The following is a 288358-nucleotide window of genomic DNA, read 5'->3' as shown; positions in this document are numbered from 1 at the left end:
AGTTTGATATAACAAGTAACTCCGGCTTCAGAGGCTCATGTAGTAGTTTCTGCGTGATAGATGGATGAGGTAGCTGAAATTCTGTCCAAGTTCAAGTGCATTTCAAGAATGCAGTTGGTGTCAGAAAATTTGTTGGAGAAAATACTTTCTATTTTTAATTCCGTCCTAATCATTTTGCCAAATCACAGGCCTTGTGTGAAGAAGTTCTAGGGATACAAGCAGTGTTTCATAATAATGGAAAAAATCATTTTTACTTTTTCGCATGATTGCTTGTGGTCAATAATATGGAACATATAGACTCCTATAACTTCACAAACAAGCCTTATCAAAACGGTGAGAAACCATGAGATTATAGATGTCAATTCATATGTACGGGCGAGCTACATTGAGGAGGAGCAGCTAGCTTTACGCACTCATGCCAAAGGAGAAGTTGGAACTCTGAATCACAATTTGATGGGTTTGCGTGAACAAAAGAGAGACCCATTAGACAAGAAATAAGGATTATAAAAGGAAACGCTTAGAAGACAAAAGGAATTCATTCTAATTTTGCTTAAACAATGTAAAAACATAATCTATAACAGAAAGTAACTCTGATTTGATTGCTGATAATATAATTTGTGACACCACTCATACTGTAATGCAGTCCAATTTACTCTAACGCTGTATATATTCTAAAAATGTCTAGTTTATTCATAATTTTTTTATTTTCTAAAGCTGCATATTTGTATGTCCACTTCTTATAATGCAATTCAATTTTGATATAATTGATGTTGATATTACAATTTTATTATAGATAGTTTTTCATACAAATATTTGATTCTAGTTTTTACAACATCAAATGCAAGTATGTTGTAATATTGATTTTTAAGTCAATTGAATTTCTTATCTGAATGCTTTTGTTAACAATTACAACAACTGAGTCAAGCAGTTTATTAGTCGGACATAAAAATGGATCCATACAAAGAAATATGACTCCTTAAAACACTCAATACGCATAGAGTGGCATCACAGTCACTGCCTCAACTCCAAAGAAAATTCTCAAATTTAAAAAGGACAAAAAAAAAAACACAATTAAATTTGCAAAAGGATAAAAAAAAAACATTTCGGTTTTGGTTCGGTTCGGTTCGGTTAATAGGCAAGCAAATGATTAACCGAACCATTGGTTCAATTCAATTAGTTCCAAAACTTAAACAGTTCAATTCGGTTATTCTGAACCATTTCAACACTTTAATTCGGTTCGGTTCGATTAATATGGTTAACCGAACCATCCCCACCCCTAATTATATCACAATTCAAACACTTGTGAATATTTGTTGCAAAATGCATAAAAAATAGTAGCCATGTATACTATATGTAACCTAAATGACCAAATTTAAAACCAAAAAAAATAAAAACTTAAATGACCAATCCAATACAACTAAGTCATTGTTTTGGTTTAACGTTTAAATTAGCATTCTGGAGTCTCAATGCCTTTTTGACCACCATTTTGTGAAGCTAAGAATACAAGCTTTTGCTCAAACGCACGGCAGCATCAGGTTAAACACTAAAATAAACGCTCACACTAAATAACTTTAAGAATTGCGGTATTTACTTTCACCGGTCAATAAAAGTGCAGTATGTTATGTATTCGAGATTCATGTGCTTTATCCTATAGATAGATGAGATTAAAACCTTCCAGTCAAGTTGTGTCTTTTCATAGCAAAATGTATAATTAACTTTAAATCAGAAAACTACTGCCTACAGCTAATGTACTCATTAGAAGATCCAAACTCGTTGTAAGAAATATGGGAAAGCTCCAAACTTCTTATCCAGAAACTCGTTGATTTGTTATTTTTTTTTAGGCATTGATATGGATGGAACACTTATCTAATAGATTCATAGACTCTCTAAGTATGTCTCATACTACACTGCAAATTCTACTTTCTTTTAGTCCTTAGAAAGAGTCTTACATTATGATATTGTAAAAAAGTGTTCAACCAAACCAGTCCATTCAAAATTAATAAATAAAGAAGAGAGAGGATGATTCCAAAATTAATAAATTGTTAGGTTAAATAATTGCAAACCTAATAAAGTAAATGAGCGGAGAAAAATTAGGTTAAATTGCTTGAGACGTAACAAAATTAATAAATAAGGAAGAGAGAGGATAATTAGGTTGGAAAGAATTTTGATTTTTTTTTTCATAAAATAGGATAATTAGTTTAGTTTAGGTTGGAGGGAAACGTATCACAATAATAGGAAACAATTTTGATATTTAATTTACATATGATTTTGTTTTGTTTTTTAATAAAAGGAAATAATAGGAGCGTTGTTTTTTGTTATCGATAAAAATAGGAGGATCTGTTTATTTTGTGATCTGTTTAGTAAAATTAAGCAGAAAAATTAGGAGTGATTTGTTTATTTTGATGGAGAGATTTGTTTATTTTGATTTCCTTAACCATTAATATTTTATTTAAATTAAATAGAGTTAGGTACCGTTTGGCCCGACTTTTTTTTCAGCTTTTCTACGTTTTTAAGGAGAAGTTAGGCCAAACACAATATCAATAAAGTACCTTCGAAAAAAAGTACTTTTTTTAGAATGCATAAAATTGAATGGAATGAGCTTTAACCAAAAGTTGTTGAATGCTACTTCAAAAAACTATTTCTCCCCAATTTATTTCACAAGCACCTCTCTTCAACTCACGCCGGCAACCTTTTGTTTTATTTTTTCAATATGCTTTTTTCTTCCATTTTTTTTTTTTTTTTAACCGGTCCATTTAATTTTTTAATGAGGTTCCATTTAAGTTTATTATCTATTTTTTTAAGGAATTTTATTATCTTTTTATCACTTATATATTAATTTCAATATCTTTTGATCATCACAACCACGCAAATATTTGTATTCACGCTGTCAATGAATGACACCGAATATTTTTATTCCCTTTCTTCAACCACGGAAATACACACACACATTAGTGTTTAGAGTAATACTTTATGTTCCTCTTTCTGTTTTTTTTTTTGTTATGCTAATGCGTATAATTTTTGTTAGTGTTGTGTAATGCGTATAATTATTTTTATAAAATTTTGATTTTAATTAAAAGTATAAGTGTAGTTGCCTAAAAAAATTATACTTATATATAATTTACACATTTGTATTGTAACAAACTATGCATATCTTTTTCTTATTAAAAAAACTAAACATATCTTTTTAAATGATACCAGCAATGTAACAAATATAATATTATATATATAAATTCTTATCTTTTTGACCAACACTAAAAATATGGTATTCTTATAACAAAATTTGTTATAACAAAATTTGTTATAGAGTATAATTGGAAAAGAAAAAACCAATTATTCTCATTATATACACACACATATACATATTATAGATATGATTGAGCGTGACGAAGAAAATAATATAAATGAAGAAATCAGTTCATATAATCCAGGAAGAGTGCAAGATGGAGGCTACATGAATAAAGTTAGAAATCAAATAGGAGTTGCGTTGATGGAGAGTAGAAATGTTTGAGTTTGTGATGATTTATGTCTTTAAAAAAAAAATGATTATTGTTTATAATTTTCCAAACTACTTTGATATTATTTATGTTATTATTTGAGCCTCCTTAAATTATTTCTCCTATTCAAATATTTAACAAGTCGTTTATATGATGATACAAATTTATATTTATGTTACACAAAATAAACGTCATTGAGTAAATATAGTATTGGTAAAAATATATCTTTTATATTTAAACATTTTTTCCCTTCAAAAAATATTTTAGACATTTTTTTATTTATTATGTTAATTCATAATGAATTCAAAGTTTTTTTATTTATAGACAATGCAAAAATATATGCAAGGTCCCGGGTTCGAACCCCAGACACCACCAAAAAATAATAAATTCAAAGTTTTGTACAATATTTTGCCAAACAGCTTTTAACTCAAAAATAACTTTAGAACTAAAAAAAAATAAAGAAACCAAACAGCTTTAACCTTTTTCTTAAAGAGCTTTATTTTAACTTTGTTTTAAAGTAGTTTTTAGACCGAAAAAAAGCCTGGCCAAACGGTACCTTAATAGAGTAAAATTAAGCAGATAAGAATATGAGGGTTTGTTTATTTGTTTAGTAAAATTAAGGAGAAAAATTAAGAACGATTTGTTTATTTTGATTTCCCTAACAATTAACATTAACATTTTCATTAAATTAAGTAGGGTTAATATAGTAAAATTAAGCAAAGAAGTTAGAGATGATTTGCATTTATTTTATGATTTTGTGATCTAACTAAATCCGATGTGAATTTCCATATTAAAATTGCGTATGAAAATAAATTAGAAAATAAAGTTGCATACTTGAGTTAACTCAAGCGAAGGGGCAAAACGGTCTTTTCAGTTGAGAATGAAAAAAACGGTTGGGTAAAGAGCAGAGTTATTGGGGTTCATGCACAGCCCATATATAACCTAATTCGTAGGAGTGAATTATCTATCACTTTTCTCTTTTCTCTCCGACGACAACACGACACCACCACGTCCACAATCACCATGGGTCTCGATAAAACACGGTGCGAACCCGATACCTTCATCGACTCAATAAAAAAAAAAACCAGAAACAATGGGTTTACGAAAACGACAAAATAATTCACCGCAAAATCTCGTACGTCCCTGGTCTCTACAACATCTTCGACATAATCCTTATTCACGCTGCTGATAGAAAACGGCGAGATCCATACATGGACCGGTTGGAAGTAAACATTATTCCTGAGGTTAATGAGATTTATGTTTACATGAAAGGTGTTCCACTTTTAGGCGATGAAACATTTGATAATGTAATCAAAAAGTTTCATCCCACGAATCTTTACTCGTCTTATTGTTATGTTGAGATTGCTGATGGACAGAGGTTTTGGAGTCAGGTGGTTATTCCTTTCTTGCTTTTAGATTTTTATTTTTTTAGGTTTTGGCATTCACGGATCTAAAAATTTTAATAAGTGGGGTCAAGTTATATCATAAAAATTTATATAAAACTTTCTAAATGCGTGCGAAAATTATACAAATTATATTTATAATTGCCCTAAATGTTGATTTTTTAATAAATATTTGTCTAGCGTCAATCACAACTTTTTTCAACAAATATAAGAATAGTTTATGTATTGTAATTATATATAGTAACTATAGTTTTATGGTCTCGCCAACGATAATTGGTTAAAGATTTCATTAAAAAAAAATCATCTGTTATTTGTATCAATATGATAATTATAACAACTTTTTATAAAATAAACTATTTCTTTTGATTTTTTAACTAGTTCTTAGAACACCCATTAGGATTCTTCTTAATTTTATAATTTTTGTAGTCTAATAAATAGACTATGTGAAGACAATGATACTATATAAAGAGGAGTTTAACTATAGATATATCTAATTTTGGGTTGAAAATACAATACACATGTGGAGGCAAGTGGGGTCGCTTGACCCCATTGCCCCCACCCTAGATCCGTGGGTAAAATTGAATTTCAAGATTCAGCTAGTGTATTTATTTTTTAATGTTTGGTGAAATGAACTGGGAGTTGTTATGGGATCATGCCTGTTTGATTATTGAAAAGTTGTTGTTGATTTGATGATATTTTGCCTTTCATGTTACAGTTTTACATTTCAAAATGGACCTGTATTTTATATTTCTGCTATCATTAACAAACCAGTATTTGTTTGAATTTTGGTCTTTGATTTTGGTGCTTTCATTGTGCTCAAAATTTTTGGTCTTTGATTTTCCATTTGTCAGGAGTTCCATAATGCTACGCCTGTGGCAACCAAATGTTTCAACCTTTGTGACAATGGCAAATGGACCAATGTGATGTTTAAGCCTGACTTGGATAAGTTTGATATGAAGAATCTTGAAAAGGACGTTATAGCTTTGATGAAAAAGCGTGTGTTGGACATGGCAGTGTGCCTTGGTGAGACTGTTACGGTTGTACTCAACGGCACTGTGATTCCAGTCAAGTCTTTTAAAGATTATGCTAATTTCTTCTTGGATCGTGCTAAACCCTTTCCCCTGCCAAGGTTTGTTGCTATACCGATATGTAGTTGAGAACTCAATCTGCGTGTGGGTTGGTGTATTTTCCTTTGTTTTTATCTTAACATGATTTGGTTGCTGTTATTAGGACTCATGCCAAATTAGGTGATAGGTTGGAGATTTGCCTGAGTCTAAGTGACGGGAAGTTTCAACAGGTGACTGTCTAAAGTATAGTGTAACTTGCAGGTTAATTGATGTTAATTTCTTGTCTTACACAACCTTTTTTTTTTTACCAGGTCAGCTTTGTTAACTCCATTGCTACAATTAAGGGTGGGACTCATGTTGATTACATCACCAAGCAGATTACTACCTATATAAAGAAGGAAGTATTGAAGAAGAAGCATGTCAATGTGAATGCTGACACTGTGAAGAATCAGTTGTGGGTTTTTGTCAATGCTCTGATTGACAACCCTGCCTTTAATTCTCAAACCAAAGAGATGTTAACCACTAAACCAGCTAGATTGGGTTTGAAGTTTTTTCCAGGTTCAATGCTAAATGATGGTTAGTAATTCCTCATTTGTTGGTTGTTTTGCAATGTTATCAAATTAGCAGGAAATGGTGTTTTACTCAAATATTTTATATTTTTGCAGTTCAAAAATCTCAAATTCTGGACAACCTCCTACCACGGATACCTTTCAAACACCGAACGCATGTGGATGCCAAGTTGGCTGGCAGACCCGACTCTGGCAAATGTACCTTGATTTTGACACAGGGACAATATGTGAAGGACTTAGCTGTAAGTTGTTGTCTATATACAAAAACTAATTTTAAAAAGTATATTTCAAATTTTGGTATGAATATTTTTCATTTAAGTACAAGCGGTTGAAGCTTATGGTCATTTATTTAAATTTAATTAAAGAATGAAAAAAAAGAAAAACTTGAACTTAATGACTACTTTTTGGTTTGAAGATGTCCGGGCTCTCTGCTGTGGTGGATCCAGACCTCTATGGTGTGTTTCCATTGAGCAGCAAATTGCTCAATGCGACGAGGGACAGTAGAAAGCTATTTAAAAAGAAAGAAATTCAGAATCTGATGGCCATTCTTGGACTTGTGCGAAACAAGAAATACAGTAATGCAAAATGTTTGAGATATGGCCAGTTGATGGTTATGGCCAATCAGGTGAGTAACTTAAAGATCATAGTTTATTAATGCCTTGACTTTTATGTTCTATGTATGAGGCATGATTATGTTCTACGCTTGATTTTCTCATAATAGTTCAAATTTATGTGTGATTTAGGATGAAGATGGCGCTCACTTTAAAGGACTACTGATAAACTTCTTTTATTCATTCTGGCCATCACTACTTAAAGTTTCAAAATTCATGTCTGTGTTTACCTTTCCCATTATAAAGGTTAGCATGTATAATTGATAATGAAAACACTCTGTACACATTCTTGAGTAAATAATCTCTTTTTTTATTTTACGAGATACATTTATCTTTCTCTGCAGGCTTCTGATTCAAAGAAGGGGAAGGAGTTATCATTTGATTCTATGCAGCAATATGAAGACTGGAAAAAAGAATTGGGTAACACTGCAAATGATTGGGAGATAAAGTACTGTCAGGTTTGTTGTTGGAAAACCTCCATATTTTTATATTTATGACTGTAAGTATAAACCACTATATACGAGGGGGCTGATTGGAAACTAGTTCTAGTCTGTTTAACTTGCATCTGTGGGCACATTTTAGTGTGTCTCGAAGAGGTTGGTATCATTTTGTGTTTAAGATTGATTCCAGCCTCTTTTAGAGCCCCTTCTTCATCAGAAGGGATACTATCTAATTCCATTTTGGTGTGGCATTGGTGTATTTTTTCTGCATATCACTCATGGTCTGCTCAGCATCTCCCTTTTGCCTACCCTATTAGTAGATTTGTTGGTATTTTAAAGTTTGAGGGGAATAAATTTGCTCTTAAAAAAAAAAAAAGAAACTTAATTGAATATTTATTCATAAATTGTTTTGAAATGCTCCCTCCATCCTAAATTATAAGCAAAAATAAAAATAAAAATCACACTTATTAAGAAAACTAAAACATAAAAATTTGGAGTATAGTTTTTTGTGTTTTCTTTGGAAAAAGTTTTATATGAGATGTAAAAACAATTTTCATTGGCTATTGGTTATGGAAAAAATGAAAGAGAGAAAATTGAATGTAATTTGCATTTAATTTTATGAGAATAAACAAAAGTTTTTCTTGGAAAAGAGATTTTTTTTAAAAACAAGATTAAATAGGATAAAAGCTTGTCTTTTTTGCTTATATTCTAGGACAAAGAAAATGAGTTTTTTTTACTTATATAATGGGATGGAGGGAGTAAGTTGATAAGATTTTATGGATATTTGTTATTTTTAAATATTATAAGTGCCTATTATAAAAAAAGTTAAAATGCCTTATTGAAATGATTAATAATAATTGAAAGGCTTATTTGATCCAATGGTCTCCTAATTAATTTCAAGTATTCATTTTGGTCCCATAATTAATAAAATAACATCCAAAGAGAAAAGAGAACATCATAAGTACTAAAAAAAAAATAACACCTTTGTCTAATGTTGACTACTTAATAGTTAACACTATTTTAGATTGAAAAAATCAATTTTTTCCCAATTAGAAAGAAGAACAGAAGAAACATAGCATTAGAGAGAGAAACAGAGTAGAATTCAATCAGTGGTAATGGTTAGAAGAGGGAATAGCTATCGCTATGTGGTGACGAGAAACCCAATTTTTTGGGTTAGAAGAGATAATATGTTTTTGATAGCGGTGCCGGACTTCTAGTTTTATTTCTTATTATTTTATTTTTCTTTTTTTTTTAAAGGAAATATGTAATATAGGAGTATCGGTGTCAGAGTATAAGTTAGTCGTGTTGGAGTACAAGTTAGCCGTATCTGACACGTATCGGTCATTATTTTCAAAAAAATAAATATTAATTGCCTGATACTTCTCCGATACGCGTATCAATACGTATCGGTATGGATACGCGTCGGACACAATTCTTCACCAATTTTTAAGTATCGGGGCTTCAGAGTTGAAGGGAAATGTCGGTTTTCATCCTTTTGGATTTGGCTTGGGTTGGGCCATGGCTGCACAACCTGCCACCCGTGAGCTGTAGTCAACACAATAAACGATTTTATGCGGTGAACCAAAATACTTTTTGTGTTCCTAATTCTTTCATTCAGTCTTTGCTTATTTCAAATTTTTGGTGTTTGTGCAGGGCTTGAGTTCTGCGCAGGAAGTGCGAGAGTACTTTCAAGATCTTGGTAAGCACAGGGCATATTTTGTTTGGGATGATAAAGATGAAACTTCAATTAAGCTGGCATTCAGTAAAAAAGCTGAGGAATGGGAGGCTTGGATTGGTAACTCTCAGGTTTGATGTTTACCAAATACAGCAATTTTCTAACACAAGCTTACTCTTCTAGGGTGTATAGTTAACATATTGTTTTCCATTATCTGATGATGCAGCCTGGCACTTGTAATTATGAAAGAAAAGTTATAAACTACAGGAATTTTGTTAATAAAGAACTTCTATTCTCCTCAATGAAAAATCTCCAAAGGTCCATTCCGTCTGTGGTAGATGGCCTTACACTTGGTCAAAGGAAGACTCTTTTCTGCTCCTTTGAGATGAATTTGACCAAACAAACAGAAGTTTGCCGATTAACTGCTTATGTGACTGAACATTCTTATTGTCACTATGGTCAACAAAGTATTGCTAGCACAATTATTGGAATGGCACAGGATTTTGTGGGCAGCAACAACATCAATCTTCTTATACCTTATGGTCAATTTGGCACTCGTGACCTGGTGAGAAGAACCGGCGTATTTTTTTTATTGCACTATTCCTCATTTTCTTTCTTGAACTCATATTCAGTGGATAATTTGCTCGTTCCAGGGTGGTAAAGACCATGCAAGTTCCAGAAAGTTATACATTAAGCTAAATTGCGTTACTCGTCTCCTCTTCCCTGTGGATGATGATAAGCTTCTTGAATACTTGAATGAGGATGGGAGGTCCATTCAACCAAACTGGTATTTTGTTTCTCCTTTCTTTGTAATGGCTATTTTGGTTGTGATTATTAATAAGTAACAACTAAGGAACCCCATCAAAGTTGAACTGATTCAAATTCTGCTCGTCACCACACAGGTACATACCAATTATTCCTCTCGTGCTTGTCAATGGTTGCCATGCCATGGGGACATGTTTTAGTTCTGATATTCCCAAATATCATCCATATGAAATTATTAAGAATGTAAGACGTTTCTTGAATAATGAGGAAATGGTGTCAATGAAACCATGGTACAAAGGGTTCGGAGGAACCATTGAGAAAAGTGCCAAGGGAATAGGCTATTATACAGTCGATGGTTTAGTGGAGAGAATAAATGAACAAACTTTCAGAATCAAAGAGCTTCCTATTCGAATGTGGACTGAAGATTATAAGAAGTTCCTTGAAAAAATAACTGCTCGGGGGCTCATTGAGGTGACGTGACCTATACTTTTACTTACCATATACACCATAGGTAAATCTGTACCTTTTTCATATGTAAATTTTCTTTGTTGCAGAGTTTTAGGCAAAAAGGTGATTATGAAATAGTAAACTTTAAAGTCAATGTGAAGCAAGAAGAAATAGCTACAATAGAGAAAGACGAAGAATTACGCAAGAAGTTTAACCTGACGTGCACTATTAGCACAAGCAACATGTATCTTTTTGATGCAGAGGGAAAAATTAAGAAATATAACACCCCAGAACAAAGTATACCCTTCTTTATGTATAAGTACTTTGAATCGCATTATCATGTAATGTTTTTCATACTACTCACTTTTCTGTGTCATTTCTTATGCAGTTCTTGAAGAGTTCTGTACACTTCGGCTGAAGTATTATGTGAGGAGAAAGGTGAATTATTGTTGCTAACAATTACATAGATCTTTCTCTATATCATGTACCTATTTATTAATATGTAAACTGAAATGCAAGTTGTGCTTGCCCGCAGCAATATCTAGTGAAGAACTTTACACAACTTTTGCGGAGTTTGAGAATCAAACAAAAGTTTATATCCAATATTGTGAATGAGAAGTTCAACCCGATCAACCGAAGAGCTGAATTGTTGATTGAGATTCTGAAGAAAGGTAAATCTGCAGAACCACATGTTGCAGGTGCAATTGATTACAGTTCAAAAGAGCAGGAAGCTGGTGAGCAGGAAAGTGTATCTCAATCTGTAAGTATTGAAGGAGCGACATTGGGTGACTATGAGTATCTTTCATCCTTGCCTTTTGAAAATTTCACCCTTGAAAGCCTTAAGAAGCTGGAAGCTGAACTTGATGAAAAGGAAAATGAGCTTAAGACTTTGGAGCACACCTCACCAGATTTAATGTGGTTGAACGATCTCGAGTTGTTTGAAAAGGAATTTGATGTAATGTAGATGCCATATCAACCAAATGTTTCCCATTGCTTATGCCGTTGTAGAAGCAGAAACAAAAGATTCATGGGAGTGGTTTCTGAATCTATTACTTGAAGATCTACAAACTATACAACACAAGCAATATGCATTCATCTCAGATGAACAGAAGGTATAACTTACATGTGTCATTGTTAATATTTTAATATGCATAATGTTCTCTATTTTTTTGTAATATTTGTTTACCATTGGTAATTATCTTAGGGTTTGGTTCCGGCAATTCAAAACCTTGGTAGTCATGTTGAGCATAGGCTATGTGTGAAGCACCTTTATGCTAATTTTAAGAAAAGATATCCTGGATTGGATTTAAGGGAAGTGTTTTGGATGGCAGCAAGGGCTACAACTGTTCCAGCATGGGAGAGAGCAATGAATCGAATGAAATTAATTAACGACAAAGCTTGGGAATACATGAATAAGAATTGGGCACCTCCAATGTGGACTAGATCTCATTTCAAGATTTTTTAGAATTTTTTCTGCATTTTAAGGTATTTTTTCGATTTTTTTAAAAAGTTATTTATTTTTTGTAATTAAAAATTATTTAATTTAAATAATTAATTAGGTGGATAATAAGATAATATTTTAAAAGCCACATCAGCCAAAATGCACGCAAATGTGGTGGGGGGCAAGTTAGTTTTTGTATATATTGAGGATTACTTATTTCTTATAATATTACATAGCACTAATTATGCATCATCATTTACAATTTTCTGAAATTATGTGCAACCGTGTTGGAAGTTTTCTATTTCTTTGCTGCTACATAATTTCTGAAATTACATGCATGTATATCACAAATCGTGTCGGAAGTTTTCTATTTCTTTGTTTCTATATACAATCATGTCTACTGTAGCATCCCAATATTTTATATAGGTCCTTTGTACTCTTTTGAGGTTGCTCCATATGTTCCACAGTACAAGTATCAACTTTTAGTGTATGTTGTCTTCCTATTTTCATTGAAGTTCCCATGCCCCATAACCCACTTCTATTCATTTACTCTTTGCAAGTTATACCCCACACCCTTATACTTATATACCTTCACCCCCAACATTTGATATAAACTATCAAATTTACCCTTTGTATAAAACACAACACAACATCCTTTCACTTTTGGAAGAAAAAAAAAAACACTTTGCGTGTTCACCCCTTTTCCGGAAAAACCCTTCTTCTGATTCTACAACGATTATGAGTAAGCCTTCTTTCCTTGTTTTCTTAATCGTTTCTGTGTTCGTTCTCACTATATTTTCGCGTGTTTGTTCTGTTAATGGGGCACCAGAATCAATGATTAAGTTTTGCCGTTTTTTGGGTTAGTGGTTACCGGAATCGTCAATCGAAAACGACGACGTGATGAACTGACGATTTTGGAAATATGATGTGAGATGTGATGAAATGGCTTTATGAATCCTTAATCGGAATCGTAATCACCAAGCTTTCCGATTTTTTTTCTTCCGGAAAACGCGTATGAAGCATTCCAGTACTTCCCGGAACAGTTTGGTGAAGTATTCCGGCTCAGACATCTTTATGTCTGCATCTTCCGAATCTGTTTATATATGCTAGTAAACAAACTATAGGTAAACTTGACTAGTGGTAAACAACTTCCGATTATGCAACTTCTGAAATTGCTTTCTGAATCCTTAATCTATTTTCTTTTTTTTAAGAATTAATATGTTTTTCACAGCACATAAACAATTATATTATGCTAGTAAATTTGACTAAGTGATATAATTGTAATTTGTGACCATAATTGGGGAATCATAAAAAGGAAGTAGCCAAATCTCCATTTAACATATACTTGTAGCAATTACTGTTGCATGTATCTTTGCTGCTGCAATTTTCAATATTGTGATCCAATCCATGGACTTCAATTTTCCTTGGATAAATCACTAACTTTGCAATTTTCGTTAGATACATATACTTGTAAATTTTTATAATTCAATTCCTTAGATACATCACTGACTTTCTGCAAGGAAGTAGCCAAATCTCAATTTAACATATACTTGTAGCAATGACTATTAGATGTATCTTTGCTGCTGCTGCTTATCTCCATCTAAGGTTCAGATCATACATGTTTAATTTAATTAAGAATTGATTATATATGTATAATTAAATAACTATAATACTTGTAGCAATGACTGTTATTGTTTTTAAGTTTAATTCTTTTTTTTTCTTTTATTAATTGTTTTTCTTTATTCAGTGGTTCGGTGCAGAGGACGAGGTGGCAAGATTATACGCATAAATCGAAACGAACGACGACATGAGGGGGTTCGGTGCAGAGGACGAGGTGGAAAGATTATACGCATAGGACGAAATGAACGACGACATGAGGTGGTTCGGGATGTGAAGCAGCATGGACTTGTGGCAGTGGAGCAGCATATGGATCAAGATGTGAAGGAACGCGCACAGAGGTATATGGGTGGACCTTATGACTTGTTTGTGGCGGTATGAGGTCCATGTTGCCCGTAGGCTGTGGTATATATGGTCAGGTAAGTAATTAAAACACTCTTTGCTTATAATGTATTTTGTATTTGTTTCCTTCAAGCCACACTTTGTAATTTGAAGGGGTGTTTTTATTCTATTAGTGATACACTAAGGTTTATTAGGTTCAATTGTTTTACTTATAATTTTTTTTTTTTTTACATAATAATATTTTATCATCTTCATTATTTGAATTTTATTAAATTACTAGTTACAAACCCGTGCTTCGCACGGATTGAATAACGTATTTTTTAAAAATTTAGTTCCGAATGAGAAATCTTATAAATTATGGAAAATTGTTGTCCTTTATCAATGTGAAAATCAAAATTGCGTAAACTAAAATTTTACAACACAGAGCCTAAAATACTACATAAAAAATAATATAACAACTATTGTAATCTCTTATTCCTTAAAGTTAACCCGAACGCAAAATTTTGCCCTAGATTTAACCTAACTTCTTTGCTTAATTTTACAGTATTAACCCTATTTAATTTAATCAAAATGTTAACGTTAATTGTTAGGGAAATCAAAATAAACAAATAGCTCCTAATTTATCTCCTTAATTTTATTAAAAAAAAATTATATTAACCCTAGATTTAATTTATGCAAAATATTATCTCTTATTTTTAAATGTTAACCTGTGACGCAATATTTAACCCTAGATTTAACCTAATTTTTTCATGTGACTTTACTATATTAACCCTAGATTAGGGATGGCAATGGGTACCCAATGGATAGGGTACTATAGTATCCATCCCCATACCCTCATTTGTAAAAAATGTTCGTACCCGAGCCCGTACCCTCGTGGGCAACAACTTTAATGCCCTTCCCCATACCCTATGGGCACTTAAGTGCTCATACCCCCACCCATTACCCGCACTTTCTCTATGAAAAGACAATAAAAAATATCACAATATAAATAAAACTATGATCCAAAATTATTTAAATCAACTAATAAAATAATACGAATTGTAGTATTTAGCCAAATAAAAAAACATCCAAAATATCCCTCAAAAATTAAAATAAAAACATTCAAATAATCGTAGTATTTAGGTTTAAACTTAAATAGCTTAGATTTTAGGTTTAGGTTTAGACTTAAATAGCTAAATAAATTAAATAATTGTACACCAAAAATAAATAAAGTATTTATTATATTATATAAATATGTACATGCGGGTTGCGGGGCTGGGTAGTATAGTACCCTTACCCGTGTCCATACCCATTAAAATTTGCGGGTAATTACCCTACCCGTGCCCATATCCATGAAAGCGGGGTTTTATCCTACCCATTGTGGGTATTTTTTGCGGGTATCCATCGAGTCTGGGTCCAATTGCCATCCCTACCCTAGATTTAATTTATGCAAAATGTCATCTCTTATTTCTAAATGTTAATCCTTGATGCAATATTAACCTTAGATTTAACATATTTTTTCGCGTGACTTTACTATATTAACCTTAGATTTAATTTATGCAAAATGTCATCTCTAATTTTAACCTAATTTTTCCCTCCACACTTTTGCATTTAATGTTTATCTAAAGTAAAATAAAATGATGTTCCCAATTATATGTTGTTTTTTTGGAAAGGAATAACCGTTAACCCGTCTCGCTATACTTAACCTAATCTCTTACTTATAAATGTTAATCCCTCTTGCTATACTTAACCTATTTTATTTCTTAAAGTTAACCCGAACTCAAAATTTTGTCCTAGATTTAACCTAACTTCTTTGCTTAATTTTACTGTATTAACCCTATTTAGTTAATCCTGTTTAATTTAAATAAAATGTTAACGTTAATTGTTAGGGAAATTAAAATAAACAAATCGCTCCTAATTTTTCTCTTTAAATTTACTAAACAAATTATATTAACCTTAGATTTAATTTATGCAAAATGACATCTCTTATTTCTAAATGTTAACCCGAGACGCAATATTAACCCTAGATTTAACCTAATTTTTTCGTGTGACTTTACTACATTAACCCTAGATTTAATTTATGCAAAATGTCATCTCTTATTTCTAATTGTTAACCCGTGACGCAATATTAACCCTAGATTTAACGTATTTTTTCGCGTGACTTTACTATATTAACCCTAGATTTAATTTATGCAAAATGTCAGCTCTAATTTTAACCTAATTTTTCCCTCCAGACTTTTACATTTAATGTTTATCTAAGGTAAAATAATAACCTTAGATAATCACGGCATAAAAAAAATTCTTCGAAAGAAAAGATGTTAAAACAACGGAACATTGTGATTCATCATAAAATATTTATGAGCTGATTTAGAGATCATATAATCAGTTTATGAGATTAGGAATTGACATAATTTTTAGGATGAAAACAATTGAAACTAATGAGAGTGATTGTTTTGCGCTTTCCTTTTAGAATTGTTCTTGACACCTCATTTGGGAAATGCTAAACAGGGAAATAACAACAATATTAGTCTAATGCATATTAACATGGATAATGCGAATATAGTTACATATAATTTATAAAATAAAGGTAGCATAACTGATTTTAAGCTAAAGAAAATGTATCATGACTTCTAATTTATCTTCCTAAAAAGGCTAGATAAATGCATTCATGTGCATTATATGAACCCCGTTGACCAATTAACATTGTTGAAACAAATGGAAATTAAGCATCGCTCCCGCATGTGCATCTATAGCTAGCACCATTTGACAATGATGTCTTCGAACATTTGGTGAAACTCTCGTAATATTATCCAAATTGGTTAAGATTGAATTTAGTTGCTTTCCAAATGGTGATGCAATATGTATCCTAACACAAATATGCACATGAAATAAAGAATAATGCAATATGTATTTTTAATTTGTGCGTAAAAAATTCAAAGAATGTTTGTACATAAAAAAAAAAAAAAGCAGACCTTGACTAAGTTTATAAATTCAACAATTGGCCTTACTTGAGACAGATTGAAAAAATCGTTGTATGAAGTACATTGAGAAGAAGTCGAACTCTGACTTAAGTTCTGACTGATGCTTTTGACTCTAAGCTTGAGAAGTGTTAAGGTCACGACAACAATTCAAGAAACATGGTAAAAAAAAATCAAATTAGATTGTGAAATAATAATTTACTCTAACACTGTATTGTGAAATCATAATGCAAACTTACTAAGTCTTAAACTTCTCAACAACCGGATAATGTAGGTTGATGAGCAGCCTCGAACCTGACCAATTGTTACATATATTTGGGTTGCCATTGACTACAAAATGGAAGCAAAGAACTCGAGGTAAATAGATGGTAAATGATAAAGCTACGAAATATTTTTTCCATAGTGTTACATCAACTATATTCTCACTGCATAAGGAAATACATCTTTCAGGTCATTATCAAACTTATACAAAATCCTATCATCTTATGCTGACAAATAAGAAAATAATACCTTTTATCTTTCAACACAATATTCGTACACAATTTCTTTTTAGTCCCAATTGGAATTATCTTGACAATCTCATGAAGAAGCCCGATGATTTCTTAAAAAAATTACTATTATAAATGCTGGAATTTATACTATATGATATTATATTTGTTGGTGTCATGGAAACATATATGTTTAGTTTTTTTGAATAAAAAAAAGATATTGAAATATAATATTAAAAAATAAAGAAAAAGTTCCAAGCGTGAGTTGAAAAGAGGTGTTTGTGAAATAAATTGTGGAGAAGTAGTTTTTTAAAGTAACATTCAACAACTTCTAGTCAAAGCTCATTCCATTCAATTTTATGCGTTCAAAAAATGTTCTTTTTTTAGTAAGTACTTAATTAATATTGGGTTTGCCCTAACTTCTCCTTAAAAATGTAGAGAAGTTTGAAAAAAGTCGGGTCAAACGATACCTTAATCTTCCACAACGGCAATGTACAAGCAACTGAATTTGGGAGAAAAAATTGAAAAATAGTTAAAAATATAAAAATTGGAAAATAATTAAAAGTTATTAAAAATATAAAAATTAGAAAATAATTAAAAAAATTGGTTAGGGGCAAAAATGGAAATTCATAGGCAATCTTAAAAAAAAAAAAAACTCAGCCAATAATTAATTTACCAAATTGCCCTTAATAGGGGCAAAATGGTAAATTCAAAGGACATTTCTTTTAATATAAGTATATAGATACAATACTGGTTCATTTTAAATTTACGTAGGAACGCGGTACAAAAAAAATATTTAAAGGTACCAACACATGGGAAAAAGTTGGAAGATTGGGTTCCTCCACAACTTCCCCCTCTGGGCTATGCGCACTTCAGAGGAGTAGCATAAAATGTATCAATTATTGTAAATGTATCAATTATTATATGTATTATTTATGTTTCTTTCTTCATTTATTTATATTTATATTTGCATTTATTTTATGATTGTGTCATCTAACTAAAGAATATAATATCTTCGAACCCTAATTAAACCCGACGTGAATTTGCATATTTAAATTGCGTATGAAAATAAATTAGAAAATAAAGTTGCATCTATACCTATTATTAAAGATAATACTTTTTTTGGTGTAGCCTTTTTTGAAAAATCCTAAATTGCCCTTGCAAGTTTAACAACTATCTCACGTACTATTCAAAAACAAGACTGCTACCTTTCTCATAAGATACAACCGCTGCCATACAAATATGACTACTAAATAAAATACACCACAACACCGAAACCCGAATAAAAAATGCAACGGAAGAATGTGGAGAAGATAAAGTTCCTCACATGCTGTAATTTTTCTAAAAGTGTCCATTTGTAACAATAGTAAAGAGGAACAAATCAAAAGGTTAGTTCCATATATCATTTCATCGTAATTTGCATTTAAATTGTAGTATTTGATATTATATTTTTTCTTTAGCGATATGAATTTTTCTCGACAACCCTTAAGTAAGAAGTCATAGTAAATGGTTGCTCAAAAGTAAGCACTGCGTGAAGATTGTGGAGGGTCATTTATTTTGGTGAAATTTTTGGCAATTGATTATGAAGATTAATCAATTTATATGGACAAACAGAACAGAAATCGCCAAAGTACTGTATGAGAGATTCTGAGAGTGTGATTACTATATTTTTTATATTTATTGTTTTTGTGGTGTTTTTTTCGTCTTCTGTTAACCAAAGGGCGACATTGTTGGCAGCCGGAGGCAAGCACGATAGGCTAGCGGGAACCAAATATTGTGGTGACGGTGCTATGGATACTTTCTACAGTTTATTTCTTCCTTTTTTCTTCTTTTGTGTTATTTGTTGTCCTAATTAGGTATAAAAATGTTTTAAATAATCAAATATACTTTCTTCTTCTTTAGTGATGATGTTGTTTGTAATTGTTGTGATGTTACTCAGGTTGAGCGAGCAAAGACGGTTCACTAATGTTCCCGACTTCCCGTTGCTCTCAATTTCTCAATAAATTCAAAGACATGACTCAAACTCAAAAAATAAAAACAAGAGTGCATGTATGATGTACGTGTTTCTTTTTTTTTTTTTTTTTTTGTACAATATGTATGTGTTTCTAATTCCACTCTTTACGATCATCATTTGTTTCATTTTTATTTTTATTTTTGAGGTAATCGTCATGTCTTTCATGTTTCTCACAATATTCCTTGATTTTTTTTCTCTTATTAACCGTAAGAGAAATGATATTTGAACATCCATTTTGTGACAACTTTCTCTCTCATACTCACATTATTTTTTTACTTTATCTCTCAATTGATTTGATTTTCGTGCAAATACCCACTTTTTCTTTGTAAATTATGGTTGTCACATAAGTTGTCAACCAAATGGTTGTTCAAATAACACTCCTGTAACTGTAATTTGTTGTTGTTGTTCTCTTTTGTATTTATTTTTTGTGACACTTTATTGTTTTTCTCGAAAGCAATGATTGCTGATAAAAATTGAGAATGAAACATCTTTGATTTGAGCGGTTACACCTATGGGTTTCAAAAGTCACTACCTCTCCCCTCAAAAAAAAAAAAGTAACTACCTCTCTCACAATGTAAACCTCTTTTTCATTCACCTTTTATTCTTCTTCTCTGCCTGCATCTTTTTTTTTTTTTTTGTTACTTTTTTTTCGGTGGATTCTAGGGTGAGGGATCAGATAAGTCCCTCACCGGTGGAGCAGAAAAAAAAATACCATTAGATTTGTTCAATGGTCAAAGATTCCTTAAAAATAAAAAGAGAACACCTACACGGTTTCTCATACAATCATTTCCATATCTCTTTTGGTTTTTTTTTTTTTGAACGGAACGAATCTTTTTGGTCTGCATAATAAAATAGTTCAATTCATCACGGTTCATTTAGGAATAAAGCCCAACAAATATTGATATTTTTTGTTTTGTTTTGAGGGGAACATTGATCAATTAATAAATTTTAATAATAACTGACCATATATATTGGACTTAAATATGCAAAAGATCTTTGCAATAACGGGTCACCTTATTTTATTTCCAATAAAAAGTTAGTTTTTTCAATTTGACTATGTAATTAGAAAAAACCTATTAATTTGGTCCCTCGATTAATTTTTTGTATGAAAATATTGGATGTGGATATTTTTTTTGTGATATGGCAAGCCACATAATTTTCAAAGTCAACATTTTAAAAAAAAAATTATGGCTAAATGTTCTTTTAGTCGCCCTAGTAAAAAAAAAGAAAAGAAATCTTAAGTTCCACTATTTAAAAAACCGGGTTTTTTGTCGGCCAATTTTCCATATTTCTTCAAAATTTCAGCTTTCATCTTATTCTTGGCTCATTTTTACAAATATTATTTATTAGACATTTTCTCGGCACATGAATATTAATGGGACCATGTAAACTCTATCATGATAGATAACATCAGCAAAAATGACCCTAAAATGGGATGACGGTGGAAAATTTAAGAAAATGTAAAATTGGAGAACCAAAAACTCATTTTTTTAAAATTGGGAACCAAAACTCCATTTTAAAAAAAATAGAGAGACTAAAAACAAAAACAGATGAAATGAATCAAATTATATATTATTGGACAATATTAGTACAATGTCATATATATTTCCTTGGCAAAGAAAATGAAAAACAAATTATTTATATATGCATTTACAATGCAGAACATGTATGTTTAAATAACACATAGTAGAATACAATTGGAAAGAAACTATAGCTCCTTATTGAAACATTAAATTTATAACTTGGAGCATGTATACAAGTTAAATTCCATGATGAGTATAGAGACACTTTCTATCCAATTGTTGGAACCTGGTAGACAATTTCATCTTTATTAATCCAAACCCAAACCCTGTCACAGCGGAAGTCAAAGGGGACAGAAGATCCTTCTGGCACAATGATGGCATCCACCAATGGATTCTCTCTTTGAATTGTAGCTTCTGCTACCTTTCCTTCCACTCCAACCAACTCTGGCCATGAACTCTTACCTGAACACACACAATATATTGATTCATTCAACCATCAAATTATATTTAAAATTTCACAAACCATATTATATTATAACACCTTACCTTGGCATTCATCAGACATTTTGTTTGCCTTTTTGATCCTTCAATATGTATGACTATTTGTGTGCTTTTTCTTTCTTTCTGCAATTCTTATGGGTTTGTGATATATAATGCATTGCAATGAATAGTGTATTTATAGTAGTTTTTGGTAGCAACCTTATGGGTTTTTTTATTACAGAAATCTCATAAGTTGTTGAACGGTCCATGATTTGACTTGTGTATTATATTGGCCAAATTTGCACGGTTAAGATTTTGTCAAATTTTACAATATCACGTAATCAATGTTCTTGTAAATTTTTTTATAATTGGCACTTGACAATTTGTTCTCACAATGTGTTCGTGCAGCCTTTTTGGATTTAATATGTGTTCACAAACACGTCGATAAAGATAAGAATTGGATTGAACAAAAGTAAACATGTAGAAAAAAACAATATTTTGCATGACTGTTCAAAGAACTCTGTTATTATGTACACGTAACTTGGTTTCCATTTTCAAAGCGGTGAGAGTTGAGACACATGACATATACAAACCATTTTCAGTAATTTGATAAATAAATACAATTCATAAAGTTTATAATATTTTTTGGACAGACGATTTGATAATAATATAGGATTGTTAATACATTTAAATATTTATTTTTAAAAGGTGTCCACATATATTATAGATTATAGATGCACCTACCGACATTGTTTTTAGATTTGCAATGTACAATTCTTTGTATTACCATGCTTGATTATAGGGGTTGTAATACTATCACTTCTTTTGTAAGAGTTCAAAAGTGAAACCATAGTTCTGGTTCTAGTAACAATACGAAATATTTACACCGTTCTATATGGATTATGAGACAGATATCACAAATGTGAAATCCATGGTGAAAACAAAACACTTGCTGAGTGCAGAAAATTTGTCATGTGAGTCTAGTTCTTCTAATTTGTCATGCGAGTCTAGTTCTCCTTGGACGAGAACGCTTAGTTGCTCCAGCGTCCTTCGAAGAACTAGTAATACATTTTTGAGGATCTTCATCACTTTTTCCATCATCACTTTCTTCATCAAAACTCTCAGTTTTTTCTGGGTCTTCTTCTTCTTGAGGAGATTTATCGCCGTTACCTTGTTTTGACAGCTGATCTCGAAGCTCTCTCAGTTTTGCTTTCTTTGAATTTAAGACACCCAGAAACTAAAACAGAACAACATATGTAGATTCAGTTGGATACATGAAAACAGAGAGCAAATTTGAAAGTTTTGTTATACTAGCATGGTACAAGTAATTAAAAGCATCATTAAACAAGAATGTAATCTTTGTACCAAGAAAAAAAAAAAAAAAAAAAAAAAAAAAAAAAAGGTAATCTTAAGACAATCATACTTTTCTTCGGTAAAGTTAGGCTCAAAATTGCAAATGTTGATGAAAGAGATGTCATCCTATGTTACAACTACAAGCAAAGCTGAGTCAGCCTCATAGATCAAACGAGACCAAAATTGTCCTCGACTAAAATCAACCAAAATTATTGACATTTCAAATAGAACATGTATGAACATAAACTTAAGAATTATGAATTCAACATACAGTTAAAAATGGGCTCAATGTTGGAAAAATTACAACTAGTTCGATCAATTACTTGCTTCAGTAATCTATCGAGAGTAGGATAATTCGCTTTCTTATGTGACACAGGGTGTAACCATGCTATGCCGTTAAATCAAACAGATCAAAATTTTCAATGGACAAATAGAAAACAACTACAATGTGAAAGTAAAAAAGTTACCTTAGTATAGATTTGAGATTCAAATTCCACCCTCTCATTGGCTATTCTCTCACTCTGAGCCAAGCACTTCTCAGCTTCTACTTTCGTCTTCTCAAACAACTCCGTTTTTATGACAACTTCTTCCTGTAAAGGTGTTGGGAGTTAGAATAATGGACAATTGTAGTTAAAGTAGTTCAGAGTAGTTATAGAAGTTAGTTAGTTAATCGGAGATTGTTATTATAGGGCTATTTGTATAATTAAATAGAATAATGTACAATATTAGAGTCAAACATTTTTTAATATTGTAAACATTGTGAATATAGTAGTGACTCAATTATGAAGGGTAAACCCTCGGAGGAGAGATTTCTCTCCTATTTATGTATAAAAGGGTTCTTTCTTTGGAATCCAATTCTTGGATTTCTAACAAAATGCATATAAACAAACATTGCCGACTACGATGTTCAAAACTAAATAAAAGGGAGGAAGGATATAACTATACAAGTACTGACTATTCCAAATCAAGCAGGATTTGAAAAAAAATGAGAAAGATTCTTGCCCTGATCTTGTTCATACGAAAAGAGTGTGCAATTGATCTTTAAATCTAGTATGATTTTTACAAAAGATGATAAGGTATTATAATTTTTAATCAAAATATCCAAAAAAAAATTGTTGGATTAGAGACATAAGCCCCGTTCTGTTAGTCACAAGGACCATGTGAATGACTGTATGAATCGGCCAATTTTCTTTGGCGGCACTGGCAAAGGCTCCACACTTGTCTCAGCCCTCACACCCGAAAGTGTGAAACCAGCCCCGGCTCAAAGATTTACCTGTTTCCAGGCCTGCATTTCTGCAGATTGGGCCCGGGGACTTTCCTGAGCCCAGCACTTAGCATGGGCCCATCCACATCATCTCAATCCATGTGTTGCACTGTGAGCACTCTTGCTTAATATAAACACCATTACAGTAGTTGATAATAACGATGTGGGACTAAATATCTAAACTAAAAAAAATAAGAAACAGGCAACAAATATGACACACCAAACACCTCCATTGACATACTTTAAGTTTCAATATCCATAAAATAGGCATATTAATTCCACCTGAGAACCATCATATGGCAATAAGGAACATATGGCAATTAGAAACCCCATATTTACTCAAGTTTAAGACTTATGTTTCTGGTGAGATGAAATTCAAAAAAGGCATTTTATATTATTAAAAAGATGCATTTTGTGGCTTTCTGTGAGGAAAGAAGTTGTATTTTTCATATTTGGTAATTTACTGAACATTAAAAGTATGATACATTGGACCAACTGTTATGATCTGTTGATATCATTTGACTCCATAAATAATAGCCAACTTATTTGTGTCTCATTTCAGATGTATGAATATGACCAGACAGGCATGTGATATACAAAAGGGAGAATAAATGAACCTACCCGCTCACAAGCCACTTAGTAGATCCTTGATAGTATTTCATGAAAATGTCAAATTTCGGGAAGAACAATAATTCCAATTTCAAATTTAAAGCTAATTAATAATGTAAGTATTGATTGCACACTAGTACACAACATTATTCTTTCGGCCAGCTTAGCATTAGGTTATGTTTAGTCCAACTGTAATTTAAAATTTTCACCTAAATGGTAGAATATGAACACGATATGATTAAATAAGAATTAATATTTTCCCAATTTAGTTTTAGCTACTTTTGCACTTTCTCTCAAGATTGGCATTGAGGATATGAGTAACAACTAACAAGAATGCTTATCGTTCTTTCTCTAAACAATGATTTCTCACAAAGAGCATAATACAATAATTGCATGAATTGAATACAACAACAAACTGGCAATGAAACAATGATATACAGGATTTTAACATTTCACCTATCAAACCATTTCACATAAAATAAGTATTAACAGAATTGATAATTCGTCCATTTAAACTCCCATTTCACATCATTAAACATTACATTCTTATTTACTATTCTCATCCCATAATGACATCTCCAAGACAATAACCTTAGTGAATAAACCAAGAAACACGAAACATAGAGGTTGATTGAAATTACCTGTATGGAAAATGCACTAAAAAAAAAGTTAAGCAGAGTATTATCTTACACTAAGCCTTATGTTTGCATCCATGAGAAAGTCCAATATTTCTGCAGTAGTTTTCTTACAATCAGGAGACTTCATGCATTTCCATCTCCAATGCAGTGTCATTCCTCCTTTCTCAAACGTCCACGACAACTGCAATATTCACACAAACATTAATAGTCAGTAGTGAAAGGACCAACTCCGTGACTGGATATTCAATGTTGAGTGGAACTCCGTGACTGGATATTCAATGGTGAGTGGAACAGAATGATATTTAAAATGGAATATTATAAAATTATTGTACAATTGATTTGATATTTTCCAATGCAATATCTATCGGAGTAAAAACAAAAGTATTGGTAAGGTTTTAAGTAAAGGTCCACGACTGCAACATCAGTTTTTTCACTGTCTCTGTGACTGCGATTGAGGCCACATCAACCATATTTGATCCCCAACGTAACCGCAACCATTAACGCAACCACTACTTAAACCTTGGGTATTGGATTCAATTGAACTAAACATATTTCTTCATGTGACATTTTTTTATCCTATCTCAAAAAATTAACACTAGTATAGTATCCTTCCATTTCACACCATTCAATTATTTCCTTCAATCAATTAAAACATAACAAATATTTTTTTGTTTTGTTGGGTTGATCCCGTTACCAATATCTATTTAAGGGGTTGACTTCTCCAAACAGACGACCTTTCAAGCACACCGGTTTGATAAGCCCTTTACTAAATGCTTACTGCACTCAATTATCTATCAATCATACCACATTCTATAACACCAACACTGACACTGACACATGTAATTACACCGAAGTATTTTATTTTCTCAAATTATTATTCAGGTCAACGTGTCTGTGTCAGTGTCGGTGTCTATGAAAAATAACAAACAGTTGGTAGGTACCCTCTTATGAGCATCACCAGCATCAGCAAAAGCATAAACAGACTCAGGTTGTTGAAACCCCAAATACCGTTCAGACAATTCAACATACTCCTCCACCGGCTGGTCCCACTGAGCAGCACGTTGCTTCACTTCATCTTCCGATGCTAACAAAATTCAGAAACAACCCCACAAAACAAAATCAAAACTTGAAAACGAAAATGGATAGTGGAATACGAAAGAAGAGTAAAAAAGGTACCGTTGCAGTGCCAAGAAGTGGAACCGTCGGTGATGGAGAGGTTGAAGTGAGTATTAAACCATGTACCCTTGACGAATATGGATTCTTCTTCGGTAAGTTGTAGTTTTAAGCATGTATGTCTTTTCTTCTCTTCCATCGATCAAAAATCTGGGTGGAGAACAAATTACTGTAACAATTTGAAGGCGCTCAAAACTAAAAAGTTTTATGAATGTTTATTAGAAGAAATTATATAAATAACAACTATCGAAACAATATCACAAGGCGCTCATGGCCTAATGGATAAGGCGCTTGACTTCTAATCAAGCGATTGTGGGTTCGAGTCCCACTGGGCGTGCTGCTTTTTATGTTTAAACTATCCTAATCCTAATAATAAAAAGGTTTAAATTACTTCTTTTATAAAAATACAATTCTTTTTAATTCCCCATCTCACTTTAGTGAATAAAATATATTTTAAAATAAATGTCATTCTTTGATCTAGGTTCATACATGTTCTAGTGGTTTAGTAGAAGACGTGGCCTATTCTGTGGTGGTTTGGATTCGTAAACCTGTAAGGGTCAGGTTCTATTAACTCTTTTATAAAAATACAATTCTTTTTAATTCCCCATCTCACTTTAGTGAATAAAATATATTTTAAAATAAATGTCATTCTTTGATCTAAGTTCATACATGTTCTAGTGGTTTAGTAGAAGACGTGGCCTATTCTGTGGTGGTTTGGTTTCGTAAACCCGTAAGTGTTAGGTTCTATTAACTCGAAAGGGTTGTTTGGTTATTTACATGTTGGACTCATCCCTCAATTTAAGTTCAAACACGTTATGGTGAAACTGATTGTGTTCACATTCTTGTGTGCTTGACTCTCTGATGTTTCAGGTTTATTGAGATCAGGTTTCAATGTATCAGGTTGGCCTACACTCCGGTAGCGTTTTCATATCCGTCTCAGTTCCTGTGACTGACGGATGTTCGCTCGAAAGAGCTATTATACCCGCTGCTTTGTTTAGGAGGTTGCTGGTATACGGGTCTTGATATTGTGTTGGAGGTCGATCCATTCGTCAACCTATAACTCTTTTTGACTTGCACGATGCTCATTCTTCATCATTTTTTTTAATCCGATTTTGCATCTGTACGCGAGTTCGCTGGGTTGCACTTGTGAAGAGTGTTTGTTTTGTTATAATCGACTAAGGCAGGTCCACCTGGATTGTATTATCACGATATACTCTCGATTGAGTTTTAATTGGGTCAAGTCTGACCAGTCTTTGTATCTCTTTATTTTTAATATATTTCTTTGTTTTGCTTAAAAAAAAAAAAGTAAAAAAAATAAATAAATGTCATTCTAAAAATGTGGAGTTTGTGTCCTCTATTATTTGTTTGAAAAAGATAAACTAATCCACCAAAATTGAACATTGAAGAAGAGCATACTCCAAGGTTCCAATTCAATACCATTAAACCAACCTAAGCGAGCTTCATCTAAATATTACTACACTACTTCTAAAATATTATATTTCAATTTTCATTTATAATGGTATGAAACACACAAATTTAATAAGAGTAGTTTAGTAAAAATGTATGTCTTTTAACAATTTGTTGCATTCGGTCTCTGTACAAATTTTTTAAATAACACAACTTAAAACGGAGGGAGATATACCATTTTTCACTAGTTGTTTTTTTGTATTCTTAATCAACATAATTAATAGATAAAATAATTAAAAAAGTACTAATAAACAAAATCATCCTTTAATAAATGAATCCTTTTCTACAATTTAATAGAAAAATAATGATTCCTCAAAAAAAAAAAATATAATGATATTTTAACTTTATAATACTACGTTGGTATCCCCTTAATTGATAGTGCACTAAGATCTCAAAGCATCACAATAATTTCAATGCATGAAAAAGGAAGATAACTTTCCAAAGTCTTGAAATTTCTTTCTTTGCACATTGAGCTTACACTTTCAACTTAGAAAATATGAAGAAGAGAGTTAACAAGGATTCTTGATAAATTGTTGAAAGTTTAAAAAGTACGTGAATTAAGCCCAACAATTAGCTAACAAATTCCCCTAAAAAAAATTAGCAAACACAAATTAGTGATTTTGTATTGCACGTGAGTGGTTCCAACTTAGAACACAATCACGTGCAAAGGTATCTCTTAAATCTTTGTCACTATTGATGAGTAGCGAGTGGCTAGTGAATTTAAGCAACAAAGAATAACAAAAAAACCTCAAAAAATGGTTCATCACTATCACTATGTCATCGTTCTACTTTTGTTGTTCTTCACCTCAATTTCATCTCATCAACATCATGATCATGATCACGACCCTTCAATCATCTCAACCATGGAACAATTTTCTGGTTACTCAATTCTTGAACCCACTTCCTTCTCTTCACTATCCTATGATGCTCAAGCTCTGCAAAACCAGGTACAGTACACTCAATCATTCACAAAAAAAAATCTTTTTTTTTTGTGGGTTTTTGACATTTTGAACTGTACTTTGTTCTGTTCTTAGATTGATGAACTTTCTGGATTTTCTGATGCACCTGCTCCATCAGTAACCAGGGTTTTGTATACTGATAAGGATGTTTTAGCTCGCAGGTGCTTATTTACTTATGTAATAATGTATGCATATGTCTATATAAAGTTTCAGTTTTTGGATATTTTTTATGTTGACTTGAATGAGGAGCAAAGTGTGTACTTATGAAGTACGAACACAACACCGACATGTTTGCACCGGTAATAGTTTGAGAAAATGTATTAATTTAATGTAATCAGTATCACATATGTCGGTGTTGGCACTGACACGTGTCAGACACCAGACACACTTTCTATTAGAAGTGACAGCGAGTACAACAAGTGTGGCATATGAAATTGTACAATGGATGTCTATAAATCAGTTGGTAAATACTAAATGAAGGGAAAATACTGTCTAGATAGTTCTTGAATAGACTAAAAGAGATAATTAGTGTGTATGATTATAAAATTAGGTATGATTCCGCGCAAAAGAACATAGTTGATATAGTGCTGCGGTGATTCGAAGGTGAATTTAATGGTGCAAAAAGGATGTGCGGGTTTTTGTTTCGCTAATTTTTGTATGAATGAATGACATTAACTCTAAAAAACTTAGTCAATGTGCTTGAGGATATTTCTCCTTAGAATGTGAGATGTTTACCTTTATAGACTTTACTCTTGTTTTGCATCTGTAGGTATGTTAAAAACCTCATGGGAATTGCTGGTCTATCTGTAAGAGAGGATGCTGTTGGTAACATATTTGGTCGTTGGTGAGTGTTTGTTCCTCAAAAGCTCTCTCTGGAATCTAGATTCCAATCAACTTATCGTTGACTCTGTCTTCAAGTTCATATTAACACCTAAATCTTCCCTCTTTTAGCTACGGTTTACCTGTAATTAATTAACTAATATATAGCTTTGCCTTTGCTTGGTTTATGTAGGGATGGAAGTGAACCCGGGCTTGCTGCAGTTGCAACAGGTTCCCACATTGATGCTATACCTTACTCAGGAAAATATGATGGAGTTGTTGGTGTTTTAGGCGCTGTTGAAGCCATCAGTGTCTTGAAAAGGTTTTTGTCTTTGTTATTAGGCTTATATAGGTCTTTCGTCCCTGCAAATATAGGTCATTTGAATTTTCGTCCTTGAAGTTACTAATCCTTCCAATCTGCCCTTGCAAATATTAATCATTTGACTTTTGGTCCTAATTACATCTGACTAGTAACTTCAGGGACGAAAATTCAAATGACCTATATTTGCAGGGATGAAAGACCTATTTAAGCAAACCACCTCGCCCAATCATCACTTGCCACATGGGCACCACATCGCTAATGACAGCCCACCTCAACAAAAAAACCTAATTAGGACCAAAAGTCAAATGATTAATATTTGTAGGGGCAGATTGGAAGAATTAGTAACTTCAGGGACGAAAGTTCAAATGACTTATATTTGCAGGGACGAAAGACATATTTAAGCCTTGTTGTTATTGCTGATATAGGACTTAATTGAGTGTTTAGAGTACGATAATTGTTAATTTGTTTCTTCTGATAATTAGCGAGCAAGCCTGGAAGTTTCGGCATCTTGAATCTTACTACGGCCTTTCACTGTTTTGTAATAGTCTCGCTGCAAATTACTTCAAAGGAAGAATTAGGCACCCACACACACACAGATATATATATAGTAGTGTAGCCTAGTGAAAATGAAGAAACCTGTATGTATCTCTCATTATAGTATTTGATGTTTGATTAGAACAAAATCAATGAATTTGTTTGAGTTAATGTTTAACCAACACATAATAGTTTAAACCATTTTATGAACAATGCAATAATGTATGTGTTTAATACTTTTGTTCAACAATGTGGAAATAAGAAATTCCACAAGTAACTATTTCCTTATAATTACTCATATATAAAAAGATCCAAATTCCAAAGACGTGATTTACATGGATCAATCATTATCCATTTAGGTGAGTCGCAACGTTTTACATACTGACCAAGCCTTCACAGGTCTGGTTTCAAACCTAAAAGATCATTGGAAGTCATATTATTTACATCGGAAGAACCCACACGCTTTGGAATAAGTTGCTTAGGAAGGTCAGAAGCATACCATTGTTACTTTGATTGACTAAGTTAGACACCATATTCTACTTTAAGTTTCAACATTTGTTGCTTTGTGCAGCCGCTTATTGGCTGGGAGTGAGAATCTTGCAAATTCTCTCAAGACTATAACTGATAGCCAAAACGTATCCTTCTTAGATGCTGCAAGGTCAGCAGGATATGCAAGAGATGAAGACGATTTATCGAGTGTATTTTTAAAGAAAGGAACATATTCTGCTTTTATAGAGTTGCACATAGAACAAGGGCCTATTCTGGAGGACGAAGGTACACATCTCTGTACTAACATAATCTTTGCACTAGCCAAAACTTCAATGATCATAATATGTCATTTGTTTCTTGACTCAGGCATATCTATAGGCATAGTCACTGCCATTGCAGCTCCTGCAAGTCTAAGGGTTGAATTTGAAGGCAATGGTGGCCATGCAGGTGCTGTCCTTATGCCTAACAGGTGGCTGCTATCTTAAAATATATATTTTTCTTTTTGGTGTTATTCAATTTCTTCATATTTTTAAGCAAAAGGATCGTAGCGTCAAGTACGGCACTATCCCTTGATCATGTTATATACGCTAGTTCACTACTTCACTTCATTGATCCCTTTTGAAGTTGAAATTTCTCAATTATTGAAATCTAATGTTTAAAGTATTATTTTTAAATCACATGGAGCAGAAATGATGCTGGTCTGGCAGCCTCTGAATTAGCCCTGGCTGTTGAGAAACACGTCTTGGAATCTGGGTCTGTTGATACCGTTGGCACTGTTGGTAAGTTATTATTCTAGTACCTCGATTTGATCAATGAAGAGCCTTCATTCAAAACAACAACTTATTTTACAAGGTATCCTGCAACTGCATCCTGGAGCAATCAATAGCATCCCTAGCAAATCACACATAGAAATTGGTACGTATCTTCACGACAATTTGAGTCATACCTGGAATTCTTACAATGATTAAATACAAGTAGTTTGGCCATCCAATAGTTTATTTTTTTCAATTCTGAGAATTGTGTAGATTATTTCCCTCTCTACTGACTAATATTTCCAGTTGCAAGTATACTATACTTGGTCATACACTCATATAGATATTTAATATGTAATTGTTTTGTGTTGCTGCAGATACTAGGGACATAGATGAGGAAAGAAGAAACCAAGTTATTGAAAAAATTCACGAAACAGCAATTAGAATAACTAAAACCCGAGGTGTCAAGCTCACTGAGTTTCATATCATCAATCAGGATCCACCGGCCCTATCTGATGAAGCAGTCGTCAACGCAATGGAAACTGCAACAAAAGAGTTAAACTTGACGAGCAAGTTGATGATTAGTAGAGCCTATCATGACTCTTTGTTTATGGCCAGGTATTTGCATGAAGATAGGTTAAAATGTTTCAACTTACAGAAAATATTATACAGTGGATTGTGCTTATATAAATTATCTGCTTCTCATGTACTTCATGTAATTGCAGGGTGTCTCCAATGGGCATGATTTTCATTCCATGTTACAAAGGTATTTACTGTTCAGTTTTTTTTTTTTTTTTTTTTTTTGCTATATACATCAATCTGATACCAGCTATCCAATTGTTTTTGCAATCAACAAGCAAGTTGAATCTTGTAGTACCGAAAGTCCGAAACAGACAAAAACCGCAAATGTTATTACATTCAACAATTGCTTCTGTTTTCTCAAATTATTACCATTGCCACATGTCTGGTATTCGTGTCTGTGTCACAGTTTCATAGAGTTGAATAGGTGTAACTCAATCAATTACTTTTACTAACTGATTTATAAAGAAAATAATTTGTCAATATTCTTGTTGTCATCGCTTTCGCAGGATACAGCCATAAGCCTGAAGAGTTTGCCAGTATAAAAGATATGTCAAATGGTGTAAAAGTACTGGCTTTCACCTTAGCCAAATTGTCCCTTCAGTAGTATCTTATGTAATTACTTGTGTTGACTATCATTGTAGAACAAGGACATGTGATTTATTTCTGTTACAACTTAGTAATTAAATAAATTTCAAATTTTAGATAAACCCTTTTGTCTAAGGTGCATGATTTGATAAACCATCTAATGTGAAAAATGTGCCTAAAAAGAACATTTTTAGAGGAGTACAAATGTAACCTAAGTATATAACCATAAGGGTGTTAATACATCCTTGTAGTTGGACCACTGTGTATGGAGGGAAAAGACACCTTACCTTTGTCAATTATCCATACGTTGCATTCAAAATCTTAGGTATGATTCAAATAGCTATAATAGCTGAATTCAATCAAAAAATTAGTTATAAATTAAGAAGAAAAATGCATATATTTTAGTTTGGCAGATGAAATTTCCCTTTTAAAGGAGAATGAAATTGAGGATGGTAGAGGCTTGTCATAGAAAAAAGAAGCAAGTTAGGCATAAGATTAAAGTTGACATGTTTAAGGTTTTCAGTTTTGATCTTGCTTGTCTATTGAGTACCAGAATGCTGATTTGGATTGCAGAGATGAGCTTGACTTGGTCACATGAATTTCCTCTTACTCAGCAAACTCTAGTGTTGATTTCTAGTAACATTTTGAGAGTTTCAACCATTCGTTTAGTTTTGTATTTTGGAAGAATATTGTATATTTTAACATAAGAGTGAAAAGAACTGTAATTCAAATTTATCAGCGGGGACGAACATATGCCCATACCGTCTACATGTGCTTTCTAGGAATGCTTTGCTTCTTTTAGTGCATGACTGAGGCTTAGAGTTTTTGTTTGGTAAAAGCAAAAAAGAAAAAGTCTATATACCATCCATGAAATTCAAATTTTTGTTCTGTTATCTACGTTAGACATTAGACAAGTTGCAAATGATTATTAATGACTGGAGAGAAATTAATTCAAGAACTCAAATATTACAACCAATACCTTATTATAAATGGTAAATATGGACGTGTAATATTATGATTATGTAATGAACTTTGAATGAATTATTATTATTATTATACATTTATGATTAGAAAAATTATTAGAGGGTGTTGGGCATTTATCAAGGGGTTATGAAAGAGCAGTCAAGTATTATTGGGTCTAAGCAATGCTTTAGATGGGATGTCTTTTCTTTAAATCGCTTTTATGCAAAGATATGGACATCATGATTTGTGGTCATCACTTACTTGAAGCCAAGAACTAGAAGTCTTTAGCAAATAGGTTTGAGCTTTTATTTAATTTAACTTAATTAGTATAATTTATGAGGTAATTATATGTGTGCTTAGCTGGATTGAGTGAGACAATTTTTTATCACTGTATAATACAACTTAGTTGATAAGTATGTTTGGATGTATATATAATGACAACCGACACTACTAATTAGTGCTTTGCGTCCTAAATGAGATTATAACTACTTCCATTTATTTATTTTTGTTTTGATTTTGATTTAATTTTTTTGAAAAGAAACCATGATATTTAGAAGTAGAAATAAGTTTTTTTGTTGATGTATATTATAACCTAAATTTCTTCACCTTTGCAAAAAAACAAAAACAAAAAAAAACTTTAAACTGTTTTCAACAAGACCTTGTTAACTTTCTCACTTTTTTATTTGAATATTGTTTGATTGATTTTTTATTCTCCTAACTAATACTGCCAATAAGCTAACTCACTTAATTGCATTAGAAAAATATTGATTCCCGCTGTTATATGACTGATTGAGGGGTGGCTCTACAAAAGAAGCATTTTGATAAAGTATTTTAGTTTCAAATAGATGTAGAGGGAAAGAAAAGCAAACACCCATACATGCAATTAAATATGAGAGATGTTATTTTGACATACAAAATCCCACACATATAAAATACATTATTTGCTGGTGTGTTTTTACTCCAAAGTGAGAGAAAATAACAATAAAAAATTCAATTTGAATGTTTATTCGGTGTCTGATAAAAGTAGAATTGATTTGCAGAAAGCTAAAGGAATAGTCATACTTCAGAATCAATGATCATTTTAAAAGGGGAACCAAACATGTATTTAAAAGTTACTTAAAACTCTTTGCCATTGTTTTGTTCCACGTTTAAACTAACATTCTTACATCCCAATGCCATTTTTGCCGTGCTTTTGTGAAGATAAAAACACAACGCGTGACATTGTCAGTTCACTACCATAACAAACACACTATTATAATAATTGACGACGATTCTCAAAAGTAGAAGCTCAGAAGGGCTCTCCTTCTACTTACTTGTGACACCTCATACTCCTTGTCAGCATAAAACTTTTGTCACATCATCACTTAACATAATTATTTAACGTCAGAGACTAAAGTGATAACGTATGTGCACATTCATGAACTATTTTGTCTTTAATTCTGAATCAGAGACTTTTATGACATCGAGTTGCAGAGTTAGAGACTAAAATGACATTTACTCAACTAAATAAGATCGATGTCATCTCTATTGGGAAAACCCAAGTCCCACATCAGATAGATGAGACTCTTGAGAAGAGTATATAAAGAGGAGGTAAACCTCACCTTACAAGCCGGTTTTGTAAGGATGAGTTAGACCCTAAATTTCAATGGTCTCTACTAATTGCTCTAAGGGTCAGGCCATAGTAATTAGCGAGCTGTAAAAGTTTACACTTTCATTCAAATCAAAAGTGGTGCATAGCAATATAGCATAGTAGAATTTTTCAAAATTCAAATTCAAAAACTAGAAAGATGGAACACTTATCTAACACCATTAAAAGTCACGGCGCGTGACCGACGACTAGTGATATATAAAAACCACAGCATGAAAACAAAACAAAAGTACAGAACAAAACAAAACACAAACTCCTAGTAATTTACAAACTCATCATAATAATAACTCAAACTCAACAACACAGTCACTTCCATTATTATTATTACTTCATTTCCAGATCCAAAACTCTAAATGTGAGTCTTTCTCAACCACCCTTTACATTTTCATGCATCAAAATCCACTTTTTTCTTTCCTTCTAAGATCTAACATGTTCATTTGTTACTATTGTTGATGTTTGTTAAACAGGTTCTGTTTGGTACTTTTTTTGTTTTTTTAACAAATGGTTCTTGCATGGTTGGATCCAGTGTTAGAAAAAAAATATTGTAATAATGTGTACATTATGAAAAGATAATTTCTTTAAACCAACCACTTAGTATATGTTTCTTCTTCTCCTTGCTTATGCTTAATTATTAATTTACTAATCTATTTGTTTTTGTCTAGTGTATGATACCTTGTCGGATAATCATATTGTTGAGTTGTTAATTTTGAATTATTAGAGTTTTAATCATTGATTGAAGATGCTTGCCAACCAATTTGATTACTTTCCTTTTCTGTGTTTTAGTTTTTCTTAACTTAGTTAGGTAGACAATTTGGTTTTAAATTTTATATGTTAAATAATTCACATATGCTAACAACTTCAATACTTTTGGAATTTGTCCTGCTCATTACTTAGGTTTTTTAATCAATCTTTGGCCCCATGGTTCCACTTTTTAGTTGAAAGCAACTATTATGATTTCTAAAGAATATTCTCTTATCTTCTAGGGTTTATTAAATAATTGAATTTATATACACGTTTGGGCATGCTTGGTGCAAGAGTGTTTATATATCTATGATAGTGTTGTATATGTAATGTTCCATTTCTGAAAGATTATTTCAACAATAGAACTTATACAGTCCATTTCATAAAATCACTTGAGTAAAACCCTTTGGAAGCTTTCTTTGATTTCTATTTCAACCTTGAATCTGTACCTATGTAAGATAATTGATTTTGTTTTTCTATAGAAAGATTTTGTGAAACAATTTAACTATATAGCTTTTATGTGAAAGATTGTACATTCAGTTAACAATTCAATTTCTTTTGTTCTGACATTTCTTTGTTATATAGTGCAATGGGAATAGAAGATTCAGATATTTGTATCATCAAGGAGCCAGATCGTGTCGTAGTCTATTCCGATGGCATTTCACAAGATTCAGGTCACGAAACCGGAACTGATAATCACAATATGACAGAGTCTTATGAGCATATCAATGAGACTACTGAACATCATAGTTCAGAAGAGAGCACAAAGGAATACGAGGTGAAGGAATGTACAACAGAAGTTTCTGTTAAGGCCCCCGACGTATCTAACATCAGAAAAAGTGAGGAGAAGTTAACACCAGATTTTGAGGGTGTTCTCAATGCGAAAAGTTCGAAACCGCACAAAACAAGGGGTAATCACAAGCCACGAGATACTGTGAAGCCTACAGTTCCGCGACCATTTTCCCTAGCAACTGAAAGGCGTGCTACAATTCTAACTCGTCCTACTTTTGAAGAAGATAACAAGGGCGGTCACGGAAGAAAATCTGTAAATAAAAAGAATGTTCTGTCTTCCAATACGCTTAAACAGAATCAGGTATATGTCGATTTTGAATTTGCTTCCCTCTTCATTGTCTAATCTATTGCTGAATTGTTTATGGTTAATTTATTATTATGTACTCAGAGTCAGTTTCGAAACTTTTGTTTTGACTGTTTGTGCCTTGCAGTTGAAGACTCCTTTAGTTCCAAGGAAACCGTTGAAACCTGATAACAAGAAACATTCTGATGAGGATGATTCATGTTCAGTTGCTTCTGGGTATACTCTTATAAACCTTATAGTCGAAGGGTGTCAAAATCTCTTCTCATTCTAGCAATATTTTTTTTTTTTTACTTTATCTTATAATTTGAAATTGATTTTGCTCCTTGACCATGTAAAGAACCGCAACTTCTGTGAAGTCGTTCAAGTCCAGGGCAACTGTTGCTTCTGCTCCAAGCTTTCGGTCGACTGAACGCGCACAAAGAAGAAAGGAGGTAAATTTTGTTGATTAAGTAGCTTTGTTTCAATAGGGTTTTCTTCCCAAATTGATCAGTGCATCCCCTTTTATTTGTGTTATAGTTTTATTCAAAATTAGAGGAAAAGCAACAAGCAATGGAAGCTGAGAAGAATCAAAATGAAGCAAGGAGCAAGGTACAAAGAGATTTCTTCATTATCTCAGGAACCATGAATTACATTGTCGTTTTGTTACTTCTTTTCTTCTAGTTTTCTCACTCTAATTTGTTCAACGATCAAGGAAGAGAAAGAGGAAGCCATCAAACAGTTGAGGAGGAGTTTAAAGTTTAAAGCAAGCCCTATGCCAAGCTTTTACCATGAGGGGCCTCCACCTAAGGTTGACTTGAAGAAGGTATGTAATGGTCTTGTACTTAAACTTATGCACTGTTGAGATAAACAACTTAATTAAGTGGTTATCATATAGGTGTTTATGTATAAGCTATTTCTATACCAAAAGATAAAATGAAGTTAAACTATTTTTCAATCAGCGTTAAGCTGTTTTCATAAACAGTCTCACAAGTGCTTTTGTCAATAGATAAATTCAAATCATTCAATTCAAATAGACCTTTATAACAGTATCATGTACGAAGTTCAGTCTATACAGTGAAGTTTCGTCTACAGTAACTTAAAAACAACACTTTATGATTAAGTTATGTTCTTCAACTTGTGTTAATGACAAAGTTAACATGTATGGCCAGCTACCACCCACACGTGCAAAATCTCCAAAGCTGGGCCGGCGAAAGAGCAACAGCGGTGCAGTTTATTCATCTGAAGGGGTCAAAGAAAAAGGAGCGGCTGCTCAGAGAAAGCATCGCACATCAAACACCAACAACTGTAACTTGAGTGATGTGACTAACGGCAGTGGCTTGGATGGTCTCATGAGTAAGACCGAAAACGAGACCGAGCACACCAAATTAATTGAAGAAATTAATATGATCAAAGCGAATGGACAAGCGGGCATAGAGATCAGCAGCCAGTAACATCTTCAATGAGATTAGTTTTTCACTTCTAATTTATGAGTTTCTGGGGAATAGAAGTATTGTTCCTTCCAACTTTCCAAAGGGTGTTCAATTTATTTCCTTTAACTTATAAGCACTTTCTTCTGTGTGCAGTGTTTGATATGTGAAAATGTTTATTTGTAATTTATCTCAACTTATTTGTAAAAAGGAAATTCTATTGCTCATAGGAGCTATTTTAAGCATTTGTCTGTCTGCCTCAACTTCAAGGTCACATTGTTTGAAGTTATTGGAAAATAATTTTGTTCAGTGAACAGAATAATTATGCTTCATTCTTGCAATATTTTGCTATTAAGGGGAAGGCTACTAAAATTCTCTATTCTGGATAAAACAGCATATGTTTGGTAAGTTTTTTTCAGGTGAAAATCCATGGTAGACCAAAAGCTACCTTATGCAGCATCAAGTGACCACGCGGCCAGTTGCAAGTCATCGGGTTTCCAAACATACTATAAGATCATTAATTCCTTAGGTCATTCTAATTCAACCAAGCATAAGTGTGAAAGTTCATATGAACACACAATCATGATGTCCTATCCCTAGGGCCTAGGATCATCACGAGCACTGCAATCAACTTCGTATTCCAATTGTGAACACACAATCACGAAGTCCTATCCCTAGGATCATCACGAGCATGGCAATCAACTTCGTATTCCAATTGTGAGATTGAATCTACATTAAATTTAAAGATAGTCAATCAATGAAAAGCATTAAACATAGAAGTAATTACTCAATAAGCATGAATAAAACTAGTATTGAAGCAATGTGAGTCATACTTACACAAGAATCTAACAAAGGTTCATCATCCCTAACCAAATATAAACACCTACATAATGGGATAAGAAACAGGTAAAGATAAGAAGAAAAACTAGGGTTTCTTACATTCAAATTTCAGTAGTCCCCTACCGTTGCACTATCGTTCAAGGTGTTTTTGGTCTCTCTCTCCCTCCCTCTCTCTCTTTCTCTCTCTTCCCTGTATGTAAATAATTTATAATTATTTTAAATGTATGAAAATAACCATATATTCTGCTATAATTTAATTAGTTTGTTACAAATTTTGAAAAATTCAAACAAGTACATAAAAGCTAATGACCATTTTATGGCTTGGTTGACTAATATAAGATTCAAGAATGTGATCATGGCCACTTGACTCAACCAAGTTATGCCAAATCATGGTATGCTCAACTCTATCAGAGTCATCAATCACATTCAATGATCAGACCATGATTTCAATCACCATAGCCATCAATTGCAATCTTACTTTTTTTCAGTATTACTTCTATTGTAGCTAACAACGTAGGCTTTCAAGTGTTTTTTTAGTTTTCACCCATAATATCTCAAGAGAAATTAGTCTCTAGAGTAATTTGGGTTAATTGGAACTCCGGATTTAAATAAGCAAGAAAAAAAAGAGTAAACAAATATTGATTAGGTTTATCCGAAACATGGTTAGGGAATCTACAAATAGAAAATGTTACTTTTGATCGAGTAATAATTACACTACTTATCTATAAAAATTTATTTATTTTAGATGCTTAACCAATACTCATATGACATTCTTTGACATCACCTTAAATACAAGTTAAAATATAAGAGTTTCTTTTTCAAACTTTTTATGTGCCTTACGTTATTTCGGATTATATAATCTATAAAATGTAAAAACATTATAAAAAAAACCTCCATAAGCCCTTCATCTCTTGGATTTTAAAATCCTACGCAAGAAGCTTGGATAGTGGGAAAAGAAACTCTCTAATACTTTATCATATTCATATAGATCAAACATCAGCCAAGTTCATGTCTTCAAATAGAGCCATTTACTAGTACCACTTAAACCTAATATGATGCTATTGTCTTTTGAGTTTTGATTTCAAATACTACCTCCGTCCTTAATTATAGGATCCTTTAAAAAAAAATAACGAGAATTAAGAAAATTGATAGTGATAATAAATTTGTTGGTAATTACTATTGGTTTTACAATTTTATCCTTAAGAGAGAGTTAATTTATGTTTTCAATATAATATTTGATGTTGATTGAAAAAAAATATACAAAATAAATAGGGGTATGATGGTGAAAAATTAATTAATGCACTTGGAAATAACAAAGAGGTCTTATAATAAGAGACAAAAAAAATTCTCAAAAGAATCTTATATTTAGAGACGGAGGTAGTAATTGATTGGACTCGGATTGGAACACTCGTTACAAACTTTCTTTCCAACGACAAACATATACATCCTCAGGGAGCATAATCATGAATTGTGTACAATACCAATAATTTATTCCCTTAAAAAAAATACCAATAAATTGTTATTAGCTTGAAGTGATTGGAGATTTCTTGTATACCAGATTCCTTAGGCTTCTTGTATAATTTTACTATTTTACCATTTTTTTCTCTTAAAATTAATATATTGTGTTATACTTTGTAATTTATCTTCAAATTTATTCAAAAGAGCTTATCTCATGAAAAACAAATTATTTATAGAATAAAAAAAACTTATTACAATCACTTATTATGGTCTCTTTTTAAAAACTAGCTTATCTGATGAAAAACAAATTATTACGATCTTTTTTTTTTAAAAAACAACTTATTCAAAACAGCTTATTTATGCAAAACAACTTATTACGATCTATTTTTTCAAAAACAGCTTATTTATGCAAAACAACTTATTAAGACATCTTTTTCAAAAACCGCTTATTCAAAACAACTTATTTATACAAAACAGCTTATTACAACATCATTTTCAAAAACAACTTATTCAAAACAGCTTATTTCTGCAAAATAGCTTATTACGACCTCATTTTCAAAAACAGCTTATTCAAAACAGCTTATTACAACCTCTTTTAAAAAAAACAACTTATTCAAAAGAGCTTATTTATGCAAAACAGCTTATTACGACATCATTTTCAAAAATAGCTTATTCAAAACAGCTTATTTATGCAAAATAGCTTATTACGACATCTTTTTCAAAAATAGCTTATTCAAAACAGCTTATTTATACAAAACAGCTAATTACGACCTCTTTTCAAAAAACAACTTATTCAAAACAACTTATTTATGCAAAACAGCTTATTACGACATCTTTTTCAAAAACAGTTTATTCAAAACAGCTTATTACGACCTCGTTTCCAAAAACAACTTATTCAAAATAGTTTATTTATGCAAAACAACTTATTACGACCTCTTTTCAAAAAACAGCTTATTTATGCAAAACAGCTTATTACGATATCTTTTTCAAAAACAGCTTATTAATGCAAAACTGCTTGATATGATCTCTTTTTCAAAAACAACTTATTCAAAACAGCTTATTTATCCAAAACAGCTTATTACGATCTCTTTTCAAAAAAAACTTATTTATACAAAACAACTTATTAAGATCTCTTTTTCAAAAACAGCTTATTTAAAACAGCTTAATACGATTTCTTTTTCAAAAACAACTAATTTATCCAAAACATCTTATTCAAAACAACTTATTTATGCAAAACAACTTATTACGATATGTTTTGAATAAGTTGTTTTCGAAAAGAGGTCGTAATAAGCTGTTTTGCATAAATAAGTTGTTTTAAATAATTTGTTTTCGAAAAAGAGGTCGTAATAAGCTGTTTGGCATCAATAAGTTGTTTTGAATAAGTTGTTTTTTGAAAAGAGGTTGTAATAAGCTTTTTTGCATAAATAAGTTGTTTTTGAAAATGAGGATGTAATAAGCTGTTTTGCATCAATAAGCTGTTTTGAATAAGTTGGTTTTTGAAAAGAGGTTGCAGTAAGATGTGTTGCATCAATAAGCTGTTTCGAATAAGTTATTTTTTGAAAAGAGGTCGTATGAAGCCGTTTTGCATAAATAAGCTATTTTGAATAAGCAGTTTTTGAAAATGAGGTCGTAATAAGCTGTTTTGCATCAATAAGTTGTTTTGAATAAGTCTTTTTTTTTAAAAGAGGTTGTAATAAGCTGTTTTGCATCAATAAGCTGTTTTAAATAAATAAGTTGTTTTGAATAAGCTGTTTTTAAAAAAGAGGTCGTAATAAGCTGTTTTGTATAAATAAGTTGTTTTTGAAAAAGAGGTCGTAATAAGCTGTTTTGTATAAATAAGTTGTTTCGAATAAGCGGTTTTTGAAAATGAGGTCGTAATGAGTTGTTTTGTATAAATAAATTGTTTTTGAAAAAGATTGTAATAATTCAGTAATGTCTAAAATTGGAATTTTGAATTATTATGAAGGCAAAATTGTCAATTTGGGGAAACTTTAAAATTGGACAAATGAAGCCTTTCAAAACCCCCAAAACCTTTCCCTTGTTTTTTTTTATAACTCGCAAACAAGAGTTTACTACTCCATAAGTCTTTCCTTCCCCTCCAAAACCCAACTCGCAAACAAAGCCTTAAGGAATAAGTATACACATTTAAGACGAGAGATCTTCATATTTTATTTTTGGGATAGGATTTATTTAGTACTACTTTTGTATATATTTATGCTAACTTGTATTCCGAAAACAGGAAGTAACCAATTTCGTCGTGTTTCCTTGACGACCCATCATCCTTTCCTTCACATTTCATTATTATATTTTGTATGAACATGCTCTCAATTTCCTTTTAAAAAATGCTAACAAATGTCTTAGAATATTTGTTAAAGAGTTTAAATGAAACTTTTTAGTAATTATATATTTAACACATTGAAACTTTAAAGATGATTTTTTTTTTTCACATAAAATTTATCAACTACTATTTTCTTTTTTGAATCCTTAACAAACGTTAACCGTACAATTTCCTTTTTTATCTCGACCAGGACCATAGTTGTTCAACTTGTTTTGTTGTACCTGTTTTATCCTATGTTATTTTTCACTAATAATTACCTGTTTTACTAGTAGTACCTACAGTCCCACCACACTTTGAACAATGCCATTAATGTAGCCTTTGACCAATATTACTATGAATGCACATCGTGCAAGCAAAAAATTTAGTGATTCTTATTTTCTTTTTGACTAAGCTAATGATTGGTTTGTAGTATGATTACATTCCCTAAGTTTATAACTTACCTCCCTTTAGAGTGGAAGTGCAAGTGTGACATGATTCTGTTGAAGCTAGTTTGCATACTATTTGTCAAAGTGTTGGTTATGAGGAGAGCTGGGATCATCACATTAGGGATCACTCTTCCTTAATTACTAGAATTAACCCCCTTGAGTTTAATGAAGTTGCATTCGAGTCCCCATTTTCCTAAAGTTTTTCGGCTGTGTAGTGTATATATGTGTTTGGACATTCTCATTTTATGAACTAATTTTTGAAAGTGAAATCCCAACACATTTAACATGGTTTAAGAGTCGGATTTTGCCAGCAAAAGTGGAAATTGGAACTAGGCTCATGATGCACACCCTTGTGTATTAAGCTAACTTTTAGGAGTGAAATCGAAACACTTTTAATAGAGATAAGTGTTCTCTACTCTGATTATTTTTGGCCTTCTATGACATCTCAACGCTATTAACTTTGAGTGTTTTATATGATGTTTTTACTTTTAAGGTTTAATTGCTATTTTAGTCCCTTAACTAATTTTTTGGTATCAGTTTGGTCCCATAATTAAAAAAATGTCCGTTTTGGTATTTTAATTTTTGCTCCGTTACATCTTTTGGTCATTTCCGTTAATTTTATTAAAAAAAACGTTAAGGTTTATTTTCTTCATCTTTTCCATCTCAATCCTTCATCTCCTTCAACCATTTCTGAAAAAATAATAGGAAGAACAACAACAATAGCATCAACTAAATTAAGCATCAACAACAACAATTTTGGCATCATCATCATCATCATGAAGTAACCCATAAATCTTCTCATACAACAACAACAAAATCAAATAATAGTAGCAACAACATCAAGCAACAACAATTTCAGCATCATGATCATCCTCTCATACAAAAAGACCTCATAAAACATCTTCATCCTCATGAAATAACCCATAAAACCCATAAAAGAAAATCCAAAGCTTTTGCAACAACAACAAACAATTTTTGCAACAACAGCAATTTCAGATCCATTTCACAATAATCCCAAACTTTCAAACTTTCTTTCATATTATTCAAAACCAAGAACAAAATTAATAAATGGTAGCTAAAAAACACAAATCTCAGACCCATTCATCAATTTCCCCAAAAAAAATTCTTCGAAAATTTAAAAGGAGAGACAGTTCAGCAGATCCATAACTATAGGTGTGATTTTCTCGTTGTTGTTGTCCTTTAGGCTGATTTGATTCAGCAGATCCAGAATTGGGAAGAGTGAGGTGAACATGTTGAAGTATTGTCCCTTGTGAACAAACATCTGAAACAAAAATCCAGATACAGTAAAAATTGCCACAACAAGGAAATTGTTTATGTTGTTTTCTAGGATTGTGTTTGACACGAAGATGATGATAATTTTGTGTTTGGCAGAGAGTGAAATAGAGGAATATGAGTATTAGATTGGAGCAAAAAAAAAAAAAAAAGAGAAAAAGGGGAAGAGAGGGTTTGAATTTGAGTTAACCCTTTCACAACAATTAAATGAATTTAGGATTAAAATAAAGTTAGGGTTTGAATAACATTCATGTGAGTCAATTCTGGATTTTTCTCATGAGTTTTTTTTTATGAAGATAGCATGAAGATGATGAAGAAGGGGGAATGAAGATGAAGATGATGTAAACCCTAACGTTTTTTTGAATAAAATTAACGGAAATGACCAAAACAAGTAACGGAGCAAAAGTTAAAATATCAAAACGGACATTTTTTTAGTTATGGGACCAAACCGATACCAAACAACTAGTTAAGAGACTAAAATAGCAATTAAGCCTACTTTTAATTACAAAACTGTCTCATTGTTTTTATTTAGTTTCTTGTACAACTTTGTGTTTGGTAATCTATGTAAAAAACTTTGATAATAAGAAATAGATTGAAAATAAAGTTATGGTTCTTCAATTAAAACTAAAAAACATAACATAAAATAAAAGTACTCTAAAAGTAAAATAGTCCCTACTTTGCCTAGTTGCACCCTCTTTCCTTTTTTCCCATCAGGACCAACAAATTGCTTTCTACAGTTTTATTACATGAGTTGATTAGACAATAGACATTGAAATCATCTCAAACTATTTAATGCCTCCATAAAATATGGCAGGCTATTTGTTCACAGCAAATTTTTCACACTTAGTAGTAATTTCAAATTTTTCAAAAAAAAATTCTATTTTGGTATCCACTATCCACTTTCCAATACATTTGCTTGAGCTAAAAAAGGGCATGTTAAAAGCTTGAATTGATACCATTTAGAGGTATCATTCAACAACAAGAATTTTTCTATTCATCTTTTCATTAATTTTTCCTTTTTCCAAAGTAGAAAGCAAAAGAAAATTCCTTTAAACACCAACTCATCAATACTTATGAGATACAATTTTTTCTTTTTATCTTTTTTTACTCATCACTGCTTAAGTCACTATGACATCATCAACTCTATAAACAAAAAACTACATCCAAGTTTTCTAGATACAAAAATACTGCATAAATAAAAGTAATACTATGTATGATGTATCCACTACATTCCCTCAAAAAAAAATAAAAAATGATGTATCCACTACATGTCACAAGTTTGCAATAGTGTACATGTTCCATCTAAGTTTGACATAGAAAAATTGAGATAATCTGAATTTAGGAGGACATACTATAGTTACATCAAATGTAACAGAAATTGAGAAATGTAAATAGTATTAAGTTAAGCAAGAAGTGTCTCTGAGGGGTATTGTTTGGTAGAAGATTGGTAAGGTAGGTAGGACTTAAAGGGAACTTTGGCAGGCCTTTAAGAGATGCTAAAAGAGGTCTTGTTTACTTTTGCATCACTAATCCACTAATTTCTTTTTTATTGATTTGAAACCATTTACAATGAATTAGAAAAATGGGCCTTATTAACTGTTTCCTTTTAAATTTCTAAGACATAATGTTTGTTTCAGTTATATAAATTTGGTACTTATATAAATGTCTAAGGACTAATAATAATGGAAGTGAACACTTAAAGTGATACCCAGTGGCGGAGCCAAAAATTTTATAGAGCCTGGGTAGAGCAAAAGAGGAAATTGATAAATTGTGATTCTGGCTTTTGTTGTGCGCGCGTGTGAAAAATATTAGGGTTTGTCCAATTTTTTTTATTTTTTTTTAAGTGGATTGATATATTATTGGGTTGGGTCTAGTATAAAGAAAGTATCGATTGAGCTCGGGCGAGTACCCGGGGTCGTCGGGTGGTGTCTCCGCTACTGGTGCTAACCCTCCACTTATTTCCACACTGGTTTGGATTCCTTGATGTCGAAATATCTTGTTAACATATTGAAAGTCATTGGATCAAATAGTCCAAATTTTTGGTATTTTGGATATTATAAATAATCAAAATCTACGTGATTTCTCAACCGTTCGATCTTGATTCAACAATTACCAATGTGTTGAATGCGTAAATGCAAGATATCTGAATTGAAAGGAATCCATTTTTATTTCCACACCCTCATAAAAAAAAAGAAGAAAAGATCTTATCATGGTTCACTTGAAATAAAAAGAATAGGGTAAAGTATTCTATTCTATGGAACATATATGCATAAAATGTGTGTGAAAAGTTTGATAAGATGGAAGGAGCCATACGAAGTAGGACACCATGTTTTCCTGGCCCACACATTTTCCCATCTTGACGTATATAACGGACCATGAAAAACAATGCATGGCCAAATCAAAATCAATCAGTCTCTCTACTTCTCTCATCAAATCAATCCTTTCTCACCTTTCTCCATACAGACATACGAAGGAGTTCAGGGGAATGGTGTCTGATTCGAGACCATTCGTCACAAGTAAACAGTAGCCTTGAGAATGATCTCGGACCAGGCTTCATTCCCCCTAGCTCATAGTATCATGCAATCAGTCTTGTTCCTGGCAATTCAATTCATATTTTCACCTCCAAGAGAATTCAATGACCAAATAACATGTAAGTTGGTTCAAAGATCTTTTCTCTTAATCTTTTCATTAAAATTTGTGTTTCTTTCTTTCAATTTACATGAATACCAATGAAAAATGTAGATTTTTTTTAATGATTATTAGCATAATCTTCTGAAAATAATTGTTGTTGTAGACATGCATAAGAGTTTTCTGTCTCAAAAAGCCATCACAGTTCTTTTGTTTATGTTTCCTGTGTGTATATAGTTAATAAATATACCCCCTCCGTCCCAATCATGGACAATTGTAAAAAAAGTTATCTCAAAATGACAAAATCATTTCAATTTTTAATACAACATTAATATTTTTTCTTTTCAAATGCATCCTCTAATTAATACTACTTGCATTAATACCAATTCAATATCTACTAAAATTTGTATTTATGGTAAAAGTAAATACGCCAATACATGATAAAGATAGTTTAGTAAAAATACTATTCTCTCTTTTATTAATACAATTATATCTTAATATGTTTGAATTGGTCAATTATTTTGGGATGTAGCTAGGGAGTATTACAGTAGAAATAATTTGTGTTGCCTTTGTTTGATCAAAGCAAAACATAATGTAGTTAAATTGCACAAAACCCTGGCAATTTCTTTGAAATTGTTTGTGAAATAATTGATTGTGATGTATAGAAAAAGTGGTGACTTATCTTTTTATAGTTGACTTTTTGTCCATTGGCTTTGCTTGTGAAGAGTTGCAAAGAATAGTTTTTAGACCTTTAATTCTGCTTTATTTGTTGCAACAGTAGGGTATAACTTCTTTTGAGTACCAAATCCATCAAAGTGAAGCTTTAAAATTAAAAATAACATCATAGAAATACCTTACTCTTAGCCCACACCACACCTCACTTTTAATGCAATGTGGGTCAGAGATTGTGCATGAAAACTCCATAACACCATATATGGGTTAGACGGCTATGCATGGTTTATGAAAACCCCATAATGCAGTATGGTTCTGTTCTAGGGTGGATCTTATTCTCAATCTCAACCTTAGTTTCCTATATCTATATTACATTCTTCAACCCATTGGTATTATTCATTTTTTTTACTGCAAAATATTAGTAATTAATAAGAGTGAAAATCCACTTTGATCATTCAATTTTTGGATGGACCAATTTCGTCTTGGACAAAAATAAAATACTGAGTAATTCCTAACATTTTTATACCGGGGATAAATTAGTCTCTAATTCAGTATAACATAAAAACTAGTTTATCTATGATATGAAAAAGTCAGGACTGTTTTGAATTTTATTTTTGTCAGAGACTAAATTGATCCATAAAAAATTTGGAGTCTTCACTAAATTAATAATTATATCTTTGATGTTGCAGAAATCCGCTAAAAAATGATAGCATTAAATTTGCTGGAGTATAATTAATCTACACAGGATTAAATTTGCAGAAATCATCAATTATAACATCTTCTACAAATAATTTTTTGTTGTTTTTTTTTTAGGTTACCGTAGAAGAATTGTGGGGTAATATATTCATCAACCGATCAAAGTTAGCCACATGAAATTTCTACAAATAAAGTGGAAGTAAGTTTGTGAGTATCATGCATATTTACATATGTGGCTAATTTTGATTGTTTGATGGGTAAAGTATCCATAATCTTTCAAATTTAATACTTAATACCCATAATTTTAGTTAGAGCTTCTTATAATAAGAAAATGAGAATATTTATTTATATACTAGTAACTAGTAGCTGTACACTTTTATCCTTGAAAAATTAACTAGATATTACAAACTATAATTTCTCTTAATTATCCCAATTTAGTCAATAAAGTTTTATATTTAGGAATTGTTATAAAATTAACCTGACTCGTAAAAGATATAAAAACAACACAGAACGCACAGTATATTACGGTTCTAAAGTTAAAGATTCTAGAATACGACTTAAATACCACGGTTCAATTTACGAAATTAAGCTCCTCCTACACCCTACTCACGTCCATAAAATGTTTGGTCCAAGTCCACTTATGGATAAACTATGGAGTCAACAAGAACAAAGCAAGCTGGTTTGAAACTTCTATGGTTTGGAAGAGTGAAGATTAGTAAGAAAACTCAATAATGATACATATTCATTGTTTTTTTTAAGGAATATCCATTTTTTTTTTTTTATGTATGAATAGAGAATCTTATTGGTCAGTTTCACGTAAAATATGATAAACTATCACATTCACATTTCGCTTCAATATATTGTGCATTTCTGCACAATCCAATAACCTTTCAATTTGAAACTATAAAACAACTACAATACCCTACAAAGTTTATCTTTGATACTATGTTAATTGAGTCTGCATCTCAAACTCGAAATCAGCATAACCCAATAACCTTTCAATTTGAGACTACGAAACAACTTCATTAATAGACCATGAAATTCATCTCTAATACATGTTAATTGAGTTTACATCTCAAACTCGAAAACTAGTTCAAAGGTTGAAGGAGTCTAAACACATACATGTCATACATCTTAGAAATTATGACGATGTAAGACTCCAATACACTTCAACAAGACCTAGCTCATGCAATGCAATCTACATGAGGAGACTTCCAACCAACTTCCTTCACGGTTTGTTCATAGCAAATACTAGGAATACAATTATATATGAAGGAATTTAGCCTGAGAAAATCTATGCAAGCATTTTATGTCTTAATCAAAACATTTGATTTTGATAATGATTGAAGACGTGTTCTTCAGATATGAATTTTCCTAGAGAATGAGTCTCTTGTTGCAGGGGAGGAGAAGTAGGTTGGAAGCAAATATACTTACTAGTCACACCCGTTAAGTACCACAACTTTTTTTTTTAGTAAACTCAAGGCCCACAGCATACAAGCATGTACCGGGTTGATTTTTTTTTTGTCTTCCCCACAATCCAAATTAAATATATCTATATTTATACTATATATAAAGAAAATAACATGTTTTGACTTTTTTTTTTCTAAAATAAAATAAAATCATGTTTTGACTTTTTTGGGTTGTCTTTTTTCTCTTTTTAAAATTACCTTCAACTTTCAATACAAATAACACGTATAACAAATACGAATAGAGAAGAGTGAATTATATTGAAATAAAAGTGTAACAAACACGATTCCAGATTTTTTTCTTTACTCTTTAAAATGTGTAACAAACTAGATGAGTATATCTATACTAACTTTTTCATTATCCCAATTATACTCTTAAACAACTTTTTCTATAATAAATATTGTTGTTGGTGTCATTAAAAAAATAAGAATTGAGATTTTTTTTTCGTTATATTATTGGTGTCATTGAAATAGATAATCATGATTAGTTTTATTTGTTATAATTTGAAAGCAACAAATATTTATTTATTTTTTCATCAAAATCAAAATTTCACAAAAAAAACATCGTTCAAAATTTTTGAACTAAAAATTTCACAAAAAAACATCGTTCATAATTTTTGAACGTTAGCGCAATAAAAAAAAGCAGAAAGACAGACACTTGAGTGCCCATCTTTTCGCTAGTATAATATAATGAGGATACATTTTTTAAAATTAAAAATAAAAATATAAAGAGGATACATGATTTAGGAGTGACTTTCATCTTCCAATCATACCCTTAGTTTAAATTTATCTAGTTACAATTTTAAATTTTGAATGATATTATTTAAATCTTTAATTATAAAAATCACTTAAATCACATTATAATAGAAATAATTTCACTACAATATAAAAAAGATATAAGCTTAGTATTTTTTTTTTTTAAGAAAGTTAAATCTTTATTTGATTGTGATTGAGTGATTATTAAATATTGTTATTAAAAAATTATAAATGAGTGATGTGCACACGTGTGACTCATTTAAGTATTTAAATTGAGGGTTTTTATTGTGGATGTTCTAACAATTTCATAATTTTTTTTGAAGAATTTCATAAAAAAAAAGTGATTCATTTTAAATTAAAATAAAATAATTAATTGGGATTCGTCCCTCTTTGTATAAGATAATAATAAAAAATTAATGATACATTGAAAAATTAAAACAACACAATTTTTTTTATTTTTTTACCAAAAAGACAACACTAGTTTAAGATAGGTCGAATGCATCTAAAGGTCCTTTAAGTTTTTCGTTTTTTCCAAAGTGGTCCTTTAAGTTTCAAAAGTCTCAAACAAGTCCTTTTAGTTTTTGAATCGTTTCAAACAAGTCCTATTGTAGATAACATAGTTGGTAATTGCTTCCTTAAACTCATCTTTGGTATCAAATCTGGCTTCTAAGACCCACTTAAAATTAGTCATCTTTTTAGGCATGACAAATGGTGGATAATGCTCTTTGTTGCACTCATCTAAATCATCACCATCATCCTCTAAAATGATTTGTTTGAAACGATTCAAAAACTAAAAGGACTTGTTTGAGACTTTTGAAACTTAAAGGACCACTTTGGAAGAATTTTTTTTTAAAGGACCTATAGATGCATTTGACCTTTAAAATACTATTATAGTTTTTTTTTTTTTTTTTTAAGGAAAGATACATTATAGTTTTTTTTTTGACAAAAGATACTATTATAGTTATTTACTGCTCTCTCCGGTCCTATTTACAAGAAAAAGTTGACTTTTTAGATACATTGAATAATGTATGTATCTAGTCAAAAATCTAAACCAGATACATAAATTATTTAATGTATCTAAAAAATAAATTGTCTCTTGTAAATATGATCGGAGGGAGTATAAATTAGTAGTAGAAGGTTTTTTTGTGCACAAAAGTAGTGTCGATTATACTAAAAAAAATAGCATAGGTTTTTTTTTTGAAGAAAATAGTATAGGTAAAATTACGCTTAAGAAATTAACAGAAAACCTTTATTTGAATTTAATTGTTGTTTTTTTATACAGATAAAGTTGATGATATTATTTTTTTATCTTAGGTGAAAGTTGATGATAGGATTGTCTGCAACAAAAAAAGTCAATTATTGTCTGTAGTTGATTTTGACTCAAATAATGTCGGTAGCTAGAAACTTTTTAATATTTTTTAGAAGCATTTTAATATTTTAGATGTCCTGGTCCAATTGTAAATTTGATGTTCTATTATATATATATATATATATATATATATATATATATATATATATATATATAACTTCATGGTTATATTTGTGCTATTGAGATGGCTGCTCACATGGTTGTTTGCGAGTTTAGATGGAGAAGGGAAGACTTTGAGGGGTGGGAAATATGAGGGAAAATGGAGAATTTTTTTAAATGTTTTAAAAGAGGAGTTTTTTTAAATAATGATAAATTAATGCATATGATTACTATAATTTTAATTTTAAAAATAATATAACAACATTGATTAAATTTGAAGAATTCATATAAACCCTCTAAAACCCTCCTCTAATACAATTTTTAGTTCCCTCAAATGAGGAGGGTTTAGTATTATGAAGAAAAGTTAACCCCCCAAAGCCCTCTCTTCCCATTTTCCTCTATTTCTTCTACTTGCTCATTCCTTTTTTCCAAGTCTTCCCCTCCATACTCGCAAACAAAGCCTTAGAAGGATGAGGTAGCCAGGACTACCCCAAAGAAAATAGATTCTTGAATGGGTTGGTATGTTATATTTAGCCATCCCGAAATAAAAAAATATTTAGCTACCTTTTTTTTAAGCAAAACAGAAAAGAAAACGAGAACGATACAAGACTGGGGGGACATAGACCAGACCCAGGAATAACTTAAACAGGGATAAATCTCGATAAAACAGTCCAAATGGATCAACTCTAATCTACCTTAACAAAAATTCACTGATCACATATGCAACCCAGCGAACCCGCGTACGAACGCGAAACCAGATTACAAAAAAAGAGTGAAAAGTGAACATATGTACTCCCTCCGTCTCAAAATATAAGCAAATTTTACTTTTTAGGTTTATTCAATTAATAATGTATGTGGTTCATAATTGAATGAACCTAAAAAGTGAAATTTGTTTATATTTTGAAACGGAGGGAGTAAAGAACAATTAGAGTTTAATTATGGCGAATGGATCGACCGCCAACACAGTAACGAAATCCAAGTGCCAACAGCTCCCTGATGAACAACAAGCATAAAATGCTCTTTTGAGCAAAACAACGCGTAAGAACTCAGATCGAGGGATGAGTCCAATACGTCATTAACCATACCCTTTCGGGTCAAACGAAACCAGACCATTTCGGGTTTTAGAGACACATCAGACCCTTTCGGGTTTACTAAATAATCCACTGCAAAAAGGGCCAAATCCGATCCCACCAATCTAAGAACAAAACAAAACACAACACCAACAACAGAAATAAAACACAACACAGAACAAAAGTAGCCTCCAAGAACCCCGACACGGTGGCAGCGAAACAACAACCAAAAAATCTGCAGATATCAACATATCTGAAAGTAACCAGAAATCAGAGGTCGTTCAAAGTGATGATTCAGCGACAACCCACCACCGAGAAATCCGTAAACCACCACAAGGTAACTCTGTCAGCAAAACAGACGCCCAAACCTCTGGCGAGGTCAAGCCACACCTCACGAACTCTCAAACCTTAGAAACACCCACAAATCAGCAGATCTCGTGAGTGCCAAGAACACCAACCGCCAACCACCAAAGCACGGAAGAGCTGTTGATGAACGACGAGATCTGAGGAACAAAGATGAAGCCTGAAGGAAGCACCAGAAGAGAGAGGACGAGATGGTGGTACAGAGAAGAGATCTCGTTGCACCACCACCATCCCACCATCTACATGGTTACGTTGAAAAATTTGGCAAGGGGGAGCAGCGGTTGAAGTTACTGTGTTCGGCTTTAGAGAGAAGGAGGAGGAAAAGTTATAGAGAGAGAAGGGGGAAGTCCCACTTTTAATATTTAGCTACCTTAAATAAGTTTATTTGACGAAAACAAGCATAAATAAGAAACTAAAAAAATTATTATATGATGATTGACAAATTTATTTGTATTAGTTTTACATTTTCAGTCTCAACAATAAATATAGAGAAAACTTTTTAAGAATAAAAATTGTCAAAACAATAGTTTGAAATAAATTAAATGGATAATGAGTTTTTTTGCAATCCAGAACTTATTTGTTTATATTGTAAAAGAAATTACTAGTCTATTTAGTATACAATCAATTATGAATAAAATTGACTTTTTGAAACGAGTTGTGCCAAACTTTTATAAATAGCTATTGTCAATTTTTATTTTATTTGTTATTGCTTTAATTTATATTTCATGCAAGTAAAAATTATTGTGATATTATTTGAGATCTGATATTTGAACAACCATTTGGTTGTCCCGAAAAATGGTTGTTCAAATGGTTCTTTGAAAGTGACTGTACAAGCGCTTTGCTGACTTTCGAGAAATTTTCTCTTGTTCCAGCTAAGATCCGAAACATATAACATAATTGCTTTCTTTTAGGTGATCTCGTCCCATATTTAAAGGAAAGGTAATGGGCGTGCGTGGACAAATTGACAAATCATGGGCATGCTATAGATGAGATTGTTTGGTGGGATGATTTGCCATCTTTTATTAGAGGATTTTTTTAGACAGTTACGGGTTGCCTATCTTTTGGTTTTCATAATTCTTTTTCTTTCCTTCTGTTTTTCTTAAGGTATTGGTTTTCCCCAACCCCCATATATTTTTCATCTTTTTGGGGTGTCTGGAGGTGCTAACCTCGTTGAGATATCAGTACTTCCCTTGATACTTTCCCTTTTTCCTAGTCTATATATAATGCTTATATCGTTTGACATAAAATATGTGAATTATAAAAAAAAAAGAGCTAAAAGTTATTGATTAATCTTTTTTTCCAATTTATTAAATGTTTTGATACATGTTTAAGTGAAATAAAACAATCCTAAAACATAAAAAATATTGATACGTCAATAAAATCATGAGTTTATATAATGTAAGATAAGAGAGCTACAACAAAACATCACGTAAATTTTTTTTAAATGTCAAATATTAAAATTGATTTTTAAAAAAAAAAGCTATGAGTAAATCACCAATTTGACCCATGTCTTTGTACCAAATTTACGTGATAATTCTTGAATGGGCTGGTATGTTATATTTAGCCACCCGAAATAAAAAATATTTAGCTACCTTTTTATTAAATATCTTATTAAAAAAAGTCAATATCCTAAAATTTAATTTTGATTTAATTATTAAACCTCTCCAATCACTTTTAATTATTCAAATAGAATTAAGCATCACGATCTTAAGAATTGTCATGTTTCAAATAAGTTTCAAGATTTATCCAACATAATTGTTTAATTATCGGTGAAAGTATTTTTAGAAATTTGGGGGTGTTTGTAAACAATCCTAGATGCTTAAAGAGTAATTTTCCTAAAAGTCTCCTTAGTAGAACCATGGTTTATTTCTGCATATTTAAATGAATTTTTGTCTATGTTGTGAGGCCCTTTCCTGAACCCTCTGCCCTATGTATGTAGGAGCTTTACTGTATTGAATTATCATTTGCGTATATACGAATATCAACACAAAAATACGATATTTTTTTAAAATTAAAATATTGATACGTCAATAAAATCATGAGTTACCTTATATAATGTAAGATAAGAGAGCTACAACAAAACATCACGTAAATTTTTTTAAAATGTCAAATATTAAAATTGATTTTAAAAAAAAAAACTATGAGTAAATCATCAATTTGACCTCTGTTTTTGTACCAAATTTTTAAATTGGTTTCTGACTCTATTAATAACTCAAAATAGTCCACGTCTTTGTCAAACTTTTTTCAAATTGGTCATTGTCTCTATTATTTGTTTTGTATTTTGAGTGATAATGACTCATTGTCTTTTGGATATTATTTAATCGTTAATGACATGATGCCTTTTGAATTTTATTTGGTACGTTAATGACTTAAAATACAAAACAACTAATAGAGTCGGGGATCAATATAAGAAATGTTTGACAAAGACAGAGATCATTTTAAATTATTAATAGAGTCAATGACCAATTTGAGAATTCCAAATTGATGTTTTACTCAAAAAAAACTATGCACATATAACACTATCAAACAGCTAGCAAGAATCAAGGAATGTCCATGTCAATGAATGTTAGTGGAATGGCATGTATCTACGTGTCATATCCTTACCCTCGACAACTACAAGTGGACTCTCTGTTCTCTCTCTCTCTCTCTCTAATGCACAGATCGTTCACATTTTTCTGTATTTCCTAACCAAACAAAGAGGTGTGTACTTTGTGTATTTTCTCTTTCAATTTTCTATTTTTGGTTAATGATAAATTATGCCTTAGTCAATTTATGTATACTTTTGTATCTTACTTACATTCATGTACAACATGTTTTCATATATCATTATTTGAGTAAAACTATGTACTAATATTCTTTCATACAATGAACCTGTATGCTTCTGTTTCTGGAAATTCTACCACGGTACCGTATCTTTTCTATTCTATATTTATATTTATGTTTGTTTCACGTGATCATGGGGTGTGCATCACGTTCATATTATTATAATTAGCTTCAAACTATAAGGATAATATTAATTTAATAAAAAAAAGAATAATATTAATTTTGTCTTAATATACCTTACTAAATTCACAATATTTTCTTGTCTTATTTTAGTCTATATATATGAAGAATTTTGAATCAGCTTGAATTCTTGAGAATATCAAATTATGTTTTGCCTGGTCATGTCAATTTCCTTATACGGGAATCTTTTATGTCTAGGGGTCTGTAACATAGATACTTCTAATTGAAGGTGCGTCCAATCCTATATGCGTCGGTCTCATAGTACATATGTGATGTGATTACATTCAGTTACTTTATTTTCTCAGATTATTATTGTTGTTGACGTGTCGTGCTTCATAGGTTAGAGTGCAAACATAATGAGTTGATTATCATAACTGGGACTAGCCTATATTAGCAGAAGGTGCAAAATAACATTTATTCATGTTTCCAACATGCCTTGAAATAAGATGTATCTCACAATCTTACTCATGAGTAACCTATAATTCAATCAAGTAATTTGATGGTAAAAATATTTCATTTCAGGACCTTCTGCTGCTGAGTACTGAAGTTGAGTTCAAAAAAGCAAGAAAATGAAACCAAAGACTGGTTTTGAACTCATTCTGAATTATTCTAGTCAATGCCATAAGGAAAAATTGCAAACTGAGTCAAGTGCAGGTGCAAATGCAGCTTCTAGAGCAAACACAATCTTTTCTGCCAATGATCCTCTATCTGAAATAGTTTGGACTCCAGATAAAGGTTTCAGTCTTAAATGTGTTGATTCAAGTTTTACTAACAAAAATACCTCGCTTTTGCGCGATGTTGAACCTAGTAGTATGGTTCTTGCTCTGCTACAAAGTGTTACTTGTGCCACAGATAAACCTGTAGAAGATGTTTTGGTGCAACCTCTTGCTGTTATATGCGCAAAGAGTGATGTTTCTTCAACAGATACTCCTGCTAGGAATTCAAGAAGCGATTCAGTTGCCATCTTTCCAGAATATACGCCATATCAAGAACATGATACAGGTAAATATAACATCCCTATATGGATCCCACAGATGTAGGGAAATGTGAGTTTGCAGGAAGAACTTTGAAGTCAAGTATACATTATTGAAGTATTTACTTTGTCACGAGGTGTCAGCTCAATGGTAAGAGCTTGGTCGTGTAACCTGAAGGGACAAAATTCAAATCCCTCGGGGAAGGTTGAAAAATGACCACTAGTGCCACTTTAATTAATAACAATTTTTTCTTTCTCCAATTTATTAAAACCTTTTTTGCACAATCATGATGTTGATCTGCCAGGATCTGGTGATAATTTGGAGAAAATTAACTCTGTTGGAGGAACATCTGATTTGGCAAATGGTCAAAAGGAGAATTTAATGAACCATTGGGAGAAGAATATTTGTGCTCAAGCCTGCGTTGAAATTGAAGCAGCTAAAATATCTGAGATAATGGAAGAGGAAAACAAATCTTCTACTATTTCAGGTATTTTCTGTCATAATTGATTTTTTGGGTAGATTTTTGCCATTTTATGATACTGTCATGATTTGGAACACATTCTACAATTATTGATATTTGTACACAATTTTATACAAATTTTCCTCAATCATGGAAAATAAATCCAACACTGAATATCAAATGCATGTACGGTGACACATGTCTGTATCCGACCCTGACACATGTGGTTACATTTAATCACTCTCATTTTCTTAAGTTATTACTGTGTCTACATATCAGTGTCATGTCCGGTTATGCAACAGTGCATTCTAGTAACTTGCTGAAGTTATTAATTTTTAAAGAAAATTGCGAGTCCATTCTATTTTGTATATCTAAAATATCATCTGAATCATGACTTTCTTCAGGTCAGATCAACCAAAGTCCAGTTGGTAATTCACAAGTTCATCAAGATGGGTCTAAACTTAGCATGGAACAAAATCCTTCTCCAAGGAAACATTACAAAGAATGCTTCGACACTAGTGTTGACAACATGGTGGTTGAAATAGAAGATGGCTCATATAATAGAGTTGAACACATGATTGAAGATAAAGGTTCTAATCCTCTAGGAACATATTTGATATCATCCGGCATTAATCATTCGGAAAAAATGGATCTAACTTCACAGAAAGACTTACAAACTTTCAGCTGTAAAGCAGCTATTTCTGCAGCAACAAGCAGAATTCTTGTTTCAAAATCCAACGATAACAAAAACGAATCCAAGGTGAATGAGACGATGCTACCATACAATAAGAATGAGAGTCATCTAAGTTTTGAAAACTATCAAAATACTGGATTGTTTTTGGCAAGTAGGAAGCGATCCAAACAAGAAGTGATAATCGGGAGTAAAAGAGTCAAAATGCAAATTCAAGAAACTTCATCATATTCTAAATCCTATGTTAATCATCATAGCTCATTCATGAACTTGGTTTCTAACATGACTAAAGGATACTCACAATCTAGTCAAGATGAGGAGAAGTCTTTGGCTCTTGCTCACGAAAATCCTGATCGCCACCTTCGATGGCCTTACAAGGGTCAATCTCCGGAGCTTAAAAATTCATTCAAATCCAATTTTCAGTCCACTTATTGTCAGTGTTTTGAGAATGTTGGAACAAGAATGTCTCATCAAGTAGGAGAGTCTTCAAGCAATAGCCTCTGCAGATGGTGTTCTTCTTTACATCCTCAGGTTAGGCCTATTAAATTTTTCTCAATAGCCACGAACACTGAAAAATGACACATTGAAGAATGAATTTTTTTACAACATAGAGATTAGTAAGGAGAAAGAAGGAATGACATTATACTCACCAATTTCTCATTTGAATGAATGCAAGGTTGAAGAGACTAAAGAACAATATGCTGATAACCAATTGGTCATTGAGACTAAAAAGTTACAGAATTGTTTTATCAACAAAGAGGCTTCTTCTTCCATTGGTCTTAAAGATGAGAAGGGAAACAATGAGGACATATCTAAGCATAAGTTTAACAATGTTACGCCTTTTTCGAGATTGAGAGATTCAGAGGCAATGGTTTCCATGTTTGCAAAGAGGTTAGGTGCCATCAAACAATGCCAACAAACAGAATAGTCTACCACACAGGTAAACATGGCTTGACTTTCAATTTCATAATACCATGAATCAAATCAATAATGTAATGATTGTTCGCTGAAAAATAGGATCTGAAGCATATGATAGTGTTAAAATCTATAATTAGTAACTCAAAGCTCAATCTATTTTAATATTATCATACTTTCTTATGCAAAAAGAAAGAAATTGTTTCTCTGTTGATTCTATGACAAAAGGAAGGAAAGTAAGAAACTGTAAGAGATGACAAAGACATTACAGTATCACTAGAATCTCTTAAGTTCTGATCGACGGACTCCAATTCTCTATGGTCGGTAAACCCTGCAATTGTTGTCAATGATCGTGATCGTTGGAAAATGATCAGACGACTCTGACTTCATCAAGTAGAGTTTAAAATACAGCTTGAAATACAGCTCGTCAGATCTTCATTCATTGGTTGAGATCTGCAAGCGCAGGTCTCTAGTAAGTAAGTAAATGATTATACAAAATTCGTAATATCTTGTATATTTAGAACAAAAGAGTCAAGTAAAAGATGTATAGCAATTATCAAATGCATCAAAGCAAGTCAATAATTACTTTAATAAGTCTGTGTTGTGGATATGAATTCATCACAACAATAAAGATAGCTTTTTCTCAGTAATGCTTGTCAATCATTATGTCATATGACTTTATCCTTCAAGTGGAGTAGTCCTTTAATTGTGAACCATTTGTTATTGAATTATATCTTCAATGATATAAAAAATATCAAAGTGTTGTGTTGTATCACATAGGTTATAAATAAGATTGATCAATAAAAGAAACAACACATAGATATCCATTTCTTTGTGATGTCATATTCATTGTTTTTTGGTTTGGACATGTGAAAGTATATATTAGGATGCGTTTGATCTGCTAAAAAATGAAGGACGATACATAGCAACTCTAGTTCTACAGTATTTGATCTGTAAATCTGTTTCAGGGACAAAACAAACTGGACGCAAGAGACAAAACAAAAATCTAAATCACAACACAACTTTTTCTTACACGTACAAGTTGTCTAAATTACAAAAATAGCATTTTTCCACAAAAAGTCGTATAAGGCCAAGAATTATTCAATACCGTAAAATGTTGTCTTGTGTTGTTATGCCATATACCGTGTTGTTCTATTAATTATTTACTGTTTTGCAGATCAAACGCATCGTCTGACTAGTTGAAAAAAGTTTTTTAGCTAAAGAAGACTTGCACTATATGTTTCCTAGTGGTCCCTTTATTCGATTATAGAAATTCGTTAAGCATATCGCAATTTACATGAACATGGATATCAACTTTTTTGTTTTGGAACTTCCCTAAGTTTGTTCCATCTCTCTCTTGTTTGTACTGCAGGAAGACATCATGGAACAGGCATTACCTCAACTCATTTAACGTTGGTGTTGTTATTCCAACTAGAGATTTCACAGAAAAAATCAAAATAAGAAAAGGACAGGTTTCTGGACAAAATAAATATCATTAAACACATGAGTTTATTCAATCTGTGATAAGACAATTTTGTATTATTTTATACATTCTTGAATTGTATATGAAAGTCAGCTTACATTGAAGATATATATGTTGTACCTACCCAATATACAATTCCATTTTTTAATTGTTTCTATTTTTGAAATAGCATAACCCCTTGTTGGAAAAAGTCTTGATGCATGAAAAATACTTCTGATTAAATAAACACCTATTCAGGTATTCCTTTCTGTCGGAAATTGTTGGTGAAAAAAAAAGTTAAACAAAAAAGTTTTGCTTGCATTGTTTTTAAGGAAGTTTCATAAAAAGTATGGTTGTTATACTAACTTACGGTAATAATAAACAAAAAAGTGTTGCGGTTTAATGCTACAACTTTAATTTAAGAAGCACATGCAGTTTGAAAAATATCTTTCCAGGGCAACCTGAGATTAAATCAAATGAACAAAAATTAAGAACCAATAAGAAAAATATGACTTAAAATTAATCAATTGATTTTGAATTTGCTTTCAAGGAAAAAAGTTTACTCAATAATGGAACATTATTTCCACTTTTTTTTCTCTCTCTCTCCGGTCAAATTTACCTCCACCTCTAGTAGCACATAGGCTATATTTCATTTGCCGATGACATCTACACAGGCGAAATCGAATGCCAATACGTAACCAAGCTGATTTCTTATTGGCATACCTTTTTCTTTAAAGAAATTCATTGTACTTTATTAGTTAAAATGTGTCAAATACATGAAGGAGCATCATCTATAATATGGGAGCTAGGACCTGAGCTAACTCGTGAACGACCCCATTTACTTACCTCCTATTAAACTCGACATGAAAGTTTGAAATCTATTTTGTAACAATGCAATCGTCTACAAGTAGAAATTATACAGCCGAACTCACTATTATCGTCTTCATTAGAACAAACATGGTCAACAACTCTTTTAGAATCGAAGTCCACGTTGTCGAATTGAAGGTCATTGCAGAGCTGTGTAAACCAACGACTTCCCCGACATCAACATTACAGAAGGGAGCAAACCAATCTATTTTGGCCCGCACAAATTCACCAGCATCATTCCTAATCCACATTCCCAATCCTACCCTGATAAACGACGAAGAAAATGATCCATCAATGTTACATTTATACCTGCCCGTTGCCGGCTTTTTCCATGTCTCCCCTTCATGACTTATAGGTGCTTGCCTCGTTGTAGTTGTTCTTTATTCACTTCAGGACCTAATAACTTGGGTTGCTCTCCAGTCATCCAATAAATGAGTTGCACGCTGAACAATTTGGGATCTTTGTTCATTCTGTTGTTGCCAAAGTTTCAAATTGCAGTTTTTTCAAAGACTTCACATTGTCAGCTTAAACAATTCGCTTTGACTTGGAGAAAATTGTTGAAAGAGAGTGAAAATTAGTGCATGAATATTATAATATTGACGCAACACCTTGATTATGGTGTCCCACATATTCACATTACGCCACACCTGAACAACTTTAGGACATTCTACAAGAACATGAATACTATCCTCATAATTACTATCACACGTCACACAGTCTATTGGGTAAGCCACTCCTCCACTGCTAAGTCGGGCACGTGTTGGAAAACATCCTCGACGCACCCGCCAAACAAAATTCTTGACTTTAGGAGGCACTTTCAACTTCCAACTTAAATTCCCATCGACAGACACATGAAGATGGGTGTTGTCTGCAATTTTAGTCACACAAATACGATAAGCACTACGAACCGAATAATTACCATTCTTCTCCGTATTCCAAATCAACTTATCATTCGATACAAAAAAAATATATACTTTAAGCAACTTGTATATTTGAGTTCTTTTTTCTTATACTATTTCTATATAATGTCGTACCATGTTCCTAATACAAAAGAGGATAACTGCGAGCGACAAAGTAGGAGTTAGTAAGTGGAAGCACTCAAGAAATGGCAAAGTAAAAAGGAGGTCAATTACTTCAACTTTAAAGAAACTCATCATCATTAGACGTGGAAACAATGTAACATTTCAACAAAAGCAAGTGCATTATTTCTAATGCTTTTATTTTTCCAAGAAGTGACGAACAACGTGTGACAAAGCTGAATGACACGCCTTCGTTATTTTTTATGCTTATCATTCATTATATATATATAATCTAATCCATTCAAAATTCTAATTCCAATTTCAGTTTCTATTCATGACGGTAACATCTATTTGTGATTCTCAATCTTCAAACAACATAGGTACTACCAGTAGTGTGGGTAATGTGATGAGCAACCTCACACATGTTGTGGCAGCCTCCATCGTCGGATCAATGGTGGTAGACTCCAAGATCATTCCTCACTTACATCAAACACCGTCCGGCCGTGTTGCCCAAATTGAGATATTCTCTCACTATGTTGGTAACTAACTTATTCTTCAACCTTATTTCTCCTCTTACTTACTTTACACAAACATCAACACGACACTAACACATTGACACATAAAATTTGAGAAAATAACATAATTCATTGTAATCAGAAGTGTAGTGTCGGTGCAACAGTTAAACACGTATACCAACTTGATAAATGCATGTTTTTATTGTTGGTGACTGTAGTTCATGGAAGCTTCAAAGCGTAGCTTTCGTTAAAATCAAGGTGGCACACACATTGAACATTTTATGTGGTTACCTGGAATCTTCCTTTTGTCTAATCTTCATTTTATGTGGCCAAAAGAATTTCTATTACATGTAAACAATTAATCAGCCCCGTTATAAATCATCACTCCAATCCCTTGTTTCATGTTTTTGACCTTGTCATCTATCCAATTTCTCCCTTAGAAAGCAAAATTTATCCAATTTCAAATAACGTTGGATATGACTCATAGTTTACTCCTAAGTGAACAGGTCGCTCGAGTGGGGCGAGAGCCGAGAGCGACTGCCCTTTGGACTTGGCTCAAATGTTTGTTTGGCTGCGATTGCAGGGTGTGGTTGGGTGATAATAGACAAGTTATACTTCGCAAACCCTAAGCTTTCAGCGATAATAGAAATATATCACATCTGCTATGTAGTTAGAGGCGTAGGCACAATTGGTCGAACTCTATGATCAAATATTACGTGATCTTTGTTTGCACTTTTTTCTTATTTATTTTGAAATCTGGTTGTTCTTACAAAACAATGTCTCCCAAACCCTTATTTCATTGAAAAGCCTTATGATTGGTGTTAAAAAGTGGAATGAAATGAAAAAGACTAGTTAGATTTTATCTTCTTCCATTCAATTTCACTCAATACCATCAATCCAAACATATCCAAGACTTTAAACCACATGTCTTTTATTGGCAATCTGAAATTGATCTATCATAGAATGAAACATTGCAGTAGGAATGTTAAAAGAATGAATCTTGAAAAGAAAGTAAAAAAAAGGGTTGTAGCAATATAAGAATTCGATGATAATCTCAAAGTACAAGTCCTATTCTTGAATTGAATCCATGGCTACTGTCCACTTGTTTTTGCAGCTAGGCAAATAGGATTTGTTGATGCCAGCGAGGTTCCAGAGTTATGCAGATTGGCACAGGACTACTTGAGAAATTCTGAAGGGTGTAAGGAAAGTATCTTTCAATATCTAGCCAATGGAGAGGACCCTAATCCACTATATGCAAAATTGATTGATGAGTTTGAAAGATGTATCCTCAGTTATTTTGCTTTTCATTGGAGCCAAGCTTCATATATTATTAGTCAGGTACATAATTCATTATACTAAAACTACCAATTCATTTACTTTTCTCATTGCTTTCTTTTTTCATGTAATTAATGACTTTAAACCAATAAAAACTAACCACCGAAACCAACGCCAAACCCCCATACAACTGCAGAAACTAAAGTTGATACAAAACCCCAAACTGCATCGCGGATGACCACAGAAACAAGTTCCAAACACCTATCACATGCAACTTGCACCAAAACCCTCTAAAAAACCAACAAAACCGCCCAAAACCCCTATAACAGCACCTCACTTTCTCTTTCTATAGCTGAGCCCAAATAAACACCCGAAAAACACTTATTCCAACATTCATTCGGATTCCATTATTAATCGACCCCCGGTCCGTCGGAGAAGATACCATAGCAAGCCTTGATAAAGTTGATAAATGAATATTACTATCTATTCTGAATTTATTTATGTATATATTTTATATTTTTCTTTCTTCTAGTCATGAGGTTTTTTTATTTGGCTTAGATAAATGTATGTTGATGTTTTTTATGTTTTGATTCTCTCAATCATAGGTATTGAGTACTGAGTCCCAACCGAAAATACATCTCAAAAATATTCTTTTGGCAGCCACGAGGTAAATTTATATCTAATTTTCGCCGAGTTTAATTTTGATGTAATGTCACCGTAAAGATTTTACGTTGCAAATCAATTACAATCAATCACACGTGTGACTTCTTAAATAATTATAAATTTATATTCGAAGCCAAATATTTTAAACCGTCCACCGATTATTGTCGACTAATTGTGCAATATTATTTTCTACAGATATTGCATACCAGTTAAATCCATTTACATTTTTCTATTAAAACCACCTTTCAAAAATATTGAGTCATTTCAACTTATCTTGTCCTTAAGTTTCTAATATGTTCAAGGAAATGCCACATCATTATTCACTAATATGGTGCTATGTTTACAGGGAACACAGATTTAAGAGAGTAGCAAAGAATCTAAAGGTGACAAGAGTTTTCTCTACATTAGTGGAAGAGATTAAAGCAATAAAGGGCGACTCTCAAAGTTGTGTCGTCAAGGACTCCGTTGTCCACACCGAGAGGAGTCCAGTGCTGCTGCTTATGGGTGGTGGAATGGGATCTGGAAAAAGCTATGTTCTTAAAGACATTCTAAAAGAGTAACTATCATCTTAACTCTACTATTTCAATATAATACCTTAAGTATTTTGTAATGTAATGCGTTAAGAATACTTGTTAGCATAATATCTTATACAATACACTAAGGCACAAGTTGCCCCCCGCCCCCAACGAAAAAAACTATGAACATCTTACTTATCATGTGTTAAATTTTGGCGTCATTCACTTTTCTTTTCTTCTTGTTTCATCCTTTATTATTAAATGGTTTTGGCAGATCATTTTGGTCTGAAGCTTCAAATGTTGTGGTCGTTGAAGCTGATGCTTTTAAGGAGAGTGATGTGATATATAAAGCTCTTAACTCTAGGGGTCACCATGACGACATGCTCGAAACTGCTGAATTGGTATGCTTCTATTTTGTGTGAAACTTTAAAATTACCATTTTCACTATATTCCCTAATTAGTTTGTCATCAAAATCTAAACAGGTGCATCAGTCTTCCACTGATGCTGCATCATCTCTGCTAGTGACAGCTCTAAATAAGGGACGAGATGTGGTCATGGATGGTACCTTATCATGGGAACCTTTTGTAGAGCAAACTATAGCTATGGCAAGAAATATTCACAAATATAGGTATCGAATGGGGCCAGGATATAGAGAAGCTAAAGATGGGACAATAACCGAAAATTATTGGGAGCAAGTGAATGAAGCAGAAGAACACCAATCAGAGGAAAATTATAAAAGGGAACTACTCACCCGAAAGCCTTACAGAATTGTGCTAGTTGGTGTGGTTTGTGATGGCTATCTTGCTGTTGTTAGAGGCATTAGGTACTAATTGCATGTGAATTCAACTAATGTGCTTCATTGTAGAGATTTTGTCGATATGATAGTTGACATTCTTCTTTGAAATTTGGACAGGAGAGCTATCATGACAAAAAGGGCAGTAAGGGTGAAATCACAACTGGAATCTCACAAAAGATTTGCTAATGCATTTCCAAAATATTGCGAACTTGTTGACAGTGCTAGGCTATATTACACAAGTGATGTTCGTGGTCCACCAAAGGTAGCAAACAGTTTTGCATACTATTTTGGTGAAATGTTCAATTTTACACTTTATTAGCATTAATATGCAAAAGGGTAATTTAGTTGTACTATATACTGCAGTTAATACAATGGAAGAATGATTCTCACAATCTACAAGTGAAACGTGAAGTTCTCAAATGCTTGAAAATGATACGCAGTTTAAATACCGAGGCAGATTCCATCTACGAACTTTACAATGAAACCGACGCTACTATGGGACCTGGCTCTGTTTGGAATGACATTGTTCTTTCTCCTTCTAGGTCAAATGATGTGGAAAAGTTAAGGGAATCCATTCAGAAAATAGAAAAAATCATCAGAAAACAATAACTAATATATCATCGCATGATGTGTTATTAAACTTTTTGTACATGTATTATTTCTATGGTTCAACATCAGCATGGGAAACAAGGTAACTGAAAGAAGTCATTTTCTTGGCATCAATATGCAAACCAACTCTGATGATTTGTTATTGAGTTTAGCTATGTACATGTCTGTGTATATATATTTAGTGAATACCATTGGAGCTTTATTTCCCGCTCTAATTTGGTGTGAATGTTAGTGTTGACCTGTGACATGTACGGGGAATTTTTTTCTTTATAAAAAGTATATCGGTGATTCCCGGTCATAACAGTATTTTAGCATCGTTTTGGAGTCATTTGGCAGTCAATTGAGTCATTTGCAGAATTTTTTTAGTTGAGTTCAGCGACAAGTTGAAGGAATTGTCGTAGTACTGAGAAGACATTCTGAGCCAGATCAAATTCATCATAACCAGACAACTATGTGGTCATGCTATGCATGTTACGAGATGTATCGAGTGATCTCTTGGAGTATAGTTACTATGGAGGTTACGATGTAGAGAAATGAGACTGAATAAAGAAAACAGATGATACAAGCTGATTGAGGTTACATCTTGCGTATAGTGTAGGAAGATGAAGAAAGAAGAGGGCAAGGTTTTGTTGCCTGTGCATCGCCCAAGTCGTTCTACAAATAAGGGACCTCATTTTTTTCTATATAAACCAATGAACACCTCAGACCTAGGGGTCGACTTTTTGCACTGAGAAGCTAAGGAACACGATTTCTAAGAGGTCCAAACTGAAGATTCGCCTTAGAAACAAGATTGAAGCTTCTTGTTCATCATCTATTCATGTATAATTTCTTAATCTTGTTGCCATGCGCATTTTGGTTATGAATAGCTAGATTTCTTTTGATTAGGTGAGTAGATGAACTTCTCTGAATCTACTTGAACCATGTAATCGTTGATGTTGAGTACTTTGCAATTGAATTTCTTAATATTATTCAGTTATACTTGTGCATAATGCTTTTTATACGTTGACAAATATATGAATTGATTACTAACTCTGACTTTTGAAACTTGATATAATATAAATGTTCAATCGATAATAGTTTTAGAAATATTGGATTTTAGAATTTTGATGCATAGTTTTAACGTTCAATCAAACTTTCAATGGGAACAAACTCACCTAAGACATTAAGGTGTTCTGGTCAAATAAGAGAGTTTTGACCGAGGAAATTTAGCTACAGATACCCATGTTATCTAGTACAAAGAAGTGAGAATGAGCTGAAATAACATGAAATCTTGATGTCCAAGCTTCCAAGCCTCCCCAACCTTGTTTGCTCACCATTCTCTACTATGTGCCTTTATCTATGTTTCCTTCCAGAAGTGTAAGAATGCCCAAATTTGGTTTCTGAGTTGCTTTATATGCTTTGCATAAAAGGGAAGATTTGCTAAGCGAACAGGTGCTCGCTGAGGTTTCTTCAATGTGAAGTAATTTCCAACTAATACAACATGTCACTAATGTTGCCTTAAAGTGAATCGATGCTTGCTTAGTGAATCAACTCTTGCAATCCACCTTTTAACTCGCTGATTTGGCTCGCTTTGGGCTCACCTAGCGAATTGGCTTTTACTAATTTCCTCAAATTTCTAACTTGGATCGCTATTGGCCTGATTCTCGGGAGTAATTCTTGGTCTTTGATACTCCAACCCTTTGTCAATTAACCTACATGGGAATGGAAAAGGTTCAGACTAGCTATGTTGGCACTCAAAATCTAACTATATACTATTTGCAATGAATTGGCAGATTTGTATAAGATTATTTGCAAAACAAGTTGATAAATGCCTAAATAATATAGTGACAATTAGGTAAATTTGATAACTATAAATTATTTCCAAATAAGAGAAAATCAACAATTACTATAAGATTTAGAAGATTTCACCATAAGCAACTTTTGGAGTTCCTTGAAATGTTTACGTTGAAAATGAAATAGCTAATTAAGATAAACTAGAACGACGGCGTGCTTGATAGACATGGTTGATAATATAATATATTAACATTGTTTCTTCAATTCTCGAACATGAACATAAAATAATTTCATCGAACAAAATATTAGGTTGAGTCGCGAACTAAATCTACATCTTTAAAATATTTCATGGCTCGTCAACGATCCAGTTTCGTTGTCACCAAATTCTTCAACCTGGCAATCAAAATTAAAAATTATATATATATATATATATATATATATATATATATATATATATGTTTTTGTTTTTATTTTTCTCATTTTATTAAAATATACATCTTTCTTTCCTCTCATTTTCCTTCCGTCTTTAATTTTATTTGAATACTGTTTTCAATAAAATCACTTAACATGTCTTGAGGTCATCATTCCCTAAAAAAAAATAAAAAAAACTGTCTTAAAGTTATCATTATGTGTTGACCTAGACTAGCACATATGTATGAATCAATTGACTTCTTGAAAAATAATTTCCTTTCACATTTTTATGAAAGTAATCTGCATAAACTATATCCTATACACACTGTGTCCCCGTCATACGTACATCATATATGTATGAAGCAATGACATTATCAACTAACGTAAGGCTATGAATCTGTTAGACGTGCCAAAGAAAACATTTTTTTAATATGTAAAAAGCTGGCTATAAGGTCAACTTAATTAATCTGGTCGAAGCACTTATAATTATATCAAGTTGATTGATGAGTTGTTTCATTATATGCCACTTTGATTTGAGTGAGAGAAGTAACATTAATCAAGGCATAGTTCTTACTTTGGCTCTAGTCAATTTGTGTTTGTGTTTGTGATTGTGAATCTCCAACAAGATGGAGCAAGGTAAATTTTTTTTTCCTATTCATTATAAATAAGCATAAGTTCAATTTGGTTAATAAATCAAGTATATGTAACTATCTTTGTAACATGACTAAACTACAACATTCTTTGTTATTTAGATGGTTCTATTGGTAAAGCCATCCGCTTCACGCTGGCTGCCTCCTTAGCCGGTTTGACTGCCGTGGCCACCGCCTCGCATTACCGGCGACAAACATCCAAGGTGGGAGTAGACCAGAAGATCATTCCCCAAGTAGATAAAAAACAATCTGGTCGTTTAGAAAAGATTGAAAAATTCTCTGACTATGTTGGTATGTTTTACCTTTTTGTGAATTCTCTTGCAAACACTGTTGTTGGTTGTTATGCTTCATAAAAATGTTGAATTTAGATTTAGATAGAGAATTTTTCACTCACTAGATTTAACGATTCCCACGGTTGCCACACCATGGAGTTGTTGCACCATGCAGCTGACTGCTGTAGGGGATTCATAAAAAGATAGGATTGAATCTCCATTGAATAGAAAAGAGAGAAACACTGCTATGAACTATGGAACAATGAATTGAAGGAAAGGAAGTGTATTCACAAAATCCGAATTTTACAATGTAGAGTCACACTTATTTATACTATTCTAAGTACCCAACACGCTTAACTATAGTTAGTTATTTAACTATAACCAATTATTATAACATCCATAACTGTCAAGACAGTTAGTTAGTTAGTTACTGAACTACGCACTTACTTGTCTAACAAGTAATTGCCTAAACTAATATTTAATTACACTTTACCACCCTCTCTCAAGGTGGAATATATATCCAATGTTCCAAGCTTGTTTTCCAATGAGGTAAATGGTCATGGATGAAGAGGTTTGGTGAGAATATCTGCCACTTGTTCATTTGAGGAGATAGGCAGTAGGTGAAGAATTCCTGATTGAAATTTATCTCTCACCACATGGCAGTCTATTTCTATGTGATTTGTACTCTCATGAAAACTGGATTAGCTGCTATGTGCATAGCTGATTTATTGTCACAGTAGATGATGATTGGTGAAGAATGAGATATTTGAAAATCCTGCAATAAGTATGGCAGCAATTGCCCTTCACAGGTTGCTTGAGGAAGGGCTTTGATCATCTGGACACCACTGATTTTTTCTTGCTTTTCTATCTAATTAATAAATCTCCAAGAAAAAAACAAAAACCAGTTGTTGATTTGAATAGGTTTTACTCTTTTTTTCTAGAATAACATACATGATCAGTGGCTCCTGTATCAAGAATAAAAGTTTCAGGTTTAAGGATATTGGGAATAGTGCATATTATACATGTGCCTAATGGTGAATTGCTGGTAATATGATTTACACTATGAGAAGGCAATGTGTTTGAATTTTGAAGAAGAGCTAGCGATGCTTTGTGCTGCTCTTAAGTGAAAGATAAATTTCATGTGTCTGCATCATGAGCATCTTCATCGTATGCAATAGAACGTGAATCATCTTCTTGTCCATTAGTATTAGAACAATTATTGATCATATCATTTTGCTGAAAATGTGGAGGCACACCATGCTTCTTGAAACATGTATCTATGGTGTGACCACTTCTGCCACAAAAGAACAAATTCTGATGCCTTTGCCTCTGCCACCAGATGATTTTCCTCCCCTATTACCTATTCCATGTGATGAAGTGTCTCTACCCAGTAGATGGAGGAGCTGAAAAATTATTTCCTGAGACAGCTAGAATTTTTTATTCATCCAAATGGAGGTTAATTTGTCTTTCTTGTTGAACAAGTAAAGAATAAACCTTTGCAATAGAGAGAAAGGGGTCCATTAGCATGATCTGGTCTCGTACAGAAGTGTATTGTTCATTGATCTCTTTGAGGAATCTAATAACTTGATCACATTCTTTGTACTCACACATCTTGGTCACAACAGTACAATTTTCAACACAGTCACTATCAGGAATGGGCCTGAAATTATCTAATTTCTGCCAAAGTTTCTTCATCTTGGTGTAATAGGAAGAAATAGAAGAATCACCTTGCTTCAGAGTGTAGATTTCTTCTTGGATATTAGAGATCCTAAAAATATCACCTTGATAGAATCTATCCTTGAGTTCTTTCCAAATTTTAGAAGCAGTGTCCATCCATAGGATACTCTGATATTTCAGGATCAACAGATTTGTTGAGCCATGAAATGATCATGGTATTACACCTATCCCAAGCTATAGAATCATGATCATAATTTGGAGGTCTTGGTAAGGAACCATTGATGAAATGCTGTTTGTGCTTTGGTTTCAAAGCCACTGCCACAGAACGAGACCAAGATTGATAATTAAGGCCAGATGAAAGAAGAGTAACAAGAACAACACCTGGATTCTCATTTGGATGCATGAAATAGGGACTGAGGGTATCATTCTGATAACCCTTAGTCTTAGTGTTGGTGTATCCGCCATTGACACTTTCTGCAGAACTCTCAGACATGATGAAGAAAGAAACAGAAGATTCTTGATCAAAAAAGGAGGTGATGAAAAAACTGAGGGAAAATGCAATTGCAACTCAGAGAAAAGGAAAGAGATAAATGAGAAAATGTGAATCATAAAAGGATAACAAGGATTCACAGATCAAGAATCAGAGACAAAATTTGCAATTGCTGAGAATTGCGATTAAACAAAGAAACGGTATGAGATTTGAGAGTGAAATGCAGAGAAAGGTGAAATATCTAATTACACTTTAACAGGATTCAAGTCCATATTTTACTATTGAGACATGATAAAGTGACATGATGATTATCTTATCAATGATTACTGACATGTCAAACATGTATTAAGACAAAATATGGTAGCTTATTATATCCAAGCCGTCAAACGGACTTTACCATTATATTTAGATGGACAAAGCTGTCAAAAAATACATATACATTGATGAATATATGTCAAGCTTCAATGAGATGTTAACGTTGTCTATTCTACAAAATCAGAAAGATGAATTGCAGTTGAATCAAATTCAAAATTTTAATTACTTTGGCTTGTATTTGTGTTGGCAGCTAGGCAAATAGGATTTGAAGATGCAAGTGAGGTCCCAAAGTTATGCAAACTTGCCCAAGAATATCTACAAAAATCCAAAGCGTGTGACCAAAGCATCTATGCATATCTTGCCAATGAAAATGACTCTGAATCTCTCTATGTTAAATTGGTTGATGAGTTCGAGAGATGCATCCTCAGTTATTTTGCATTTCATTGGAAACAAGCTCCATATGTTGTTAGTCAGGTTCATTCTCCATGCATTTATACATTTTCTTTTCTTGTTCTAACTAAAAACAAATCTTTGTTATTACAACTCTTTCATTGGCTACATTATAGGCATTGAGTATTGATTCTCCACCCAAAACAAGGCTGAAAGAAATTGTTTTGGCAGCTACAAGGTAACTTGCTCATTTTAATATTTTTCATCATTGATTCAAATAATTTAAGTTCACATCATTATGAGTTAAACACTTCAAAGGAACTAACAAGTTTTTAATATAGGGGGAAATGACACTAAGTAAGTGATGTATATGTCTATAGGAAACAAAGGTTTGAGAGAGTAACCAAGAATCTGAAGGTGACAAGAGTGTTCTCTACTTTGGTAGAAGAGTTGAAAACAATCAATGTCGGTAAGGAAGTCATGGTCCCGATGGCCCTCAGTGAAAGGAGTCCAGTGCTACTGTTCATGGGTGGTGGCATGGGAGCTGGAAAGAGCAGTGTTCTTAAAGACATTCTTAAAGAGTAAGTATCGTCCATCGTAATTCTACTCTTGCATTGTGCAATTCTAATAGTCATAACAAATCTGTCTTGGTTCAAATAATACATGTAATCAACTATGTTGTCTCTCTAGTCACACCTCGACTCGATGCAGGTGTGGCTGGAGAGACAATCAACAATTCAAGTCCGTGCCATAAATAGGAATTTTCAAGCTATATATATACATGTATATTTATTAAGTATTAAAGGAACTATACAAGCCTAGTTTGTAATTTGCCGATGTAAGAACATTTTGTTTATGTATGAAATGGCTTTGGCAGATCATTTTGGTCAGGAGCAGATTCAAAACCTGTGGTTGTTGAGGCAGATGCTTTTAAGGAGAGTGATGTTATATATAAAGCCCTTCACAATAGGGGTCATTATGATGACATGCTTCTAACAGCTGAATATGTATGCTTCAGTGTGAACACCTTCATGTGATATTACTATTGTAAAGTATGCTCTAAACTTGTCAAAATCTGAACAGGTGCATAAGTCTTCCACTGATGCGGCATCATCTGTACTTGTGACGGCTCTAAACAAAGGGCGAGATGTGATCATGGACGGTACCTTATCATGGGAACCTTTTTTCGAGCAGACTATTGCTATGGCAAGAAATGTTCACAAATATAAATACAGAATGGGAGTAGGGTATAGACCAGATGAGGATGGTACAATTACTGAAAATTACTGGGAGCAAGTGAATGAGGCAGAAGAACATCATACTCAAAAGCCTTATAGAATTGAGCTAGTTGGTGTCGTTTGTGATGGTTATCATGCAGTTATTAGAGGCATTAGGTATGATTCAACTATAATAGTATACTTTGGTAGTGTGTTTTTTGGTTTGATTAAATATGCATTTTACTATTTGGAATTATAAGGCTTGATCATTTAATCCCTCATATTTGCAAAATAACATTTTAGTCCCTTAAATTGAAAAACAATCAATCTACTCCCTCCATCAAAATATTTATATAGTAAAGAACAATAGAAGACGTAAGTATTGACTTAAGTAGTATTTTCCTGCATCAAAACAAGCATAGAATCTTTAAAATTCTGATACAAAATTATAGAAAATGACTAAATCGGTTGATATTTTTAAATTCAAGGACTAAAATGTTATTTTAAAAATTTGAGCGACTAAATTGACCGACCTTTACATTTTCAAAGACTAAAATACCTATTTCCTCTCTTGTGTATGATATAGTTAACATTTCCTATTGGAATTTTAACAGGAGAGCTATTATGACAAGGAGGGCAGTGAGGGTGAATTCACAATTGAAATCACACAAAAGATTTGCTAATGCATTTCCAAGATATTGCAAACTTGTTGATAATGCCAGACTCTATTGCACAAATGATGTTGGGGTCCCACCAAAGGTACATGAACATTTTTTTCTATCTTGTGATTGATTTTACACTTTACTAGTAGTAAAATGTGAAGAGGGTAATTTTCTTTTTCATACAAAACAGCTTATTGGGTGGAAGGATGGTGATAACAATCTATTAGTGGATCCTGAAGACATAAAAAGCTTGAACAATGTAACAAGTTTGAATACTGAAGCTGATTCCATCTATGAACTTCACAAGGAACCTAGCCCAGTAATGGAACCTGGTTCTGTTTGGAATGACTTTGTTTTGTCACCTTCAAGGTCAAGTGTTCAGAAAGAGTTAAGGGAATCCATTCTTAAAATAGAAAGGTCTATCAAAAAATCAAAAAGTGTTACTCTCTTATGAGTTATGAGGTGTGATGTTATCAAAAAAATTGTTTATTTCAATTCTATGATTTACTAAAGATAAGAAAGAAATGCTTTTTAATGGACTACTGTAAATTCGTAAAATATGAGAACGAAAAGTGTTGTTTTTGGATTTCCAATCTGTTGTATTTGGATTTCCAAATTCTATTATCTATCAAAGTTGTTACTAGCTTGAATCACGACCAGGTCGTTCTCTTTAAGACGTTTCGTGGCACTGCCCAAAATTGTGCAAGACAGACTATCAACCACGCCGCCTCCAGGATAAAACAAGTCCAGCTACAACTGTGCGGTTAACTACTGCACTGTAGAAAACTGTTCGAGAATTACACCTTCAAATATGGTACTAAGACCACTCGTTAATACTTAAACCACTTTAATATGATATTGTTACCACTCTGTTATGGTGTTGAGACCACTCAAATATGGTGTTACCACCATTTCTCCTCAAATAGAAATATATTGAAATAATTTTTATATAACCTTAAGATTATTTTTAATTTCGACGGGACATTGTTATTTCAAATAGGGACTATGATCTTAAAAGTACTCTTTATTCCGAAGGGACATATATTATCGAAGGGACTATGTTTTTAAGACCGTTCTTAGTTCCGAAGGGACATTAAACCAAAAAAGGAACTATGGTCCTAAGAACACTTTTAATTCCGAAGGAACAGAAAAAAGGAGATGAAGAAAAGAAAGACTTGTCAACACAAGTCAAGAAAGGGAGAAGAGAGAAAGAGTTCCCGACAATTCAATGAAACTCTTTGGTGTGTTTTTTGAACTGAGTGGAGTCCTCTATTTATATAGAGATTTTGTAACTGTTTTAGCAAAAATTGCAACAGCAGTTACTCTAATGGATAAGATTAAAATGGAGTTTATCCATTAATCAGTTCAACAACAGTTGTGAGTAGGATCAAAAGAAACAAATTATTAGATTTGAATGAAGTAAATATAAAAAATTCAATTAAATTCTTATTCTTATCACAAACACGATAAGCTAAATTTATGAGAATTGATATTCACGAATAAAAATAATAATTACTATTATTTTTATCATTATCAAGTATTTATGGAAGGGTGAACGTTTTATTAATTAAAGTATTTTTTTAAAAGAAGTTGATTAAAACGACATTAATAACTAGTTTGCAATTCCCTAAAAAAAAATAAAAAAAATACTAGTTTGCAATCCTTTTTAAGAGAATTCAAACCTAGCATTTGAGATTACAAAACTAGCTCTTCACATGAGCTAGCCCCTCAAATATAGTAATATTTTTTGAAAGGAAGTATACATAAAAAAAATATATGAAGTGAGACCTTTTTCTCCTGATGTTCAAACAAAAAAAAAAAAAAGTAAAATATACTCCTCTCCTCTCAAAATATCAATATTACACTCCCCTCCTCTTTTGTTACAAAACACACACTCCCATCCCGTAATAAATTAAATGCACTACAACTTGATCCATGTGTACATTTTCCGTTAATTTTAATTAACATCCGTTAAATATTATTTTTTATCACCGAAATACCCCTATCAATTCTTTATGGAGCATTTCCTTTGATTGCAATAATGGGCCCGTTTGTTTCAGATTTTTTCCAAAAAAAAATCTATTTTTTCCCTAAAAAAATATCACTTTTTTTATTTGTAAGTGTTTGTTTAGGACTTTTAGAAAAATCATTTTGTCAAAAAAAAATCTATTTTGACCCTAAAATGAAAAGCTATTAGGATTAGTTTTTCTCAAAATCTACTTTTTTCAACAACAAGGAGATAACATATGTGCATGTTAGAACTTTTTTTTTTTTTTTAAAAAAAAATGGATTTTTATGGATAGTAGGCAAACACAAATAACTTCAGATTTTTTTAAAAATCTCAAAAAAAAAATCTCTAGATTTTTTGAACACAAAATCTATTTTTTTTAAAGCTGAAACAAACGCACTCAATATTCATGAACAACAATTGATTTCTGAAACAAGCAATTACCAAGTTAATTTGCAGACAATTAAAACAAAAACTTCATCGCTAAGAATTTCTTCAAACAATATGTAATATTTGGATATTTTCCTAATTTTTCTAATAGCAATTCTAGAATTTAAAAAAATAGAAGTAACAACGACAAAGCCAAAATTACCCACACAACCCCTCTCAACCAATTTTGACCAATCGCAAGTCAGACGTCCATGTTTTGAAATAGATCCAATAATTAAGATAAAGCGCACAAACTGAACCTAGTCAGACACCCCACAAGACATAGGCGACAGTGGTAATAATCCTTGATTGCAATGAAAGAGGTGAAGCGACATGTTTGGAGAAGCTAAGGATTATTTTGGTAAAAGAAAATATTGTGTAATATAAATGACTAAAAGGTTAACAAATCGTTTAAAAATGGGTGGAAATGTGAATATTTTAACTATTAAGGGAGGGGAGTGTGTGTTTTACAACAAGAGGGGAGGGGAGTGTAATACTCATATCTTTGAGGGGGGTGGAGTGTATTATACTCTAAAAAAATATATAATTATGTCAAAGTTATAATTTATAAATCTAATATTTATAAATCAATATTACAGAAGTGATGAATTAACTTAGGAATTGTTGTTTAGAAGTTGTTTAAAGTACAATGTGCTAGTTTAGGGTTTACAAATTGTTAGATTACCTAGTTGTTTGAAAATTGCACACTATGTGTTTGGTAAAAAGTCTCTATGGTAATTATTTTGTTTTTTTGGATTGTGAATTATCAAATTAGTTAGCATATGGTTTGTTAATTTTGATTATAATATGTTTGACTGCAATGTGGTAGTTTACGGATTGAAATGACATTGTTGGAATTTTAGTGTTGTTGTTGAATTGTTGGAAATGACACAATGTGCGTGTGAAAATGTATCATTGAATTTGTGTTATGTTAAATGTTGTGCATATATGCCTCAGAGGAATACGTCTCAGAGACCGCCTGAGCCGCCTCATGATAGAAGTGACAGACTTAGGGCAGGGAGGCCTGCCCCTACTGGTAGTGCACGGAGGGAGAAACAAGCATTACGCCCTCCTATGGTTGGTCGAGGGAGAGGTGGGGGAACGAGACTTGCTAGAGTTGATGCTGCAGGGGGTCAAGGTCAAAGACGGGTCCATCCCAGACGGTGAACCCGACACAACATCAGCAGAATTATCAGGTGTATGAGCAGGCGCAAGATCAGGCCTATCATTTTCAGGAGCCTCAGCCTCAGTTGTATCAGTTTGAAGCGTATCAGCAGCATCATTATGAGGATCATCATGAGCAGCCTAGTATTGAGCAGGAGCAACCTGATATTGAGGAGCCTCAGCAGCATGATGGTGGGGCTCATTTTCAAGGGGTGCAGAGGGTGGTGTATGAGGCCGGACCAAACGGATATGCAGGGGGCCTTATGAGCTGACGCTTTTACCTCACTTTGGTGGACATGTGGCATGCAGGGTCTGGGTCGATGCCGATGTAAGTATAATTTAATTATTATTTTACTTATTTAATGTTAGAATTAAAATTTATGTTAGCATATATTTAATGTTTGATTTCCTTATTATTTATTTAACAGTGTTGTTTGTTGTTTTTTTGTTTTTGTATTTCAGTTTCGAAAAAAACATAGGGTGAAAGGTATCTCGCACGGGAAGAAGCTGAGCTTTAAAAACTTGACATTGCCTATGAAAGGTATCTGCAAGATATGGACAAGTTGGACAGCTGGTCATGGGGTGGGATGAGACTTGCTTTCCTATATGAGCATCTATCTCTTACCTCCGACTCATATATGGCCTCCTGTGGTGGTTACATGATATTGTTTGTGGTAATATTTGTTTTTCCTTCTTTTTTACTTATTGGATCGCAAATGTTTAGTCGTTTGTATAATTCTTACGGTGATATAAATATTTGTTTCTTTGTGTTTGCAGGGATGGACTTTGGCGCAATTCTCGAACATCATTCTGAGGATTGATCATGATGCCTACGACCTTGTTGTTTCCCCGCTTGTGAGTCAATGGAAACCTCCAAGGGGCTTTTCTAATCTTGGACACTACAGAGCTGCCATCGATTCGTTGGACCATTCACATGTCACCTGGAGGCCGTACGAGAGACGACGACACATCACGCCATTTCAGGACATATGCTGGTACTCCGGATGGATCATGGCCGACAGCGACAGGATGGTCCGTCACTTGCCAGAGCGGGTTCTTAGGCAGTACGGGTATGACCAGACTATTCCCAGGGCTCCTACAGACATTGAGCTTATTGCGGCGAATGACGTGGCCCAGACCTTCACAAAGTTTGCTCTACATGTCCTCAGCCATTGCTGACTATGCAGCTGCTGCCCCTCCTTGTGAGGAGGTTATTGTTGAGCAGCAGTGGGCCAAACATCCTCTAGACCCATACCAGATCATCAGCAACATCAGAGCTAGAGTGGACGGTGCAATGAGACATCCTACTGTGTTTCATAATCCAAAGGAGGTTATGAGCTTGATGTAGGGCATACAGTCTGAGCGGAGCATGCTGGAGCAGGTGCCGGCTCCGCGGAGGAGGAGTAAGAGTCCACGGGATGGACCAATATGACTTGTGTAGTTTTTTTTGTTTGACATTTTGTTGGATTTGGTTGTAATCCTATAACACTTACGATTTTTAGCGTTTTTATGACATTATTCGTTATTTTATTCCGTTGTTTTATTCCGTTATTTTTCGTAATATACTTATGACTTAATGTTTGATTGAATGAATGCTTGAATGAATGATGAAAAATGTTTGCTTGAATGATTGTATGAAAGAAGGATTGAAAAATAGGGAAAATAGAGGTTTCTGCCTCTTCTGGTTGTATGCACAGATTGTGCGTGAGTTAACTCACGCATGTGTTAATGTCTGCGTGAGTTAACTAACGCAGTTTTTAACACTTGCGCAAGTTAATTGACGCAACGTTAGTTAACTAGCGCATACATTTACACTTGCGTGAGTTAACTAACGCAAGGGTAAATTTGGAACAGATGTAGGGCGCGAGCAAAATGTGCTGGATGAAGAGCAGAATTCAAGGAATAATGAGGAAAGATACAAAATGAGGACACTAATCGATTGAAAAAACAATTCTCAAATGTCATTCACATTAGTTAAGAAATTTGGACATTGAATCAAAATATATTTTTTGTCAAGGAAAGACTAAGCGATGTGTCTTTATTCTCAAGCTTCTGGTTAGTAAATTTGGCCATTGAATCAGGCGCTCCAACGACGGCCCTATGAGTGTTGAATTATGTGACATGCTCCATGGGATCACTTTTCCCGTCAAAGGAAGAGAGGTGCGTCAGCTTAAAATTTTCTAGAACGGGAGCTCCCCGTATCTCTTCCGAAAGGGGTTGAGGTTCTAGGTCATCCATCTCGCCATGGTGGGACTCGTCTTTCTCTTCTTGCTGCTTCTATTGAATGGTTTCCATTGAAGCTTGTAGGGCTTCATTCTGCTCCATGGGTTGAGCGACTTGGGTTCGTAACGTCTCGAGTTCTTCAGCGGTTTCCATGAGGATGGCGTGATCGGGTTTATAGATCAAGGCGATCTAGGGTTGGAAGTGAAAGGGTTTCTGGGTCGCAGTTGTAGCGGCTACGATTCAGAGTTTTATGGTTTTAGGGTTTCCAAATTGCGATTTGCGATTCAGAAAGGTGATCTAGGTTAGTTTTACCTTTTCCCACAGACGGCGCCAACTGTACTTGCAAAAAGCACAATAGAGGATACTAGGGTTCAGTATCGTATTCTAGGGTTTAGACTGATTATTGGATCTCTTGAGAAAGCTCGCAAGGTTGTATTACTATGGGCCTGATTTGTGGTTACTTAGGCAGAAAGTAATGGGGATATTTTAGGTATTCGAGCGCTTTCTAGAGGCTTCTAGAAGCGGATAAAGGTGGCTTATGGGGAGATACGCGCCTTTGGGCACATCATCCTATCTGGACGTTGAGGTCTCTGGGAGGGCATAAAAGCCTTTTCTGTAGGTCTTTAGGAATATAATGATGGTTTAGATAAAATATCAAAATTATAGGACTTAATAATATTATTGGTTTTTTGTATGATATTTTTTCCCTTCTGCTTATATGTATGACGAGATACAGTAGTAATCCATATAATGCATATCATCATTGCCTATACGTCATTTTCCATACGTCATTGTTATAAGCAAGTCTAACGGGTCTAAATATTATATGGTCTCTCCGATAAACCGGATCTTTGCTGGTGGATATTGTACAACCTTATCATAAAATATTAACGTAAACAGGAATAATATTATGAGAATGCTAACAAGTAATGCGATGATAGTATATGCATGTGATGCATGTGATTCGATGATATCGGATCTTTGATGCGATGATATTAATGTAAGTAAAAAACATGTTAGGTTTGGTCAACCCAATAAGTTTTTATTTCATTTTTTTGACAATGATCCCAAATAAGTGTAATCGGTAAACGTTAATTAATTTTGACGTGAAGTACATTCTATCTTTGAAGTTGTATCATTACATACTTCTTTTGATTTGTGAATAAAAGTTTGGCGAAGTCGACTAATTCGTAAAATCATGGGTTCATTTTCTGTATATTATGATATGTAAATATCTCAGTTGATGCTTGTTGAAACTTGACGATTATCATGATCATGGCGAGCTTCAACATCCCAACCTACATAAACTTTCATTCACAAAAAAAATATACTTCTTTCATTTTATATTACTTTTTTTTAATAATTTTCATGCAGTTAACACTTATAATGAAAACATTTTTTACACATACATACAATCAAATCACATCATAATGCTACTCTTTAAACCTATTTTTTATGATAGTTTTATGTTATTAATGCGAGACCTGTGTCATACAGAGAAAGAGAAAAATATTTTTTAATACAAGCATATGGATAAGATAATTTATATGATGTAAACTATAAACGGTTATTTAAATTTAAAAAATATGTATTGAGTATTACATTTTTTTGTTTTGACAAAATGTATAGAGTATTACATGTTAAGTTGTGTAATTTTACTTTTATGAAAAAAGAAAATTACAAAAAGAAACTAATATAGAGTGACATATTAATATAGTGCTAGCAGAACCATGAAGAAAAGATTACCATCAAGGGCTTCATCTTTATTCTTTTTTTTTTTTTTTTTGTAGGTTTTTGTTTTTTTCAAGGTTTTTAGGCTAATTGTTTTTTTCGAGGTTTTTAGGATAAAATTGAAACCGTGTGTTGATCCATTTTTCATCTCTGGGGTGTCGCTTTTTTTAAGGAATTTGGGGTATGACTTGAAATGGGTGTTAATTGATTTTTCCATTGTACGATGTAATCTGAATTGGTTTTTTTTATTTGTTGGGGTGTGTGACCATCAATGATATTTTTAATTGGAGGTGATAGCATGCATGTGATGCGATTATTTTTTTCTTGAAAGAATTGATGCGATTATACGTACTTAGGCATGACAATGAGGCGGGGTGGGGACGGGTTTCACCTTCCTCCCATGCTCTATTCTAATATGCTTACCTGTTACCCTAACCAAACTCAACGGGGATGAGAAATTGAATCTCATCCTCGTCCTGATGGGTTCGGGTATCCCCGCAATGGATAAATTTTTTTTAATAAAAGAAGAAGTACTTCTCAGCCCTAGGTGTGATGTTGTAATGCATTATTCAATAAAAAGATGATGGTGATCGATGGCTATGGTGTTGGAGAAGAGAGAGACCAAAACTGTGAGATATGGAAGAAGAGAGAGAACTCTTAGATTTTGACTGAAATTCTAACTCTATGAATAAAATGATTTAGGGTTTGAGTTTCTATTGATATAAAATGGGTACTAAATTGATTTTCTACATTCGGAACGAGTTTGGGTATGGGTTCCTATATCCCCATTACCCGTCCCATACCCGTGTTTTGAAATCGGGAAAAACCCAAACTCATACCCAAACCCAATCAAAACGGAAAAAATTCGTCAAAATGGATTTAGTTCGAATGGGTACCCACGGATACGGATTTTGTTGCTATGCCTATTCGTACTCCTTACATAATTTTTTTCCCGTAAAAAACATATGTAAGTAAAGAACATGTTAGGGTTGGTGAACCCAATAAGTTTTTTTTTTTTTTTTTACAATGATCCCAAATTGTAAGTAATATTTAAGGGAATTCGAAATAAGTAGTTGGTCAATATTAATTAATTTTGAGAAAAAATATATTCTATCTTTGAAGTTTTATCATTATACACTTCTTTTATTTTGTCAATGAAAGGATGACGAAGTTGACTTGTCCGTAAAGTCGTGGATTTATCGATTTATCATTCGTTGTTATTGGAAGGATCTTTTTAGTGGATGATATGTAGGTACTATTGTTAACACTTAATGAACCTTGACGTCTGTCATGATGCTAGTGAGTCTTTGAGGTCCAACTCACCTAAACTTTCATTCACCAAATTAAAAACATGCTTCCTTCATTTTACATTACTATTTTTCTTAATAATTTTTATGCTCAAATCACATCATGATGCCACTGTTTTAAGTCCATTTTTATGATAATTACTCCCTCCATTTTTATTTGACTGTCGTTTTGACCTTTTAAGATAAAATTCGTCAATTATACCCGTTCTTAATTACTCATACTCTTTTTCAATGATTCAAAAAAAATAAAAATCAAACAAGCTTTTGTTACCAATAATAATGGATCCGTCCTATGTATTTTGAAAATTTAAGTTTGTTTTAAACAAGCTTTTGTTACCTATAGAAATGGATCCATGAAGAATAGAAATTCTATAAATAAAATTGTAACATTGTTAAAAAAATAAAATGCAATTGTAACATTGTTACCTATAACAATGTCACACAATATGAATCCAGTATTGGTTGAAGCTATAGTTGAAACCTAAATTTTTATCAAAAGAGTTGTAGGAAAGTTGAAGAACATAGTTATACTTTGACTAATGTGAAGTTGAATTGTTTTAGTTTGCTTTACAATTATTTAAAAAAAAATTATTTGTTATTTGAGTGATAGAGTGTGAAAAGAAAAAAAAAAGATTCTTGGAAAGAGGGTATACCAATCGTTTGTTATGGAAAAAAAGATATGGAATCAAATTTATTAGTAAATTAAAATGATGAAAGTATAATAGGGAAAAAAACACCGAAAATCTACTTCTTTGATATCTTATTACTATTATAATATGACAATTAAATAAGAACGGAGTAGTAAGTATGTTACTAATGTGAGACATGTGTCATGTAGAGAAAGAGAAAATTATTTGTGATAGTATCTGCCCTTCCTTTTCGGTTGATATGGAAAAGATTGAGCAATTAGCTATGGTGTAAGGAAGTTATGCCCTATCAAAAGTGTTTTTGGAGAGGAATTCAAAGCCTCCTTTCTTTATGTGTAGTTTATATTATCATTAGATTGTATGTTAAGGTGATTCTGGTGGAAGTTTTTTTGTAGTTGGTAAGAAATTATTTCGGTGGGTTGAGTACTTGTACTTTATTTCGGTATGTCATTTTATTACCACTTAATTAGTAATAATAAAACAAATATTAAAAATTATATATGTGGTTGAGTTCAGGTTGGCTTTAATAAACAATCCAAAATTCAACCAAATCATTGTGATTTCATAAAAGAAAGTTTATATACATGTTCAATAAAAATCTATTTTCATATCATTAAGAGTAAACCTTATAACTTTCATCAAGTCTTCTTTTACAGGTCTTGTGTTGGAAGGCTTTTCCGTTTATGTAATATGATTCATATTGACTTATTAAAAAAATTATTTTACTCTTCAACAAGTCGGCCCTAGTTTTCTTTCTCTAGATTTTTTCTTATAGTTTTTTCATTGAGGGGTGGTTTTGGGTCAATTCTTGACCTGAAATCACCCCTCTTCATTTTTTTTCTTTCTATTTCAATATAAATAAGTGATTTTCACATAAATCTATGTTTTTTTCTTTGTGATTTCATCATCTAAGTGTGGTGGTTTGTTGTTCGTCGTCTTGTGCGGTGTTGTTTGATTTTCCGTCGTCGTGCGGTGTTCATTTGATTCATATTGAAAGATAAGTAATTCAATCAAAGATTTGGGCGTCAACGTTGCAGATTCGGAGGCGATGGATATTCCGGTCACTTTAATTTTATCATATATTTTTGTAGGCATTATGTTGTTATATGCTGTTAACTTGGATGCTGTGAGTTTGTTAGCAGATTCATCATTTACGTTTTTATTGGTGTTGAATGATGTAATCTCTCGATTTAAATGAATGAATATCATTTTATTTTTGTCAAAAAAAAAATTATTTTACTACCCAAAAAAAACGATTTTATACAATTTTCAATATCTTTGGAATTGGTTAATACTAGTTTTTATTTGGATAATTTCGATGTCAAGTATTTGAAGCAAACCGATCGACACAAAATTTTACTGTATTAACCAATATAAAACCGATTAAAGAAAATACATTTGTTTTAATCGATTCAAATAAAAGTTGCAACCAACTAAAAAAAATTGAGAAGTTCTTCAAAAAAAATATTGAGAAGTATTTGTAGAATATCAAAGTTCTACAGACCATGCACAGCGTATTTGAAGCAAACTGACACAAATTTTAACTCCAAGATTTGGAAAAAGAGAGACGTTAACCATATCAATTATCTCAGTACATATAAGTTATTAGTCTCACTGCACAGTAACACTTTAATTAATTTAAAAAAAAAGACCACTCGGAGAAGTGAAGAAATTGTACACAAGGCTTATCCTAATAGAAAATTTGAAAATAAAAACCAATTGCTTGGAGATATTCCAGCTCTCAAGGCTATAAATAGGGCACTGAAGCTACCACTCAAATCACAAAAAATCTTAGCTTCTAAACTATAATCCACTTTTTTTTTTCTTCCTGAATCAATAGTATGGCCGACCTAATGAAATCATTTCTCCACATTACCAGTGGCAATATTATTCACAATAACCCTTTGATCATGTCTGATATACAAATTATGGGGGAGATTTATTCAACCCATGTCCATAGTGACACCAAGTTTGATGTTGAATCTCTTTTCAACATTGCTGCAAACATTCTTAGGCGTTCAACCTATATTGTTGAAAACGTTGTGCAAGTATGCACCTAATTAATCATTCATTAATTTTTATTTTATTTATGCATTTTTTATTTTTGTGATTTTAACAACTTCTAAATTACTAGTGTGTGTCTATATATATATTAGAAGAAAAATTACTAGTATATATATCGGTTCTTTTTACATAGCACTGCGCTTCTAATTAAATAATGGTAACCTGTTTAACTATTACAGGGAAATCAAGGAGGTCTGGAGCCATTGGATAACACACATCCCCCTGCTAGCTTCACTCCACCGTTGTGTATTTTGAAGAAAATTAATTCTGAGGTCTTTATTTTAATATTTTATTTTCTGATGCTAAACTACGTACTTTTATATATATATATATATATATATATATATATATATATATATATATATATATATATCAACCCGAGTTTCTGATGCTAAGAACCAATTCATATCGCATCGTGAAAACCCTAGATTAGAAGTAAACTCATATAGATTGTATGTCGGTCGCAGATGTCATGCAAGGCTCCGGGTGAGAAAATTGCTTACGAAACAACACTAACAATCCTGAAAAAGCTCTCAAACAATTTATGGGTTGAAAAAGGAGTGCTAACTCTTTCTGCTTTTGCTATTGAATATGGTGAGTTCTGGAATCTATCACAACATCTACCAACAGAACCACTTGCCAAATCATTAGCCATAATGAAAAGAGTGCCTCAACTCACCAAAACTGAAGCACTGAAAAAACATCGCAATGAAATTTTGGAGCTCAACAATTTGATCAAGGCAACATGGAAAGTGATTGAAATCATCATTGAGTTGGAAAGACTCAACTCACTTCATGACATCAAGAAAGTGCCAGCTCTTGCACTAGCATTGGAAGAATTCCCGGTTGATGTGTTTTGGGTTATCATCACCATTGTTACAATTGTTACTCAGATTGAATGTCTCACTACTGATTCGTAAGTTTTTAAGCCTAGATTGTATGTGTTTTTGTTCTTTTTAATCTTAATTGTTTTGTTTTATGTTGGTATATAGAGGAGAAAATATAAAGAACTTACTCATATTTTTTATTGTCAGGAATTCAAGGCAGAAGTTGTCTCAATTTGGTCATAAGATTAGCATCATAATCAACAAATTGACGAACCATGTGGCACAATGCACTATATATATTGGTAATTATTTTACCACATACTCTCTCGAGTCCTATATAGAAGAAGATTTAAAAAAAAAATAAAAAAATAAATTAATCATATGATTTTGTTTACCATATACACCTTTCACTCACTGTTATAAACAAAGATCTACATTTTAGATTTATTTAATTAATGATGCATATGAACTTTATTATAGGCCACATAAATCATTTAATGAATGAATCTAAATTGTTGATTTTTTTTTTTTTTTTTATAATTATGACCGGAGGGTGTATCAATTAAATATTTATATCTTTTTCTTTTTTTATTCTAGTTCTAGAGTTTAATGACGAAACTCACACATATTAAGTATTAATAAGCGGAAAATTTCATCTCCAACTTACGCTTTTGTATATCAAATGTCTTTGCTACTACTTTTTTTTTTTTTAGGGGAAATATTTTCTTCTTATATAGAAAGAAATTATACACATATATATAAATTTGATAGTATAAGGAAATTATTTGAATTACCAGATGAAGCAGAGTATATCAAGTTACTCAAAAAGCTCTTTCAAACCCCGACTGAAGTCATGGAAGTGTTTAAAGTGCTGATTTTTCGGAAAGACGCTCCAAAAGAATCCATCTATGATGGTTCCACCAAAACACTGGTTAGTATTTTCATATCTTAATTAAAATAATAATTGGGGAAGGAGAAATATTTTTTAATCAGTTATATATTGAGCTAGTTTGTCAATATTTCATTTTTTTTAAAATATATTTTCATGTCTTAATTGCTTAATATATTATGACAATATACAGATTTTTTTTTATGAATAAAAATTTTTCTTTTTCTTTCAAAAGAAATAAATATTTTCTTTTAGTGAGAAGCTGAGCACCTTGTGTCTCCGTATTTTAATTTAGTTTTGGAGGATGTTTTTTAAAGTAAATATTTGTTTCACTTTGTAATTTATATATATTTTTTTTAATAAAATTAACAGGTTGATATTGAAGTGTTGAAAAAGAAAGAAGTGTTCTTGTTCATTTCAACCCTAAACATTAGCCAAGAAGACATCTCCATTTTGATTCCAATTTATGACCATTTAAAGGAAACAGGAAGCCAGTACAAGATTGTGTGGATTCCCGTTGTGGATGAATGGACTGATAAGTTGAGGAAAAAATTTGATTCTTTGAAGTCAAAGATGCCTTGGTATGTTTTGCATCACTTTGCACCAATTAAAGGCATCAAGTACATAAAGGAGGAGTTGCATTTCAATCAGAAGCCTTTGGTTGTTGTGTTGAGCCCACAAGGAAAGATTCTGCATCATAATGCATTCCATATGATTCAAGTTTGGGGGGTAAAGGGTTTTCCTTACACCGAAGACAAAGAAAAATCAATAACCCAGGAATTAAAGTGGGTTGTTTCCTTGTTGGTTGACATTGATATACAGATTAAATGGGTAAGTATTTTGCTGGTCACAAATCTTTTTTTTAAAACTTTTAATATTATTGTAATATGATCCAAATTGTCATTATGATATTTTCTTAAGATTTCAATCACTATTTATAGAGACATTTAATTATTAAGAGTAACAACAATATTTGTTCACCCAAAAAATAAAAATGGATCTTCTCTTGTGAAAAACTAAATTGAATCTTTATTCTAATTATTAAACTTACTTTGTGGGTCAATTATTTAGGCTATTTAAATTGAGAAAAATGAACATGACTAAGAAAACTTTTGTTCCTTTGAAAAATGAAGGAGGAGGAGAAGTTTGTTATCATTTATGGAGGTAAAGATAAGGCATGGATCCAAGAATTCACCAAGTTTGCTACTGCCCTAGCAAATGATACAAATATTAAGCAGGCAAAGACTTCAATTGAGTTGTTAAGCTTGGAGTCTCAAAAGCCAAATGTGGTTAACAAATTTTGGACAAAGGTGGAGAGTTTGTTTCTCACCAAGATGAATAATAATGATACAACAGACAGTGTAAAACAACAGGTTGAGAAATTGCTTTCGTACAAGAATGAGACAGGGTGGGCAATTGTAACCAAAGGTTCTATTGTGATTGCTGTTGGCCATGGTACTACAGTGTCGAAAACAGTGTCCGAGTTTGACAAATGGAAAGAAGTGGCAATTAAAAAGGGCTTTGAACATGCATTTAATGAACATCATAAGAAGGTTGCTCCTTCCTTTCATCTTTGCTCTCACCTTGAGATTCATAAAGTTGCTGGAAAAATCCCAGATTTTGTTGAGTGTCCAGATTGTCGTCGCAGAATGGAAGTGTTTATTACCTACAAGTGTTGCCATGATGAGGATAAGACTTATTAATGGTGAGCATTAGCATTGGAGTGTTGCTATGTGTTATGTTCAATTGTTGCATTTTCTTCTGAGTTTCAGTTTATGTACCCCTTATGGGATGTAGCCATGAGTCCTGCATTATTGTTGATCACAGTAAGATCATGAATGCAACTAGAATAAGGCTATTTGTTAAATTTGCTTATTTTGCTGTATGAATAATAAAATGTTATTTTAACCTAAAGATTTCACTTTTGAGATTTTTAGCTCTGCTTCAAAAAAATAATTACCTTTCAAATTTTCTAATGGCTATTTTAGAAAAAGAATTTAATAAAGATGTATTGACTATGTAACATTATTTATCTCTCTCCAAATAAAATCAAGTCTTACCTCGTCAAATGATATCAGTTACATGAATCAAATTACGTCATTATTTTTTTATCATGTATCATATTTTTGGTCCAACTCATTAATCTTTAATTCTTTTATAATTATTTTCCATAAAGTTTTTTTTAGGTCTTTATATACCTTTAGGATATGACTATTATTTGTCTAATCCACTTCTTACTACATAATTTATATGTATTTTCTCTACATGCTCAAAATATCTAAGATTATTTTCCACCATCTTTTATACTTAATTGCTACACCAACTTTCTCTCTAATATTTTTATGAAAATTGCTTTTTTGACAATGAATACTTCCTATTGAACAAATAAATGACGATCAAAATCTACATCATGTCGTAACAATTCTACAATAATTCATCAAAACCTGAACTAATCCTAAAAATTATACCGTAACTAATCGTAACAATTCTATCACAAATTCATAACAACAAAATTTCATAACAATCCTAAACTAATCGCAACGATTATACAACAATTCATCTAATCCTAAAAATTCTACCATAATTTAATAACAATTTTACAATTCTAACAATCTAAACAATTCTAACATAAACCTAACAATTCAACCTCTATAATCAATAAACAATCGCAATTTAACAAAAAAAAAAACTAACAAATCAATCAAAAAATAGCAATGCAATAGGATTCAAAAAACTTACTTGATTTTGTGCTTGAAATTGGCTTGGAATGGCTTATGCATTGTGAAATTCGCACCTATGGAAGCAAAAAACGTAACAATGGAGTTTTGGAAACTCCTATGCTGTTCTGTTCAAATAACAGAAAGCAACGGCAGTTAACTGCCGTTGGGAGCATTTTAGTATTTTACTTGTGTCTTTGTGAAGTTTCCTTATGTTAGAAAAGCAATTTTCTATTTTCATTTCTAATTCTATCTCATCTAGTCTTACAATCTAGTCTTACAAGACATCCACAATACATCTTCATCTCTACTACGCTCATTTTATTCTCGTGTTGATTTTTCATCACCTAGTACTCTGGTCTTGCAGCTATTCGATAAAATTTTCCCTTAAACTTCAATGATACTTTTGTATCAAATAAAACACATGTAACTCTTCTCCATTTAAAATAAATATATATTGAAAAGATAAGAAAAATGTTAATCTGTGCCTTAAAATATAAGTTAAGATGTTAAAAGATAAAATATACTATTGAAAATTATATTGTGAATTTAATGTTGTAACTATTTAAATATTAATATTTTTATTACAATTTTTTTTTTCTTTTCCTTTTTTAGTCCACTTGTAACCCAAAACACAAGTTAACATTACCATTAAAATAATACTAAATAAATGTGAATGTATGTTTTTTGTCAGAATTCTTCATTGTCCCATTGTAAAGTCTAAACCAAATTTTTATTTAATGTATCACTAGTAGATGAAATGGAAGAGTATTAAATTAAGGCAGTCAAATACAGCTTCTTCTCTAGCTCCAGTCAATTTGCGTTCGTGTTTGTGATCGTGATCGTGATCGTGATTCGTGAGTGAATCTCCAACAAGATGGAGCAAGGTATTTTATTTGTTTCTCTTCATTCTTCTTCTTTCATTCACAACACACTAATACTAAGCAATCCGCCTCACACATGTTCTAGCTGCCTCCTTTGACGGTTTGATTGCCGCGGCTGCTGCCTCGCGTTACCGGAAGCAAGAGTCCACAGTGGTGACAGATGAGAAGATCATTCCTCATGTTGATAGAACAGAATCTGGTCGTTTGGAAAAGAGAGAAAAGTTCACCCATTATGTTGGTATGTTTCATTTCACTTTCTTTTTTTGGATTCTTGCAATCTAGTATACTGTCCTTTCTTTTTCAATCTCACTGTGACAAAGACTATCACAAATGTTTACAACACAAACAACGTTGTTATGCTAAATGCTAGTAGATAAGATGTGCTTCTTCAAAATGATAGTCTCAAAAATCAACTGGTGTATTAGTCAAAAGGAAGAAAAAGTAGTGTAGGAAAGTCGTAAGGAAAAAGTAACATATAAATGTAGGTGGCATTTCACATGGGAGAGTATAAAACCTTCCCACCATTATATATATACCATGGAACAATTCACTTTAACCATTATATATACACACTTTTTTTTTTGTCAAAATATATAAACACATATACACATCAAAAGAATCAAATTGTATAGATATAATTCAACTCATTTTTCTAACAAGATTAATTTTCTGCCCGAATTTATTTAATTCGTGAAATCAAGTCCAACATGAATTTAGTCTCGAACTAGTTTAAAATTGGCTCGTTTATCATCTAATGTTCTACCATCTTCATATTTTGATCCAATTGATATTTGCGAATGCAATGAGGTCATGTTAGGAGTCCCATATTGAATAGATAAAATGTTCAGTGTGGTACTTAAGCCATGGAGTTCTTCCACTTGATGGATTAGTCTTTTTAATTTAATAAATATGCTCAAGTCCTAACAATTTGTGCTATCATTGAGAGTTGTGTAAGGAAAATGGCTACCGATATGTTGATTAAGATGCTCCATTGAATACATATAGGTGAGGGAAGTCACCATAAAAAAACGGCTATCACCAGGTTAGTGCAGATAACTGAAAATCTTTAATCGACTCTTCAAGGACGTGATAATGTTAGGAGTCTCACATGATACTCCAAGTCATGAGACTCTTCTGCCTTATTGACTAGTTTTTTTGGTTGGACTCTTCTCATGTGTTTAAATCATAGCAATTAAAAGTTAGGAGTCCCACATCGAATAGGTAAAAGTGCTCAATGTGAGGCTATTCTTTTGGGATGAGCTCTTTACATATGCTTAACTCCTAACAATTGTTGTTCTCATTGAAAATTGGATGGAGAAAAATGCTATCTACAGATTAGATCAATGTGCTCCACTGAATACTGATAGGTGAGTGAAACCGCTACAAAAGAAAAAGGCTAACATCTGATTAATGTTGATAGAGTAATAATGTATATCATGAAAGGTTTCGTCAGATTACTTGACATTCTTGTCACTTGGGTAGCAATGATGTGTTGCTAGATACCGCTCATTGTTTATAGTATTAAATATTAGATTTAATATCATTGCCAACGTGACTAGAACCTAAAGGGTCACACACAAAGAGCAGTCAAAAGAGATATGTATAAGTAAGACTTATATAAAGGGTGCGCTTAGTAAATAATGCTAATGATTTAGCAAAATTTGCTAAACTCGTATTGGGCTTAGTGAAGTCAAAAACGAGTTTGACTTGCAAAGCACATAAGGAGTTCTATAAATAGAACCCTAGTGCAATAGTTTGCGGTTACGTTTTCCTTGCAGAAACCCTAGTTCTCTGACTTCCGTCTTCTTGGTTAGCACCGAGGTTTTGGAGGAGCACTGTTCGTGTGGACTCAATAGAGGCTCTGTTGTTTGCTTGGCTGTGATCGAGATTCCAGTTCGCAGATTCCATCGATCGTTTTCAGACTAATCGTTCTAAGGTAACAATCGAATCACTGGTTCAAGTTTCAATTCGTAATGATCCAAGGAAAGTAAATCGAAATGTTATTCCGCTGCTTATTCTGTTAATGTCGATTTACCTTCAGTTAGGATTTAGGGACTCATATATTAAGACTCAGTTAACGTTAATTAATCTACTTACAAATAATCTATTTATGAAGTTCTAGACAACGAGAATTGACCCTATATTCCTGGAGGATATGTGTACCAACCAAACTAACATTCATCGACAATTATAAAAATACATTAATCTACAATATTTAACATTAATATATATTTTTTCCTTCAAAAAGACTTTAATACATTTATAATGATTTTTTTATCATTTTCAATAAGTGTAATTAAATTTATAATTGAATGAAGATCCATTGTCGATGTAAAATAACTTTAAATAGATATCTGATGAGAACGCATAATATTATTTTACTTAAATAAACTTTGGAGGCATGTTAATTAGGACGTCAATTTGACCTACGAGTATATGTTTACTTGGAACAAAATTACAATTTTGTACGATTTGGTTGAAAATTCAATATAATTGAGGTGTAATCAAAATGATATGACACATTTCAGGATTGAAATATTATGAAACTTTTCAGGTCCTCTCTATGTATTTTATAGAGGTATCTGTGTAAAAACAACTCAAAATTCAATTTCTAGATTGTGATTTCCATTATTTTATTTTATTTTAGTTTTTGGAGTTTTAAAAATTCATAATTAATTCGTTCCTTGTTGAAAAATTCTATTTTTGCAGGGAAAGTCATATTTTAACGTCCTAAATATACATACAAAAAATCATGAAAAAATTTAACGTTCAGATCACTTTTCTGAACTGCATCTCTAAAATAAAATAGGGTCAAATAAGTTTTTCGTTCCTATAAATATAGCTAATTTTGATTTTAGTCCCTAAAAAATTAAACTGAATGTTTTCATCCTAAAAAAAAAAAAATTGTTTTTGGTCCTTAATGACCACTTTATGTTCATGTGAATGTAAAAATTATAACTTTTTTATGTTCAAATTGTATCCATATTATGTATGTTTATTATGTTCAACCTTTATATATTCATATTATGTTCAAAAAATGTCACAAACATGTCAAAATTATATCCATTAAGGACCAAAAATAAAAGAATTTTTTTTTTAGGATGAAAACATCTCATTTTATTTTTTAGGGACTAAAATCAAAATTTGATATTTTATAAGGACGAAAAACTTATTTAACCCAAAAAAAAAAATTATGTAAAAAATAGGAAGAATCTCAAATTACATACATACGTAGAATCCGTATTTTTTTATTACAAAATTATTTTTCAGACTTCACATATATTAGAGATGAACAATTAACCTATTAAAGAAAACTAGTTTACATCGACAAAGTCATTTCCCATTCACTCCTTAATCTATGTTTTAATCGATTAATTTCTTAAATTATAATTACCTGTCACATTTTTTAATGGCTATTTTACAAAAATAATTTAATAAAGACGTATTGTCGTTGTCGATGTAACATTATAACTAGGTGATATTTAATGTCAGAACATTTTTATTTTATTTTTAAGAAATCAAAATGACATATTGAAACAGAGAGCCAACTTCCAGGTACAAGGTGTACCACAGAAAGCGCTCACAAAATACAGTCAGAGTACAACAACAATGAAAAAATTAGCCACATTCCTGCACATAACAAAGGATTTTGGCACCAGTTGTAAAAACTATAATGAAAAGATACAACACTAGCCTTAAACCACCAGAAGGAAAGATGTTTGACATTCTCTAGAAGTTGTATATGGGAACTCTGAGTGCCTGTGAAAATTCTAGCATTCATTTCCTTCCAAATTACCCAGTTGTAGCAAACCAAATCAAATGCATAAAAGAGCATTTAGATTTACCGTAACCTGTAGAAGAACCGAACTGAATGAAATGATCCAAAATATGGGATGGATCCGCTGAGTGAACACAAAACTAATTTCTAACCAGCTGCTAGAGATGACCGAAAAAAGCACAAGATAGAAATAAATGACATTCAGATTCCTGAAAACCGTAACCACTAACACAGTTCCGCGCCTCAGGAAGAATGATACTTCTACGGAATAAATTTAATTTTGAAGGCAATCGGTTGCGAAACAAACGCCAAGCAAACAATGAAACCTTCAAAGGCACATCCTTCCTCCATAACAGCTTAGCCGGAATCTGATTATTGATATGCGTCGTATCTGTGAGCAAGCGGTAAGCACCACTAGCCGTGCAACCGTTGGCTATGTCAGGGGTCCACCTCCAAGCATCAACAGAATCAACCTGCAACGTAACTGTTAATAAAAAAAGCATACACTCCTCTAACAACTCCTCCTCCCAAACCTAAAGCCTCCTTCGCCACTTCCATGCTTCCCCACCCACATCCCACCCCCAATGAAACATTTGCGCCATAGTAGCTAATTTATTATCAGATAAATTATATAAGCGTCGAAATTTCTCACAAACGGGGACATCACTCACCCACCTATCCAGCCAAAACAAGGTGTTAACACCATTACCGACTCTAAGACGTAAGTTGTCTGAAAACCAACTCCCCAACACCGAACTACTGCCATCACGGATACAGACAATATCCTTCCACCACACTGACCCATAACTACCACAAGACTGAAGTCGCCCCCCAACCCCACCATATCTAGCAGTCAGAACTATGAACCAAAACCCCTTTTTATCCACTACCATCCTCCAACACCACTTCCCTAACAACGCCAAATTAAACTCCCTAAGTCTCCTAACCTCAAACCTCCTTAGCAAAACATATGGACTCCCAATCAGTCTAGGAAATTTTCCTATTATCCTCACACCCACCCAAAAAAAAAAAATTAAAAGAGATTCAATAGAGAAGATGATACCTGAGGGAGCTTTGAAGAAGGAAAGAGCATAGACAGGGAGAGAGATCAAGACAGACTTAAGAAGAACAAGACGACCACCAAAAGAAAGATGTTTGCTTTTCCAACGGGACAGATGAGATTTTGTGCAATTAACCACAGGATTCCAAAAATGCAGTCTACGAGAATCACCTCCAACAGGGAGGCCCAGATACAATATAGGCAAACTACAAATTTTAAAGTTCAATACATATGCAGCCTCCTGTCAGAACATTTGTTGTGGGTTGCTCCAAAAACCAAGAATAAAAGAAAACGAAAACAAAGACGATTAGAGGTGTTAGACCATCCACAATGGTGAGGTCTTCACCATTTAAGACCCGATACCAAATAGGTACCCCCATTGTGGGAAAAAATTTTGGGGTCTCTTAAGACCCGGGGTCTCACTTATGATCCCCATTCTTAAGTGGACCCCACACCACTTTTTAATAAAATAACATTGTTGAGTTACTTTTGTTGAAATGTAAATGATAAAAAATTATTGGTGGGTCTCATTTAAACCTTTTGTTACAGGGTTTCTATTGGAGTGATTGAGTACCTATTATGTACTATTATTAAAAAATGGCTTAAATATGTAAATTGTCCCTGTAATTTGGCGTGTTTTTGGTTTTCGTCCCTGTATCTTTTTTTGTTTTAAAACAACCCCTATAAGTTAATAACTTTTTAATTTTCGTCCCTCCCGTCAACTTCCGTTACAAAAATGCACATGTGGCAAACGGACGATGACGTGGTAGTGCCTGACGTGGAAAACTTATTGATGAGTCACACAGTGAGAGGGACCAAAATCAAAAAACGAAATTTGTAGAAGGACCAAAGCCAAAAAAAACAAAATTCGTAAAGGGACCAAAACCAAAACCAAAAAACGAAATTTGTAGATGAACTTGACTATTTCCAAGACCAAAACCAAAAAACGAGAAGACGAAAAATTCAAATTTAATTATATTTCTTCATCTTTTTCCCACATCTTCTTCTTCATTACTATCATTGTCTTCATAAACTTCATCATCATCATCAACCAAACACAGAAATTCATCACTTCAAAATCCAAAAATCCATCAACTCAAAACAACAACAAACTCAATCCAACACATTCAATTATAACTTCTCTTTTATTTCTTCTCACAAACAACAAAATCAAATTAAACCAATATACCCACTGTTCAACGTGCAATCCAATTTCACACACTTTAAAATAAAACTTATCTCAATTCAACATTCCAACATATTTATTATCCCTCTAGAACTTCAAATGAAAAGAATATTCATATCAAACTTAAACCTTTCTCTTATAATCCAATTTAACACAACAATCTTCCAAATCAACCGGAAATAAAGAACACGACCCAAATGTTCGAAACAAAAATGATGATATTAAAGTTCAAAGAATTGACGAAGAAAGCATTTGGAGTGACCAAGAAACAGCAGAGATGCGAGATCAATGATGAGACGAGAGTTGGTAATGAAAAAAAATCATTCTTTAGGTTTTTCAATTTGAGAGTTTTGTGAATTTTTTCAATATTGGGAATTCGAGCATTCACAATGAGGATTTTGTTGTTATAATTTGATTTCGATATTATCAATAAAAGTTTAGTTGGGACTATGAACATTGTGGATTTTAGTGTTGAGATGTCAATCTGACCATTGTCAATGGGGATTTTGTTTGGGTTTGTGAGAAGTTGTCTATTGAGAGTGAGATGATGATTTTGAGTTTTTTTTATCTCTTTTCTGAGTATTTTTTCCTGGGTTTTTTGATGAATTTATGAAGACAATGATGAAGATGTAAAAGAGGTGGAAGGAAGAAGATGAAGAAAGCTATTTTTTCTCGCTTTTTGGTTTTGGTCCCTTTACGAATTTTGTTTTTTGGCTTTGGTCCCTCTACAAATTTCGTTTTTTGGTTTTGGTCCCTCTCACTGTGTGACTCATCAATAAGTTTGCCACGTCATCCTCCGTTTGCCACATTTGCGTTTTTGTAACGGAAGTTGACGGGAGGGACGAAAATCAAAAAGTTATTAACTTACAGGGTTGTTTTAGAACAAAAAAAGATACAAGGACAAAAACCAAAAACACGCCAAATTACAGGGACGATTTACATATTTAAGCCTTAAAAAATTATAAAAAAAAGTGATGTGTCAATGTGGAACCCGTTTAAGACCTCAAAATTGAGGGTCTCCATTTAGTTGTGCATGAAGAAAACTCCAAAGTGGGTATCACACTAAATTTTAGGTTCGATTCGCCTCCACGAATCTATATGTATTGGATGTAAATGAGTTGATCGACGAATCTTCTTCAAGATACTTTGAAAACCATGATTTGATTTGCATAAAAACAAGTCTTATCACAATACGTAGGATCAATAATATGAATCAAATTACGTTATAATGTTTTATCTTAAACCATATTTTGATTTAACTCATTAATCATCATGTCTTTCTTACTAATTATTCATATGTTTTTCAGGTCTTCTTCTATTTCTAGAGATATGGATATCCTCCATCTGATCTACTCTCATTACTGCACAAAATTTATAGATCTTTTCTTCACATGCCCAAATTACCTAACTCTATTTTCCAACCATTTTTTTTCACTATAAGTGCTACACCATCTCTCTCTCTCTCTCTCTCTCTCTCTCTCTCTCTCTCTCTCTCTCTCTCTCTCTCTCATTTTTCATTTCTAATTCTATCATCTTGTCTCACCACATATCCAACGCTACATTTTCATCTCCGCGCTATGAAGTGAGAAAAACACAAGAAGGGGAGTTGAATTGTGTTAGCTTTTTCTTCGCTTTCTCCTAAGCTGAAAACACCGATCAGAAGCAAATATAGTTATGCTTTTGAAGTGATTTCCAGAACTAAGTAGCAGCAGATAAAACAGAGAGAGAGAGAGAGAGAGAGAGAGAGAGAGAAGAAAGACACAAAGCAATTATACAAGTTCCTTCCACAAACCGGAAGTCAGTCCTGTCCCTCTTGTACTTCCAAGGAGAGTTCACTAAAATGTAATATCTGATTACAACTGCTCACTGCTAAAACTAGCAAGAGACTTCAAATGCTCAAGCACAACTGCAAGAGACTTCCTATGCTTCTGAACACAATCAAGAGACTTCTAATGCTCAAGTCCAGCTGCAAGAGACTTCTAAATTCAAACAGAATTACAAAGAAAAATGTTTGAGGTTGAACACTTGATATACAATCAGTGGTGTTCACAATACAAATCAGATACAGGCTCTTATGACTCTAGAATTTCTAAGATATGAACTTTGATAAGAAATTATAAGTGAACTTTTGATGCAGAACAATTTCGACAGAGTTTAGGCGCTTTCAAATTGTTGCTGAGTCTTTCCATTCTCTAAGTCTTCACTCCTTTATATAGAGGTGTGAAAGAGACGTTGTGAATTGTCAGCACATCAAAATAGAGTCGTTTGAAGCTTTGATCAATCACCAATGATCTTTTGCCTGATATGATTATTTTCCTATGAAGGATCAATTTCAAATCCAATTCCAGTATGTAGGAACATTGTTGCAGGCAGAGCTGTTATTCTTGTCTTGTAGCAGAGACACAAACTGAGTAGTGGAGATAGTGGTTGTACACTTCGTACAATTGTACTTTGTCAACGCCCTTCAAAGAACAAGCATCCAATGCCTTCAAATCCTTTTAAAATAGTCGTTGCTTCACTCTTCCAGTCTTCTGCAATGCTTAGACGAGATTAAATCCATTGAACAACCTTTGAAGCTTTAAGTCTTGCATCTCCTGGTGAACTTTAGCTTCTGGTGATCTTGCTTCTGATGAGATGCTTCTGATGAACTTGCTTCTGATAATGTCATCACTTCAGGAGCACTTTTGTCTTCAAGAGCACTTCTCTTCAAACGCCTTAAGCTTCATTTTTGTTGATTCCTTTGCTCTCTTCTGTTCTTCTATAACCTAATAATGATTTCAAATTTTTGTCTATGGTCATGCACACTTGAACAAATATTAGCATATCCAATTGACAATTTTTAATACCTTGTTATCATCAAAATCCTTAAAGGGTAATGTTAAACACATTTTGTTCCAACACACTACACTAATTTATTCTCGTGTTGGTTGTTCACCGCATAATACTTTGTTTCTACAACATTGCAGATCTTACAATTGTCCGATAAAATTTTCCTTTCAATTTGAATCGTAGTTAGTCACAAAAAACATCTAAGATTTTTCTTCACTTACCTAGCTTAAATTTGATGATTTAAATCTACTTGTATTTCGCTGACGTTGTGTACAAAGAACCCAAAATATTAATCGTGTAACGTGTGGTATGTTATAATCTCTGCAACTTTCATTTTAAAGTAGAAATATTTTGCCATTTGCTCTTTGATATCTAATAACAATTTAATATGCTGACACATTTGTTAAAAATAAAACATGTAAACCAATTTTATAGTTACATTTTAAAAATAACTATAAAATACATGATTCACATTAGTTATTATACATTGATAAATAATTGTACTCGTAAACTTAGCTCAGTTGGTAAAGATAATAATAGATACAAAATTTGAGATTTAAAATTCCGACCACCACCAAAATATTGACAAATGATTCATATTAGTTGTGATATGTAAGTGCATGCCACGGCCATTTTGTCTTCAATAAAAAAATACTATTTGTTTTCAGATGAATAATATGCATTTATTCTTTCGACAATGTTAACCAAGTATCTCTGGGGCATTGATTAAGCAGTTAAAAGAGATAAAATTTTATCAAAAAATGATGTAATAATTAGTTAATAAAAAATAATAGTTTATATTTTTAAGACAATTTTTATAATTATAAATTTCTTTAAGGATACTAGTTAACAAAAACCTTACCATTTACCTACCAACACTGTGTCCCCGTCATATGATATCAACTATCACCTAAGGTACGCTATGATTCAGACACAAACGTGCCGATGAAAATACTTTTAAACGTTGAAAACAGGTTGGATAAGGTATACTTAATAAAAAAAATCTTAAATATCTCCGGGAGAAGATAATCCTATTTAAAATAATATTAAATGTGAATGTGTCATTCTAAGTTGGAGTTCAATCAAATCTTCTGTTGGCACGGTCCACGTAATTAATCCAGTCGATGTACTAGTTTTTTTTTTTTTTTTGTCGAGTAGCCTAATGGCTAGAGCTCACACAATTTAATTGTGGAGAAGTGGAGTGTCCGGGGTTCCAACCCCGACTCCTGCATATAATATGCAATATCCCTACCAACTGAGCTAAGCTCACGGGGATCGATGTACTAGTTTTATTTGATGGGTATTGATTAAAGAATGTGTCATGTTAAACAATCTAAGAAGGGCAATTTTATAATGATAGTTTTACTTTTTAGAAGTTTAATGTACGATTTTTTATATATGTATTTCTATAACGAGTTTCTTAACATGTGTCATTTAGGATACAAATTAACATTTGTCTTAAAAAATTCATTAAAAAAATTGTCTCAAAGATTTTAATTACTCCACTTTTTTTTAACAAATCAAAATAAGATATATTAAAACCGACAATATATTCCTCCAGCACAAGGTGTGTTAAAGAGGATAGTCAATAATTAAGTCTCAAATAGAAATAATAACAATTAACCAGCATCTAAACATAAAAATGGATTATGACACCAATCATAAAATTTGGAATGATAAACAACAAAATGTGATTTATACCACGAAAAGTAAATAAGCTTTATGTTTTTCAATAGCCGATAAGGTGTACTCTCTTTAACACTCCATTTATTTAAAGGTTTATTAAGTTTTTAGTCTCTATAAATATTCACAGTTTTGTTTTTACTCCCTACAAAATAAAATCACACATTTTAGTCCTTATAAAAATTTTCATCAACATATTTAGTCCTTATAAAAATGTTCCATCAGCATTTTTAGTCCCTATAAAAATTTTCCATCAGCATTTTTGGTCCTTAAAATTATTAAGGAAAATGTCACGGAGACTAAAAAGTGTGATTTTATTTTGTAAGGACTAAAAACAAAACTGTGAATATTTATAGAGACTAAAAACTTAATTAACCCTTTATTTAATATATCAAGTAGATGAAATATGGATGAGTATTTAATAAAGAAATGCTGAGTTGTTTCATGATTTCATACCACTTGATTTGTGTGCTAGAAGTAGCAATCAAGGCAACAGCTTCTTCTTTGGCTCTAGTCATTTAGTAGTCGTGTTTGTGAGTTGTGACTGTGAATTTCCAACAAGATGGAGCAAGGTATTTAATTTTTCTCTCTTTATTCTTCTTTCATTCACAAAAATAAAATACTAAGCATATGTTCAATTCAATTTGGTTCATAATGTTTTTCAGATGGTATTGGTAAAGCCATCCGGCTCACACATGTTCTAGCTGCCTCCTTTGCCGGTTTGATTGCCGCGGCTGCTGCCTCGCGTTACCGGAAGCAAGAGTCCACGGTGGTGACAGATGATAAGATCATTCCTCACGTTGATAGAACAGAATCTGGTCGTTTGGAAAAGATAGAAAAGTTCTCCCACTATGTTGGTATGTAATGTTTCACTTTTTTGGGGATTCTTGCAAGCTAGTATACTGTGACTGTCCTTTCTTTTTCAATCTCACTGTGACAAAGACTATCACAAATATTTTACAACACAAACAATGTTGTTATGCTAAATGCTAGTAGTAGATAAGATAAGATGTGCTTCACCAAAATGATTGTCTCAAAACTCAAGTGGTGTATTAGTCAAAAGAGGAGAAGAAGAAAAAAAATAGTGTAAGGAAAAAATTGAATAAGAAAACAGAACCATAAAAAGTTTCGCAAAAATAAAATAAAATCTTCAAAAGGAAATTCTCATATTATGGGGCGTGAGTTCAACTCGCATTAACACCGAATTTTATTAGTGGATAATCTATAAATATTTATGTTAACGTTTTTTAGGCTTTAAAATCTACCCTTGTTCATATGAGTTTCAAAACTCCACCCACATAAAATGTTATATTTAAAAAAAAAAATACAAGAATGAAAGAAAGAAAGAAAACATTTAATTTAACTATATTTTTTTAAAAAATAACTATTGAAAGAAAGATAATTCACATCATTTAAATTAACTAAATGCAAATTGGATTAGGTAGGTTTAGGTAGATTTGTTAAAAAAATTAATTAACTTTTTTCCTCAAAAAAAAAAAAAAAACTTTAAATCGAACAAATCCCAATCAAATTTACGTCAGATAAGCGACTCGACCTAATAATAAATTGTTTTGAATTCCTAAAAAAAAGTTGTTTTAAAGAATTTTTTATTAAATATATTTTTAGTTCCTATCAAATATTCAAAGCTTGACTGTGTCCTATATAATATAAGTTTTATTCAACTTTAGTCTATAAAAATTAGGTGAGACTAAATAAATATTTAAAATGTAAGGTCTCTATTCACCAAGATAGTCTTAATTAAGTTACATATTTTTTTTGCAGTATGTAATACTTTGATAAAAATATTGACTAATTCTCGATTCTTTAGAGTAAATTTGTAAACAATATCAATTGTCATCGAATTTAATATGACAAGCAACTATTTTTAATTCTTTGTGATTCAATCAGCATGATCTTATATTTCGTGACGAATGTAATAACAAATAATTCTTTGTGCATATCTATTGCCATCTTTAGTAAAGATTAAAGAATGACCTTGTCAGTGTTTTTGTTCTTAGGATTTTTGCCATATTCTAGTAGGTAGGCTTCTGGCCCTCCCTACAATGAGATATTAAAATTGCATATTCTAGAAAATCAGAAAGATGAAATGCAGCTGAATATTTATTTGATCAAATTCAGAATTTTAATTTTTTTTGTGTGTTTGTGTGTTGGTAGCTAGGCAAATAGGATTTGAAGATGCAAGTGAGGTGCCAGAATTATGCAAACTTGCCCAAGAATATCTACAAAAATCCAAAGGATGTGATCAAAGCATCTTTGAATATCTTGGCAATGAAAAGGACTATGAATCTCTCTATGTCAAGTTGGTTAATGAGTTTGAGAAATGCATCCTCAGTTATTTTGCATTTCATTGGAAACAAGCTCCATTTGTTATTAGTCAGGTTCATTCTCCATTTATTCTTTTTTATTTGTTATGTTATGTTCTGATACATATTTTTCTCTTCAATTAAGTATTGAGTATGTCTTTTGCCAAAAAATATTATTGAGTATCTCTTTCGTTGACCAATAGATACTGAAAACTGAGTCTCAGCACAAAACGAAGCTGAAAGAAATTCTATTGGCAGCTACAAGGTAACTTGCTCATTTAATATTTTCATCATTGATTCAAATAATTTAAGTTCAAATCATTATAGAGTTAAAACACTTCAAAGGAACTAACATGTTTTTAATATAGGGGGAAATGACACTAAGTAAGTGATGTTTATGTTTATAGGAAACAAAGGTTTGAGAGAGTAACCAAGAATCTGAAGGTGACAAGAGTGTTCTCTACTTTGGTCGAAGAGATGAAAGTAATAAATGGTGGTGTTTCTCAAACCAAAGAAGTCATGGTCCCCATGCCCCTCAGTGAGAGGAATCCAGTTCTACTGTTCATGGGTGGTGGCATGGGAGCTGGAAAGAGCACTGTTCTTAAAGACATTCTTAAAGAGTAATTATCCATCCTAATTCTACTCTCCCACGTTTAATAATTCTACAAAATCTATCTTTTCACTTTTAATAGTCAATTGTTGTTTCTCTAGACGCACCTCAATTTGATTGTTGGATTTAATGTCTGACTTTGGATCAATCCAACTACTGAGGTGCGGCTGGAGAGACAGTAAACAATCCAAGCCTGTGTCATAAATAGGATCCATCCTATATGCACGAGTCTCGCAAATAGGATTATTCAAACTATACATGCATATTTAAGTATTAAAAGAACCATACATGCCTACTTTGTACTTTGCAGATGTAAGAACTTTGTTTTTATGCCTAAAAATAAATATTATGGCTTTGGCAGATCATTTTGGTTGGGAGCAGCTTCAAAGGCAGTGGTTGTTGAGGCAGATGCTTTTAAGGAGAATGATGTTATATATAAAGCCCTTAACTCAAGGGGTCACCATGATGACATGCTTCAAACTGCTGAATTGGTAAGCTGCTATCTGAACAAGATCACCTTCATGCAATGTTACTATGATCAATGTATGATCTAAACATTTCAAAATCTGAGCAGGTGCATCAATCTTCAACTGATGCTGCATCATCTCTACTAGTGGCGGCTCTAAACAAAGGGCGAGATGTGATTATGGACGGTACCTTATCATGGGAACCTTTTGTGGAGCAGACTATTGCTATGGCAAGAAATGTTCACAAACATAAGTACAGAATGGGGGTAGGATATAAAGTAGCTGCGGATGGTACAATTAATGAAAATTACTGGGAGCAAGTGAATGAGGGAGAAGAACATCAACAAGAGGAAAATTCTACAGGGGAACTACACTCTCAAAAGCCTTACAGAATTGAGCTAGTTGGTGTGGTTTGTGATGGATATCTTGCAGTTATTAGAGGCATTAGGTGTATATCTATCCTTTTGGAATTCAACTATATTAGTAGTACTTTGGTGGTGTTATTTTTGGTTATGACAGTTAACATTTTCCTTTTGGAATTTTAACAGGAGAGCTATTATGACAGGGAGGGCAGTGAGGGTGAATTCACAGTTGCAATCTCACAAAAGATTTGCTAATGCATTTCCAAAATACTGCAAACTTGTTGACAGTGCTAGGCTCTATTGCACAGATGCTGTTGGTGGTCCACCAAAGGTAAAAACAGGAGCAACTTTCCTCGATTGTGATTGATTTACACTTTATTACTAGCAGTATTAAAATTAAAATGTCAAGAAGATAATTTTCTTTTCACACAAAACAGCTTATTGGATGGAAGGATGGTGATCACAATCTACTAGAGGATCCTGTAGGTATCAAAAGCTTGAAAAATGTAGCAGGTTTCAATAATGAAGCTGATTCCATCTGTGAACTTTACAAGGAACCTAGCCCAGCAATGGAACCTGGTTCTGTTTGGAAGGACTTTGTTCTGTCACCTTCAAGGCCAAGTGTTCAGAAAGAGTTGAGGGAATCCATTCAAATAATAGAGAAGTCCATCAGAAAAGTGTGACCAATATGGCTGCTGCCAGAACCAAGTGTTACTTTCTTATGAAGTGTGATATTATAAAAAAAATATTGTTTATTTCAACCGTGTGATTTACTAAGATAAGAAAGAAAAGTTTTTTTTTTTTTAATGGGGTTTGGTGTAAAACCATCACAACATCCTGAAACTTGTAAATTGGTACAAATGAAAAGGTACTGATCAAAATGAAGTTATACACAGAAAAACAATTTCTATTGAATATTTTGAAGTTATACACAGAAAAAACAATTTCTATTGAATATTTTAATTCATAAAATAAAATTCATCAAAATCAGCAGATAGTTTTTCTATAAGCTAATAAATATGAAGGTCCTATTCCTCAACCATATGTAAACAGACCCCTTGACGTATTCAATCCTAGTTAACTTAACCAACAAATGTATATACATACATCTTATACTAACCTTAATACTGTATAAGCAATTACATTCAGGACAGTGTCCAATTGCATACTCTATGATCTCACTGAATTGAGCATGAATTTATCAGTGGTTTCGTCCGAACAAGCTATTACATTCTTCATCAATCAGCTTTGTTCCAATGAATCGAGTGTCACTGCCATTGATGATCCACATAGGCATCAGGAATCCAAAAAGTCACGACCCCTGACCTTCAACTTTGTGAGGCAAATTCCTCAGGTTGGAAATAAATAGCATCACTTTCAACTTCACTATCATTTTCATCATTGTCACTCTGAAGATATGCCTCAACTTCTTCCTCCTCATCCTCCGCCTACATATATAACATATTTTCACACAAATATAAAAGGAAATGCAGTGTCATAAATTCTTAGTGTGTGCGTGAATGTATGTGTGTGTGTGTGTGTGTGTGTGAGAGAGAGAGAGAGAGAGAGAGAGAGAGACCTCAGAGTTATCATCATCTGTAGAATAAGCCGAATCTAATCTGTTATACAATGCTTCATCTCCTTCCTCCTTTACTTTCTCTATTTGTTCCTGTGAAAATTGGTCCAGACAAACAAAAATCAGGAATCTAGGTTTCCATATAATAAACAGCTTAGATGGTAATGAGATGCTAAAAATGTAACTATCAATAGTACGTACAATTTCGGATCTTAACTTCTCCACTTTACTTTGCAGAGTTGAAATATGACTTGAAAGTGCCTGTTTGTCAATAGAATGAGGCAAGGAGTATTTATTATGAACATGAAAAGAACAACAACAAAAAAAACATGTGTATACATATGCACATTTACAAGATGGAGAAATAAATAAGAAGAATTAAAGTAAAACCTTCTATCTGAAATATCCTTTATCAATTTACCCACTATATGTCCTTGTTGGAAATTCTGCTTCATTGCAGTCCGCCCCTAGCTGCCTAATTGCGGCATTCGGGTTGCATTAATTGCAATCTCCAACACCTTCATTGTGTTGGGTGTTAACGGGTGGATTTAGTCTCACATTGCCTAGACATGTCATATGGTCTGTGTAGTGTTTATAGAGATTTGGCAACCCTCACCTTACAAGCTGGTTTTCTAATGTCGATTAGGCTCAACCCAAATTCTAAGAGTTAAAACTTGACATTTCTAAATTTTTTTCATCTAAACTATTTATGTATAACTTTGTTAACAAAAGCTTTTCTATAACATTAAGGATAAACAATGCATACTGAACACAACAAACTAAGCCAAACAAAATGTTGTTTTGCCAGAAGAAAAAAAAAATGAAAGATTGGGAAGTATTAGGGACCAAATTGATAAACTTTATGTTAGATATCTAATTGAGAGTGGAATGTGTTTGACCTCTGAGAAAGGAATAATACAGGAGGAGGGGTTGAAACAGTCAAAAGTGACTTTGGTCAGTTATTGCAGGGTCGAAACAGTTACTACAGTTAATTGTGTATTATGTAATTATATTTGTTAATTAATTATGTTATTAGTTATGTGTGTATTGTATTCAGAATAAATAGGAAAGGGAAGGCAGAGTGGGTTATCAAGTGGTTGCCAAGTTCTCAAAGACTTGGTAGAACCGTGATCTTGCAATTCCTAGTTCCTGCACAATGTTCCTTTCTGTAGATATTACTCAATAAAAGTCAGTTGTTAAGCAGTTTTTATATTAATTGGTACCAGTTTCTATCAGAATGCAACAAATTGGAGTGGAAAATATTACAATTAGCATTTGATAGGAAGAAATAAGTCTGTGTGCATACCTCATGTCGTTGAAGCTCGATTGAACGTGCCAAAGCCTTTCTCTTTGTCAAGAGATTCTTCGGTCTCAACATTGAAGGGCGCTGGTAATCCTTTCCCCGGTAAACAAGTATAGAATATCCTTTTGAAACTTTGTCAACTGAAACCAGAACACCACCACTCTCAGCTTCAAGTGCTAGTGCAATTTTTTTTACATGTTCAAAGTTGTTAGCCTTAACAATTATCTTGACCAGTTCCCGGTACTTCCAGTGCAAGTGCATGTTCTCGATAGTACCGTCAAAAACTCCACGTCTACCTGCAATCATGAATTACATTCATTTTAATACCACAACTAAAGCACCCTCACATATCATTATCATGAATCAGATTTATTTGTAACGTAAACTTTTTCTATCTGATTTCTTTCATCCCACCCTTAGCAAGTGGTGAAGTGAATCAAAGTGGTTCTGACATAGAGTAAAGAAAATATCATATAGATAGAGCTCTACCAAGAAGTAAGAAAGCTTTCATCCGCAATCCTAATTTGCGAAACATAAATCTCTCTTCATCGGTTATACTTTCAGGGTCTGCTCTGGTTTCTGATGGCTTCAAAGAGACCTCCACCTTCATTAGGGCTCTTTCGGCTCTCCTTATCTTTCTTTCAGCCTGGTAAGCAAAAAATCCAGGGATCATAATCATGTAAATTATAAATTGGAAAATAATCCTAGAGTGAAATTAGGAACCAAAAGATGACGATAATGAATAGCAAAACCTCAAGTACCACTAACATTGTGCATATACAATATTTTAAATGATGAATGACTAGGGTCTATACAAGACTCTTATTAAACACATTAAAAAATCAAACAAGCCCAACAGCTATAACAAAAAATTTAGGCTTGTTGATGATGTGGGAATCAATTTCAGTCTCAGATATAGACTTAAAGGACTTACAAGTGAAAGCTTCTCTTCTAACTTTCTAACAATGTTGGCATGCCGTAGTTGTTCTACTTCTCTCATAACTTTTTGCTCGTGACACTCATCCAATGTCTTTCCCCACTTTGCATCTGCATCCAAAGTTTCGCCAAGAGTCCCAGCCTCCGCTGACAACTCTGATGTATTAATAGCTGGTAAGATCAATGATGACGCTCTCAATCTTGCTTGCTCCTCCTCATCCTGCATTGATTTGGCCATTTTTTCCCTCTCTAGCAAGGCTTGAGTGACATCTGGTGATAAAAAATTCTTCCCTCGATAAAAGACCAAGAAGTCTTTATTTCTGGACAGTATTATGCCACCTGTCAATTTCTGCATCCGGTAATAAAAAAAATATTCATCTACAAATCATCACATAGTGGTGTAGTACAAATGCATATAAAAAACTACCTGATCTTATTTTGTTTGTGTTAAAAAAAGCCTATAACGTGATACTTATATCTGATTTTAGCAGCGAATTCCATCGTACACAAAGCTAATTGCAAAGGCTATCTTACTGACTTTTGTGTACTAATCTACACTATTTAGTTTATCACAGTGTCATATTAAGTCAAATATGAAATGCTGATCGTAACAGATGTTGAGATGCATTAATTTCTCAGTACAAGTGTCCTAGCCCTTACGAATTACAAACTTGCATAGCGTACTGGTTTCATCCTCTTCATACTTAATGTCCACTTAATGGCTGCCTACAGACTAACGATGCAAAAAATTGTGTACATTTTCAAACAGAAGGAAAATCTATGCTTTCGTGAATGGCATACCAAGGATACATGAACAGTGAAGAGATTGCTTAAGAAAATGAAACTGCAAAAACAATTCAACAAAATTTATTAGTTGAACCGGGAGAACATGATAAATCACCTTGATCTCTTCTGCCATTCTCTCGCTGGTAGTTAGCTGCACACCACGTTTGAGTGCAACTTTTGCTATAGAACTTTTTTCCCACAATTTGATCATGGCTGCAGCTAAACCTTGTAGCTGCCTGTTTCTACCTACATTTCACGATTAATTTATGATCACAATGAAATTCTAAACTTCACATGCATAACTGCATAACAGAAACGATGACAAACCTAATGCAAAATGTGGAGGGAGTCCCCTAGCAATCCTTCGTAGAGAAGTTGCCTCCTTGAAACCAAGTGTCGGTCTCACTCCGAAAGGAAGAACTCTGAAGGGAGGTTGGTAACCAGGAACAGTTGGAGGAAGCATATCCGCATCAACAGGCAGTGGCTCACATCCAGGCCAATCTGTATATCTAGGACCTAGACCATCCAATAACTTGTCTACTTCATCTTCATAACTGATTTTTGGCAGATTAACTTTTTCTTTCTGATCATTTGTAGATTCCAATTTTTCCAACGATGTTTTTGTCTCAGAATCAGTAGTAAATTCAGAAGGCTCCACTTCAAAATCATCCGAAGGTGCTGATAGAAACTTCAAAGATTTCTCGTTTTTCCTATATAACTGTTTATTCTGTTGTATTGAAGGATCCTTGTAGCTCACACCTCTGTACAAGGAAACAGAGTTGCCAGACCTCCAAATCACCAGACCACCAGTTTTTTTCTGAATGTAGTATCAAGAATTAACAAGAATATAGCCACAGTTATTGATAGTCAAGGATGCAGGTATGAAAGAACAATTGAAAAAGACTCCAGTGAAATGTCTACAAAATATATGAAATCCGACATAGAAGATTGCACAATTATGCATCACTACATTGGATTTGAGAACTTTTCAAATAAATATATTATACTACCTCCGTCTCTAAGTATAAGACCCTCTTGAGAAATGTCTGTCTCTTTCTATACAACCTAATTTGAATTTTCAACTGCATTAATAATTTCCTTACAAACATACCCCTGAACCAACAATAAATACTACGATGGAAACATAAACGTACTCTACCTTGAAGGATGAACTTGTTGAAATAATATCAATTACTAACAAATTTAATAGTACTACCAACTTTCTTAATTTCTGTGATTTAGTCAACAAGGTCCTATATTTAAACACTGAGGTGTAAATGCATACAATTCGGGTTGGTCTATCTAGTTTTCATGAATCCCCTAAGTTGCACAGGTTTTTCAATAAAAACAAGACTATTAAATGTTGAATATACAAGAAGCAAAAGGTAAAAAACCAAACCTCCAATATCTCATGCATCCTCTTCATGTTAAGTGCAGCATCACCTTCAAACTTAAGCCTAACAATCTCAGAGGTCTTCCACCTCTCATGAATCTTATCAACAGCAGCTTGAGTAACACCACCACCCCCGATTCTCGTCTTATGCTTCTTCATAAAAGTTAACTTCAACAACCTCCTCAATTCAGACTCGGGAAGAGTCAATTCCGCCATAGAAGTCTTACTCTTCTTCCTCGAACTCGTCCTCTCTTCAACTTCTTCATCCACCACTGGTTTCTCCCAAGGAAACCTCACTTCACCACCATCACCACTTCCATAACTTCCAATCCCAAATGGTGATTCCGGCGAAAACCCGCCTCTTGTATTAGGCAACATTCCTTCTTCTACATAAAATATATCCTCCATTGACCCTTTTTCTATCACTCCTTCTTCTTTTATATTCTCATTTTCATCACTTTCATACCCAAATTTCTTCAATTTCTCAACAATTCTATCCATTCTACTACCACCAAAATCTTCATCATCAGAGCTATCAAAATCAGATTTTGATGAATGCCCATTTCCAGAACCTTGATAATTCAAAACCCCGCGAGGCGGTTTCGGGCGATTTTGTTCATTCCAGCGTTTTAACCATGTATCAGTGCAGAAACTCTTAAGGTGAAAAATGGGATTTTTTGAAGAAAGATAAGTGAAATTTTTTGTGGGTGTTTTGAAAATGAAGCTTTTTTGAATTGAAGAAGAAGAAATTGTGGTGAAGAAACGGATAGAATGATGGAAGTTAGGAGAAGTGTGAAATGGGTGAAGTTGGCGAGTGGGAAGAAGAGCCATTGATGAATGATGATATATTCACATGAATGAATGAATGAATGAAGAGTGGAAATTAAAGGACGATTATGGTGTTGGGTTAAAATTGAAATTGAAATTGAAATTGAAGATGAAGATTCTGGTTTTTTTTCTTACTCTGTTCTGGTTTTTTTGGTAGCGCCAAAGATTGATACTAGTGGATAGAAAACTGGAAAGCTCATTTCCTTCTCCCATTGCCACTATATTTTTTATTTTTTATTTTTCTCCAAAATTATTGGGAAAAGTTGTACCCAAAAAAATTACACATAAAGATTATTTACGAGAAATATAAATATCACTTATGTCATAAATTTAGGGGATGTATTCAATTGAAATTTCAAAAGATTTTAAAAGACTTTTTTGTTTTAAAAAAGTTTTTAGGTATTCAATCAAGACTTTTAAGGAATCTAAAATATTCTTGTGGTATTCAATTAGGATTTTCAAGATTTTTTAATGAGTACAATAAAATCCAGTGGTATTCAATTGAGATTTTGTACAACTTAAAAATTGTCTATTGGTATTCAAAATTGTAAGGATTTTAATGGATTGTTGTGAGTAATGGATTTTGTGAAACTTTTTAATGTAAATTGTACCTACTAACAATCTCACACCTAAGAGACTTTTTTGTCTCCCACACATAGCCTTGAGATTTCTTGAGACTTTTTACTCCTTCTCCCACTTCAGTTTTTTGTTTCTCTCGGTATCATTATTTCATGTTTGTTTTCTTTTTCTAGGTTTTAATTTTTTTTATTCTCGTCATTTTTATTTTCTTCACGAATTGGTTGTTGTTGATCGCATTATTTACTTCATGTTTTCTTTTTCGTGCTCTTACATGTTTACTTTATTATTATCAATATGTTTTTTTTTTTCAAGGAGTAAGTTTGATTTTATTAAGTAATTATTATTATAATATATTATTATTAGTAGTCAATCCCATCAAAATTGTATCGATTTTATTTTTTATCATGCAAACCTTTGATTTTTTTTTTTTTGGTCTAGCAAACCTTTGATTTTTTATTTAGTCAACTCTTGTAATTTTGAATTATTGCTAAAATTTGATAGTCATTTCAAATCTTATGAATTCTCATAAAATGCTTTCAAATCTTTAAAAGTCTATAAGCTAAAATCCCTTAAAATCTTAAAAGTCTTTTAAAATCCTTTGAAAGTTAATACATTCATCCACAATCTTTAAAATCTTCAAGACTTTTTTTTGTCAAAATAGTCTTTTAAAATCTCAATGCAATACACCCCCCTAAATATTGTAACATTTTTTTACAATAAAAGATATTTCATTCGTTTAAAAACTAAAAGTAAGACTATAATCTTAAAGATTGTGAGTTGAAACATAATTTCCATTTTGAGACAAGGGCTAGTGTTAACGCTATATATATAAATATTATGAGTTAATACAACGTAACCAAACCGAAATTCAAAAATCCTTACAAACAAACTAATTTCTTCCTCAGATAATTGAAGATCAATAATATTGAGATATTCATGGTTTTCAATGTTGTCTGACTTCGAAAAAAAATTGTGCAAGTGTTAGCTCAAATCTACTTCGACTATAGGTGGTCTCTGAGATGACCAAGTGAATCAATTGATAGCAAGTCGTTGATAAGGTTGAGAGAATTATGAATTCATTGATAATCGTCATAAGTCCCTCACTCCAAAAATAGTATCAATAAAGTGAATCGTTCTTAGACATTTCAACGAAGCATAACAAAGAAAACCTTAAAAACACAAAAATCTACACTAATTTTTGTTTGTCGGCTCAAGAGCATCCTTAGCTTGTTCTACGACTAAATCTAATGGTTTTCATGGGGCCAGAAAAAGACTAAATTCAGCGGAGGAAAAAGCAACATGGAGTATGAGTAAACACGAAAACATTATACTTGTGTGGTTTTCATCTTCCAACACAATCTTAAGTCTATCATGCGAGCATGGTCTGGGTGGTGGTTGCACGACGGCAGTGCAAAATGAGAGAACTTTCAGGATGAGGACGGAGAATAGTCCTCCAAACACCAGGAAGAGTTGTGAACCTCCGTCAGAGGAAAATCAAACCGCCTTAAATGGAGAAAAGATTAAGGTTTTGTCAACGCATGCAGAGGCGGTTCCTTTCATATAGGAGGGGTAGCTTTGGCTACCCAAAAAAAGAAATATTCTTCAATCGGTCGGTATGTAAAAATATTAAATGATTTTTTAAAAATTAGGATAAATATAAGAATGTAAAAATATTACTACATAACTAATAGATTTATTTATATTGATTTGATACTTTTAGTCTCAACAACAATTATAGAGAAAACTTTTCAACAATAAAAATTATCAAGACAATAGTCATATCATAAACATATTAAGAGCTCGTTTGTTATAGCTTTTTTAAGAAAATAATCACTTTTTTTAACAAAATAATAACTTTTGAGAATGTTTTATCCGTTTGTTCCAGCTTTTTAAAAAAATCAGAATCTAAAAAAAATCAAAAAACAACTTCAAATTAGAAGCTGTTAAGAGCAGCTTCTCAAAAACTAGATTTTTTTTAGAGGAGGGAGAAAATATAATTTAAAATATTGAACTAAATTTGTAACAAAGAATCCCTTTTATATGGTTGAATCTAAACAAACTAAATTATTTGTTTAAAAAAATGATTTTTATTACGATAAACAAACACAAAATAGATTCTGATTTTTCATAAAATCTCTAAAATATAATCTCTAAATTATTTTATGTCAAAATCACTTTTATTTTAATCCATAACAAACGGACCCTAAATGGACATTGAATTTATTGAAAATGACCTATTAGTTTACATTGGAAAATACATTATTAATCTATTTATTAAACACTCAATTATGGATAAAATTGGTTTTTTAAAATGCATTTTGTCTAAATTTTCTAATAGCCATTGTCAATTTCTATCCTTTGTTCTTGCTTTAATTTACATTTCATATAAGTAAAAATTATTGTAATTTTTGTTCATGTATTAATTAATTTACGTATTGAATTTTTTTTAATCTCTACAATACTTGCGATTTTTAAGTTAAGTTTATAAGATTTTGTTTAATTTTAGTCCTTAATTTTTTGTTATAGAAATTAAATGCAAGACTAAAAATATATTTTTTTTTGTGAAATTTTAAAAAATCGAGACAAAAAGTTGCATAAAAGTTTGTAAGAACTAAACCTTAAAAATTACATAATTTATGAGACTAAAAACATACTTATATTTCAATTTAATATGTTGGTTTTTTTTTTTTTATAGTTGACTCCTCCATAAACTTTTTGCTAGTTTCGCCACTGAACGCATGAATGGATCAAAGAAGAATTAGATGATGCACATGAAGAGGCAAGGAGGAAACATAAAGGGGATCTGAAACACCGTAAAGGGGATGTGAAATCACAGTGCCCCATCAATCCTACTAGAAGAAAACCCTAACAGAGCAACACAAGGATCTCGATTTCAAGTTGATATAATAAAAGAGAAGTGTTATAAACACTCTCTTTCTATCCCTCTTTATAACACCTACTCTTTTGTCGAGTGAAATCTATATGAATATCACATATTGAAAATAGATCCCATGATGAAACTCGCATATACTTCATCCAATAGAAGAGCAAGTGTTAGACAAAATGCTAGAAAGATAGTGCCCTGGCATTTATGAAAATGTTTTGTCTTACGGAATAAGGGATTACATATATGATTACACGCTCGCAAGTGTGGCTAGTTAATTGATTATCTATCTAACCGTTTATTCCGTCAAGCATCTAATTTTCATAGTTTTCTCAATTTTACAAAGTGTGTTGTAGGTTGTAGTACAAAGTTAACGTTTTAAAAAGTAGTTAAATTTGAAAATTGATATCTATTCAACGATTCCTCAAACAATAATTGTTAGAATCAGAGATTGAATTTATATTTCTTTAGGTCTAGTTGGAAAGTAGGCTCTAGATCTTGGTTCAATTTTATTTCTTTAGGTCTTGTATCACCCTTTATGTCATGTCTTATGTTTTTATAAATGAAATTTATATTTACCGCAAAAATAAGTACTTAGTTACTCATTGTTTCATTAATACATAGGCAATAAGCAATAACATGTTAAAATAACTAAATGAGAATGGACTTTTTCAAAAAAAAAAAAAAAAAAAAACTAAATGAGAATGGAACAAAAGGGAATTGCAATTGCATGCAGATTTATGTGCATGCAAAGTATTTATTCAATTTTATGTAATTAAAATGCAGATGAAATGAAGCCATAATTTATTTACCACCCTTGCATCAAAGAGTAAACAAGGTGGTTACATGGCACTAGACTTTCATCTTCATTCATACACACATGCATAAATATAGAAAAATGTAGACAATTACAGAAATTCAAAAACTTCAAACTCCCAAATTAAGCATATAGCAAACTTATAGTAGTAACCTCTTCCTTCTCTCAGATTCATATCTTGCCATTCTGTGGAGCAGCAGCATCGTCACGGTGGCAACACTTGTAGTTAACAGAACTCACCTCCATCACACGTCCACAAGTAGGATTTGGACATGATATAGTAGCTATAACATTTCCATTGATATTGTTATCAACGTTGATAATTTCACATGGTTGCTTAACATATGTATCTTTAACCTTAGTGTCATAGTATTCTTTGAATGCAATGTCAAATCCTTCTTTTTGTAGCACTCTATCTTTCCATATATCAAAATCAGCCAAAGTTTGATACATAGGCTCACCATGCCCTAAAAGCTTAACATTGTAGCCTTTGGTGAGAATAACCCAACCTTGTGGATCTTGTTTGAGACAAAGCAAACTCTTCACAATATCTTGAATCTCACAGTCTATACCATCTTGGTGTTTCTTGAGTCTTTTGCTTTCTATTTCGATCCAAAAACGAGGAACAATCTTAGGGTCATCTTTTCCCAAGTGATAGTGTTCTATTATAGCATCTGCTCTTAAGATAGTTTCATGCCTTTTTGTTTTCTCCAATGCTAATGTGAAGTCTTGGATCCATTTTTTGTCACTGCCTCCATAGATGAATATGTATCTGTCTCCTTTCACCTAGTAACTCACATAGGAAACATATATATAAGAATCACTATAAGTTTTTCATATGAGTTTGTCATAGATCTTATAATAAACTTATATTTATGTGTATGTGTACAACAAAATGTTGTATTAAATTACCTGTATTCCAAGATTCACTCTCTTTGTAACATCCCAAAACCACTTCCATTTTTGAGTAAGATCATAGCCATCCTGTTTCCTAAAAGGGAGTGCATCTATCCCCCATTGAAAAATCAAATCCATTGCATCATCATTCATTTTTTCACCTAAAGGGCTCAACACTGGGACGATAGGCTTATCCGAATAATTCAAATGCTCTCTTATGAGTCTAATGCCAGGTAACTCAGAGAAGTAGTCCACTGCATAAAATCTGATCTTATTCTTCAACGAATCGAACTTGATCTTCTGATCATCGACATCCCAGATCGGGATCCACAAAATCTTGAAATCCTCTTTCTTGTAACCTTTTATCACTTGTGGATTGTCCTGCAATCTGTCATGGATAGAATTTAACAGCAGGATCTCATCGTCAACTTTGTTGAGGCTTGAAATGAACAACAACACATATTTGTCTTTGAAGACTTCTATATCCTGTTTGATACATGAAAACAAAAGGAAACATAATCATTATATCATAAAATAAAACAATAAACAAAAGTCGAGGCTTTAGTAAATTAGTACTAACCGTTTTGTTTTTGGTGGTGCCATCATATATTAGGAGATTATCTCCGTTGCGTTGGATCAGAAGCTTCAAGAAATCTATAATATCTTTAGGATTGGAAATTGCTTTCTTGCGCTTCAAGTATTCTTCAACAGAATCTGCAACATATATGAACATAGCATTTAACTCTATTCAAAAAAATGACTTTGCCTCCTAACATGTATTCAAAAAAATAACCACCAGGTGTGTCACCTATTTGCCATTTGCTTAGTTTCAGATGTTCCTTCAACTTAGAATCAACAAAATTAAGTTTTTCTTTAAAATCTGATAGTGTATAGTCCCTGAAACAAGAACAGAAAAAAGAATTGCTATAGAATTAATACAAATGTATGTTAAAGATTACATGTAAAACAATTTAATTTCTTCGTTCATCTATGACGAACTCATAAAAAAACTGACAGAAATGACTAAAGCGTCTAACATCTATAACTTTGTGATTAAGAAACTAAAATAGAACGAAAAATAAACTTAACGGACCTAGGTGTCTTACATTTATAACTTAAGGAACCAAAATGGAACGAAAAGAAGATATATAACTTACGATACACCAATGATATTGCCAGTAGCAGCAACAGTGGAAGCAATTATCCAATAAACAGCAACAGGAATATCTTGCAATGCATCAGACAAAGAAGGAACATCAAGAGTGTTATAACCAACACCAGACCGAGTGGCCCACTCATGAATATGCAGAAGCACATCCATTATCAACTCCACCAAATCTGTGGCAGGGACAGTGACCTTTCTGTTTTGAATTTGATTCAGTATTTTCAGAGAGTTAACAAGTTGATCTGATGAGGTTGAAGTCTCAGTAAGGTACAAAAGATTTCCATATTCCAAAGTGAAAGCAGCTAGAGCTATAAGTGCTTTTGCATCCCATGAATAGGTTTTCAGCTGTTGAAGTATCCACATTGTTGTTTGATGCACATAACGTTCGCCACGAGGCGTGGTTATCATCTGTTGATAATGTTACAACGGACAATTTAGTAATAGTCATACACAAAACGCGCACTACATACACAATGTCGTAAAACAAACTCTCCCATTTTTTAAACATTATAAAAGCATGATACATATCATATAATTTAATAAAATTATAGAAATAAAGTAGTGTGATTAATTATGATTATGTCATCAAATAATTAACCTGACAAGAAATCAGCTTCAGTGTGCGAAATTCTGGCTCGAATTCAGCTCTGCTTTCTGCTAGCCTTGTCTGTGATTCATTTGGTAAACCAATAAAAATGTTAGTGCTCCAAAATCTATTTATATGACCATGTCGGTGTCCATGTTGTATTCGGTGTCTATGTCTGTGTCCGTGCTTCGTAGGAAATCATTAATTATCAACAATGTGTTCAAATGAAAAAATAAATAAAAAATGAACATGAGAAGGTGAGTTTACCCTAAGTATAACATTGGACAGAATGTGGAAAAGGACATCTTTATCACACTTGTCATCATCATGGAGGTGGGTCAGATAAACTTTATCCAGGATTTGAGACTCATCAAGATCAAATGGGTTTGGCAGTTTAGTTCCATTGGACAATGACATATTGATAAATTCAACTTTAGGCTATTATCAAATATATATTTTTAACTTATAGTGAATAAGGATACTTTGTGTTGTAGTATTGGTGCTCCCACCACATATTTATAGCCTCTAAAGTCATAAGAGTTTACACTTGGCATAACTACTTTAGTATATAAGATTTGTGTTTTACTTGAATATAAAGAAAAAATATACTTGGTAGCTTCTAATGGGGCCTTGTTCAGGTGTGAAACATGCCACTCTGATATGATTTTCAGAAAATGCCCCTTATAGGCTTCATTAGTCACGTAAAATGCTTACGATATGAATGTCTTTTTGCTTGGGATTTCACAAAACTTTATAAAAGATAGTTTCATTCCACTGTTGTAATAGGAAAAAGTAAAATAAAATAACTGGAGAAAAATGTTATGTCTCCAAGGAAAGAACAAAAATATATTCCTTAATGGTACAGAATACTGATCAATAAAGATGCTTTATTCATGACGAAATCTTACAACAAATCTTAGTATAACTTTAAACATGTTAGAGTTGATTAAAAAATAAATAAAATCTTCGAACAAGTCTCATATCATCGAGAATGAGAAAGGAAGAGGGAGTTCAATGCTATATATATTGACGAAAACATGGTAGAGTGTAATATATTTGCTATGGGGAGGTCGTGGGGTCGTGGGATATTTGAGAAAAAATCAACGTATTGTATAAATTTTCACTTGTTCCGTAATGGATTTTACCCCGATTTAAAAAAAAAAAAGAAGCAGCTCACATTACATTCTTTTGTTATGATTGTGTTTCTCAAACGATAACATTAGATTCATGTAAATTTTAATCATGAAAAGAAATTGATCAATTTATACACTCAAAGATGGAGTCAAAAATTAAGTTTAGGTTGACCAAGTTAAAGAGTATAACTTGGTAAAGAAAAAATAAATTTTCAAATGCACTGACATATTAAGAAAATGTAAGAAATTATAAGATATATTAAAGTTAATATGTATCCAAAATTATAAGAAATTACATATATGTAAGAAACATGAGTATTTTAAGAACTCTTATAACATTTACTTTGGCATCTTTCTTTTCTGCATGTACGAATGGACATCCTTACTCAAGAACTATGTTTTCATCATACATGGAAAAGCAAAGAACCATTATTACTTATTAGTGGCTGCCATAATATTCTACGGATAGATGACTAAAATAAAAAAATAAAAAAAAAAAAAAAAAAAAAAAAAGGGTTCAAGTATTGCAGAGCTATCTTGATATTATGGTTTATGGATGGATTCTATGTTTATGGTGTGATTTTCTACTAAAAATGGGGGGTTCTTTTGTAATCATGTATTTTTCCTTTTACTATTTTGTATTGTTGTACTGTATATGGATCGAGTACTTTCAATACTCATATAAATTGTATGAGTATTTATTTGTAAAAGAGTACTACCGACAACATTCTATTTTCAACACTCATTTTTTAATGGCTAAAATATGATTTTGGTCCCTGCAAATATGCCTCGTTTTGATTTTAGTCCCTGTAAAATTTTTGTGTTGTTTTTGATCCCTGCAAAATATTTTGTTTTTGAAAATAGTCCCTCCAGGGACTATTTTCAGAAGTAAAATATTATGCAGGGACGTTTTTACAAATCAAAAGATTTTGCAGGGACTATTTTTCTAATAAATGGGTTCACTCATCATGTGCCACATGTGCAAATCATCACAAAAGTGGAGCCAGGGACCAAAATCAAAACGAGACATATTTGCAGGGATCAAAAACAAACAAAAAAATATTACAGGGACTAAAACCAAAATGAGGCATATTTGCAGGGACCAAAACCATATTTTAGCCTTTTTTAATTGGCTTAAATTATGGTGGATCTCACACTTTAGAAATGGGTTTCACTTAAAGTGGTGAGTCATACATTTGTTTTATGGCAAATTCTGTAGTACACCCAATAAATTTGGGTGTATCGGTACACCAATTTATTAAATTAATAATAAATTAGTTGTTTTTTTGAAGAAAAATAATTATTTTCTATCATTGACAACTATAATAATTAAATTTTATTTACCAAAAGCTTCGACGAAATAAAATTTAATTTTTACAAATTTTTACTACTCATAACAATGAATATTGATTATTTTTTATGATAAAATGTAAACTTTTTAATATGATCCTTATAAACAATGAAATGATATTTTTTCTTATGATATGACGTTTTCTAAAATATAAATATTGACAAATAACTTTTTATTTCATAAAAATGATCGTTAATTTATAAGTTTTGTGAAACAAAAGTACTGGTACACTAAAATTTCTGAATGTACCGTAGAAGTTCCCTTGTTTTATCCAATAAACGAATGAGTGTTTAAGAGAGTGTTGAAAAGAGAGTGTCTATAGCATTCCTCATTTCTAAAATGGAAAAATTACTTTGTTGTTTTTAAGTTTGAACTTTTTTTAGGATTGGTCCTAAATTTCAAAATGAGTTGAGTCGATCTCATATCAGCTCCACTCGAATCAAATAAAAATTGATTTAGCTTAAACTCGACTCGTTTCAGTTTTACAAACAATTTGGTTCATCTCGTTTGATTCAACTTTTTTGTTCGATTCACATAATTTAAAAATCTTTTTTTTCCAAAAAGCCAAAGACCTTAATTTTCAAACGAGTCAGCTCAATAATCAAATAGTCGAAACATATATAGCTCAAGTTAAACTCGTTTAGTTAACGACCTTAATTTTCAGCTCAAGTTCAACTTATTTGATTCATGAATCAATTTCGAATTAATTGTCGAGTCAAATTTTGAACTATGTTCGAGTTGGCTCAATTTATTGTCATCCCCAATTGCTCCTTTAAATTATTTTTTCACGAATTTATCATTTATGTTACTTAATGTTAGCCTTTTTAACAAGTTATCTTAAGAAAAGAGCAAGCGTGATATTTTAATATTGAGATAATTCACTAGCTCAACTATTTTGAGGTAAGTGTTAAAAGAGTTGACGGTCTTGTTCAAACATGGACGAAAGAAAAAAAAATACTAATCTAACTAACAAATAATTACTAACATTTATCGTTTAAAAAAATTGAGATAACTCTTTCTCCTTTTTCATTTAACTTCTTTAAATTTAGGCTTAAAACACTTTTGATCCTCTTATTTTACTAAAAACAATTAACTTTTTTGGCATACATTTTTATTTTATTTTACTAATTAACTTCTTTAAATATTCTCTCTACATGTATACCTTTCTTTGGCAACATTTTTTTTTTTAATAATAATACATAAAAAGATACTGAGTTCAAAGTTCAAACTCTAAAAACTAAGCAACTTACTAACATTTGCTTGTAAAAATAAAATAAAAAATATTAAAACAAGTGCATGTAAGCATAACTAATTTTATTCATTAATCAATACAAATTCAGCAACAAACAAGACGAATTAAAGCCATTATTTAGTTTCAACCCATTCAACAAGGGGAACAAACTGGCTATAGCACACAACATAAATTCGTCTAGACCAAAACACACATACATATTCATATAAAAATTAAACAAACTAAACTTGAATTTAAACTTCAAACTTATGATAATCATAAACCAAATCAAACTTTAGAAGATATATAGCTAGCTCCTTAATCAAATGCAGCAACTATCTGGATCATCACGATGGCAACACTTGTAATTAACAGAAGTCACCTCCATCACACGTCCACAAAAAGGATTTGGACAAGTTATAGTAGCAAGAACATCTGAAGAATTAACAGCACATGAAGCACTGGAAGAAATCTCTGAAAGCTTAGTATCATAATATTCCTTAAAAGCTTCATCAAAGCTTTCTTTCTCAACCACATTATTTTTCCACTTATCAAAATCAGCAACAGTTTGATACATAGGTTCACCATGACCAAAAACTGTAACATGACGCCCTCTACTTAGAAGAACCCATCCTAATGGGTCTTGTTTGAGACATAGCAACTTTTTTACAGCTGTTTGTATCTCACAGTCTACGCTGTCTTTGCATGTTTTGTTTTGTTGTTTTCTTCCATCTATACCCATCCAAAAGTATGGAATCTCTGTTGGGTTGTTTTTTCCTAGTTGGTGGTAATCAATGTTAACGTCCACATTTTGTATGGTTTGATGTTTTTTAATGCTTCCAATTGCTCTTGTGAAGTCTTGGATCCACTTTGGGTCATTGCCTCCATAGATGAATATGTATCTATCCCAGCTCATTTTCTGAATCATATGGTAACATCATATATATTCATAAGTTCGTGTAAAAACAACATTATATAATCTTCCTAATCTTCCTAAATACTCGCTCCTCCCTTATATGTAAATACCCATTTGATTTTACTTTTGTCCCTAAATATAAATTCATTTTCAAATTACTAGATGCATTTATTATTTTTTTCCTAAACATACCCCTAATTAATACCACTATCTTGTCTTGAAATATGAAAAGTCAGATTTAATACACATACAAACAAAGGACAATTTCGTAATATTAACACACAAAACAGACACATTAATTACACTGACAACTTTTTTTAAGAAATGTGAAAAAGGCAATGGATGGCTACATTAAGGGACGGAGGGAGTACATCTTAGATGGTAAAACTAACGTTGTAGGGATATTTGATATGATAGGACACAAATTTGAATCCACAATCTATATTTTTTAGTGTATTTGAGTTTCGTTCCTAAATTCTTTAAATAAATAAATGTACTTGCGGTGAGTACAATATTGATAACTAGGGTTTAGTATATGTTAAATCCTAGCTTAAAAATGACCACAATGTGTGTATTTATAACCCTTTTTGGGCTTTGTATTCCTATAACTTAGGCCTAAGTAACTTAAGCCCTAAGCCACATTTCTTATGTTGGACGCGCTCTCTAGATGCTTCTAGAAGCCCTCAAAGGCGGTGGCGAGCCATCGGGCCAGTAAGCCCTTATAAAAGGGTGCAAAGCTCTTAATATTATATTGACGATCAACAGTCCCCAAATACGAGTCTTGGGACAAAACAAAGTGATTTATGTTTAGATTGACGGTCCAATAAAGAAGCATCTATAAATTCTAAATTTAGATTAACAAAAGATTTATGGATGTTTCACTATTTTTCTAGTAAACGATTAAGATTTTTTTTTTTTTTTTTTTGGTATTGTTCAATTTTTTAGTAGTGAATAGTAGAAAAGAAAGTAGAAAGTTTAAAAATGTGTTTGTAGTTTGTACTCACCTCAATATTGACATCTACTTTCTTCATTAACTTCCAAAACCATTCCCATTTCTTGAAGATATCTTCAGCATCACTTATCCTAAAAGGAAAAGCATCGATTCCCCATTGGAAGATAATTTCCATTGCATCCTTATTTATTATATCACCTTGAGGGTTGATCACTGCCAAAATAGGCGGGTAACCAATATCATAATTCAGTTTTTTCTTTATTATCCCACGCCCTGGTAGCTCAGAGAAGTGTTCCAACACATACCTTAAATTAAAAACAAAAAAAATAATAATATTGTCAGTACCAAAATGCATGGAAATTATTTAAGCATATCTAAAGCTATGAAGCATAAACACTCCTTGGATTAGACGTGTTGCGGTGACACTAACATAACACCGACACATATATTTACATTAAATTATGTAAATTTTTCAAATTATTAACGATGTCGATGTGTCAACGTCTGTATCATATTTGATATCCATGTTTATATCCATACTTCATAGATCTAAAGTTATGTTTTCTATTTAATCTCAAACATATACCATTTCATGCTTTCTTTCAAATTTTTAAACTCTTTCTTTCGGTCTTCATCCCATTTATTCACAATGGGAATCCACAAAATCTTGAAATCCTCTTTCTTGAAACTTCCTTTTAACACTTCTTGTGGTTTGTCCTGCAATCTTTTATAGATTGAATTTAACAGCAAAATCTCATCTCGAAGGGTGTCTAATCCCGAAACGAACAGCAACACATGCTTCTTCTTGAAAACTTCAATACCCTGTGTTCCAGGAAAAAAAAAATTAAAAGTAAAAGATAACATAGTAAGCATTTAGTAATGTATGTATTCATGTGTTCTAGAAGGTGGTAGATTATTAATTCATATAAAAATTATTTTTATTTTATTTGAAAATCATTCAAATGGAAAACAAAAATCTAGACATTTATATATGAAGTAAATTTCTTTCAATATATATATGACACAATAATAGTTAAGACACTCAGGCCAGCACTAACCGTTTTAACTTGGTCGTTGCCTATAAATATTGGTGGTATTTGATCAGTTCCATTGCCTTTGATCAGAAGCCTCAAGAAAGCAACAACATCTTTAATATTATCAGAATCTTTCAAAAGATTTTCATTTTCATGTATCTTCCCTGCAAAAATTGGAAATAATATATTATTAATTAGCATTTAATATCAAACTTAGTTTAGTAAAAAATACATTAAACTTAGAAGGATTGAAGTAACAAGAAGCACCACAGAACACATGTAGTTATTTATATACCAATTTCCAGTTCACAACTTTTCAAATGACGCCTCAACTCCTTAACCACATCAGAGAGACTTTTTACATAATCTGATAATTTATGCTCCCTACAAGAAAAAAGAACCAGTTACACTTACATATATATGATATAGATAGTCTCTGTGAGCTTAACTCAGTTGGTAGGAACAATGCATAATATATGCAGAGGCCATATTCAAACTCCGAACACCCCACTTCTCCACATTTAAAATGTGTGTTCGAACGACCAGGCTACTTGACCAAAATTTAGTGACGATTTAGTTTAGTAGAATAGAACTTACGAGATACCGACGAGGTTACCAGTACAAGCAACAATGGTAGCAACTGTCCAATACACAACAAGAGGAATCCATTGCATAGCATCAGGCAAAGAATTAACATCGTCCAAGTCATAACCGAAAGCAGACCATGCTGCCCAAGTTTTAATGTCTTGTAACACTTGCAATAAGAATGTGACAAGTTCAGTTATATCGGCAGGAACCTTTCTGAATTGAACTTGGCTAAGTTGCTTCAATGAGTTTCCAAGTGTGTCTGATGATTGAATCCTATGAAGATGCATAATTGCACCATACTCCAAAGAGAATGCAGCTAGAGTTATCAATGCTTTTGCTTCCCAAGAGAAGCCTCTGAGGTGATGGAGAACCCACATTGTTGTCTGGTGTGCACATTCTGCTGTGCCACGCGTCGTTATCATCTGTCATATTTAGCAACAGTATATCATACTCTCTCTGTCGCACAATAATTGTCGCATTTTGACCATTTCATACAGATTAATAAAAGATGATAGACCAAAGAGACAAGATGGTGATTTTACTAAATTATCCTTATTAACCGGTAGAATTTTTTTTTTATTATCATAAATGCAAAGTATAAAATAACAACTTAAATGACATTGACAACTAACCTGACAAGAAATCCTCTTCAGGACAGAGAAGTCTGGTTTGAAAGAAATCTGAGTCTGAAAACAATTAAATTGCACAATAAAATATGTGTGTGTGTGTGACATTATATAAATAATATAAAGTAAGTTGCAAAACTTATTAAAATGTATAAGTGAAAGGTTAATTAATTACGTTAAGTCCAGAATTAGTTCCAGAAGTCTGAGTTGATGCAGAGATGATGTTGGAGACAAGGTTGAAAAGGGTATCCCTATCATATTTCATATTATCATTGACATGGGTGAGATAAACTTTGTTAAGGATTTCAATATCCTCAAGCTTAAAGGGATTAGGGAGCTGAGATTTCTGTTGTTGGGAGGTATCATTCTTTTGGGTCGTAGTGCCACTGATTGGTACATTATAGGACAATGCAGTGGACATGGTGATGATTTGTTTATAAATTAATAAGATTTGATATAAGTAATTAGGAAATTAATTATCTCACCTTGCTTAATTTCTGATAGGTGCTTCCTCTATTTATACTTGACATGTTTAACAGACAAATATTTCTAAAAGTAAAAGTAAAAAATAAAGATAAACAAGGTAGCTTCTTCATTAGTGGTCTATAAACGTGAAACATGATTTTATGATGTGGTTTTCATAATATACCCTCACATGACTATGTTTGTTGGTATGTGAAATTGGATTTATATTAGGGATTTCATTGTCATTTAACTGAAATTATTTCACAAACATATTCTTTTTGTTTTTGTGTTCAATACGACAAAGTACAAACTTATGTACACATTCTTTTTGTTTTTTGTTTTCAATACGACAAAGAACAAACTTCAGGAAGGTTTGTTAATTTGAGTATTCCATGGAACTTTTGCTTTTGAAGTATAGTAACATGCCAATTGGTAAAGAAAAAGAAAAATGAATAAATATGCTCTGTTTACTTTATTTTTATTGGATTACTTATGTTTTTTTGGTCCATATGACAATTGAGAAGTTTTAATTGTAGTCCCTTTAATTTATTTATTTTTAGATTGTGTCCCGATAATTTAATATTCTCAATCTCATTGTGTTTGTCCACAAGTCTTAGCTCAACTAATAAAATGTCGAAATTGTTTGTTCGGACGTCATGTCCAGGGTTCGAACTCAGACGCCTCCACTTATGTATGAAAGTTTATAATAACTTTCTCATTTCGACTATCTAAAAAACATCTCATTGTGTTTAGGGGGTGATTGAATTGATATTTTTAAAGACTTTTTTACATGAACCATGGTTGTTGAATGGGGATCGCATAGATGGAAATATTATGTGGGCAAATTTTGCAAATATGAGAATATAATATGAATGAGTGATTTGAAAGAAAAATTAAGTATGCGTGAAATCATTGCATGCCTAGAGAAGATCACACGGGATAATTTAACCATTATGATCAAAATTGGTGTGTTTGAGTTTCAGCAAGTAATTTTGTTCATTTGCATTGTTTGATTTGGCACCTTATGTTTTAGCACTGCTTGTGCTAGACATAATGCTTTTTTCATAGTAATATATTCCAGTTTATCTTGTTAAAAAAAACTATTAAAGAAAAAGAGACAAAAAAATAGATCATTAGTTAAAGTATTATTAGAGATTTCTATCCTATTTTTTATTTGGATAAAATTTAAGTATTTTTCATACGTTTCTTAACTTCATTTGTTTTTATTTTAAAGAGTTCAGTGACGAAACTCACACACAAGAAGTGTAGAGAAGTTAGAAATTGCGAGTTCGACCCTGAGTCCCAACTATATCAAACGTCTCTGCAACATTTTAATGTTTGATCACTTTTTTTTTTGAGCAAAATGTTTGATCACTTATACTTACAAATTAAATTAAATTTATATACACTTGTTATATAAAATTCTACACATATATTTAATAAGATCCTATAACCGTTTAGATTTTTAATGTGTATATCCTAGTCCCTGTTTGGTTTCCCGGTGAACTGCCCGAAATGCACGTTTCGTCTTATATGCCGCATGTTTTGCTTGTTTGGGTCGCTATTGGTGGAAGTGCTTTTGTCTTTGAAAGCGCGTTTCAAGCGAAGCTGGTATTTGTAGCTTTTCAATTTGGACAAAATCGATTCCCCTCTCCATAACATGGGTATTGGCTGTTTTGCCCTTCTAATTGTCATTATTGATTCTCATTTTCACAACATCAATTATTTCTGAATATAGGCATGTTTTCTTGATTGTGGGTGATAAACTTCAATTTGCTGGGAGAACACTGTAGTGTAATGTTAATTTCAATTTCTTCTGAAGGTGTTTAAACTTCATTCAGAAATAGTGGCAAGATTGATATATACGATGGAAAGAAAGAAAGATGAATAATTGAAAATCGGTGCTCGTGTTCAACTATAATTTATCTGGACTTTCTTTTTTCGATTCAGCTTTGAATTAAAGTTGGATAATTTGCTATTAAAATTGGTTGCAATTCAATTGTGTTATGCATAGATGAAACAGAGTTGTAATTGTATTTGGTGTGCATAAAGCAGCAAGAGATATGGAGGTGTGTGTGTGATTAACGTTACGGTGGCTGCATATGAGTTGGGCACGAGTACTGAAGTAGAGTGATTGTGGGCATCATAAAATAGAGACTCTTAAATACCAATTTGTTGTATGTTAAGCAAATGTATAAATAAATGTGAAAAACCATTTTAATAATTTGTCCATTCAAAAGCAATTTTGATTCAAACTATCTAGACAACATATTTTATATAAATTACTTTTGTTGTGAAATTATCCAAACATAAATCAATTTTTGCTCAAATCATTTTAGCTAAACTCAATTCTAAAAAATCAATTTTAGCCACCACATAATTAAACAGACGCTTGCAAAAATAAATAATTTAAGTGATAAATCTAAGGGAACGTTTTCCTTCGCACAAAAAAAAATATAAAATCCAAGGGAACGTTTGTGTAAAAATATTCATTTTGTGTGAAAATATTTATAGAACGTTAGCCTACTATGATTTATTCAACAAAATAAATAAAAATATTGTAATTTTCTTTTAAAGGAACCATATTGTAAGCTTGACGGCAACTTTTATTAGCATATAAAACAATCTTCTTCTTCTTCTTTTGTCAGAAGCTAAAAAGAATCCTAAACACACAACAACAAGAATATGAGAGAATATAAATCATATCAAGTAGTATCTGATGCAATTGGTCTCTAAACGTGACACACGCTGCGGTGATGTCGTGTTCATTACATCGAAAGAACTGGGATTTTATTGGAACTTCATCTAATTTAGAATGGTCTTTACGCTTGAATATGTTCATGGATGGACCCATGAATAGCAACCATTAATTTAGAACTTCTTAACATACTAACTTTTATACTAGAACTCTCTCATAAGTCCTAGTTTAATTGGTAAAAATGTCGAAATTGTTAGGTCGGACATCATGATCGGAGTTCAAATAAAAAGACAGTGACAGAATGCTACGTGAAAAATTTTGATACCTAATAAGTTTCCTTTTTTAAAATTAAACATTTTGAACTGTATGATTAATTGATGTGAGCGGTTGGGATTTGATGTCAAGAGATCATTGAGTCACTGACATTAATTACTAGATCTTATCCACACGAGATCTCACTACCAATCCTTCATAAACCTAAATCAAGACTCTAATGCCACTTACTTAGGAGTCAGGGGAGCGCTATGAGCAACAAGGGCTCTAGGGATATGGGATTGGTCAATCACATTTTCTGATACCACTTGTTGGAGAGCTCTGGTGAGTATATGAAGTAACGACTGACCAATGCTTATGGACCACAAAAGAGGAAGACGTCATATCTCCATCTAAAATCTTAAGTCATGAGATATATGAGTTATCTCTCTTATGTATCTAACATTAATCTCATTCATCTCTTAGAAAATATTAAACTCATTCATAGACAAGGTGAGACTAACTACCGACACAAGCTTATGGTAGAATAATGAAAAAGCAAGAGCAATGCAATATGACAATAGAAAAAAATATAAATTTGATACTAAAATATAAATCAATATCTAATTATCCTATAAGTAAAAATACTTTACTATAATATAGAAATTTATTAAAATAACTTACCATTTCACAATTGACAACCCCTTTTTGCATTACTATTACAACCCCCACCCAGCATGCGAGACATTAATCTTTCTTGTAATTTTCTCACTTATTTTGCATAATTTTTTAATATGTTTAGTCATTATTATACTCTTTCAATGTAAAATGTCGGTGTATATATTTTGCTCACTTTCTAAAAAAATCTGCAATGTATATCTATACCTTCATTTGCCCATTTCTATTTAGATGAACAAAAACCGTCCAATCAATACATAGAATAGAAGGCACACCAGAAAGAAGATTAAAAAGTATGTGTTCTTTACTTTTGTTAGGATATAATAGTGATTAGTGACACCTTAAACTATATTTATAGGCTTTCCATCTTTATCCTATTGCACTCTGTGTCCATTTGATACTAGAAGTATAATCAAACTCAATCCTTGAAATATTATGTTACGAGGTCAGTCTTTCTTCTAAAAAAAAAGGTTAATCTTCAATAACGTGAAATACAACAAAACAAAGTAAGTTTATAATATAGAATAACCTCAATTTTCCTCTTGTGTCAATTTTGGTTGACTAGTCCATGCAGAATTTTTGACTCTGACTTTAAATGAGACCCTCGTAAATGGACGGTAAAATTATACTTTTTAGATTAATCGATCCTTAAATCAGATATCAAGTTTTAAAAAAATATATATATATATAATAACCTCAGTGCGCTTCCACTGGACTTTAGGCTTCCCTTCTTAACATAATTGTAGAAAATTTCACAAATTGGTATATTAATCATTCCGCTTACACTAAAAGTAATTTGAGTTCTAATATGAAATTCTACAGAATACATATATAATTAATTTTATTCATATTCATAAACTTCAATATCATACAGAATACATATTGAAGCCACACTTATTCTCACCCATTTAAAGGGCTGTTACATAAACATCACACACTACATAGTACATATTATTTGGACAGACACATGCTGTCAACAAACAAAAACATAACAGAAATTGAAAAAACACAACAAAAGCAAGTTAACTAGGAACAATATATCACTTCTCACATGAATCAAACACCAAGATTGTTTGGTTCATCACGATGGCAGCACTTGTAATGAATAGAACTAACCTCCATCACACGTCCACACATAGGATTAGGGCATGATATAGTACCTATAACATTTGAACTATAGGTATCAACATTAAGAACTTCACATGGTTCACGACCAGATATCTCTTTAGCCTTCATCTGATAATACTCTTTAAATGCAATATCAAACCCTTCTTTCTCCAACACTTTGTCTTTCCAATTCTGAAACTCAACCAAAGTTTGATAAGCCGGCTCGCCGTGACCAAGAAGTTTAATGCTATGTCCTTTGCTTAGAATAATCCATCCTTGTGGATCACGTCTGAGGCAAAACAAGTCTTTCACTATTTCTTGAATCTTGCAATCCACAGTCTCTTGATGCTTCTTGTTTTGTTTCTTTCTTTCTATACCCATCCAGAAACTTGGAACACGGTTAGGATCATCTTTGCCCACTTGATAATTCTCTATTATAACGTCTGCACGCTTGATAGTCTCGTGCCTCTTGATCTTTTCCAACTCAAGTGTGAAATCTTGGATCCATTTTTTGTTGGTACCTCCATAGATAAAGATGTATCTGTCCACTTTCACCTGAATCACATGATAAAATGATATAAGATATTTTTCATATATGCACAGATAGTATAGCTAATTAAAGGACAATCTGGTGCACTAGAGCTTCTACATAGGCAGAGTCCGGGAAGGGGTCCGGGGTCCCACCATTTTGGTGTATTGTACGCAACCTTTCCCTGTTTTTACACAAGAGGCTGTTTCCATGACTTAAATCCGTGACCTTTCAGTCACATGACAACAACTTTACCGGTTGCGCCAAGATAATATAACCAATTGATCAGAAAATAATCATTTTGCTTCTTTTTAATTCGTTCGGCATTGTTTATAATCTTTATAGTCATTCATGATTCAACCATATATCAAATTAAAATTATTCAAATTGTGAGGTTATTACCAGTAGTCCAGGAGTTGCTTTTTTGATGACATCCCAAAGCCAGTTCCACTTCAACTTGAGGTCATTACCATCACTTTTCCTAAATGGGAATGCATCAATGCCCCATTGGAAAATCAAGTCCATAGCATCTTCATTGGTTATGATTCCTTTAGGGTTGAACACTGGGATAATAGGATTATCAATGTAGCCTATTAATTCTGGATCTTTTATTATCTTGAGGCCTGGTAACTCAGAAAAGTACTCCACTACATACCATTTGATACCACTCTTCAATGCTTTGAAATTTTCTATCTGGATATCATCCCACTTCTTCACAATGGGGATCCACAAAATCTTGAAGTCTTCTTTCATGAAACCTTTTGATTCTTTTGGATTTTCTTGCAATCTTTCATAGATTGAATTCAAAAGTGTGATCTCATCTTGAATTCTATCAAGGCTTGAAATGAATAGCAACACATGTTTCTGCTTAAAAATATCAAGACCCTGCATATATATGTAATCAGTTAATGCATGTTGCACCACCGAGGTCTAGCGCAAATGATTGGTACGAAGTGTGTGCGAGTGTTGTAAACTCTAAGGTACTGAGTTCGATTCCTACTACATGTTTCAAAACTAACCGATTTAACTTGGACATTGCCTTGATAGATTTGTGGAATATCAGTTCCATTGCGGTGGATCAAAGCTTTCAAACAATCAACAATATCTTTGGGCTTACGATAGTTATTCGTGCGGCTAGTTAAATCATCTACATTTCCTGCAACAAACAGATATAAGCTCTTGTTATAGCACTATTTGAGATCAAAATCTCAGAGGGGTAAAGAAACATGAAACAGCTTAAAGTTTACTAACTTATTTGCCGTTCGCATGTTGCCAGATGTTTAACCAACTCCTCAACAACGCGAGAAAGCCTCTCTTTATAAGCTGATAATTTATAGTCCCTAAAAAATGAAGATAAGTAATAATGTTATATTATAATATTACATATGAAATGATAACAGTTAAGTTGAATAGAGCAATAGTTCAACTCTAACCGTTACATATAGTTAGAAATTTGTTATACTTAGTTGAATATCGTTTAAAGTAGTTACAAATTAGTTATGATTAGTCGATAGTTAGTTATATTTGTTACTTTAGATCGTTATATCTAACAATAATATTTTTTTTGGTCTCCACAAGACCACAACAGCATCACAACCGCAATTGTGGCCACATTAGTAATTGTTGCCCACATTTTTCCGTAATATAAAGGCTTGCATAGTAACTGCGACCATAAAAACTTACGAAACACCGACAAGGTTGCCAGTAGAAGCAACAATGGAAGCAATTGTCCAATAAACAAAGACAGGAATTTCTTGCAAGGCGTCTGTCAAAGCAGGAACATCAACTGGATCATAGCCGTCAGCAGACCATGTTGCCCACACATTCAGGTGAATCAACATGTCCACTATATATTTGACCAATTCAGTTACATCATTTGAAATCTTTCTGGTTTGAACTTGATTCAATACTCTCAACGAGTTTCCAAGCGTGTCTGTCGTTGTAACGCGATTAAGTTGCAAATAGTTTCCATATTCCAAAGTGAAAGCAGCTAGAGTTATAAGTGCTTTTGCATCCCATGAGTAAGATCTCAGGTTTTGAAGAATCCATAGTGTTGTTTGGTGTACACAATGTGGATCATTACGTGTGGTTATCATCTGTTATTGTAGTAATTATATTAGCAATGCATAATTTTCTTTTTAAACCTTAATCTACTAAGATAACACATAAAGTAGAAAATAATTACCTGACAAGAAATCAGCTTCAGTGTAGGAAATTCTGGTTTGAAACTGGTTACAGAAATCTTTGGAATAGTCTGTAAAACAATTTAGAAAGTTAGTTGTGCTTTTTAAAGAACTAATATATACATCAAAGGGTATCAAATCAATCTTATGATAGTGACCAATGTTATTATTTTATCAAGGTCCACAAGTTCATTGACATAAATTTAATATTTAAATAAAAGAAAGAAAACCAATGTATATATTTTAAAAACTTCAATTGATATGCATTGACAATATAAAATAAATAATTTTACACATACATTAAATCATATATTTTACTACATTTTTTTTTATGAAATATATCTTACTACATAGATAATTATAGACGACCCTCTCAAAAAGAAATAGACATAGTTTAGGAACTAATCTAATAAAGTAGCATAATAGTAAATAGATTTTATTTTTCCTTCAAAAGAAAAAGTAATATTCATGGACAGGTCCAAAAAATTTGATTAATGGAGGCATGATCATATCATATACTATAAATATTTTATATAAATTGATAAAGGTTAGACAATATGGTCAAAATAATATTAAAGTGTCCTTAAAAAAAAAGTGAATGCGTATAACCTGAAGTACAACACTGGACACAAGTTCGAAAATGATATTTGTATCACAAAATTCATCATCAGTGACATGGGTGAGATAGACTCTGTCCAAGATCTGTGGGTCATGAAGATCAAATGGGTTTGGCAAGAAATTAGCTTTGTTTTGTAGTGAATTTGTGGCATTCTTTTGGTTCAAACTACTATTAGTGGCAGTGGCACTTCCTAAGTTGGAAAGGGACATGATGACTTAATATTAGAGGAGTAGTAACCTCTTAAGATTTGTATATTTAAGAGCAAATGAATGATGGCTTGGTTTGATCGATTGGTTCAACTTATTTATAGGCTGGAATGCGTGAGAGTTTAAGAGACGTTTACATCTCTTTCTAAAAGTTTGATGCCTTGTCTGAAGGAAAAGAATAGTGTAATGAAATAAAGTTGTTATTTTACTATTATGATTTTATAGTTATTAATGTGCTAAGGATATTTTTAATTAGAAGAACATTTGATTACCAATTAAACTGGATCTAACGGAATAAATTAAACCCTCATAATGTGACGAATCAATGTTTGAATTCCGACTAAGAGAGATATCTAACCCTCAATGATATTATCGAAAATGGAAGAAACCAATGAAAAAAAAAACATCTAATCGTTTTTTTATCAAATTATATTGCCATATATATCAATATTTTGTTTTCTTATTTTCATTAGACCTTTGTGTTATTTAACACTAGCTAGTTGTTGAACAGATGGCACTTGGGTAACATAGAGTTGGATGACATTGGTGACATTGATCAATCACAATGTCATAATGCTTGTGAAAGAGAGAAAAACACAAGCATTGTAACATTGTGATTGATCAATGTCATCCAATTCTACGTCACTCAAGTACTATCTCTTAAACATAGTTACATAAGTGATAAATAAATTTTAACTAAAGAATACTAAAGTTGAAACATTCATGTAAGTTCGATGCCTAACTAAAAACAACCACAAGCCATACTTTATTTACTCTAGATTAGCTAGGGTCGCTTTTCCATATTGATGATTTAGAATATTAGGACAAAAATAGTGTTAAGTTGTACTATTTGTTTTCTTATTGAAGAAAAAAAATCACAATACTATATGAGATTCAATATTGGAAAAACTAAGATTCAATAAGAAAACCAATTTATTTACTTGCAAGTATGAGAATATAATATGAATGAGTGATTTGAAAGAAAATTTAAGTATGCCTGAAATTATTGCATGCCTAGAGAAGATCTATAATGCATGGGATGGTTTAACGATTATTATCATAATTGATGGCTTAATCCTATTGTATGTGAGTTTTGGCATGTAATTTTTTCATTTGTATTGTTTGATTTGGCACCGTAACCATTGATTAAACTATGTGTTCTGTTTTGGTACTCATTGTGTTAGACAAAATATTTTTTTCGTAGTAGTATATTCAGTTTAGCTTGTTAAAAAAAATGATTAGAGAAAATGAGACAAGAAAATATAGATTAGTTAGAGATTTCTATCATATTATCCCCGTGAACTTAGCTTATATGTAGGGGGTGGGGTTCGAACCCCGGACACTTCACTTCTCCACAATTTAATTGTGTAAGCTCTAGTCACTAGACTACTTGACAAAAAAAAAAATTCTATCATATTTTTTATATGGACAAAAATTAAGCATTTTTCAAATGCTTCTTAATTAATTATTTCAAAGAGTTTAGAGATGACTCACACACACAAAGCGTAGAGAGGTGAGAAATTGTGAGTTCGATTCCCTAGTATATCAAACGTCTCTGCAACATTTTATTGTTTGATTACTTATACCTAGAAAATGTGTATCATTCTGTGTCCGTCTGTCCGCTCTTCTTATCTTATTATGTTAATGCGTATAAATTACAAACGATAATTTTTAAGAAATTTGTGCTTTCATAATGTAACAAATTATACTTATCTTTTTCAATGATACCAACAATACAACAAATATAATATCTTTAAAAAAAATCTAATAAACATAATATAAATTCTTATCTTTTTGAATGACACCAATAAAATAGCATTCTTATGTTAAATTTGTTTAAGGGTATAATTGAAAAGAGAAAAAACCAATTCAAACGGTTTACATTCTTTATACACTCTAGTATAGAATATATAGTTATACTCATATATTTAATAAGATCTTATAACTGTTTAGAATTTTATGTGTATATCATAAAAAAATAATACTACAATATATTTAAAAGATGAAATCTAATAGAACTTTTGTGTAAAAATATTTGTAGAATCCATGTTTAAATCTTAAACTCTTTAATCAATCTTTAGTAAAAAAAAACTCTTGAATAAATCTATATAAACCTACTTTGATTTAATTTCATATAGTTTCACAATATTTATATTTTTTTTAACCAGGCCAACCATATTGTAAACCTACTATGATTATTCAACAAAATAAATAAAAATATTGTAATTTTCTTTTAAAGGAACCATATTGTAAGCTTGACGGCAACTTTTATTAGCATATAAAACAATCTTCTTCTTCTTCTTTTGTCAGAAGCTAAAAAGAATCCTAAACACACAACAACAAGAATATGAGAGAATATAAATCATATCAAGTAGTATCTGATGCAATTGGTCTCTAAACGTGACACACGCTGCGGTGATGTCGTGTTTATTACATGACCCAAATTGTTGTACCCTTTGTCTTCTAAATCTAAAAAAATTGTTGAACTCTTATAAGTTTCATTGATGTGAGTATAGGGTACTCAAACCTGTTACGAAAAGAAATTATATTTGCTTTATTTTTGTATCAATATATCATTTTTTTTTTTTTAAATTTTGGTCGTAAAATTTTGATTATCTCAAAAGTTATCATATAAAAGATGTTTAAATATAATACAACTCTTGATAGAAATGCTAATGAATCCTCTTTTGTACCAAAAAAAAAAAAAAAGAAATGCTAATGAATGCTCTGAATGTACTTTTTAAAAACTTTAAATAATAAATTTTTATAGAAATTTGTGATCTTTGCTAAAAAAAAATTAAATTTGTGTATAAAAAAACAAAAATTGAAGTATTAGAAACTTGTAATAAATGGTTTTTTAATTGATAATCCTTAAAGAGTCTTGGATCAATCTAAACAACCCGACCATAATTTAATTTCATATAGTTTCACAATATTTATACTCTTTATAATCATTAACCAAGCCAGACAAATCGTAAACGTGACAGCAGCAACTTTTATTAGCGAAAGAACAATCTTGTGTTTTTGACAGATCAAGCAAAATAGAATCCTAAACAGAGTCAAGGTTAAAAGAGAATTTAATAACAGCAAGTAGGATATGATGCGTTTGGTCTGTAAACAACCTGAATAACGCCAACCTATAGTAGCTTTTGGAAAGAGTAAAGAGATTGAGTTCTAATGCATTTTAACATTGAAAATTGCTTTTCTGACATTGAAAACTTCACAATGATACAAATAAAATACTTATAACTACCACTAAGTTACTTTCTTCAATTTATTGCCGTATGTTCTTCCAGAAGCTTGCTCAAAATCAACCAAATTGAACAATAAAAACATTTTAAGTCTGATTGCATTAAATTCCACCATTTTATCATACACAAAAGAACAACCAGATTCCATTACTTCATTACATCTTCAAGATCTAAAAGAAACTGATAAATTTTATTTTTTTTTAGGGATGGAAACTGATAATTAAAATTACCAATGGTTCCTAAAATTAGATCCTATCAAATTTAAGAACCAGTAAACTTGGTCACAGCCTTGGTACCCTCAGAAACAGCATGTTTGGCCAATTCACCAAGAAGAACAAGTCTGACAGCAGTTTGAATTTTCCTTGAAGTGATTGTTGGCTTCTTGTGATTCTTGAGCAAGCTTCACGAAGATATCATTGATGGCAAAAGGGAGGATGGGGCTGTAAGATAGCAAAAGGGAAATGATATGGAAAGACAGTGAAAAAAAGAAAGAGAAATAGATGGAGAAAATGTACACCAATAAATTGAAGAAAGGAATTCAGCTGTAGTTAACTACCGCTGAGCTGTAGTTAACTACCGCTGAGAGCATTTAAGTATTTTACTTGTGTCATTGTGAAGTTTTCAATGTCAAAAAAACAATTTTCAATGTTAAAATGCATTAGAATTTTTTTTTTTTTTTTGAATAAAAGGCTATATTATTAAGAGAATAAGTCAGAATGATACAAAGATTGGGCTTGGGCTGGAACATCTTCCACCCAGACCTGATTCAAAGTAGCGGCTGCCAAATGAGCTAAACAGTGGGCCACCGAATTTCCTTCTCTTTTAACATGGGAGAAGCCACATATGCTAAATCTAGAAGATAAAGAGACAATGCTCTGAGTAAGAGTCCCTAAATAAGTTCTATGATCTTCATCCTTTCTAGTTAAGATAGATATCAACTTTTCATTGTCATTTTCAAATAAAACTTGCTGAAAACCACTTTCCAGAGCGAAGAGAACAGCTTGATAAACACCCCAAGCTTCAGCAGTGAGAGGGCACATGAATCCAGGCCGGTGCCAAGTACCACAAGCTTCCACTTCATCGGCATCGTTCCGGGCTATAACTCCAATACCCCAAACATCCGGTACGGAGAGATTAGCATCAGTGTTGAGTTTAATCACTCCTTGCTGGGGTTTAACCCATTTTGTATGCTCAGGAGCTCGAGTTGATCGGAGAGCTGGATGAATCTGGTTATATCTATGGTGATGATCTGGAGGTCCAGATCTAGCTTTCCGAAAGCTACTGATGCTATTACATGCGCGATGAATAACAACATCTTCAGGTATAGTTTTGTCTTCAAAGACTTTTTGATTTCGCGCATGCCATATGCTGTATAAAAGCGCAGCTAAATTTATGATAGGAGGTTTATCATTAGTGTAAATGAAAGAGATGAGCCAATTAACGAAGTCTGCAGTGGTGTTAGACTGAAAGTTTATCCCTAAATTGGAACCGAAAAGCTCTCTCCGTGAGCAGTCACAATTGAGGAATAGATGATCAATGGTCTCAATTCCTTCTTCACACCTAGGACAAAGAAGAGAGCAGTTGATCCCTCTTTTATGTAATTCTTCTCTTACAGGAAGTGCTTTGTTGATTATTCTCCAAAGCAGAACCCTATGTCGAGGTATAGTGTCAAGACTCCATATCTTTTTCCAGGTTGTATCCATAACATTATTATTGGATGTACCTTGGTCTTGTTGGGTCTTCCAAACCTGCTGAGCAAAGTAGCCCGTTTTAACAGAGTATTCTCCAGATTCATTATGCATCCACATGATAGAGTCCTGGCTTTTGTTGAAGGTAAGAGGGATTTGTTGAATAATGGTTCCTTCAAAAAAAAAAGAAAAATGTGTTCAATGAGGTCTTTGTTCCATCTTTGGGGGTTATCAATTATAAGATCCTGAACCCTTTCAACATTATCAACCCCAGGGTTATGAGTTAACACCTTGAAACCAATTTGATTATGAAGCCATTGATCCTTCCAAATGTCAATAGAGGCCCCATTGCCCACCTTCATGCAGCATCCTTTGTTTAGGATCCAAATAGCTTGGTGGAAACTTCTCCAAGCGTAACTAGGGGCATAACCTACTGTAGCCTGTAAAACGTCAGTTGTTGGGTAGTATTTGGCTTTAAAAACTTTAGAAATTAGAGCCTGTTGGTTGGTGTGGAGCCTCCATATTTGTTTTGCCAACATAACCATATTGAAGTCTCTAAGATTCCTAAAACCAAGGCCACCATCAATAGTTGATCTAAGAACCTTATCCTTTTTGACCCAATGAATTTTCTTGTTGTCTCCATTGCTTCCCCACCAAAACTTGCACACTGCCCTTTCAATATTGTCACAAGTTTCTTGAGGGAGAAGAAAGCAACTCATCACAAAAACATGGATAGCCTGAACTACAGCCTTGATCAAAACACTCCTACCTGCAAAGGACAGGTTTCTCTCCTTCCATCCCTTCATCTTTTTAATAACTTTATCCATGATATAGTTGAAGTCCTGTACTTTTGACCTACCAAATTGAGTAGGCAGACCCAAATACTTGGTTATCTTGTTGGATATGTTAATAGGTAGTTGGACTTGGAAATCCTTCTTGATGTCTTCTCTAAGACTAGGATTAAAAACCATCTTTGATTTGTCCAAATTGACTTTCTGGCCTGACATATCTTGATATAGTTGAAGAGTGTCCATAAGAAAATTTGCTTCTTTTGGTTCAGACCTACAGAAGAATAGACTATCATCAGCAAAAAATAAATGAGATATAGGGGGCGCAGTAGGAGCTATCTGAATACCATGGAACTTGCCATCAGCCAGTCCTTTTGTCAAAAGTCCAGAGAGGACTTCTGCACAGAGGATGAACAGATAGGGAGACAGAGGATCTCCTTGTCTAAGACCACGTTGGGGGTAAAATTTATTACTAGGCTTCCCAATGATGAGAACAGAGAAAGAGACAGTAGTCACACAATTCATGATAGTTTTAACAAGATTGGGGGGAAAACCCATGGTTAAAAGAGTTTTGTTGAGGAAACTCCATTCAATTCTATCATAGGCTTTAGTCATATCTAACTTAATACCCACTAGTCCTTTTTTAGTATTATTAGTCTTGTAAATCTTATTGAAAACCTCAAAAGCTACTAAGATGTTGTCAGTTATAAGCCTGTTAGGCAAGAAAGCACTTTGGTGATCAGAAATAACTTGAGGTAAAACATTCTTGATCCTATTGGCTATAGTTTTAGTGACAATTTTAAGAATGACATTGCATAAGCTAATAGGCCTATAATCAGAGGGTTGAGTGGGATTATTAATTTTAGGAATGAGAACAATATAAGTATAATTTTTAAGTGTAGGATCACTCCCTTTGTTGAGAATTTGAAGAGCCAATTGAGTGACATCTGAACCTATGGTTTGCCAGTAGGTTTGGTAGAAAAGAGCTGGATTCCATCTAGTCCTGGGGCTGATGTTGCCTTCATGGATTTCATGGTAGCCTCCACTTCTTCAATGGTGAAATCTGCACTAAGTTCAGCCTGCCTGTCAGTGGGTACTCTGTTACTAATCACATCTAAATTATTGTGCACCTCTGTAGGATGGGAAGTAGAGAAAATATCAGCAAAATAGTTAGTAAAAATATCATGAATGTGGATATCATCATTCCACTCTCTGCCATTTTTATCAGTGATAGAGTAGATGTAATTTTTCTTCTTTCTTTGACTGGCTTTGAAGTGAAAAAATTTGGTATTATTGTCACCATACTTGAGCCATTGGGTTTTAGCCCTTTGAGCCCACCAAACTTCCTCTTGCAACAAAACATCATTGAGATTAGTCTCAATCTCCTTGATCTGGCTTTTCACCTTTGCATCAGGGATTTTATTTTTGAGCTGCATAAGCTGGTCCTGAAGTTGTCTGATTTTTTTAGGAATACTACCAAACTTTCCTTTTCCCCAATTAGATAATTGATGGAGAACAGCCTGAATTTTGTGAGTGTTGTCCCCAATAGTGTTTGTCCAAGTTCTTTGAACCACTTTGTGACTGTCTTTATCATGGCTCCAGATTTCTTCAAATCTAGTGATTGTTTGGTGATTTTTCCTACTAGGTCTACTTTGATGTTTGTCCTATGATGCACGGACACGGACACGAACGTGGGACACGGCTAATCTAAAAAAACGTAGGACACGGACACGGCAATATATATTTTATATATTAATAAAATAAAGTATTTTGTGAGAATAATTTATAAAAAATCTAAAACGAGAGGCATAATTCATGTTTATTTTGTGGTGCTAAGATAAACTTAATTTTCAGCCAACACATACACAATTAGTCTATTACTGTGCCCACAATAGTCTTTCATGACCAACTCATATGTAATATGTATATATAAATCATATAGGACAAAACGTGTTGACCAGGTCTTATGACTTGTGTAAAGGGAACATATTATAATATAAAATAGTATATACCATCACCATGTGATAAAAGTTCATACTTGTGTTATTATTATTATATACTTCATACAGAAAAACTTGTGGTCATAAAGTTCAGACACAGTTTTCTATCAAAACGTGTGGTGGTCAAAATTTTAGCAAAACATGAAGCTCCAAACAGATAAAGAAAACGTTAGCACAGTACAGCAAACAAAGAGAAAAGTGAAAAGTGAAAACCCATGAAATTATAAAGAAGAAAGCAAATTGATAGAAACCTGGAGTAAACGACTACGACATGGAGAGACGACGAGAAGGAAGCAGACGGCGGCGCCGGAAAAGGTGCGGTGGGTGTACAGTGAGCAGCGAACAGGATTAGAGATGTGTGAGTTGGGTTTTATAGTTTCTAAATTGATACCCCAGCCTTGAAACCTAGTTCTCTTCCTTTATTTTCTTCATTTTTTTTTAATTTATGTTATGGGCCGTGTCGTACTCAACTGAGCGGTGTCGCGTCCGCTGTAAGTTTTTTTTTTTTGTTGGATACGGCTAGATCCACGTCTGACGCGAATCGTACGCGTGTCGTACGCGCGTCCGTGTCGGAACCGCGTTGGAGACGGCAACACGGCAGATCTCAGCCGCGTCTGTGCATCAGAGTGTTTGTCCCAAAACTCAAGAAGAATCGGAGAGTGGTCAGAGGTAAATCTTAATAAATGATAATTAGTATATCTAGGAAAATAGTTTATCCAAAGATCATTGGCACAATATCTATCAATTCTTTCTTTGATATGGTAAGTGCTCTCTTGGTTATTGGCCCATGTGTACTTGTTTCCATGGTATCCAAGGTCAAAAAGATTACAGTTTTGAAGAGTATTTTGGAAGAGGTTACAGAGGTTACAGAGGTTATAGTTCACATTTTTGCCTCCCAATTTCTCTGAACTATTAATGTATAGGTTGAAGTCACCAAAAACAAGCCACTTGACATTATATTTACTATTATAGAGATTGGTAATAGCTTCACAAGTCAAGTGTTTTTTAGATTGATAGGGATAACCATAGAGCCCAGTACCACACCACTTTTCATTGTTTAAAACATCCAAGACATAAAAATCAATAAGCATTTTATTATGATCAGTAATATTGAGCTTAACATCATTGTGCCAAATCAAAGCTAATCCTCCAGACCTACCTCCACCTTCAGAATTACAGTTAATTATGAAATGATTTTGAAGGTGGCCAAGACACAACTTACTAGACACTTTAGGATCAGAAACTTTGAGCTTAGTTTCCATTAGGAATACAATATCTGGACAGTTAGATCTAAGGAGCTTTTTATAGGCTCTAACTGCATCAGGGTTGCCCAACCCTCTGCAGTTCCAGGTTAAGATTTTCATATTCCTAGGCTGGTCTTATCCTCAAGACCTGCCTTTGTCATTGTCATATTATTATCCATTGAATTATCAACAGACATAGTGATACCATTTGTTGCTGTAGCTTTCCTTTTCATGTGAACTTTTTGATTGCCAGGAATTGTTTCTAATTGGTGCTGCTGTTGCTGGTTTATATCATTGTTCTGCTGAGTTGTAGAGGAGTCCTTCTGTGGTTCAGATTCCATGTTTAGACCTGACATCATTTCTGAGAGCCCTCTAGGTATGGAACTAAACAACCCCCCACTAAGAGATTTCCTAGGATTACTGCTGAAAGTTTTATCTTTTTTCTCCATCACCCTCCTTCCATAGTTATTTGAGCGTAGCCAAGCTCCTCTAGGATTAGTAGTATCCTCTCCAACAGACTCTTCTTCCTCCTGAGGGTTAGAGCAGTTTCCTTCAATATGACCAACTAAACCACACTTGAAACAGAACATTAGAAGATTTTCAAACCTGAAATCTATCCAGTTAACACCATCAACCTTGTTTCCTATGAACAAACCTGCCCTAATGGGATCATTGATGTTAAACAGAATCTTTATCTTTACAAATTTAGCCTTATCAACAAGTTCATAGACAGCAGAATCCAGTACTTCCCCTAGCTTTTCACCAATGTCCTTGCCCATACTAGCAGATATGCAGTGTAGGGGAAGTCCCCATAGTTGTATCCATAGTGGTACAAGAGAAAAATTTAGGTTTCTGAAGCTCACCTTTCTATCCCATGAGTGAACAATTAGCCATACATTCCTGACAATCCATGGGCTACCTTTAAGGATTCTCTTGATATCTTCTTCTTTATCCATAGAAAATTGAAGGTGTTTGTCTTCTAATTCTGTAACTTTGAATCTTGTGGGGTTCCCCCATATGCCAATTAAAGCATTGTGAATCTGTTGAGAAGGAATGACTTTGTTTGATAGAAATTTTCCAATTACGCTTTTCTAGCATATCTTAACAGAATCTTGAACATGGCTTTCTTGATAATAGAAAAAAGGTTCTTCTTTTTTGGATTGTGGAGATTGCTTCTGTTGTCCAAAAGAGTTGGGAGATTGTTGATCTTGGTGTTTTATTTGTGGTGCAGGATTGGAGAAAGCTGCAGATGGGCTTTACTGGTACCAATGCCATCAGGGTTGAGGGGTTCAACATAGAGCAGGTTGGTATTCATGGAGTGTGTTTGGATTTTCTGAATCTTGAAAGGGCGTTGAATATTGTTGTTATGACTGAAATCAAGAGAAGCTTAATTTTCTTGTATGATTTCTTTGCCAGCGATAGAATTCATGAGTGGAGGGATATCAGAAAGACACAAAAATTCTGGAAAAAGCAATAAGACAAGAAGACGAAGGGGCAAAGGATAAAAATAGAGTAAAATAAGGAAGAAAAGGCAGAGGAGATCAACGAAAACTTAACCTAGATACACCAAAAGATCATCCAAGGATGCAAACTAAAGCCAACTACCCTAAATCACCAAAGATAAGGGAGGATAACAACAAGAAAACAAGGTAGGAAAAAAGGTTAAAAAAGATTAGAATTGAATTGAGGTGATGATGTTATAAATAGTTTAAACGTTTTAACTGGGACAATTTTTATACAGGACAACTTGTCGTGTAAATAAAGGTTAGCTTAGTCAATGATAATTTATCCCGTGTATTTTATTTTTTCTGAAAGTTTAGTCAATGTTCGTTTCTCCTATGCATTTTAGTTTATGAGGGTTCAATATCATTATATAATTGAAGTGAGGTGACATCATAAACAACAGGAACATTTTAGCAAAACCAATTTTTTCTAAATATTGTTTATCAAAGTTAGTTTAGTTAGCGACAACTTCTCTCGTGCATTTATGTTACTTTAGAAATTTTAGTCAATGACCACTTATCCGATGCATTTCAGTTTTCTACGAAATTTTATTCAATCTTTGTTTATCCTGTGCATTTTAGTTGATAAGTGTTCAATATCGTTTTAGAATTGAATTGAGGTGATGATGTTATAAATAGTTTAAATGTTTTAGCATGAACAGTTTTTATAAAGGACAACTTATTCTGTAAATCAAGGTTAGTTTAGTGAATGATAATTTATCCCGTGTATTTTATTTTATATTTTCTGAAAGTTTAGTCAATGTTCATTTATCCCGTGCATATTAGTTTATGAGGGTTCAATATCATTATAGATTTGAAGTGAGGTGATATTATAAATAGCATGAACGTTTTAGCAAGACCATTCTTTTATAAATAACAATTGGTTATGTGTATAAAAGTTAGTTAGTCAACGACAACTTATTTTGTACATTTATTAATTAATTGTAAATTTCTTTTTATGATAGTTTTTAAAATTTCCGCCACACCACACGCACTACTACGAGTCTGTTTGGTTAACCCCAAAAAAGAGCTTTTAGCTTTTAACTTATAGCTTATAAGCTCGTTTGACAAAAAAAGCTCTGTTTGGTAACACTTTTTCACCATGAGCTTATAGCTTATTTCACGAGCTTATAAGCTATTTTTCAGAAGCTATTCCAAGTAGCGTTTGAGCTTATAGCTTATAGCTTCTCACTTTTTCTTCCAATTTTACCCTTATTATTTCATTTAAATTGTATTTTTATCCATTATAATTTCTATAATAAGCTAAGTAATAAAGACTACTACCCCTTTATTCCAATTTTTGTATATATATCAGCAGGTTTTTTTTTTTTTTTTTTTTTTTTTGAAAATATATATACCTTCGTTTTTTTTTTACGAAACAAAATACTATTATTCTATTAGTGTTACTTTTTTTTTTTTTTTGAGGTAAGTGTTATTTTCTTTATTCTCTGTTATTAGTATTACTCTATTAGTGCTACCTTTTTTTTGTTTTTGAGGTAAATGTTATTTTTTTTTATAAAGTGGAAACACTTAAATGATAATAAATATAAGATAAAATTTTAGTGAATAAAATTTAATTTAATTTATAATACATAGGATATATTAAATTAATAAATTTAAAGTATTTTTTTAAAGAAAAGTTAGTTTATAAAATTACAAATACTTAAATTAATGATATAATTTTTATTATGAATTAAGAATACCCTTTATGTCATTTTACATTTATCAGCTAGTTGAACCGCTATTTTTACAAAACACTTCAGTTAGCTTATCAACTAAAAGCTATAAGCTATCAGCTAGTTTATCAGCTATCCGCTATTTTTACCAAACAGAGTCTACCACACTTCAACTCTATACACATTATCACTCTCTTTCTATTATTCACTTTCCGAAATCCTCACACGTCTCACATATCAATGACATTTTGACTATATATATTACGGCTTGTACTGTGCATAATAATTATTTTTAATTTTTACCATGGACAATTCTACCTATGTATAATATTTATTTAAAAATTTGTATCCCTGACGACTTGTCCTATATAGAATAGTTAGTTTAAAATTTGTATAATTGTTGACTTGTATTGTACGTTATAATTATTTTAATTTTATGTTATTGACAACATCTCATGTGTATAATAATAAATTTTTAAATTTTCAACAGTGACATTGTCTATAATCCTTAAAAAAAAACTTATATCGTCTATAACAATTATGCTAAAAAATTTATCAGTGTCGATTTGACCTGTGTCAAATAATTATTAAATTTGAACATTGAACACTTATCAAGTGTGAAATAAAGATTTTTAAAATTTATATCAACGTCGATTTGTCTTTTGTGTTATAACTATTTTATTTTATTTTATCAAAAACAACCTGGCTCATGTATAATAATTATTTTATAATATGTAGCTTAGTATTTATTTTGCACATCTAATCAATACAATCTCGTGTATGTGTTTAACGGTGATGATAATTATTTCTATATTTTTATTTGTGTCGACTTGTCCATTATATAATAATTATTTTAAATTTTTAACAATGACAACTTCTTCTATGTATAATATTTGTTTTAAAAATTTGTGAGACTGACGACTTGTCCAATGTATAATAATCATTTTAAAATTATATTATTGGTGAATAGTCACATGTATGACCATAGTTTTAAATTTTTTATCAATAACTAACATGAGCAAAAATATTGGTGAATAGTCACATGTATAACCATAGTTTTAGTATTATTATTTTTTTTTTGAGAAAAATAATTTTGAAATTTAAATAGTTAAATATATTATTTTTTATAATTTTAATATTTTTAAATAGTTAAATATATAATAAAAATTAATTGAGTGGTATTAATTTTGAAAGAGAAGATAACAGTTTCTCTCTCTCCCGTATACCATATATTTGAAAGGGAATTTTTATTTATTTTTTTGTCAAAATTTTAAAAGGAACTTTCAAAAAAAATATTGAGATAAAAAAGTTTTGTTTTTAAATGAGTTAAAAGAAAATAGGACGAGCTTCTTTAAATTTCGACCCATTAATAGCCAATAGCCCAAATTATAACACTAGAATAAAGAAAATCATAAACCAAATATTCATTTCAGCTTCTCATTCTCTCTCTCACATTCAAGTGTTCTCCACCCGCATTAGAAACCCTAGCAGCTGCCACTCTATTTCTGGCGACTAACCACTCCGACCAGCCTTCTTTTTCCAAACGAAATGCATACTATTGAAGCTCTCTTTCTCTTTTCTTTTTTTTTGGTCAAGTAGCCTAGTGGCTATAGCTCACACAACTTATTTGTGGAGAAGTGGGGTGTCCGGGGTTCGAACCCCGGCCCCTGCATATAATATGCAATATCCCTACCAACTGAGCTAAGCTCACGGGGATTATCTTTTTATATATATATATATATATCAGTGATGACATGTCACATGGTTAATAAATATCTTAAAATTCATATCGGCTAAAACTTGTCTCTTTGTGTTATAATTATTTTGAATTTGTATTCAATGATAACAAATGATGTGTATAATTCTATTATTTTTTTAAGTTAGTTTTTCACTTACGTTATGGTTTGAATAAAAAGGAGAATAATATTTTTTTGAAGGAATGAGAATAATGTTTAATAATATATATTAGTGTATCCCTTGTCTCGTGTATAATAATTATTTTATAATATATATCAGTGATGACAAATCATATGTTCAATACTTATGTCCTCGTGAGCTTAGCTCAATTGGTTTGGATAATGCATAATATATCCAAGGTCTGGGGTTCAAACTCCGACCACTACCAAAATATGTTCAATACTTATTTTAAAATTTATATCAGCATGTCTTGTTTATAATAATTTTTAAAAATTTTGCGAAGTGACAACTTGTCTCGTTTACAACAATTATTTTAAAATTCTGAAGTGATGAGTTGACCCTTGTATAATATATTTTATCAATCTTTTTTAAAACTTGTCTTTTAAACTATTTATACATCGTCTCTTACTGCCTCACTTCAAATCTATACACATCACTCCTCTTCTACTACTCTCTTTGGTATGTTGTACGTATCAAACGATCAATGTTTTACCGTTATTTTTATGTAACAATGAAATATATTTACCTTATGTTTTTATGAATATAAAAAAAATTAAATTTTAATATTCATTAATTAATGTAACAACACGTCTTTAGATCTTGTAAAAAAACACGTCGTTGGATATATATATATATATATATGTGTGTGTGTGTGTGTGTGTGTAAAATAACATTTATTAAATTATATTTTTAGAGGTTAAATAAACTACTACTATTTTTTTATTATTTGATAAAGAAATTAATATTATTATTATTATTTTTTATATATTTTTTAAAGAATTTATTTATTTATATTTTTATTATGTTACACTAATTTTGCAATAAAAAAAGTCTATACCCCTTTACCTCTTTCTATCTCGAGAATTGCTGTTCCCACATTACATAAGACTGTGCCACACGAGTAAATGACATTTTTACCCCTGCGGCAGTTAATTACCGAAGTTTGGAACCGGCTGCAGTTAACTACCGAAGTTCCTTCGGCAGTTAACTGCCGACGAAAAAAGTTAAAAAAAAATAATAATAAAAAACCTCGGCATTTTAGTGGCACTTTACTGCCGAGGAATTCATCAATTTTTTTTTTTTTTTTTTAAAACAAGGATCTACAATCTGTAGATTACAAAAGCAATATCAGCACAATAAAAATTTGATATTTTTTCTTTTTTAAAATTACAAAGCTATTTAGTACATGGAAATGTATCCAAAGAATCATCCCACCTTTCCACGGCCTTCAATCAACTTGACATTAAAATTTTTCAAAATATTCTTGTAGATGCCACTAAGCCTCAGCATTTTTATTTGCAAAGTGATGGATCTGTCAGAATTTTCATACATCAAAGTTAAATATAAGTCCGAAAGCTATCCCATGCCCATACCAATTAAACAAAATGAAAAAGGAAAAAAAAATAATTATGAGTTCCTCGGCAGTAAAGTGCCGAGGTTTTTTTTTTTCGTCGGCAGTTAACTGCCGTAGTTCGGCAGTTAACTACAGCCGGTTCCAAACTTCGGTAGGTAACTGCCGCAGAGGCATTTTCGTCTTTTACATGTGTTTTTCAGCCCTATCATATGTGTAAACAGCAACTCTCTTCTATCTCGTACAAACCTAGTGTATTTTTTTATAATTTTCTTTTTATTTTATTTTTTGTCATTTAACTTTATTCCACACACACCATATTTATTTCAAAGTTAATTTTCTCTCTCTTGACCAAAGAAATCTGGAAAACTCTCTCATTCTCAAACAAACCCTAGCCGCCGACTCCTCCCTCCTTCAGTGTGTCTCCGGCGGTCGTTACATTGCTCCACCATCTTCATCCTCTCCTTTTCATCTGTAATTATACTCTATCAAATTTATTTCAAGTCAAAATATTGATTGTGGTGGCATTAGTTTCCTACCAACAAAATTGCTCTGTTCATTCGTTGGTTTAATTATTAGCATCTAATGTATACTTTGTATTTAAGAAGTTTATGTGCCTTCGTAATTATGTATATATACTGAGACTCCAGTTTTCTGATTCCTCTCAACAGTAGTTGATAATTTTCTGTTTTGCGTATCACATTGTTTCACTTTTTCTCTGTTTTGCATGCTTAACGATACTTCACTTTTAGGGTTCTATCACTATACCCGAATTTCACTTGCTTTGTTTCTCTTATCAATATATTAATGTGCATGGCTTTCTCTTGTTTTCTTTAAATTTTCTGTTAACTATGTGTTTGTATAAAAATCTTAAAATTTAACCTTTGTCTAACTTCTTCCCCATTGAGTATGGGGTTTGTGTGTAAAATCAGTTTCTGGAGAAAAAAACACTGTAATCCATAGGTTTTTCTTAACTTTTTGCATGAGTTTTCAGCTGCCTCATGCATTTTATCGTGTATTGGTGATACTACAATTTATGTTCATGATGTGGCTACAACCACTGAATATGGTCATTGTTTTAAGTCCTTGTTTGGATAAACAGCTTATTTACCGTCTATAGTAAGAGCATCATGATAAGTGCTTATTGATATGACTAAAGATAAAATAAAGTTAATTTATTTTCGTATAAGCTGTAAGCTGTTTTCATAAGCTATCTGAGACAACTTATGGAAGTAAGCTGAAAACACAAAACAGCTTATGAACAATGTCATAAGTTCTCCCAAACAGTCTCACAAAACTTATGTCAGTAGATAAGCTCAAATAAGTCGATCTAAACAGACGGTTTTCTTTTTTAACCTAGCTACCACTACTACTGCACTGCTAGTTACTACATGTTAAATGATCTGGGAATTTATATTTTCTGAATTTTGTCGAATCTGGTTTCGCATTTCAGGCATAAAATTTGTATGATTACTTTATAATTCAAAGGGTCTGAATACGTTCTTGGTTTATGTAGTTAGTAGGACAATGTGTATCTTTATTTGAAAAGCTTACGGATCCCCATGTTTGAATATCTTTGCAGCCACGATCTCCCTCCTCGAGTTTCTTGCTGCACTTCTTCACTCGGTTAGTTTTTTTTATCCCTCTCAGCAATATTTGGTATCTTTTTTTTTTCTTCCGTCATCACATTGTTTCAAACACTTAACGATACTACCCCCTTAAGGGTTCTATCACTTGCAAACAAATACGAATTTGACTTATTTTGTTTCTCTTACCAATATATCAATGTGCATGGCTTTATTGTTTAGTTTTTTTGTTTTCTTTCAATTTTCCGTTAAGTATGTGTTTGTAAAGAAATCTTAATATAACCTTTGTCTAAATTCTTCTCATTGAATATGGGGTTTGTTTGTAAAATCAGTTGCTGGAGAAAGAAAAAAAATTGCAATCCTTGGATTTTGTATTTTCTATAGCCAAATCATGCACGAAAATTGCAGTGTCGCCATCTAAGATAAAATGCTTATGGAAGTTGAAAACTTCGGCTCGTTTGCTTTGTAAAAACATTTTCTATTCCCATTTCGATATGTATTTTATCTTTAGAAAGGTGACACTACAATTTATGTGCATGATTTGGTTATAGCCACTGAATATGGTCGAAGTATTTGTTAGCTAGCTATCACTTCTACTGCTCTAGTGCACCGGGTTGCCCTTTTTTTTATCACTTCTACTGCTCTCTTAGTTACATGTTAACTACTGATATGAGAATTTATATTTTCTGAATTCTGACGAATTTGGGTTTGCATTTTTAAGCATAAAATTCGTATGAATATATTACAATTCAAAGGGTCTTAATTAGGAAAGACTTTTTATATGTTCTAGGTTTATGTAGTAAGTAGGGACATTTGTTTTTTATTTCAAAAGACGTGAACTTGAAAAGCTTATGTATAATGTGTTTAGATGATTTCTACAATCATAACTCCATCTCCTGGTAAAATATTGATTGTGGTGACATTAGTTTCCTTTCCTACCAGCAAAGTCACTTTTGCTATTCATTATTGGTGATTCCAAGTAAACTACAATTTGCATATGATTTGTCAGCTGCCTTATGCATTTTATCTTGGATTGGTGATACATGAAGCACATATACTCCTCGGATTAGGCGTGTCACGGTGTCGGATATGTATCGTGTCTGACACCAAAACATATGATTACATTGATTTATGTCATTTTTTAAAATTATTATCGGTGTCAACATCACCGTGTCATGTCCGTGTTTGAGTCTGTACTTCATATACTACAATTTATGTTCATGATTTGACTGTGGCCTCTGAATATGGTCATCATTGAAATCTTTTTTAACTAGCTATCGCTTCTACTGCAGCTGCACTGTTAGTTACTACATGTTAACTGATCTGAAAATTTATATTTTCTGAATTTTGTCGGATTTGGTTTTATACTTTTAAGCATAAAATTTGTATGGTATTTTTATAATTCAAGGAGTCTGAAATAGGATTTTTTTTTTTTTATATGTTCTTGGTTTATGTAGTAAGTATGAAAATGTGTATCTTTATTTGAAAAGCAGTGAACTTGAAAAGCTTATGTATATCTGTGTTTTGAATAGTTTCGACATTCATAACACTATGATCTCCCAGCATAATATTGGTTGTGGTGACATTAGTTTCCTAGCAACAATTCAATTTTGCCATTCATCGGTTTAGCCATTACCATCTATCTACTGTATACTTTATATTTAGAGAATTTCTGTAACTTTGTTATTATGTATATATACTGATGCTCTAGTATAATTTGGCTACAACCACTGAATATGGCCATTATTTAAGTCTTTTAACTAGCTGTCATCTCTACCATGTTAATTGTTAACAGATCTGAGAATTTATATATTTCCTTAACTTTGTCGAATTTGGGTTTGCATTTTTAAGCATAAAATTTGTATGATCACTTTAAATTTCAAAGGTTCTGAATTAGGAAAGATTTTTGCATGTTCTAGGTTTATATAGTTGGTAGGAACATTTGTATCTTTATTTGAAAAGCTTATATAGAATCTGTGTTTGAATAATTTCTACATTCATAACTTCATCATCTCCTAGTAAAATCTTTATTGTGGTGACATTAGTTTCCTGCCAACAAAATCACTTGTGCTATTCATTTGTGTAATTATTAGCATCTACTGTATACCTTATAATTAAAGAACTTCTGTGCATTTGTAATTATATATACACCTACTGACACTAGTATAATTTGATATGCCATGGAATATAGCACAATGTTTCTCAAAGTGCAGCTTCCTTGGAATGTCATCATTGCTGCAGAGAACCTGAAGCCAGGCAGTCTCATGCTTCAACGGGCAATCCTCATCCGGCTTTTAAGCGATTTCGCTGCAAAAAAGGCGACAAAAGACATGGGATACTTTCTTGCGGTGACTACACTGGATAAAATAGGAGAGGGGAAAGTCAGGCAACATACTGGAGATGTTCTGTTCCCTGTTGTTTTCAATGCCGTGACCTTCAAGATTTTCAAGGGTGAGGTATTGGAGGGTGTCGTCCACAAGGTGCTGAAGCATGGGGTTTTCATGCGAATTGGTCCAATAGAGAATGCCTATCTCTCAAGTAGCAAGATGCCTGGGTATGTGTATGTTCTCGGTGAAAACCCATATTTCATGAATCAGAAAATGCCCAAGATTGCCAAAGATGTCAAGGTTCGAGTTGTGGTGATCGGTACAAAGTGGATGGAGGCAGAGAGGGAATTTCAGGCATTGGTTGGCTTGGAAGGGGATTATCTAGGACCAATTTCATCCCCTGATATGTAGCTGCTATGATTCTGTAATTATCAGTCTTTATCATTCGTAGGTACTATGGTTCTGTAATTATCAGTCTTTATCGACCGACTATGCACTGGTTACTTGATTTTCTTGCTTTGAGTACCATTATCTGCTACTAGACTGATTTATAATTTGGTTGTTGAATAGCAGAAGTCTATGATTTGTAATTATCAGTCTTTATCATTCGTAGGTACTATGGTTCTGTAATTATCAGTCTTTATCAATCGACTATGCACTGTTTACTTGATTTTCTTGCTTTGAGTACCATTATCTGCTACTAGACTGATTTATAATTTGGTTGTTGAATAGTAGCATAAGTGTAAGCTTTCGTAGTAGCAGAAAACCTTTGGTGATCCAACCAAGGAATTTGCTCAATGAATTTTAGAATCTTTGTCACGTCTTCCACATTGCTTGATGCTTGGATGTCAGACAAGATTCAATGCATCAAGCAGAAGTGCACAACCAATAACCAATCAGGAATCACATTCTTTCAAAAAAAAAAAAAAAAACCAATAATCACATACTAAAGAAATTTATCTCAAGATATAGCGAAGTATCTGAAAAGTTACAGCTTTGAGCTCATGAAATTTATCTCAAGATTTTTTTTTTATTTTTACCAAAGCTTGATTAAACTACACTTCTTTGCATATACATTAATAACCTCCAGTGAAATACTACAATGAGTTCTGCAAGTTCTCACAAGAATAATCTTATCTTTTCAGTCTTTAAAAATGAAGAAATAAACTGATAGAAAAGAAATTAAAATTGGCCTCAGACTAGATAGACTTGATAGAAAGGCCATTTTTATGTCACTTTATTTAAACCTTTCAAAATTTAATTTGACATTTAGTTTCAGAAGATCGATTTAACCATCTTGACCTGTAGAAGTATCATTTGTCTTTAGACGAATGCATCCAAGACCTATCTCATCGCTTGGTATAAAGTTGTTCATTTTATCATAGTCAGGAGATGATTCATTTTCTTCTTTCTCAGATTCATATAGATTGAGAAGCTTTTGTGGAAACTCATCCATTGGTGTCAATGTCTCCATTGGTGTCGGCGTCTCTATTGGTGTTGGTATCTCCATTGATGTCGGCGTCTCTATTGGTGTTGGTATCTCCATTGATGTCGGCGTCTCTATTGGTGTCGACGTCTCAGACGATGGATGCCCCTCTACAAATGAATGTTTTTTTTGTGGGATTTTGATGTTCCATAAATTTGTATTTTTCTCACCTGAGAAAATAAGGTGCTAATGATTAAAAAAATATTTATACATCATACATGCTACATATTAATGAATAATTTTTTTTTTTGTCAGGTAGCATAGTGGCTGAAGCTCACACATATTTAATGTGGAGAAGTGGAGTGTCCGGGATTTGAACCCCGACCCCTACATATATTATGCATTTGTCCCTACCAACTGAGCTAAGCTCACGGGGACATTAAATTTGTATTACCATGAGAATACTAGCTAATAATGTGTAAATATATTGATGAGATTGATTGATCAATCTTAGACCAACTCTTTTTAGTTGTCATTGTATTAGCATAAATTCTCTATATATGTATGTAGGCATATGGAGTTGTGTGTACGCTTTATGATGCACAACAGTATAATTAATTCAAAATCCATTATTGTGTATACTTAAATGAATGCTCTTTCATTGGAATGACCTCAATTCAATGGTTTGATAGGTGGCAAGAAGCTATGTCTTGCTGCAGACCATCAAATTTTCAACTACAAAACACGGAAATATAAACTATTTTTGCATTTACTATCACTCATGTATATCATAGCATGAATGAAGTCTTCGGTAATTTGAAATCCTCCAAACAAGCGTGGAACACCATAAAAAAGGTGTTCCTTAATACTATTTAGTTTCGCCTCACATGGCGTCTTCATTAAACTTTATTGAACCAATAAATCTTAAGAGAAAATTGTAACAGAAGATAAAAGAAATGATAAAACACAAACAATGAACCATAGTGTTTGGTTACGAAGTTTGGCAAAAAGTATGTCTACGTCTTTGACTAAAGATTAATTGTAGTTCCTTCTTATTGATAGTGAAGGAAATTAGGGTTTACAATGTTACAATTCATATATAAATATTACGATTCAAATTATGTCAATGCCCCTGAATTATATCCCTTAAGAATATTCTTACAATGTCTTTCTTGCTCACTTGTCTTGCCCATTTTACACTACTTATGAGTCATATCCAACATTTTCATTTTCAATCGATAAATTTATTTAGATATTTCAATAACTTAAGCAACAAATTACTTTCTCAACCGCTACAATAAAACCCATGCACAAGAAAAGGAAAAATAGATGATATAAAATGAAGGGAAAATGAATAACTTGTGCTTTACATTTGGTGAAATATGGGGTGAACAGTCAATTAACTTATTGCAATTTTTATTATCTGAAGTTTGGTTTGAAAGATTTGCATTACTTTCAGATGCTTTTTCAATGTCAATGTCCGATGACTGATTGTGTTGGGCTCTCTTTGGGAGATAGTTAGCGAGGGTTCCTTTCGCCTTGAAATGTAAAACACAAGCGTTACACAATATTGGCGTCTCATATGGTCCTTTGCGCCAAACTTGAGTTTCTGTTGAAACCATGTTATAAGATAAATAATAATAATGTAAGATGAGATTCACATTAAAAACTAGAGTAAAAAGAAAACGTTAAAAACTTTGAAATTGGCGTTAATTTCTATTTTTTAGGGATTGACCTATAATATTTCGTAACCATGTGATGTATGCGAAGTATACACCAACTTTGTATATGACTAATGTAGTTGGAGTCTCCCCTCCAACCACGGGTTTTCATCTACAAGACTTGAATTCAAGACTTGCTTAAGCAATCCAAGTACACTTTCACCCATTTAAAAAATAGTATTAAATATAACTACGTTAAAAGCCCTATAAAAAGAACGGTGCATGCATATTTTCATTAGAGTACAATATCTTAATTTTAATTTTAATACCATGCAAACATTTTTTAAGTATGTTTTAAGGCAATTTTTATGGTACACTCAATTACACCCATATGTTAAATGAATAGTTTAATGAGTTATTTTTTTATAGAAAAAATATATTTTCTATTGGTTACAATTATAACATTATAATAGGTGTCACTCAACAAACAACATATTGCCTTGTCACAATAAACTACAATAAAAATTGACCAACAACAAACAAGTAACCCCACTTCAGCAATATGCATTTATGATAATTTTTAACTATGGTATACAAAAGATTTAGTGCCCAATATATGTTTCCCTTGATAATTTTCGTCTCATATTCTAGTTATTTGTACAAGTTGCTGGCCAAAATATAATGGAGTATATATAAGGAATGTAGATAATATAAATTATCATCAATATGCTTTATTTAACGTCGCCAATTGGTGGGAAGGGGTTGTGCTAATGGATTTGGCTAAGAAACTGTTGTATGTTTTCTCAAGATTGAGTGATCTGTTTGGCCCTATTTCTATAACTATTGGTGGCATTGGAGCTTAGTGGATTTACTAGGAATGCAGAGTTGGTTGGATTAATTAAGGGTTTAACTAATCCCTCAAATTTTGTCGTCTGCTATCTAAAAGTTGAAGATTGTTTTTACAATCACTATAAAACATACTTAAAAAATCAAACCAGCCCAACCCAGGAATACACTATTTCAAATTTTGGATCGGATGGTTTTTCCTCCCAAAACTAAACCAGTCCAACCCGCGAACTCCCCTCTTAAAAGTAATATCATAAAGATACGGCAAAATAACAGGTTTGATGCGAAATATAACATATAATATACAAAAAATTAACAATTAGGAAGGAAAAAAATCAATTATGTTTGCACCACATGAAATAGTAAAAAAAATTGAATTAAATTTAACTAATTAGTATTATTAAAAAAACTAATTGATAATAGATTAATTCAATATTTTATGTATATAAAAAAGTATTAATATTTGTGTATACGGTTCGGTTTGATTTTAAAAAAGGAATTCAATATCATATCCAATTCGGTGATTTTTACAATAGTTTATCAAAATACATCCAATAATTCTGTTTTGTGCGGGTCTTTTTTGTTGGATAGGTTTACTTATTATTTTAGATCAGTTTGAAAGTGAACACCCCTACGTTGAATATGAATTCCTCTGGTAGAGAGAGCTTATGAAAAACCAACAAAAAATAACTCAAGATAAGAGATGACTTACCATTAACTCCACAATGCACACATGGATCCGCCATGAATATCGTAATTTGAGATAAGGTGAATGAGCAGAAGCAATTTAACTAGTTAGACTTGAATTTAGTAGAAGAGGTGTAATATTTATTGTTCGACCATGTCATAAACAAGAGTACCGGCGCGAGCCTATAGAAAATCAAAAAGAAAGTTATGTGATAATATTAAAAAGTTTCATAAAACGAGTCAAATGAATAAATGAAATACCAAAAGTTTTACACCTCCTTTTTTTGGTTGAATACCTTTGTGTTAATCTTGATAGGTTTTTGTACACACCAATATACAACCTGACACAGGGAGTATTTTTTAAGGAAGCAACTTTTGATATTTGGTCAAACTCTCGCTAAAATCTTTATTTGCTCTCTATCCCCGACTCCCTATAACTTCCCATCTCTAAATGTTGATTTTTATTGTCTTTTTTATTTAGTATCTAGTTTGCTACACTGTCATTTATATTTTATAAATTAAATAGTTAGGAATACTCGAGTTTGATTATTGACGGAAAAAATATTTATTCACTTTACTTATTCATATGGTTAAGATATAATTTAGGCAATTTCTATGGTACGCTCAATAAAATTGAGTGTACCGGTACATCCATATGTTAAATAAATAGTTTAATGAATTATTTTTTTTAGAAAAAATTTATTTTCTATTGGTTACAATTATAATAATTATATTTTATTTCTCAAAAGTGTCGGCAAATCAAAATTCAAATTTTTTTAATTTTTAATACCCATAATAGTGAATATTAATTATTTTTTTTTTGGATAAAATGTTAAAAAATTAGTATGATTCTTATAAAGGATGAAATGACGTTTTTTCTTATAAAATAATTTTTTCTAAAACATAAAAAATGATAAATATCTCTTTATTACATAAAAATGATCGATAACTTATTGATTTATGAAATAGGTGTACTGGTACACTTTAATTTAAAGGTGTACCATAGAAACTCCCTATAATTTATATTTACCAAAATGGAAAACATTACCAAGAAAAAGGATGGGCACGTTGCCCAAACCAATAGACAAACGCCACTTGTAATATTAAGGCTATTTGCTGAGTATTTAGCCTAAGCATAAGGACTAGCCGCATAATCGAATCAATATTATATTACATTTTTGGTGTCGTAAATTAACTTTTTATTTAACTTTGATCAATTAGGTTTTTTTTTTTTTTACCCCTTAAATCAGACCGCTCAACAGGGGCCTACGGACTGCCTATTTAATGCCTAACTCGACTCAATTCGTTTAAATAAAAAGGTCAGGTTCAAAAAATTTATAAAGCATATTTAATTAAACAGACCAGACTAAAGCTTACCAAAAAGCCTATTAAGCATTTTATATAGAATTTATCTTCCATTATTGATATTGTTGAAGTTATTTTCATAAATTCGAGTCTTCATATGATTTGGTTATTTGATAGTATATATATTGGTGTGATTAGAGTTCATCGGATTTTGTTATTTAGTAGCAAACCTATTTGTGTGCTTCAAGCCTTCATAAATTTTGGTCTATTTAGTAGTAGGTTTATAGGTGTTGCTAGACCTTAATGTAAAATATGCATTGAAATAAGCTTTCGAACTTCATCAGACCTTTGAAAAGGTCAGATCGTGCCTTAAAAATTAGTCTATGATGAATAATAGGCCAAACTCAGACCTATTTTTTTTTAAGTAGACCGAATTTAGGCCTTACAAAGTCCGCCCCGACTAGACTATTTCCACCCGTAGTTACAAATGTTAACTTCAAAAGTATTGAAAATCAAGCAAATTGAATAAGATATTAATTTTAGAAGCTACTTTTTTAGTAGCTTCTAAAAAGTTGTTATGGTCCTAAAAAAAAAGTTGTAATGGTGGTACTATTTTTTATTTATTTTTAACTATATTAAAGTTGTAACTTTTTGTCCTCAAGCCCTCACTCAACTGAAAAAAAAAAAAAATCAAAATTGTTAAGTTGGACATCAAGATTGAGGTTTGACTCTCAGCTCCTCCACTTACGTGTAAGTTTTCAATGACCATTTTCATTATGTCTATCTACTTATATAAAAGTTGTAACAAAGGGTTTGTTTGTTTCGAGCTTTTTGGTGGGGAGAGGAGGGGAGGGCAGATAATATTTTTAATTTGACATTTTTTATTATTTTTTAGAAGGGGAGGCGAGGGGAGAAAATCCCCTCAGAGTCATTTATTGCTTCTCCCAAATTGGAGTTTTTTTGAGAGGGAGGAAAGGTGTGCAATTAATTTAACATTAAAACTTAAATTTATTCTAACTTAAATTTTAGATCAAATGCATCTAAAAGTCCTTTAAGTTTTTCGTTTTTTTTAAAGTGGTCCTTTAAGTTTCAAAAGTCCCAAACAAATCATTTGACTTTTTGAATCGTTTCGAACAAGTCCTTTTAGAGGATGATGGTGATGATTCAGATGATAGCAACAAAGAGCATTAACCACCATTCGCCATGCCTAAAAAGATGACTGATTTTAAGTGGGTGTTAGGAGCCAGATTTGGTACCAAAGATGAGTTCAAGGAAGCAACTACCAACTATGCTATCTACAATGCGAGACTAAAATGACTTGTTTGAGACTTTTGAAGCTTAAAGGACCACTTTGGGAAAAACGAAAAACTTAAAGGATCTTCAGATGCATTTGACCTAAATTTTAAGGACAAAAAAGTAGATTAATTTAAAAAATTCCTGCCCTTCCCTTGTGAACCAAACATGTTTTTAATCAAAATTCCTCTCTTCCCCTCCCCTTCCTCTTTTGAACTAAACATATATTTAATTAAAATTAAGATATCTTCCTTTCCCTCCCCTTCCTTCCCCTCCACACCATTAAAATCTTTCATCTTCCCTCACATCCGTTGAACCAAACAGATCCTAAATGATTGGTTGAAGCATTAATAAACTTCACAAATTAATCGGGAGGCATATTGAATTTTAGTGGGAATATTAAAAGGATTGTTAATTAAGATTGAAATATATATTTTTGTAATAAAAACATAACAAAAGATTATTAAACTTGCATATGTACCTTTGAGTAATTTCATTGTTTAATTATAGGAACACTAGCGAAAATACAGGCACTCACGTGTCCTTCTTTCCGCTCTTTTTATTGCGTTAACGTTTAAAAATTATGAATGGTGTTTTTTTTATGAAATTTTGATTTTGATTAAAACTAAAAAAATAAATGTTTGTTGCTTTCAATTTATAACAAACCAAATAATATAATAAAAAAATATAAATTCTTTTTTTAATGACACCAACAACAATCTTTATTATAAAAAAGTTGTTTAAGGGGATAATTGAGATAATGAAAAAGTAAGTATTAATATACTCATCTAGTTTGTTACACTTTTTAAATGATAAGGGGAAAATATATATATATATATATATATATATATATATATATATATATATATTCATATCGTGTTTGTTACAATTGTTTAATATTTAATATTATTCTTATCTATAAAAAAAAATATTATTCTTATCTATTTGTTACATGTGTTGTTTGTATTTAAAATTGAGGGCACTTTTGAAAAGAAAAATTCAACCCAAAATAATTGAAAATGATAGTTTTGTTTATATATAGTATAGATAACAAAAAATAATAGATCTCCAAAAAATTTAGCAATGCCATTAAGTAATTTCACTATTTAAATTTTAAAAAATTATAAGAAAAAAAATCTAAAAGTCAAATGGTTTTCAACTAAATATGAGACTAAATACATTTGAACTTTTGGATTCAATATCAGACTAAATACATTTGAACTAAATAATAGAAAATTTAAGCCATATACACAATACTTTTAATTCTTTTAACGCAATATACTTAATGACATTTAATATTCATAAAACAGAAGCATTTACTTTATTAATTTTTTAAATTTTTGTTTTTCTTACAAATTTATTTATTTTTTGTTGATGCAGAGTAGCCACTGATTCTTAGGTGTGCTTTAGAAAAGCTTTGTTTCGAGACATATAATCTAAATGAGAGTAATATTACTACCACTCTCTTTGAACACTTTCTCTAATACTCATTCTCTTATTGGTTTAAATCATTGTGGGTCTACACTTTGAAAATTGAACCCTCACAAAATGGTGGCACATACATTGATTTCATCCAATAAATAAGTGAGTATTATAGAGAATGTTAAAAAGTGGATGTTGTTAGTATTCCTCATCTAAATGAATATGCAAATATAATTTGAGTTGTAAATTTATAGATCAATAATGATTACTTTAACATGTACACCAAATCGTTCAAGTAAGAAAACAATAATTTATCATCTTTATAAGGATTTTTGTTTTCGACTCCGTGATTAACTAAACCTATAAATTAAAACAAAATATTATGGGAGTTTGCAAGATTGGGTGTTTGCGACTAAATTCAAAAGGGTTTTGATAGAGTTTTGACGACGACTAGGAGTCTTTAAATCCTCTTTATGTCTTAGTTGAATTAGCACATATTCCTAGACCAAATACTTTCTAAAGTATATACTCTCGACGTCTAATAAAGTAAGACATATTCGCGCTGCAATTGCACAGACGCCTTCGTGAAATATTGCTTCTCTAATTCCTGTAGGGATTGATATCCTCACAAGTGTTTGAGAAAGTTAAATCTAGTCATACAAGAGGAATTCACGATTCCTTGGCTAACATATCTAGTAAATTGTATATAAAGATTCCGATCAGAAAGGCGAACTTAATCAAGATCGCGGGAACCGAAAAGCATTAAATAAGCATAATTCAAATAGTATTGATAAAAGAAATTATAATTGATGACAAGTCATCTTACGCTATTCTTAGCATGTTTTTCAGTCAATTTCAGTAGGTTTTACCAGCAAAGCAGAAAAGTATTAGATTAATTGTCTACGATTTCGAGATGTTTGTAATGTTTTCTATATTTGAGTCTGTAATTCTATTCTTCCCTAAACATAGCAATTTTAGGGTGTTTTTGAAGTAATTCACAAAGAAATCAAGCAAATCAGGCAAAGCAAGAAATCCAAAGATTTATGTGAACCTCGGGAAGGTGAAGAATGAGGGTTCAAGTCGCCTCAAAAGACTTTACAAAGGGAGGAATTCTGTTCCCAAGTTCTAAGACATCTTACATTGTAGAAAACACCTCAACATGTGAAGAAAACAGGTAAAACAACACTGAAAATGCACTGAAGCGCCCAGGCGCACCACAGGGGGCTAGGCTCCCCTTTGCAAATACACTAAAGCGCCTGGCAGACACATGCGCCAGGCACCCCTTTTCTTGCGAAAAAAAGACACTTTTCTTGACTTTTTCGCCACTGGAAGTCCATGTTTTTAGCCCAAGTTAGGTGAAAACTTTCTTCATTCATAATTTCTCGTTCAGAACTGGAGCAGTTCAAGAGGAAGGCGATTCTAGGCGACAAGGAGGAGTTCTATCTTCTCCTATCTTTTATAGGGTATGTTTTTATCTTTTTGTATTTTGTCTTAATTATCACGTGTAACTAGATATTTATAGGCTACGGTTCTAAGATGAATCTGGATTTTATTTGTTGGATAATTATTTAATTTAATATCGTTTATTTTAGTATATTTTCTGTTTGCTATTAAGTTTTATTAGGATTAATTTATTTTGGAGAAGTGCAACCCTATATTATGTACTTAGGTTGTGACATGACCTAACTTTGCTATTACTATCTGGATGCTTATATCATGACATTTATATCTTTATATTAATAACTACCTGTCTAGAAAGTAAATGATTAATAACTAGACGAAAGATACCGAAAGCGAGTTCACCCTAGTAGTAAATACTTAGGAGGTGACATTACTAATACTGAGTAAAATATGTTGAACCTAGGATGTAACTAGTTATTAATTAGGGAAACAAGCACCAAGGGGAGTGAGCCTAATAGGACCATTATCCTCGACCTCTTGGTAAGGTAGACGCTGATAGGGCTACCCGTTTATAGAACTACTAAGGGGAGAAGGATAATGAGCAATGAGTGTCCTAAGATTCATAGATGGGAAGTCCTTAAAAAGCATTGGCCTTCATTGCCTTTGGAAACCTAGGAACGCCAATTTAAGTTTATGTTTTAATTACTTTTGAATTAGCAAGACCCTGCACGTAAGGATCACCATGCGATCAACAGGTGTTGTTAGCCATCAGAGGGATAAACCTAGATCAACCGAGATAGTATAGACCCTGCACGTAAGGATCACTGTGCGATTAGCAGGTGCAGCTTGACAATCGACTAGGTTAAAACGTCCTAACGAACTCATCACTTGTATAACCTACTTAAGATAACTAAATGCGACATGAATGTTATTGAAATTAAACAAAATAAATAGAGGGATCCAAAGAATCCTAACCGCTGCTTACTTTTCTGCAATCAAACCAGGTAACTTGCACTGTTGCAAACAAATAAAAATTACAATCTCTAAACCTTAACTATTTTATTTTATATCGTCAACTTAAAATAAGTAACACGAGTTGTTTAGATGAAACGACAATTGTTGTGGATATTATACTCTACTTATCATTTTATTACTTGATAAACGATTTGGTACACCTGTCTAATCCGACCATCAATAATGCACTTGTAGAAAAAGAAAACAAACACTAGAGGTTCATCTGTAAACTCAAATCTAAAGTGTTTAGTTAGTCATGGTAACCGAATACATTATCAAAGATATGGAAGTCAAGTTAAAAAACAAGAAGATACATGGAGAATAGTAGAACAAGAGAAAGTGCTCTTGAGTGCTAAATCCTGTCTATTCTTATCTCTTGCACTGAGTATGCAATAAAGTGAAAGACTAGAGGATTGTCTCATTTCTAAGAAAGTAGGGGATACACTAAAAACGCATCATGAAGGAACATATAATGTCAAATAAGCAAGAATTGCCATGGGTGTAAGAAAGTGTGGTATATTCTCAATGGAAGAAGGTATAACCATTGATGATATATTTTTCAGATCATAACCATTGTGAATGGCTTGAGAACACTTGAGACGATCTATTCAACACATGACATAATCAGAAAGATTCCTCATATTTCTTCCTAGTACTATGAGACCTATGGTAACTTCAATAACTCTACCCAATAATCTTAAGACAATGGGAATGGATAAACTAATTGGAGCTATAAGATCTATGATGATCGACAAATATGTCGTTATTACCTTGCATTTATCTTCCATTACATTTGATCCTCGAGTCTATGCAAATCATATTTAACCCATGTTTAATCTAATTAGTTTTTAATAGTTTTAAGAATCTTTATTCAATTTTTATGTTTATTTGAATTTTAGAAACCTTTCATTCTTTCTAGTGTTGGTTTGAATGACAGGTCGTGTGAAGATGTTCATAGGTATAACGTTGGGGAGCATGCTGACGATGTAAGAAGTTGTAGCGTTGGAAATGAGTCTAGAGCTATAATGTTGAAGATCTCTCAGTACGGGTCATACAAATGTACGACCTTGGGTCCATTATTTGCAAGTCTTAAGGACTAAGTTTACATGAGTTGGCTCTAGGGAGTATGGTACAAGAAAGAAGGAATATGATGATTCTAAGAGATAAGGCTGACAACTTAGAGGAAAAAGTATTGAAGGATACTTCCCGACAATGTAGCAAGCTACATCTTTGCGAAGAATTAGACTTGGTTTATTAGATATACACTAAAGTGGGATCAGAACATCTTGTGCATGGAGAGGAATATAAGGGAGCCTCAAATAATACACCAAAGAGATAACGTATATTCCTATTCTTAATGGTGAAGGCAATGACTAGAGCTGTCAAAACGGGCGGCCCAGCCCGTTTAGGCCCGGCCCGGCCGGGCCAAGGGCTTTTAAGGGCCGGGCTAAAAAGCCAGGTTTAAATATGGGCTGCAAAAAATGAGCCCGAGCCCGGCCCTATACGGGCTCCCGGGCTAACGGGCTGGCCCTGGCCCGTATTTTTTTTCCCTTTTCCATTCTTTTAAGTACGGAACATACATAAATATGCCGGGCTAACGGGCCAGCCCGGGCCCGTATCAGTCTCTCACACACACAGACCACAAAAAAAAAAAAAAAACAGTTGTATTTTTTGCGGGCTTCCGGGAAGCCCGGATGGGCTAGCCCTAACGGGCCAAGGGCTTTTACGGGCCGGGCTAAAAAGCCCTCTTCAATTTCGGGCTCCAATTATTCGGCCCAAGCCCTACATTTTATTCGGGCTTTCGGGCCGGCCCTTACGGCCCGGCCCATTTTGACAGCTCTAGCAATGACCATGACACAAAAAAAGACCCAAAAGACACCAAAGGATAAAAAACGACTTCATTTGTAAGGTGTGCTAGTGGTGGGTTGTGCTTAATAGAATAGAGATTGGAGGCTGCAACCTCTAATCAACTCTAGACACCAACTTTGAGATTCAAATCATTCTTCTTCATCTCATACCTTCATACATTTCATCTTGAAAGCATAGTAGTTAGAATCTTCATTATAATTTCTCTTTTGTAAACTATAATCTTATGCATTTATGTTTTTATCTCTTATCTTTTTCCAAAAATACAGAGAATGCTAAAAAGAAGAAGTATATGCTAGCCATATAGGATGATCCTGAAGTTCCAGAACATGGTCAAGATGAAGAAGCCAACTTGTGCATCAATATTGATTTTGATGATAATAAGACTCTTGAGGTAAACATTCTTAATGTTGTCATTTTCATGAGCAACTTGAAAATGATTTTGAAAACCTTAGAAACGATATATTTTTTACAAACAAAATGTCTCTCCTTTCAAAAAGAGATTGATGACTTAAAGCAAGAAAAAGAAAAACTTCAAACCTTAAATGATATTTCAAAGAAAATTGTTCAAAGTTTACAAGACTCTTTTTTTCAACTTGAACTGAGAATCAAAAAAGGTTTTCTAAGATTCAATCAAAAAGGCAACCTTCAAAAACCTTTCATTTGTAAAGAGAAAATGTTATTTTGAAAAATGAAGTTAAAGTCTTAAACTTGACATAATTTATTTTTTTCCGAAGTAAACTATTACATTTAAAAATATTGTTGTATCTCAATCAGGAATGATTAATAAAACTGATATTTATTTTGATTATTGTTAGGGTTAAATATTGTTAGGGTTAAATCATCTTTGGAACATAAGGACAAGACACAAATCAAAGGCAAATGTTCAACTGATTTTTCTAGTAATGATCAATCAACTCCCCTCCTTTTCCAAATTATAACTTCGGACAATCACCTCTTGAAATTTGTGAAACATAAGAACAACCTGATTTTGTCAAACGTCGTTCAGTTTACCCCCTCCATCAGTTTTCTTCGCGAGTTAAGATGATATGTTGCATTGCCACATATGTAGAAAGGACATGCTATGTCATACGTTTTTTTTCTTTCAAAAAAATAAAATAAAATCTGGATATTTTAACACACACCTTCGCACATTGTAATATTCACTTTTTTTTTTTTACAAAATAAAATAGTTGGAAACTTAACCACTACAACAACTTCCAATCTTTTAATAATATTCACTCTTTGATTAAACTTATAAAAAATATAATAAAATTGAATGTACCTTTTCTTTTTTGAAAGTTGCTTGTTTCTCTTTTAAAATTGCTCATTTCTTTGACCCAATGAGAATTAACTCACTCTTGATAATTTCAATCACTTTTTAAATCGAATCAATCAATTTATAAAATGTTAGCGGGAGTTAACCCACACTCAAAATGAACCTTTTTAAGAGAAATATAATTTTCTTATGGTGACAACTAGGGTACCCATGGAAGAATGGTGGGTAATTTACCCCAACCAATACATATTTTTAAGTGGTATCTATAAACTATCTTGATCCAACCAATAAATTGCTCATTTTCATTGGTTGGTGTGTAAATTATCCACCATTCTTTAAAGATAATCTAGAAAAAACCTTTTCTTATTTTTTTCACTTTTTTTTATTTTTTGAGGGAAGTTATTTTTTTCACTTTTTTTATTTTTTGAGGGAAGTTATTTTTTTCACTTTGAAATGCACCTTCATACACATTTTAGCCACAAGAGGAATTGACCGTATGCATATGCATGAATGAGAGATGAGTTTGATTCCTAATCCTAATTCTAAATCATCTTCATCTTCATTTTGCATAAAATGGCCATGGGATTCTTTAAACCCTAACCCTAAAATTTCCCAAACCCCTAACCCCTGCAATTTCGAACCTCCATGGTTATTCAAGTCTCTCCAAAACCTTGGATCATTCGCTTTCAATTTCGCTAACTCTATTTCAAATTCTTCAATTTCTCAAACTCCTAATTCATCTAAACCAGATCAGAAATTGAATTTGACATGGAACAAGAAGGAAGAAAAAGCTTCCGGTGGTGCCAAGCAGGCGGAGGCGGAGCAGCGAGCGTTTGCTGCTGCTCTGGAAAGTGGGAAGGAAGCTACATTGCTCGAATTTTACTCGCCGAAATGTAGGCTCTGTAATTCTTTGCTTGGTTTTGTTTTGGAGATGGAGACGCGGAACGCGCAATGGCTTAATGTTGTTATGGCTGATGCTGAGAATCAGAAGTGGTTACCAGAGGTATCTTATTTTCATATACTTTAGGGACTAAATTGACGAATTTTGTATAGTTTAGGGATTCTTTAGTATATTTTTACAGTTCAGGACTAAATTGGTGACATGTTGATAGTTTAGGGACTAAATTAATGGTTTATTCTTGTATGTCTGTCATGTTTAACAATAGGGCCACTGTTAATAAGGGCTTCAGCCTCGGCATTCGGATTTGTCCTCCAATTTTTATTGAATGTAGATGGGCCTGTTTGGATTGGCTTATTTGAGTTTATCCGTTGGCATAAGTTTTGTGAGACTGTCTAGGAGAACTTATGAAAACTGGTTATGACAATTTTTCAAAAGCTTTTTTCAGCTTATTTATATAAGTTCTCTAATATAGATTATAGCTTATAAAAAAACTTTTTTTTTTTAAAGAAAGCTTATAAAAACAACTTATAGCATATACAAGAAAAATTTAACTTTCTTTTATCCTTTGCTATAGAAAGAGCTTATGCATAAGCGGTTATCATAATAAGCACCTGTGCTATAAGCTGCTTATCGAAACTGACATATACAAAATTTTCACTGGTATTAGGTCTTGTTTGAATACAACTGAATTGAATGCTTATAAATGTTCATGTATAAGCTATTTCTATTACAGAAGATAAAATAAGGTCGAATTGTTTTTATACAAGTTATAAGTTGTTTTTATAAGCTATCCTAGAGATATATGTAAATAAGTTGAAAACAGGTTATGGAAATGTCATAATTTGTTTTCATAAACTCTCTCAAACAGTTTTTCAAAAGCTTATGACGGTAGGTAAAATCAAATAAGTCAATCCAAATAGGCCCCGAGAATATTCCTATAGTGAAATCCCACTTGTACGACCTGATACATGGATCCAAATCTCCATCGATTTGTGATCGATTATCTTTGAGACTCTTTGCAGGTTTCTCATCTCTTACATAAGTTGCAGTTTCTTGGTCTTGAGTAAAGCCTAGGGAGTCTTCAAAACTACAAACTGTTGTGGATTATATGTCATTTAGCAACCATAGTAGTCAATAGCGCGCTATAGAGGCATAGCGGCAAGAAACCGCTACGGTGGCTGTCGTATCGTAGCGGCACGGTTCAAGATAGAGGCCGCTATAGCTTCTATAGCAGGTAGTGGCACGGTTCAAGATAGCGGCTGCTATAGCTGCTATTGGATTTTAACAGGAAAATCCCATATTGACCCTAATTTTATAACCATTTTAAGGGGCATTTTGTGGATTTCGTATAAACCCTAGCATTTTCCTAACTCTTTCTTCTCTGCTGCAAAACACACAAAACATGATCTGCAAACTAATTGGTAAACCCTCACAAGAATTGCAAACCAATTGCCATCGCTGATTGCACCGCTGCCATCATCTCCCACTGTTCATGTTCCGTCTATCTTCCTCTATTCTTTGTTCTCCTTATAGTTCCTCTGTTCTTTGGTCTTTTGGATTTAATGTTTTGATTAAGACTTGTGAAATTTTGTTGGAGACTTGAAAGCTTTCATAAGTTTATTTATTTCCTTGACATTTTTGGTATTTGGATTTGAATGTAATGTTTTGTGGATTTGAGTGTTTTGACTTATGAATGTTTCATGAGATTTGAATGTTATATTTAATTTTATATTAAATATATGTTTGTTTATACTTTATAGTATTATTCAATTGCGGTCTTTCTGTTACACGCTATCCCGCTGTTGGGGTCGGCCATTATCCAGAGTTGACTGCTGTGTTAGCAACACACAAGAGATGCATAGAGAAAAGGAGATCTGAAACACAGTCAATAGAGTGTTGTTCTTCTTCTTCTGGCAAGAAACTAGAAAAGTAGAATATAATTAACTTACAAAAGTTAAGAAAAACTTAACTCTTCCTAGTTGCAACAATCAAACCTCTTTCTAATAACTGACATCCCAATTAGAAAAAAACTCATATCAACTGGAATAGGTCTAATACTAGCTGTTAGGATACATGAGAAATATCTTAATAATATTAAGACTGTATCTTTCAGAATATGTTACAGTATTGTAGGTGATCTCTTATAGTGTGTTTGTTTTGAGGTATGCAAATATATATTACTAGGAAAGTAAGATTGAGGTTTAAAAAAGTATTAGGGGTATAATGGATTGCAAGAATATTTTTTTCTTGGTGTTTTCTCTTTTTCAATGGAAGATAAAGTACATATTTAGAATAACATGTAGTAGTGGCATGGAAAATATCTATGCAGCCTTCCTACGGTAGCATGAATAATGGTACTTGCATGTCAATCCAAAATCAACATCCAAGGCCAAAAAGTATTGTAATTGATTCCGACTTGCATGGTTGGTGGCATGGTTTCCACAATCACCCTAAATCATTAAGCCTAGTCTTTTGGGGTTTCTTCTTGAAAAAGCTCAAGCTAGTACTCCTTGATATTCTTCCAGCACCTTATATGAAATTGTGAATTCTGTTATCTTTCAATTCCCTGTTTACGAATACTTTTAGATATATGTTATTTAGTCTCCTTTGGAGAGTTCATTCTACTAATCTGCTCATTGTGAATTCTTGCTGAACTATAATTAATTTTTGTTACTGCAGCTCCTTAATTATGATGTTAGTTATGTCCCCTGCTTTGTGCTTATTGACAACAAAGGAAGGGCCCTGGCTAAGTCGGGTGTCCCACATAGTCGTCTACATGTTATAGCTGGACTCTCGCATCTTCTCAAAATGAAGCGTCCTCAACAAAGTTAATGGATGGTGGGCATGAAAACCAACATTTGTTTGCGGTACTGTTCTATGATCTTAAGTTGCACTTCTTTATATATATGGTGTTGAGTCTGTTTTAATTGAGATGGGACTTCTTCTGCTTGTTGGAATTTGTCCCATATGTAAGGTTTGCTTCGAGTAAGAAACATATTGTATGACTGTCCTTGCAATCGTCCCTTCTTTAGATTCAACGTGTGGTTGAATCATATGTTCATATTTTTTATATAAACTGTTGATCATTCCTTTTCCTCCTTGCCTTCTTTCTCATTTCTTTTAATTGTAATCCCTGTTTATTTCTATTGTTACTTTCTGTTCTAGAATGTTGGCATCATCACCTTCAATGTTTTAGTTACTCACTATTGTACTGCACAGTCATAGCATGCTTTAGGTGCAAAGATGTTAGTTAACTTATTCGTCAATTCGATTGTTGGCCCAAGAATATAGATGTTGTCCATCTAAATCCTAAGTAGTCAATTCGTTCTAGTTATGCGAATTAATCCTATATCGATAATAGCTACTGTCCAATATAACATACGAAGAAATATAGCAAAACCTTTGATGAGATGAATAAGGAATAATAGTAAAAAAGAAATCAAAGGAATTCATAATCAAGTAATATAGAGACTGAGTCACGATATGGGTCTGAAATGGATTATTTAACAATTACTAAATTAATAAAGTTCTTATGTTGTTTAAAAAATTGAAAGGGGCACTGGAACAATATCAAGTAAGCAGCAAGAGAATTAAAGGCAATAAAGAGCTTAGAACCCAGGAAGAACAGTAAACATACAAGTAGTCAATTATGGTTAAACCTAAAGTTTCTAGTTTCACTTATATTTATTATAGATTGCTTAGTTAGAGATAACTTTTGCCTTCAAAGTCACTTCCTCCTACTAATCTTATAATTAAACAGTGGTGATGAATCTCGTGATGTGCAAAAGGCATGTCACCGACACGATTTACATGCAAAAGGCATGTCACCGACACAATTTACATTATTCAGTTGGAGAATAAATCATGACAGTGCTTTAAGCTTGAAGCAGAGTTAAAAATATCAAACGGCACATGACTTAAACAACACTTAATTCATATAACATAATAAAACAAAGATAACAAACAGCCTTCTTTTAGTTGCATTCGTGATCTTACTATGATCAACAATAATGCACGACTCTTGGCTACATCACACGAGGGGTACATAAAACTGATAGTGATCTCACACTCAAACAACTGACCACAGAAAACTTAGAAGAAAAATGCAATAATCAAACATAGTACATAACTTGCCAATGCTAAAACCCATGAAGCTACCTAATGCTAACCATTATGGCAGCACTTGTAGCTGATATACACTTCCATTGTGCGGTGACAATCTGGACACTTAATAAAGTCTGGGATTTTTCCATCAACATTAGGAATCTCAAGGTGAGAGCAAATATGAACAGAACTAGCAATCGTGTTATGATACTCTCTAAATGAGTGTTCAAAGCCCTTGGTGCTCACATCACCTTTCCATGTGCCAAACTCTGCAAATGTCTTCAAAACTGTAGTCCCATGACCAACAGCAATCACAATAGAACCTTTGGTTACAATTGCCCACCCTGACTCATTTTTGTAAGAAAGCAATTTCTCAACCTGTTGTGTAACAGAGTTTGTTTTCTCATGCATCTTGGTCACAAACAAACTCTCTACCTTTTTCCAAAAGGTGTTAACCACATTTTGTTGTTGAGACTCCAAGCAAATCAACTCAATGGAAGTGTTTGTCTGCTTAATAGTGGCATCATTTACCAGGGCACCAAAATACTTTGTGAATTGTTGAATCCATTCCTTATCTTTACCTCCACAAATGATGACAATGTCATCCTCCCTCTTCATTTTTCAAAGGAAATTTATTAGTCACGTTTTTTTTTTTCTTTCTCAATTTAAACTTGTCAACAATAAAGAGAATGGACAGTATATTAAACTTCTAGAAATAATATGCACTGGATATGTAAAAAAGCTTTGTCACAAACATAATTATGTTTCACAATATAGGTAAATATTACTCTGGATTTAGGTAAATATTACATGATGTTATATTATCAGATATAGTTAAATGTCTCTATATAAGATTTTTTATACTATTGTCTCTATATAAGATTTTTTTATACTATTATTAGTACATGGTAATTAAATTCATAAAAATTATCATGATATGTAAGAGTTTTCATTGTAATAAGAGATTTTATAAAATTTACGACCAACCAAACACTTACCCACTTAATCTTTATATCAATGCCAACCAGCACGGAATCAACCCACATTAGTTCTTGGGTCATTGATTCTTCTTTGGTTTTGGTGAAAGGGAATCCCTTTACTCCCCAAACATGAATCATATGAAATGCATTCTGATGCAGAATCTTTCCTTGTGTACTCAACACAACAACCAAAGGATTCAGCTTGAAATGCAACTCCTCCTTTATGAACCTGATGCCTTTTATGGTTGCAAAGTGATGTAACACATACCATGGCATCTTAGACTTCAAGGAATCAAACTTCTTCCTCCCCCTATCATTCCATTCCTCCACAATAGGAATCCACACAATCTGGTGTTGGCTTCCTGTTTTCTGGATATGATCATAAATTCGAATCATAGTTGAGATGTCTTCTTGGCAGATGTCCAAGGTTGAAATGAACAAGAAAACGTCCTTCTTTTTCAACACATCAATATTAACCTGTTTAAATATAAAACATTCAAACCAAGCTAGATTAAAAAGTGAAGACAAAATGTACTCACTTTAATAACAAATGTATTTATTGTCATAATGTATAAAGTAATTAAGATATGATAAACACTAACCAGGGTTTTAGTGGAACCACAATAGATGGGTGTTTGTGGAGTATCTTTCCAGAAAATCAGCACCTTAAACACTTCCATAATTTCAGTTGGGGTTTGAAAGAGCTTTTTGAGTAACTTGTTATACTCTGCTTCATCTGAGAATTTAAAATAATTTCCTTCAGTATGGGAAGAAAATATAAATAAATAAAGTTTGATATAATGTTACAAGCTATAATTACCAATCTGTATAGTGATTTGTGACACATGCTTCCTCAATTTGCTGATTATGATGTTAATTTTTTGACCAAATTGAGATAAGTCCTGCCTCTCTTCCCTGTTAAAAAAAAGGTTAGTAACTATTATTGTATTAACTAATGTAGCTAACTTAGATTATGTAAAAGGTTTCAACAACAACAACAACATTAACAAGTATAACAATTATAGTTATAATAAGTAAACTTACGAATCAGTAGTGAGGCATTCAATCTGAGTAACAATTGCAACAATGGTGTTGATAACCCAATATACATCAACTGGGAATTGCTCCAAAGCTGGAGCAAGAGCTGGCACTTCCTTGATGTCGTGACGTGAGTTGAGCCTTTCTAACTCAATGATGATATCAATCACTTGCCATGTTGCTTTGATCAGATTGTTAACCTCCAAAATTGCATAGCGGTGTTTTTTGAGCGATTCAGGTTTGGTGAGTTGAGGCACTCTCTTCATTATGGCCAAAGATTTGGCAAGTGGTTCTGTTGGTAGATACTGTGATAGCAGCCAGAAGTCACCATATTCAAGAGCAAAAGCAGAAAGAGTGAGAACTCCTTTTGCAACCCATGAATAGTTTGACAGCTTGTTCAAGATTGCTAGTGTTGTTTTGTATGCAATTTCCTCACCTGGAGCCTTGCATGCCATCTGCCACCATCATACAATACCGTTATTCATATACAACGTGCACCAAACCTTTATATAAAGTTAAAAATATTACAGGGTAATCATATACAATCACCTCTAATTTTCCAATATTCATTCAACATTGTCATATTTTTCTCAATCTCTCTTTTCCTATCACGTCACCGATCTATCACATTACTCTCTCTATTTCTTTCTCTCTCAAGAGGTAGAGTGGGTGTTTCAGTGTCCAATATTATATTCGTGGGCTTATGATTTTCTTGTTTTTAATTATGTGCTTATTTGGGAAAGATCAAAAGTGTTTGAAGTCATTTTGAAGGAAAGAGAGGGTGAAACACAAACAAAAATATTGTTGTATACTTTATATGCAGGTATAGATTATTTTAGTTTGCCTAAGTTATTACATAAATAGCTTTCAAATCGACCATTTATATTTCTCTAAAAAATTCGACCATTTATATGATTTTTATGGAATCCTACTTCTCTAGAGTGAGTTGTAACTAAAGAAAAAAAGTTATGAGTCAATATTGTAACAAACTCATGATTTACACGGTGTGTAGCTCAATTGGTTTGAGCTCTAGAGTCAGTTGTTACTAAAGAAAAAAAGTTCACGAGTCAATGTTGTAACAAACTCATGGGATTACAGGGGGGTTGCGTAGTTCAATTGGGTTGAGCTAAGAGAAAAGAAGTTGGTGGTTTTGAGTTCAAATACGGACAAAAGAGTAAAAATATAATCTAACGAATTAATTACTAACATTTTTTTTTGCTCAAAGACACTCATGATTTATTTTTTTTGGTAGTGACTGTCATGATTTATAACAAAAGTACATACAATATCAACATTTGATAATTCTTTCACCAAAAGAAAATTTTAAAATTTGTTTCATTAATTTTTTTTTTTTTTTTTTAATGTTTGATATTCATTTTACGCTCTTAATTGAGTGATTCACTTTAAAAGAGCTTACATTCTTTTTGGATAGATTAATCTTGGTTGAAGAATATAATTGATTATCTTTAATAGAGAGATGAGTTTGTTATTAGTTTTTTTTTTTTTGTGAAAAGATGTATAAATTATTTTATGTTTGTTTATGATAATAAAAGTTTTTTTTTTTAATATAACCAGTTATAGAAAATGTTTTTCTAGATCGAAGCTACTTAGACTAATTTTCACTTGAAGCAATTTTTAATTTTTTTTCTTGCGATTCTAATTTCTCTTTTAAACTGTGATAAACAGGTGAAAACTACTGAAATTGATATTCTGTTTAAAAAAAGTGATTTTTTTATGAAAAAAAAAAACTATTACAAAATGGATACTTAGATTCACCACCCGTCCTACTTGTTACACACTTGCTTTAAAATAAGAATATGAAGAAAAATAAATAAATAAATAACAATTTCAAACGAGATGCTTCTAGAAAATAATTTTTGATGATTGATTTTTTATTTTATTTTTTAAAAAAGAATTTTTCATTATGGTAAACAAACACAATAATTACTGTTTTTGTAATCTCTTAATTATTAAATATCATTTTTTTTTACTTTTAACAAACACACATCCTCTCTCTCTCTCAAAAAAAAAAAAAACACACACATCCTCTAACAAAAACACACATTTTCTCTCTAAAGTTTTGAAAATAAATTAAAAATCAATTTTTTTTTTTTTTTTTTTTTTTTTTTATAATCTGTAACAATACCCAAAATCTCTCTTCAGTCACAGCTATGTTTTTTTCTTACATCCACAAGATTTGTACCAAAAATATAACTTAAAAATATCGAGTACGCTTTGAAGAGCTTAATCTTGGGATATATACGTACTTAGTACTGTTTGCCCTAACTTTTTTTTTTTTCTTTATACTTTTCTAAACTTTTAGCTAGCATATGGAAATGAAATATTAAGATAAAGACCTCAGAATTGATTTTCTTCAAAGTACACAGCGGTGAAGTGAAGTTAGCAGGGGGATTAATGTTGTCCAATTGCTCCACACTTGCTTGATATTCATGTCCCTACGTATAAACAAACAAGTTAACATTATTTAGTTAGAAGCAGTATACTATATAATAAAAAGAATGGAGAGATAGATGCAAATATACACATACTTGCACAAAGTTATCAACAACATGGGTTGAACGTGTAAGGATGTTGCCAGCAATGTTGAAAAGATATTCAGCATCAAACTTAGTGTCACTATGGACATGAGTTGAATAAATCTCTTCCAAAATGTGTTCATCAGACATGGTTAAAGGGTTATGGTCAATAATATCTCCATTTCCAATTTGAATAGGTGATGTCACTAGGCGAACCATATTGATTCAGAGAGAAAAAAAAGTGCACTAGAACTACTCTTGTGGGTTACTATGGTTTAGAAGCAAAGATTTTGCGTGCTTTGTGTGGTTGCTTTAGTGCCCTATTTATAGCCTTGAGAGCTGCAAGATTTTTCTTTTGTGGAAAGGTAATAGGTTTTTATTTATTTTTTCTCTTAGGATAAGCCTTTTAAGGAGGGGTGATTTATGGCTAATTTTTGACTCAAAATCATCCATCTAACTCCTTTTTTCTTTCCTTTTTATTGAAATAAGTGATTTTCACATCCATTTCGTTTTTTCTTTCGTGATTTCATTGTCTTAGTGCGACGTTGTGTTGTTCGCCGTCTTTGTGCAACGTTGTTTGTGTTTTTGTTTTGTTCATGTATTTGTTCGGTTCAGATTGTCAGATCAACTTAGATCCAGTGCAGATCCAATCAATGACTTTGGTGTCGTCAACATTGCAAATCCGGAGACATGAGTATTATGGAGACTTGAATATAGTCATATGTGTAGGCTTTTGTACTTTGCCGTTTTATGCAATTAACATGGATGTTGTGAGTTTGTTCGCAGATTCATCCTTTTTGTTTTTAGCAAATTTGCATTGTATCGATGTACTCTATTAATTTGAATGAATGAATATTATTTATTTTTGTAAAAAAAAAAAAAAAAAAAAGCTTCTAAATTCACGCTAATTCATGCAAAATACTTGGTTAGCCATAAATATTTGAACACTCCATTCAAACACATATGTATATTTGAGAAAAAAAAGTAGAAAGAACAAAAAAATAATGTGTGTTTTCAAAATAACCGAATTTATATGCATACTTGTGTAGGTGTGTCCAAATGAGATGACCAAATATATTTGTGGTTATGTAAGACTTTATCGAGTTTAATTTCACACTTCCTAATGTAGTATATTTTTTTTTAAATTACTAAATATTGCCGCGTACAACTTTCAAGAGTTGTGACTATTATCTTATCTTGTATCTTAAAGACCAGGTTTAAATCTCATTGAAAATACAGTTGTAAAATAACAATTTTTTATCACTTTAAATAATTTTAATTTATCAATTTTTTAATATCTTATGTTAATTGAAAGATTATTAAAATGGTTGAGATGCCTCACAACAATTGTTTTTTTCCAGACTTAAGAAGTCAACTCCGTGTTCGAGTATTGGGGAATCAATGTAATGTACTATACAAGTTATTTGGAGGACATTGAAAAACTTTGAGACATTTTGTAAAGATATCTATTTATTTATATGTTACTCAACTCTCACATTTATGGCCAATGCGAAATTATTACTCACACTTCTTTTTAATGGCAAACAAAATTCTTTTATTCAAATAGATAAAATATAAGTAGAAGAAGTGATACTAAGTCAATTATAATAGATGAAGTATAAGCAGTACACCACCCATCAAACTAATCCCAATACATCAATTACCTATCAATATATTCTAAGGGTTTGGAATTCCATTAGTAAAATAGACAATGATATCCCAATTTTTTTTCTTCCGAAGAACCATCTTCAAGACAAGTGCTTTGTCTCTGCTACCACCTCTTCCATTTTTGAATTTTTTAGCATAGAAAATGATACCATTTCTAGCATTCCATATTACCCACAAAGTCGTATGTCAAATTAACAACAATTCTTTTGTCAACTTCCCCTTCTTAGTATATAAACAAAAAAAAATTAATAAAATGAGAAAGTCCCCTTGAGCATAGCTCAGTTGGTAGGGATATGCATTGTTATATGCAGGGGCTGGAGTTCAAATCCCAGACACCTCATTTGTTCACCTTAAAAAATGTGAATTCTAGCCATTAGTCCACTTAACAAAAAAAAAGTGAAGGTTTCCTAGTATCATCGATACAACTCTAAACCACTTGAAGATCTTATACCAAATCACCATTACAACCCAACATTTCGTAAACAAATGTTCTTATGAGTCTCTTTCAGTCGGACACCACACACAAGGTGGTTCTTCACCTATCAAAATACCCGTCTCTTAAAGGTCACAATTATAACTAGTTAAATTTAGGGTTTTGACTCATCTTAAGGGAACGTCACAAATTATAACTAGTTAAATTGCGGCAATATAAATTAAAACTTCCACTGCTCTATCACGAGGTCATATTCTAATTTTGTAAATCAAAGACAAGTCATAAACTAATAATTAACCGCATTAATTCCAACAAAGAAGGAATGGGGATTCAAGGATTTCCTAATCGTCGTTACGCATCTGAGTCAAACCAACATAATCTCGTATTGAGCGGGACAATTAAAACCTTACCACCGCTTTATCTCTTTTAGTTTATTTACTTCTAATAAATTCCTCTAATTGCTAAGTTGAACGACAATCTATGTGGAGAAGATAACTTACTATTTTATTACTTGTTTATGATTTGGTGCACTTGCCAATTCACATCATTAATACTTGATGGTGAATTTATTAATATCTCGCCTATCAACACACATTATGTAACTTTCGTCTATCTTGGGCACTAAAATGGCAGGAAACACATAAGGGCTAACATTATCACGTATCAACCCTTCCTTCAACTTGACACTGACCTTTTTTTTGTGGTGGCTGAGATTTGAACCTCATACCTTACATATATTATGCATTGTCCATATCAATTAAGCTAAGCTTATGTGGACAATTGACACTGGCCTTTAGCATGCTCTTTAGGATTCATTTTATTTTCTAGTATATTAGGACTTGATTTTACACCATATTTGATAAATGGATAGGTGGTGGCTTAACCTTCTTGATGAGTGCGATTTTAAGGTCTTCCAAGGAGAAGGTGACATGCAACAATAGGAACGACATATTTGATAAATCAATAAGTGCATCAGAAGCACGATAGTAATGTGTCAGGATTGACTCTCGATTGTTTGAGCTTGGGTTGTTATTTGAACCTAGTTTTGAATCATAATTTGGACCTATATCATAAGCTACTGTCAAATTTTTAATTTAATATTTTTAAATAATAAAAAAGTATTTTTTTTTTTAAAATTATCCATCTCAAAAACTTGTTCCATGAGAGTAAATTATGTATTGAAAAGTGGAATTTAAATTAATTGAAGAGTAATTGAGAATAGTACGTAGCATTAAATTTGATAATATATAGTTACCTTTTTCTTAGATTTTAGGCCGAGGACATTTTATTGTTTATATTTGAGATCGGATGAAATATTTGATCATGTCGTGGATTGAAGGTGAATTGTATTCGATTAGGATTTAATAAGTTAGTATGTCCTTGATTTTGTAATCATTGATCAATTTCATCTCTGGATTGTTTGAAATAGCTATATAATACCTCAATTTAATTCACGTCTATCAAACGAGTCCCTCAGTAAAATATAAACTTTAGACTCGCTAACGTTTAAAGTTAGATGCCGACTACTGCATCACCTACCAAGTTTGCAAGATCAATTTGCTTGAATTTATTTATTTCATAAAATTCCCACTAATCAAACTTTATAAAAAATATCATCAAGCTAAACAAAAATTTAAGTTTAGAAACACATGATTATTCTTCTTTTCTTCATCATCTTGAGTTGGAATGAAAAATTAAAGCTTAGAAACACGATGATGAAGACGAGAAGAATATTCATTCGTTTACGAGTTTAATTTTTATTTAACCTTGATGTTTATTTACCTTTTGAATAAAGGTTGATTGATGGAATTTTAAAAAAGAAATAAATTTAAGAAAATTTGTCCTTAAACTGAACATACAGTAGGTGATGTGGAAAGACACGTCAACGTTTAACGTTACATGGCGTCGAGTCTAACTTCTATATTTGACGTTGAAACTCATCTGATATGATAGACATAAAGACAAACTTAACTATTTCATAAAATTCAAGGATGAAATTGATCGATAATTACAAATTCAAGGACGAACTAGCTTGTTCACTCATTTGATTACTTGGTGTCTCTTGCTATCATGAAATGTGCTATGTTAAAGAGCAAGTCTTATTTCAACACAACTCCAAATCAAAATTATTTGAACACACAAAAAATAAAAAAATAAAAAAAGAAAAAAGTTAAACAATGCGATTAAATTATTTTTCTCTCAGTAATTTTTTTCATTTGTATGAAACATAATTTTAATTTGGGGTTGCTCCCAAGTAAGTATTTTTCATTGAAAAATGATATTTGTACAATTATTTTTTTATAATTTTTGTGACAATTTTTTTTTTCATACTCATTATGTTTTGAGATATGTTATTTGAAAACCATTTGATTGACGACTAATTTGACAATCATAGATTTACAAAGAAAAGGTAGGTATTGACACGAAAACTAAAGGAATAGAGAGATAAAGTAAAGACATAATATTGTAAATATGTGAAAAGAAAGTTGTCACAAAAATGGTCACGTTTTTGAACCAATAAATCTTTTTCATTGTTGAATGGCCGGGTGTGTTTATGAATTGGTGCTGCTGTCATGGAGTGGTTGCCGAGTGGTTGAGGCACAGTTGGAATAATCAGTGAGATTGTTTATTGAGGAGGGATGCAGTTTGGTGCAAGTCATGATGAATTTTGTAGTGATTGATGGATGATTCAGTTTGATGGGTTTCAAAGGCTAGCTCGTGATGTTTTTAGTGTTAAATAAGTTTGATGAATATTGTAGATATTAGTGATTCGGTTTGATACAGTTAAAAAAATATTCAGTTTGATGCTTTGTTGAAAATTGGAAATGTGATTTGAACTCTTGTTGTAAGCCTATTTTTTTTTTTTTTTTTTTTTTAAGAAGCTAATTTAACAACACCATCGTCATATATTACAACAGGCTGCAAATAAGGTGTTGAGTGCCACATTGGGCAAAAACATATGAGCACTATACGATTAGCTTTTCTCGACGCAAAATAAATCGAACTTTTTCAATTTTAATTATGAAGCAAAGTGTGGATTTTGTTGAGAAGAAGGATTAAATGAGTATATGTGGTATGGCCTTTTCTTGACCATATACAAAGGAGCAAGAGAGTCGATCTCAAAGACAACGTTTGTAAGACCTAAATCACGGGCAAGATAGATACCGCTGCGAAGGCCTCATGATTCTGCAAAGATGGAGCTACAAGAATTAACCATACAATAGAAGTTCTTTAAAAAATTACCATGATGGATCTCGTAAGATACCTCTAGAAGCCGAAGAACCACTAGCATGTCCATGAGATCCATCAAGATCCATTCTTAGCACTCTAGGGAACGGTTTTTAACCAAAACGCATGAGAGGTAGAAATGTTATTTGTTCTCAAATAAGAGTTCATCTAATTATGGATCTCTTCCACCTAATTTATTAAATGTTACGTAATTTTGTAAATAAAAATGTTTTTTGACATAAAAAGTTGATCTCAGTTCTCAAACATCATATATTATTCAATTTATGTTTTATATTAATTTATTTTCTCTTTTAATTAAATCAACATTTAAACTGAATGTTTATATTCGTTATAACATGCTTCTATAAGATATCGACTTTTTGTGTGTAAACAAACATAATTAATTGTTTTTATTTTTAGTCTTGTCTACTTAGGAATTATGGAAACAAGGATTTTTAATGTATGATAGAGGTCTACGTGATCAGTGTGTACTTTTGCTGCATAAATGTTTTCTGCAAAAGTATAGACTCCATATATGAGATAGGAGAGAAGGTTCTGTGTGCATGTGTGTGTTGTGGATAAGGTGGATTCAAACATTTCCAGTGGGCGCAAGAGCTAAACATTTAAGATGTTCACAATGTAAAAAATTTGCATTTAAAAATAATAAGTGAAAATCCATAATATTAGAGGGTGCAAGTACTCACCCTGACCAATATATGGGTCCACCCCTCATCTAAAAGGAGAATCTCTACTAAGAATACATTAAAAGGTTTAGTAGTTTTTTTTTTTGAAGTGAGATGATCGGGGTTCGAACTCCAACTCCTGCATAAATTATGCAATGTTCCTACCAATTGAGTTAAGCGGAGATAAAGTTGAGTAGTTTTACTTACAAGAAGAAAAAAAGTTGAGCATAAATGCTCTTTTGGTCACTTAAGTATTTAATTGGTATCACTTTGGTCCCTTAACTAAAAAAAAATTGTTTGAGTACTTTAAGTTTTTTTTAGTATCGTTTTGGTCCTTCTGTAAGGTTTAATAAAAAACTTTAAGTGTGGACACGTGTCACCTTGTCATTGGCTCTGAGATTTTTTTTATACAAAAAAAAATATTTTTTTATATAAAAAACGTTAGCAATATTTTTTTTGCAAAAAACAAAAATATTTTTTAATATATATATTTTTAAGGTGACACGTGTCACTTTGTCATTGGCTTTGGGTTTTTTTTAAAAATATATATATATATATATTTTTTGTAAAATAAATATTTTTGTAAAAGAAATCTCATAGCTAATGACAAGGTGACACGTGTTCAGGAGTTAACTTTTTTTTTAAATCCTAACGGAAACCTAATAGAAGGGACCAAAACGATACTAAAAAAAAACTTAAATACTTAAATAATTTGTTTTTTAATTAAGGGACGAAAGTGATACCAATTAAATACTTAAGCGATCATAAGAACATTTAAGCCAGCATTATACGACAACTTTGGTAAACGCATGAGGAAAAATAGTGAGAACGCAGTTTTTCTATATTATTACTAGCAGTACAATAGTGTAAGGTAGATTTTCAATAATTTCTCTTTAAATATTTGTAGTAAAGATTCACACCTATTTTTCTTTGGTTGGTTACCAACGACTTTTGTTGTTAACTTGTCATAAAAGCTAATAAACTCAAACTCTATCGGTCCTTTTAGTTTTATGCTCCTTTTGTCATGTATGAGATTTAATTTTTTTTTTTTTTGAAGAGGTGTATGAGATTTAATTTGTATATATGGATAATGTAAAACTTTTTATAGAGATATCTGTACACGTATTTACAAAGATATTTTAATAATTAATCTAAGTTTTAACTTTCTCTTTAAGTATGGCCGTTCCTACGAATTTGAAGGCTCGACTCTGCAAGTGAGAAGTAAAATAAAAAATGTATTCTTTTTTAAAAAAACAATGTTATATTTAAATTTTTTAAAACGTAAATACAATGTGTTGTATATATGCGGTACACCAAATGGTGAAAATCACTACCGTATACATGAGAAACCTTAAACCACCCTCCTAAAAAAACGTCCACCTAACACCCCAAGATCCGACCGAGTCTCTCAGCATGTTATCATCATTTTTCGACATTGTTATAATGAGTTCAGATAAAAAGTTCTTCATTGTAAGTAACCTTTTGGTTCCTTCAAGAGAATGGATCATGGTAATTGATCATAGAAGGGAAAAACACGGATTAATAGCAACGTTATGTATGTGATAATGATATGACGAAAGGATAGAAACTCCAGCTCACCACTATGACGTAATCACGATTTCTAGCCCTGACGTAAGTAAAGTACACAAACGTGTACTATAATGTACTATAATTGAAATCTAAGTCAAACCATAGAACTTCATAGAAGCTTCATGCACATAAATATATATATTTTTTTGGATTAAATATGTTTTTGGTTCCTATAAATATATCAACTTTTCGTTTTAGTTCCTCTAAAATTTTCATTCGATTTTTAGTCTTTATAAAATTTTCAATCTTCATTTTTGGTCTCTCTTTTAAAGTAAACTCATATGTAGAATTCATATTATTTAATAAAATTTTCCAGAAAAATTCAAAATATTAAAATAATCACTCCAAAAAAAAAAATTCAGAATTTTTGAACAAAACATAAATTTAATATGAATTTTTATATCTTTTACGGTAAAAATTCATATTTAATTTGTATTTTGCTAAAAAATTATTCTAATTTTTTAAAGGAAATTTTTTTAGAATATTTTACACATTTCTGCATAATTTCATTAAAAAATACAAAAATTAAATTAAAAATAGGGACCAAAGTAGTAATTGAAAATTTTATAGGGACTAAATGTTGAAGGAAAATTTTAGTGGGACTAAAACGAAAAATTGACATATTTATAGGGACCAAAAACATATTTAACCCTATTTTTTTTAATAAATGTACATAAATAAATTAACAAATGTTACTCCCTCCTACGAATATTTTTTTTTATTATCTCAATTTATAAGTCATTTTTTCTTTTGTACAAATAAGTCATTTTATATTATCAATGAAATATTAATTGTTTAAAATGTTAAATACTAATTTTTAGGAAAATGCTAACTTATGCTATTGTAACACATATTAAGAATTTTATTAACAAAAATTATATATTAAAAATTGTGTTAATTTTTTTTTCTTCAAAAAATTGTGTTAGTTTATTACTTAAAATATTGAATATTAATTTTTTCAATATTTTTTTTAATGCACGGTCTTTGTGGTTTTATGCTTCATCCTACATAGGTCTTATCACCGACTAATCTGTAAAAATCAGCTTGGGATATCCATGCAATCAGGGGCGGCGGAGCCACCCCTAGCTAGCCTAGGCACTAACCCAAGCTCAGCTTCTACTTTTTTTGTAACAAGCCCAACCATTACTATAACCTCTCGCTTTTCCTGCGGATTTTGCCAAGGATTTAGGTTCCCAGGTAAATGTAATACCTTCGTGGGTAATTGTTTCCTTAGGATATTAGGATCCGCAGGAAATGTGCAATTATCCGCAGAAAGGAAGTAACATTATAGGAAAGTCTATAAAATTATCCGAAGGAAATGTGCAATTTTTGTCCAGACTCTTTAAAATTTCTGGCTCCGCCACTGCATGCAACCTCAAACTTGAACAGGTGGTTACACCATTAAGATGCGGTGACTTGGGAAGATGAGTATTTAGATCAACATGAGTTGTTCCGAAAGCTCATGATTATTGAAAGTGGAAACAAACCGCCGCAACCACAAAAGGAGTCAAACAAAGCGGCGCCTATTTTGTTAGGCACTCCCGAAAAACCAAAGCAACAATTTGAAGTTATTGCGGAAGATGAGGAAGATTCTATTTCACTTGATCTTCCCCAATCACTTGGTCTTTAATGAGTGATTTTTTTGTCGGTGTTGGTCCTTTTTTTAGTAGAAATTACACTGACGTATATTTTAAGGTCGAAATTGTAACGCCAATTTTTTGTGGCCAATATATAAGTAACATTATGTAATTTATATTGATATATATGATAATATGACTTTTATGTGGTGAAACTAGTGCAATACTTATTTATAGCTTATTAATGCTTACGCATTTGATTTATTCGTTATTACATTTCATTTAATTTTATTCTAATGTATGATTTTTTTCTTAAAGCTTTTGTCAAGTGAAACATGCATGAGGTTGCAAAAATTGAAAGCCGTGTTAGGTACTCCGCTTTTAAAAAGACAGTTAAGGTTATGATAACGCCGACCGACTCTCTTGATGATTTGAAGACACAAACTTAACACTTATTTTGAGCATCTTGGTGAAAATCAATATACACGTCACTTGTTTGGTCAAATGCCATGCATAGACTTAGGAGAAGATAGAGATGAATACGCATGGAAAACAACAAGCTATATGCCTTGACTTATTTTAGACGATAGCGACGTCAGATTTATGTTTCGGAATATGGTGGAAAATAATATATTATATATGTATGTTCGTTCCATATGCAATTGCGTTGAGTGTAAGTAGGGATTTAATTTAATGATATGTAATGAGTTGTAATGTGTTGTTTAATTATGGACACTATGTAACGTTTTGATGATTTTCAAACTTTCGTGTACTTTGAACTAAATGTCGGTTTGATTTAATTATGGACAACTGTAAAAGATAATATATTTTCCTTGTTTATGACTGAGTACAGATGTTGTATGAATTATATTGGCTCTGCTTTAATTACAGGTAAAACGAAATCGACGACATTTAACTGTTGAGGGACATTTTAGTCTTTTATATGTGTGTTTCAACCTTAGACCACCCCCAATGGGGTTATTGAAAGCCATTTTCAACCTATTGAACCATTGGAGAAGGGTTATTGAAGATGATGTGGATGAAAGAGATGATGAACCAATTCAACATGTTGAAAATCTGATCCGGGAGGCCATGCGTCGCGATCTGGTTGGCCACGCTGAGCGCGTGTGATGCACACGCTGACAGGGCGTGTCTGTTGCAGGTGGACGCGGAGAGAGATGGTTGTTTGGATAAAGCTGTGACACGTGATGCTTCACGATTGGCTGGTTGGATTTTTATCTTCTTAATAATTTAGACTTAATTATTTCATTGCAAATAATTTATTTTATTTTTTTACCAAAATTCGTGATTTTTTTTTCCTCTATAAATAGAGACTTGAATCATTTGATTTGGACACAGAAAAAAAATCAAATTTTTCACTCTCTTAATCTTATTATTAACATTTCTTTTGAAGTTTTAGTCTTTGTTTAGTGAAATGGATCCCAATAATAATAATCAATTCAACACCCAAAATTCTTTTGATTACCCATTTAGCTACCGAAATCCCAACAATTATCAACACCCAAATCAATTTTCCAACAAACATCCTCAAAATCCAAATCAATTTCCCAATCAACATCCTCAAAACATGCCTAATTATGGTTTTGAATCAAATTTCAATCACCAATCCTCTAATCCAAACAACTTTAATCCATATCATAGATCTATGAAGGGATATCCATCTCAAACACCCCCATTTAATGGTTATATGTCAATGGTGAATGAAAAATTTCAGAGTGTTGGTGAATATCCTGAATATTCAACACAAATAAATCGTGGTGGAATGACAAGAGCTAATGAAGTCATTCCAATTCTAGAGGATACAACTCCTAAGAGCAAGAGAAATCCGCTACCAGGATGGAACACTGAACAAAATCTGGTGCTAATTAGTGGGTGGATAAAATTTGGAACATGCAGTGTTGTCGGGAGAAACCAGACAAGTGAAGCATATTGGGGTAAAATTGCTGAGTATTGTAATGAGTATTGCTCATTCGATCCTCTGCGTGATGTAATTGCTTGCCGAAACCGTTTTAGTTATATGTGCAAAGTAATAAATAATTGGATTGATGCTTATGAAATCGCTAAGCGTTTGCAAGGAAGCGGTTGGTAGGAAGATGATGTTTTGGCAAAAGCGCATGAATTGTTTGCATGTGGGAAGAACATTCAATTTACTTTAAAGGAAGAATGGCGCGCTCTCCGTGATCAACCACGTTATGGTAGTCAAATGAGAGGAAATGCTGGGTTAGGAAGTAGTGGATCTAAGAGATCTCACGAAGACTCTGTAGGATCTAGTGCTCGTCCAATGGGTAGGGAGGCAGCTAAAAAAAAAGGTAAAAAGAAAAGCAAGGACGCTGCTGGCTTGGAGGAGGTGGAAAGGGAGTGGGTTGAATTCAAAGAAATCAAGGTGCAAGAGATTGAACAATTGAAAGAGTTCACCTTGGTGCAACAGGAGAAAAACAGATTGAAGAAAATGAAACTGTATGTAAAGTTAAGTTCCGAAGAGAATCTTGATGACCGGAAAAAAGAGCTGTTGGAAAAGTTGGAGCGTGAGCTGTTTTGAAATTAATTTCAATCAAATATTTGTTTGTATTCGGTCAAAATTGTCAGTGTTGTCTAGTCTCCAATTTTTACTTTAATAATTGTCAGTGTTGTCTAGTCCTCAGTGATAGTCTCTAGTGTCGTCTAGTCCCCCGTGACTTCTTTCACATACTATTTGCTTTAATAATTATGCCCACTGTGTGCCCATTATTTCACATACTATTTGCTTTAATAATTATCTTCACTGTTTGCTTTAATACAATACAATAATTTATTTCGAATCCGTCAGTGTCCACCACACAATGTACTTATATATAGGGACTCATATCTACTTCCAATTTCACAAATCTCATTCATATCTACTTCCAAAAAAACTATCAATGGACCCTTTTGATATCGAAGCCTACTTCCAAAAACGTGATGTTGAAGACACTTATATCGTCAACCGATTTATTCAGCGTCGAAAAAAATTAGAGGAAAGTAGTGCATCTCGTACTAGAAAATATTTCAATAGAGATCATGCAGCGGCAAACCAAAGACTAATTGACGACTACTTTGCCAATGAGCCTACATACGACGATGCAATGTTTCGTTGTCGGTACCTGATACAAAAACACGTTTTCCTTCGAATCATTGGAGACCTTTCGAGTGGTGATAACTACTTCACCCAACGAGTTGATGCAAACAAAATAGAAGGTATATCACCGTTAGCAAAATGTACCACAACGATGTGAATGTTAGCATATGGTGTGGCAGCAGATGCGGTTGATGAATACATCAAAATAGGAAGTAGTACAACATTGGAGTGCTTACTTAGATTCTGCAAAGGAATCATACGACTGTATGAGCAAGTGTACTTGAGAGCACTAACCCAAGATGACCTGCAAAGAATACTACATGTTAGTGAAATGCGGGGGTTCCTAGGGATGATCGGGAGTATTGACTGCATGCACTGGGAGTGGAAAAATTGTCCTAAAGCATGGGAAGGTCAATTCACCAGGGGGATAAGGGAGCCACCACAGTTATTCTTGAAGCAGTTGCATCTCATGATCTATGGATATGGCATGCCTTTTTTGGATGTCCGGGAACGTTGAACGATATAAACGTTCTAGACCGATCACCTTTGTTTGATGATATACTATCTAGTTGATGATATCTACCATTCTTATCCAACTTTCGTCAAATCAATTAGACTTCCTCAAAGTGAACCCGATAAGTTATTTGCAAAGCATCAGGAGAGCTGTCGGAAGGACATCAAACGTGCTTTTGGAGTGCTTCAAGCTCGATTTAAAATCATTCGTGAACCAGCTCGCTTGTGGGACATAGCCGATTTGGGTATCATCATGAGGTCATGCATCATATTACATAATATGATTGTTGAGGATGAACGAGATACATATGCTCAACGTTAGACCGATTTTGAGCAACCTGGGGGAAGTAGATCTAGTACACCGCAACCATACTCGACCGAGGTGTTACCATCTTTTGCAAATCATGTGCGTGCTAGATCCGAGTTGCGTGATCCAAATGTTCATCACGAATTGCAAGCAGATCTAGTGAAGCACATATGGACAAAGTTTGGAATGTACAGTGGTTGAAGATGATTTGTATCGTACTAAATAAATTACTTGTGTGTTGTATGCTTAGTTTGTTGTCTTGCATTTTAAGTTATTTGTGTGTCGCGTGTTTAGTTTGTTGTCTTGCATTTTAAGTTATTTGTGTGTCGCATTTTAAGTTAAGAAAATAAAAATAAATTATTTTACAAAATTTTATTTTTCCAAAAAAAAACTAAAAAATAAATAGTCAATTGTATTATTTTAATTTAATTATAATCGATAATTTTAGGTAATTATAAAAACAAAAATATAAAATTAAATAAGAATAAGAAATAAAAGGTGGTGGGGTAGGGTGTTGAATGAAAAAATCATTGGAGATGTAAAAATTGAATGAGTGTTGAATTAAGAGAGATAAAATAATCTGGAATGTTGGGAATTGAAAAAGTGGGTGTTAAAAGGTATTGAAATTTTTTAACCACTGCACTTGGTCTTATGATATGTGTGAACAATAATTTTCAAGACAAATTTCCTTTCACTCTCATGAAAGGTTAAAATTTAATGAAAAGTTAGGAGTAATTAAAATATTAAAAAATGTAAATTTCTCTCTACTATCACAAAATGTTAAAAAAAAATTCCTTACTATTATGTGACCTCTTTATTAGTTGTGCTAAAGGGACAAAAAGTACATAAAGATATATTTAATAATGATAATAATTTTGAAAAAAGGATTTTTATAACTCTAAAAGCTAATAATGACTTAATTATACAATATACACTATAAAGAGATGAAATAATATTTTATGTTTTTTGTTTTGTTTCGGCATCGTTCTATATTTTACATGCAAAGTGGAAAAATATGTCTGCAACTATCAAATTTATTTATGCCATGAGTTTAATTCTTTTCATTGGGATGGAATTTCATCGTAAGACGTTTTTTCATCCTTTTTCAATTTTTTTTCCTTTACTTCTTAGTTCGTACGCCACCATTTATCATGTCTAGGTAATGTTATTTTATTATCTTTAAAATTTATACAGTACAATTCTGTGAAACTGATGAAGATTGTCGAAGACGTGGAAGCAACCAATACTGGGTTTATAAATGCATTAATCATGGATGTGAATATGTTCAACGCTGATTCTCTGAGTAAAACATCTGAAAGAGTGCAATAACATACCGAAGAATTATTATGATTTTAAAATAAATGTGTCATTACCTTAGAATATAATTTATATGAGTTGGACTTCGTCCCTTTGTAAAAAAAAAAAGAATTTATATGAGTTTTTTTTTTTCAAGGAAGAATTTATATGAGTTGATATTTATTAATTATACTGGAATATATTTTTATTTCTTTTCATTATTTCATAAACCATGGCTTTATGGTTTTATTCTTTAAAATGATTATAAGGAAGCCAATAAAATTATTATTACCTCCGTTTATAATTACAAGAGACTCTTTTGAGAATTCTTTTTGTCCTTTTCATATGATCCCTTTGCTATGTTCAATTAGATTAATTATTTCTTTACCTACATACCCTTATTTATTATACATTTTTTTCTTGAATCAGCAATATATATTAAATATTATGTTGAAAACATAAACTAACTCTCTCAAAGATAAAATTGTATAAACAATAGTGATTACAAATAACTTTAATACAAGTATTAATTTTCTAAATTTATGTGATTTTGACAAAAAGTTTTATATATAGAGATTTTATATTTACATGCTTACAAGAGTGTTACAGGGACTCGATGATAAATTATTAATTGTCCAAGAATGAAGAAAGCATAACCATAAGATGTGAGGAAGCGTTAACGCGATGATGCCTAAGCGATGGAATGAGAATTGACACATGAATTGTACATGTCTCACTTTAAGTCATGTTTTAGTTTCAACCATTCCTTTTAAAAGAAGGCTACCAAATATGCATGTATGTATGTATGTAAAATCCAAAATAAGGCAATTTCTAAATGACATACATACTCATATTCATCTACACTCCTCATTGAGATATCTACCGATTGGGGTGGGAGTGAGGATTACTTTATGCTCCATATCCCAGTCAACTAACATGGTCACTGTCCCTATCTCCATTATTCGCCTAACCAACTCCAACCCTAACCACCTACAAACTTATACCCCACATGGTAAGCAAAGACACACGTGTGACAAATAAATGGCTATCAGATTTGACTAGATTCTCACAAAATACACACAACATACCACTAAGATCAATGATGACCCAATTTCTTAAGAGATTCGAATGGGTAGGAACATTGTCTTGGAGCATCTAACAAGAGAAGATACTTACTTTGACAGGGCCCAACTATTCCAAACCTTAGCAAGAAGTTAAACTTTTTCATGCCGTGTTCTCTCTATGTCCAAAGCAGCCGATATAGTTGGATATGTCTAACTAACTAACTGGACTCCATTCGTTTCGTACTTCCATGACAAATATCCCCCTCATGGAGATACTCAATCATTCAACATCTACCCATACTGGCAAACATCTTCTGCTTATATATACCACCTCTCCCTCCCTCCCTCTCTCCCTCTCCCTCCCCCTCCCTCCAGCAGTAAAGAATGTTCAAATTGGACCTATTCAAACAAAACATTTAAATATAAACATTAATTGGGCTATAACCTAATAGTTTTTAGCTAAAACATATGTTTGATGTTTAATTTTTTTATATATAAAAACGTTATAGATATCTTGGTACATTGTATTTTTATTTTTTATAGTTGGTTTGTGTTTACAAAAATCAGCTTAAAAATGGTTACGAGTCTCACAATTGATATTAACTATTATTCACCAAACCATATATTAGTGTTGTATATATCAAAATATGAAAGTCTTTAATGAGTCACTATGAGTAATTTGAATTTTGAGGTGTCTATAAGCAATTACTAAGTGCCTAAAGAACAATTTTCTTTTCTTATAGTGAAAGGAAGATAGTCCACGAAGAAAGCCCATTTATATAAATATGTAACGCATATATATATTGAAACAACCAGCCGAAGAAGCATAACAGAAAGAAAGAAATATTTCCTCAAAAGCAAAAGATAAGAAAGAAATATATTAAACTCTTATGCTATTTTGTCTCCAACGAAACCCTCAAACCATCGTAGAAGATTTACCATGAAAACTGGCGACGATCATACCTTTAATTCCCTGCCAATGAAAAGGAAAAGAACATATTCCCTCGAATATTCGTCAACGGAAAATTTAGCCTCCGCGAAACTCACCGGAAGTCCAATGAAAAGGAAGAACATAACTCCTTCACAAGAAACATATTCATATTTACCGGACGAGTGTTGGGAAAGTATCTTCAAATTAATGAATGACTACAGCCGTCACCACTTGAATTCTCTATCCCTCGTCTCCAAACAGTTTCTCTCCATCACTAATAGTCTTCGATTCTCACTCACCCTCAAAAACTCAACACACCCTTTCCTCCCTCGTCTCTTGAAAAGGTTCACCAACCTCACCTCCCTTGACCTCTCCCACTATGGCTATGAACTAGATGAGCTTCTCCGCAAAATCTATAATTTCCCATTGAAACTCTCATCACTCAAACTCCCCGAAGGACGCGCCTTTCCCGCTAATGGCTTGCGAACTTTCTCCCAAACCATTAAAACTTTGACTTCTCTCACTTGTTGTTCTCATGTTTTTGGTGATAACAACGACCTTTCACTCGTTGCCGATTGTTTCCCTTTGCTCAAAAAACTCAACCTCGGTCACCCTCAGTTCAACAATCACACTAACTTCATTAATGGATTTCACTCTCTCTTATCCAACTGTCAATATATACAATATTTGGATCTAAATCACACTTATTTTCTGAATGATCAACATGTTGCCGAGTTCTCTTTGTTTCTTGCTGCTTTGGTGTCTATAAACCTTAATGGATGTTGGAGGCTCACAGAATCAGCATTGTTTTCACTTGTTACAAACTGTCCTTCACTTAGTGACATCAAAATGGAATGCACAACTATTGGGAAAGAGAGTATAGAGCATGATAATTCTTTGACGGACTTTGAAGTAAGCCCTCAATTAAAGTCTCTTTCTTTGGCGGACTGTCAGCACTTGAGAGATGAAAACATCGTATTGTTTCCTTTCATGTTCCCCAATTTGGAGGTGCTTGATTTGAGCTATTCGAAGGACATATCTAAAGAAATTATTCGTCATGTTTTAAGATGTTGTAGTAAGATTAAGTATTTGAACTTATAGTGACAGAAAGAAGAAAGTCTTCTTGCATTGCATCGTCATGGATGTTTTGTTTGCTAGTATTATGAAAGTGCTATGCTCAAGTTTCATTGAACTTTGTAAGTTGTTTTTGCTTTAAGATTTACTTCTCTGAGAAATTACTTTTTTAAAATGTCAAGTGCATTTACTCATCCGGAAGCTACCGCTTTTTCTTTTTAAGTGTACGTAACTTGGCATCTGTTCTTGAAATGACTGCTAATCTTATTGTTAGAACTGATACATAAAACAATTCTTAACTGTTTAGTTCGCCTTTAACACTCTTTTGTGCAGAAATGAAATTTATAGAAGTTACCAAGTGAATATAACAAAAATAATATATTTTGCTTAGGTTGAACATATTTGCCTTGAGAATTCAAAACCAATGTATCTTGGGGTGGGAGTAGAATTCTACATTCAAGTTGTAATTTTGGCAATATAGATTTTGATGTGATGCTCCTCTATTTCTTTTCAATATAAGTTTGGGAACTGTCCAAACTATTAATTTAAATCATATATCAATTAGGTTGTCGTGGCTTATAGCCGAGTTAAAATTTCAAATGTGAAATTAAGAGCACACATGACTTAAATAACACTTAATTCATAAAACATAACAAAGTTAACAAACAGCCTTCTTCTAGTTGCATTCGTGATCTTACTATGATCAACGATAATGCATGACTCTTGGCTACATCACACAAGGGTTACATAAAACTGATAGTAATCTCACACTCAAACAACTGACCACAAAGAAACCATAAGAGAAAATGCAATAATCGAACAAAGTACATAGCTCGCCAATGCTCAAACCCATGAAGCTACCTAATGCTAACCATTATGGCAGCACTTGTAGCTGATATACACTTCCATTGTGCGGTGACAATCTGGACACTTAATAAAGTCTGGGATTTTTCCATCAACATTAGGAATCTCAAGGTGAGAGCAAATATGAACAGAACTAGCAATCGTGTTATGATACTCTCTAAATGAGTATTCAAAGCCCTTGGTGCTCACATCACCTTTCCATGTGCCAAACTCTGCAAATGTCTTCAAAACTGTAGTCCCATGACCAACAGCAATCACAATAGAACCTTTGGTTACAATTGCCCACCCTGACTCATTTTTGTAAGAAAGCAATTTCTCAACCTGTTGTGTAACAGAGTTTGTTTTCTCATGCATCTTGGTCACAAACAAACTCTCTACCTTTTTCCAAAAGGTGTTAACCACATTTTGTTGTTGAGACTCCAAGCAAATCAACTCAATGGAAGTGTTTGTCTGCTTAATAGTGGCATCATTTACCAGGGCACCAAAATACTTTGTGAATTGTTGAATCCATTCCTTATCTTTACCTCCACAAATGATGACAATGTCATCCTCCCTCTTCATTTTTCAAAGGAAATTTATTAGTCACGTTTTTTTTTTCTTTCTCAATTTAAACTTGTCAACAATAAAGAGAATGGACAATATATTAAACTTCTAGAAATAATATGCACTGGATATGTAAAAAAGCTTTGTCACAAACATAATTATGTTTCACAATATAGGTAAATATTACTCTGGATTTAGGTAAATATTACATGATGTTATATTATCAGATATAGTTAAATGTCTCTATATAAGATTTTTTATACTATTGTCTCTATATAAGATTTTTTTATACTATTATTAGTACATGGTAATTAAATTCATAAAAATTATCATGATATGTAAGAGTTTTCATTGTAATAAGAGATTTTATAAAATTTACGACCAACCAAACACTTACCCACTTAATCTTTATATCAATGCCAACCAGCACGGAATCAACCCACATTAGTTCTTGGGTCATTGATTCTTCTTTGGTTTTGGTGAAAGGGAATCCCTTTACTCCCCAAACATGAATCATATGAAATGCATTCTGATGCAGAATCTTTCCTTGTGTACTCAACACAACAACCAAAGGATTCAGCTTGAAATGCAACTCCTCCTTTATGAACCTGATGCCTTTTATGGTTGCAAAGTGATGTAACACATACCATGGCATCTTAGACTTCAAGGAATCAAACTTCTTCCTCCCCCTATCATTCCATTCCTCCACAATAGGAATCCACACAATCTGGTGTTGGCTTCCTGTTTTCTGGATATGATCATAAATTCGAATCATAGTTGAGATGTCTTCTTGGCAGATGTCCAAGGTTGAAATGAACAAGAAAACGTCCTTCTTTTTCAACACATCAATATTAACCTGTTTAAATATAAAACATTCAAACCAAGCTAGATTAAAAAGTGAAGACAAAATGTACTCACTTTAATAACAAATGTATTTATTGTCATAATGTATAAAGTAATTAAGATATGATAAACACTAACCAGGGTTTTAGTGGAACCACAATAGATGGGTGTTTGTGGAGTATCTTTCCAGAAAATCAGCACCTTAAACACTTCCATAATTTCCGTTGGAGTTTGAAAGAGTTTTTTGAGTAACTTGTTATACTCAGCTTCATCTGAGAATTTAAATAATTTCCTTCAATATGGGAAGAAAATATAAATAAAAAAAGTTTAATACATGTCGCAAGCCATCATTACCAATCTGTATAGTGATTTGTGACACATGCTTCCTCAGTTTGCTGATTATGATGTTGATTTTTTGGCCAAATTGAGATAAGTCCTGCCTCTCTTCCCTGAAAAAAGAAATATTATTAGTAACTATTATTGTATTAATGTAGCTAACTTAATCATTATGCAGAAGGATTCAATACCAACAACAAAAATAACACAACTTACGAATCAGTTGTAAGGCATTCAATCTGAGTAACAATTGCAACAATGGTGATGATAACCCAATAGACATCAACTGGGAATTGCTCCAAAGCTGGAGCAAGAGCTGGCACTTCCTTGATATCATGACGCGAGTTGAGTCTTTCCAACGCAATGATGATATCAATCAGTTGCGATGTTGCCTTGATCAGATTGTTAACCTCCAAAACTGCATAGCGGTGTTTTTTGAGCAATTCAGGTTTGGTGAGTTGAGGTACTCTCTTCATAATGGCTAATGATTTGGCAAGTGGTTCTGTTGGTAGATACTGTGATAGCAGCCAAAACTCTCCATACTCAAGAGCAAAAGCAGAAAGAGTGAGAACTCCTTTTGCAACCCATGAGTAGTTTGACAGCTTGTTCAGGATTGCTAGTGTTGTTCTGTATGCAATTTCCTCACCTGGGGCCTTGCATGCCATCTACAACCATTATACAATACCGTTATCCATATACAATGTGCACCAAATCTTAAGGTTTTCTTTACTACTAGTTATGTGCACAATTTGCGGAGACTAATCTTAGAAATCGTGATTGGGCCTAACACAACCCCACAAAACCGACTTACGAGGTGGGGATTGTCCCCACTTATAAACGGTTGCGGTTATGGTGGATAAGGAAATCATTATGCACCCTGCATAAATCCAGAAATGGTTTCTGTGAGTTGTACTCTAAAACCATTAGATGTACTTAATGGTTTCCAACACTCTGCATAAATTCCAGCCCAATTATGCCAAAACCATTTTCCTGTGGAAATGGTTTCTGTGAGTTGTACTCCAAAACATTTCTGGATTTATGCAGGGTGCATAAGGATTTCCTTATGCACCATAACCGCACCCCTTATAAACACATTGTCAGACCATCTCCTATCCGATGTGGAACTCTTAACACGCCCCCTCACGATTGACACTATTGGGCTTGATTCGTGGACATAAATGGTGGATGGCCCGATAGCGGAAACCTGATAGCAGGTGAACCAACGGATCTTGGAGTAGGCTCTAATACCATCTTAGAAATCGTGGTTGGGCCTAACACAACCCCACAAAACCGGTTTGTGAGATGAGGATTGCCCCCCACTGTATGCTCCATTTAGGCTAAGCTTTATTTACTCCATTTAGGGTTTGGATACAAGACATGTGGCAAAAAAAATCTAACGGTTGAGATTTTAAATTAAAAAACAAATATTTGTTTAATAAAAATACATAATGATAACAAACAAATCATGTTCCCTTCTTCTCTCATATCACAACAACTTTTTATTGTTTTTTAATTTAAAATCTCAATCGTTAGATTTTGTTTTGTTAGATGTCTTACATCCAAACTCTAAATGGAGTAAATGGAGCCTAGCCTAATGGAGCATACCCGAACTCCTTATAAACACATTGTCAGGTCATCTCCAATACGATGTGGGACTCTTAACAACTAATCCCTTAAATCTTGTGGGGCCCAACTAAGTAGCAAATTCTCTCTAAGAGTTTTAACGTTCCTGCATCTTTAAGGCTGGATTCGAACAAATAACTTTGTTTAAGTATAAAAGACTTGTATCATCTCATCTAAACGATTGTAGGTAATCAACCACTAATATTATTTCCATGGAATTCATTCTGGATTGAGTTGTTGCTAAAGAAAAAAGTTAAGAGTTGATATCGTAAGACACTCATGATTTATAACACAGGTATATATTTTCCTTTTTTGAAAGATAACACAAGTATATATATTATCAACATTTAATAATTTAAAAAAAAAAAAACACTTAATAATTTGGTTTTTAAGGTTTGATATTCATTTGGTTTTTACGGTTTGATATTCAGTTTACCGTCTAAATTGATTAATCTTGGTTGAAGAGTCTGATTGATCACCTTTAATAGAGAGACCACTTTGTTATTGGATTAATTTTTCGAAAAAAATCATTATATATATTTTTTTAAATTATTATCATATGTTTGTTCAAATTATGTAAAAAAGAGAATCTGAAAAGATAAACAAAATCAATAAACTATTTCAATTTTTTTAATCTTAATTATTAAATATTTAAATTTTAAATAACTTTTAACAAACACACATTAAATCTCTAATTTTTTTAGGGGTTTTTAATCTCTAAATTATTAAAAATCAAAATAATTTTGTTTTCATAATCTGTAATAAACATACCCAAAATCTCTCCTCACAACTATGTTTTTTCTTCCATCCACATGATTTGTATTAAAACCATTACTTAAAAATATCGAGCTAAATCGGAAGAGCTTAATGTTGGGATATATATGTACACTTAGTTTAGCATATGAAAATGAAATATTAAAATAAGACCTCAGAATTGATTTTCTTCAAAGTACACAACGGTGAAGTGAAGCTGGCAGGGGGGTTAATGTTATCTAACTGCTCCAGACTTGTTTGTTGTTCATGTCCCTGTAATAATCAAACAAGTTAACATTATTCAACTAAAAGCAGTATACTACATAAAAAGAAAATAAATAGGTGCAAATATATACATACTTGCACAAAGTTATCAACAACATGGGTTGAACGTGTAAGGATGTTGCCAGCAATGTTGAAAAGATATTCAGCATCAAACTTAGTGTCACTATGGACATGAGTTGAATAAATCTCTTCCAAAATGTGTTCATCAGACATGGTTAAAGGGTTATGGTCAATAATATCTCCATTTCCAATGTGAATAGATGATCTTGATAGGCGAATCATATTGATTCAGAGAGAAAAAAAAAAAGTGCACTAGAATTACTCTTGTGGGTTACTATGGTTTAGAAGCAAAGATTTTGTGTGCTTTGTGTGGTTGCTTCAGTGCCCTATTTATAGTATTGAGTGCCCTATTTATCATCATTTGAGTTCAAAGGGTCATGCACAACAATGTTATGTATCATAGGATTATGAATTTATATTTAAAAGGATTAATTTTGCAATCGAAAAAAGTCCAATGGTGCATCTTATTACCCGCTTATCTTCTATTTACATGTAATTAATCTTTCATATATAAAATTTGCACTTTATTTCTTTTTCTTTTTGCTGTTAGGATAAGTCTCTTGCTGAGCTGGGAGTTCAATGTACAACTGGCACAGTATTGTTGTTTTTAACTTAAGCATTAAGTATAATCGTGTGCAATTCTTGAGAATTGAAACTAATATCTTATCTTGCATCTATATAGACTAAGTTCAAATCTTATCGAATGCGGTCGTAAAATAATCATTAATATCACTTTAAATAGTTTCAATTTATCGGTTTTTGTTTTAGAGGAAATTTAGTTTTTAAATATATCTTATGTTAATTGAGGGATAATTAAGTGGTTGACATGTATCATATCAATTGTGTTTCCAAACTTAAGAATTCAACTCGGTGTTTTTAAAAGTATCAAAGGTCAATATATTGGACTCAAAAGCAACCATATAAGTGGTTTGAACATCACATGTACACCAAAAAATCTTATAAAATAATTAGTGAACTTATTTCTTTACTTATATGTTATTCATCTTTCACATAATTATTGTATAGCCAATGTGAAATTTTTATTTACACTTAGTACTCAAACAATGTCCCTATTAAGTGTGAATCTAGCCGGTCATTAGAATTGTCCTCGTTAAGTGGAAACTCTTTCATCTACATAGATTTGCACCATTGTAGGAAAACTCAAATTGTACCTGAATGAGATCTCATTCCTTCAAGTTCATACCAATAAAGCTCTAAAGAAGATTTTCCAAAAGCTTGTTGATTGCCTTAGTTTGACTATTTGCTTGGGGTGGCCTGCACTACCACTACAGGTAACACTTAATAAATGTAAGTAAATAAAAAAAAATGTTATCATTTAGATTTAATAATATTTGATAATGTTAGGTAAAACTTGTGTTACTAAATGATTTCAGTAACAGTCCTTGTGAGCTTAACTCAGTTGGTAGGGACAATGCATAATATATGTAAGGTCCGAGGTTCAAACCCCGAACACCACAAAAAAAAAAGATTTCAGTAACAATTGAGAGTATTACTTTTAATACTTGAAAAATGTTCCATATTAGGTAGCTAATTCGTAGCCAATCTCTAGTTTTAGTTGCAATTGTAGGTAATTATGTTGCATAAATGTTACTAAATGGTGAGAGCAATTGGTAAAACATTAAGATACTTTTTTTTTTAGTAGTCGGGTTTAAACCTCGGACCTTGTATATTTTATGCATTGTCCCAACCAACTGAGTTAAGCTCACAAAGAGAAACATTACGATATTTAATTTCAAAGATTTCAACAATGCTAAAATTGATCCATAATGAAAATAACAAATACATTATATATCATTGAAAATATAAAATGAGTAATTTAAGCAAATCAAACAAATTTAATTCAACTGACACACATTATATGTCAACTACAGTGAATCATTCACTAACCAGCTCTCTATAGAAGAGCTCATCTCCCCTGAACTTGAAGCAACCATAAGCGCAAACTATAACCAACAACGCATATATACTGAACGGGTGATTTTGACATATATCCATAGGAAGTATACCGCTGTACATGTTGTAAAAAAAAAAAAAAAAAATACTGCTGTAAATGTTTCGGTTGAATAGCTGGGTGATTATCTCTGAGCTTTAATGTGAGAATGTTTATTGAGGAGGGATGCAGTTTGGAGCAAGTCATTGCATAATGTTTTCTAGTGTTTATGATTCAGTTTGATAAGCTTCAAAGGCTGCTCATGGAGTAGTGATTAAGATTCAGTTTAATGTTTTCCTAATAATGGAAATGTAATATGGAAACAATTCCTAGAAACTAATTTTTAATTATGTTTAGTGTTATATACCGAGTAACTATGGAAATAATTGATGTAGGAGGGTTTCCTTAGTATTTTTATTTTAGCCTAATTTTAGTAATTTTTTGTTTTTGTTTCAGTTTGTTATTTTTGGCCCATTTGAGTTTTGTTATTTCCCTATTTAAGCTTAACAGATGTAGTCTAAGAGATAACTTATTATTCAATCAATAATATTTTATAGAGTTTTTTCTTAATTTCTGGTGGATTCCGGAACCCTATTGTCGTAAGTTTGTCGCTTGCAAACTTGTTTCTTTTCAATCTAGGGCTCTATTTGATAAAAATAGCGGATAGCTGATAAGCTAGCTGATAGTTTATAGCTGATAGTTGATGACAGATAGCTTATAGTTGATAGCTGATGGCTTATAGCTGATGACTGATAACTAATAAGTTAGTTGAAGTGTTTGGTAAAACTAGCGGTTCAACTAGCTGATAAATGTAAAATGACATAAAAGGGTATTCTTAATTCATAATAAAATTTATATCAATTTATATTCAAATATTTAGAATTTTGTAATTTAAATTACTTTTTTTAAGTTATTTATATTTATTAATCTAATATACCTTTTATATTATAAATTAAATTTTACATTTATTTTCATTTAAGTGTTTTTACTTTGTAAAACAATTAAATGTATTATTAGCATGGTAAGTGCTAAATAGACATAAAACAATTTTTTTATAGGTATATTTAGTTTAAGACCAAGGTGATATATTTTCATTGAATAACAAAACGAATATAACAGGTAAACAGTAGACGAAGTAAAATTTCTTACATAAGAAAAATAAAAACACAGTGAATTGGTATATAGTGATTGCACATGTATTAACGAGGCATATTTATTTTTTAAGGTCATAAGCATATTTATTATACTAATGTGTTATTCCAAATTATAAGAGTAGTAATAAATTATAATGGGTAAAATTGAATTTTAGATAAAATAATAAGGGTAAAAATGGAAGAAAAGATGAGAAGCTATAAGTTACAAGCTCAAACGCTACTTGAAATAGCTTCTTAAAAATAGCTTATAAGCTCGTGAAATAAGCTCGTTGTAAACAACCATTACCAAACAGACCCAGGTTTAATGCTTGCCAGTCTACACTTCCGACTACGTCAATACTTCCTCTGTCCCTATATATAAACATCCTTTTATTAGAGGCAGAATGTGCTTATATACACAGGGACGGAGAGAGTAATTTTTAATACAAGAAATGATTTTACACGGTCACTATGTACTTTTGAAGCATAAAAGTTTTCTGAAAAAGTATAGACTCTATTTATGAGATGGGAGAGAAGGTTCTGTGCAAGTGCAGAAGTGTGACCTGTGAGTGTAGAGAAAGTGAATTCAAACATTTCCAGTGGGCGCAAGAGCTAAACCTTTAAGATGTTCACAATGTAAAAATGTGCAATTAATTAAGAATAATAAGTGAAAATAAAAAATTTGAGAATGCAAGTACTCACCCTGACCAGTAGGTGGGTCTGTCCTCTCAATCTAAAAAGGAAAAATTCTAATAAGAGCACATTTAAGGGTGAGCAGTTTGATAAGAAAAAAGTTGAGCAGTAGAACACGACGACTTTGGTAAATGCACGAGGGAAGATAAAAAAAATGAGCATGCGGTTTTTCTCTTTTCTATACAGCACAGTATAAGGTAGATTTTCAATAATCAGTATTAAATATTGGAGTAAAGATCCACACCGGTTTTTCATTGGTTGGATATATATTTTTGTTGGAGTAATAGATACGATGAACCTTTTTAGTTTTTGAAAAGAAAAATGATATTTGAAGGAAAAAAATTGTCTAAAATGTTGTCAATTTAGTTTTTCAAATATTACCCTAAGTTTTGGGAGGTTAAGTTCAAATAAAAGAGAAATTATATTTTTACAACTATTTTTAAATAATTTATGTGACAAATTTTTATTTCATATTTACGTTATGTTTTTATTTTCTCTCTTAATATTGCTTTGATTTTGTGTCAATACCTCATTTTTTTTTTTTGTAAACTAATAGTCATCACATAAGTTGTGATTCAAATGGTTGTTCAAATAACACAACTCCAAATAAAATTAGAACAATTATGACTGCGTCTCATTTATTTATTCACTGCGCCACTTTTGGCTCATTGTGGCATCTTATCAGGTCTTGGATCGGAATGTCAGGTGCCGACCCCCTTAATATTGATGACCATTTCATTCAGTTTACTCACTCTACAGGTCACTCAAAAGCTCGTCAATCATTTCTCCAACTTATTTGGTTACTTTGTGTTTGGTTGGTTTGGAATGAACGTAATAATAGACTCTATAATAACATCCAAACCACCGTTGAACAACTAGCAGATAAAGTAAGATTTCACTCTTTATGGTGGCTTAAAGCTAACAAAGTCAATTTTATGTACGGTACTCAAAGATGGTGGTCGGAACCTTTATTATGTCTGGGTATCGATCGACAATTTGTTTTGACTCTACTTTGTATGTTTGACTGTTATTAGGGGTGGCACTTTTACTACATTTTGTACTTAGGTGTTTCACTGCCGTTGTTAATATATTCCATTTTTATGTCTTAAAAAAAAAAAGTTGTTAAAAAACCTCATCAATATAACCTCATCAGCAGTTAACTGCCAATATATTTTAACCGATGATAGTTAACTGCAGGTTAAATTTGTCATTTTATAGTGTTTCTTAGCATCGTGTAAATTGTGAAATGCAATTTTCCAATTACCAATTTTAATGGCCCATCGACTTGCTAGTTCTTTGCTGGTGGATGTTAGACAACCCTAAAACAAATTGATCATAATAAAAGAAGGAAAAACGGGTACAATATTAATAGCATGCAGAGGAATGTGACAGGACAACTCACCATCCAGTTTTTTTTATATAAATATAAAATTATTATGATGAAGGGATTGTGCTCTAATTTAAGATACTCATCATCCAATCTTAAATATGAAGAATTTCAAATATTTTATTTAGCAAGTTACACTTACCTATTCTTCTTCCATCTTAATAAAATATACCCTCTCCTCATTTGGAAAATAAATATAAAGAATAAAATATACTCTTTTTTGTATAAAATGTTTAAATTACACTCTTCTATTTTAAAAATTCAGTATATATTACACTTCAATTGATTTTAACATAAAAAAATATTTTTATGATTAAATAAGAGAGGAGGTGGTGTATGTTTAAGCATCTTTTAGAAAAAGAGTTGTATATTTTAGACATAAAATAACGGATAGTGTAATTTACTTTATTTATTTAAAGTTTGATAAAGTAAATATTTAACTTTTTAGATAATCATAGAAGAAGGGGAAAAAAAGAAACCATATTGATTGCATGTGTAGTAAGAAAAATACAAATTCTAATGAGTGCCATAACGAGAATCAAATATATAAATATTGTATTGTTCAAAAAATATATTGTATTAAAAAGGGTGTATTTATTTTTTCAAAATCAAATTTATATTTTTTTTTTATTTTTGAACAAATACATTAAGAGCATAAATTAGCACAACATTTTAGGATTAAGAGAAAAAGCCACGGTAGAAAAAACAATTAAATTAAAAAAAACCATTAAATAAATTGGTTTCATTTTAAAATGATCAAATTAGTTCTCGAAATGTATAAGTGAAAGAGAGAGAGAGAAAAATGGATTTGAGTGTCCTTATTAATTATTGGTGGATTCTTCTTTATCATAAATGCAAAGTAGAATATATTGAATTGAGAGTGATGAAAGTAGTATTAATTAGTGTTATTATTGAAAAAAGTAATTAATATTGCATTGAAAAGTGAAATAGGTCAATTTTACTTGGAAAATACTTTTTTTTGCAAATGGTTCAGTTATTATGGGACAAAGGGAGTATGTACTTTAAAGGTAGCCGTAGGATAGAAAGTTGTTGCCCAGAAGAAGATAAGAATTCTGTGTCACCACCATGATGTAATCTTAATCTGTAGCCATGACGGAAGTAGAGTAACTACACACAAAACGCGTATTATAATAGAAGGGTCTTGCTAATCAGGTTAAAGAATCCATAAGTAGAAAATTTGTCTTGAAAAAGTAAGTTGTTACTAATCAAGTAATAATTACACTACTTTTTATTAAAAACTTACTTATTTTAGTTGCTTAATTAATACCCTTAGAGCACTTGTTAACATTCATGATATAGAAATTGTAACCTAAGTCAAATGGACTTGAGTCAACGATTAAAGTGAAGTTATTTCACACGTGTATTTATGTTTTTTGTGCAAGTTATTTTGGTCAAGTGTGTATTTAGCATGAGTTGCCAAAATGCAATACATGAATAACATATCGTTAGATTTACATGTAAAATAAATTTTACCATATCAATTAAACTTTAAAAATATATATCATTTTGACTTAATTTTTTAATTATATAAATGATTTGATCATTTGGAATATATTTGTTGAACAGAATGACCATCTTAGGAGTAAAACATAGGATTTGCAAAATATGACATTATCAACTATTCTACTACTGGTATTATGCGCATTTCCTGCGGATATTTCTACAAACGAATATCCACAGGAAAACCTGAACATTTGTTAGGTGGACTTACATGCGGACATTGTTTGTAAACAGTTATCCTTGCGTATCTTAACTGCCTACGAAATCCTTGGAAAATTCTGCAGGTATTCAAATGGTTTTTATGCGGATCTTTCATGCGTTTCCTACGGATTTAGCTGCGGATTATTTGTGTGAAATTTGTAAGATTTTAGGCTTCTTATTTTTTTTAGGAGAATGCTAACTAATGCTCAAGGGCATTTGTTAAACATTCAAAACAAGTAAGTTTTTATGAAAAAATTGTGTAATCATTACTTGATCAAAAGTAGCATCTTATATTTTTAAGACAAAATTTCAATTTGTATATTCCTTAACCATTGTTCTGAGGACATTGGTTATCATGACTTTTTTTTATAATAAAAAATTCAATGCATACCATGTTTAGAGATTTTTATATTTCTAATTGCTGAAATGTCTATAACTTGTATCTTTTATAATTTATAGTTTTATCACTCAGGAATGCATTGAAAAACATTATTTTTTAAATAAACGAATCAATTTCCTATCTATTTATTTGTGGATAGTTTTTTTTTTTTTTTTTTTTTTTAACATTTTTTGTGGATTTTCCTGTATTGTTTGCTGTGAAGTATCTGTGAGTGTGTTCGCAAGTAAGGTGCTTGTGGGCAGGAAAAAATTCTCAAATACTGATTGAATGTTTCCTGCAGTTTTTTTCACTTTTACTGCGGATTTACCTTTCCTACGGATATTAAAATCAAAAGCAAACGATTATCTGCGAAGGTATTACCGGGGAGTGTTTCCTGCAGAATTTTCACCAAAATCCGTAGGCGGCTATTTAGTTTGTGTCAAGTAAAGTGGTCAAATAGAAGAAAATATATTTTAATCATCATCGTGCTTTTTATACTATTTGTGTTTGACATAGTTGACTTCCTAACATTAAGAGACTGTTGACATTCTACAAAGAGTTCAAATGGTCATGTATAGAAGGGGCATGTATATCACTGTTACGTATTCTAGATACATAAATATTGTGTTTAAGATGATTGGTTTTATAATCCAAAAAGGGTTAGCGGTGCAACATATTGTCTGCTTACCTTCCATTCCTGTGTAATTTTCTATGTATACTTCACATAAATTATTTTATATATAGATCTCCAAACTATTTGAAATTTTTTTAATAGACATATAAACCATTTTTTGTGTGTGTAATTGCATCTTAAAATTTGTTTAAAATTACTTATTTAATCTCTGAACTAATTAGCTTTAAATTCCAGTCTTTTAACTTTTAAATACTTAATAATTAGGTTATGATAACTTTTATAGAGTGAGTACTCATTTTAGTCCACGAAAAAAACTACAAGATCGAATTCAGTTCATAAGAAAAATTAAAGTAACTTTTAGTCCTAAAAAAAATTGAGACAACTTAATCTTTACTTTATTTATACTTTCTTTGGTTAAGGAAGGAAAGAGAGGAAAGAAAGTTAAAAGGAATAGAAAAATAATAGAAAATTGAGAGGATTATTAGTAGTATATATGGTATGAGAGAAACTGAAAGTTGGTGAAAATATGTAACATAGTGTTTTTAGCATTAATCAAGAGTCATTTTAGTTAGTTTTCATTATATTTTAGTTGAGTTTTGTAAATAAATTAATAGATGAGTATGGAAGAGCAATTATTCGTACAAGGCCTTGAACAATGTCAAATCATTTAAACCAAATAATTATGTGGTTGTGCTATACTTTTTACAAGATTTATCAAGTGATTAATTGGGGTATAGCCACCACGAACATTTAAGTGGTGAGAAATGGAACAAAAGAAGAAGAAAAATCAAACGATCTACTACGTGTACATGCACAATGTGTGCTATGAGTTGCGCATCATGCAACTCAGAAGAATTCATAAGTGTTCACCTATTGGTAGATGTGTGATGTGTGCATTAAGTTGCATGATACACAGCTTGGAAATGATTTGAAGGTGTCCAGTCACCGCTTTATGCGCGTTGTGCATAAACTATTATAAAGATATTGGAAACGGTCACCTATTAATAGAAAAGCCTTGCCTCATTGGAAAAACATTCCCTGACATTAAAAACACAACAAAATTGTGATTTGGAAGGCTAGGAGTGACCGGAAAGATCCCAGAGGTGAGGATTCATCAAACGGTGATCCTTAATTCATGTATTTCTTTACCTATATGCAACTGTTTACGTTTAGTTATCATGGATAGCTAATCTCTTATGTTAGGTCATGTAAATGACCTTTGTAACTACTTGAATCATGTAATATTTTTAGTACTTTTGAATTAAATTGAGGTACTTAGTTTTATTCGGTTAATGTTTGTTATTAATTTTTTTACGCGTTTAAGAATGTCATAACCTAATTTAGGTATTGAATGATTGATTACTAACCCTAACTTTTTCGACTTGACTTGATGTTATCCATTAAATTCAATCTCTAGTAACTTTATATATATATTCTAGACTTAAATGTTCTTTTGGTCCCTTAACTATTTAATTGATATCGCTTTGATCCCTTAACTAAAAAAAAGATTGTTTGAGGATTTTAAGTTTTTTTTTAGTCTTGTTTTGGTCCCTTCTGTTAGGTTTCCGTTAGTTTTAATAAAAAAACGTTAAGTGTGGACACGTGTCACCTTGTCATTGGCTCTGAGATCATTTTTTTTTACAAAAATAAATATATTTTTTTTTGTAAAAAATTCTCAGAACCAATGACAAGGTGACACGTGTCACGTTGTCATTGGTTCTGGGATTTTTTTTAAAAAATATATATATATTTTTAAAAAAATAATAATAATTTCTTTTGTAAAAAAAAAAAAAAAAAAAAAACTCAGAGCCAATGACAAGGTGACACGTGTCCAGAAGTTAACTTTTTTTTAAAACCCTAACGGAAACCTAACAGAAGGGACCAAAACGAGACTAAAAAAAAACTTAAAATCCTCAAACAATCTTTTTTTTAGTTAAGGGACCAAAAGAGCATTTAAGCCTATATTCTATTACCACCCTTGTGAAGGGACTGGATTATGCCTCAAGCATGGATGAGGTGGATGAACCAAGTCTTGGTGTCACTGTTTTTATCAATTCAACATTGCTGTTCAATTTGTGAAATTCTTGTCAAGAAAATTTTGTATTCATGGAGAAAATTTTATTCACCATTAACACTTAGAATCTTTCATAATGATACTTGATTTTCAAAAGGGATGCAGAAAATCAAATGTCAAAGAGTGTAAAATTCTCGTCTGCACACACTTTTGAATTCTGCAATTTCGTTAGAGAATTGATTTGGCAAATATACGACTTTTGCATAAGCTTCAATTTTTGTTCAAAGATCACTACTTAGATGTTGGGCAGAATTTTGTGTGTATAATCAAAAAGATTAGCTTTGATAAGTGCAGATTTCATCAATAACTTTTGTGTCGTCAAAGCTGCAAATTCAAAATTATGAATATTTTGATGTCTTGAGTATAGTCATATTTGTAGTCATATGTACTCTAATATGTTGTGAGTTTGTTCGCATGTTTATCCTTTTTGTTTTTAGCGATCATGAATTTGTATTATATCGATGTATTTTATCAATTTAAATGAATTTGAATGAATGAATATCATTTATTTTTTTAAAAAAATTAAAAGATTCGCACATTTGAATCGCTAGCTTTTGATCAAATTTTGTGTTTTCCAATTAGTTAAAGGTTTTTGCATCTGTTCCAGTTGCGTTAAAAAGATTTTTGAAACCACATATTTGCAAATCAAAACCAATGAAACGTATTCACCTCCCTCTAGATAATGGAGGCCATAAACTAATAGTCTAATAGGTGGTATCAGGGTCGTTCATATGAGATAATTGAGCTGGACCTTTTAGACTCATACTTAAAATTGGTCCCTTTAATTTTTCAAAATTTTAAAATGGTCGCTAAATTTTAAAATTTTGCAAATTCGTCCCTTTTTTTTTGACTTAATTACACTTTTGGTCCTCGTGTTTTGGCCTACTCACGAAACTGGTCCTGCCCTTTTAAAACAGAACAAAATGGACCTTCAAATATCATTTTTGTTGCATTTTTCGTCCTACCCCCCATTTTATTCTCCAAAAACGCAGAGAAATGACAGTTTTAGACCTACCCTCTATGCTTAACCATGAAATAAACAAGGAATAAAGCATGTGGGTACAAAGAATCCACTTTATTCAACACACTAACAAAAAAAACCCTAATTTCTAAGATATGTTTCAAATTAGGGTTTTTTTGGTTAGTGTGCTGAATTGAATAGATTCCTTGTGCCCACATGTTTTATTCCTTGTTTGATTTCATGGTTGAGCATAGGGGTAGGTCTAAAACCGCCTAAAACTGTCATTTCTCTGCGTTTCTAGAGTTTGAAAATAGGAGGTAGGACGAAATATGCAAAAAAAATGATAATTGAAGGACCGTTTTGTTCTGTTTTAAAAGGGCAGGACCAGTTTCGTGAGTAGGCCAAAACACGAGGACCAAAAGTGTATAATTAAGCCTTTTTTTTTTTTAACAGGCAAAAATGAGTTATATTAACAACAAAAATGTCGCACCTTCCGCACAAGGCGTTCTAAAAGGAAACGACGAACGTTATAGCAGAGTACAAGCCATCAAGAGGCAAAAATATAATTAACCTATACCCAAACAAGATAAAGGGCAGGTCATCCAACTATGGATCCCAAATACATGTACAACATTAACTGCCTTCATCCACCAATAAGAATTGATTTGAACCTTTTCAACTAGTTGTATAATAGTGTTTTCAGTGTTGTTAAAATGTCTATTATTACGTTCAAATCACAACACCCAAACACACAAGCCACAAAAGTTGCATAAAAGAGCGTTTAGATACCGCCCCACCTGACAAGTAAGTGAACTGCAAAAAATGATCAGAAATATCATACGGATCCACCTTAGAGACCCCAATCCAATGTCGAACATGAAACCATAATTCTCCAAAAATGGGGCAACAGACAAATAAATGTTGAGCAGTCTCCACTTCCCCACATCCAGAGACACACAATTGCGCATCCTGAACAAGAATTCCTCTAGCCATCAAATTTGCCTTTGCTGGCAGCCGGTTGCAAAGGAGGCACCAAGCAAGGATATACACCTTTAACGGAACATGTCTGTGCCAAATCAAATCTGATGCCGCAATGTCTATACTACTGACATCCGAAGTAAGCACATTATAAGCTGTTCTGACAGAATAACACCCTGAAATATCATGGCACCACCGCCATCTATCGGAAATTGAAACCTGCAAAACAACATTAGACAACAACAGACTACACTCGCCAACCATCACCTCCTCCCAATACCACAAACGCCTTCTCCACTTCCACGCATCTCCCCCTTCCTCCCAACCCAATGTAGCCATCTCCTCCACCGTACAATGTTTATTGACACTTAAGTCATACAAGCGACTGAACCTCACTGACAACGCCACACCATCTAGCCACGGGTCAGTCCAAAAAAATGTACCCCTCCCATTCCCCACCGTTCTTGAGACACTATCTCTAAACCACTCTCCTCCAACCCCCCCCCCCCCCCCCCCCCCCCGTGTCACGCACCCTTGCGACCTCCCTCCACTAGACAGATGACCGTCGCCCCCCATCCTTCAAAACACCATCCTCCTCACCGTAACGGGCCACCAACACCCTATACCACAAGCCTTCTCTATCAACTAACAACCTCCAACACCATTTACCTAAGAGAGCCAAATTAAATTCTCTCATCCTCCTCACCCCCAATCCTCCCTCCTCCTACGGCCACATAAAGAATTCCAACTAATCCAAGTAATTTTCCTATGATCCTCACTCCCCCCCCCCCCAAATATTTTTTATTAAACATAGATTCATTAGAAGAGATAATACTTGTGGGAGCTCTGAAGAAGGAAAGTGCATAAACAGGAAGAGAGGACAGGGCATACTTTATGAGAATCAGACGGCCACCAAATGAAAAAAATCTACTCTTCCACACCGACAATTTATTCGCAATACGAGCAACAACTGGATCCCAAAAGGCCAACCTCCTAGAATCCCCTCCAACAGGAAGACCCAGATACGTAAAAGGCACCCTCCCCACTCTACAATTCAAAGCAGTAGTTGCTGCCCCCAACCAAGAGTCGCTAATATTAATACCAGACAGCATACTTTTATGAAAATTCACCTTTAAACTTGACACACTTTCGAAAAGAACCAACACCGCCCTTAACGCACGCACATTTGCCCAACTTTTCTCCCCCATTAGTAAAGTATCATCAGCAAATTGCAAATGAGAAACAGACAATCCTCCTTGCGCACCAAAATTGTAACTTTTGAAATTGCAAATATTTCCAATTCACTGATTTAGAAGAATCTTAAAATGTCATTCCATTGGTTTGTGAATTGAATTGATATCTGCAGTTCCATCAGTTTCAGTTCATATTCACTGTGTGTGTGCCATGTTTAACAACCGGGGAATTCTGATTATTCGCGTCCTTCTCGAATTTTCATTGAAGGACGCAATTAGAGAAGGATATTGGAAAAATATCTCATAATACTACAACTTAAGCTGGTACTTGATATTCTACTTGCATGATTAGAAGAAAAGAAGTCACGATTCTATATATTATCTGTCAATACCTTGTTCATGAATTATTTTGGATTTATGTATTTAGTTGTTTAGTCTCCTCTGGAGAGTTAATTCTGCTCATTAAGCCTTCATGCTGAGTTATGAACTTATGATATTAGTTATGTCCCCTGCATATGATGTCTGAGTTTGTTTTGATTGAGTGAGATTATCCTTCTTTAGATTCAACAAACTGTTTATCATTCTTGGTTAAAATAGGTAACCTTTGTCTTGAAAGTCCCTTATTCCTACTTATAATTACAACCATGGTCATGACGTGCAAAATGCATGCCACATACATAATTTACATTTTTTTGTTGAAGTATAGTTAAAAATCTCAAATGTGAAACCTTAAGAACAGATAACTAAAATAACACTTTATTGATATAACAGTGTAATACAATGGTGACAAATAGCCTTATTCTAGTTGCATTTGTGATCTCACTGTGATCAACGATAATGCAAGACTCATGGCTACATTGCTTAAGGATACATAAAACTGACAAAGATGATCTCACACTCAAATGACCATAAAGAAGACCAAGAAGAAAATGCAATAATTAAACATAGGACATATAGTTTGCCGATGCCAAAGACCAGTGAAGCTAGCTAATGTTCAGCATTAACCTTATCGCCATTATGGCAACACTTGTAGCTAATAAACACTTCCATTGTGCGGTGACAATCTGGACACTCGATAAAATCTGGAATTTTCCCAGCAACATTAGGAATCTCAAGGTGAGAGCAAATATGAACGGTACTAGCAACCTTGTGATGATGTTCTCTAAATGCGAATTCAAAGCCTTTATTGATCGCCACATCTTTCCATTTGTCAAACTCGGACACTGTCTTCAAAACTGAAGTCCCATGACCAACAGAAGTCACAATAGACCCTTTGGTTACAATTGCCCACCCAGTCTCATTCTTGTAAGAAAGCAATTTCTCAACCTGTTGTGTTACAGTGTTTGTTTTCTCATGCATCTTGGTCACAAACAAACTTTCTACCTTTTTCCAGAAGTTGTTAACCACATTTGGCTGTTGAGACTCCAAGCAAAACAGGTCAATTGAAGTCTTCGTCTGCTTAATAGCGGCATCATTTGCTAGAGCACCAGCATACTTAGTGAACTGTTGAATCCATTCCTTATCTTTACCTCCATAAATGATGACAGACTTTTCCTCCTTCTTCAGTGTCCAAAGATAACATGAAAGTACAACATTAGTACATAGTGATTAAATTCATAAAAGTTTATCATAATATGATTTTTTTAAGATTTATGATCAGCGAAATACGTACCCATTTAATCTTTATATCAATGTCAGCCAGCAGGGAATCAACCCACATTAATTCTTGGGTCATTGATTCTTCTTTGGATTTGGAGTAAGGGAAGCCCTTTACTCCCCAAACCTGAATCATATGGAATGCATTATGATGCAGAATCTTTCCTTGTGGGCTCAACACAACAAATAAAGGCTTCTGCTTGAAATGCAACTCCTCCTTTATGTACTTGATGCCTTTAATTGGTGCAAAGTGATGCAAAACATACCAAGGCATCTTTGACTTCAAAGAATCAAATTTTTTCTTCAACTTATCATTCCATTCCTCCACAATGGGAACCCACACAATCTTGTGTTGGCTTCCAGTTTTCTTTATATGATCATAAATTGGGATCAAAATTGAGATGTCTTCTTGGCTTATGTCCAAAGTTGAAATGAACAAGAACACGTCCTTCTTTTTCAACACTTCGATATTAACCTGTTTAATTATAAAACATATTTATACATAAACCAGCCTTGTACAACATACTTAAACATAAATCCAATGAAACTAAATAAAGATATGACTAATACTACTAACCAGTGTTTTAGTGGAACCATCATAGATGGGAGCTTTTGGAGTGTCTTTCCAGAAAACCAACACCTTAAACACTTCCATAATTTCCGTCGGGGTTTGAAAGAGCTTCCTGAGTAACTTGTTATACTCTGCTTCATCTGAAAATTCAAATAATTTCCTTCAATATGGGGAGAAAATACTTACATTTGGGGTTGACAAAACAAAAACATATAAAGCATTAATTACCAATCTGTATAGTGCATTGTGACACATGCTTCCTCAATTTGCTAATTATGATGTTAATCTTTTGACCAAAATGAGATAAGTCCTGCCTCTTATCCCTGAAAAAAAAAAATGTAACTATTTAGACATTAATTAATTTAATGAAGTTTTTGACTTATAATGTTGCTAACTTGATTATAAACAAAGCAAGGTTTTAACATAATAAATGGTTGTAAAATGACCATTAATGCTATTTTTATTATAATTTCTCGATTCCGTTTGTTTTCTATAAAAGAAAAAACAATAATTAAACTTACGAATTAGTGGTGAGACATTCAAACTGAGTAACAATTGCAACAATGGTGATGATAACCCAATATACATCAACAGGGAATTGTTCCAAAGCTGGTGCAAGGGCTGGAACTTCCTTGATGTCATGACGCGAGTTGAGTCTTTCCAACTCAATGATGATTTCAATGACTTGCCATGTTGCCTTGATCAAATTGTTGAGCTCCAAAATTTCATTGCGATGTTTTTTCAATGCTTCCGGCTTTGAAAGTTGAGGAACTCTCTTGATTATGCCTAGTGATTTGGCAAGTGGTTCTGTTGGTAGATTCTGTGATAACAGCCAGAACTCTCCATACTCAAGGGAAAAAGCAGAAAGAGTAAGCACTCCTTTTGCAACCCATGAATAGTTTGACAGCTTTTTTAGGATTGCTAGTGTTGTTTTGTATGCTATTTCCTCACCTGGTGCTTTGCATGACATCTGCCATATTCATAAAATATAAATGTATCAGTTATTTTAAACTATAAAGTTTACATAATAATTTTTGTATAATAAAGAATTTAGATTAGTACATGCCCTTAAGAAAGATCTACACTGAAATTTTCTTCCTTTCATCAATTTGTTTAAAAAATGTTGAAGAGATGTCAACTTAGTAGCAAGAGCTCGACTATATAATAACTCAAGTAACAAACTCACAGTAATAATAATTTTCCTTTCTTTAATTTTTTTTTACCAAAGATGAACAAAATTATTCTACTATGACGAATTAGTTGGTCAAAAAGAGGGTCTCATTTTCTCCTTGAACTCATGAATTTTTATTTTTTTTTATAAGTCTTGTATTAGTATAATTTTTGTTTTAAATGGTCTCACTATAAAAATTGTTTTAGACTTCTAAATATGCTGCGGCAAAAGTTGGTATTCATTAGAGCTGTAGCGAAGAAATGGCACCAAAACTTTAGATAAAACAAAAAATATTATGGATAAGGTTTTTCTTTGTTTCAATTGTGGGCTTATTTGAGAAAAGGTCAAACGTGTTTGAAGCAATTTCAAAGGAAGAAAGGACAAAGGAGTTTAGGGATGTTGTAACTCATTTGGTTGAACTAATTTAAGCTAAGGAGTTAAAGGTTTAAGGTCTAAATTCTAAGAAACAATAAAATACTAACATAACAATTAACATACTAATATCTATTTAAAAAAGATAAATAATATATGAACATCACTTTTGTATAACCAACAACTTATCTGCTATTTTTTTTACTGGTTGTGATTTGCGTGCTCCTTACAATGTTATAGAGTGTTGCATTAGTATTTTAGCTGTACAAATAACACAACTATTTAAAAAATACATACTAACATCTTTCATTATAGAAAAGATAAAACACTTAAAACCGGAAACAATTTTGTTGTTAAGTGTATGTTTACTTTATAAAAACATTTTCTATTTTTATCTATTTTGTTTCTTATTTTAATTGTGAGATCCAATTGTTATTAGAGAGAGCGAGAGGTACGATGATAACTAACAGCTACTTTTTAAGTAAATGACTCTCCATTAGGGATGCTTTTAGTCTTCAAAATAATATTTTACGATATTAAATTTACAGCTCGTAAGTTTGTAGAGACTAAAACATTATTTATACGAAAATAAAATATTAAATTGACACCTCGGAGTTAATTTGCTTCAAAGTACACAGCGGTGAAGTGAAGCTAGCTGGTGGATTAATATTATCCAGGTGCTCCAAACCTCCTTGATGTCCCTGATAATTATAAACAAGTTATTTGTATTTAATTAGAAGCACTATATAAAAAAAGATCAAACCGAGAAATATATTAGAAGAATGCAAAATCACAAAAATCAAAATGCATAAATAAAATGAAGAAAAAAATGATTAATGTGCATGTATGTATATTTACATACTTGCAGAACGTTATCAACAACATGGGTTGAACGTGTAAGGATGTTCCCAGCAATGTTGAAAAGAGATTCAGCATCAAACTTAGTGTCACTATGGACATGAGTTACATAAATCTCTTCCAAAATGTGTTCATCAGACATGGTTAAAGGGTTATGGTCAATGGCATTATCATTACCAATGTGAATAAGTGATCGCACTAGGCTAACCATATTGATTCAGACAAAAAAAGTGCACTAGAATTACTTTTGTGGGTTATGGTTTAGAAGCAAAGATTTTGTGTGTTTTGTGTGGTAGCTTCAGTGCCCTATTTATAGCCTTGAGTTGCAAGATTTTCTTTTGTGGAAGGGTAAATGCTTTTTATTTTTTAGTTTAGGATAAGCCTTGTGTGCAGCTGTTGGGATTTCAGCCGTACGATTGACACAGTATATATTCACCCTACAATTTCTTCACTTCTTCACGTGGTCCATTTTCTAAACTAAAATAATAAATAACGTGTAATGGTTAAGACTTGAGACTAATAATCTTATGCTCTATGAGGAATCCGAATTACATCAGGCAAGGTGTCACGGGTATTAAAAAAAGATGTTAAAGTGTTTAGGGGTATTTTTTAAAGACCTTTAATAATATTAAGTTTGTATGAAAATTTTTGTGTATTTAATATATTGCAATTTGTAATATTTAACTTTTTAAAAAAATAATTTTTAAAAAGTTAGGGTGGGGCGAGGGTGGTGAGGCTTGGAAGTGGAGGGGGAGGCTGTTTCCGTGGGAGGAGGAGGCCGTGGGGGAATTATGTTTATTGCTTCAAAATGTGACTTTGCAGGTTGACAAGGAGGATAATTGGCATTGGCACTTGGAATCGAGTTATGCTTGCACGGTTCGGAGTGCTTATAAAAGCATGACTCAACATCAACATATTGACACTACGGTCTCTACAAAGGTTCTTTGGCATAAGGATATTCCATTGAAGGTTGTTCTCTTTGCTTGGCGTCTGTTCCGTGATTGGTTGCCTACTAAGGACAATTTGTATCGTCGTGGAGTTATAGCTGTTGATGATAGGTTATGCATTGGTGGTTGTGGCTCGCTCGAATCTTCCACTCGTTTATTTTTACACTGTAATATATTTGGTGATGTCTGACATTTGATTCATCGTTGGTTGGGCGTATGCTCGGTCCTTCCATATGACCCGGCGGATTACCTCATTCAGTTTGGTTCTGTTGGTAGTAATTGTTCTACGGTGCGGCAATCAATCTTGCATCTGATATGGTTTGCTACTACGTGGGAAATATGGAAAGAAATAAACAGCAGGTTATTCAATGATAAAGTATGTTCAACTCATCAGATTGTCGACAAGGTTAAGTCTCTTTCCTTTATGTGGTTGAAAGCGAAACTTCCTAACCTCGTTGTCAACTACCATGGTTGGTGGCTTAATCCGGTGACTATGTTGGGCATAGGCTAATGCTACTTCTTTATCTGTTTTTTACTTTCTGTATTGTGTTTCCATTTTCTCTGTAAATATGTTTGTGACTCTTGTTCTTTTCCTGGTACACCTTGTGCTAGGAGGAACTTTATGATTGAGTAATATATTTCATTTTAATCTCTTCAAAAAAAAATTAAAATTTGAGATCCTTAAAAAGTATCTTGGAGCATTCTTTAACAAAATCTAAAAAAGTAGCACTAAAATTTAGATAATTTCATCTCATCCAACCGTCGCTAAAGTGGTAACTGCATGAATGTTTGAAATCTTTGATGATAGAAAAATTAAATTCAACTATGAGATATTTAACGAAACGTAATAAAAGATTACTCTATTGTAAGTTTTTCTGATAATACGCAGAATCTCTTTTAATTTATTCATATACATTTGCATATTATCGGAAAAACTTACAATATGTCATATGTTAGTCAAATCATGGACTCATGCATCAGTATTATGCATGTGGTGTCCTAAGCAAACCTACAAATCTTATAAAGAAATGACAAAGGAATACAAAGATGAGATACATTTAAATGATGAATATATCCAACTAAATTATATCTTTTTTTTTTTTGTTAATTCTCTAAACTTTTTTGTGTCAAGCAAACTATGTTTTAATAAGTTGAGCAATATTACTGTAAAAAAATAAAAATAAGTTGAGCATATTGTGACAAAAACAATAATTGAGAATTAGGACATGAAGACTTTGGAAGATGCACGAGGGAAGAGACTTGACCATGTGCTTTCTTTTTTTATACAGTGGAGCATACATGCCATGGATCCCACCCGTTTCTGTTGCTAACTTGTCGTAACAAGCTGATAAAGACACATACGTACTTTTTTTATTGATAAGATATAAATATACTAAAATTAATCACATTAATATTTATTAAAATTCTTAAAAATAAAAATCAAACGCATGTAAAAGTATTAACTATATAATTTTTAATATAAAATTTATTTTTGAATGCTTATACAATGTTCTAAAGATCGTTATTAACATCTTCGATTTATTAATTATTGCTTCTTACAACCAAACTTATACGTCATACTAACAAATTTGTATCTCAAATTAATTATATTTAATTTTACAATTAAATGAATCATTAATATTTATTTTCTTATTATACTTTTGTGGATAATTTAACAAGAATAAATAAATCAACAAAAATAAATTTAATGACAAAATTGATTAACCAAAAAGATATCTAATTAAAAAAACCATTTTCACTAAATTAAAAACAATTATTGTCCAAACAACCGTCCTATTCTAATTAGCATAGGACACAAGTGAGAGGGCATTTTGTCTGTTTTCTTCCGTGTGAACGTAGGACACGCGAGTTCTATATATTTATTTATTTATTAATGATATCATCACCTAAATGAAGATAATGTAATGTGAACAATAGAAAGTGAGGTAATATTGCATATTTTTTTAAGAAACTAAAATGAAATATATTATCAATATAAAATGCCTTTTTTAGTACAAGGTGTGCAAAGGTAAAACACCAAAATTTGTACAATATTTACAACCGGAAAAAGAAAAAATAACAAAAAGCAATGAAAGAAAAATAACAACTAAGTGTAGCCCAACATAGCGAGGGGACTAAGCCACCAACCATGGTAATTGAAAGAGAATTGAAAAAAATTCTCCTTCAACCACGAAAAGGAAAGAGACTTTATTTTGTCCACTATTCGCATAATCGAGCATTCTTTGACCTTGAAAATTCTATTATTTCTTTCTTTCCATATTTCCCAAACAGTAGCAAACCAAATGGCGTTTAATAAAGTGGACCGCACCTGAGAGCCACCGCCACCAGCTATGAATTGGGTAAAATGATCCTTGACATCGAACGGGGCGACCATGGAAGTGCCAACCCAATGAAGAATATCATTCCACATCGATCCAAAAAGAGAGCAATGTAAAAATAAATGATTAGCAGTTTCCTGCGAGCCGCATCCAGACGCACACAAACAAGAATTAACATCTAAAACGTTATGCCGAAGCAAGTTATCTTCATATTTATTTGTTATCTTCATATTAATATCTTCATAGAATTAATATCTTCATATTTATAAGTGTTATCTAAAATGTAATATTGCATATTGTATGCAGGGGTTCGGGGATCGAACCTCAGACATCTCACTTCTTCATATTTAATTGTGTGAGTTCTAGCCACTAGACTACTTGACTAAAAAAAAGAGTATCCATATTTTTTAATTTCGAGGTATCTCTATTAAGTAATTGAGTTTAAGTGATTAATAAATTTTATTAAAGGATCACTCACTTATAAAATTATGAGTTCGATTATTTGATGGAATAATTATTAATCTAACTTTACCTTTGGGCTGAGCTTGAGATTATTAACTCTCTTTCTGTTAGGAACCAAAGTTTTAGTACCAAAATGGTAGATACTTCCTTCGTTTCTTTTTGGAGTTTATTCCCTATGATATCATCTTTTTAATCCCCATATAAATTCTTAATTTTTTGATACATTCTCGCTCTTTATATTAAATTCGATCTCATCATTGAACAACTATTATAGAGAACCAAGTTTAGTATCATGAAAGTTTAAATTTGCGCATAACAAATAACAAAGAAATCTGATAACGGACGCACGAAAGCTGACAAATATGCATCTCTTTGTAAAACTTTCGAGAAAAAGTTTCCGCTACATATAGCAACTCTCTTCTTTCAATACTTCTATGTTATCAAATACTTTGAATTACAATATAAGCTTAGAATATTAGAGGATTACTCCATTGAACTTAGGAGAACATAATGGCACTCGAATGAATATGTATCATTCATCCAATTATTCAACATTCTTATAGTATTTTTATATTAATTTATATCAAAATAATCTAAATGTTAAATAAGTTTTTCCTGCAAGAATATTCAACAAATCTTCAAGGTATTTAAGAATTTACCTTCAATTTAACAACAATTGTATAAGTGTCATTAGAAAGGGAAAAAAAAAAAGGCAATCGTAAAGAAATGATAAATCATAGACTCATGCAGTAGTATTATGCATGTGGTGTCCTAAGCGAACCTACAAATCTTATAAAGAAATGACAAAGGAATACAAAGATGAGATACATTTAAATGATGAATATATCAAACTAAATTATATTTGTATTTTTTTTGTTAGTTCTCTAATTTTTTTTGTATTAAGTAAACCATGTTTTAAAAAATTGGGATATTATCCGTAAGTCCTAACTCAACTGGCAAAATATCAAAATTGTTAGGTCGGATACCATGATCGAAGTTCGAACCTCAATACCTCCACTTTTATGTGTGAGTTTATAACGACTTTATCATTTCGCCTATCTACGGGGAAAAAAATGGGCATATTGTGACAAAATAATAATTGTGAATGAGGACACGAAGACTTTGGAAGATGCACGATATGGAAGAAACCTGAGCACGTGTTTTCTTTTTTATAATTAAATTATTAAAGTGAAGCAAAGATCTCACCCGTTTCTGTTGCTAACTTGTCATAACAAGTTAATCATGACCCATACGTACTTTTAAAAAAAATAAAAGGATAAAATGGAATATATTATCAAATTAAAATTTTCTTTTTAGGATAAAATGTATTAGTGCCTCTTTAAAATTCATTGGGTCATATGTTATCAGGTTTCTGCTATCAGACCACCCCTCATTTATGTTCACGAACCAAGTCCAATAGTGTTGGTTGTGAGCGGAGTGGTAAGAGTCTCACATCAGATAGAAGATGACTTGACAATGTCTTTATAAATGGAGGCAATTTTCACCACACAAGTCAATTTTGTGATGATGAGTTAGACCCAAATTTCAACAGAAAGATATTTTGCTAGTAGACCTAAAACAAATTACCCTCGTACTACACAGGGATAATAGAATATGTACTGTGTAACAAGGCATGTGAATGTGAGTTAAAATTATGTAAATGGTCAACTGGGAACGAGATAAGATAACGAGTTTGTGGCCTAAAAATGCACATGGATCTATTATCTTATCAAATCAATATGAATGCATTGCCAAAGAGGTTTATTGTCCTCATCCACTCCACACATTCACATTTCTACTCAAATAAAAACAAGGATCGTCCTCGTGACATCTTAAAACGCACGTTGATAAAAAAGAAATGATTAAATACTGTAACACGAGGAATGCAATGCACTTTGCCTAAAAAAGAAAAGAAAAAGAGATACATACACATCACATGTCACTTAAATGTCGGGTAAAAACAAACACAGCATTAAATTCTTCCTCCACTACTGACGCACTATCTTAATGATGTGCTCCCACAGGTACAGCTAAAACTCTCTTATCAACTAGAGAAAAATAATTATAAAAATGACAAAAAAAAAAAATATTTTCGAATACCGTAAACTAATGTTATACCATCTCCGTCTTAACTTAATTATTGTTTTTGAGTAGTAGATGATTCTTAAGAAAATGATTATTTGAATTGATTTTAATGTCAAAATTAATATTATTCTGTTGAATATCATTATTAATTATAGTTAATGAAGTTGTTGAGATAAATGAAATTCAATAAAAAAGAGTTTGTTGATGGAGAAAATAATAAAAGTTGCATGCAATAATTAGTTTGATATGGAGAAAAAAAATGACAATTATTATGAGACAAAAAGAGTGTTTGGTAGTTAGCTTTAAAAGACGACTACAAAATAAGTTTATGTGTAAGATGATAAACTTTCATTAAATAATGGTGTAAAAATGTTTTGAATTTTTTAGACACACCGCAAAAAAACCTGATTACACCTTAATATGACTAAAATATCTTTAAAATAAACGATCTATTGTATTATCCATTAAATTTAATCTACGTAAATACAATTTACGTAAATCATGTAAACTGAGTTTATGCCCTTGTACGCAAACCCATAATATAGACACTATCGTAAACTAAGTTTACATACACTAAACCGTACAAGTCAATTCACATAAACCTCTAAAATGAAGAGAAAAAAAAACTACAAGTTTCAGTAAGCTTGGTTTTTGTAAGTCATGTAAACTGCATACATGATAGTGTACGTAAATTAAGTTTACACTATACCTCTAAGATCAAAGAAAAAACATGAAATAAAAAAGAAACGAAGAACATCTTTCGAACACAAAGTGACAAAACGAAATTGAAGAAAAAACATTAAAACTCATAAAATCATCTTTGAAGAAGTGGAATTTCATTGAGATTGATTACACATCTATAAAAGCTCACACAATTTAATTGTGGAGAAATGGCGTGTTCGGGGTTCGAACCCCGACCCCTGCATATAATATGCAATAACCCTACCAACAAAGCTGCACAGGGATGAGCAATTTTAATGTTATCAATAAGTTTTACTGAAATTTGGGTGTAATCGGAAATTTTCAAGATATACGTAGAAAAAATCAAATATTTTACACCATTTGTACATAATTATTAAAACTTTTGATAAATATACAATGTAGTTAACACAAATTAGTTAGATATACCCCACGCAAGGAAAGAAAAAAATAGTTAGATGTGCAAAACTTATGTTACGTCCGGCCCATATTTTTAGTCAGGTTGAATCAAATTTCTTAGCTAATGTTCACTAATTTGAGTTTAATTAGATATACAGTTTTTTTATCTCTAAATTTGTCACAGTTGAGTCGGATTTTGTTGTCACTAAATTTTGTTTTTTTTATAAGCAATCACTAAATTTTGTGTTTTTACCCGTGATAATATATGTAGAAGCAAGGAGAAGATTTTGTTTGAAAAAATTGCAAAACAGAGAAGAGTGTGACGATTGGTTGAGAGAGATGAGAGGACTTTATTTGGTAAATTTGTTTAGAGGGAGCCAGAGGTTTCTCATTTGTTACCAAGAGGGTAAAAGGAAAACGGTTGTTGAAAAATTGAGTATAAAACATGCTACATGGACAACGTGCTACATGTTTAGATTATTATCTTTTTTTGTTCACACACAAGTCAAGGATATATAGAATCTCCAGCTGACCACTAGTATAACGTAATCACAATTCATAGTCCTGACGTAAGTAGAGTGTCCTACATCAAAACGCAAAAAATCGCACTCAACTCTCAAGTCCAAATGAAAAGGAAAGCTTCACGTACATTAATTTATTTAATTGACAAAAAGGTAAAAAAAAATTATGTGTTTTCTTATAATCAAGTGGTTAATAATTTTCACCAAATTATGTGTATTATCCATTATCAAGATCTCTTCACTTTGAAAACATAAGCTTTACCACAAAGAAAAAAGATTTGAATATAGTTTAGAGAAATGTGTATACATGTTTTTTTAAGTAATGTGTACACGTGTTTTTTTTAAGTAATTTGTATACATGTGTACAAATGTTTTTTTAAGTAATTTTTTAAGTATTTTTTGGTTAACATATATTTTAAAAACTAATATTATTCATCTTTTAGAAACTTATATCTTTTTACTCTTTTATTGCGCTAACACGTGTAAATTACGAAAAATATTTTACATAAAATTTTGATGTTGATAAAAATTATAAGTATAAATATTTGTAACTTTTAAATTGTAACACACCCGATAAACTATGCTTATCTTTTTCAATGACAACAATAATTTAACAAATATAATATAAATTCTCATCTTTTTTAATAACACAAACACTATAACATTAATATAAGAAAATTGTTTAAGAGTATCATTGAAATAACAAAAAAGTCAACGCAAGATCTCATTTATCCTTTATATATATATATATAGTTGTTTGCCAGTGATTTTGGCAATCGGGGGGTTAGTTCTGATTATTACAAGCGTACAAGCGAGATCGAACTAGAAATCTCAAGACTGTTGTGCAAAGGTTTTCTATCGAAAAAGAGTTTGAAAAAATGCCACGAAGTGCACTCAGGTTGCTTCGAGAGCAAGACGAGTTTGATATAAAAAGGCACTGTCTCTCGACAGGTTTGAGAATGCGATTAAAAGCTTAAAATAAAGCAAGATAAAATATAAAATTAAGTTTACCCACGTAAACTCAAGGAAAAAAGGTAAAATGCAATGCATTAAAATAAAAGGGGTGGTCTACAAATCAGTTTACATACATTCTGTATAACTCGTTTCCCTAGACACCGGTAGTTTGAGTGTTGTAGAATTATGTATATGATTTGCGACTCACTTTCCGGCTTGGAAACTACTATTTATACTAAAAACCTAGATGGTGAACCACTAAGCACATGATCAGCACTTCCTCCATCTTGGACTATCACTTGTCCCACGTTTTACACTAAAATGAAACCGTTTCTTTGCTTGAAATCGTGCTTCCCGCCCTTTTGCTTGTCTTCGACGCGAAATTGCTCGTTCAACCTTACTTTGTCGAAACTCCAGTTATGCGCTTCAGGCTTAGTGCTTCGTCGAAGCTTCTTCAATTTGTACACGAAAGTTCTTCGATTCCTGCAAAGTTAAAGGTCAAACAAATGTCGACCATATTAAATGAGCCTGTCAAATTTGCAGGCTAACAATAGTATAGATAATATTGTTCTTATTTGTTCTTATAGTATAGATAATATCATTCCTAAAACTTGTAAAAATAATTATTTACAATCTATCTTTTGAAAAACTTGAATAATTATTTTTACATTAGGCAAAATCATACAATTTGTCTCTTAACTTAATTTTAGGTAACATTTTTATCCTTTATTTTTTTTTTATCTTAATTTGGTCCTTTATGTTATAAAATGTCAATATCCTATATTTTTTTATAAAAAAAAAGCATTGAAATCTAAGTTTTTATGTTTGTATGATGAAGATTTAAATTTGTTTATGAGTTTGATGAGTTTTTGATTTTTTTTTTTGGAGTTTTTAATTTTTTTGATAAAAAAAGGATAATTATGTTCACATTTTACAAAAATATAAATAAAGGACAAAAGTGTTATCTGAAATTCAATTAAGGGACGAATTGTGTAATTTTTCCCTTTAATTAATTATTTGATAATACATTTTTTTTTTTACAAAAATAAGCGATATGCATTCACTCAAATTGATTTAGTACATTCAATACAAATCTAAAGTCGTTAAAAACAAAAATAATAAATTTGTGAACAAACTCACATCATCCATATTAATAGTACAAAAATAAAAAATTACTTATTTGCCTACAAATATGAATATATTAAACCCTCCAAAATATTCATGTCTTCAGATGCAACACTAACGACTAAAATGTCATTGATCGAATCTCTACTTGTTCAAAATTAATTGCAAATTTACCATGATAAAAAAACTCAAAAAATAATTCAAGAACACTTTTTTGTTTGGAACATTAATAGACAACACTGCAGGTTTGTGATCTCCTTTTGTTTTCTTTTCAGACTGTGTGAAAATGATTAGGTTGATGTGGGTACCAACCAAACTTGTCTTTGTCCCTCGTTCTAGTTTCATCCATTCGAAAGGACGTGGGAAATATATTCGTCCAATTCTTTGGGGTACGTGTCTTCTGTAAGGGCCGTTTATTTACATATAAAACAGAAAATGACAATTAATTTTTTTAATTTAAGAACAGATTCAGAAATTTTAAAGTGTGAGACGATACTGTATATTTTCGTATCTTTTTTTGAAGGAATTTTCGTATCTAGTTTTATTATTAGTGGGAACAACTCTTTCAATAGCATTAGATATCACTATACAAATAAATAAATAAATAAATATAACAACATACTTCGGTATTTTCTAAATATATATTATTTTATATATGCAAATTCAACTCCAGAACAGATATATCCCAGAAAAAGAGTTAGAAGTGAAATGATGATAACTCTTCTATTGTCAATTTTAATGGTCCACCGTTAATCTGGTTCTCTGTTGGAGGTTATTAGACAAACCTGGAAAATGATGATCATAAAAGAAGGAGAAAATTTAATGAATGTTGATCCAACTTATATAATGAGTTAGTTCTGGAGTGTTTTCGTAATAGCATAAATTCAACTATCCTTAAACAAAGCTTGAAAAAAACTATCCTTAAACTAAAATTTTCATGAAACATTTAAATTCTTATAGAAAATGATAAATATAATTATATTCTTATGACATTTAAAAAATTAAATATAACTAACTAATTAATGTTTTTTTATAACAAACTAATTTTGTTTAAGAAGTCAAAAGAGAATTATATTAAAAAGAGTAAATTACACTGCCCTCTCATCAGAGATGCTTGAATTACACTTACCTCCATTCTTATGTTAAAATATACACTTTCCTCCCTTGAAAAGTAAAATTTATACTCCCATCCCCTTTGAGATGCTTGAATTGCAACCATCTCTCTTAATAATTAAATATGCCCTACAATTTTATCTATTTTAACATAAATAAATATTTTTATGATATATACTAATTTTGAACTATCACTTAAGAAAAATAAATTCATTTCTTTATAATTTAAATGTCAATGATAATTTAATTTAAATATTTTGTTATTATTTATAATTTAGAGTATAAAATTCACTTTTAAATAACCATAATTTATCGACTTTCATAATTTTTCACATATTTTAATTTTATTTTGGGTTGTTTTATATTTTATAATAGGGTTTAAAAATATATATTAACGAAATTGTGAATAAAAAATAGCGAAAAATATGTACTCAAAATTTAATTATGTTAAAATGGATCCACAATACTATTTTTCTCCAAAGTGTGTTAGATTATTATTTTTTTACTAGATTATTAGAAATAAAAAAAAAATATTGAGGGAGTAAAGCGTAGATTTTAACATAAGAGGGGAGGGGAATGTAATTCAAACTTCTCTTGAGGGAGGGGAGTCAAATATTTTCTAATATGTTTTGAAAAAGAGGGGAGGGAATTATATATTTTAACATAAGAGAAGAGGGGAATGTAATTCAAACATCTTTGAGGAGAGGGGGGTGTAATTTACTCTATTAAAAACCTTTAGAACCAAAAGATGTGTCTAAAAGAGATCAAAGTTAATATTTATAACTAACCAATATTTTTAATAACCGTGATTTTGCTTTCAAAACTTTGGCTGTTTTAATATTTTGATTTTGTTTCAAAACAACGAGGGCTTTGCAGATATAGTATTGGTTCTTCTGTTCTTTTTTTCCTTCTCAAACCTTAGTCGTCACTCATTTCTTCTTTTTGTCTATTGAAAAGAGGTGATTTAGGGTCAATTTTGACCCAAAATCACTCATCTAAATTGTTTTTCCTTCTTTTATAATTGAATAAGTGATTTCCACATAATTTTAGTATTCTTTTCTTTGTTTTTGTGATTTCGTTGTCTCTGCACAACTCTGTTTGTTTTGATTTTGTACCTTTGTACGATGTGTTTTTTATTTCTCGTCTTAATGTGGTGTTTATTGGATTCAGGCTGAAAAATAAATTTCGAGCAAGCACAAATCCGATCTATGACTTTGGCGTCTTCAACGTTACAAATCCGAAGATATGAGTATTCCGGAAATTTGAATATAGTCATATTTATAGACATAATTATTTTGTCGTTTTATGCTATTAACATGGACGTTGTGAGTTTGTTCGCATATTTATCCTTTTTATTTTCAGTGACTTTGAATTTGTCCTCGATCTCATGCATCTAAAACAAAAACAAAGGTTTGTCCTCAATCTCATGCATCTAAAACGTTGGTAAAAAGAAATGGTTAAATATAGTAACACGTGGAGAAAGATAGTCTTGGCCTAAAAAAAAAAAGAGAAATGATATTTGAACATCCATTTTATGATAATTTTTGTGACAATTTTCTTTCATACTCACATTACTTTTTACTTTATCTTTCTATTGCTTTGGTTTTTATGCAAATACCTACTTTTTCTTTATAAATTATGATTGTCATGTAAGCCGTTAACCAAATAGTTGTTTAAATAACACTCCTAAAAAAAATACTACAAATGTCACTTAAATGTCGGGAAAAAACACACAACATTAAATTCTTCCTCCACCGCTGACGATGCACTTACAAGATTTATTTATTTATGATGTAGTACACCTACGGTCCTACATCTAGCACTCTCTTATCTACTCAGAATGTGAATATAGAGAGAAATAATTTAAAATGATAAAAAAATAAAAATGGTTCAAGTCCTGAAAAAACATCTTGTGTAAAAAGCGAGGTAAGACTGCAGTATATAAAAAATGGTGGGACCTCTTCTTAAATTTTGCGTATGCGGGAGCTTTAGTCAGGCCCTGCCTTGAGGGTGTGCAAGGTGCTCAATCAGGCTGGGCCTCCAAACGCTACGGGCCTCTAACGAAAAATTAAATTTAATACCCATCCCCAACTTAAATAAAAAATATATATGTTATATCCTTTTCTTTCTTTAGTACACGTTTGAGTTTTTTTTTAGACTCTATAGTTCTCCTTTTTCTACATAAATCGGATCCTATTAAACCACCTCTAATTTGTATAATCACTTAATAAGTCAATTTGAAAAGCTATTTCATTGAAAGAATCACAACAATCATTTTTTTCTTCACATAAACCATTCGTTATACCATTTTCCACAACAGAGGAGTGACAAATCCAAACGACAATTTCACCTCTTTCACTTAATTTTTTTTAATTCGTTTCATGTTTAAAAGTTCTTCTGATTCTGAATTTTTTTTAATGAAATTTAACTATACAAAAAAATTACGTTTTATTTTACTAGGAGCCTATTTTAAAAAGAGAGCCGAGTCTTCTATTTTACAGGAACGATCCTGGCTTTAGTGTATATGTTATGTTACGTCAATTTTCGTTAAAGAAAAGAGAGTGACGATTGGTTGATGGAGATGAGAGGATTTTGTTGGGTAAATTTGTATAAGAGGGTTTCTCATTTGTTACGAGGAGGGTAAAAGGAAAACGTTTGTTGAAAAAAAATCAAACCATGGAAGACCTAGAAGCAAAAAAATGACTATCTGCAGTGTTGACTATTTACAAATATTAAAATAACTCGAAGCAAGGCAACAAACACATTTTGGTTTCTAGTATTAATTGTTAAGTATTAAATAATTGTTTTTTCAAAAAAAAAAGTATTAAATAATTGAATAGCATATCTCAATTTGAATTTTAAATTGAAGATAAATTAAAATATTGTGGAGCCATCAAAGAGATTCCTCGTAAGAGATCTTGCACCGAAGTAAAATCAATATATGTTGATTAACAAATAATGTGGCATGTGGAGACCATTTAAGAGACCCAAGTCGGAATAGTTAAGGGTAGAGCTGTCAAAACGGGCAGTCCAACTTTAAACGGGTCAGTTTTAATGGACTTCGGGCTTTATCGGACCGGGTCAAAAGCTCGATTAGAAAACAGGCTTGAAATATACTACTCGAGTCCGGCCCTACACGGGCCACGGGCTAACGGGCCGGCCCATATTAAAAGTTACATTTTTTTTTATTATATAAAAAGTACTATAAAATACTCCTATATATTTTTTATAAATAAATTTTTAATATGTTTAAATAATGTCTAGCACAAAAATAAATTGTTTTCATCGCCGTTTTAGTTTACGATTAGTGTGTACGAAAATGTTTACAATTTATTTTTATGCTAGACATTATTTAAATATATTAAAAATTTATTTATAAAAAAATCTATAGGAGTATTTTATAGTACTTTTTATATAAAAAAAAATGTAATTTTTAATATGGGTCGGCCCGTTAACCCGCGGCCCGTTTAGGACTGGGATAGTATATTTTAAACCCATTTTTCAACCGGACTTTTTGACCCGGCCCCCGAAGCCCGTTAGGGCCGGCCCGTATTAAGGACTTAATCATCAACTTTACTCCCGCACAATATGTCAACGACAAATTTTTTCATAGACCGTAGTTTTCTATACCCATGGCACTACATGATATAGTGACAGATTCATGCCGTTGTAAATGCTATAGTTTTGGATTTTGACCGTAGGAATAGAACTTAATCATAACTTGCAACTATTTTACCGACGACAGTTTTCCGTCGCCATGCTATTGAGTGATCATTGTAACAATGATTTTTTTATTTTATTTGAAATTTATTTTATAAAATTAATCAAAAAGTTACAAACTAAGGCAATTAAATAAATATATTTAGAAACAAAAGTAACAAAAGTTTCACATTAGGTGTATTGAAAATTAATTAATAGACTATTACAGACAAATAAAACAAATAAAGATAACAATGGCTAAATCATGTCAATCCTAGATACTTTAGAGCATGTATTTTTTTTTTTTTTGAGTAAATACTTTGGAGCATATATTAGTACCGAGTTAACAAGAAGCATAATAACTCTATGATTAACCTCAGACTTGGGCTGCCATATCCCTATTTTTCAGGGATCGTGGCAGGTGGTCTTTATAGAGTTGTTAAAAATTTCTTTCTTTTGAAGGACTGATATTATCTATGCTTGAATATGCAAAGATTCATGTAAATATCAAGCGTTCTGATTTTAGTTATGTTAAAATATCATTTTAGATTTAGTCTTTACATACCGTCTTTCCATTACATAGACATTTTATTTTTTGTATTGTCGATGACTTAATCCACTATAATCAACTGATTACCATCCCCAGAGTATCTTCTGCCATCCTGGCTACTTTGGATTTTCCACAATGTATCTGACCCAACTAAGTCTTTGCTCCTCAACAACATCCTAACTTCGTCCAACCCAATGAGTTTCATGCAAAGATTCTAACTTATAACTATGTCCACTTTATTTTCTCTCATTGTGAGGTGTCAAGTGTTTAATGTCTCTTGAAACTCTGTTACGAATAAAGGTTATTGTCACCACTAATCTAATTACGACAAAGTTGAGCTTGTATATGTGTAAAAACACAATACAAGTCGATGCATACAATAACTTATTTGAATTTTTATACTAGATTTATTTTTGAGAGAAATTTCGTATTAGATGAATTTTTCTTTTAACACTACTTTAGTGGGATGCCAACTATACCCCTACCAAAAGGTACTTTTTATTTTAAATGACCTAATTCACGTTGCTCTCCTAGTATCCATCCGATCCACATGATGAAAATCTTCAATACATGTGGCACCATCTTGAGTTCACATAGATAGAATTTTCCCTCTTAAAACCAAAAAATATAAAAATAAATCAACCACTTTTTCGTACTATAAATAGGATAGGGCTTGGGCAAGGTACCAACACAATTGTATCTCATTTCTCTATTTCTATAATCCAATCCAAACCTTTTTTAACAAGCTAGCACTATGGCCACCATCATCAAAGGTACTCTTAAGACTCTCCTATCAGCTGGTGAGATTGAGAGCAACCCATTAACCATGTCTGATGACCAGATTTTGGATCAAATTTACTCCACTCATGTCCACAGTGACACAAAATTTGATGCTGCTTCTCTTTTCACCCTTGCTCAGAATACCCTTGCACGTTCAACACACATTGTTGACAGTGTTGTGCAGGTCTATATACATATATAAATATACATTTTAATTTCCTTTAAATTAAATATCCTTTATTTATATATTTATAATAGTTAGAAATTTTAACAGGGTACCAAAGTAAGCTTGGAGCAAGCAGATGACAAGTCCCTTATCCCGAATTTTAGTTCACCACTGTGCACCCTGAAGTCAATTTCTTCTGAGGTTATTCACTGATCTAATTATATTTCATAAATATGCCACTTTATTATTTTAATTTCTAAATATCTCAGCAATTATCTATATAGTGAAATGTAATTAGAGACATATGTATAAAACTTGTGTAAATAATTAGATATATGTATAAAACTTATGTAAAAGCACACCAATTAAACTAATTAAATAATATAATTTTGTAAAAAAATAACTAATTAAACATAAACAACTATTAAATTAAAGAATTTGAAAACTTTATGACAATTACTTAATAAGTTGCTCATATAAAATAATCATAATTGTGTAACAGATGTCATGCAAGCCACCAAGTGAGGAAATTGCACACAAAACAACTCTAGCCATACTGAACAAGCTTTCACACTATGACTGGGAAGCAAAAGCAGTTCTTACACTTTCTGCATTTGCACTTGAATTTGGTGAATTCTGGTTACTTGAACAACATCTTTCAACAGACCCACTTGCCAAATCTGTGGCTTTGCTGAAACGAGTTCCGATCCTAGCAAAGCCTGCAGCAATTCAAAAACACCGTCAAGCTATCACCGAGCTTAATAGTTTGGTGAAAATCACGTTGCAAGTGATTGAATTTATACTTGAATTGGATTACCTTAATGATAGGTATGACACAAAGGTCGTTCCTGCTTTGGAACTTGCATATGAACAAATTCCTGTTGATGTTTACTGGACCATCATCACTATTGCTGCAATTGTTACTCAGTTAGATTGCCTCATCACTGAATCGTAAGTTTTATTAATTAATATCGTTTATTCATCTGAGTCGTACTTACAGAACAATCTCGATACTTTTTAATATTTTTAATTGCTTAATTAAATTCGAGAATATGTATAATTAATTTTATTAACTATGTAGGGAGCATAAGCAAGAACTCTCCCACTATGGTCAAAAGATCAACATCATCCTCAGTAGACTGAGGAAGCAGATCACGGTCTGTCGTCAACAAATAGGTCAGTAAATCCGAAGAGGATTCAAACAACTTTACTTTGTTTATTTAGTATTCATGGATTTTTTTTAAAGCTATATTAATTGTAACAAAAATATAAATTATAACACTAATGTGTGATATATATGTTTTTTCAGATACGGCAAAGTACATCCAAGAGCTTAAGAAACTGTTACAAACTCCAACTGAAATAACAGTGGTGCTTTCGTTTCTGATTTTTCCCAAGGATGTTCCTCAGTTGCTTTATGATGGTGCTACCAAGACTACGGTTCGTATATTTTCTTTGTTACATATAACAAATTTGTTGTATTTTCTATTATAAAAAATTATTAGAAAAATGAGTACAAAACTTTGTGGTTTTGTTTACAGATCTTCCTTTTTTTGTTTTGTGTTTGATAATACAGATCTTTTTATGCATGCTTCCTTATTATAATCGAACTACATAAATAATCATATAGTCATAATAAATAAAAATTATCATAACAATAGACTGAAATGTGAAAAACTATGAGAAAAATAAATCGTTTTTTACTCTTTAAAAAGTTTTGTAAAAAATAACCAAAGAAAAATATTAGAAATTTGTGCCTTGTGTTGTGTTTAATCTAAATTTCTGCAATCTTCCAGAAACACGTTTCATAATAATGGGAACAGTATAGAAAAAGTTCTCTTTTGTGTGAATAAAACAGTATAGAAAAGACTTGACAAAAAAAAAAACCAGTATAGAAAAGTTGATATCAATTTGGTATATATTCTCTGAAGGGACTTATCAATTTGGTTTTTTTTTTTTTTTTGACAAAATCAATTTGGTAATATATATTATAAATGATAAATAATACCAACATTTGTAAAAAAAAATAAAAATACTGACACACATTTTTTCAACGCACTCTCTTTATTCTTTTATTGATTAAAATACATGTAAACATAAAAAAAAAAAATCATATTTTTTCCATTTAAAGTTTGTTGAATTCATCTAAATTCTAACCAACAAAAAATATTTAAAAGCATATAAGTTGAAGAATGAAGAGTAAGTTGATAATATTATTTATATTTTAATTAAAAAGTAATATGTGGTCAAAAGTTATTCGATCTAAAGAGTAAAAGCACTGTTGCTAACTCCATGACAAACCAAAAAGTCACAAAGTAATCAAGTTAAAAATCTGGAAATTAGTACTATACGAAAAGGATGTGCAAGAGAAGCAATATCCACACATACCTTTTGTAAATTATCCTACATGTTTGAAACAATTTTTTAAATCTTTCACATGACTTGAATTCTAAAATGAAATTACAAAATTGATATGTTATACATAGTTTTTTATTATAAATTTTAATGAAATTGATGGTTTTTTTTTCTGACCTTGCATAGAATTTACCTTTTCTCTTCTCATCTATTTAAGTTTTTGTATAATAAACAAAAAGAAATGTTGATAAAATGTAACAAAGTTTTTCTATAGTAGTCCAACCGAGAGAAATATGAAAATAAAGGGACAAAATTAACAATAATAATTTCTGAAGCAGTATTATTAGTTTTGTTTTGAGAGAAAAGTAAAGCAGTATTTTTAGTGTTTTGTTGATGTTGATGATTTATACAATTCTAAGCATTAAACTAACATGATATTCTCGATTTTTTTTTTATTATTGAAAGCTGTCCATATTTATCTCTTAATTTTGATCAATTTGTTGAACCGTGCAGGTTGACATTAATGTTGTGCTAAAAAAGAAGAACGTGTACTTGTTTGTTTCTACTCTAGATGTCACGGAGGAAGAAATTACAGCAGTAAGATCAGTGTATGAATCTATCAAAACAAATGAACAATACAAGATTGTTTGGATTCCAATCGTCGAAGGATGGAACGAGCAGCTACGCAAGAAATTCGATATTTTAAGGAGTAAGATGCCATGGTATGTGGTGCAGAATGTCGAAAACATAGCTGGATTCAAGTTCATTAATGAAGAATGGGACTTCAAAAAGAAGTCTATGTTTGTGGTGTTTAGTCCTCAAGGAAAGGTGCAACACAAAAATGCATTCCATTTGATCAAGTCTTATGGAATCAAGGCTTTCCCCTTTACAATGGATGATGAAATAAGAATTCAAAAGGACAGGAACTGGATTGTATCTGTTGTAGGCAACATCGACCGCAACATTTCCATATGGGTAAGTAAATTTTGGACTCGGATCCTCCACAGTTGTTCAGTATGTTGCTGCAGATGTAAAGACCGTTAAATTTTGGGAGAGAAGCAATTTTAGTGGCTTCTCTTTAAATCACACGGTCCTTACAACTTAAGCGATAGACGGTCCAAACATGTAAATTTCATGAAATAATTAAGTTGAATAATGAACTTATTATTTTTGAGTTTAAATATAATTTTCTCTCTGTTGATATGCAAATATCATTTTAGTTTTTAATTATTCTTCTAGTGATTACAATATATTTTTTTGGTCTTTATTGTTTGATTTTTGTTCATGAATAAAAATTTATGTTTGAAATCATCTCTGTGATACGTCAAACATATTGATTTTAGTCACTTTAATGTGAGCTACATAGCAACTAAAATGAATATTGAACTTGATGACAAAGAATTGAACTTGATAACAAAGTTTATGTGATTCTTCCTATAATGCAGACCGAGCAGAACAAGCACATTTTCTTCTATGGCGGTCATGACAAAGAATGGATCCAACAGTTCACTAAGTATGCGACTGCTCTTGCAAACGATGCAACTATAAAAGAAGCAAAAATTTCCATTGAACTCTTTTATGTTGACAAGGAAGACAAAAACCTCGTAAGTCGATTTTGGAGTGGAATTGAGAGTCTCTTTGTGACCAAAATTCACAAAACAACCGATGTAGTGACACAAGAAGTGCAGAAGATGCTGTCTTACAAAAATGAAACCGGTTGGGCTCTCCTTAGCAAAGGACCATCTGTTGTGTTGAGTGGTCATGGTACAACAATTCTCAAAACTGTGGCTGAATTTGAGAAATGGAAAGATGTTGTGATTAAGAAAGGATTTGAATTTGCATTCACCGAGTATCACACCAATGTTGCTCGTGTCACTCATCGTTGCTCGCACCTTGAAATTCCTATTGTTGCTGGAAAGTTACCTGAGACTATAAAATGTCCTGATTGTCCTAGTACCATGGAGATTTTCATCAGCTATAAGTGTTGCCACAATAAGACCAATGCAAATGGAAAACATTAGGGTTTGATGTGGTTTTATGTTACTAGGTCTTGTGGTCCTTGGTTCGAGATTTGACGTCTTAAAAAAAATAGTATTGGGTTTTGTTGTTTGATCTCGTGAATAAGAGTGTGGGACTTTCAGAACCTTTTGGTTACGTTCCACGCCAATTTGTTGTAAAATAAAGATCTCTTTGTAACCCAAAAAATAATGGTGTTGTGTTGTTTTCTATGTGCTGTGGTTGTGGTGTAGTCTTGAAGCTTTGGTCTTCAATTAAGCTTCAGTTTGTGTAATAATGTTTGCATTATATATCAATAATATTTATTATATATCAATGTTTGTGTAAAAATAATATGTACACCTGTGTGAAGAGTTTTAGCTTAATAATAGAGAAAGCTGCTTTGCAAGCAATCATATTGCAAACCAATTTTATTCCACCTCACATTGAGAGTAAATCACGCCACCAAATTGAGTTTGAACTTCCTGAAATCGCACCTTCTATGCATAGCAGTTTTTCTGAATTTGATCTACATCTATACTTTATCGAAACGGACCGAATAACATTTTCTGAATCCGATATGCATCTCCATAACCATGTACTTAACAATGATGTATTAAATAAAAACAAGTTTTTTTACTCTGAGGCCAACTTCTTGTTTTGGAAGACATACCTTCTCCAAACTCACCCAATTAATTCTCCTAACTTCTAATAAAAAGAAAGAAAAAAAAATACTACAACTTGAAACATGGAGGACATAAACTATTAAACCAAACACATGAATGTCAAGAAAAACTAAATAAAGAAATACTACAACTTCAATGCCTAGTTTCTTCCTACAAACTACTTAAAAAATTAATTACTCAATTAAGAAATAAAGGTCCTAAACTTGAATACCAGCCTCCAAAGTTTCTTCCTCAGCTTCACCAGAAATTTCTTCCAAAGATTTTCCTTTAGATTCAGGAACCAAGAATGTAAACATCATCCCCAAGAAATTGGCCACACCCAAAAGCAGAAGCACATTTCTCACTCCAATTGCATTTTGAGCATACAAGAAACCAAAAGCACCTACCATTGCTCCAGCTTTTCCAGCAGCAGCGGATATACCATGACATGTTGACCTTAGCCTTGCCGGGAAAATCTCTGCCGGAACCACAAACGTCGTTGCATTTGGACCAAAATTAGCAAAGAAGAATGTCAATGAATACATGACAACAAAACCAATTTGGTTTCCTTTCATGGTCCAATGGTGATATGGAATGGCCAATCCAAACATGAAAACGGTCATGAAGAAAAATCCCATCAATTGGATTGTAAATCTTCCAATTCTATCAATGAGTGCCACTGTGAACCAGTAACCAGGAACAGTACTGCAAAGTGCTATGAGTGTCTGTGCTCTAGCAATCTTGTAAACCTCTTCGAGGGCACTCATAGTTTTAGCTTCTGGAATCCATCCAATTGCACTGAAAATATCTTTCTGGAAAAGATTTTGACTATAATAAGCAATATCCAACAAGAACCAAGTCATAGCAGTTCCAAGCAAGTGAAGTCCATGGCGGCGAAGAAACCTTTTTGTAAACAAACCAAAATCATTCCTTCCTTGTCTCTGATTTTGATCCAATTGCTGGATTTTTTCCTGTTCAGCTTCTATATCAACTTGCAAAACTTTCGACATGTCTGCAGCAGCCTGTATACTATTCTTTGCAACTAAGGCGGTATATCTTGCAGTTTCAGGCATTTTCATCCTCCAGTAGTAAGTAAGCAATGCCGGAATTGCACCAAACATCAAGATTATCCTCCAAACATAATCAGCTTGTGGAACAGTGGACAAATACGGATTAACATTAAACGCTGGAGCAGGATACAAAGCTTTGAAAACAGATGAAACTATAATTGCAACTGCGCCACCAGACAAAATTCCAAAACCTTGCATAGCGAAAACAGCCGCTATAAATGCACCACGAGTCTTTTTATTTGCATACTCAGACATGATAGTAGCTGAAAGAGGGTAATCACCGCCAATTCCAAATCCAAGCCAGAACCTGAAGAAACAAAGGGTAGCCATAACAGTTTTGGGATCTTTCCCAAAAGAGAGACCAGAAGCAAGTGAAGCTATGACCATAAGCATAAGGGTCATTCCATAAACTCGTTTTCTTCCCATTTTGTCACCAAGCCAACCAAAGAAAAGTTGTCCTGCCAGTGCTCCACTGAAAGCAACACCATTGATTGCAGCAGAAACATTTTCTGGTAGAGAACCAGGTTTGTTACTGCCTTCATAGTAATAAACACGGCCAAGCAATTTGGTAACAAGGGAAATGCAGAAGAGATCATAGGAATCAGTGAAAAAACCCATTCCAGCAATGACAATTGCAGTAAAATGATACCACTGTGTCTTGGCTACATCAAGTGCATTAAGCACCTTCAACTGTTCCTTAGCCATGTTGCAAATAATGTTTCTTTATGTACTCCAATAATATTCTCCAAATTACCTTAGCAAACTGAAAATGAAAAATAGACTAAAAAAAATCAGAGGGAAGAAAATAAATGTAGGATAAGCTGTGCTAGATGAATCTAGAGGTTCGATGTTTGCCAAAATCCCACAAGCACGCAGTTAGCACGTTAGTAGCAGTTGGATCAAGTCGGACGGTGCACTTTTGTAATTTTTTTTAATAAGAAAATCTAAAATTTCAACCTTGAAATGTGCGTCCGATCTTGATCCAATAGTCATCGTCATGGCGACTGCATGAATGCAGGGTTTTGGCTACCCTATAAAATCCAATTTGTTTATGGTAGAAAATTCAAAAGTATGTGCACTTGATTTCAATCAAATGTGTGAAAATGTGAAAATTTAAATCAGAACTGAACCAACCAATGAAACAAATAAAATAAAATAGGAAACTACAGCTTCCACAAAATTGAATCAACGATATGAACAAACAGTGTATATGAAGTCAATAAAGTTTAGAACATTGCGCTGTATTGATTAACGAAGCTTCATGTATCATAGTAAAAAAATTTAGGAAGACTAAAACGAAAAGTTGGTATAAGAACAAAAAAAAAAAATAACATTATTAAGAAACTTGGTAGAGTAGTAACAAAGGCTACTACGCTCTACTATTTCATATTTCATCACAACAAGAACAGAAAATAAAAATAAAGCACCAGTTAAGGAATGAATGTTATGTTAAAATTAAAATATAGTGGAATGCTAGCAAGATTCACTTTTAAACACTCTCTATAGGACTCACTTTTTTATTGGTTTAAATCATTCTGGATCTACACTTTGAAAATTGAACCTACATAAAATGGTGGGACATACAATGATTTAAACTAATAAGAAAGTGAGTATTAAAGAAAGTATTTAAAAGAGAGTATTGCTAGGGTTACTCTAAAAATATACCTGACTGGTTATACCTAGAAAGAGCAAAGGAAAGAAGAGAAGGAACTTGAAAAGTGAGCGGAGAGGATGTGAATGAGTAATTATGTGTTTAGGGTTTCCTATTTATATTATAATTTTATCTTTTCACTCACTTATCCTTTACGTTTTTTTATGCTATTTCTGTTTGGTTTTTTCTTTTTAATTTTATTTGAAAGAATCTTTTGTTTTTTTTTGTAAAAAAAATATTTTGCTTATTAAACATACAAATAAAAATTTAACTGTAACGATCGAACCGAACATCAATGCAACCCATACGTGTTGAATTGAAGATAACCAATCGATGAAGTCAAATTAAATGATTGAGTTTTATTCAAAAAATAAATAAATGATTGAGATAATTACTTAATTTAAAGTTATTGTATGATGAGCTAAAATATGATAATAACTTATTTGATAATCACGTAACTTGTTAAAACTAAGTTGAATTATTAACAAGTAAATGAAGAAAAAAAAAACAGTTGATTCAATTGAGTGATTAAGATGAGGGATCCTAGAGTTTGGTTCGAGAATTAGGAGGGGAAGGAAGGGGAGAGATTTTAACGGAGGGGAGGGAGGGGAGATATTTTAATTAAAAACGTATTTGGTTCGCAAGGGGAGGGGAGGGGAAGAGATTTTAAAATTATTTTACCATTTTACCCATAAATTTAATTAAATAAAAGAAACTACTTGATTTTACGATTTCAGAGACCGACGAATGAAAGCACACATCTAAGTTGCTTATTTTATCTCAAACTGGTTCATATATTTTAACTTAAGAGGGGAGGGGAGTGTAATTCAAACATTTTTGAGGGGTGGGGAGTGTAATTTACTCTAAATTATATTATCTTTGTAACAATCTTATTATTATTAGGTTATCTTATTCTTGTAACATTTTTTATTATTATTTTGTTATATTTTTCTTGTAACAACTTTTATTAGGTTTTTTCTAGATTACCTTTGAAGAATGGTGGGTAAATTACCCACCAACCAATGAAAATGAGCAATTTGTTGGTGGGGTCAAGATAGTTCATGGATACCACTTAAAAATGTGTTTATGTGGCTAATGTGTATTGGTTGGGGTAAATTACCCACCATTCTTTCATGGTACCCTAGTTGTCACCCTTTTATTATTATATTATCTATCACTCTTATTTGTTACATCTAAAAACCACTTCTACTACTACTTTGTTGATGTCAACGACCTTATTATCTTATTTTAATTCAGCTTATTATTACTTTTTTTTTTTTATTGTTAATTCACCTATTCATGTCTTGTTGTGCAAAATATATGAGCCAGTTTGAGATAAAATAAGCAGCTTATATGTGTGTTTGTCTTTCGTCGATCTCCGAAATCGTAAAAACAAGTAGTTTCTTTTATTTAATTAAGTTTAAGGATAAAATGGTAAAATAATTTTAAAATCCCTCCCCCTCCCCTTGCGAACCAAACACATTTTTAATTAAAATATCTCCCCTCCCCTTTCCTCCGTTAAAATCCCTCCCCTCCCCTCCCCTTCTAATTCTTGAACCAAACGGATGCCATTTTATGATACAACTGAATTTTTTTAAGTTTATATATGCCCTCAATTGATTTTCAACCCAAAAATTGAATCAATTCAGAAACTAAAATTAAAGAGTAAAGAGATAAAGAGAAATAACATGGAAAATTTATAGAGGTTCACCGATACCGTCCTCGCTAGTGGTGCGCTAAATCTTCTCCTAAAGATCTAAGTCAATGGAGTTTGTTAAATATTGAATATCAAGTGTTTGATAAAATATGTACATCGAAATTATTCCTTGAGACTTACAATATCAACTAAGAACTCCAATACTTCAACAATTATTTAATGTAGCCTTTGGTTCTTGCCTCACAAGAATCAACTTCCAACCCTACAGGTCAATCAATCACTCTTGATCAACCAATGTGATGAGTCAAGCAATCTGAAAGTCTCCTTGACCTTACCTTATCTTATTTAAAATATTTGTACAACCGTTTTTGTACAACCTTCTCTCTCATACTCACATTATATTCTTATTCTCTCTTTTTCTTTCTCTCTCTATTATTTTTGACCAATAAAAAGATATCACAACAAAATTATCCCAAAAGTTGTTCAAATATCACTACTCGTTGGTAAATGCACCAATTGCAGGCCATAACATTATATAACTTAAAATATAATACTTAAATCAAGAAAATAACATTATACAATCCCATCTTATGTCATTTTTATAAAAGACATGAGTCAATCAAAATTAATATATTTGAATCTAAATCTCCAGAGCAACTGCGAAACGGCTAGCAAACTGTTACGTCTGTTTTTTGACATAGTAGTTATACTTCCAAGAACTCATATATAAGGAGTATTACTCCCACAGAATGTTGCGTGCAAATGATTGATGCTTGGATCAAAGAGCTAATTGACTGCTTGCAAGACCCATCTATCTCAGTCGATTTCAAGCTCAAACAGAAAGCTCTTAATTATGTACAAATAAATGGGGGTCTATATAATATATGCGGTTTAATTTAAATCGATTTTTGGATATCCAAAATGCAACATGTATTTTTATTTTATTAATATTAATATTAATATTAATATTAATATTAATAGTAAATTGTGAGAGCTTAACTCTTTTCACTATACTCAACCACGTGGTAAGGCTAAAATACTCTGTAAAAATTGTTGAGATACTATCTATTAAAATTTAACTAATAATAGAAATTGTTTAAGTTATACTTAAAATTCAAAACTACGACTAACTATATTAAAATTAAAATACTATTACTAAACTTAGAATTGCACAAACAAAAAAAACATTGCAATTGCAAATACAACTCTGATGATAAAAAGTTGTAGAGACATTTGATATATTTATGTGCAAATTCGTTCGCGCATTGTTGTGGCATGGAGATATATGTATTTGTGCACTGTATCAATTGATCAATGTGAATACTATTGGTACATCTTAGTGGTTGTACACTAGTTTATAGACAAATTACAAACGGCCTAGTGGCTTTCTTGTTCAACACGTCATTTAAGCACGCTACAAGCCTACAATACAACTATGCTGACTTCAATGTTGAGTGTCTATGTCAACAAAGCTTACCATTGTAAAATGGAAGAAATAAAAGTTAACAAGATGCTACTTATAATTACATCAACAATGTAAAATTTGGTACTCAATTATGCATACATATGATCCAATTCATATATTTTCTTCAATATTACATTAGGCCTCAAACTTCATTATTTAGATATCAAAACAAGAACAAAAATACAGAAACACTATATAATAATTGATATAAAGTTAGAACACTCAAAAACAAGTAATAGTATCTACATCATTATTTTGCATCTGGCAGAAGAAGAAAAAAAACCAAACTAAAAGTTGCCATGTAACAATAATAACTTTGATGTTGTTTGAATTTTGAACAGATATTTTGATTAAACAGGTACTGTCCTAGCAGACCCTGCTGCCATCTCAATAGCCTCAGCATCGTCATCTTCGTTCTCACCACTCATCTCTTCCAATGATTTTCCATTTGGTTCAGGTACTAAGAAGGTGAATACCATTCCAAAGAAGTTGACAACACCAAGCACAATGAGGGAGTTCTTGATACCAATACCAGTTGGGTAACCATGATCAGTCTTCGTCGGATCCTTACTTTGTGCAGCATATAAAAATCCAAATGCACCAACAATTGCTCCAGCCTTTCCTGCAGCAGCTGAGATTCCGTGACAGGTAGATCTAAGCCTTGCCGGGAAAATCTCGGCTGGAACAACAAATGTGGTAGCATTTGGACCGAAATTGGCAAAAAAGAAAGTTAATGAGTACATTACAACAAACCCAATTCTGTTTTCTTTCTTAGTCCAATGATCATAAGGTATAGCTAGAGCAAACATGAAGACGGTCATGAAGAAGAAACCCATCAATTGGATCGCAAAACGACCCATGTAATCGATAAATGCCACTGTAAACCAGTAACCTGGCACTGTACTGCACAATGCTATAAGGGTTTGTGCTCTTGCAATCCTATACAGTTCGTTAATTGCATTCATTTCTTTTGCTGGAGGGATCCACCCAATCGCGGTGAAAATATCCTTTTGAAAAAGATTCTGACTGTAGAAAGCAATGTCCAACAAGAACCAAGTAGTTGTTGTTCCCAACAAGTGCAATCCGTGTCGTTTTGCGAATTGTCTGGTAAAAAGACCAAACTTTTGGTTTTGATTCTCAGCCAAATTTTGCACTTTTTCCTCTTCAGCTTCAATTTCAACTTGTAACACCTTAGACATATCAGAAGCAGCTTGTTTACCATTCTTAGCAACAAGTGCCGTGTAACGAGCTGTCTCAGGCATCTTCATACGCCAGTAATAGGTAAGTGCTGCCGGAACAGCACCAAACATCAAAATAATACGCCAAACGTAATCAAAAGCCGGTAACACAAGCGACGCTTTCGCGTTTTCTTCATAAGTAGGAACTTGATATTTGTGATCAAAAGCAGCAGCTACAATCAATGCAAATACTCCACCAGCCATGATTCCAAATCCTTGCATAGCAAACACTGCAGCGATAAAAGCTCCTCGCGTCTTCTTGTTCGCATACTCAGACATAATTGTAGCAGAAAGAGGGTAATCACCACCAATTCCAAAACCAAGCCAAAACCTGAAGAAACAAAGTGTTGCCATGACACCCTTTGGACTATTTCCAAAAGATAGACCTGAGGCGAGCGAACAACCTACCATAAGCATAAGGGTTATACCATAAACTTTTTTCCTTCCTAATTTGTCACCAAGCCAACCGAAGAAAAGTTGGCCAGACAAAGTGCCGACTAGGGCAACACCAGTTACCGCAGCTTGTACACCGGGAGGAAGAACACCTGGCTTTGGTTGGGTAGGATCTGTGTAATAGATTCGTCCTAACAATTTTGTGACAAGGGAAATGCAAAAGAGATCATAGGCATCAGTGAAAAAACCCATTCCAGCAATCACAATTGCTGTGAAATGGTACATTTGTGTCTTCGCCACATCGAGTGCATTAAGCACTCCTAGTTGTCCTGCCATCACCAACTTTGTTACCTGATTACAATTTCACTGCACAAGAAAAATATGTAAGTTTCTATATAAGCAAGCAATTCCATATAGACCATGTTAAGATAAACAGTATAACTAAGTACTTATAGTATAGTATAAATTCTAGTCATATGAGTGTCAATGTATAAACTACTTACATAACAAAATAAAATAAAGTCAAACTCTTTAAATAAGCTATATTGGTCGGAGAGCTTATGGAAATAAGTTGAAAACAACTTATGGTCATGGCATGAGTTGTTTTCATAAGTTCTTCTATACGGTCTCATAAGTATTTATATTAGTGACGGTAGATAAGTTTAAATAAGTCAATCCAGACAGATTCAAGCTCCTTTAAGAAAAGAACTAGTATTTCTATTTTAACTTAACCCTCAAGTTTTTAGGGAAATGACTCGGTTACTTCGTAGGTAAGTAAAATCTAATCGAAATTGTTTGTTTGAGCCAATTATCTAATTAAGGAATTCAAAAAAACTGATATTTTTAATAATAAAGAATGAATCATATGAAATTACACAAAGAGTTCCACATTTTTTAATACTAATTATCAAGAAAAATCATTAATAAATTGAGCAAAGTAGACTTTTGCAATAAATTAATAATTTTGAAAGTTTGAAAAAACAATCATTGCATCTGATGTTGATTTTCTCAGGCTAATGAAAAACGAAAACAATTGATGAAGAAAAAAAAAATGCAGCCGCTGATGTTGATTTTCTCATGGTCAACGGTAGCAGAAAGTTGAATTTCCTCAATTAGTTTCTCCTATTATCTCAGCATTTAGACGAATTTGACTCTAACGTACTGTGTAGCCAATTTCAGGCACATTCACACAAGAAAATCATATCAAAATTATAAAATTATATTTAACTCGGTATCCGTTCCAAGGATAGAATTATCTAGATCCACCATCACTAACAATATTATTTAAAGTCAGAGCAAAACATGTTTATCCCTCTCTTAACAGCTAAAATCCTATAAAATATCTAAAACATGTTATGCAAAAGAGAACTAAAAAAATAATTGTTGAAAATATGGTTTCAACTTTTGAACATATGAGTCAACTTTATGATATAGACCTTACAAATTATTGTTAAAAATTTGGTTTTATTTTCATTTTCTTTTCTTAGAGTCCCTACCAAAACTCAAAACAGTCACAGATACACAGTGAAAGGATAAGGGATATAAAACCAATTGCAGAGGCAAAGGATTTGAGTCTATAGTTGTTCAATGATTTTTTTTTTTTTTGAAGAGTTGTTCAATGAATTTCATTCTATATATGTAGAAAATAAAGCATAGATAAATCTTGGGTGTGTTGTTTCATGTAAAATCAACATAAACTTAAATCAAGAACAAAAAATATAAAGGGATTAACAAAATGAAAAAGAAATAAAGGACCTTCTATTTTGTTTGTTTCCTTGTATTACTTAATACTGGTTGAGATAAGGGGTGGCAATAGCACAATATTATCCCAAAAGTTAGACAAAAGAATGATGAAATTGGAATCAACAAATGATTTGAGTAAAAAGAGATCCCAGATTCTATGAATGATGAAAAAGTTATAAATTATATTATTATAAGAAGAAAAAAAGCAGAAAGTTATGTTTGTGCTTCCTATTCTAACTTCTAATTGCTTAAAAACTAAAAAGTGGGGGCCTCCCACTAAGGAACCTCTCTTCCACTAAAACAGAACCTCTTTGTCATAACTTTTAACTCATAACAAAACACAACATAACTTTTGCATTAAGAAAAAAAAAAGCTCTTAGAGAGAGAGAGAGAGAGAGAGAGAGTTTACCTTCTTGTTTGTTACACCTTGGTGGATTGAGGAGAGAGAAACATAAGTTGAGCTGTTGGAAATTTAGAGGTACATAGATGGAGTGAGAAGGTATGTGTTTATATATCCAAAGAATGACACTAAAATCCAGAATCAATGCAGGAATCTATGGTATATGCCCATTATGGAGACTTTAATATAAGGTTATTCATACTTTCAAGTCAACGTGTTCGCAATTTGCTTGCCTACCTGTTAGTTATTAAAGGCCTCTTTTTTTATCTTTTGTTTTGAATTTTCCACATCATTAGTATTAGTAATAATTCTTAAAAAAATCAAAATTAGTAGTACTGTTAATTAAGGACACAGTTTATCTCATGTGTAATTTAAATTATTATTTTATGGTTGGTAACAGTTGTTGGTGATATCATCAAATTCACTATGACTGCTCATTAAATGGTCCGCCCTGCCTCGGGTGCATAGATAAGTTTCTTTATTTTTAGTTCATGCCCAAAATTAGTTTAGCAAAATAACATTTGAATTTTCAATAAGCTGTTTTTATTTATTTAAAATAACTAATTTCAAAAGAAAAAAACAATTGGTAGAGTCTTGAATTTAGTCAGTTACAACTGAATTGAGCTTAGGGAAACGTTTCTTGTTCATAATGCATAATGAGCGATTTAAATTACTCAATCATTTCCTCAAAAAATAAAAAATAAAAATACTCAATAATCATTTTTTGTTTAAGGAACATACTCAATAATCATTATCGCTACCTTCCAAATGATTCACAATAATTTTCTCTAGAAAAAATAAAAAAGAGATTTGAACATTATTTAACTAGTTTATTTGTGGTATTGAATATTGATTGCATGCAAAATTGAAAGGATAATGGTGATCGCCCAAGTCAACGAGTCTATGGTAATGGGTCATAGAGTACTCAAGGGGTTGTCACTAAAGAAAGGGTTTTAGGCCTTTAAATTTTTTAGGTTTCATATTAGAGCCTGAATCTTTTTCATTTTAATTCACATTTTTTAAAGATTTTTTGGCCTAACTCGGTTGGTAGTTAAATGGAGAGTTGTTGACTTATAATTTATGCCACAAGTGTGATCGTAAAGATAGTTATTTTATTGATTATGTATATTAATTTCTTTTCTTTTTTCATATTAATATCACGTTAATTGTTGAAAATATATTAAGACAGATCGCCTTTTTCTATTAATATGCCACAAGCCCGTATCTTTTTCTATTAAAATAGATGTAAATTGTTTCTCTTTCTCCTCAGATAAAGATGTTATGATCATTTTCTGGTTAGGTTCCCTCCCAATTTAGACTGCTTTTAATCTTCTATAAGGGGTACTTGCCTTTCGACGGAGTCTTCTATGGGATCTAAATAAACAATGTTGACGTTGAGTGAACTCGCCTTTGGTGGGAGATCTTTGTTGTCGTTCTTTGCCTTCAAACTATTCTAGTAACAACATCTAACGACTTCATGGTCTCTTTTTATTACTCCAACCTTCTAGTATTCTAGTGGATATTTGAATGTTAAGTAAAGGGTGGAGAGAGTTTGTCCTGAATCTTTTAGAGCAGGATGTCTGATACTTTAGTTATATGACGAAGACGATTAATTTATCACCAAGTATCAAACTTTCAATGTTTCAACGTTTTCACCAGTCCTAAAAGTGTTCTTAAGGGTGATGTACCCTTTAACTTGCACTTGTCCACTAGAGAAGCCTAACAAGAAGTTATTGAAGGGTTGCAATTGGTCCTTGGCGAGATGCACCATCTCGAAGAGTCCTAGTAGAGGACATTAATTGAGTTGTCAAGGTAAACTAGGACTCTTTCATGTGCCTATTGAACACATGTGTAAGTTTCACAGTTGGGTGATCCTTGTGAAGAATGACCCCTTTAAGGGTCTCTGGTTGAGAAAGTGGCAGCGAGGACCATACACGAGGTGAAGTTTTCAAACAAGTTTTGGATGTGCATTACCTGGATAACATAATGTCTTCACACTGATCTTAATTTCCCTTAACATGTGATTCCTCTTGCTATAATATTTAGAGTTTTCCTGGTTGTTTCTTCACATTTCTTATTTAACTTTCCCCACTTCAGCCCCTCTTTCTTAGAGATCGTGGGGACCATTGTCGACCTGATGGTTGCATACTTGAACCTTATTGGCTTATAGAATTCTCGACATATTTCGTCAGATGTCTGTTCTGAATGAGTTTCTTAATTTCCCTTTTAAAATTATGGTACTCATTTGTATCATGACCTCAAACTTTATGGTTAGCGCACCACTTGTCCAAGTTAGGACTCATGTTTCCTTTTTGCGCTAGAGGTTCAAGCAATATTTACTCGTGTGCAAAATTTTCTTGAAAGTGTGGCTCAGTTTTGCATTCAAATAGGTCAGGGGAAATTTATATGGATTCCTTTCAAGGGATCAAAAACCATCCCATTAATCTCGTCCTTGATTTATGAACAAAATATGTTATCCCCAACCTTTCGATGAGAAGTTCTCATAGACATCTCATTCTTTCTTCTTTGTATCCTGAATTTGTTTCTCGACGTTATTTTCTTCTCATTGATATAGTATTATGCACGTGCCATTATCTCCTGCATGTTGCTTGCAGGTTTATAGACCAATGACTCGAAATTCCCTATCATGTGCCATTATTTCATCATTAGAGTATGAAAATATATTCTGGTCTCATTGAAACGTCTGAGGTAGTCTTTCGGGGACTCTAAATATTTCTCACGAACATTGAAGAGGTTGGTTGTCGTTACCTTCTAATGTTTGTTGGGTAATAATTGGTGTACAAACTTTCTAGAAAAATTAGTGAGGCTTGACATTGAACGTCGAGGTAGGTGTGTATGCCACTTCAATACATATCCTTCCAGGGTTCCTAAGAAGAGCTTTCATTTCAATTACTCTACAATGCTAATGGCAGTCATTTGATTGTTTAATGTAGTGAGGTGTTCTCAATGATAAGGTTTCTTGTCAAATAACTCCAACAAGGAAGGTTTGAAGTTTCCCAGGATTCGACTGTCCAAGATCACTTGAGATAGAGGTTAAGGGTTATCTAGTACAACTTCAACTTCATTATCCTTTCCTCTATCATTATGTATTGTGTTTACTTTATCCTGTTAGGTTTCATATTGGCATCACAACTCTTGTACAACAACTTAAATATCGGTCAATGCCTCATTCTCGCCGTCCACAAGGAGCCCATAACTCTAATATGGCTCCACTAGACTGTTAATACCATATCCAAAGTGCAACGTGGATCGATCGAGTAAAAGGACATATGCAATGTGTGGTTCCTTCTAATGGTAATCAAGTTACGAGTTATTAAGTTTGGATATTGGGTTTATGGGTCCTCTTGTTTATATTTTGCTCAACCTCCAATTTTCTAAGCAATGTGTGACTTCTAACTCACTTCACACTTGCCATAACAATCCACCCCTCATGCGAATGTCATTCCAATTAGTATTTTCTCCCTCAAGAAGAAGGTTTTTAATCCACATACACTTGTTATACTTGTACGTACGCCCTTAATACCACATGTTAGCCTATATTTTCAAGAGGCTCATTTAATGCGGTCAATATTAGTTGATTGTTATCTTTGCAGGAATCGAAGTCCTTTCCTCCAATTTGAGGAGTTTAACGAGATGTGAACTTCGCGTAAAAAGGTCTAAAAAGCTTTAGACTTCGACAAGACGCGAGTCAAGGATGCGATATTGTCGAAGCCAAGCAATTCTTGTTGAGGAGGGAAGATTTCGAATTTCAAAGAGAATCGGTTTCCTCAATAGAAACGTGGGAGACAAGTGGTTGTCTACATGGAAGAAGTGTTGATTGTGGGATTATGCTTTTTCCAGTTATTTTGGTATGTATAAATAGTAGTTTTCCATAGGGGAAAACAGGTCGCAAATCACCTATACATAATTCTAAAACACTCGAAGTACCGACGTGAGAGAAAAGAGTCATATAGAATGTATGTAAAGGATTTGTCGAACTACATTTATTTTTAATGCAATGCAATTTATCTTTCCTTTAAGTTTCTGCAATTTTATCTTTCAGCACCTTTATCTTGCATTTACTGCGTTTTAAAACCTTTTTATGTCGAAAGACGTCATACGGTCTCGTCTTGTTCATTAAGCAACCTATGAACGTGAACTCTCTTTTTTAAAAACAAATGCACAACATGTCCTAAGATTTCTGGTTTGATCCTGCTTGTAATAATCAAAACCAGCTCGTATTGTTTACCAAAATCACCAGTAAACACCACATCAATGGGATCCTCGGGACCCGGGGCCAAATCACCGTTGTCAAGAAGACTTCTGACACAATGATCTGGTCGAATCCTTCTCCAACCATTAGCTTTAATACTATTGTTTTGTCGTGAGAAGAGTTTGAGGGATCATCCATATTAAGCCAAAAATAAAACACAAGTGGATTGAACACCACATCTTTATCAAAATCATAAGGCATTTTATTTATGGGTTAGTTCTACTTTTATCGACCTCATTTTTTAAACAATGTGAGATTTATCCCTCACACTTGCCACATTATTCGACAATCCAAAACATAAATTACGATCCATTGTACCCAATAAACTGTTATAACATGTCGGTTTCATAAGCCGCAAATGTGATTTTGGTCCATATTTGTTAGTTGCAATTGTTGAAATTACTGAAGCTGTAATCCTACTGCTTGTTCATAGTGGACTCTTATTTTTCTTTTTGGTAGATAATAATAAACTCAAAACAATAAATAAATATTCTGAACTGAGTCTGAAATGAATGATGATTCTGTAAGGACAGACATAACGGCGCTGCCAATTTGCGAATATGAAGGAAAACCATTTGTTAGCCAGTTTGGCAGCACACTCATTTCAAGAAGTCAACTCCACTACTACAACTTATCTGTTCTCATTCAATAATTTCTCTATATTTTTTTAAGGTGCTCTATATTCTTTTTGAAGCAACAATTTATCTTATTATATGATTGATATTATAATTAAAGGACCGTTGATTTAAGCAAATGAATTTATAAATAAATATTTATTTTTGTAGGAGATATTTTTAGTAAAATATGATCATGGTTCATAATGGGTGCAACTGCCATTATGTAATTGGTCTTCAGGGAGGAATCGTGTTGCTGGAAACATAGCGTGCTCATCTTAGATTCATTTTGGCGTGGTGAGGTTCTATTGGTGTATTTCTTTTGTTTAGGGTTGAAATTAGCTGGGTGTATTCCCATCCTTATTTAATAACAAATTAAGTCACGATATGAGAAATGTTTATTGAACTAAAATTGAAACGTTGATTTAAAAACTTTTTCAGTCACGTTCAACAATAAAATTTTAACTTAAAGCATCCTCTAAATGTCTTTTCATGTGATTTATCCGGTGAGGATGGATGAGAGGCAACACTGGCGGAAAGTGTTTCGGTACAGTGTTGATGAGTCTTCGCGGTAGAATGAAAGGTGCATGCAGGCACGTTAGCACTCCAACGCTCAAGTCGGTAATGGAACTGAGAAAAAGTGTGTAGAAAGTGTTGTGAAAAGTGAACCGTAACTTGAGGGTGAAACAATGTCACCTTTATGTAGACGCGCGTTGTGGATAACCATCTCTGGGTTTTACAACATGTGTTTAGGGAACGATTAGTGGGCACGTGTAGGGTGATCCTCACTCAGAGGTGTGCTTACATGCGGTACAATGCACTAAAGTTGGCATGCTAGCTCCTGCAGGCACGGGGCCTGAAGACGGTGCAAGTTTATACCACGTGTCAATGTGGGATTGGTCTTGTGACAGATCTAGAACATCATGTTTATATAATATAATGTTATGGTAAAATATATGTAAAATTAATTTGTGATTCATATATTAACAACTAAAAGTTTGACCCGTTTTTTTTTTTAATAATAAAATTTATTAAAAAACTAAATCTTTGCTCAAGACGAATAACAATAAAATTTATTAAAAAATTAGATATTTGTTCAAGATGAATATAGACCGGTGGTTTAACCCAATGATTCACGTGTATTGTCTCATTATGAGTTTGTTTGGCAAAGCTAATCATGAGCTTATTAAGGATAGAGTTGTGTTATTTGAACATTCATATATGTGACAACTTTTGTGACAACCAAAATTTTATAAAGGAAATGAGGTAGTGACACAAAAATCAAAACAATAGAGAGAGAAAGTAAAAAGATAATGTGAGTATGAGAGAGAAAGTTGTCAAAAAAGTTGTAAAAAATGGTTGTTCAAATATCATTTCTCTTAAGGATAACTTATCTTGTAAAAACTAACTCATATTATCTGAATATAGTTGTTTGATAACATATTTTTCGTGTTTAAGTTTATAGCTTATATAGTGTATCAACTTTTCTTCTTCAAAAAATAGTGTATCAACTTTTCTTTCAATATTACCTTCACGGTATAAATGTTGGAATGTTATAAATAAACTTCTAACATTTTTTCTTAAAAAAAAAACTTTTAATATTTGATCAATTAAAATGTGTTTTATACAATTTGATAGTACTAATTGTACTTTTCTCATTTCATTATTTATATAATTCATTTCGTCGATAAAAAAATTGATATATCAATCAAAAAAGAAATTAGCTGACAATTTGCTTGTCTTTAACAAGTTATGAATTACCTCATTTACTTGTCTATGCACAAATTCCACTCTAGAATACATATAATATTAAGAGAAAATAGATTTACAATGCGCAATAATAGAACCAAACTAATTTGTATCACGTCTTTGACTATAGAAAGTTATCTCCCAATTTAATTCATTCATCCAATAGAGAGCTGAAAGTAAACCCAATGTATCTCCTACATGAAAATCACATTTTGGGTTAAACCACTCTATTTTAGCTAAAACAAAAACACCTATTTCGCCCCTTATTGTATTTGTATATATGTTGTTACCCTAAATGTGAATTTGACGTTAAATCCGGCATTAATTTCCAAGTTAAATCAAAAAAATGAATTTTTCAAATATAATCAAATCGAGATTTGAAGACAAAATAATTCTATTCAAGAACCCTAAAGATGTTAAATAATTGATAAAAATTAATTTTAGAATTCCAAATCACTTTACTTTCTCAAAAAAGTGAATCTATGTGTATATACATTTATTTGCTAATATCAATAATCGATTCCATTCATATTATATTAAAAGTAGTTCTATAAACATAAATGTTTATCTTGTAGAAAGTCAAATATTCTCTATTGAATAAAATAAATATAGCACTAACCTTGCAATTCCATGTTACTCCTTGGATTTCCATAAGACAATTTCTACATTATTCCTTGATAAATTGGGGTAATTTACCCATATCAAAGAAAAAAAATATTTTTTTTTGTCAATATTCTTACAATCAGTTGTCATTTTTATCTCAAAAATACCAAACTTTTCATCTTCTTCATTAATTTAACATATCAGAATCGAATCATACTTGTCATTTGGGGTAAACTACTCTCAATTCATCAAGGGCTAATAAAGGTGTCGCCGTTATGTATTTTTTTTCTTCTTATAATCACTTACTATTTTCATCTAAAGAACATCAAACTTCTTCATTCAACATGTGTTCTCAATCTTATTTGATTCATAATTGAAACCTACTTATCATTATTTGTAAATTAACATCCAGTTTATCAAAAGATAATATAGGCCTTGATATATAGCTGAACGAGAGATAAAATCCAATAATATGTTACAACATAGGTTTCAACCATTTTTTTTAGGGAACGTTTAGCCTGCTATAATCAAATTATTTATTTAAAACAAAAAAGGCATAATCAAAGAATACCCTGTCATACAAAAAATAAAAAAAATGAAACTAAATACTCCCTACGTTTCATTTTAGGTACTTCGATTTTGTTTTACATATTTATTTTAAACAATTAGCTCTATTGATTTTATAATAAAAAATCTTTATTTCATTAAAATACTCTTATTAGTAGTAGTTAGTGGAATAAACTAATGTATTGAAATACAATAAAAAAAAAAAAGGCAAATTATATGGTACATTCAACAATTTGAGTGTATTGGTACACAAAATCAATAAATTAATAGTTAAATGTGTTATTTTGATTACCAAAAACGTCGACGAAATAAAATTTAATTTTTCTGAATTTTTAGTACTCATAATAGAGAATTTTGATTATTTTTTTACAATAAAATGTTAAAAAAAATTAGTATGATTTTTATAAACAATGAAATGATATTTTTTCTTATGAAATGACTTTTTCTAAAATATAAATATCAACAAATAGTTCTTTATTCCATAAAAATAATAGTTAATTTAAAGATTTTTAAAGTATGAATACTGATACACCTTAATTTGTGGGTGTACCGTAGAAGTTCCATAAATAAAAAAATATATTAGTGAAAAATAATAATAATTGTCGTTATTGTATCCTAATAATTCTAATGGAATGGCAATTGTCAAAGTCAAGCGACCATAAACCAAATAATAACGAAAAAATTCCAAACATATCAAAATCGAAGTATCCATTTTCATGTCATTTAGCCAATGTCTTTTGCTTCATTCCTGAAAGCGCGTCCTACGAATTCATGTCATGAAGTATTATAGTCTCCCAATCAATACTGCAAGTGGCTTTCAGAAAGCAACATCATTCATTCCACGCGGTTTTGCTTTGGGTTATGGGTACACTTATTCATCTGTATTCAACGAGTTTGGCCCACGCCGTTTAAATATATGCCCCAAAGTTGAATAACAATGACAGGGTTACTTACAATGACTTTCTTTGTCGTCGTTACCCTCATGTAGTATAGTCCTATTCTTAGTATAATACCATTTTAAAATGATTATCGAATAAGGTTTTTACATACATGTTATAAATTACTATAAAACTGTTGATAATACTTTTACTAAATTAACATTTTTACCAAATTTGTTTGTTAATAATGATACTTAATAAGTATAGTCTCTCAAGAAAGGTAGGAGATGAGTTAAATACTTATTTTTGGTATGATAGGTAGTTAGGGGTACCTTTTTGTGTGTTTGGTTTAGACGTTTATCCGATTTGGCTGAGAATAAGTCGAGTTCGGTGGCTGACATATTCTTTTTAGGGTGGGTAGAATGGGTGTGGTTATCATGCTTAAGGAATCCTTATGCACCCTGCATAAATCCCAACCCATTAACCATTTGTAGTGGAAATGGTTTATGTGAGTTTGACTCCAAAATCATTTTGCTGTGGAAATGGTTTCTGTGAGTTGGACTCCAAAACCATTAGATGTACCTCCCCGGCCATAGTCCCTTCGTCCTCATCAATGACCACCATCGTCATTTTTCCTTCACATCCGTTCAGATCTAGAACTCACTGACGACCTCATCTTCCAAACGTCGTCGACCTCCTCCGCCACCCACCATCACCACCGTTGTTGTGCCTTATTCCCGTTTAGATCTGGAGATTTCAAGCCGCTACGACCTCATCCTATCCCTTACGCCGCTGGAGATTCGTTCATGCCGGCGACCACCTCTTTCTCGTGACCGATCTGATGTCACATGGTGGCTCGGTGAGTGGTGAAAACACGATGTTGTTGTCTGATTCTTTGGAGAAGAGATGTGCATTCAAATCTGATGGTTGTGAAGTGTTTATGCAGGGTGCATAAGGAAATGACTTATGCATAATAACTTTGCTCGGGTAGAAAGGGGTGAGGTATGGAAGTGGCAGAGATGGTTGTGGGCGTGAAAAGAGGAGTTATTAGTGGAGTGTAAGACATTACTTCATATGATATTTCTTTGCAGACTCATTTGTCAGATCAGTGGCAGTGACAACTTGTTTGTGATGTAGATCGTGATGTTTATCAGCTTTTAACTTCCCCTGATTTTTTACTGATGCAGTTCGTGATATTTATCAGCTTTTAACTTCCCATGATTATTTACTGTGGATTCAACTTTCAAGGACATATTTAATTTGTCGCAAACAGGTTCCTCTGAAGATCTCTATCTTTGCATGGAGACTACTTCATAACATATTACCAGCAAAATCAAATTTAGTGTCTCGTGGTATCATCTCTTCATAAGCTCACTACTGTGTGCCCGGTTGTGGAGATGTTGAATCAGGCTCAACACTTATTTATTTTGTGCAACACTTTTGGTTCTCTTTGGATGTTAGTTCGGTCTTCGATTGGTTTTTCGGCGGCGGATCCTTAATTTCTTTCAGATCATTTCGTTTAGTTTATTTATTCGACAGATGGTTTGAAAGTAGGATGCTTCTTTTTACAACTTATTTGGTTCCTTTGTGTTTGAATCGTGTGGAATGAACGAAATGATAGAATATTTAAAAATATAGAGAATACTTTATCAATGTTAGGCATCGGTTAGTCAGGTCCTTTTGTATTATTTATTCGCCGACTTTTTGTAAACTTTGGTAGCCTTTTTTGGTACGCCTTGTGCTAAAGAGACTACTTTATCGGTGTTAATATATTTCATTTTTGCTTAAAAAATAATAATCCGTTTATCACTTTTATAAATGCAAAGTAGATACAATGTAGATCAAATACATTTCGATGTTGTTTTAAGCTTAACGTTCGTATCGACATAGTTTTTTTTATAATTTTTTTGTTTTAAATTGATCTTTTAAGTCGTATGATGTTTCCACCGATACTCTTTTATGTTTAACTCCGTAAAAGACTGCTTATATGTGGTTGTTTAGTGGTGACGTGACATATCCAAAACATTATCTTCATCCCATATTCATCCTTAAACTCGGACTTTCTTTCCATCTTCATCTTATTCCCATTTTCATTTTCTTCATCTCATCATAAAAAAAAAGGCTTAATTACAGTTTTGGCCTCCAAAATCGTAAGATTGTGATATTTAGGGGGCCAAAACTACAATTAAGTCTAATAAATAAAGTGATATGGGTGCCACGTATGGATTGACCCAATCAAAATTGGTCCGAGGGGCAAAAGGTGAAAAATGGGGTAAACTTAAGAGGCTGATTTGTTATTATTTTTTATAAGGGACCAAAATTGCAAGATTGCGATATTTAGAGGGCCAAAACTGCAATTAAACCTAAAAAATAAACAAATTTAATGAAGGAAAAAAAGCACCCTTTTCTCAAATCTCCTCCCTTTTCTCTCAAAACCATTTTCAACCCACCAATTCAATCTTTATTTAATCAAAATCTTCATTTAATTCAACAATAAGGTTTGTGTGTAGCTCTTTAATCCATTTGATTCAATTTGTGGACATTCTTAACGTTATTTTTTTTTTTGAAAGAACATTCTTAACGTTCTAAGCTTCAAAAAAATTTCATACAAATAAATTTCATACAAATTTTTCTGCAACCCCCAAACTCTATACCCATCAAATTGTAACACAAACCCTTCTTATGCATTATCTCAAAGTTCTATTGAGTTTTGATGTATTGGGTATGTTTCTATATTTATTTCAAAATGCAGATTATGAAAAAGGGTGTTTTTTCCCTTTTAATTTGGATTTTTTTAAGGATGCATATGATGATTACTTGGACATGCTACGTCACCACCAAACAGTCACATATGCAGTCTTTAATGGAGTTAAATCGAAAAGGGTAATACTGTAAATAATATATGGTCTAAAGGACCAATTTAAAACTTAAAAAACCCTAACATACTTAAATGCTACAAACGTCAAACTTAAAAACCCTTAAAACTTAAAAGTATTTGGGCTATAAAAGTAATATATACATAGTACTAATTAGATGGCACAAATGGTAGGATTTTTTTTAATTCTACATCAAAAATTCGAAATGACATTTCATGATACACTATCTTTATTAAAGTGATATTTAATATGAAACTGAGGGAGTGTTAATTTTTTCATTTTAGGGTTGTATATTTTCAATATTTCGGTTGGCTTTTGGCTAAAAATTTGGTGATGAACTTTCTTTCAAAATCACTGCACGATTTGGTGAAATTGTGGTGCGATTTCTGCTACAAGGTTAGGAGTTGAGGCTCTTTGGATGAGATTATTGAGTTGAAAAACAATTGTAGACTCCTTAGATGAGTGAAAATCATCAAGTATCTTATTCAAGGGTCAGAAAATTGGTAGAAATAATTAGGTATATTCTTGGACAATTGTTAAAGCTAATTTTTTGTAACCTTTATCGAATATTTTGGTAAGAAACTCATTGATAGTAAAGCGGAGAGTTCTCTCTCCTCCAGTCATTGTTGGGTTGAAGTAGGTGAACAAATCTAGTTGTATTTGTTTTTCTACTCTCTTTATCTTTTGTTCTTGTTTTGCTTATGAATTTTGTTTTAAACCTGGTTGCTAGATTAGATCCAGGGTTATTATTGTTGTGGCTATTGGTTGAAGTCACTTTGTTTTGGTTGCAATTTACTTTTTCTCCTCAAATCTAAGTTTATCGGTGTGAGTTTTGTGTCCAAATTCACAACAATCCGTGGGGAAAATGGGGTGAAATTTTTCAAGAAAGCACAATATAAGTTTTATGTAGGACATCAAGAAGTTTTCCAAAAGCAATGATTGTGGGTTATGGAAGGTAAATATGCAGGCGTTTTTTATTCGACAAAAGTGTGCGAGAGCTCAAAAGGATGTGACTGCTTGTGGATCACCATGTCAAGAGCAGAAGAATAAAACGATGACCAAGGTCAAGAGTCATGTTGTCTTGTGACTTCGAGATAAAGTTTTGAGAGACATGTGAAGGAGACAAATGTGACAACGATGTGGTCAAGGTTGGAGTCTTTATATATGACCAAGTTGTTAGGTCATATGTAATTCCTCAAACAATAACTCTACTCATTTAGAATGGTGGAGTCAAAATCCATCACAAAGCAATTGACTAAGTTCAACAAAATCCTTAATGATTTGGAGAACATTAAAGTGAATTTTGAAGATGAAGACAAAATTATACTCTTTTTATATGCATTCTCTAGATCCTTTGAGCACTTCAAGGATATCATACTTTATGACAAAAAATCACTTTCACATTGGAGGAAGTCCAACCGATGTTGAGAATCAAGGAGTTAACCAAGTCTAAGGACTTAAAATATGATGATAGTGCTTAGGGGGCTTGAGTGTATGAAGAGGAAGAGGTGGAAATAAAGGAAACCATGTAAACTCAAAGAGTGGTGATAAGTTGAAATATAAGTGTTTCAAGTGTCACATGATCAGTTGATGAGGGATTATCCTGAGTGGGGGACAATGATATCTCCTCTCATGTTGAAGGTATTTTTCGTCAAAGGACTATGAGGGTGCAAGTGCTTTAGTGGTATCCTGTTAAGATTTGGAAGAAGGTGGAGCATCTCACCTTGGAAACGTTATCTTCATATAGAAGGGATGTTTGTCTAAAGAGACGTTAAACACACATAATCATCCTCGAGAGGGAAGAATACTTACATTCAATTCGAGAGGAAGATATTACAAGGTGAAAGGCATAATGCACGTATGCATTTGGAAGTTGAGGTGAAGAATACTTAGCTTGAGGTGGTATCTTCCTCTAGTGTGACTAGGAGAAGACAAATCAACGGTGGCATCAAAATGGTACAACTATATGGAGTCCTTGACTATTGTGCTCTATTTATAAGCAATTAATTCTTCAAGAGGACAAAGATGTACACTTTGAGAATTGAAGAATGCATGGTATACCTTATGGGATTACCTAAAAAGGAAAGGGTAATTAGAGCATTGAATCTTTAGGTGTACATTTATGTAAGAAACTCATGGATAGTGAAATAGAGATTTCTCTCTCCTCCATACGTAGGTCATTGATGGACCAAATAAGGAGAACAAATTTTAATGTGTTTATTTCTTTATTCTCTTTATCTTTTGTTCTTGTTTAGCTTATAGATTTTGTTTTACACTTGATTTCTTGATCATCACTTGTTATCATTTGTCAAATAAGTAAAAGCAATAGGCAAACAAGGAGAATGTTAACAAGTAAGGGGTTGGATAAATGGGAGACGTGGCTGATATATGAGAGTGTTTCATGAGGGTGTGTTCACAACATTGTTCTTTAGAATAAACTGATCAAGATATTTCTATTTGTTTTATTTTTTTTATAAATTAACATGCTGTAAATAATGAAATTTTTTAGATTTAATATTTGCTCTAGATTTTTAAAGCATACTTATTTGACCATTAAATTTTCGTAATATAGCAGCTATATCAACAACATAATTATTTAAGTTAATTCCAACATTTATAAGATAAGTTATGAGTTGAACTTGCTAGTGAGATTAATAGGCTTGTAAGGTTATAATTTTTAGAATCGTTCTATAAACGGCCAAACTTGCTCTCCCGCATATTAAAACCCCTAAATGGCCGTTAGTTGCAAAGATCATTTTTTAGGCAAGACGACAGTTAACTGCTGCTAGGGTGTAAAAGAGCAATTTTGACCGCTTAAAGAGCAATTATCATTGTTTACTGTGAGTTAGTTGAAACTTTGGTAAGGTTAGATTTTGCTTTGAGATCCAATAATATGATGATGTGAACATTCTTTTGGTTGATTTAAGAATGATAGATGATTTTGAAGGTTTTAATCTCAGTTGTGTGTCGAATGTCTACTTGATGAATGCATGTCTTAAGACTATAGAGCAAAAAATTCTCTCGCTTGTCACTAAGCAAAAGAAGAATCAAGTGAAATTTGTGAGAATCCTACAAACATATAGTGTAGAAGGTAAATTTGTTTGAACATCTGTTTAGATTTGTTATTGGTCTCATGGATTTTTGTTTGCTAGTTTAGTTAACTATGTATGTGTTGGTTTACTTATTAAGAGATAATTATTTTGATTTTTGTCCCCTTCAAAAAATATTTGCCTTTGATTATAGATAAAATGAATCTGAAAATTGACACTGCAATATTGAATCTAGTTCAAGTTACTACAATATATAACATTAAAATTCTTTATAATACAAAGAGAGATCGGCATAGAGCATAATATGATAATAACCAAAAGAAAAGAAAAATGACACATATATCCTTCAATTGCGTTTGACAATATTGTACAAGGTTCAACTATGCCATCAAAAGAAAGAAATATTTAGCTGTCCCTGAAGGTTAAAGCAGAGACTTTGTGTTATTTTGGTAGTTGCATTGTATTCTTTCTTTCCAAGCCAACTTTGGCCACATTTCAAACATTACATATCAAAATCATGTCCACCATGTCATGCTTTAGCACCAAAAAATGCTTGCTGAAAGTGGAGGAAACAAAACAAATCTTGTAAAATTTGAAAGAAATGATAAGTGCGTATATATCAGTTGTTCATGAGGTGTCAGTTCAGTGTTAAGAGTTTGAATATGTAATCTCAAGGGACCGAGTGCAAATCCTATGCGGGACAGTCGTAAAATGGATATAAGCTCTATTTTAATTAATAGTAATTTCGCCCCTCCCGATTATTATTGAAAGTCTGCAAGTTGTGTATTCGAGAAATCAAAATACCTTGAATCTTGTTGGAGTACCAGACTTAACTGTAGTTGTGCTTCCAAAGCTAAACTTAGGCTTTTTATCAAGAGGCTTCAGTATTTGAAAAGAACACACAAGTGATTCATTTACAGTCATCATAGCACCAACATTGTCAAAGTCACCACAGTAATTAGGCGCTGAAAAGATTGTTACGAGTTGTCTATTCGCAAAGAACTCGTATCCGTCTTCAACAACCTGCAACATCAAGAAAATCACACAATCACCTTAGTACAGACTTAGAATTTGGAGGGACTCTTATTATGTTACAATTCAATATTTGAAATTAATATGTTACCTGATGAGCCCTGCAAATCAAATCAAGATCATGCTTTTGAAGAAACTCTTTAACCCTATCAGCCCCAAATGTATATGAAACTCCGCGTTCACTTTCTCCCCAACCACGAACATCACTACTAGGATCAGACCATAAGAGGTCACATAATAGACCGGATTCAGGAACTTCACACGGACGACGCAAATTCTTTATCTGATTTAAATCGTGTAATTCAGGAGAGAGTCCACCGTGCATACAGATAATCTTTTCATCAATGAGAGCCGCCACAGGCAAACAGTTGAAACAATCGGTAAACATTTTCCATAGCTTCACATTGTATCTCCTTTTACATTCATCATAAAATCCGTAGATACGGTTTATGGAAGCACATTCGTGGTTACCCCTTAGAAGGAAGAAGTTTTTAGGATATTTTATTTTATATGCCAGAAGAAGACATATTGTTTCTAGACTTTGCTTTCCACGATCAACGTAATCTCCTAAAAATAAATAATTCGAGCGAGGAGGAAATCCACCGTACTCGAAAAGCCTCAGAAGATCGGAATATTGACCATGAATATCTCCTGGTAACATAGAGAAATGAAACAAGACATTAGCATAGGCCACAATAGTGTTGGGAAAAGCATCTATCATGAAATATGATAATAGAAAATTTGGAAAACATAAAACTCTAGCTTAATGAAGAAAGGTAGGTGATATATCAAATATGTTGGCACATGAGACAGACACTTTGTTCTAACATAACATCCTCAAAATTAATCTTGATTAAGAAGTAATACAAAGATAGAAAATTTAAACAAGAATGAATAATTAGGATATTATCAGTTAATGAGACCACATCAGTATAATGAGAATTGTGGAGTCCATAAGGGGTCTGATATATGCAATCCTACCAACCAAAAAACAGAGCTTCCAGAGTTATTTACCAATTTGATTCCTACTCCCTACTTCTATAACAACAATAACTTTCCTATTTCCTATAATCTAAAACAGCAGCTTTATAGTTTAGCGAATTGCGGTTTGCAACTACAATTGTGACCGCAGTATAAAAGTTTTTAAATACAATGACATTGCTCGGTTGAGCTAAGGGATTAAAGGTGTTACGGAGGTATAGGTCCAAACTTCGAATCCCAACACATATAGGAAATACTAACATAACAGTTAACATACTAACATTTGATATTTAAAACAAAATAGACAACACAATCGCAATTGTGTCCAAATCAGCTGTATTCGCAAGCACTTAACCGCAGCCTAACTGGAACCGCCCTAGACCATATATAATATATTTTTATACCGTCAACAAATCACAATCATTCACCAGTGTCACTCTGTAAAATTTGTAATAGTTAAAGAGAGACAAATGTTTTCAATCATCCGATAAATTATAATTGATTGACGATGTAAAAACCTTTACACTTGATTGATTGACAACGTAAAAACCTTCACCGACGTATACAAATTAAATCCTATCCTATACTAATTAAATCAATTAACTAAAAAGTAGAAACATGAGTTTGATGAAGAAAATATACCACAGATCTTAATAGGTGCCTCTAGTTTCAAGAGATTAGGCTGGTTCATGAAGATATCTTTAGAGACAAGACAAAGCTGTTTGATTTCTGCCTCAGAAAGCTGAACCTGCTTCCCTGGTCTTCCTCTTACTTCAAGTAACCTATTGATAATACCATCAACAACTCCACGTTCCATATTTCAATTTTTTTTCCTAAGAAAAATATAAAGTTTGATGATTTTGATATAAGTCAAATAATTAAGAAATAGACTATAAATTTTTGTTATTAGAATTTAGAAAAAGCTTATAAGAAGAGTAGTGGAACTGAAGAATATATTCGAATGAATTCAAATGCAAAAAGAGAAGATAGTGGAATTGAAATGATATTATAGGGAAAAGAAGAAAAAGAGGAGAGAGAAGAATAAAGTTGATGATGATACATGAAAAAGTTACGCGGTGAGAATCTACGGAGATTGCCAAATGGTAATTGTTTTTTTTTTTTTGAGCAAAAATGGTAATTGTTGTGTTGTACGTGTTTTGACATCATTCCTCTTCGGATGGAAAAAAAATCTGCTGGATAAAATTTATCACGGACACGAAGCAAGTATATTAATGGATATTTATGATCAAATAAACAAATATTTTAATGGATATCTATGATTAAATAAACAGATATTTTAGCTACCGTTAATTGATGAAGATAAATGTAGATTTAATGGTATCCACATCAGCGGATATTCATATCTGCTATTAAATCGAGTAAATTACATAAACCAGCAAATATCCACCTCAAAATTCTAATATTAACTTTAGCGGCAGCCAACTTTCGTTCGGTATCAACAGTAGTTAACCGCCTCTACCTACAACAGGCGGCAGTTAATTGCAGTTGAAAAAAAAAAATCCTCCGTACTTAAGAGCCATTGGCTTTTTTTCAACTTATTCAATTGCTCATATATCATATATGTGAAGGGTTATTGATAGACTTCAAGCAATGTCCTAGCCACACAAATCACCAGAGACATTCTCCCATTGGGCAGCAATGTTCTAGCAGTGTCCATGCAACTACAAGCCAACTGTAATAACCAATATCCATAGCTCACGGGGATATAAAAGGCTAAAGTGCACTTTTCCCTCTCTAACATTCAAAAACTTGCAATTTTGACCCTTTAAGTACAAAAACTACAATTTTGCCTCCCTAAGATTTAGCCCCTTTGCAACTTTGGTTCTTTCGAAGTGGCACTGCTATTATCGGAATCGCGACGGTAGATTTCGATTATGGATCTGAATCGTCGGAGAAAACGGATTTGAAGAAATTCATGAGAGAAAAGGAATAAGGAGAGATTAGAGAGTGATGATGGGATCTGTTTATGTTGTTTGTTGGTGGTGGTGATAAGGTTGATGATGATGAAATTGAGAGTGGAGGATTAGAGTTGTTGTTAATTTTTTTTCTCTTTTGGATTGGATTTGGAATGATAAGATGAAGAATGAGATTTGAAGTTTTTTATTTTATTTTTCTTCTTCTGATTTTTTAATTTTATTTTTCATTTATTTAATTTAAAAAACAATTATATGGTTTTATTAACTTTTTTAATTTAATAATTACACACGCGGCGTACCACGTAGGCTTTGACCGGTTAAAATTGGCCAAAAGGACTAAAGAAGCAAATGGGCTAAATCTTAAGGGAATAAAATTGTAGTTTTTATATTTAGGAGATAAAAATTACAAGTTTTTGAAAGTTAGGAAGGAACAGTATACTTTAGCCGATATAAAATTGATAACACTTTGCAAGTAAAATTCTCCCTTGTCAAAATATTCGTACTATAAAGGAAAAGAACCACGAAGATTTGCATCATTTATTAGCCAACAAGACAAAAAAACATACCAAGACGGTTGGATTTTGCCAGAAATCACTCCAACAAAGAGTACTGTAAAATCTGACCGAGTACTGTCACAAAGTCGATACTATCAAGTATTAATAAGAGAAGTGTAACAACAATCTTTTTTAACATCTTTTCTAATACTCACTTTTTATTGATTAAAATTAATGGAGGTTCCACAAGTTTATGTTGATCTTATTTTCAAAACATTTAAGACCTATAATAATTTTACCAATAAAAATATAAATATTAAATAGAGTGTTAAAAGAGAATATTGTTAGCACTTCTCAGGTCTGATATTAACTGCAATAAACTAGTAATCAAAATGAATAATATAACAAGCATATGTTTTACAAAATAATAAATTTGTTAAAAACTAAACTATACTTCCTCCGTTTTAAAATGAGTGTCGCGTTAGTCGATTGCACACAGATTAAGGAACGAAATGAAATAATTAAATACATTCATTTTGAAACGGTGAAAGTACTATTTTTTTAAGTTAAATTCCAAACTGATGATGTATATACCTATGTACTTTCATGATCATATAAAATAGGGATTGATGAAGCAGATTAATCGCCACATGTCGGCAACATGCTTGTGCTGTTCCATTTTGTGCACACGTGCTTGTGCTTTGGGCAAGGAAGCAAATAACCTTCTAACTTTAAGGATTGAATAAGTTGAAAAAAAACCAAAGACACTTAAGTGTCGTGGAGATTTTTTTTTGAACGGTATTTAACTACCGCTAATTATAAATAGCGGCAGTTAACTATTGTCGCGGTTAATATTGAAATTTTAAGGTGAGAATGAATAATTTTAAAAGGGAGAAGAACAACTTTTTAATTGATGTAACGATAGAAAGTCTTAGAGTGGTGTAGAAATGATTGACAATATAAAGAAATATCATTTAATGTATGTTTTTGAGAGAAGTGTGTAGAACTTTCTCTTAAGTGTGTAGAAAGTTATTTTATGATGTGTCTAGAGCTCTACCCGTGAGCCTATAAAAAGGGTATATCTTGTCATTTGTAAACCAAGCAAGCAAATAAGAATGAAAATATCATCTAAAGTAATACTTCCTTTGTTTCAAATTGTATGACGTTTTGGACATTTAATACATGTTAAGAAATGCAATTAATATTGTGTGGAAAAGAGATACATTTCAGATTCTTCTCATCTTCTCTAATGGTTTCCCATCACAAACCCCTATTTGGTCATCTCCTCCCAATCGAAACCCTAATCATCTAAACCATTCAATCCTGTTTTTTTTTTTTTTGTAACTCTAATCTCGTAAACCCTAATTACGTTGTGATATCAACGAAATCGTAACCGTGATCTCGATGAAGAAGAACAATCGTGGAAAGGCGAATAACCGTGGAAAGGCGAAGATGAAGGAGACATCAACGAACAATGTTTCTGGTAAAGGCCAAGGCTCATTACCCTTTGAGTCCTTGTCATTATAGAATGATCCTCACTGTCATTAAAAATACAAGGCACGAGCATAAATGTAATCCATGGGCATATGCTATTTCAGCTGCTGCTGCATTCAAAAAATAAACTAAATTAGTGATTCTCATTCTTCATCTTCAACTATTAAGGAACATTTGTTCAAAAAATAAACTAAACTACACGTGCTTATTCCAAAGATTCTATGTATGCCTATAACTGGTTTTGGCATTTACTATCCGCAAGTATAACTCCTAACCAATGAAATCTCCGTGCTACATTTAAAACGTTCTACAACAAAACAGTCTTTGGAGCTAACTGTCTGTTCACAATTAGCATAACATGATATGTTCAAACTAGTATTTCAATAGATAACCATATAATTGTAAATGAAACCCCAAACACCTCTTGTCCACCCCACAAAATCAAGGAAGGATGGGAGAAAAGATGAGAGATCGATAAAAGGGTAGGAGAAAGCGAGCAAAACGGAAGAAGAAAAGAGGAAGAAAATGGAGGAGGCAGTCGATAGAATAGGGGAAGAAGATAGAAATTAGGGATTTCACACTTTTATCCCCCTTTTGCAACGGTTAGAAAGGAGATCATGTGACGCCCTCTCTTTAATTCCAAAATTTTTATTTTTTGTCTTTTAAAAATTTGATTTACATGCAATGAATTAAAAGCGAACACGTCATCAAAAATGGACAGATCATCAGTAAAACACCCAGAGGGCCATAAAATCAGAAAGGAGGAAAAGGATGAGGTGCAAAATCGTTCGTTTAAACATGGGGTGCAAAATCAAACAATTGACAAAATATAGGGTGGAAAAGTACAATTAAGCCTTTTACTCCCCCCCCCCTCTCCTTCCCTCTCTCTCTCTAGCTCTCCCGTGAAAAATAAAGTAAAATAAATAAAAGAGTCTTTATTGAGATTTTGTGAAAGAGAGTGTGTTATGATATATTTTTTAATTATTTCTTAAAATTCATAAAATCTCTTGAAATCCATAAAATCCTTTAAAATCTTATGAATTAAAACTATTGAAATCCTTAATAGTCTTTTAAAATCATCAAAGCGTAATTTGTAAGCGTGAATTGTAGGGAAAGTAACGTCCACAGATTCATCACGGGGTTATGTTGTACTTCATTAAATCCAACATAAGGAAAGTTATAAATGAATGATTTGATAATTTAATTTCTAATAAGAACACTGCTACAATGTACGACGTATTTTAGCACGATAGTGCACGACTATTAACGGGGCATCCCTAAATTTGTTTAAACCAAATTTTAATTGAAATAAATTTAAAATTGAAAATGTGTGTTGTGGAATACATGGGTCGTGTGTATTTTGTTGGAACAAAATGTGTTTCACAATTAACCTTATTAAGTTTTGATGATAACAAGGTATTAAAAATTGTCAATTGGTTATTACTAATAATTGTTCAAGTGTACAGGACCAAAGACTACTCAAGTTATTTCAATAGGTCTTGGAAGAACAATGGAAAGAAAAAGAAATTTGAGCATCTGAAGAAAACTGCTCCTGAAGCTGAAGTGCTTCTGAAGTGATGACGTCATCAGAAGCAGAAGGTCATCAGAAGCAAAAGTTTTCATCAGAAGCAATATCTTCACCAGAAGCTACGTTTGATTTTTTAATCAAACTGAAGATTCAAAGTAGCTGATTCTCAATTCAGTCTTATCCAAGAAGAACGAAGAATTGAAAGGGAGGTATCAACGGATATATGGATAGCACTGAGCACTTGTCTCTCGTTAATAGAGTTGACAAAGTACAAGTGTACAACCACTACCTCCACTACTCTATTTTCTGTCTATGCTACAAGACAAAACAACAGCCATGCCTGCAGAATTTGTACGTTCAAGATGGGAATGAATTTGAAGCTTATTCTTCAAAGGACTACACCCAAATCAGGCAAAGGATCACTGGTGGATAATCAAAGGATTTCAAACGACTCTTTAGACGTGCTGATTATCTCAACGTCTCTTTCACGCCTCTATATAAAGGAGTGAAGACTTGAAGATTTGAGATAGAGATACATAAGTTCAAAAGTGCCAAAACTCTGTCAATTTGATTCTACAAAGCACACTGAATTTCTGCACTGATTTGATACATCTTAGAAATTCAAAGTCTAGAGTCTTTACTGTATTGTATTGTGAACACCACTGATTGTATATCAAGTGTTCAAGTCAAACTCAATTCTCTGTATTTTTGTTTGATTAGAAGTCTCTTGCCTGCGTGCTTGAGCATTAGAAGTCTCTTGCTTAGTGCTTGAGCATTGGAAGACTCTTGCGTGTGTGCTTGAGCATTTTTTGTGAAGTCTCATACTTAGAAAGTATTGAGCAGTTGTAATCTTTGTGATTATAGTGAAATCTCCTTGGAAGTGCAAGGGGGACTGGACTACTTCCGTGTTGTGGAAGGAACCAGGATAACTGCTTGTGTCTTTGTCTTTCTTTTCTCTGTTCTGTTCTTTTCCGCTGCAATCTGACTCTGATCATTTCATCATAAGCAATCAAACTGCTTCTGAAGTTTTATCAGAAGAAGTATTTTTTAAGAGAAAAAGAAAACACAATTCAACCCCCCCTTCTTGTGTTTTTCACCTTCATATTTGACGACGGCAAGTGTCGTGCCATTCAACATTAGTGTTATAATAAAGACAAATGGGGATTCAAGGATTCCATAATCACCACTAAACCTCTAAATCAACAAAACATAATGTCTCATTGTACATGACAATTAAAACCCTGCAACAACCACTTCAAATCTCTTTTCTTTTATTTTCTCTTTTTAAATAGATTCCACTAATTACCGAGGTGAACGACAATCCTTGTAAAAACGATTAACTTACTACTCTATTACTTTGTACGATTTGATGCACTTGCCAAATTACCACATTAGGAACAAACACAACACACTAATGTAAACAAAAAGTGAATTAATTGTGTTATGGAATAGTATGTATTAGTGAGGCCAACCCGTTAGAATGTCTTGTTTTACCTGTTATAAGTAAATGTCTTGTTTTATCTATTATTAATGTAATGTAATTGTTAAGTTTGACTACAATCAAGAGAGATCTTAAACTCCCTCCCTCCCTCCCTCCCCCTCTCTCACTCTCTCTCTATCTCTTTCATAATCTAAGTCTACAACTTCTAGATTCTTTTTCATCCCACATACCTAACTCTCAATTTTTACAAAACCCATAAAATTTAAATACAGTAAAATAGAAAACTAAAATTGTTGTCCCTCCACTGCATAATAACACACTTCAAGTTCTCCCCTCTTGATCACTAGTGTTTCCTTAAACTTAAACTCCTCTCTTCTAGGTAGCCCAACAAATCAACTTGCACTAAAACACTCGAACTTCTCTGACTTTGCTCACTTTCATCTTGCCTTCACCCAACGAATTGCCTTGTTCTAAGATTCTTTGTTGCTTAGAAATTCAAGTCTAAAACCTACACAAACCGATGGAAACTAGATAATACTCCCTCCGTTTCATAATACTTGTCCATTTTAAAGAATAATTTTGTTTCACAATACATGTCTCTTTCAAATTTCAATGCAATATTAATTATTGTCTTCTCAATAATACCCTTAAATATTTATTGTAGAAAGAGAAAAAATAGAATAAAATAATAAATGGTTAAGGGTATTATAGAAAATACACACATAATTTCATCAAAAATAACAAAATTTATTTGATTTCTTGGTTAGTGCAATTTCTCCAAAATAGACATGTTTTATTATATCTATTCATGTACAGAATTAAGAGGCAAGTTGGAGAAGAAGATGGACAAAGCAAGAGCGGGAAGGATTGTTTTGAGAGAAAGAGAAAGAAATTGATTGGTGTGGGTTAAAAAATTACTTTAAGGGACATGCATTTAACGATAATTGAAGAAAGAGAAAGGGGTAAATTTTGTCCAATACAAATAGGTGCATGATGCTAATGCACACCTTCTAAAATTAAGGTGGATGTGTATTAGCATTACTCATATATATATATATATATATATATATATATATATAATCATTTGATGTTTCTTTCCATTGAAGGACAAAGGCATAATGGAATAGAGAGAAAGGTGTGTGTGCGACAGCAAAGGAAGAAAGGAGCAATGAAATTGATGTTGATGAGGTTTTTACCCCTAGATTTGTAATTACATTACCATATGGGAGATGGAAAGATGCAGTTTTTGAAAGTGAAGCGGCCTTGAGAAGAAGAGAAAATAATCACATGGTTTTAATTGGTTTTAAAGTTGAAAGGATCTTAACCGTTGATTTTAATCTGATGGCTGATAATCATTAAAAAAACGTGAAATTTTAGGTAAACTGTGTTGTTTTATAAGGTAAATTTTATTTCATCGACGCTTTTGGTAAATAAGATTTAATTATTATAATTATCAATGATAGAAAATAATTATTTTTTCTTCAAAAAAACAATCAATTTAATTATTAATTTAATATTTGGTGTACCGGTACACTCAAAATGTTGGGTGTACCATAGAATTTGCCTTATATCATTTTTTTTTTAAATTGTTGTATACAAATATGAGAAGGCCGAAAAATACCAGTAAAAGACGTAAATGCCCCCGCGGTAGTTAACTGTCGAGGAATTAAAAACATGGCTGTCGTTAATTGCTGAGGAAAACTTCGGCAGTTAACTACCGCGAAAACTTCGGCAATTAACGGCCAGAGAAATTCAAACATCAAATTGTCATTATTAGCATTTATTGATTTTGATTTTTTCAATCATTATTTTTGCACATCTATTATATTCAGCGATGATCAAGGAAGGTTGAAAAAAATAGTTAAATGGTTAATTAAAGTTGCTCAAGAAATCATTTTTACGTATACAGTTTTTAAAAACGTATATTAATTTTATTTGATTATTTGCGCATTTATTAAAAACGTTTTAATATGCTTAAAAACTTGAATAAAATAAAATGATAATATTCAAACAAATTTGTATATTAATTAATAAAATAGAAATTAAAGTTAACTGATCTTTACACATTTATTAAATAAGTTCGAATATGCTTAAAAATTGTATATTAAAGTTTTATTTTGATTACACAATATTCAAATTGTTCTTTACAAAATTAAATAAAATTAATTAATATTATAATTTTATTAATATACAGTTTGATTATTTTTACGTATAAACTCCCTTCGTTTCAAATTATAAGCAACAAAAATTCATTTTCTATGTCTCAAATTATAAACAAAAATACAAAATTTTGTTATACTTAATTATGTTATTTCAAAAAAAATCATTTTTTTTAAAGTGAAATTAAATGTAAATTAATTTCAAATATGAAAAAATATCATATTTGATTTTGTTATACTTAATTTGCATTTAATTTCATTGATTATTTGTTTTAGAGAAAATGAGAGGGAGAACAAATTAATTAATTTGCATTTAATTTCACTTTGAAAAAATGAAGTTTGAATTTCCGCGGTAGTTAACTGCCGAAGTTTCTGCGGTAGTTAACTACAGCACGTTAACTTCCGCAGCAGTTAACTGTCGAGGGTGTATTTCGATCTTTTACTAGTGTTTTTCAGCCCTTTAGTATGTGTGAACAACCGTTTTCCTTTTTTTTTTCTTTCTAAAATTAACTTATTATTTAAGGTGTTGTAGATGATTGCTGGTTAGGTAGAACCCTAACATAGTTGGGATGTCAGTTAGTCTTAATAATGTCTTTGCACATTTGTTTATTTATTTTTTAATAAATGAATCATTTTAAAAAAAAATTGTTTATGTTTGTAATCAATACCATATTTTTTTTGTACAATAACATAACTATTTTACAGATGAATCAATTTAGGATTTCAAGAAACCATCAACGCGAAACATATTTCATCAAAAACTTAACGTGTTTACATAAATCCTAATATATTTTGTATATCAATGTGAATCAAAGAATTTATATATATGAGAGTGTAGAGACGAAATAACGCAACTATTATGTTCAACTTGTGCATAACTATGTTGTCTCGGTAATTGTCCTTTCAATCATCGAAGATTGTGCATAACTATTTTTTTAGTGTTTGTCATTTCAATCATCGAAGATTGTAAATTTAATTAAAAATAAATAAATTATAATGACTAACAAGATTTTTATGTTTCCTCGGTATTAAATATGCTAAAGAGACAAACACAGCACATTGATCTACAAAAGAGGTATTTAATAATGATTTTAATTTATGGGAGGGATTTTTATAACTCCCTAAGGAGTAAATTCTTTTCAGCGTAATTTGTTATTTATACAGTATAAAATGATCAAATCATTCTACTTCTTACATGCATATCTAGAAAAATATGGCTAAAACTTTAAAGTTTGTGTATGCTATGATTTTATTTATTTATATTTTTCTTGTCATAAAGAACACCGAAGGTCATCCATCTTTTCATTTTTTGTTTTTATTTTATGAAAATACCTACTTTAGTTTTTTATTTCGTACATAACCTATTATCTCAATTTAGTCACATCGTTTTATTATGTTTTTTCATTACAGCATATCCTCCTTGTGAAACAGTTGCTGATTGTCCAGAAAGTTACTTTCGAATTTATAGGTGTGAGAATAACTTTTGCAGGTATAGAGAAGCGGTACGACGGTTAAGGCCCCCATTACGTAAGAAATGACAAAACAAAATGGATAATTGAGTGCAGGAAAGAAGGAGTTCTTACATTAGTTATTATGTTGGCACTCAATAATTTTAGGTTTTATTTAGATTTCTTTGTGTAATTGGTGTCTCTTAAAATACTATGAGTATTTTAAGGTGGAATAATTTAGTGCAAGTATGCACTATCCAAGTTATATTATAAAAAGATAACGATTCCACATGGACTAGGAGCTATAGCTCTCTATAGCTTTCTTGTAGAAAACTTGTTTGCAAGAGAATAAAATAAATTATTTGTCACAACAATAGAAGTAAAAGTTAAAGGTTTGGTAAAACAGTTAAAAAGACTTAGTAATTCTCAAAGTTAAAAGTGTGGTTTAAACAAAGATTCAGTTATGAAAGAGCTTTACACATATCTACAAAACTATAAATTTCTACGACTTTCTGGCAGTCTAGTGGCCACTAGGAGTGTTATGCACTCAACCTTCATGTTAATCCCGTGAAGACTACTGGTCGAAGTATAATGACGTAATTTTAAAATGCAACGTTTCTAGGTTAGATCATCAACATTTTTCACTGACGTGTTATTTTGCCGAGCCTTTGGCCTATGACAAGAGTCCTAGTTAGATCTTGGTGCCTAAAGCCTCTTCCAAGATCTAGTACTCATGCAAGTTAGTCTCTCTTGATCACTTAGACTCTCGATGCATAGGGAATTATAACATTATCAATTTTTTCTTTCAACGAATTATAGCATTAAAAACAGAAGTGATCAAGTTTTGCTTTTAAAGTTTTTGAATAAAACAATTTTGATTCAAAGAAGCACGAAGCTACAGCTTTATAAATCTTAAGTAAAGAATATCATAACCTCACCGTGTCTAAACCACAAGAAGGGGTTTAGCTCATGGTGAGATGAACCACAAAGATGAAGATGAAGATGAAGATGAAATGAAACATAAATTAAATGAGAGCTAAAAGCATCACCAAGTAATCCTAACTCTAATTCACTAAAAACTAACACTCATGCTCATCTATGGAGAAGATGAGATGGAGTGAGTACTCTAAAGTTTCTAACCCTAGCTAGAACTTGGCGTCTTCAATTCACTATCAAATTTTTGGACCATTGACATCAACATGTGGTTGTCCTTTTTTAGTACAAGGCCAACCACTACAAGTTGTACTCTTTGGTCATTTTACACATGAGCGGCCCTTATCATATCCTACATACTCCATGCATATTCCCTCGTATTTCTTGTATTCCAATCATTGGCGTCGTCTCATAATTCTTCCTCATTAAGAAATGCCTAGAAGTGGTCCTATGGGTTCGTACTACTTGTACTGTCGAGCTAGCAATCCAAGGTGCTGCATCTTTTCATATTTTTAGTTAAGAAATCTTAGTCTATGCTGCAACTTTCCAGATCTCTAGAGCCATTCCTCATCTTGTATCATCAAACATTCAAAACAAGCATCATTAGTTCAAAATGAGTAATTAACACTAAAAACTAATTAAAACTCTAAAATCCTAAATAGTCACTGATTAGATATTTTAGGCAAAACATTCATTCAATTTCTTAGTCATTATAGAAGATAAGTGCAATGTAATAACTAACTATTATTCCGATTATCAGTAATTTCACGAATCTTGCAATAATAGATTTGTACTCTAAGATGTTACTAACGACGAAATGAAATAATGCACTAAGAGTGATAATTTGATTATTTTACTCTATATTAATTTTTGATATAACGTCATGACCTCTTGTATAATTTCTTTCCAACCATACCATCTATAAGAATAGTTATAATAGTTAAGTTGATTTGTTTTTTTTTTTTTTACTTCAAAGCCTATAATTTTAAGTTTATATAAAAATATTGTTACACTTATAATTTTCAAACAATTGTATTTATATTACTCTTAAATGAAGCGTGCATCACAACAATTGAAAATATTGTGAGCTATATGTGAAGTTTTTTTTTCATGCATGATTATTTGTGAGATGAATGGTTGATTTAATTAATTTACAAGTTCGGATACTTAATTGGTTTGCGTCAATAGAAGAAGCTAATGAAGGGAAATGATAGATAAATGGTGTATAATTTGCTAACACATTTATTTAATTACACATCATTACCTCTCTTGATTTTCGGCAAATATCAAATTTTGCTAATGAACTGTTTTACCAAAAAGAAAAAGCTAATGAATTGTATTTTGGTATAGTGTGTAATACAATCCAATGTAAACTGCAATAACCGAACCGAAAAACCAAAAACCAAAAAAAAAAAAAAACTGCAATTTTAAATAGATTAGATTAGTTTTCAGTTCCCTTAGTATAAACCGATCCCATCCAATCCAAACCAAAATATTTATACTTGTATATATATTATTATATAAATTTTTTATAAATGTTTCCTTAATTTATCTGTAACTAGAATCTCTCTCTATCTATCTGTCTCTAAAAAAAATTCAAGTCTACAACTTCTAGATTCCTTTTCATCCCACGTACCAAACTCTCGTTTTTTTCTAAATACACTATAATAGAAAAATAAAATCGTTGCCACTCCAAAGTCAGCCCTCTTGATCACTAATGTTTTACTTTGGGTGTGTTTGGTAAAATTAAGCTATAAGCTAGCGGGTAGTTGATAAGCTAGCTGATAGCTTATAGCTGGAAGCTTATGGCTGAAAAACTAGTTGATTGAAATTAAAATGTTTGGTAAAATTAGCGTTTAAAATGACTGATAAATATAAAATGACAGAAAAGTATACATAAGTTTAATATGTTTTTTTAAGGACATATATTTAATATGTTATGAATTATATTTATAAACATTTTTAACAAATATATTTATTATAACAATTTTAATTTATTTCAAAGTATTTTTTGTCTTTAAAATGATAAATGTGATATATGAATTTAATTGAGATTATATATAATAAATTTTGTATATTATTACAAAAAAAAATTGAATGAGACCGTATAAAAAAATACAAACCTCAAAACATCAAATAGAAAGAAAAAAAAGTGAAACGCAACTGTAAAAAAAAAAAAAACACAATGTGGGTCGTTTTCTAAAATAAAAAATGATATAAAGGTCAAAAATGGAAGAAAATATAAAAAGCTATCAGCTATAAGCTAAAAAGCTACTTGAATTAGCTTTTCAAAAAATGTTATAAGCTCATGAGAAAAGCTTGTTACCAAACACGTCACATTTTCATCCAACGAGCTTATAGCTAATCTAACAAACTATAAGCTAGCTTATTTATGTTACCAAACACAACCTTTATCTTATTCTCCTTTTCTTTATTTTGAGCTCTTTTTTATCTCTCTCTCTTTCTCTCAAAGCTACTCTTGCTTTAAGGTGTTTAAAATGGTTGTAGGTTAGATGGGTGCCGACATAGCTGAAATGTCACTTATTCTTAATGATGTTGCCACAAACTTCTCCTTTCTTTTATGTTCTCGTGGTGGTGTTGGGAGCTCTTGTTTTGGGTTTGTTTTTGTTTTATTTGCCTTGTTTGTTAAGGATGGTTGCAATTTGTTGTATGTTGTTATGACTTTAGTACTTCTTGTACTTAGTGTAGAGCAGTGTTATTTGAACATCAATTTGCTTGATAATTAAATGGACAACCACAATTTTACAAAGAAAATTATGTATTGGCACAAATATCAAAGTAATAGAGAGAGAAAATAAAAATATAATGTGAGTATGATAGAGAAAGTTGTCATAAAAGTTGTTAGAAAATGGTTGTACAAATATCATTTCTCCTTAGTGTATAAGTGCTGAAATCTTAAAGTTCTTCGCTTGGCCAAAAGTTTTTTACCCTATGATTCAACAACAATCATCAATTTAGGTTTGGTTTCATAATTTTGGCTTAACATATGAATATTGGTGTCCCAAGATCTTTTTGCAATAGCTAGTAGTGTCATGACGCCTATATGTACTAATAACATCACTAACAAATTTATGTTCGATCGTTCTTTTGGTCAGTTTGCTAGAGTTTTGATTGATTTGGACCTGACTTAAAAGCAAAGGCGTAGGATTCTTGCGGAAAGAAAGGGTTATGCCTTTTTTTTTTGTTGATGTGGATTATGAGAACTTACTAGATTTTTGCACTTTTTGCAATATCACCGGTCACCACTTCTATATACTTATATTAAAAGAAATGTCCCTTGAATTTACCATTTTGCCCCTATAAGGGGCAATTTGGTAATCTACTTATTGGTTAAGTTTTTTTTTTTTTTAACCATGGCCTATGAATTTCCATTTTTGCCCCTAACTAATTTTTTTTAATTACTTTCTAATTTTTGTATTTTTAATAACTTTTAATTATTTTCCAATTTTTATATTTTTAACTATTTTTCAATTTTTTCTCCCAAATTCAGTTGCTTCTACATTCTTTCGAATAATTTTTTTTTATGCCGTGATTATCTAAGGTTATTATTTTACCTTAGATAAACATTAAATGTAAAAGTGTGGAGGAAAAAATTAGGTTAAAATTAGAGCTGACATTTTGCATAAATTAAATCTAGAGTTACTATTGTAAAGTCACACGAAAAAATAGGTTAAATCTAGGGTTAATATTGCATCACGGGTTAACATTTAGAAATAAGAGATGACATTTTGCTTAAATTAAATCTAGGGTTAATATAGTAAAGTCACACGAAAAAATAAGGTTAAATATAGGGTTAATATTGCGTCACAGGTTAACATTTAGAAATAAGAGATGCCATTTGACATAAATTAAATCTAGGGTTAATAAAATTTGTTTAGTAAAATTAAAGTGAAAAATTAGGAGCGATTTGTTTATTTTGATTTCCCTAACAATTAATGTTAACATTTTGATTAAATTAAACAGGGTTAATTAAATAGGGTTAATATAGTAAAATTAAGCAAAGAAGTTAGGTTACATCTAGGGCAAAATTTTGCATTCATGTTAACTTTAAGAAATAAAATAGGTTAAGTATTGCAAGACGGGTTAACATTTATAAGTAAGATATTAAGTTAACTATAGCGAGACGGGTTAACGGTTATTCCTTTCAAAAAAACAGCATATAATTGGGAACATACTTTTATTTTACTTTAGATAAACATTAAATGCAAAAGTGTGGAGGGAAAAATTAGGTTAAAATTAGAGATGACTTTTTGCATAAATAAAATCTAGGGTTAATATAGTAAAGTCACACGAAAAAATTAGGTTAAATCTAGGGTTAATATTGCGTCACGGATTAACGTTTATAAATGAGCTGACATTTTGCATAAATTAAATCTAGGGTTAATATAATTTGTTTAATAAAATTAAGGAGAAAAATTTGGAGCGATTTGTTATTTTGATTTCCCTAACAATTAAAGTTAACATTTTGATTAAATTAAATAGGGGTAATACAGTAAAATTAAGCAAAGAAGTTAGGTTAAATCTAGGGTAAAATTTTGTGTTCGGGTTAACTTTAAGGAATAAGAGATTGCAATAATTGTTATGTTATTTTTTATGTAGTGCTTTAGACTCTGTGTTGCAAATTTTTGGTTTACGCAACTTTGATTTTCACATTTATAAAGGGTAACAATTTTCCATAATTTATAAGATTTCTCCTTCAGAACTAAATTTTAAAAAAATACGTTATTCAACCCGTGCAAAGCACGGGTTTGTAACTAGTTGACCTTAAAAAGTTGCTCCGTTTCTATTCCTAGGTAGGAATATGTTCTAGCGAATAAAGGAAAAGAACAAGAAATTGTGGCTTTGAGAAATCAAGAGGATCCTGAGTTAGAGAAAGAGATGAATGATGAACTTGAAGCATTTCCTGCAGCTAATCAAAACGCAAAAAACAGGACACAACGGAATGTAGAAGTGAATGTAATCCAGCAGAGATGCTTCTAATGCTGAAATATGGTTGTGATGTGGTTCAAAAAGACATTTAGTTATTGAAAGAATTTTGGGCTAATCTTACTGAAAAAGAAAATGAGAATGATATTGATTATTGAAGCATTTGAAGAAGGAAATGTGGAAATTCCCCCAAGGTTGAAATGTTGATGATTAAGGTTTTCAAATTGTCATAACAAAATCAACTAAAAAAAGGTGATATAAGAAAGATGAGAAGATAATTGCAAAGAATAAAGGAAGTTATGCTACCAAATCTTTTGAGGGGCCTGGCCAATTCTCCAACAAAATTGGTATTGAAATATTTACTTACAAACCTTAAACCTGAAATTTGCTTTAGTTCTAAACTTTGGATGTCAATCTCTGATTTTCCTGTTAGATGGCTTAATAACATAGGCATAAATAATCTTATACCTAATCTTTGGTGTTTATGCTCTATCCAATTAAAACCTACTATGATAGTTATAGATGACCAACAAATACCCTTATCCGTAGAATTTGGTGGGAAAATTTTTGGTAGGAAATAATCAAGCAAGATGTGTATAAAGTTGTTTTATAATTTTCTTACCTTTGATTGGTTATTACCAAATTTTAATTCAAACATTTTTGTTCTTATTCCAAACACTAAGGTGACAACTAGGGTACCCATGGAAGAATGGTGGGTAATTTACCCCAACCAATATACATTAGCCACATAAGCACATATTCATGAACTATCTTGACCCCACCTATAAATTGCTCATATTCATTGGTTGGTGGGTAAATTACCCACCATTTTTCAAAGGTAATTTAGAAAAAACCTTAAAAAAATTCTCGTAGACAAATTAGCAAAAATCATGCCTACAATCACTTCAATGTAGCAAAGAGGTTTCATCAAAGGAAGGAGTATCAAAGATTGTATATGTTAGACATCAGAAGCTATCAATGTTTTGAGTAAAAAGTCTCATGGAGAATTTTTTTCTATGAAGGTTGATATTGCAAAGTCTTTTGACACACCCGATTGGAACTTTCTCATATGAGTGCTCAGAACTGTTAGTCATCATGGAATCTCAGGGATAAAGGTCATAATGATCAGCAAGAAAGAGATCATAAGAGTATTCATGTGGGAGATATCCACAAAGACTCGTAGTATAATGAATAGATTTGATAAAAAAATGAATAAGAGAGTACAATAGTGAGAGTTATTTATAAGGGTGAGTCAGCTAACTAACTCTTAACTACCTAACCAACCAACTAACCATAGTTTACATAGTATTAATCAAAATCGACCTATTTTGAATTACAATTTTTTTAAAATTTAAAAGGTGTTTCAAACATAAAAATAAATATTCATCATAAACAAATCGTAATCCATAGAATTCATACCGTTAGGTTTGAATCAAAATATTATAAATATATATAACATATTTATATAGTAGTAATTTTAATATTAGTGGTCGAAAGTGGTGGTTTTCCGGTAGATGAGTGTCAGAGTGGTGGTCGTTGGTGGTTGAAATGGTTATTGGTGGAACCAGGAAAAAAAAACAACGTGGATCACTAAAATAAACTATAATATATAAATTAAATACACAAATCATATTGTATATGAAAATTTTAAGTTGTAATAAACACAAAGTTTATCATAAAAAAATCAAACTTTATATCATAAAATAATGCTATACGCCAAACGTAACAAATAACAACATAACCCAAGAGTTTTATAACAATTAGAATACTAAGATTTTCCATTAAAAAAGGGAGCATAATTCATCCATGGATGCAATAGGTTCCTGTGTTGCTATCAACATTTAATATTTGAAATGCATTATATATTATTACTCTTCTTAAAATAATGCTATACTCATCCATGGACTATAATGAAAGCTTTTAATCTTTTTGATAAATGCTTGTGCCCCCTTGGGAATAATTAATCACCGCTAGTGTTTCACTCTTCTTAGACACCACTTGCCCCAAAATCCATCATCCAAAAATTGCTTACCACTATAACTGAGCAACGGGACACATTTTGGTAGATTAAAAAATGCAGTTGTTTTTTATATAAAGTTTTCTTTTCTTAATTAATTTCCTTTTAAAATGCTCTTTTAAGACACGAAGTATAATTTGTCCATTATTTGAATCAAGCTATACTCGTGATTCACAAGTAAGTTTTGTCGAATTATTATTGATAATTATTTTAGTTTAAAGAAACAATTCCGAATATATTGATATGAATGTTTGTGATATTGTTTGGAATTTCAGTGTAAATTATAATGGTATTTAATAACATTCTTTTTTGTTGTATATATGTGAATTTTCTTTGCACTTTCGGAACAAATTATAACGTAATATACATGAAAATTATACATGACTGAAAGTCAAGCGGACACTAAGTGATAAACTACTTACATCTAATGTACATGACAATCATATTCAATTCTTTCTTTTAAAAAATGTATCGTATCTATATGGATGTCCAAATAATATTTTTCTATAAAAATTTGCATTGATGACCACAACAAAACACTCTTGTATTTTTCTATAAATAACAACCTCATTCTATCCATTTGTATATCAATCAAACAAAAACAAACCATTTCAATTTTAATCATATTCACAAGGTTGTTATTTCTTTTCTTTCTCATTAGTCTTGTTGTCCTATTATTATTATGTTTAGGCTTGTAAGTTTTCACCTTTGTTGAACTCTTTTGTAATAGATTGGAACACTCCTTATATTGTTTTTAATTCATTAGTATCTTTTAGCATTTAAAAAAACATTATTCATGACATGGGAATTATGTACTCACTAACATTACTCCTGTTTAGAATGACAATGCTTACCACTCTAATGTTTGTTTTGAGACAACCGATAGAGGAGGAGCCACTACAACACAAGCCATCACAAATATACAAGCCTACTCTTCTGAAGCCAAAATTCATTAAAGCATCTTTTATTGACAATACAATACTATCACCACCACCAAGACCACCAAGACCACCAAGGATTCATCCTGCTCCGGTCCCGGTGTTTCACTCTTCCAAGAAGACATGATTTAAAACACCACAAGAAAAATCACTTGCCCCAACCTATTATTAGTTCGCAGGAAAGAGTTGGTGTTTTCGCAGGTTTTAGCCGTTCATATGTTCGATTTATTATGGATTGATGGCAATTTGTTATTGTTACTTTTTTAAGTTGTATTCTGGGTGGAATGGTTGTGTTAGTTTGCTCTTTATTAATAAATTTTTGCTTGTAAAAAGAAGAGGTTTGTTATTTGAACAATCATTTGAGTGACAACCACTAATTTACAAAGGAAAGTAGATAGTGACACGGAAATCAAAGTAATAGAGAGAGAAAGTAAAAAAATTATGTGAGTATGAAAAATAAAATTGTCACATAAGTTGTCATAAAATGGTTGTCAAAATATCATTTCTCTTTTGAAAAGAAAATATTGTAAAAGTACAACTACCCCATGATTCGTCTGTCAATCGTGCTTTGATTTCTTGCACCATACAACAATCCACTCTTATTAATTTTTCTTTCAAAATGATCTTTCAAGACATGAAGTATGATTTGCCCGTTATTTGAATATAGGCTATATATTTATGCCTATGTGTAAGATCTCACCATTTTAGTAACAATATACTAGTGATTTTTGGTAACATGGACCTCAATTTAAAAGGACCACTTGTGGACCTTAGTCAGTTACTTTCTATAGCATGTCATTTTTTTTTTTTTAAGGATTAGTTTAAACAGAAACAAATATACCGTGTGTTTCTACCAAAATATCCTTGAAACAATCCATTGTCAATTTGTTTCCCTATTACATTTGTCTCACTGTTTGGGTCGCTCTTCTTCTCCCTAAATGAAATTGAATCATCCTCTATCTGTCCCTTTATGTGGTCAACCAC

At 32.2% G+C, this 288358-nt stretch overlaps 25 protein-coding genes, 6 long non-coding RNA genes and 1 other non-coding gene across 41 annotated transcripts; 18 read left to right on the top strand and 14 right to left on the bottom strand.

Moving 5' to 3' along the window:
• The first annotated feature begins 4705 nt into the window (after positions 1–4705).
• On the top strand, positions 4706–10999 carry LOC11431285 (DNA topoisomerase 2). Its single transcript, XM_024775044.2, has 15 exons — positions 4706–4885; positions 5749–6026; positions 6128–6194; positions 6276–6540; positions 6630–6775; positions 6949–7158; positions 7277–7390; positions 7489–7602; positions 9238–9390; positions 9486–9550; positions 9608–9824; positions 9913–10046; positions 10162–10495; positions 10579–10768; positions 10860–10999. Exons 1-15 carry the CDS (start codon positions 4706–4708, stop codon positions 10925–10927), a joined length of 2535 nt encoding a protein of 844 aa, XP_024630812.2. The 3' UTR covers positions 10928–10999.
• A 7420-nt stretch (positions 11000–18419) lies between these two features.
• On the top strand, positions 18420–19217 carry LOC120576947 (uncharacterized). Its single transcript, XR_005643084.1, has 2 exons — positions 18420–18704; positions 19054–19217. It is a non-coding gene; the product is annotated as an uncharacterized lncRNA (long non-coding RNA).
• A 1664-nt stretch (positions 19218–20881) lies between these two features.
• On the bottom strand, positions 20882–21553 carry LOC11425623 (glu S.griseus protease inhibitor). The gene is made up of 2 exons (XM_003590747.4): positions 21400–21553; positions 20882–21315 (listed from the first exon to the last, which is right to left on the bottom strand). Exons 1-2 carry the CDS (start codon positions 21416–21418, stop codon positions 21122–21124), a joined length of 213 nt encoding a protein of 70 aa, XP_003590795.1. The 5' UTR covers positions 21419–21553; the 3' UTR covers positions 20882–21121.
• Positions 21554–22093: 540 nt separating this feature from the next.
• On the bottom strand, positions 22094–26569 carry LOC11419613 (DNA repair protein XRCC4). Its single transcript, XM_003590746.4, has 5 exons — positions 26374–26569; positions 26139–26281; positions 25250–25378; positions 23154–23276; positions 22094–22570 (listed from the first exon to the last, which is right to left on the bottom strand). The coding sequence occupies exons 1-5, from the start codon at positions 26507–26509 to the stop codon at positions 22331–22333; spliced, it is 771 nt and encodes a 256-aa protein (XP_003590794.1). The 5' UTR covers positions 26510–26569; the 3' UTR covers positions 22094–22330.
• Positions 26570–26634: 65 nt separating this feature from the next.
• On the top strand, positions 26635–26707 carry TRNAR-UCU (transfer RNA arginine (anticodon UCU)). The gene has a single exon. It is a non-coding gene; the product is annotated as a tRNA-Arg (tRNA).
• Positions 26708–28529: 1822 nt separating this feature from the next.
• On the top strand, positions 28530–33001 carry LOC11425622 (ureidoglycolate hydrolase). Its single transcript, XM_003590745.4, has 12 exons — positions 28530–28784; positions 28872–28957; positions 29566–29640; positions 29809–29937; positions 30871–30957; positions 31043–31245; positions 31327–31429; positions 31648–31739; positions 31813–31875; positions 32090–32330; positions 32438–32478; positions 32801–33001. Exons 1-12 carry the CDS (start codon positions 28593–28595, stop codon positions 32896–32898), a joined length of 1410 nt encoding a protein of 469 aa, XP_003590793.2. The 5' UTR covers positions 28530–28592; the 3' UTR covers positions 32899–33001.
• A 2689-nt stretch (positions 33002–35690) lies between these two features.
• Positions 35691–39074, top strand: LOC11421346 (protein WVD2-like 3). Of its 3 annotated transcripts, none has more exons than XM_003590743.4 (7): positions 35691–35845; positions 36817–37324; positions 37455–37543; positions 37665–37758; positions 37844–37915; positions 38019–38129; positions 38476–39074. In XM_003590743.4, the coding sequence occupies exons 2-7, from the start codon at positions 36821–36823 to the stop codon at positions 38755–38757; spliced, it is 1152 nt and encodes a 383-aa protein (XP_003590791.1). In that variant the 5' UTR covers positions 35691–35845; positions 36817–36820; the 3' UTR covers positions 38758–39074. The 3 variants fall into 3 exon arrangements, with proteins under 3 accessions (XP_003590791.1, XP_039684460.1, XP_024636680.1); XM_039828526.1 differs by lacking the exon at positions 35691–35845 and adding an exon at positions 35864–35957; XM_024780912.2 differs by lacking the exon at positions 35691–35845 and adding an exon at positions 36156–36684.
• Positions 39075–56750: 17676 nt separating this feature from the next.
• LOC11429751 (uncharacterized) lies at positions 56751–61889 on the top strand. 5 transcript variants are annotated; one of them, XM_039828522.1, is made up of 7 exons: positions 57295–57438; positions 57549–57609; positions 57732–58211; positions 58488–58670; positions 59048–59865; positions 60011–60274; positions 61622–61889. In XM_039828522.1, the coding sequence occupies exons 3-6, from the start codon at positions 57779–57781 to the stop codon at positions 60260–60262; spliced, it is 1686 nt and encodes a 561-aa protein (XP_039684456.1). In that variant the 5' UTR covers positions 57295–57438; positions 57549–57609; positions 57732–57778; the 3' UTR covers positions 60263–60274; positions 61622–61889. The 5 variants fall into 5 exon arrangements, with proteins under 5 accessions (XP_003590788.2, XP_039684455.1, XP_039684450.1 ...); XM_003590740.4 differs by lacking the exons at positions 57295–57438; positions 57549–57609 and adding an exon at positions 56751–56906; XM_039828521.1 differs by lacking the exons at positions 57295–57438; positions 57549–57609 and adding an exon at positions 56962–57110.
• A 1752-nt stretch (positions 61890–63641) lies between these two features.
• LOC11434156 (calmodulin calcium-dependent NAD kinase) lies at positions 63642–68947 on the top strand. 2 transcript variants are annotated; one of them, XM_013613259.3, is made up of 9 exons: positions 63642–63754; positions 63978–64136; positions 65227–65450; positions 65993–66054; positions 66397–66606; positions 66840–66966; positions 67049–67389; positions 67480–67624; positions 67726–68947. In XM_013613259.3, exons 2-9 carry the CDS (start codon positions 64004–64006, stop codon positions 67969–67971), a joined length of 1488 nt encoding a protein of 495 aa, XP_013468713.1. In that variant the 5' UTR covers positions 63642–63754; positions 63978–64003; the 3' UTR covers positions 67972–68947. The 2 variants fall into 2 exon arrangements, with proteins under 2 accessions (XP_013468713.1, XP_003590787.1); XM_003590739.4 differs by lacking the exon at positions 63642–63754 and having other exon boundaries at positions 63767–64136.
• An 86-nt stretch (positions 68948–69033) lies between these two features.
• LOC112420997 (uncharacterized) lies at positions 69034–70093 on the bottom strand. Its single transcript, XR_003010908.1, has 2 exons — positions 69880–70093; positions 69034–69662 (listed from the first exon to the last, which is right to left on the bottom strand). It is a non-coding gene; the product is annotated as an uncharacterized lncRNA (long non-coding RNA).
• Positions 70094–70585: 492 nt separating this feature from the next.
• LOC11434604 (calmodulin calcium-dependent NAD kinase) lies at positions 70586–76481 on the top strand. 2 transcript variants are annotated; one of them, XM_024780877.2, is made up of 9 exons: positions 70586–70791; positions 70908–71096; positions 73810–74024; positions 74126–74187; positions 74330–74530; positions 74827–74956; positions 75033–75343; positions 75781–75925; positions 76019–76481. In XM_024780877.2, exons 1-9 carry the CDS (start codon positions 70782–70784, stop codon positions 76280–76282), a joined length of 1527 nt encoding a protein of 508 aa, XP_024636645.1. In that variant the 5' UTR covers positions 70586–70781; the 3' UTR covers positions 76283–76481. The 2 variants fall into 2 exon arrangements, with proteins under 2 accessions (XP_024636645.1, XP_003590786.1); XM_003590738.4 differs by having other exon boundaries at positions 70589–70791; positions 73810–74033.
• A 10660-nt stretch (positions 76482–87141) lies between these two features.
• On the top strand, positions 87142–91051 carry LOC11434155 (protein SIEVE ELEMENT OCCLUSION B). Its single transcript, XM_003590737.4, has 7 exons — positions 87142–87385; positions 87581–87673; positions 87869–88317; positions 88436–88530; positions 89026–89159; positions 89490–89948; positions 90251–91051. Exons 1-7 carry the CDS (start codon positions 87179–87181, stop codon positions 90818–90820), a joined length of 2007 nt encoding a protein of 668 aa, XP_003590785.2. The 5' UTR covers positions 87142–87178; the 3' UTR covers positions 90821–91051.
• Positions 91052–92549: 1498 nt separating this feature from the next.
• LOC120577331 (uncharacterized) lies at positions 92550–100530 on the top strand. The gene is made up of 3 exons (XR_005643386.1): positions 92550–92721; positions 92804–92956; positions 100050–100530. It is a non-coding gene; the product is annotated as an uncharacterized lncRNA (long non-coding RNA).
• Positions 100531–103709: 3179 nt separating this feature from the next.
• LOC11429573 (calmodulin calcium-dependent NAD kinase) lies at positions 103710–107932 on the top strand. The gene is made up of 9 exons (XM_003590735.4): positions 103710–103826; positions 103920–104111; positions 105430–105653; positions 105782–105843; positions 105986–106198; positions 106550–106679; positions 106763–107103; positions 107204–107348; positions 107455–107932. Exons 1-9 carry the CDS (start codon positions 103817–103819, stop codon positions 107698–107700), a joined length of 1563 nt encoding a protein of 520 aa, XP_003590783.1. The 5' UTR covers positions 103710–103816; the 3' UTR covers positions 107701–107932.
• A 62-nt stretch (positions 107933–107994) lies between these two features.
• LOC11431284 (CRM-domain containing factor CFM3A, chloroplastic/mitochondrial) lies at positions 107995–114045 on the bottom strand. The gene is made up of 9 exons (XM_003590734.4): positions 113018–114045; positions 111946–112435; positions 111734–111864; positions 110831–111181; positions 110386–110542; positions 109900–110192; positions 108795–108854; positions 108597–108686; positions 107995–108465 (listed from the first exon to the last, which is right to left on the bottom strand). Exons 1-9 carry the CDS (start codon positions 113840–113842, stop codon positions 108346–108348), a joined length of 2517 nt encoding a protein of 838 aa, XP_003590782.1. The 5' UTR covers positions 113843–114045; the 3' UTR covers positions 107995–108345.
• A 3977-nt stretch (positions 114046–118022) lies between these two features.
• On the bottom strand, positions 118023–121270 carry LOC11431210 (protein SIEVE ELEMENT OCCLUSION B). Its single transcript, XM_003590733.4, has 7 exons — positions 121035–121270; positions 120780–120848; positions 120174–120589; positions 119825–119913; positions 119597–119730; positions 119032–119502; positions 118023–118905 (listed from the first exon to the last, which is right to left on the bottom strand). The coding sequence occupies exons 1-7, from the start codon at positions 121182–121184 to the stop codon at positions 118291–118293; spliced, it is 1944 nt and encodes a 647-aa protein (XP_003590781.1). The 5' UTR covers positions 121185–121270; the 3' UTR covers positions 118023–118290.
• Positions 121271–124550: 3280 nt separating this feature from the next.
• On the bottom strand, positions 124551–129120 carry LOC11431209 (protein SIEVE ELEMENT OCCLUSION B). The gene is made up of 8 exons (XM_003590732.4): positions 128774–129120; positions 128605–128658; positions 127982–128394; positions 127680–127768; positions 127409–127548; positions 126937–127172; positions 126403–126655; positions 124551–125401 (listed from the first exon to the last, which is right to left on the bottom strand). The coding sequence occupies exons 1-8, from the start codon at positions 129017–129019 to the stop codon at positions 124805–124807; spliced, it is 2028 nt and encodes a 675-aa protein (XP_003590780.1). The 5' UTR covers positions 129020–129120; the 3' UTR covers positions 124551–124804.
• A 4399-nt stretch (positions 129121–133519) lies between these two features.
• Positions 133520–137411, bottom strand: LOC25484443 (protein SIEVE ELEMENT OCCLUSION B). The gene is made up of 7 exons (XM_013613255.3): positions 137120–137411; positions 136513–136581; positions 136011–136423; positions 135579–135667; positions 135347–135483; positions 134730–135212; positions 133520–134353 (listed from the first exon to the last, which is right to left on the bottom strand). Exons 1-7 carry the CDS (start codon positions 137336–137338, stop codon positions 133748–133750), a joined length of 2016 nt encoding a protein of 671 aa, XP_013468709.1. The 5' UTR covers positions 137339–137411; the 3' UTR covers positions 133520–133747.
• Positions 137412–147456: 10045 nt separating this feature from the next.
• LOC25484442 (uncharacterized) lies at positions 147457–148145 on the top strand. The gene is made up of 2 exons (XR_003010892.2): positions 147457–147609; positions 147723–148145. It is a non-coding gene; the product is annotated as an uncharacterized lncRNA (long non-coding RNA).
• Positions 148146–153064: 4919 nt separating this feature from the next.
• On the top strand, positions 153065–157381 carry LOC25485783 (DNA-directed RNA polymerase V subunit 7). 2 transcript variants are annotated; one of them, XM_039828498.1, is made up of 4 exons: positions 153065–153226; positions 154335–154378; positions 156530–157124; positions 157287–157381. In XM_039828498.1, the coding sequence occupies exon 3, from the start codon at positions 156534–156536 to the stop codon at positions 157074–157076; it is 543 nt and encodes a 180-aa protein (XP_039684432.1). In that variant the 5' UTR covers positions 153065–153226; positions 154335–154378; positions 156530–156533; the 3' UTR covers positions 157077–157124; positions 157287–157381. The 2 variants fall into 2 exon arrangements, with proteins under 2 accessions (XP_039684432.1, XP_013468707.2); XM_013613253.3 differs by having other exon boundaries at positions 153066–153226; positions 156530–157339.
• Positions 157382–171317: 13936 nt separating this feature from the next.
• On the top strand, positions 171318–174930 carry LOC11421344 (uncharacterized). Its single transcript, XM_003590726.4, has 2 exons — positions 171318–171868; positions 174446–174930. Exons 1-2 carry the CDS (start codon positions 171383–171385, stop codon positions 174596–174598), a joined length of 639 nt encoding a protein of 212 aa, XP_003590774.1. The 5' UTR covers positions 171318–171382; the 3' UTR covers positions 174599–174930.
• Positions 174931–175679: 749 nt separating this feature from the next.
• LOC25484441 (protein SIEVE ELEMENT OCCLUSION B) lies at positions 175680–180730 on the bottom strand. The gene is made up of 7 exons (XM_013613252.3): positions 180438–180730; positions 180246–180344; positions 177895–178343; positions 177671–177765; positions 177453–177586; positions 176869–177327; positions 175680–176482 (listed from the first exon to the last, which is right to left on the bottom strand). The coding sequence occupies exons 1-7, from the start codon at positions 180642–180644 to the stop codon at positions 175931–175933; spliced, it is 1995 nt and encodes a 664-aa protein (XP_013468706.1). The 5' UTR covers positions 180645–180730; the 3' UTR covers positions 175680–175930.
• A 16109-nt stretch (positions 180731–196839) lies between these two features.
• LOC11424442 (protein AMN1 homolog) lies at positions 196840–197931 on the top strand. The gene has a single exon (XM_003590719.1). It carries the CDS (start codon positions 196840–196842, stop codon positions 197929–197931), a length of 1092 nt encoding a protein of 363 aa, XP_003590767.1.
• A 593-nt stretch (positions 197932–198524) lies between these two features.
• On the bottom strand, positions 198525–203524 carry LOC11431283 (protein SIEVE ELEMENT OCCLUSION B). The gene is made up of 7 exons (XM_003590718.3): positions 203227–203524; positions 203041–203139; positions 200707–201155; positions 200509–200603; positions 200293–200426; positions 199709–200167; positions 198525–199323 (listed from the first exon to the last, which is right to left on the bottom strand). Exons 1-7 carry the CDS (start codon positions 203431–203433, stop codon positions 198772–198774), a joined length of 1995 nt encoding a protein of 664 aa, XP_003590766.1. The 5' UTR covers positions 203434–203524; the 3' UTR covers positions 198525–198771.
• Positions 203525–214874: 11350 nt separating this feature from the next.
• Positions 214875–216331, bottom strand: LOC112418614 (uncharacterized). The gene is made up of 2 exons (XM_024775043.1): positions 215959–216331; positions 214875–215536 (listed from the first exon to the last, which is right to left on the bottom strand). The coding sequence occupies exons 1-2, from the start codon at positions 216329–216331 to the stop codon at positions 214875–214877; spliced, it is 1035 nt and encodes a 344-aa protein (XP_024630811.1).
• A 725-nt stretch (positions 216332–217056) lies between these two features.
• LOC11431207 (protein SIEVE ELEMENT OCCLUSION B) lies at positions 217057–221232 on the bottom strand. The gene is made up of 7 exons (XM_003590715.4): positions 220949–221232; positions 220695–220787; positions 219065–219513; positions 218772–218866; positions 218550–218683; positions 217989–218447; positions 217057–217876 (listed from the first exon to the last, which is right to left on the bottom strand). Exons 1-7 carry the CDS (start codon positions 221153–221155, stop codon positions 217304–217306), a joined length of 2010 nt encoding a protein of 669 aa, XP_003590763.1. The 5' UTR covers positions 221156–221232; the 3' UTR covers positions 217057–217303.
• A 15283-nt stretch (positions 221233–236515) lies between these two features.
• LOC11425619 (protein SIEVE ELEMENT OCCLUSION B) lies at positions 236516–241470 on the top strand. Its single transcript, XM_003590712.4, has 7 exons — positions 236516–236801; positions 236892–236984; positions 237286–237734; positions 237865–237959; positions 238093–238223; positions 239652–240113; positions 240584–241470. The coding sequence occupies exons 1-7, from the start codon at positions 236592–236594 to the stop codon at positions 241157–241159; spliced, it is 2016 nt and encodes a 671-aa protein (XP_003590760.1). The 5' UTR covers positions 236516–236591; the 3' UTR covers positions 241160–241470.
• A 546-nt stretch (positions 241471–242016) lies between these two features.
• On the bottom strand, positions 242017–243573 carry LOC11432789 (low affinity inorganic phosphate transporter 1). Its single transcript, XM_003590711.2, has one exon. It carries the CDS (start codon positions 243571–243573, stop codon positions 242017–242019), a length of 1557 nt encoding a protein of 518 aa, XP_003590759.2.
• A 4157-nt stretch (positions 243574–247730) lies between these two features.
• Positions 247731–251618, bottom strand: LOC11421342 (low affinity inorganic phosphate transporter 1). Its single transcript, XM_003590710.4, has 2 exons — positions 251425–251618; positions 247731–249638 (listed from the first exon to the last, which is right to left on the bottom strand). The coding sequence occupies exon 2, from the start codon at positions 249606–249608 to the stop codon at positions 247992–247994; it is 1617 nt and encodes a 538-aa protein (XP_003590758.1). The 5' UTR covers positions 249609–249638; positions 251425–251618; the 3' UTR covers positions 247731–247991.
• A 14630-nt stretch (positions 251619–266248) lies between these two features.
• LOC11424441 (serine/threonine-protein phosphatase PP1 isozyme 3) lies at positions 266249–269094 on the bottom strand. Its single transcript, XM_003590705.4, has 4 exons — positions 268681–269094; positions 267149–267708; positions 266830–267048; positions 266249–266581 (listed from the first exon to the last, which is right to left on the bottom strand). The coding sequence occupies exons 1-4, from the start codon at positions 268853–268855 to the stop codon at positions 266555–266557; spliced, it is 981 nt and encodes a 326-aa protein (XP_003590753.2). The 5' UTR covers positions 268856–269094; the 3' UTR covers positions 266249–266554.
• A 9140-nt stretch (positions 269095–278234) lies between these two features.
• LOC11425618 (uncharacterized) lies at positions 278235–279008 on the top strand. The gene is made up of 2 exons (XR_003008826.2): positions 278235–278380; positions 278502–279008. It is a non-coding gene; the product is annotated as an uncharacterized lncRNA (long non-coding RNA).
• Positions 279009–286368: 7360 nt separating this feature from the next.
• On the top strand, positions 286369–287958 carry LOC11431206 (uncharacterized). The gene is made up of 2 exons (XR_003007184.2): positions 286369–286613; positions 287276–287958. It is a non-coding gene; the product is annotated as an uncharacterized lncRNA (long non-coding RNA).
• The last annotated feature ends 400 nt before the right edge of the window (positions 287959–288358 follow it).

The sequence above is a fragment of the Medicago truncatula genome, chromosome 1 (assembly GCF_003473485.1).
Source record: "Medicago truncatula cultivar Jemalong A17 chromosome 1, MtrunA17r5.0-ANR, whole genome shotgun sequence".
Classification (NCBI taxonomy): Eukaryota; Viridiplantae; Streptophyta; class Magnoliopsida; order Fabales; family Fabaceae; genus Medicago; species Medicago truncatula.
Note: the sequence above shows the minus strand (reverse complement) of the source record. Positions and strands in the feature narration are given on the sequence as shown.

Excerpts from the sequence above, each read along its gene's own strand:
- LOC11434604 (XM_003590738.4), top strand. Across the intron at positions 74,188-74,329 it reads ATTGTTTTGGCAGCTACAAG|GAAACAAAGGTTTGAGAGAG; the intron begins GTAACTTGCTCA and ends ATATGTCTATAG. Across the intron at positions 75,926-76,018 it reads ATGTTGGGGTCCCACCAAAG|CTTATTGGGTGGAAGGATGG; the intron begins GTACATGAACAT and ends CATACAAAACAG.
- LOC11431283 (XM_003590718.3), bottom strand. The coding sequence starts at position 203,433 with ATGATTCGCCTATCAAGATCATCTATTCACATTGGAAATGGAGATATT. Across the intron at positions 201,156-203,040 it reads TGAAGAAAATCAATTCTGAG|ATGGCATGCAAGGCCCCAGG; the intron begins GTCTTATTTTAA and ends TAATGGTTGTAG. Across the intron at positions 199,324-199,708 it reads TTGATATAAAGATTAAGTGG|AGGGAGGATGACATTGTCAT; the intron begins GTAAGTGTTTGG and ends TGAAAAATGAAG.
- LOC11432789 (XM_003590711.2), bottom strand. The coding sequence starts at position 243,573 with ATGGCTAAGGAACAGTTGAAGGTGCTTAATGCACTTGATGTAGCCAAG.
- LOC11421344 (XM_003590726.4), top strand. The coding sequence starts at position 171,383 with ATGAGTTTGATTCCTAATCCTAATTCTAAATCATCTTCATCTTCATTT. Across the intron at positions 171,869-174,445 it reads ATCAGAAGTGGTTACCAGAG|CTCCTTAATTATGATGTTAG; the intron begins GTATCTTATTTT and ends TTGTTACTGCAG.
- LOC11425619 (XM_003590712.4), top strand. The coding sequence starts at position 236,592 with ATGGCCACCATCATCAAAGGTACTCTTAAGACTCTCCTATCAGCTGGT. Across the intron at positions 236,985-237,285 it reads TGAAGTCAATTTCTTCTGAG|ATGTCATGCAAGCCACCAAG; the intron begins GTTATTCACTGA and ends ATTGTGTAACAG. Across the intron at positions 240,114-240,583 it reads ACCGCAACATTTCCATATGG|ACCGAGCAGAACAAGCACAT; the intron begins GTAAGTAAATTT and ends CCTATAATGCAG.
- LOC11434156 (XM_003590739.4), top strand. The coding sequence starts at position 63,932 with ATGACGGTAACATCTATTTGTGATTCTCAATCTTCAAACAACATAGGT. Across the intron at positions 66,607-66,839 it reads CTTAAAGACATTCTAAAAGA|ATCATTTTGGTCTGAAGCTT; the intron begins GTAACTATCATC and ends TGGTTTTGGCAG. Across the intron at positions 67,390-67,479 it reads GCTGTTGTTAGAGGCATTAG|GAGAGCTATCATGACAAAAA; the intron begins GTACTAATTGCA and ends AAATTTGGACAG.
- LOC11431210 (XM_003590733.4), bottom strand. The coding sequence starts at position 121,184 with ATGTCATTGTCCAATGGAACTAAACTGCCAAACCCATTTGATCTTGAT. Across the intron at positions 120,849-121,034 it reads TGTCCAATGTTATACTTAGG|ACAAGGCTAGCAGAAAGCAG; the intron begins GTAAACTCACCT and ends AATGAATCACAG. Across the intron at positions 119,503-119,596 it reads GCACCACCAAAAACAAAACG|GATATAGAAGTCTTCAAAGA; the intron begins GTTAGTACTAAT and ends TGTATCAAACAG.
- LOC11429573 (XM_003590735.4), top strand. Across the intron at positions 106,199-106,549 it reads CTTAAAGACATTCTTAAAGA|ATCATTTTGGTTGGGAGCAG; the intron begins GTAATTATCCAT and ends TGGCTTTGGCAG. Across the intron at positions 107,349-107,454 it reads CTGTTGGTGGTCCACCAAAG|CTTATTGGATGGAAGGATGG; the intron begins GTAAAAACAGGA and ends CACACAAAACAG.
- LOC11421346 (XM_003590743.4), top strand. The coding sequence starts at position 36,821 with ATGGGAATAGAAGATTCAGATATTTGTATCATCAAGGAGCCAGATCGT. Across the intron at positions 37,916-38,018 it reads AAAATGAAGCAAGGAGCAAG|GAAGAGAAAGAGGAAGCCAT; the intron begins GTACAAAGAGAT and ends TCAACGATCAAG. Across the intron at positions 38,130-38,475 it reads CTAAGGTTGACTTGAAGAAG|CTACCACCCACACGTGCAAA; the intron begins GTATGTAATGGT and ends ATGTATGGCCAG.
- LOC11424441 (XM_003590705.4), bottom strand. The coding sequence starts at position 268,855 with ATGGAACGTGGAGTTGTTGATGGTATTATCAATAGGTTACTTGAAGTA. Across the intron at positions 267,709-268,680 it reads GGCACCTATTAAGATCTGTG|GAGATATTCATGGTCAATAT; the intron begins GTATATTTTCTT and ends CTATGTTACCAG. Across the intron at positions 267,049-267,148 it reads TGATTTGCAGGGCTCATCAG|GTTGTTGAAGACGGATACGA; the intron begins GTAACATATTAA and ends TTGATGTTGCAG.
- LOC11421342 (XM_003590710.4), bottom strand. The coding sequence starts at position 249,608 with ATGGCAGGACAACTAGGAGTGCTTAATGCACTCGATGTGGCGAAGACA.
- LOC11424442 (XM_003590719.1), top strand. The coding sequence starts at position 196,840 with ATGAAAACTGGCGACGATCATACCTTTAATTCCCTGCCAATGAAAAGG.
- LOC11431284 (XM_003590734.4), bottom strand. The coding sequence starts at position 113,842 with ATGGCTCTTCTTCCCACTCGCCAACTTCACCCATTTCACACTTCTCCT. Across the intron at positions 110,193-110,385 it reads GAAAGCTTTCTTACTTCTTG|GTAGACGTGGAGTTTTTGAC; the intron begins GTAGAGCTCTAT and ends TCATGATTGCAG. Across the intron at positions 108,466-108,596 it reads CAGATGATGATAACTCTGAG|GCGGAGGATGAGGAGGAAGA; the intron begins GTCTCTCTCTCT and ends TTATATATGTAG.
- LOC11431209 (XM_003590732.4), bottom strand. The coding sequence starts at position 129,019 with ATGTCCACTGCATTGTCCTATAATGTACCAATCAGTGGCACTACGACC. Across the intron at positions 127,549-127,679 it reads AAGTTGTGAACTGGAAATTG|GGAAGATACATGAAAATGAA; the intron begins GTATATAAATAA and ends CAATTTTTGCAG. Across the intron at positions 126,656-126,936 it reads TTGAAAGAAAGCATGAAATG|GTATGTGTTGGAACACTTCT; the intron begins GTATATGTTTGA and ends TTTTAATTTAAG.
- LOC11431207 (XM_003590715.4), bottom strand. The coding sequence starts at position 221,155 with ATGGTTAGCCTAGTGCGATCACTTATTCACATTGGTAATGATAATGCC. Across the intron at positions 220,788-220,948 it reads TTGTTGATAACGTTCTGCAA|GGACATCAAGGAGGTTTGGA; the intron begins GTATGTAAATAT and ends TATAATTATCAG. Across the intron at positions 218,448-218,549 it reads ATGGTTCCACTAAAACACTG|GTTAATATCGAAGTGTTGAA; the intron begins GTTAGTAGTATT and ends ATAATTAAACAG.
- LOC11434155 (XM_003590737.4), top strand. The coding sequence starts at position 87,179 with ATGGCCGACCTAATGAAATCATTTCTCCACATTACCAGTGGCAATATT. Across the intron at positions 87,386-87,580 it reads TTGTTGAAAACGTTGTGCAA|GGAAATCAAGGAGGTCTGGA; the intron begins GTATGCACCTAA and ends TAACTATTACAG. Across the intron at positions 87,674-87,868 it reads TGAAGAAAATTAATTCTGAG|ATGTCATGCAAGGCTCCGGG; the intron begins GTCTTTATTTTA and ends TGTCGGTCGCAG.
- LOC11429751 (XM_003590740.4), top strand. The coding sequence starts at position 57,779 with ATGAAACCAAAGACTGGTTTTGAACTCATTCTGAATTATTCTAGTCAA. Across the intron at positions 58,212-58,487 it reads ATATCAAGAACATGATACAG|GATCTGGTGATAATTTGGAG; the intron begins GTAAATATAACA and ends TTGATCTGCCAG. Across the intron at positions 58,671-59,047 it reads CAAATCTTCTACTATTTCAG|GTCAGATCAACCAAAGTCCA; the intron begins GTATTTTCTGTC and ends GACTTTCTTCAG.
- LOC25484441 (XM_013613252.3), bottom strand. The coding sequence starts at position 180,644 with ATGGTTCGCCTAGTGACATCACCTATTCAAATTGGAAATGGAGATATT. Across the intron at positions 180,345-180,437 it reads TTGTTGATAACTTTGTGCAA|GGACATGAATATCAAGCAAG; the intron begins GTATGTGTATAT and ends GTTTATACGTAG. Across the intron at positions 177,766-177,894 it reads GAATGCCTCACTACTGATTC|GGAAGAGAGGCAGGACTTAT; the intron begins GTAAGTTTACTT and ends TTTTTTTAACAG.
- LOC11431285 (XM_024775044.2), top strand. The coding sequence starts at position 4,706 with ATGGACCGGTTGGAAGTAAACATTATTCCTGAGGTTAATGAGATTTAT. Across the intron at positions 7,159-7,276 it reads TGATGGTTATGGCCAATCAG|GATGAAGATGGCGCTCACTT; the intron begins GTGAGTAACTTA and ends TGTGTGATTTAG. Across the intron at positions 7,603-9,237 it reads GGGAGATAAAGTACTGTCAG|GGCTTGAGTTCTGCGCAGGA; the intron begins GTTTGTTGTTGG and ends GTGTTTGTGCAG.
- LOC112418614 (XM_024775043.1), bottom strand. The coding sequence starts at position 216,331 with ATGGGGGAGAAAAGTTGGGCAAATGTGCGTGCGTTAAGGGCGGTGTTG. Across the intron at positions 215,537-215,958 it reads CTTCTTCAGAGCTCCCACAA|ATGGTGTGGCGTTGTCAGTG; the intron begins GTATTATCTCTT and ends ACCCGTGGCTAG.
- LOC25484443 (XM_013613255.3), bottom strand. The coding sequence starts at position 137,338 with ATGTCCCTTTCCAACTTAGGAAGTGCCACTGCCACTAATAGTAGTTTG. Across the intron at positions 136,582-137,119 it reads TGTCCAGTGTTGTACTTCAG|ACTATTCCAAAGATTTCTGT; the intron begins GTTATACGCATT and ends ATTGTTTTACAG. Across the intron at positions 136,424-136,512 it reads TGAAGCTGATTTCTTGTCAG|ATGATAACCACACGTAATGA; the intron begins GTAATTATTTTC and ends CTACAATAACAG.
- LOC11419613 (XM_003590746.4), bottom strand. The coding sequence starts at position 26,509 with ATGGAAGAGAAGAAAAGACATACATGCTTAAAACTACAACTTACCGAA. Across the intron at positions 26,282-26,373 it reads CACTTCTTGGCACTGCAACG|CATCGGAAGATGAAGTGAAG; the intron begins GTACCTTTTTTA and ends GAATTTTGTTAG. Across the intron at positions 25,379-26,138 it reads CTGGTGATGCTCATAAGAGG|TTGTCGTGGACGTTTGAGAA; the intron begins GTACCTACCAAC and ends TGAATATTGCAG.
- LOC25485783 (XM_039828498.1), top strand. The coding sequence starts at position 156,534 with ATGTTTCTCAAAGTGCAGCTTCCTTGGAATGTCATCATTGCTGCAGAG.
- LOC11425622 (XM_003590745.4), top strand. The coding sequence starts at position 28,593 with ATGGTTCATCACTATCACTATGTCATCGTTCTACTTTTGTTGTTCTTC. Across the intron at positions 31,246-31,326 it reads GCCTATTCTGGAGGACGAAG|GCATATCTATAGGCATAGTC; the intron begins GTACACATCTCT and ends TTCTTGACTCAG. Across the intron at positions 32,479-32,800 it reads TTTCATTCCATGTTACAAAG|GATACAGCCATAAGCCTGAA; the intron begins GTATTTACTGTT and ends TCGCTTTCGCAG.